We start from the raw sequence: 288,358 nt of genomic DNA on the forward strand, positions 1-288,358 counted from the left end.
TATCTTCAAGCTGTGATGGCATTTTAATTACTTTTAGAAGACATTTTATACTTTGATTTAGAACAAAAAAGTCTAAATGAAAATAAACTCTACCACATATTATCTACTCAACAATAAAACTATTAGAAGCATAACTTGTTATGGTCTGAAGAAGCTGTACTTGACAGAGTGGCCTGGCAAAGGAATCTTAAATTATCTTAAAACCACAGGTTCTGGGTAAATATTGCTTTAAAGCCACGGGTAATTCAGTCATGAAATAAATTGCATGGAAAGTTGAGCACAATGCCAGGTAAAGGTTTCAGTAATAATTCTCTAAAGCCCTGGTTTGTTCAATCATCAATGTGGAACGCTATTTTTATTTAATCAGTACGTAAATGTGCCTATTCATTTACACTGTGTATGAAGTCAGAAACGGAACTTCACTTACAGTATTAATGCACTAAATGAAACCATATATTTTAACACAATGATTTACAAAGATCTGAATCACTTCTCTAACATTTTATGATCTAATCACCCAAAAAGTGTTAAATTAGGAGCAATATACTCCACTCTGTGATGTCATTTTTGATAGGGCTCCAAGAAAAGAGACATAGAAGTTTGGTGTAGCAGAAAGCAGCCATGCATTTTGTTTTACTCTTGTAAAATTTGATAATGTTGGTATACCCAAAGTAGTTTTATCATTTCAAATAAAATAACCTGACACTTGACTGAGAGATCTGGCTGATTTATTGACTAAAATTACTAGTTCCTTGAGAATGCTATAGGAGGGTGGACCAGTGGTAAAAACTAAACCCCTCCACAAAAACAGAGCAAGTACACAGAAAAAACCCAAATCCGTGAACTACATTTACATCCAAACTTGGTGGCAGGGTATCTCTATAGGCCCCAAAATATAAGTGGGTGGGAACAAACCAACAACCACCTTCAGATCGGCTCTGGGAAGCACAGAGCTACAGGGTATCTGCCAGATGAGAACAGGAGACCTCAAAACCGCTTCCCAGAATTCACTGAAAGCATAGCAGGCCAATTAGGAGACAAACCAGCAGGGTTTTACCTTCGGAACCTACTCAGCACATCTGCATGAGCTGGGACTGGGAAGGGAACACTTCTGGGGCGCCACCCCTGAGCTGAGGGAGATGAGATTAATGAATACCTGATTCCTGCTTTGTCCCCCAGGATAAAGGACAGTTCTGAGGCACATTTTATAAGATTCTCCAGGGTCTTATAGATCAGGGTCTCATGAATCTAGCACTGTCTGCCAGTTGCCTATAGCCGTGGCCAAATCCATAACATAACAGTGTGTTGGCTTTCTCTCCTTCTCTGTGATCTCTCACCTTAGCTCCCTTCAACCTTCCCCTAAATAAGCCATCTTCGTACAAGTCTTTGTCTCAGGCTCTGCTTTTGGGAGAGCCGGTATTTCAAGAAGGAGAAAGGATTCAACTGTGTTGAATGCTGCTTAGAGGTTAAGGGGTCCACAGGTTTGTGGCACATGGGATTCCTGGGGACCCTGACAAGAGCAGTTTCAGTGGAGTGATGGGGCAGATCGACCGAGGAGGCTGGAGAGAATAGTAGATGTGGAAATGGGGACTGTGAATTGAAGGAGTCCTCTCAAGGGTCCAAATCCTGTGGACCCTTTTTGCCAGTGACTGGGGAGAACAGAAATGGGCCAGTAGCTAAAGTGGTACATAAGGTCAAGGAAAGGTTTTTTTTAAAGCAAGGAGACAGCAGCCCGTGGGGATGAAGAGAATGCTCATCAGAGAGGGGGCAGGACCTTGAGCGCCAGTGTCAGGGTTGGCCTTTCGTTGCTAGAAGCAGAAAGCAGAGTACAGACAGGTATGGAGGTGGTAGGTTTGATGGTTTATGGTGGAGAAATAGTGGAATTCATATCTGGTTGTTTCTATTTTCTCAGTGAATTATACTGTAAGGTCAAAAGCCTAGGAGAACAATGGGGGTGTAACAAGTTTGAAAAAAAGAGTAAAATAATTTTAGAAACTAAGAACACAAACATATTAGACAAATGACTGCTGAGTTGTACTGAATGTCCACTTATTTATTTCACTGGAAAGATTGCTAACTCATTTCTATCCTATTTTCTGGACAGATGGCTTTTTAAGGTCCAGGGTTATACTCGGCTACAGTTTACTTCTAAAAACTATTTGTTACCAACATGATGGAGTTGGAAAGAAGACTACAAGGACAAAGCATAAGATAGATATCTAGCTTCTCAAATAAAAAGCAAGGGGGCACTGAAGGCCAGTAGAAGGCCAAATGCTCAAAGGAGAACATGGTCCAAGGGGTCATTGTCCATCAAAGAACTCCTACTGCAAATGCACAGATGATTTTTCAGAAACAGAACACTTAAGAATTTACATTTTCCTCCAAACAATGCATTAAACAGAATGATACTGTTTCCCTGATTTTCCCCTTAAGAAAATAAAAGTTTTATGAATTTATTACAGAGGTGGAGGTGAGACTTATTAAATAGCTGCAGGCTTCCAAGACCATGAGCCTAAATAGAGAAGTTAATAAGTAACACGCTGAGCAGTGACATCATTGTTTCCCTAGTTACCCAATGTAGAGGCAAAAATGAATAAGCTAGATATAAATGCAATATCTAATAGGGTGGGAGTGTGAGAACTTTTTATGGCCATGAGGTCGGTAAGCCTTGTAACTCAAAATGTGGTCACTCAAAACATGTAACCAAAAAATGTCATGGGGCCTGTCAACTTATTGCTTATGACACTGGCAAAATATGTTCTTTCTATATTCACTTGGTAGATACTAAATATAGCTGGTCCATTGGCTATACCTAAAATCCTGAATTAGGGCTTTGTGGATATGTCAACAAGAAAACATACTCATATTTAGTACTTTACACAGAGTTAGCAGATAACAAGTACTTAGTAAATATCACAAGGTTTAAAAGTATATATGTGCTTATTTATATAATACACATGGTCCATTCCTTTTAGTTAAATGGCACCTTTTTTTCAGACTCTATTCTGAAAAGCTGGAACAATCCTTTTCCTACCTTGATATGAAACTCAACTTCACTTTTTCTTTGTACTATCATAAAATGTAACAATCAAATAGTCCTTTTTCAAGGTGACTGTCTTTGACAGTCATCTGAATTGCTTTTCAGAGTAACTCTAATGAGTATGTTAGAATGATTCTTCCCAATTTAGGTTGGCAAAACTGAAGTACAGAATAATGAAAAGTTCTGAAAACTCAGCTTTTACTGTTGTTGCAAATACTTTTTGTTTCATGGCTAAAGAAGACAGCTTCTAAATGGTGCCTTATCCTCACATCTAGAATCTAGACAGTTGTATTTGAGTGCCAAGTCTGATATACAGTAACTAGAAGATAAAACACACTGTCTGTGGCTAAGACACACTGCCAAAAATTCAGCCTAGGTAACTACTAAACATGCCTGAACAAAAGCATAGTTTCCATCAGAAGTGTAGAACAGAACCTTTATTTTTATTTTTATTTTTTGCAGTTTTGCAGAAATCCTCATTTTTCAGTGTTTAACAAAGTCACATCATTTGGACAATAATTTTTCTAGCTTTCTTTTTATCAAATAAGTTTTCAATTATTTTTATGGAGGTTTTTCTTTTAATCAGAACAGTATCTTGGCTGTTTTTTTAGCTCCTCATTCCCAAATAAAAGTCTAATCTCTTTTCAGAATTTTGGGCTGAGCACTATAGCCATCAATGTAATAAGAGGCCATGCAGATGAACAGCACAGACTTTTATTTAGCCTTCTCTTTTTAAAAAAAATTAAAAGCAGGCACAGTATGTGGAAAATGGCAAAGAAATTGGCTGAAAATCAATTGATTGAAATAATAGATCAACTGATAGGATAATTTCCAGGCAAAATATCTTCACGCATGAGTTTCCATTATTTGCTCTCATATTTCTTTTCATTTTAGTTAGTCCTGATAACTTCTTCTAATTATTTAAAATTTTCATTTTTTATCAGTTGCAAATTTTATAAACAGCTTAAAGAATCAAACAGCTTTAAAAACTTATAATAAATATCAACTTCACTTCTCACTCCCAACCCCACCGCCATACTTCCAAGCAACCATTTTGAACTCTTGTAGCAGACTCTGTTTACTTTGTTAGTTCTAAATAATATGATTATTTTGTGGCTTTTTCATTTTGGGCATTATCTATAAATTTCCCAATATAGAAGGATTTAGTTATCTTTTACTTTCTGTTCCTTTGCACAAATACATACTTTTCTTCCCCAAATCTGGCCCTATCACAATTTTGGTTGGATTGCTATTCAGTACTTATTGTTTAAATGCTATCCCATCTGTGCCATATAATATACATGATTATATTTCCTTTCCTACATAAAGTCTTTTAAAAAATTGAACCTGAGGTACAGATATGGATTAATTATAATTCACAACAGATACTTATCATTGGTCTATGCATGGCTCTCTTTTATTTAGTTATTTAATTAGCTGTTTTTAACAATGTAATTAGCTCCCTTCAACTGATGCCTGAAATGAAAGCTAGAGCCTTGAAAATAACCTACATCTAACCATCTTCTCCCCACCCACAATCAATCCACCTTTCTGCCATCATTTACCTGATTTAACCATAGCCCTGAATCTTGTGTTTGTCATTCCTTCACTCTCATTTTTATGTAACTTCATTGCATCATGTGTATTCTTACATATAAGGATAAACAGAGATAGTAGATAAAAGGCACCTTTTGGGAGTTCACTTGAATGACAAACTTTGTAATTAGGACCAACCCTTTCACTAAGAACAAATTGAAATGCTAGAGAAAATAGTTTTTAAAATCTGCTTGAAATTTATCAGAGAGATAACAAAACAATAAAGAACTGTAAGGTCATGATCACAGAGAATAAACCCAGGGAGGTAAGCCAGGAATTTGGGCTGCATTCTCCTCGTCATCTGCTGATTTGTGAGAGGTGACTGAACAACTGAGCAAAGCTTCTGAGAGACTCATTGGCCAACAGGACAAAATTGGAGTTCAGTGCCCACCAAGTGAAAGGGTGTCTAGGACATCTCCTAGGTTTGAGATTGAAATAACTAAAAGTTAAATCCTAGGAGTAAAGAGTAAACTGGAACTAGACTAATTCTCAGAGAGACTGAAGCCCAGCTAGAATTTTCTGTCTTCTAAGGGATTAAGGTGATCCAATATTGCCAATGCCTTTAGCTGTCTTCTGGAAACAAACTCAAGTTTCTGCTGGAGTAAGAAGACCTCATCTTAAAACTCAAAGTATCTATACAAGCTTTCATATAAAATGACTGGCATTCAATCAAAGAAAACCAAATATAAAACAACATGATGAAAACCAAGAGAAATAACAGAAAACCGACAATATAGGGTGAAGATAATGAAGTCATCAAACACAGACTTTAAAATAATTATGCTTAATATATTCAAAGAAATAAAAGATGAAGACTTTTGTTAAATTTTTGGAAGGTATAAGAAAGAATAGAAAAAAACCTAAAATTTAAAAACAATAACTTATATTAAGGCCCCAATGAATAGATCTGACAAAGAGATTAAACACGATTGAAAGAGAATCAGTTGACTGGAAGATAGATCAGATAAAAACATCCTAAATGAAATAAGACAGAGAAAAGAAAAAAGAGGAATTTTTGTCCTGTTCTTTCTTGTAGTATTCTTTCTGTAAGAAATATAGAGAACACAGAAAGGGAGAAGGAAAACTGGGCAAAAGTAATATTTGAAGAAATAATGATTTAAGTTTTTCTAAAAATGATAAAATATGCCAAACTGCAGGTTCAAGTCATATCCTAAATCACAAGCAGGATAAACACACACATGTGTGTGCAGAGACACCCCCCCCCCACACACACACCCTTAGACACATCACAGTACAACTACAAAACATCAAGGACAAAGAGGCAGAGAAATAGAAAGAAAAATGGCAGACAGCCTTCAAAGAAACATCCAGTATAACAGGAGCACCTGAAGCTGAAAGACAATGAAATAATATTTTTAAAGTGAAAAAAGAAAATAAATTCCAACCTAGAATTCTATTCCCAGAAAAAGTAGTGCTCAAAAAGGAAGTAAAATAAATATATTTCCAGACAAAAACTAAGATTAATTAAAGGATGTTCATCAAGCAGAAGGATTATTTCGGGGAAATTCGGAGATGTAGAGAGGAATGAAGAGCAAAAAACATAAACTTGTGGGTAAACCAAGTCAATATTGATTACAGAAAACAATAGTAATAATGGGTTGTGGGGTTAAAAACATAGAAAAAAGTTAAAATACCTGACAATAATGGTAAATAAGTGGGGAGAGTAATAAGTGGAATTTGTGCTTTATTTTTTTATTCTCACCCAAGGATATGGGTTTTTATTGATTTTAGAGGGAGGAAGGGAGAGAGGAGAACACTGAGATTGTTTGCCTCCCGTATGTGTCCCGACCAGGCATCAAACCTGCAGCCTGCGGTGTATGGGATGATGTTCTGACCTACTGGGCACTGGGTCAGGGCTGGAATTTAAGTGTTTTAAAGTCTTTGAATTATCCAGGAAAAGATAAAATTACTAATTTATAATACTTTTGAACTTCGTACATCAAAGATACGCTATAATCTCTAGGCTACCACGACAAGAAAAGTAAGAGAATATCTGACTGAAAAGTGAATGGCAAGCAGACGCATCTTTAAAAAACTTAATATAAAGTACATCATGCTGTATATGTTTGAGATTCACTATTTCTGCTTATGATAAAATTGCTAAAAGTCATCCATACATTTTATCCATCTATCACTTAGGTATCTAATCGTCTGGTCTTCTAATTTTATCTTTTTTCTCCTACTTTCTTTCTCTGTCTTTTTATTTCATAAACGTTCTGGGATAATTCCTAAATTCTACCTTCTGTATCTATCTTCTACCTCATTTAAACCCCCTTCAGATTTGTTACCATAATTCTCATTCTCAAAAGTTTGCTTGTCTGTTCTCTGAATGTTTTATCTTTAACAGAGCACCATGTTCTTCTTTTGTGAATGTAACAGCTTCTCTTATTTTCTGAACATCTCGGTCATAGCAGAGGCTTTCCTTGACCTTCTGGTGTTCCCTGGCTGTTTGCTCAAACCACAAGTTATCCAGCAGAAAGGTGATTAGAAACTGTGCTTGTACATGTGGCTTGTTCACTGTAGTCTTCATTGTAGGGCCATTTAGCTGGACCTGTTCCTTGGGAGAGTCCCAGTGTCAAAATCTCAGTTCTTTTCTCTCTCCCAGAGAAGATCTCTGTTTTTCTTCCAGGTGAATGTGTGTTGACAGCCAACAGTCTGGGAGCTGAGAAGGGCAGGGGCTGCTGCTGTGCAAAGTGGGAAGGAATAAAGAGTAATTGCTTCATCAACACACTGTCAGTGCAGCCTTAGCCCCATCTTTCCCTGCATCTTCCAGAGACACCTGGGTCTGCGGGATTTTGCCATGTAAATTGGGTTTTTGTGGTTCTCCTCACTGACCATTTGGGGTTGCTTCCTCTAGGCTGCCCAATCAGTTCCTATATGCTTTTCAGCCTCCAAAATTTTGAGACTATTGACTTCCCTCTTATTCCCCCTCTTGTTTTAAGTGTGTGCCTTTAACTGGAAATCCCACTTCAGCTTTGCAAAGGATCGTCAGATCAATTCAACAAGCATGTGCCAAGCACCTTTCCTGTGCCAAGTTCACAGATCCATCACAGCACGAATGGGTTTGTGGGCTCTGGGCTATTACTAACTGCTGAACTGGAATGACAGGCGCTTCTCAAGTCTTTATTGTTCTGGTAACCGCTGGGCTACCTTCTCCAGCTCTGAGGGACCTGGTTTATTCTTTTCTCTCTAGGGAACCATTAATTCTTTTCTTCATCTTCTACTGACTGAAAGCATCTTTTTTCATCTTAAATTTCCTTTTAGATTCAAGTAACATAACCTACTTCTGAGTCTGTGTGTTCTCTCTACATAAAAATGTCTCCTTTGCCAATCTGGAATAAATAGAGAAGATTTTAAATTCTGTCTAGTAAGAAAAATTACCTACAATTTGTATTCTAGCTAAAAATGGATCATCTTCCCCGCTACTGGGCAGTGCCATGACTCTTCCTGTGACATAGGCCTGGTAATAGTGACTCAGAGCTATTATAGTTAATCACTTAATACATTAAAAGGTTATTATTTACTACAGCTCACCACATACTAGGAATTTTCATGTGTCTGAATTTCAACTCCACCAGTTATTAGCTATATGACTTTGGATGAATTACTTTTTTGTGCGCTTCATTTCCTCACCTGTAAAACCAGGAAAATATTGGCACCTCCTTCAAATGACAGTTTTTTCTTCTGCAAAAAGAACATAATAATAGTATCTACTCCAAAATATCATTCTGAAGATTAAATAGATGACTTAGCATAACACCAGGTGCATAGTAGGCACCATGTGCTATCTATTATCATTCTTATAATATTATAATTATTTCTATCCTCATCTTATTTAACAGATTCAGAAATAAAAGTTCAAAGAAGTTCATTTAATTTGTCCATGGCTGCAGAATTAGTTAACAACAGGGCTGGAATACAAACACTGGCAATTCTGATAATACTAACACCTTTTTTTAGAGTGTCAATATAGCATATGTCCACTTAAAAATGTAGTTCCTTTTAGTCTTATTAGGTATTTATTAATTGCCAATTATGTGCTAGACAACACGGAGTTTAAATGGAATAAAATAGACCCAGTTGGCGGGAACAATTTCACAGAGGATGAGAAGAGAACGTGGGAGGTGTCCATGCAATGGAGTGGCCTGGCACAGGCGTCAAAGCCTGGTGGGTGAGGAGGGCATCCATGTGGGTTGGGGGCTGGAAGACAGGGGGCAGCTGCAGCCCTGGGCAGGATGTCAGAGCCCAAGTGGGTTGAAGAGGGCATTTGCATGGGGAACAGGGAAGCACTGGCAAAGGGGGTTGGTTATTACATACAGGGGAATTAATCAAATAAGTAAATATATTAAAGATAATGGGAGACAGATTTCTTATTGTCAGAGAAGGGAATTACAGAGAGGCAAAAGAAGAAAACTGAAGTTGACTTTGTGGTGTTGGACTGGAATTGATGGTATTGGTACAAATTGTACATCTGTTCAAGAAATAGTAGTGTATAACCTTCCCATAAGAAAAATTCTAAGCCCATATGGCTTCAGAGTAAATTTTTCCAAACACTTAATGAATAATAACAATTCTATTCAAACTCTTCCAAAAATAGAATACTTCCCAACACATTGTACAAGTCCAGCATTACAACAATAACAAAAACCAAAGATATTACAATAAGAAAAAATTACAAACTACTATCCTTCATAAACATAGAAGCAAAAGTTCTAAACAAGATTTTAGCAAATCAGACCAAACAATATACTAAAAGGATAGTACATCATAAACAAGAGGGTTTATCCCAGTAATAAATGGTTGGTTGGCTTAACATTAGAAAATCAATGAAATTCATCATGTTAACAAACTAAAAAAGAAAACATATGATCATCTCAACAGATGCAGAAAAGACATTTGACAAAATCCAACCGAGATTCTGCTACCACCGTGTCAAGGGAGGCCTCTTAGAATCGCAGTTTTAGAGGGGGTAACATACACACAGCTGTTCATTCTGTTCTTGAAGATACACAGAAGTGGGACTCCACAGCTATTCCAGTTGCAGGCTGCTAGCCTACATTCTCACTTTCAAGGCCTCTTACCTAAATACATTATGCTATAGTTTAACTCAGTGTTTCACAAACTCTGTTCTTTAAAACACTAGAGTCCTTTAAAACATAAGGTTCTTCTTGTACCCTCAAGATGCACATTAACATATTAAAAGTTCTAACTCCAGGGACGAAACTATCTCCAAGATTTTTTCTTTCATGTGAATCTCAATCATTGCTGTCCTATCAGGGCAAATTATTCTATGTTTGCTACAATTTTATTTTGAACCACCCATCTATTATTGCTTATCTCTTGAATAATATTTATAGGGGTTCAGCAAATAGCATGACTAGTGCAGTCTGGGACAACCTCATGGAAGGGTAGATGTTCTTTACTCTGGCCTGCTGCCTGCTGGGAGAGCCTCATTAAACACTACTTTTATTATGCCACTCCTCTGCTTGAATACCTTTCCACACATGCCAGCTCTATACCAACATGGAAATTGGCACATTTTCTTAGTTACTATTCCACTGCTTTGATTTGAATATCTTTTAATTTCATAAAAGAATCTAAAACGTTTTTGTCCCAGACATATAAAAACAGTAAGCTGTCAAGAAAATATTTCAAAATCTCAAAGATATCAGTTAAAAAGATACTTTCACTGGACTTGTAGAAGCACTTTCAGGGGGATTCTCTCCAAATAGCAAGAAAAATCCATGCAGAAAAAGTGAAGTTTCTACTGGTGTTTGCTAACTGCTATGGTCTGAATGTTTTTGTGTCCCCCTCCCCCCCCAATTCATATTTTGAAATCTTAACCCCTAAGGTATTAGGAGGTGAAGCTTTTGGGAGGTGATTAGGTCATGTGGGTGGAAACTCATGAATGGGATTACTGCCCATATGAAAGAGACCCACCTTTCCACCATGTGAGATTAAGCAAAAAGAAATGAATCTATGAACCAGGAAGCAGGTCCTCACTAGACAAATCTGCCAGAGCCTTTGATCTTGGACTTTTCAGCCTCCAGAACTGTAAGAAATAAATTTCTTCTGTTTTCAACCACCCAGCTTATGGTATTTTGTTATAGTAGCCCGAACAGACTAAGACACTAACACAGTGTTTCTTTCTATAAGCACGGAAAACACATTAAAGGGAATTGTCTTGTGAGAGGTGAGTCTATAAAGAAGCTGGGCATCAAGTCATAAACCTACCACAGAAAAACAAAGTGGGAAACCCAGCAGAGCACTTTGCTTTTGTGTGTCCAGGGGATTAGTGACTTATTCTTTGTACAAAATACTGCACATCTTGGAAGCAAATAGTTTAAATAAGGTAGTAACATATTTAAGAGCATCTTTTGAAAGTTACAATCCCCAAGGAAGACAAACCATAAGAATCTTTTCATTGCAAAAAAGACTTCAAACACATTCATTACAGCAAAGGAGCAGAATCAACTGTGGTATGGATAGTATGCTGAATTCACAAGAAGCAGCGTTCTCGGCCAGCCTGATTCTGGATAAGTAATTTTTCAATTAAATTGCCTTTTCCTCAACACTTGAAATAGTTCTTGAATGAGCTGTAAAGTGTTCGTGTTAACTGCATTAGGCCAATGGTCGTTTTGTGTAAACAGGAACAAGACTTCAGCTAACCCAGAATATGACAAGCATTTTGAGTCTTCTGCTGAAGATTCAGAATGAAGCCCAATTAAACAGGAAGCTACTGAAATCAATTCACCATGACCTGGCCCTACCTGGGAAAATCAGGCCAAGCTTAAAATACAGGTGCTTTGAAGCACAGGACCATCTGAAGAGGTAAACTTGCATCTTAGTGTATTTCCTATTATGTCTTCCATTTCAAAAGGCAAACAAAAGGCCCAAATTGTAACCTAAAGAGACTTCAGAAATACACAAATATTAGCTGTGCTTAGGACATGTAAGACTATGGTAAAAAAAAAAATTTCGGAGAAAACAGATTATTACATTGGCTCATCCAAACTAGTACTTTCTATCTTTTAGGAAAGAGGCTTTCAAAACAGAAAATGTAAGTTAAGCTCATCTGCTCCTGCCCCCTTGTAAGGGACCTGCTCCTTGAAAATTATACCCTTTTGATACGAGTAATTTCACTCCAGAGGATACTTATTGAGGGAAGGCACATTTAGTGGGGACTTAACATCTTTCCAGCATTGCCATGGTCTTGTGAAGAACACAGAAGAAATGTAAGACATACTTTCCACCCTCTAAGGACATTTCATCCTGGTAATTTTAGAATTCTAGAAATAATGTCAGAGATAGTTTAAAAACTAAAATATTTTGCTTTCCTGATGAAAATATTTGCAGACATGAATCTTAAGCAAAGTTACAATCCTGGACAATCCACTTTTTACTCCCCTGGATGGAAATGGCCGTCTCTGTGTCTAGACAGCGCCTACTGCCTTAGAACAGCCACCACAACGGCTGTCCCCCTTCATCAGTCGGCTGGCTCACTAAACGTGCGTAAGGAAAAGACAGTCTCATTGCCCACTGTCACATCATGCGCGCCAAGGGACAGCGTAAGAATAGTCACAGCAACAGTATCCGTAGTAGGTGCAAACTATAAACCACCCAGACGTCCCGCACAGCAAGTGGATAAATGGTGGTGCATTTATGAGACAGAATGCTACAGAGCAATGAAAATGGGCAGCTGCAGCTACGTTCCGCATCGTGGGTAACAAATGGAAGCAGCAAGACTAGAGAGTACAGCAAGCGTGATTCCACTCATATAAAGTTCCCAGACAGCCCGCCCAGAGCTACACGCGTGCTTCTGGTGCACATGGTGCACGATCAAGCGGTACAACAAGCACGAAGCAATGACCTAAACAGCGAGGCCCGAGCTTCCCGGGGAAGAGCGCCAAGCGTGGAAAGGGCTGTATTTGGGAAGAGAGTCACTAGGCTTCTGACATGCTGCCCAAATTCTTTCCATTTTTTTTTTTTTTTACCATGGGTGGCAGTTACAAGTTACTTACAACTATTTGTAAAATGTACATGTTATGTTACCACTTTTAAAAATAAGTACATGATAAGTCACAGTAAGACATGTCTTAAAAACCCATAGGTTAGTATGCTATATGTTAAATTCATACATACATGTGTGTGTAACATTCACACTAAACCATATTGGCTGCAAGGAGGGAAAAAAAAGAAGAGTGGTCTATATTAGACTTCTCTCGTTTCTGTTCTTCTGTTGAGCACATATTAAGAGTTCAAAAGTATTTTAAAAAATGAAATAAGGGTTTAAGAGTACATCAAAATGTACGATTCCCTGTGATGAATGTCATTTGAGAGTTTGAGAGGCTTTTCTTTTTAATCCTTACCCGAAGATATTTCTCCATTGTTTTCGAGAGAGTGGAAGGGGGAGAGAGAGAGACCGAATGTGCCCTGACCCGGGCCAGGGATGGAGTCCGCAAGCCAGGCACTCGCCCTTGACTGGAATCAAACCTGAGACCCTCCGGGTCCTTGGGCTGATGCTCTAACCACTGAGCCAAACTGGCTTGAGTGAGAGTTTGAGAAACTTATGTGACTTTTGGCTGATGGTGGAATTGCAGTTACATATTCTCAGTCTCTCCTTTGTCATCAAGTTGTTGATATAACTATGCAGACACCATACTTGAGAAACACGGGGATCTCCTCTCCTTACAGCTGCGGCAGATGTACTTCCATCTTACACCTAATGGCCTGCCCCTAAGTTTCCTGCTTCCACCAGTAATGATGATTCTAATCTTTGAAAAAGTTGGCTTCTTTGAAAAACACACAACCACCCTGAAACTAACCTAGCTGTGTCCACCTAGAGTATAAATGATCTGACTTGAGTTAAGCCTTCATCAGTCTGTTTCTCTCCCTGCTCCTGAATTGGGTACTAGGTTACTGTGCTCCCCTTTCACCTGCTCTGGATTAAACCTACAACAATATCTCAATACTGGTGATATGATATCTGAGGAGCCTCTTTCAGCAATAATCCCAATACAAATCTTGGTAATAGACTGACGATAGCAAACTCTGATGCACCACACAAGAAAGAAACTGGGTTTACCACCTGCCAGAACAGATTTTCTAAAAGGAACACAGAAGAATCTGTTGCCACACCTTTATTCCTCCCTCTGTGAGCATCATTATTCTAAAGCTCCTGGGTAGGTCAAAAGTAATTTTACTTTTAAGAACACCTGAATCTGATCTGTGCTCTTAGAAGTTAAATTTCATTTTTCAAAATCAATACCACAAAGTAGTGTTCTGGTGGAAAGAATGTACAGGGCAATACAGTTCACTCTTGCATCTTCCACAGGTTTATCCAAGGCACAGCTTACTTCAAGCAAACCTTGATCCAAAGCTTGGTAAAATAACCATTGATACTTCCTAACTCATATGTGGTCAACATTCTGTTTATTTAATCTAACATCCAGAATCAAGGCCTTAAAGGCAAAATAATTATTTGCCTCTCTCTATCCTGGTGAAGATAAACACTGAAAGAAAGTAAGCATCTCTTTTGAGGCTGGGGCTTTATTTCATCCTGAGTTAATACTTCCTCTAATTGTTGTTTCTAAAAAAAGGTGACTAGGGATAAATTCTGCGAGGAAAGGAAAAATACAGAGATATAGAACAATCTTATAATGCGGTTGCATTCTTCCACTTCAGTAGTATCCACATTACAGCCCATCACTTGGCCCAAAAATACTATGGGTCAAAGGGTATTTCCCCAAATACTATCACCACATACTGTGAGAACATGATATAACAGAATTATAGATCATAACTGGTAACCTTGTTCCCCAACAGCACTGTTATAAATGGGGTGACACTGAATTAGAATTTCCCAAAATATCACTCACATTCAAATAAAAATTCTAAGACTTATTTCAAAGTCAAATCCCATTGTGCTGGGATTAGTTACCACTCGGCTTATGTGTACCACGGTTGCCCTCATTTATAAGGAAATAAAAGAGTGACATTCAGTACGTAACTTTTTTTTTTTTTATGGAGCAGAAGCAAATGTGTTCTAGGACAAAATGTAAACGTCATATATTTAAAAAGCATTCTAACAGAGGAGGGATAAAGATACTACCAACTTACATCTTCAAGTAACTTGAATTTAATCCCAGGCCTTCTGATTGCATGGCTCATGTGCTTTCAACACCACAGCTGTCCTTGGTTTCCTTAAATCTTCATATGAAAAAAAAAGTAATTTTAGTAACTAACTGCAATATCTCAGTCTTTTGGTTTTAATAAGACAAACATGCACTCTCATTTACTTCTACCACCCTTCTCGAATGAATATGTATAGAATAAAATCTGAGTGGAAAAACAGGCATTTTATTTTATTGTATCTCCTTTTATCCCCCCATACCATCTTCCACCTCCCCCCACTCCTATTCCCCCACAATCACCACAGGCATTTTCTAAGTAAACTCTTCCCTGAAGGTTTTCCTCTGACAAATATGAGGAATTAGACTGCAGCCACATGCCTTCTTTCCCCATGCTTCAGCAGCAGCCAGGGACCAAGGAGCGAGCTAACCAAAGCAAGGTTAGGATCCGGAGGCTGCACATAATAGTATAGGCCATTTTAAGTGAACACTAGATCAGAAATTCAGTGTAAATGGTTTCTAAATCAAATATGGCTTAGAATTAATTACTTATAGCAAGAAGATTACTTGTTAATTCATTAAAGTCAAGATCGCACTTATTCAGATACCTTCAACTATCCAGCAGCTTCACTTGCAATTTTATTTCCTTTCATCTCTCACGATATATATAGGTATATAACAAAATCATTATTTTATTGGGTTACACTATTAGCTTTAAATTTTTATAGGTCAGCATGGTGGTTATTTGTAAAAATGCTAAAATTATGATAAAGGATATCAACTATGTACATTCAGCCCCTATGAGTAAACAATTGTTATATTTAAAATCAAGCTTCCCTCAGTTTGTGGACAGCTAGTGATTGCTTATGTAAATAAGCAATGTGTTGTGTATATAAGGAAAATAAAATTTTAAATGCTTATCTTTGTGTCAAAGTGTGTCAAACTGTTTTTTTAAACAAAGCGAATGGACATTTCTCACTCTGAGTTGGATATTTTAAAGATGACTAAGTCAAAGAAGGAATTCTAAAACAATCATCCAAAGCATGACAAAAATGTCAGCCTGGTGGACCAGTTTCATAAAACTAACTGCATAAACCCCCAGTGTCTGAAATGGAATAGAAAAAAATCTGAGATGCTAAGTTTTCGCTGTCAGGAAAAATTACAAATAAAAATTACTTTAAAAAAAATTGCAAATCAACTATTTTGTAACCACCTATAGTCTTTGATAGTTAATTGTTACCTGTCAGTGATTAAATTCCTTCTCATTCTGTGCCCCTACTTAGGCTCAAAGTTGGCAAAATTGATGGAGAATCTGGATGGCAGAGAGCCTCCCACCAAGGGCAGGGCAGGAGTTGAAGAGGAGCCAGAGCTCTGCTCTCCTGCTGTTACGAAGTGACAGTTGTCTAAACCCGTGGTTCCCAAGCTTGTCTGCACGCTGGAATCAGCTGAGGAATCAAAACACTCATGTCCTACCCCCCAGAAAGTGATTTAATTTATCTGGGGGGTGGTTTGGGCTTTGGAATTTTAAAGAGATCTCCAGGTGTTTCTAATGTGTAGAGAAATTTAGAAACAACTAGTCTATACTATTTTACATTTTTATCTGATGTTTTTTTTTTACAAACTAGGTTCATGCCCATTTTAGCATACTTCCTATACCAGTCTCATGCCATTTTGGGAAATCTATGGAAGTACTACTTGTTCTGAAATATTCCCACAATTGTAAATCCAGAGGTAAACCAATACCCAAAAGCAAAAAGTACAACATAATTATTGTCAAAACAATAAAAGTAGGAAGAACAAGGGCATGAATAATCTGAATTTCATAAAATGTTTCATGACAGGAATTACCAGTGTATGAATGATTTTTCAAATCCATGCCCCAGAAACTTTATTGTTTGCCACCCTAAAAGCCCGTGAAAGAATTAGAGAACGCTGCCTACCATAATCTGGGTTTAAGCAACGCTCTGGATTTGTGTGACCTGTTCCAGCTTTCCCCTTTATCAGATGGAGCAGGGACAGCTGCTGGAATGAGGCATAAGGAATAGAGTCTTACACGTGAATAAAGCTGTAGAGATACCAGGTTCGTTAATGTTCTTGTTGGCAGGAATCAGAATGGCTTAGAGGCAGCCAAGTTGAATTACAGGTTTGATTTATTTAAGAGATACATGTTATGCAGACATCAGCATTTTTTTACACCAGCCTCAAGGTGGGCTTGTTGATGAGACAGTGCAATCCTTCCTTTCACAGTAAGAGTCAGCTGTATTTCCCTGTGGTGGGACGCAAGAAATAGTTTTAAAGGTTCAAACGTGTCAATTTATCAATAGCAAATAATGGGAATACTAGATATATTTGTACTTTAAAATAAAAAAGCACCCACAACACATGTATTTCAATCTATTATTGAAACTGGAAAGCACATACAAGTGTCAGGGAGTCACAATAGGAATGTGTGGCTTTGCTCTGATACACCAGTTAACATGCTTTGAATAGACTGAAGTACTGAGCTAAGTGCATTGCTCCTTTGAAATTAATACAATGACCAGATCATACGGAGGATATGTGGATGTCACCATCTGAACCCTCCCCACCTCATGACACAATGTAATCTGATGTCAGTTCAAAATTCTACTAATAGCTGGGCAAACCAAGGCATTACTCACCTAAATGTGAAGTGGGGCAAGGTATCTAAGGAGAAGCGCGTGGTGTGAGTGGAAAAAATAGTGGAAGGCAGCCGATGTGGTTCAATTTGAAGGTTTCTTTGGTTTAGTGAAATAGAATGCTTTCTAAAAGCCAATATAGCTAATTCTCAAGATCTCCCCAGTCTTCTTGAAGGCTGACTGCAAAATCACCAAAACACATGGAGACAAAACAGAAGCTATGTTTGCAATTATTTCCAAATATACGAAATCATCCACAAAGATGCGCTCTTTTGGCAAGTGACATGGTAATTTGTTTTTGTTTCTCGTGCCAAAGCAACCAGTTGTTTCTTCTGAGGCTTTAAACTTAGATCTGAAACTGAACTGTTCATTTCCCTCTGTCTCCTGCTTTTGCTGCTCCCACCGCTGCTGCCAAAGTTAGTTTAACACCCATATAATTGCCAAGCCTGAACCTGGGAGGCAATGTGGGATCCTCTCTTTGCATTTCAGTGCCTACCTCACAGTCCTAGCCCTACATTCCTCAATAGCAAATGAATCCTCCCTTCCCCTCCCCTCCCCTCCCCTCCCCTCCCCTCCCCTCCCCTCCCCTCCCCTCCCCTCCCCTCCCCTCCCCTCCCCTCCCCTCCCCTCCCCTCCCCTCCCCTCCTCTCTCCTGCCCTTCTGCCACCACCACAGGGCATGGCCTCATCCTAAGTTGTCTCTGGACCCTCATTCTGCGTTCTCTCAATACTCACCCTACCCTTCAGGAGTTTATTCCTTATTACTCAAATATGAACACATCTCCCTGCTTGTTCTCTAACGTTTGTACCTTTACTCTTGGAATTCCTTTGCCTGCAGCGTTTATCTCCCCATGTTCTTGCTGACTAGCTTTTACACTGAGTTTCAGATTTGGCCTAACATTTCCTGTCAAACCTTTTCTTACTTTATCAGGCTGAGTTAGGTGTCTCCTCTTCTGTGCTTCTTATATCATGTGTGTAACTCTCAGAGTGGTTGCCACATTGTTATCAGTGTGTTGACATGTTTGTCTTCTCTCCTGATCTAGGGATAAAGGGTGAGTTCTCTATACCTGGAGCTCAGAAGGGACTTAATAAATTTATTAATAAATCAGTAATTCTTCATCTACATTTTGGAATTGAAAAAATACTGAGGAACTTTTAAAAATACTGAGACCTGAACCTCATCCCAGGTCAATTCAAACTGAATTTCTGAGGGCAAAGCTCAGGCACTTGCACTTCTTGAAAACTCTCTATTGATTTGAACAGTTAGTGGTCAAAAACCACCGTGCTAAATCATTTATCTAGAAATGCTAGTTAAAGCTGTACAAAAAAAAAAAAAGTTTGAGGGTCTTTTGTTATTTTTTAGAATGAACACTGTATCAGTTATCTATGGCTGAGTAACAAATGACCCCTAAATTTAGCGGCTTAAAAGAACCAGTGCTTATTATCTCACTGTTAATCTGGGTCAGGAGTCTGGGCACAGCAGGGCTCAGGGTTTCTCACAAGCCTGTATTCATGGTGTTAGCAGAGGCTGCTTCATTTCAAGGCTGGACAGGGAAGAAGAGCTTGCACCAAGCTCACCCACATGGTTATGGGAAGAGTCAGTTCCTCACTGACTGTTGGCCAGAAGCCCTCCTCAGTTCCCCTGCCTGCCCACAGGGCAGCTCACAGCATGGCAACTGGCTTCCAGTAAAGTGAGAAAGAGAAGGTGAGCAACATGGAAGCCAGACTTTCCGCAGCCTCACCTTGGAAGTGACATCCGTCACTTCTGCCATATTGTACTCATCAAGAGCATGTTATGAGGTCTAGCCCAAATTCCATGGGAGGACACAACACAAGGGCATGGATCTGGGAAGTGGGTCTCACTGGGAACCACCTGAGAAGGTGCCTGCCACAGACACTTAATGATACTTAGCTAAAACATTAACCTGCCTTAAAGCTAAGAATCCCAACCAGGCTGTCCTGGCATTGGTTTCCTTGTAAAACTGATGCAACCTGCTTTGACAGAGATGAACTAGAAGTAAACTGACAGGTGTACCTTCTAATAATAAATTTATATTTTGTTTTATTTAGTTGTTTCATCTAACTATAGTTGCATTCACTTAAGGCCATTTGGACAAGATAATATCAAAGCAGGTCAGATTGCATAATTCTGGCCTCCACATGGCCTTATGAATTAGGTCAATGTGCTTTTCAGATTAAAAGTGCTCCTTTCTTTTCCCAAACATTTTCCCAGTTATACAACTTCACAGAAAACAGGCCAGTTTAAGGCTTTAATATAAAATTTGTTTTTAGTGAAGGGCAGGTTAACAGTAAATATAAAACTACAATACCAAAAAAAAAAAAAAAAAGGCAAGTTAATGTACTGACTTTATGTTGATGAAACCATTTTAAGTTTACCTCTCATTTTGGAGAAGCCAGTGAATACTGAACAACACTGAATACTGATCTCACTAACCAAAATTTAAGCCTTCCTCAAAGAGCCTATCAATACAAAAGGATTCATTCATCTTTGGACAGCTTACTCTTTAATGCTAAGATGGCAAGTTGAAATTGCAAAAAAATATTTAGCAAACTACACAAAGTATAAAAGCAAAAAGAAATCTTTGTTAAGGCACAAATGATTTGCATCCTTGAACGTGATGTTGATAGCATATTTACACGAAATCCTGAACTTTTATATTTTAGCTACAAAATGCCATCTCTCCATTTAGTCTGTGGTACAGAGAAAGTGCCAGCCTTCCAGACAGAGCACTGCGCTGATGGCACGTTTTCCTTGAATAATTTTCTAAATATTTGTTCAAAAATATTAGTAGCCTGTAAAGCCTAATGTGATTTTTAAAAGAATCTGATCCTAATGCAAGGTTATAAAAGATAAAACTGAGAAACTGTGCTTTAAGTGCTTTATGCATGGGCAGAAGTGGGAACAGTCTATTGTAATTTGCTTTTAAAATAATTTAAACAGCACCTTTGAGGGGAAATCTGCCCTTTCCTTCAGCTGAGGTGGCAATTCTTAGTGACGTGATTATACTCACAAAGGCCTGGAAGATAGAGCCATGATCAGCTATTCTTACCCAACATAAACAATTCTGTGTCAGCCACTATGAGTTACAGCAAACATGAGGAATGAAGCTAATGATCTGGACTGTTGAAGCTCTACAGCCCTTTAAACATTTATTCCCTGAACCACCCAGTTTCCAAAGTCTAGACATGCTTATTTGGGGCTTAAGTTTGAATTTATTAACCTAACTTAAAAGATGGCTCAGATGGCTGCAAAATTGAGAGACAGGTTGAAAACAGACAGGACACCTAAAAATCTGGTAAGTTTTCCTTTCACAGTAATATGAGCTAGCTATTCTAAAACAACCTTCCATGTATTTTAGCCTTGAGCAAATGAGTGAGCACACTGAGGATAATGGCAAGCAGGTTGCTTGCTGCTGAGGGTGTTACCAGGATGAAAAAGGGAAAACTAGGAAGCAGTGATAGACTGGAATTGAAGGTATAAACTCGTGGTTTTCAACAGGTATAGAAATCAATATAGATATGTACCTGTACCTGTCTGCTGAGAGGGACTGTAAGCAACAACACACCTGTAGCAATGAGGAAACCTAGCACTCAGCTCTTCGTTCCCAAATACCATTCTCCACAAAGAGAAAGCAGGGCTCTTTGAAAAAATGGCTGATTCCAGGGCTGGGAAAGGAAAGTACAGGATGAACTTGGAACGTGTGGTTGCACCAAAAAGTAAGCAAGGGCTCAAAGAATGATGACATGACACAGTGGGGCTCCTGACACGCAAAGGACACATTCTGGGGCTCCCATTGTCAAATCTGGGACAATTTTTTATCTACATAAACAAGGATAGTAATAGACTTCAAGGCTAAGAATCCTTAAGTCCACTTGTTATAAATAAATTAATGGGGGAGAAGGGAAAACACTCTTATTAGAATGTCAACTGAAAAATATAGGTAGAATGGAGTTACAAAATTAGCCACTCACTTGGATGGGGACAGGGAGGAGGGGCAGGTTTAAGTGTTACATGGTGAAGCATTCAGTCCCTACAGGGCCGTTATATTCCAAGAGCTGTTTCTCAGTAGGGCATACAACTACCTGCTGCAGATGCATGACCCGGCTCTAGAACCCCAGGCGCCTGTGGTGTGATTCTCCCTCTAGACTTGCCATAAAACTCCACATTGCATCTTTTCCCACCATGGACACCACTATGGTCTGCTGGATCAGAGTCCAAGTGTCAGTCAGGGATGCTTGCCCTGAACTGCTGCAGAGCCCTTTCCTGCTCTGGGCCCCATTAAAACTGGCAGCCTTCCATGTCACTTGGTATGTGAGAGCATTATTCCTAGTTGTAAAATGTGTTGCCACCAAAAGCAAAAGAGGCCTATAAAGTGCTCTACTTCCTTCTTTGTGGTAGGTGCTGCAAGAGGCAGCAATTTGTCTTTCACTTTGAAGGGGATATTCTGGCTCTCCCCTGACCAGTGGGTCACTAGAAACTTTACTGCAGTGGCCGGTCCCTGAATCTTCACAGTGCTTATCTCCCATCCTCTGGAGTGCATATATCTTACCAAGGTCCTCAGCATACTAGCAACTCTTCCTCACCCATCCAATCGGCATGATGGTGTAAATAAAATGGACCAGTGTGGTGTTCTAAGGGAGACTTAGGTGGTCTTTATGTCTTCATATTATATTATGACTGAGGATGGGGGAGTTAACATAGCCAGTTAAACCATAAAAATTATTTTTAGGGGACAGCCTTCTTTGCTGGGATTTAACCCAGTTATTGGCTTGGTAGCCAGGAAAGGCGGAAAGGGGCAGAATGAGGAAGGAGGGCTATTGCCTTGTGGGAAAGGAACTTCTGCAGCGTCTTCCAGCTCAGCAAACAAGCTAGTTTCCACTACAGACGGGCTACCTCTAGAAGCCCTAAGGGTCCAGAGGGACATCCATCCAGATTACTTCATCCCACGTTTAGGATCCTGGGTTTCCCCACCTTCACATTAACAGACCTGCCTTGGCTACACACTCAGTGCTCAGATGTCCCTGGAGCACCGTGACTCCAATTAGCGAGCTCTTCAGCCTACAGTTCAATTGAGTCTGTCCTTCCACTACAGGTGATAAAGACGTCATTAGAAGCTGCCACAGAGGCTCTCCAGCTCTCACACTTAGCTAGTAACTGCTCGTTAACAGCTCTGTTTCTCCTTTTCCTACTTCAGTGCTTCAGTACAACTCAGTAGCAGTCCGTAGTTGTCTTTGTAGGTATTTCTCCTCTCATATTTTTCAAATACCTGTATCCTCACACCTACCACAACTCCCTCCACTGGTACATTGTCCCAGGTCAACACTGGTGAAATCTTTACCAATTAATCTGCAGCCTTATGCCTGTGGGCAATGAGTGTCCCACCTGCCAACCAGGATGGCATCTTCAGACTGGGTAATGGATGAGCCTGTACCAAATCTCAATTTTACAATCCCAAAAGCAAAGATGGGATTAAATGTGTAAGATTTTTATTACAGGAAATATTTGTGAGAGAAAATGGGGAGGGTGCTGGGCAAGACTAGGTGGACTGTCACATCTGACCCCGAGAGAGAGGGGGGAAGGGGATTGGGTGGAAGTGCCCAAACCACCATGTAGTCTAAGGAAGGCTTTGCAAGGCAATGGAGGGAAGCCCCAGTTGGCCATCATAGGAGTCTTGTGTCTCCCCAAACCAGGCCTATCTTGGTATCTTTGTCACGTTTAGTCACGACTTGTGAAAGAAGCAAGGCCTTGGCACAAATGTAGTCATGGATTTCAGATCACAGCAGCTGGGGTCCTTGGTCAATTAAGCTCCTTGCTGTGAGGTGCATTTTCATAGCCACCTCAACATCTACCAAGAGGCAGAGCTGGAAATCAAACCAGGTACTTTGGTTCCAGAGACTATACTACAACCACCGCACCAAGAAGGCATCTCTTAGAGCTACAGAGGTCTGAAATAAATGGTCCTCTATCATGTGGAAGATTCACATGGCAGGTTGGCCAGACAAGTAAGAATCATTAGGCTCCTCTAATGAGTTTGTTCTTCATTCTGTAGACAATAAAGTGGGGGAAAGGGGCACATCAGATTAATGTATGAGTATATTCCATATGTGCCATATATACACATGAATAATTTATAGACCCATATGTAATTTTAGTTTCCTGTGGTATAAAAGGGTTTAGCAGCCCTAGCTGGTTTGGCTCAGTGGTTAGAGCATTGGCCCATGCACTGAGGGGTCCCGGGTTTGATTCTAGCCAAAGGCATGTACCTCGGTTGCAAGCTGGATCTCCGGCCCCGGATGGGGCTCATGCAAGAGGCAACCAATTGATGTGTCTCTCTCACATTGATGTTTCTCTCTCCATCTCCCTTCCACTCTCTCTGAAAGCAATGGAAAAAAATATCCTTGGGTGAGGATTTTAAAAAATAAATAAAACAGTTTAGCAGACTTGAAAACAGCTGCAACAAACAGTGATTCCAGGACTGCATGTATGGTAAGATGTATCCCTCTGCACATATGGTAAGACGGTCAAAAGGCACTAACAAAGCATTCATACTTTTTAGGATATAAAAATTTTGGGGGGGCAAATAGACTCAGACAAGTTAATTTTCCATCACCCTTTATAAATTTTTTAAAAAATATATATCTTTATTGATTTCAGAGAGAGGAAAGGAGAGGGAAAGAGAGAGATAGAAACATCAATGATGAGAGAGTCGTCATTGATTGGCTGCCTCCTGCACACCCCCGTCTGGGGATCGAGCCTGCAACCTGCGCATGTACCCTGACTGGGAATTGAACCTCCATCTCCTGGATCCTAGTTCAATGCTCAACTGCTGAGCCATGTCAGTTGGGCTCCATCACCCTTTATAAAATCTTACTATGGTATAAGGCGACCGAAAAGTCACTTAATTTTTACTATTTTATTATCAATATTGAAAATCCTTCTTGGGTATCTGCCTGAGACTCAAAAACATGTATTTGCAAAGCTATCTGCACCCCAATGTTCACGGCAGCGCTATTCACGGTGGCCAAGGCATGGAGACACCAAAATGTCCTTTGCAGAGGACTGGATACAGGAGATATGGTATATGTATACTATGGAATCTTACTCAGCCATAAGAAAAGAAGAGATACTGCCATTTGCAACAACATGGATGGACCTTGACAATATTATGCTAAGTGAATAAGTCAGTCAGAAAAAGCTAAGAAGCATATGATTTCACTCATAAGTGGAATACAAAACTGAAACTCATGGACACAGACAACAGTGTGGTGGCTACCAGAGGGGAGGGAGTGGTGGGTGGAGGGAGCCTAATATATGATGACGGAAGATGGTTTGACTTTGAGTGGTGGGCACACAGTGCAATATACAGATCTTTTCACATAGAATTGTACACTTGAAACCCATATGATCCTATTAACCAATGTCACTCCAATAAATTTAATTTAAAAAAGAAAAGGAAATTCTGTATCTTCTACTATTTTTATACAGAGGCATTCTTTCCACTTATGCTGTGTGTCAAATATGCTTTTAGAGGCTAAATGAGGAACTTAACTACTATTAATAACGTAATTCCCTGGGAATCTGAGTAAGCTCCCAACAATCAGCTTACAAATGAATTTGATAGAATACAGCCTTTTATAAAAAGGAGGCTATATGTTTATTCATTAACTAGTCAGTGTTGCAAAAAACAGGTATTATTAACTCTATTTTATGGACACAGGAACCTAGGCACAGAAATATAATGATTTCTTTGGTTCTACATAACAAGATCAAATATAAACCTAGAACTAGAGATTAAACCACATTCTCATACACCTATATTCATTAATATAAGTTGACAACTACAGTACAGTCCTACAATAGAATATTAAAATGAGATGAAAAGAATCTCAAGAGAATATTGGGCCAACTTTCTGTATGAAGGCAGTATTATTATCTGCTTATTTCAGAGAACAGAAAATTAGTTGATCAAGGTCAAATTTAAATATTAAGAAAAACTCCAAATTCTAAGCCTCCAGAAACTCACTATATGCATCACTATTACTTATTATATTTCAAGAGGACATATGTACATCAGAATGGAGTTTTTGGATTTCAGATGGTTTCACTTCCTGATTTAAAGCCTAAAAACATAAACTGTAAACTCAGCAAAAGCAATTTATGAATTTGGGACTGGGATATCTCTCTAAGTGATGGTTTAGGGAACTAAATTTATAGCCTGGCACCAGTGAATTTTTGTTCACTTTTCAAACCAGATTCCAGATATACACATTATACTCTGAGGGCCATTAAAGGCACAAGCTAGCTTTTAGGGTAGATTTTAGGATGCAATTCCAAACAGCGATCTCCTATATTCCCTAAATTCTGGATAATATAGTGAAAGAATTTTACTAGCAAATAACTATTTGTTACATATCAAAAGTCTTTGCAAAGTTCTGAGTTTCAAACAATCTACAGAGAAACTGTACTATGACTACTTCACCAAGAACTTGCAGTCTTACCACATGAACATATATGATAGTGACAGCTATGGGATACTATCCTGGGAAACACACTTGAAAGGAGATGCCAGCAGGCAGGTCAGGATGGGTGTTAAACGTGACTTCAAGTTTGGCTCCTGAGCTTCCCGACAGTCAAATCAAAGGCAAAATTCTATCAAACAAAAAGTGGCTTCCATACCCGAAACCATAAATGTCCTAGAAGAAAACTCCCTGACACTGCTCTTATTTTTTGGATCTATCTCCTTGGGCAAGGGAATAAAAGAAAAAATTAAACAAATGGGACTACATCAAACTAAAACGTTTTTGCACAGCAAAGGAAATCATCAACAGTATGAGAAGACAACATACCAAATGGAAGAAGTCACCAATAATACATCTGATAAGGGGTTAATATCCAAAATACACAGAAAACTCATACAACTTAACACCAAAACAACCAACCAACCTGGTTAAAAACATAAGCAGACGACTTGAATAGACATTTTTCCAAAGAAGACATACAGATGGCTAATAGACATATGAAAAAGATGTTCAAGACCACTAATCATCAGAGAAATGCAAAATTAAAACCTCAATGAGATCACCTCACACCTGTCATCAGAATGGGTATCATCAGTAAGTCAACAAAAAACAAATGTTGGCGAAGATATGGAGAAAAGGGAACCCTTGGGCACTGTTGGCAGGATTGCAAGTCGGTGCAGCCAGTATGGAGTGGAATATGAAAGTTCCTCAAAAAATTAAAAATAGAACTACCATATATAATCCAGCAATCTAGGTATTTATCTGAAGAAATCTAAAGTACTAATTTGAAAACCTAAAACACTATGTTCACTGCAGCATTATTTAAAATAGCCAAGATAAGGAAGCAATCCCAAGGGCCCATCAATAGACAAGTGAATAAAAAAGCAGTGGTACATTTACACAATGCAATACTACTTGGTCATAAAAGAGTGAAATCTTACCATTTGCAACAACATGGATGGACACAGAGGGTATTATGCTGAGTAAAGTATATCAGACAAAAAAGGCAAATACCATATGATTTCACATAACCAAAAAAACAGAAACAAACTCATAGATACAGAGAACAAAGTGATGGCTGTCAGATGGAGAAAGGTTGGAGGGATGAGTGAAAAAGGTAAAAGGGATTAAGAAGTACAAATTGCCAGTTATAAAAATAGTCACAGGAATATAAAGTACAGCATAGGAAATAAAGTTAATAACACTGTAATAACTATGTATGGTGTGAGATAGGTACTAGATTTAATCAGGGTGATCACTTTGCAAAGTATATAAATGTCTAATCACTATATTGTACACAGAAAACGAATACAATATTTTATGTCAACACTAATTGAAATATAAATTTAAAAATTAAATTTAAAAAATTTTAAGTAGCTTCCAAAACTTTTTTAGAATCACACGCTAGCCTATCTTAACTGGGATTTTATATAAAGAGCACTGTATAATACAAAGGAAAATGTTCTTGGTAATACAGTAAATATGGTTAACATGTTTTATATGGTTACTTCCAATAGCTTGCTTAGGTGAAGGACACTGGTGTCAAATTAAAATGCTCCTTAGTGAAGGTGATGCTGCTCGGGGCTGCTTTTGCAATACATATTGCTTTTACACTGAAGAATTCTTATACAGGCTAGGGCAAAAGTAGGTTTACAGTTGTGAGTATGCAAAACACAGAGTTTATTCTTGTATAATTATTTATTAATTAGTATATTATTTGCCATATGAACAACTGTAAACCTACTTTTGCCAAACCCTGTATATGGATTAGTTTTTCCAATTGGAAAGCAATTCTTATTCAATTGTTAGGAGACCCCAGGACAGAAATAAAAGGTGACCTGACATGGCTAATATAATTACATCATTTAGAGTCAGGCCTAATAATTGAAACTCTAGATTCAGCAGGAAAGCTTAGTGTTTCTTACAACTTCAACAGGACTGCAAACCAAGGCTTCAGAAGAATTTGCTAAAAGTTTACCCCCTTAAAAGGGTGCCCTTCTAACTATAGAGAATTAGTTTGCTGCAAGTCCATGTATAGTACATTCTGGAGATATAGAATTATAAAGGTAAACAGTTTCAGTGTTAAAAAGCAGAAACACCCAATTTTCAGTATTATGTGAAAAAAATGCTATAAACTACTCAAAGCTGCAACATATAACCACCTGTATTGACTGTGCTCAAACGCACTGAAATGTTTCTGAAGTGCATGGAAAAAGCCAGGGAATAATCGAGAGAAACATCTGCTGTCTAGTTTCAGTATTTCTCTTGCAATCTGCATTGGGAATCATAAAGCTGGAAATATCTAGATAAGGCATCTAGCCTGCATATACACCACAGCCCATTTTCAAAGATCTCTGTCTAGATCTCTACTATAGTTTGTTCGAATTTTATTTCTCAGCACCTACAGTCTAGGACTTAATTCCCTTTATCTTATCAATGAAGATGATGACTCACTCATTCCTAGTACACACTTTTACATACTTGGAAATCTTCAAGCAACTAGTCTTCTTTCATTAACAGGATAACCACAATTATTTTTACCTTTCCCCAAACATCTTATTTGCTAATCTTTTGACCTCTTCTTACTGGGGCATTCCTATTACTTTCCAAATCTGTTGCAACAGTTTGGTATTTATTTATTTCCCTCATCGGAAAACATTTTTCCCATTGCTTTTCAGAGAGAGTGGAGTGGGGAGGGGAAAGGGGAGGGAGAGAGAAGCATCGATGTGAGAGACACACATCAATTGGTTGTCTCCAGAACACACCCCAAACACAGCAGGGGGCGGGGACTGAGCTTGCAACTGAGGTAAGTGATACTTAACTAAAATTGAACCTGGGAGCCTTCAGTCCTCAGGCCGATGCTCTAACCACTGAGCAGAACCAGCTAGGGCAACAGTTTGGTACTTTAATGTGAGCTTCACAACATCCCAGGATTTAGATTATTTCATGATTTGTCACACACTAACAGTTTTATTCGTAAGTAGCAGTGTTATAACTTGGACTCAATTATTCAAAACAATATTCTTGGTTCTCGGGTAACTGATCTCATATAACTTACAATCTAGTGGGAAAAACAGACATAAACCAGTAAACAAACATCAAATTGAGGTATTGTGAAAAAAATAAGTGATGGGGTAGATAGGGCTTTTGTGAGCAGGAAGGAAGGCAGTAGCCCTGCAAAAGTATGACACTAATGTTATAAGCAATTTTTGGCTAAAGTAGGTATAACTAGTTATCCTGCTATATATTTATATGCATTCCTTCTGAATTAGATAACCTTGCACTGCTCCCAACTGAATCTTCTTATTTTGAAGACTAATTCTATCTTTTAAAAGTATTTCATTACCTCCTTAATTGGTATATCCTATAAGTTTTTAAGATGTATGCTTTCTAATTTGAACAAGTATTTCATAATATTAGCTAATTATTTAAATTACATTTAACAATGGGTGAAAAATAACAAAATTTGAAAAAAAAATTATATGTTACTGAATAGAAATAAATGAACTTTCTAGAAAATAATAATTTGGTGATGCTTTTGCAGGCAAAACAGGCTGAAAGCAAATTGACAGAGTATGACCCATTCGGAAGACAAGACTGAGGAGAGGATGGGATCACTTGGTCTAATAGTGAAAGGATCCCATAGAGAAGTGAGAGGTTGGTAGACAGGCCATGTATGTAAGATGCAGCAGCAAATCAACTGTGGAGGTTGGGAGAGAACCTTCTGCACCTCAACAGCTCTCTGACACATGCTGCCACCACCTGGGCAATAGGCAATTTTGAAGTACAGGAAGGTTTCAGTTGGGATTATCAGTTAACTAACAATTATAAAATAAAAAAACATATTTTCATTTATGAAATCAGCATTTTTTGCCAAGTCTTTGGACATTAAAAAAGAGCAGGGATTTTGGCAGATGTGCTTAGAATCCTGCAGTACTTTTTAAGTCTCTGGTTCTTTATCTGTAAAATGGGTATAAGAATATTGTCCCGTGGGGTTGTTTAGTCTCAGGATTAGTGATAACAGATGTGAAGCATCTAGCTCAGTACCTGCTACATAGTAAGAACTCAATATATAGCTTTAAAATTCTTCTTCAGTATGATCTTCCAAATATCACTAAAATTTGATCATTACTTTTTTAATCACATAAATAAATATGAGTATTAAGAAATGTACTTACGTTATATACATGAAAAACTCACAAAGTAAAACTTAGGGAAGTAACCAATTCCATCAAAATAAGTCAAATATATAAAGTGTTACTGCAGGGAAATAAGCACAAAATGTTGAACAGGTAAGAAAGCTCTCAAAGTATTTAGTCAGGTCTAGATTATTACAAGTGAATCTTATTCAGGTTTCACTCATTCACAGTTCTGATACCAGTCAGGGTGAAAATGTAACTTTGTATCATCCAAAGAAAGTACTTTTAAACAAACACATAACAAAGAGTAGGAATTAGCTTTTTAAGAGAAAAAACTTACAACCTTGTAAGACTCCATTTTCAAAATATAACTGCAATAGAGCAGTGATTTTCAATCTTTTTCATTTCATTGCACACATAAATTACTAAAATTCTGCAGCATACCAAAAATATTTTTTGCCCATCTGAAAAAAAAAGGGGTGGGGGTTATAATTGTGATTCATGCACACCGTACAGCTATTGTGTTGGCTGTTGTCATTTTTTTATTTGACAATCTAAGGGAAAAGAGGTCAGTGGCCCTGACTAAATAGTCAGGTGTTGCATGTTTTAAAAATTCTTGTGGCACACAGGTTGAAAATTGCTGGGTAGCTCAGTTGGTTAAAACATTGTCCCGATACACCAAGGTTGTGGGTTTGATCTGAGGTCAGGGCACATACAAGAATTAACTAAAGAATGCATCAATAAGTGGAACAAAAAACTCGATGTCTCTTTCTCTCTAAAATCAATTCCTATGCAAAGACAAACCTTCCTTAATTAATAGTGTAAGGTTTAGTTAATTTGGTTAGTTACATGGATAAGATTTTATTTCTTAAAAATAAAAACTTGCCTGGCCGGGCATGGCTCAGTGGTTGAGCATCGACCCAGGATCCAGGCGATCGGGGTTCGATTCCCGGTCGGGGAGCATGTCCGGGTTGCAGGCTCGATCCCCAGTCGGGGGCGTGCAGAAGGCAGCAGATCAATGACTCTCTCATCATTGATGTTTCTATCTCACTATCACTCTCTTTTCCTCTCCACGAAGTCAATAAAGATATATTTAAAAAATAAATAAAAACTTACTTCCTTGTTATTCTAAGTTCGTATTCTGAAAGACATTTGAGAGAGAATTAAAACCCAATTAAAGTCTTTTTTGAATAAAGAATAAGACCTTAAGAAAACTGGCTATGATGTTCCCACTAAATTCCTTATTCTGTTGCTGCTTATGAAGCATAAGTCAGAAAAATGGCCAAATCCAGTCCAACTGGCAGATTTTTAAAGCTGAAAGAACACCAGAGATTACCTCGTACACTTTCCACAAATACTCAGGAAACAGGCTCAGAGTGGCTTAAGAATATATGGATCAGCAAAGACAAGCGAATCTCAACTCACAAACTAAGACTCTCACTAAAGAAAGTAGACTCTCACCACAGAAAGAACCAATCTTGACACCACCTCTCATTAAGGCAATGCAGGGTTGCCATAAGGAGCTCAGCAGTGGCAACCCTGTCATTCCTGGGCTTGCGGCCTGCCCTAGAACTGGAAGCTAGCTCAGTAATATTAAATTGTGAAGGCATGGTCTAACACTAGAGCCAAAGAGCTAGAGACTTCCTCCTTATGTGCTTTTTCTTCTGGCCCAAGACTCCTATATGTCTAACAAGGAATGCAGCAGGGCAAACTATTGGGGAGGTAGTAAATGGGAACACTGTCTCTCCACCTTGGCCTCTGGAATGAAGAATGTTAAAGTAAATTCTGAGACCCCCCCCCTTCCCCCTCCTGGAATTACTACCTGGCCAAGTTTTAAAAATTCGAATAGTTACCTCCAGCAAGTAGTTTTTAGTAAACACAATCCAGGGACTGAGTGTGCTTTTTCTGGATACAACAGGTACAGGCTAGGTCCAAGCAGCACAAGCTCTGAAACCGTCATCCAAGTTTTCAAACAAGAATGAGTAAGAAAACAACTGCTGCTAATGCAATCTACAGACATTAACATATGCCCAACGCAGTTTTAGATCATTAGATCATTTGTCAAAAGCCTGTTCCCTGGTAAATAATAGTTACTGTTGTTATACCTAAACTAGTTATACGTGTTACAGCTTGCTCCTCAAAGAGAACATTCTATAGCCTTTCAAGAATAAAAACCTGCTTTATTTGTCATACAACAGTGAAGAGGTCTTGCAACATTTGCTGAAATCGTCAAACAGAGCAATTCAGTGCAAGCAATCACGAAATTTGGTCACCAACCAAACCAGAGCTGAGCTCTCAGTTCCCGTAGATTAGAAGACAATATTAACTCACTCCTTCTGCTTGTTGACTTTTGCATCCCTTTATTTGTGTACCGAAAGAACAAGTGCCTCTGTGGGAACTCTACGCAGCTTAATTATTTATCGTTTACCTTGGGCAAATATCGATCATTCTTCTGTGAAATGAGTTAGGTTCTTAAATTAAAAACAAACAACAAAAAGTCCTCACACAGCATGGCTTCATTGTCCCTTAGTAACGAAATTCAGGGCATCCACCAGGGTTCAACTGCGTGAGGTTTGAACTGCTGTCCAACCAGAAGATGAGGGGCAAAGGGTGGAGAACCAGAAGGAACTCGCCAGGGTCCTTCAAGAGTCGTTGTGTGACCCTCACCTTGACTTTGGGCGGTTTGTGGGGGGCAACTCCTTCCCCGCCGCTCTTTACTCTGAGTTTCCAGGGCCACAGGCCGCGCGCACCCGCCGGGGCCCGCCACCGACCGGCTCCGGCAGGGGAAGCGGCTGCTTCCCGGCCGGCCTCGGGGGCGAAGGCAGAGGCCCTCGGCGTCCCGGGCCCGCTCCGGGGCCTGAGCCCACCCGCGCCTCCCCGCGCGGCCTCGCCTGCCGCTCCCCGGAAACCCCGGCGCCGCCCCGCCCCACGTCCCGGGTCCCAGGTCCCGGGTCCCGCGTCCCAGGTCCCGGGTCCCGCGTCCCGGAGTCCAGGTCCCCGGACCACGCAGCGACTGCGCAGCCGGAAACTGGCCCCTGGACTTCCTCAGGCCGGATCCAGGCTGGGGCCGACCGTGGGCGGGGCGGGGAGGCCCGGGCTTCCGCCTTTCTGCTTCCGGCCTGGCGGTGAGTTGGGAGTCGGGGTCCGAGCCCAAGGTCCTGGGCACGATGCGCGGGAGGCTGGTGGGCTGCCGGGCGGGTTCTGCCCTCGCGCCCATCGGCGGCGGCCGCGGCCCCGGGGACGCGAGGTGTGGCGGGGCCTGCCCAGGATTCCCCGCGACGGCCGTTCTGCGAGTCCCGCAGGGCCCGCACTCGGCCGGGCCGAGAGGGCCGGGGAACGGGGCCCCCGGGGACTGGCGGCCCGGGGGGTAGCGAGGCGTGAGCGAGGGGGAAACCCGAGGAAGCGGCGGAGGTGCGTGAGGCCGGGAAGTGCCTTCAGCTGCAGCTTGAGGCGCGGGTCCGGCCCGGAGATCGAGCCCGGCAGACCTCTTACGGAAGGGAAAGTGGTATCGTGAAGGTGCGGGAGGCACTGGGGAGGCGCCTTTCTTCGTGTCCGTGGCTAACCCTTGCGGTAAACCAGGCCCTTCACTCCCGCTGTGCTCTTATTGCAGAGTTCGTTTGCTTGTCTCTGAATTTTGCGTTAGTTGATTCATTGCTGGGCTGACGTTGAAACGGATGGATTTCTGTACAGCCTGGTTCCGACTGTGGGTGGGGCGTACGAATTTGAGGGTAGGCGGTGGGAAGATGAGCTGGGATACTTAACAATGTCTTAGGCACTTTAATGTGTGTTCAGTTGAAAATAATGAGGAAACCGTAGATATAATTATAACTAGTGGAATTAGGTTTTCTGAAGTGATGGTGGGTGATTTATATTTTGTTTAGGTTCTCTCTTCAGATTCTTCTATGGACAACACAAATCGTGTAATGGGGAGAGAAAAAAACTTTTAAGAATAAGGTGAGGTGTTTGACTTTGTAATTATGTGCTTAATCCTATAAATAAGTAGTTAACATAGTATAAAAAGTTCAAGATCTAGGAATGGATATGTTATAACGTCAGTGAGCTAACGTCTTTTTATGTCACTGAATTATAAAATTCATAATTGTATTGTTGAAATGTTACTTTGTAAAATAAATGATTTCCAGTAATTACGATTTTCTTATAAGGCATTTGCAGTTGTAGTAATTTCTTTCTTCCAATAAGGAAGAAAGAACTAGGTATTAGATGTCAATAATGTGCCAGGCAACTTTAGGTATCACTTCTAGGTTTCATATCTAGTATTAGAAATTTTTCATTTAAAATTGTGTTTGTCCTGAAAGTTGTGACTTAAACTTTTTATTCTGTTATGTATTCGTTTCAACCCATCCGGCATACAGAATTTAAACCATCTCTCAGAAGTGTATAGTAGAGCTAAAGAAGAAGACAACCAACCAAGGGTCATCCATCTGAAGTTGCAATTGTCTCACTAATAATCCCAGGACAGAGTTAGAGATCACAACTCAAGCAAAGGTAGATAATTTTTTAAATCCCAGCTGAAATTGTGACTGTGTATACAACCATTCCTACCAAGGTATTCTAATTCTCCACTTTGAATAGTGGTTGATACAAATGTGAAAGGTAGAAAAGCTTCTAGGGCAAAATAAAAAATGACACTCAAATCCACACTATCCTCATTTGCTAGATGACCCTCCCTTATCAACTCAAAAGGGAACAAAATGCATGGCACCTGTCATGGTTAATTTTCTCATTGTTTAAATATATTCTCATTTATTAAATTATGTCTTCAAGTAGGAGTCTTCAAAGCTGAAAGAGGGCATAAAATAGCATGTCACATTTTGTTTACATCTCGTTGCATATGAATGGATATTATCGTGGCTTCTTTTTATTCCTGGAAATGGCCAGGGCTATCCATTACCTCCCCTTCTCCAAGCATTTCTTGTATTCTGTGGCTTGTCTTTTTCTAACACCAAATTTGATGATTTGTATTTTTGGTAATTAGTACTTAATAGTACTAAGACTATGTAAAAAAAACAACCAAAAACACGATAAATGGGACTCAGCTGTTTCCTAGAATGAGTGTATAAAACTCAAGATTCTTATAAAAGTTTGCGGCTAAAATTGATCTTGAATATAGGCAGCATGTGAGAATAAATAGCCTTTATGACAGATTCCACATGGTTTTTACTTTTATCTCCTACGCCTTCACAGCTTAAGTGTCACTCTTCCGGTTGTCCTAATTGAATCATTCTTAACTGGAGATATTAGTCTATTAAAATAATACTAGTTAGTACTTTTAAAAAACAACTAATGAGTGATAATGGAATTCTGAGTTAACTGATTATATCGTAACTTTTTCAAAATTTGATTAACCACATATTTTTTTCTCTTGTTCTCTTCTCCTCCACTCCGTCTTTCCTAACAGGGCTGCAAAGATGTTTGACATAAAAGCTTGGGCTGAGTATGTTGTGGAATGGGCTGCAAAGGACCCATATGGTTTCCTTACAACAGTTATTTTGGCTCTTACTCCATTGTTTCTAGCAAGTGCTGTACTGTCCTGGAAATTGGCCAAGATGATTGAGGCCAGGGAAAAGGAGCAAAAGAAAAAACAAAAACGTCAAGAAAATATTGCAAAAGCTAAACGACTGAAAAAGGACTGAAGGAATGAACAGGCTCTGCAACCAGAGGAAATTCATTTGGGAAATTATGCAGCTTTGGAAGGACTCTCTAAGGTTTCTTTTCTGGATTATGACAGTATTTAGTAAACTGAGCCTGAGCATATGGAAGAATCGATCTAGTTCTGACCTCTACTGTAGTAACTTTTAGGCTTCGGTATAGAAGTCTATTGACAGTTATTGTAAATCAGCATTTATTCTACAAATTCTTTATAACTGATTTAGTCATTTGCCATTTTGCAGCTTAAAACATCCTGTAGAGAGAAAAAAAATGACTTTAGATTAGAAACTCTATTCAAATACTGGCTCAAAAAAGGGTCCTGTTTTGGACAAAGGAAACTAAGAATGTAAAAATGAGAACTGTCCTGAGGTGAAAAGTGTGCTTTGGCTTAAAAAGAGATACAGTGTATTAATTACATCTTTTATCATTATTGCTTATTTCTTAGTCATTTCTGGCTTTCTCAAAGCAAAATATTATTAATCAATGAGTACTTCAATTTTCTACATTTTTCTCATTTTAGTCTTTCAGATACTGGTAATTCAGACATTCTGCCTTTTTTAAAATCTAATTTTATAAAAAATTCTCTTAATTATCTTGACTGTATAGAGTACCACCTACTAACAATTTCTGTACTTATGAACACTGCCATTTACTTAGAGATGACTTATTGAATAGAGTAACACTATGATTTCAAACTTGGAGTAAAAATTCCAAACCTTGTAGTACTTTGGAACCAGTTTAGTCTTACTTGTGCTAAGAAGAAATTTGAAGTAGTTACAATGTCTTATCTGATAATTTGCTGATTATAGAGATACCACTTTTAATTTTTATTCCATTCTTTATTTGAACTCATGTAGTGATGTACTATAATTTTTGATCAAACAAGTTCACAGTGAAAATTAAAATTTCAAATTTCTTTTAAGGAACTCATAAAGAGTAAGTCATATTTCATAAGTGGTAAAGAAAGGCTTAACATTTGGAAAATTTTTGTTTGGCATCGTAGTAATTGGTTGAAAAAAGATAAATTATGTCAAAATGAGAATGTGTTGTAATTAGAAATAAAAAGCTAAAGGATATTTTCTTCCGTTAAGTATAACTGGAACTTTTTACTATGAAACATGGCTTTTATAAATGCCTGGTCCAGTAATTTTACTCACTGTCAGTATTTAATAGCTTATTAATATTTTCCTCATCTTTGGTAATGAATTTTAAATTACAGAAATTTTCCAACAGCTTTAATTTAAAAATGAAAGTAGATATTGAAATAAATTTGATACTTTTTTATAAAGTCCTGGGTTTTGGGGCTTTTTTTGGGGTTATATAATTCAAGTTAGATGTGTTATGGAAGTTAGACTTTTCAAAGGGTTATGAATTTCATTATAGCTAAACATACTTGTAAAAATTGAGGGTAATGTTTCTCAAATGAGAACCTAAGGACCCTGAGGATGTTTATGGATTGGTATAAACTACTACTATTTTAGGTTGTCAGTTCCTACTTGATGCCACTGTAATCAACACATTGCAACCTTAGACACTGAAATAATTCAGCATTTAGTTATGAGCTAGTAATTCAGGTAATCTAGGATATGCTTTTTGTATTACTGAAATTAAAACAGAACTTTAAAAAAATGCTTAGGTTAAGATATATCTAAAATTTAGCTTTTGGGTTTCTGCCATCAAGCTGTCCACAAAGGAATTGATACACATGTCTAGAGTAAAAGTACTACAGCAAAAGATTTATTCCACTTAATCCTCAGTTATCTACTAAAGCTGTGGTTTCATTGTGACAATTTAAAGGTATTTATTTAACTAATATATATATATACACATACATATATATATATATATATATATATATATATATATAAAATATGTCTCTATTGATTTCAGAGGAAGGGTGAAGGAGAGAGAGATAAGAAACATCAATGATGAGAGAGTCGTTGATCGGCTGCCTCCTGTATGCCCCCTACTGGGGATTGAGCCCACAACCCTGGCATGTGCCCTGACGGGGAATCGAACCCTGATCTCCTGGATCATAGGTCAATGCTCAATCACTGAGCCACGCCAGCTGGGCTGAAATATATATTTTTAAAGTCTTAATGCATGCCAGTTTTGTATTTGTTTGGCATATGCCATTTGTTGTTTTTTCAGCTTTTCCTAACATTTATGGAGACTTTTTATACATGTGAGGGCAATAGGTTTTACAGTATTTGTGTCTGTATCTGTGTATGTGTGTGTGTGCGCAAAAAGAGACTACTGTGAAACTGGGGATTCTTCAGAAAAATCAGTCTTCTCTCATTGAAACAAATCATACTGTTGTTGAAAGGACCACATTTACTATTATCCAGAATACTTTTTTTTTTTTTAAATATATCTTTGATTTCATAGAGAGGAAGGGAGAGAGAGATAGAAATGTCAATGATGAGAGTGTCATTGATTGGCTGCCTCCTGCACAGCCTCCACCAGGGATTGAGCCCGCAACCCAGGCATGTGCCCTGACTGGGAATCAAACCATTTTCTCTTGGATAATAGGTCGATGCTCAGCTGCTGAGCCACGCCCAGCAGGGCCAGAATACTTCTTTTAAAAATTGCCTAGTTATTTATATTGTTTGAACTTCTGAGAAGTAATACAATCAATTACCTTTTTTGGGGGAGAAAAACAGGCTGCTTAATGCTTCCCACCCCCAAAGTTGTGTTTCAGAATTTGATCCATAGTGTCCATGTAATAAACATCAGCATGGTATTAATACTGTATCAGATGTGCAAGGGCATTTTTAACTTTTTATTTCTTGAAATTAACAGTAAGCAAACTGGAAATAAGCTTAGGAAGCTATGAGCTGGAAACCCAGTGTTGAAATAAATGATAATTACCAGCTCCTCACCCACTCCTTTGTTTATAGATGAAGTAAGGGAAAGTGGCAAGGGGCACTTTATACCTCTTTTAACTTAGAGAAGGTTTGATTCATATTTAGGAATGATTACTTTTATGTTTGCAGTTGGTTGTAGGATCATTCTGATTGATTTCATATTTGGAATAAATACATAAGGATAAATTCTGTATTTTGCAAATATTAAAAGGGATTCCATATTCAAATACCAAAAGTTTTAAAAATGCAAGGTAAAACTCAGGATTCATTCCTGCATGATATCTTCGGAGTCTTTTAACTTAATTTGATTATCATTGACTCATCACCTCTGCTTTTTCTCCGAAGAACACACACACATTTTGGGAAAGCCTTGGCTAAATACAGTTTTCATTTTAAATAGTGTGGTTAATGAGATGGCATTAAGGAAATATAATAGTACTGGTTCAAGGCTGATTAAATTAAGAAATATTTAAAAAATAGAAATAAATGGCACCCAGAAATCTGTTAGTAAAAGTAGGAATGGAAGCGGGTAGCAGATAATGAGGAAAATATTCCATTTTTGTTGATTTTTAACTTTATATATCCAAGGCATAGCTTTTAGGCTAGATTTATATGATTAAACCCAACAGCTGCCCGGCCTGTATGGCTCAGTGGCTGAGCATTGACCCATGCACCAAGAGGTTGCTGGTTCTATTCCTGGTCAGGGCACATGCCCGGTTGCAGGCTTGATTTCCAGTAGGGGGCATGCAGGAGGCAGCCGAATTGACATTTCTCTCTCATTGATGTTTCTATTTCTCTCATTTCCTCTCTCTCTAAATAAAAATCAATAAAAATATATTTAAAAACAAACCAACAGACAACATGTTTTCTATACTGGAGCAGTTTGTATAATGTGAGAAGCCCATGATTGATTAAAAAGTATACTATATGCATATATTATAGAGGCATAAGAAATCAGGAAGGATTTACCTCTGAGAAAGTACTTAATGTATATATGATACTGTTTTAAAATGAACATTTTTTGATATTTAAAAAAATCCATAGGTTTGACGCCCATCTTGAGATGAAAAACATTTTCATTTAAAAAAATTATAAATGCCCAAAATATAACTTTAAACTATGAGATACTATGGACAAGCTAATATGTTACATTTTTTAAAAAAGCTGTAAAAATTAAAATCAATGTAAATTCTGTCATATGTTAAGATGTCTATAAATGGGCTGTATATATGGCAAACATTTACAAGAGATGTATACAGAATACAATAAGCTAATACAAACTTGTCAAAAGAAATATTCTAGCATGTTAGAACACTTACAGTTTTTCCTGTAATCTAGTATTCAAGAACATCTTAATTTACAGTCAATTATACCACAAAGTTTACCTATTTTTATGTTGCCTAGTGGCTAGTTCCTTTTTTGCCTCTATTGTAAAATGTACTAATGCTTTGTAATGATATAAAGAGACAGAATGGTTAACCTGATAGTAACAGGGCTGCTGGACTAAGTATTATCACCTAGCAGCTTTGTCATTCAATAAGTATGTTATAGTAATTACACTTGAGTACCTGTTTTAGTATATATTTTATAAAGTATTTTCCTGTAGCTTATTAAGCAATAACAATTTTTACCACCTACTCAGTAAAAATCTTAACCTATGTTTTTAGGAGTTCATAATTAACACTCGACCGAGGATTTCCTTATATTATTCAGAGCATTAAAATTTGGGTCATTTATTCAGTACATATTTATTGAGTGCCTATTATAATGCCAAACACTGAAAAGAACTCTATTAAAATTAGAAGTCTAATTAGCAGCAAAACTTGGTTGTACACCAATAAAATGTATGACCTTTCAAAAATACTTTTGTATAACATCAGTGTTTTAATGTCATTTTACATTTTTCTTCAATATACAAGTCACAGGAATCCCCACTATCAGTGGAATCGCTCTCTTGGAACCCTCTCCTATTTTCCATTTTTTCAAAGTAATTTTTTTAATCTCATGGAATTCTAGTTACTGTACTATTTCTGTTTACTGTTCTTTCAGACTTTTGTGATGGATTGCCTGATTCTGTTGGCCTAATTCCTGTCTTCAACTCCAGCCTCAATCCATAAGCTAGCTTTTGTCTCATCTCATCAAGAGCATTATGGTTGGTTTGTGGGTTTCCCCCCCCCATTTATTAACTAGATTTTCTTGGCCTAAAAATGTTTTATCCAACTTTATGTCCTTGATTAGTTCTTAGGATCTTACAGAATGCCTGTCCAGAAATAGCAGTCTTCTCATTTTTTTCTTTTATATTTGGTCATTTAGGAGAGCTCACTATCCTTATTTCTATCAAGACATAATTTTGAGGGTTCTTAAATGATAAGGATCCCAAATCCTGAGCTTTTACAGCTTCATGATACTTCTTATGGGAGCAACCCAAGGAGGGAAAAACTAAGCACATTTATAAACAGAATGATGACTAAGTCAAATGAAGTATTTAGTCTAAAAAGCTAGGTTTCTATAGTTTGTAACCTCACAGTACTTATGCATAATGAAAACAAATCTTTAAGCTTAATGGAATAGAGAACTATTGTACAGTCATAAAGTCACAAACTATTTACTTTTATTTGTTAAAATAGTCATATACATATAAATGAAACAATTTTTTACCACAGTGCATTCACTGATTGTGCCTTTTGCTATCTTGTGGCATCCAGGATCCTGGTTGAAAGGTTTTACCAGTGCTGGTGGGATCCACTGAGGGTTCATCCTTTCCAAAGTATGGAGCAGATGCATGTCCTTTAATCTGAGTTTCAACTGGTGGAGCCAAGAGTTCACTGCTTTCTTTACTAGGGAGTTTTTCATAAAAGTCTTTGCTTTTTATTTTAATTTCTTCTCTATATTTTTCATTCTTTAGTATTTCCTGTATGAATATATAAATGGAAGAAACGTAAATTTCTAGTTAGAAGAAAACCCAACCTACAGGTTTTATGAAAAAATAGCTAATAAAAAAATAAAGTACATATATACATAATGCTTTGCATTCAAGTAATACATAGACATGTACAAGATAAGTTTGAAAAGCTATCTGGTTATATACCAGTGTTATGTGAATTAAAACAGTTCTGTCCTCATATACTACAATAAAAAGACGTGAAGGACCACAACATAGAAATATTTACTACCCATAAGTGAAACAAACTACTTAAGATGAAATATTACAAAGTAGCGTAACAGTCACTCTATCAAAGATTTCCTAAGCTTAACAGCTCTGCCTCAAAACTAATCATTAGTGATCATATTTTTTACTGTAGATGAAGTGAAGGTAAGATGGCCTCAGAATGATGCCCCTACCAGTCTCCTCTGTGGGAGTTAAAGCATGGATGCTAAGGCCACCCTTGGTCCTGCCAGAGCCAAGCCCTACTGAGTTCCTTTCTCCTCTGAAGTGGTATGGCAGTGAAGAGGAGGAATGGAATCAGAGTTCAGCATGCTCTTCACATCAGTTCCAGAAAGGAGCTCTGCAACTGGAAATGCTTCCTCAAACCAGTGCAAGCAATTTGTGTAATGCAATCTATTTCTCAGATTTGCTCTTCTATCTGTATAGATCTATACACCAAATTACAAGGAATCTATTACCGTATTTCATTGAATAAAAGGCCACAAAATTTAAGAAGCACCATTGTTATTTGTACCACTAAAAAAGGCAATTATAGTCCATCACACCTGGTTTCAGACATGGTAAAATCTGAAAAGATGTGCATCTTAAAGACAGATGAAATACAGTCATTACATATTTGTGTTGATTACTTCTTCCTCTTCTAAATGATTATTTCTAAATGGGTGAAAATTTTAATGTTCTTTTTGCTATAGAATTTTTCTGATTTGTTTAAAAGAACATATTTATAATATGAAAAAACCTTGTTAATGTAACTAGTATCTGAAAATACTGACAAAACCAAGTACTCAAGTTAATTTAAAATATATATATATATATTGATTTTGGACAGGAAGGGAGAAGGACAGAGAGGTACAGAAACATCAATGATGAGAGAGTTGTCATTGATTGGCTGCCTCCTGCAGGTCGCCGACTGGGGATCGAGCCCGCAACCTGGGCATGTGCCCTGACCATGAACAGAACCATGATCTCCTGGATGCTAGGCTGATGCTCAACCGCTGAGCCACGCTCTGCCAGGCACTCAAGTTAATTTTTAATTTCAACACTTTAAAATATGGTGCTTAATGGCAACATCTGGGTATCTAAATGTATGATGCAATCTTGGTTTCTAAAGTGAATTTTAAGTAATATTCCCTTAAAACATAAGCACCAATATTTGAAATCCATTTAAAATATTGGTTTAGCCCGGCCAGGCGTGGCTCAGCAGTTGAGTGTCGACCTAGGATCCAGCCAATCAGGGTTCGATTCCCGGTCAGGGCACATGCCCAGGTTGTGGGCTCGATCAATGACTCTCTCATCATTGATGTTTCTATCTCTCTCTCTCCCTCTCCTTTCCTCTCTCTGAAATCAATAAAGATATATTTAAAAAAAATAAAATATTGGTTTATACTTAAAGGGAAAAAAATTTTGGGGGGGTTATAGTGTTAAAGACTCTTAGTTTTAGACAAAGAAGGACGCATCTAATAAAACTTCCCCCTCAAAACAAACCTGAGGAGAGAATATAAGTATTTTGCAATCTCCACAAAATAGACCAATTCCCACAAGTAGTTTTAATAATCACACTAACTGTGAGGTAAGGGACAGGTGCTATGAGTGAGGGTGAGAGTAGTCTTTGCCTCTCAAAGACCCTGTAGAATTCTCAGGTGAGGTGACCATATATCACAAAGGAAACCCCTCAATATGAACTGGAAATAGCGTAAGTAGAAGAAAATACTTTTCTATGCCTCCGTACTCTTCAAGATCCTCTATGAACTGCTGTGTCTTTACAGAAGCTCTTTCTCTTGAGCAGAATGAAAGGGACTGAGCTGAACTTGTACGAGGAACCCAACACCGGTAGCAAGAGGCTACTGAGACGCTGGTTTGCAGCTTGCTTGGTTTTTGTCTGAGGATCAGTCACTGGCCTGGAGCTGCCTATGCTTACTTTCTTTGCATCAGTTCTACTGTTTCAGTCTTACAGCTGGTGCAAGCCTCTGCCTTCTGCATAAAAGGCAACGGCCGGCAGAGAGCTGTTCTTTTTTCCTGCCTTCCCATAATTTCTCTTTACTCACCACTCCTCTTCCCAGTTTCTTTCTTATAGCAACTATTTAGGCGATGGAAAGTCAATCGGAAAATGTTAATCGATGTAACAGGAAGATGGAGTAAAGATTTCAGAGTTGAAAAAAGTGGAGACAATAATTTTTCCTAGGAGTTTACTTTTTGTCTTTTTAAACAAAACTAATTGTTATCAGACCCTCACTAACAGCTTCTACAAAAATTAAACAGAGCATAAATCATGTATGAATGGAAATCTAGTTATGTAAATATTTGGAATAGATAAAATGAAAGTAGGTAGAAAAACAGGAATTTGTAGACTTACAGATAAACAAGTCATTTTGTAAGAAAATCTATTTTACAGTAGAAATTGCCATAAAGCATAAATTTTCCTTATATTTCCTTGGAACAATATCACCTTAAGTCTCAATACGTTTATCAGTAAAAACAGTATGTTTCTTTCAGTGTTTGTATAGGGATAAACCAAGAGTAAGTGAGTCTTCCTTCACATAAATGTTTATAGATTTAAAATAAGTATTTATCCTTTTATATACTGCTTTTCTCCATCAATAAATATTTTTTAACATTTTATTTTAAAAAAGATGGTTGTGTGGTATTTTATCTGTTGCATTGTACCATGGTTTATCTAATGAATACCTCACTATTGTTTCCAGTATTTCACTTTTCATTTTAAAAAACTGCACTGTGATGATCAAACACAGAGTTCCTTGACACAAACAGATATAGTTTCATTTCCAAATCTACCTCTTACTAGCTGGGACACCAAGAAAGTTACTTAACTTTTTTCAGTCTCAGTTTCTTTATCTGAAAATGAGAATAAAGTGACAGTGCATGTATAAATATTTACATCTTAAATACTTATGTATATACTGTTCACATTGTTAGATCTTCTGGAAATTTCTTAATAGAAGTTAAGAATATGGGGTCTGAAGTAATACTACTACCTGCATACAAATCCCAGTTTTGCCATTTACTAGCTGGGTGACCCTGTCAATGTTGCTTAACCTTTCTGTGTCTCAGTTTCCTCATTTGTAAAACGGAGATAACAATACTGTCTTCTTCGATGGGCTACTGTAGGGACTGGGAAAGAACTGGCTGCTGATCAGGGTACACAACGAAAAAGGATACAGGTAGATTTTTAATAGTGACTGTTCATTCCATTAAAAAATAAACATATCAAAACTTGTATCCATTCCTCTTTCTCATCTCAGGGTACAAATATAGTCTCAATACTTATATTTTAAGAAAATTTTTTAACCCACTATTTTTTTATATACATTGAGTAACTATTTATTGTGAAGATTTTGTAAATAGCAGAATCCCCACATCAATATTCATAATTTGCTGGGATGAAAATCTCCAACATTTTAATGTGCTACAGCCTCCAACCAAGGCAGCAACCATTACCACTGGACTGAGATCAAGTGTTAGATATAATCTACAAGTTCAAGAACAAGGTGGAGTAATCATTGCCAGACTAGTCCTCCTGCCGTAAATAAGTAGAAAACTGAACAAAAAATAGTAAACTTTTCAGATAGTAAACAACAGGCACTGCAATACTATTATCCTCAAGAGAAGGGATACAAGTGAGATAAGCCCTGTATCACCTCAGCTTTTGTGTAGCAGCATGTTATGGGCTGCCGCACAGGGTCAGGTCTTGTTGAGCTGAAGAGATAGAGCTGGTTGGGGAGACTGAGGAAGCTGAATACACAGAGAAAAAGTGCTAGAAATCTGATAGGGGTCCATTTGAGTGTTGAGCTGAACATTAAGCAGTATGTGGGTAGGGTGAGTCTCTAGAGGGCCAGGAAGGTCAATTCCTGGCTGAATAACGACTGCAAAGCTGTAAACTGAACAACTGCTGGAGTTTTCATGAGACTAGGAGACATTCAAGTTTTAATTAGCTAGAGATTCCTCACTGAACAGGTAGGGCATTCATATAAAGACTTCGAAAAGATCCCTCCTTACGAGTAAGGAATAATTGGCATGTGAAGAGCTGCACTGTCTAATACAGTAGCTACTAGTGACATGTTATCTAAATTAATAAAATAAAATAATTCAGTCCCTCAATTGCACCAGACACATTTCAAGTGTTTAGTAACCAAATGTGACTAGTGGCTACCATATTGGAAAGTGCAGACAGAAAACATTTCCATCACTGCAAAAGCTCCTTTTGGACAGCACTGCTCTAGATCCACTGTAACTAAACTTAAAAATAAGTCTCCAAAAGTTTGCACTGACTCACATCTAAAATAATGTACTCCCAAACAAAACCCAACATTTTTGAAAGGAAAACAACAAAATCCAGACACTAAACATACACTATTTCATTGTCTATCATTCAATCAAGAAGTGATGAAGAAAAGTGTGATTCAAAACCAGTCAATAGAAATAGAACCAAACATGACAGAAATGATGAAATTAACAGATAAGGACTTTATCACAACTACCAGAAATATGTTCAAAGGCCTAAAAGGAAAATGAACATAAAGAAAAAGAAATAGAAACTATTTTTTTTAAAAAAACAAATGGAATTTCTAGAGGGGAAAAATACAACATGTGAAATGAAAAAAATGTAATGCATATGTTTAACAGGAGATTTGACACTATAGAAAAACAATGGATCTGACAACAAGGCAATGGAAACTATCCAAACTGAAGGAAGAGAGAGACTAAGTTGAAAAAGTGAACCAGAGCCTCAGTGAGTTGTAGGAAAATATCATGCAGTCCAACATACATGTAATTGGAGTCACAGAAAGAGAAAAGAGGAGAGGAAATCATGACTAAAGATATTCCAAATAGATAAATATGTAAATCTACATAGCCAACTAACTAAAAAAACTCCAAGCAAATAAATACAAAACCAAAGCACATAAAAATCAATTGCTAAAAATTAATCATAAATAAAAAATCTTCAAATCAGCTACAGAAAAAAGACATATTTATACAAGAGACAAAGATAAAAACTACTGCCCTGGCTGGAGGCTCAGTAGGTTGGAGTATCATCCTGTATGCCAAAAGGTTGCGGGTTCAATTCCTGGTCACCATCCCTGGTCAGGTGAGTACAGGAGGCAACCAAGAGATGTTTCTCTCACATTGATGTTTCTCTCTTTGTCTCTCTCTCTCTCTCTTCCTCTCTCTCTAAAATAAATGGAAACATATTCTCAGGTGAGTATTAGAAAAAAAAAGATAAGAAATACTAGAGTTCTCATCAGAAACAATGCAAGCTATAAAACAATAGAATGACTTTAATGTGCTGAAAGAAAAGAAAAGCTGCCAACTTACAATTCTATATCCAGTGAAAATATCCCTTAAAAATAAAGGAATCATAACATTTTCAGGCAAATGAAGGCTGAATTTGTCACAAGCTAGCCTCTACTACAAGAAACATTAAAGGAAGTTGAAGGAAAATGATATGACACAAATTCAAATCTACATAAAAGAATGAATAGCTCCAGAAATGGTCAGAATGAAAAACTTCATTGCAGAGAAAAATGCTAGGTTTTCGAACATTCTGCTAGGTACTCAATATCCTGTAACTTTACGTCCACCTACTCCAAAATCCTTCAGTATGTGAGGAACATCATCATAATGTCCACTGAAACTACTTCTATGGATTTTGAGGCTTATCATGACTATACCCCCACAAACAGGACTTTTTAAGTTTTACAAAGATATTAGTTACCACTAAGCTGAGAAGTGCAGCCTGAAAGGCAAGAGAACTACAGTGATCATATACAGCGCTCAAATTAATAGCAACTATCTAGGAGGCAAGACAATGCCTCATTCCCTTCCTATTCCCATCTGACAAAGAGCTTCTGTCCACCAAGCCTTCCATGTCTTACACCATTGTCCTGGCTTCTCTGGCCTGGGACTTGAAGCAGTATATCAACAATGGAACTTCTCCATCTGAAGCTGAGTGCAGTGGAGTTTACAATTAGAAAGTCATGAATGAGGTCAACCCCATTCTAAGAAGGTCACATCAAAGAGTCCCCTGGAATGAAGTATTGAAGGATACCAATATCAGGGAAGAAGAGAAAGAAACCATAATGACAACAGAGAAAGCATGAGCTGTATCAAATCTGTTCTTTCAAACTTTTCCTTAAATACATCCTCTATGAATAACTATTGTTCTGTAACAACTTCTCTCCTTTCAACAGATAGTAGGAATGTTCAGTTGGAGCAAATTTGCTTATGCTTGAGTTGTTTATGGAGCCTTGATATTGGGAAAACAGACATTCAGTTGTAAAAATATTATGTACTAAGTATTTGAATTTGCATAGTTTTTTATGTCAGATTATAAATTACCATTGTTTGTGAAGGATTACAATGAAAAAAAGATTTAAAAAAAAAGCTCTGGATGCCTTTAACAAGCTTACCCTGCTTTTGTAGAATACTTAAGGTTGGTTATTTATTGTGTACTATTCATTAATTCAGTGATGTGAACTCAAGCATACAAAAGGTTGTAGCTCCAGTCCTTTCCAATGCCAATTCTTTGCTAAGAGCCCTGCTTAAGAGCCCTACTGCCAGCTGTACTATTGTTGCAGCCAATGCTGTAAACTGTTAAGTGTGGTAATGATAAAAGGATTTTACAGGTTTGTTTGTTTTAATTAATAAAATACAGACAAAAACAAAGCTCGAAAATGCAATCTACTAACATGCTGACTTACAGTTCATGCATAGACCTTAGGCACAATATAATCCCACTCTAATATACAGTCCCTTATGTGAAATTCTAGTATACACAAATTTTCCAAGATGGTAAAAAAATAATCAGCTCTAATATATATAGGGTGTCCCAAAAAATGTATACACAGTGTAACAGCTGATAGCTCAATTTTGAAAATGAAATGTATTTTAATAAACACTGCCTTTATAATTATTCAAAGTGTGTTTATACATTTTTGGGGGACACCCAATAGTTACAGCTATGGAAGGTATCAGATAACAGAATTGAATACTAGAACTAGAAAAAACAGGTAAAATAAATGGCAGACTAGGACTAAGGTCTTTGTGATGATGCCTTGTGAGAGATAAAGGAAACTGAGGCAATGTAAGCCTGAACCTTGAACTGTACTCTAGTATCTGAGACAAGAGAGAGTTGACCACAAGTGCTCTCTGATGAAGTATTACTGACTGGAAGAAAGTTTAGTTTACTTGATGACTATTGGGGAAAGAGAGAGTATTGGGGAAAGAGAAAGGCTGAGAAATATTTCTTAGTGCGCTAAAAGGTTACCCAAAGATTTTTCTGTCAGGTATCCAAGTCATTCTGCATTTCTGGGGCCATATTCAGACCAGAGGTGTGATAGTAAACAGCTCCGAGTCTATACTATTAAGTGGAATTGAATATTTAGATGCAGCTCTAAACATACTCACAAAACATTTTAGAAATATTACCTGTAATCACATATATACCTAGTGAATAATGGACAGTAAGTACAAATAATAAATTATCCATTATTACTAATTTGATATGCAAAATGTCATAATTTAGTGTGCTTATACATTTGTGCCATATGTATGTAGAAATAAGAATAAAAAAGTTTTCATAATATAATTCAAGACCTCAGTCCCCTAACCTTGTATCTCTCTTTGAAGTATCAATCTAGTCAACTGAGAATTCTTTTACCAAGGAGTATTTCAGTAATATTATCTATGTACATATATATGATGCTGATAATGTTATATTCATGTTAAATATAAAATTCCATAACAGGCTTCAAAATTATTTGACAATTTTTATATGAATATACCTAGAAATGAAAAAGAGCTCATAAGTGGTCAGTCCTTTTTTAGGGACTAATAAAATTTCTTTTAAAAATGCTAAGAGCCCAGCCGGGCGTGGCTCAGCGGTTGAGCGTCGACCTAGGATCCAAGCGATCAAGGTTCGATTCCCGGTCAGGGCATATGCCCAGTTGTGGGCTGCAGCCGATCAATGACTCTCTCATCATTGATGTTTCTTCTATCTCTCTCTCTCTCCCTCTCCTTTCCTCTCCCTGAAGTCAATAAAGATATATTAAAAAATAATAATAAAAAAAATACAATTAAAAATAAATAAATAAATAAATAAATAAATAAATAAATAAATAAATAAATAAATAAATAAATAAAAATGCTATGAATCCAACAAGGAAAAAAGGCAGTCAGAATATATATATATATTTTAACCCATTTCTTCTTTGATGTTCTAGCTCCACATTCATCTTTAGTATTTATAAATGGTCTCCAGTTGGCTTCAAGTACTTGTTAATTAAAGAATGCCATATATAACTATGTTCAAACTTAAGTATAAAACACATCCCAAGATAAAATCTAAATACAGTTAAAAGTAAATTCAACAGTCCTTCATTGTTAGAAAGTTTACTATATTCAAGAGCAAGCAAAGACTTAGGAGTCAGTCTTAAGGATGATGATAACATTGTCCATGACACTGAATTTCTTTAGTCTTCTGTGGGGACAAAATCATGGCCATTTCCTAATGATCAAATTATATCACATAGAAAAACAGGAACCTGAGTTTTTAAAAAGTTTTAATTTAAAATTCTAAATTAGCAATAATTTGAAGCAAAAGCTTAATGTAAATATATCTTTAATAAACTACTGGATCTAGATATATACTTTTCAAAGTGTACATAAGATCAAGATACAATGAAAATTTTGGTTTAATAAATTTATCAACTTTCTAAAATATTTAAATTACTAAATATATTCTTCCTAATCCATATATTTTTCAACTCTTGTGAGGTATGTGCTATAATATGTAATATAAATATATTTGACTTTGATAGATCCATTATTTATTTCTATAACTTAAACTATACATACTAATAAATAATTTTGTTTTAATGAACATTACAATTTTTAAAATATGAGTACATTGACTTTGAGTAAATTTAAGAAAAACCAGTTTTGAAGAAAACAAAAAGATTTAGTAAATAGATTTTAAGTGAAAGTTTGGCACAAAGTATGTTCCTGGTCCCCAAACCATAGATGTGGGTTACTGTAAAATGGTCTCATATAGAAAGTAGCCTCCCAGAATATGCCGCGTACACTCCCATCCTACAATCAATATAATTACAATGGGAATTTGGGGAACAACTGTTTCAAAATGTTCTAAGCTGAATATTCTTTTCACAGTGTCAATTTTGTAACACACCAAGAAACACTTCAGGCCTAGCAAGTGCAATAGAATGCCTAAGCATGTAAATACTGCCAAACTGTTCAATTAAACTACAGGTTTTAGTCCTACAAGTTGAACTGCTAAAGTATAATAATAACTTATTAGATCACCCCTTTTCAATATATGAAAGAGAGAAGAGAAAAAACAGGGAGAGGTACACAGGTCACCAAAATGTACTCTGTGTTCAGACCCAAGGCAACACCTGCTAGATTAGTAATCAAAAATGAATTTTATCTTGCCTGGATGGGAGTAGAAACCAGAAGGTAAATAAATGACAGTTAGGTTAGTATGATAGCACTGGGTTGCTAAGAAATCTATTAGAGTGAAACAACCACCAAGCGAGTTCTGCTTTAGCAGAAGCTGCCCCTGCTATGTGTTCTTGCCAATTACTAGTGTGCCTCTGCCAAATCAGTGTCACATTTCATTTATTCACATTCAAATATACTGCAAACAGGCTTTGATCAGTTGCAATAATGAAAATTACGCTGGGTTTTGCTGCTTTGACATGCTTTCTTGAACTTTTCCCCTGCATTTTTTTCAAAACACTTCTAATTGCAAGAAGTTGATCTCAATTATTCTTGTTATTTTGAGGGGACAATTGCAAGGTTTGTTTATATTCCTTGCTGGCTAGGAATTTCTGGCACTGAGTTTTCTTTCTTTGAACTTGAGCCAGATTAATTATTAAATCTCAAAATGTCACTAAAATGAACTAATCACAGAGCTTAAGTCATTAATAGTTTTGTAGGTGGTATTTCCTTTAATAATATACATGAACTTTGATATATATGAAAGAAGACCTTTGAGCATAAAGATACAATTATTTAATTGAAAAAGAAATTTAACCATTAAACATTAATAAAAAAATAATTAGTCACTTAACTTTAGTTCTACTTAATTGAATTGCCCTGGTGGGAGACAAAGAAAACCTGCTCCCTTGTGTGAGAGGGGAAAAGACCATAATCCTGGCAGAAGAAGCAATGTCAAGTCCCCGTGGTTTTCCAGGCTTGGGCTCCTGAGTGGGAAATAAGTGGCAGAGCGGCTGGAGCCCTGGAGGAAAGAGGGGTTCCATCTGCGAATGATTGCTAACATTTATTGAGCTGCTATGCGCCAGCTGCTGTAGGGAGAAAACAGTTCCTCTCCCCTAGGTTAAGGAAGGGGAGTAGAGGAGTTGGACAAGAAGAGGTGAGACAGACTTAGAGAAGCTGCAGCTCCAGCTGTAGAGAGTCTGCCCCAGAGAATAAAAAAATGTTGTGGCTGAAGGTTGCCCTCCAACATACACTCATTCATTCATGCATTTTCATTTTTTCTTTTACTAAATAAATATATCCTGAGCACCTACAATTCAAAACACTGGGGATACAGAGAACAAAACCTGGCTCATGCTCTTATGGAGCTCTCTTGGGAGTAGAAAGGAGGAAAGGCAAAAGGAGGTGGCTTGCTGCAACACAGGCTTATCTGGGAGCCAAGGCAGGGAAGAGCTGGGTAAGCAGCAATGGCCATTACCTGGCTAATGCGTATGGGTTCTTGCCTACTTTCTCATTCATTGGTTCCTTCATATATTGAGAGCCCACTATGTACCAAGGATACGGAGTTAAAAGACACACTTTTTACCTTGTCCTTAAGGAACTCACAATCTAGGGAAGAGAGATAGGTAAAAATAAATTACAATATGATAAATTCTGTGATAGTAAGCAGAGAATGATATGCAAAGCAGAAGAAAAGCTGGTGTTCCTATTATTGTCCACAGGGGTTAGAAATGACTTCCTAGAGGGACTAGGGGTTAGAAATGACTTCCTAGAGGTGATGACTGAGTCTTATGAATTAACCAGAGAACCGAGAAGAGCAGGGGCATTCTGGGAAGAGGCAAAGTACATGTTCACAGGTACAGAGGAGTAAAGCAGCACAGCAAATTCAGAACATTGTCAGTGGTTCATACGGCATGCAATGTTAGGACGTTTAGATTTTATCCTGAAAGCCATGGCAAAATATTTTGTCTTTGAAGCAAGAGTAGGTTTCCAGATAAAAGAGTAGAATACTTAATTTGAATTTCAGATAAACAACAAATAATTTTTTAGTATAAGTATGTCTTAAATATTGCATGGGGCATGCTTACATTTATAATTATTCATTGTTTGTTTAAATGTTAAATTTAACTAAGTGTGCTGTTTTGGGGTTTTTTATTGAGAAATCTGGCAACCATAGCAGAAGACTTACATGTTTATACCACATTAAAAAAAATGACTCTGGCAACTGCAGAAATTGGGTTGGAGGAAGGCAAGACTGGAATAGAGAAATCAGTGAGGATGTTACTGCAGAAATGCAAGTGAGAAATCCTTAGGGTAAGACTCAAGGCAATGGTAGTGAGATGAAGAAGAAAAAACAGATTGTTAAGATATTCAGAAGGAAGTCTTGGTCACCAAGCACGTGGGAGTGAACAAGATCAGGACAGCCCCAAATTTCTGATGAGTGATGAAGGATAATGTCATTGACCATGGTGGGAAACAAAGAAAAAGAAGAGTTTCATTTTAGACATACTATACTTGAGATACTGTAAAATATCCTAATATCTTGTTTCAAACTCTTAGTCCCTTCTTCTCAGCCAAAGTGCTTCAGGACTCAATTTGAGGTCCTATTCTTTTTCTACACTTTCCCCCTAAGTAATCGTTTCCAATTTTGTAAGTTTAAATACTATCTATATGTGCCAAAGAATCTCAAATTTCAGGCCCGACCACTCTCCAAGTTCCAGAACCATATATCCAACTATCTAATTGATGTGTCCACTTGGATGTCTCATGGACATTTTAAATTAAATATATCCAAGATCACTAAGGCTTAGAGGACTAGCTCAGGGTGACACTTGAAATGGAAGTTTCTGCCTCCACTGTGTTCTTTCCACTACTCATTATACCTTGCACAGTTTTCAGGAAGCCCCACAGTGGGCTCAGCATACAGCTGAGCTCACTATAGTGTTGCCTGACTACCATATTCCCCTGACCCCTGGAAGCTTTGCTTTGTTTCAGTTGGCTCTTGCTCTATTACCTTTCTTCACATGCTAAGATACAGACAAGCTTCAAGGTGACACCTACTGCACATACATAGAGAGGCCATCCAACTAACTGGAAGTCCTGAAAGTTAACTATCATACTCTCAAAGTAGCCTCTCTGTCACATCAAATGAACACCACTGGCTTGGATCTAGGAAGGAGGAAGAAGCTACTGGAATGTCCTCATGGTGGGATGCAGCACTCAGCCATCAGCAAGCTAGATCAGGCTCCGTTACACAGCTGTGTACATTTACTATAACTATTCCTAATTTCCCCTTACCTCCTACATCCACTTAGCACTAAATTTTACCAATTCTTCCTCCAAAATTTATCTTGAATCATGCAGTTCTTTCCATCTCCATTGCCAACTATTTCCATTTCTTGCCTAGATTACAATGGCCTCCTAATAGGTTTCCTTGGTCCTCTACCATCTAATGTTTACACTAATCTTTCATGCCACTTCCCATTAAAAATCCTTTAATGGGTCCTTAGAACAAAAACCAAAATGGCCACAGCAGACAATCGAATACTCTGATCAGTCTCTCACTTGCTTCCCAGCTGTGGAGAGTGTGGTACACAGACAGCTTCCAATGCACAGCCGTATCATGGCTTATCAACAAATAGACATCTGGGTTGTTTCCAGTCTTTCACTATGCCGTATTTACTATTTCTATTACAAAGAGCCCTGCGAATTATGCCAAATGCATGTTTTCACTTGATGCCTAGAACAATGCCTAGCACATAACAGGTGTTCAGCACCATATATACATGCAGGTATGTGTATGTATATTATATGTGTCTATGTATATATGTATATGAATATGTATAGGGTGAGGGGGGGGTTGATTGATGTTAAGGAATTGGATGACATAATTGTGGAGGCTGCTATGTCCAAATCTTCATGATAGGCTGGCAGGCTGGAGACCCAGGGAAGAGGTGGTGATATAGCTAAAGCCCAAAAGCAGTCTACAGGTAGGCAGAATCACCTCTTCCTCAGAGGATGTCATTTTTTTCTCTCTTAATGTCTTCAACTAATTGGATGAGGACAATCTGGTTTGCTCAAAGTCTATTGATTTATATGTTACTCTCATCTGAAAACAAAACATCTTCACAGCAAAATCTAGACTAGTGTTTTTGACCAAATACCTGAGTACTGTGGCCTAGCCAAGCTGACACATAAAAATTAACCATCATAGTAAGAAATACACAACTTGGTACACAAATATATGTATAAGTGTGTATCTGAAACAAGAATTTCAGAAAACAATACTTACTCTTAGTAAGGTTTTTATATGCTGGTATTTTCTCTTCCATATTTTTCCTACTTCATTAAAAAGAAAAAATACTTATAACCCACTAAATTGATTTCACAATCCACTAATGTATCCCATAAATTGAAAAACCCTGCTCTGGATGACACGTCCATTTACTCATGTTTTGGAATACTGGTAAAGAAATGCATCACAGTGACATAAGAATGTGATATCGGAGAAGGAAATTAAGTATATTTGAACATAATGAACACATATATATCTGAAAAAATATATAAAAATGCCTAATTCCTTATTACCATAGCAACATCATACACTTAGCAAATGAGTATAGTATTTTATAACAGTCATATATATTTCAGAATAAAATTTGGCATGCCTAAAGACGTAATAAAATCAGAGGCCATCAACTATAGCTTGGTGTCCTAGACGGTACATCACCAATAAAATCAATACAATTTTCCTAAACACCATTATCCTCCTCCCATTTCAAGAAATCAAATTACAGTATATGTGATAGAAGCGGTCAGCAGTAATTCATTTATTTTTATTTAAAATTATAAAGAAAATCATTACTTCTCTAGCATGGAAAGAAGAAGAAGAAAATCACAAGACATTGTTTTGGTGAGAGAACTGAAAACAAAGTGCGGATTTAAAAAAAAACAAAAAACTAACCTCATTTTAACTCCCTTAACCTTTTTCACTCTGGATGCAAGCCCAGTTCTAAAACCTAAATGGGATTTGTCCCAGTGACTGATGGTATGACTCGGAAGGCTAACTATTCAGAACGATTCTGTATACTGTTCAAGACACACCTAGTAAGTTATAATGAGTCTCAGAAGAACCTGAGTACAAGTACATCTAAAAATAATGAATAACAGCACTTTATTTATATACAACTTTAAAAACATCTTTTCTATTCTGCTCCTTAAAAGTCAGATAAAGGTCAAAATAGAAGAAAAAATGTGCTAAAAATAAACTAAGCTCAAACTTAGACCTCAGCTTTGTATATAGGAAGCAATTCTTTTGGACTGAGATACATGGATGCTTGAAATTTGAGATACTACTTTTTAGTAAAACCCACCAAAAAATCAATGTTTTGAAAACCAAAAAAATTACAACACAAACTAGCATAAAATTTTCCTGCACAATTAATAAATAAATACCTACAGATAGAGACGTACACTAGCTTATGGTTAAAAGTGCATGAGGAGCTCAAAACACTCAAATGATGCACTTTCATTTCTTACCACATTTTTCTAGAGAAGCATGCCAAATTTTGTATTTTCATTTTTACAAAGCTAGAGGGCGATATCAAAGAAAGCACATAAAAAGCATCTCTAAATGTTATGCTATTATTTCAAGTGTCTGTTTTTACTCATTATGATAGTTGATTACAGAATCTGAACACAAAATAATAAGTGTACCAAAATTACAGTTATGTACCAATGTATGCATGGGTAAACTAACTTGTCAGTGTTAAGTTATGTAGCCAGCTATAGGAATTGGGGTAATTTATTATTTGTATTAAAAATTATTGTTACAGGCTCAGGAACAAGATGGCGGTGTAACTAACAGCTGCACCCGCCGCCTCCCTCAACCACATCAAAATCACAACTAAAGTACAGAACCATCATCACTCAGAGCCTCCTAAAATCCGGCTCAACAGAAGCTCCACAACCAGGAAACTGAAGGAGCATCGAGACCAGCAGGAGGGGCGGAGACGTGGGTGGATCGGGGCTGGATCCTGGCGACGCAGCCGCAGGCCCACACCCGGTGCTGGGGTTTAAACCCAGGAGGGACATCTCTGTGGTGGGGGTTTCCCAGAGGAGGGAGGGGTTCCAGCCCCACAGCAGGCCCTGAGCCCAGGGTCCCAGGGCTAGGAAGAAATGTCGCCACAACTTTGGGATGTCAAAACCAGTGGGGACTGTGGCTGAGGGTCAAGGAGGGTGCGGGAGTCCCAGGCTTTCCTCTTAAAGAGCCCGTGCACGGACTCACTCCCGCGCACTCCCTCTGAGCCCAGCGCCAGGCAGCAGCCTGAAAGGACCTGGGACACTTGAGGATGAACTAACCTGCTTGAAATTGGGGTGAGAGGTGGAGGGGCAGCTTTCTCCCGGACAGAAGGGCTGGCAGAGGCCATTGCTCCTTTGGCGAGTCTTCCCTGCACAGAGCTGGCAGGCAGGTGCCATATTTGAATCGCCAGCACCTGACTCACACCTTTGGCTCCACCCTATGATTTTCAGAGCAAGCTCATCCCCACCTACAAGCTCATCCAGGCCATTTCCAGTGGCTTTTCTATGCAAGTTGCTCTCGAGCCTTCTGCTTAGGACTTTCCTAAAATCTGTCAAACAAGCAGCAGCGTGCCCCATATGGCTTGATAAGTGGCCCCAGGCCTGGCACTAGCGGGAGCCTGCATTGGTTCATGGCTTGGCCTCTCCTGGACACCTCCAAGCCCAGCACAAGTAGCAGCCAACTACGGTTTGCTGTGTAGCTCATGCTGGGTGGCCCTGGGCAAGGCACTGGAACAGGTTGACTTTGAACCTCCCAGGAGGCCCCAGAGACAGTGCAACTGGTGGTCAGACTCAATCACGCTGGATTACAACCCTACCACATCCACGAGTGATATACTCCAGGGGCGAACTTGGTGAACACCAAAGCTCCACTGAAGTAAATCCTGCTCCATAGGGGTGTCTCCAGTACAGCATCTCTTTGGCTGTAGTTGCAGCTGGTCCTCACATCTGATTGGCCTGGGGGTCAATTCCTCCCAGTGACACCAACAGCAACCAAGGCTCAACTATAACAGGACAGTGCACACAGCCCACACAGCGGAGCACCTAGAAGGCCCAGCTCAGGTGACTGGGGAGGCTGTGCTACTGGACCCTACAGGACACCTACTACACAAAGCCACTCTACAAATTCCAGGAGACATAGCAGCTCTATGTAATACATAGAAACAAACACCTGGAAGCATCAAAATGCGGAGGCAAAGAAACATCACAAAGGAAAGAACAGAAGAAATCTCCAGAAAAGGAACTAAATGAAATAGAACCAAGCAAGCTACTAGATACAGAGTTCAGAATTATGGTTATTAGGATGCTCAAGGATATTAGTAAGACTATTAAGAAAACAAGTGAAACCATCAATGGCCTAATAAAGTACCAATCAGAAATGAAGGCTACATGAACTGAAAATAAGAATAATTTACAGGGAATGGACAGTAGAGTAGAGGACACTGAGAATCAAATTAGCAATTTGGAATATGAGGAAACAAAAAACACCCAACCAGAAAAGCAAAAAGAAAAAAGAATCCAGAAATATGAAGACAATGTAAGGAGTCTCTGGGACAACTTCAAGCGGCCCAACATTAGTATTATTGAGGTGCCAGAAGGGAAAGAAAGAGAGCAAGAAATTGAAAACCTATTTGAAAAAATAATGACAGAAAACTTCCCCTACTTGGGAAAAGAAACAGACTTACAAGTCCAGGAAGTACAGGGAGTCCCAAACAAAATGAACCCAAAGAGGCCCATAGCAAGACACATAATTAAAATGCCAAATGCAAAAGACAAAGAGAGAATCTTAAAAGCAGCAAGAGAAAAGCAGTCAGTTACCTACAAGAGAGCACCCATACAACTGTCAGCTGATTTCTGAACAGAAACCTTGCAGGCCAGAAGGGGGTGGCAAGAAATATTCAAAGTGATGAAAAACAAGAACCTACAATCAAGATTACTCTACCCAGCAAAGCTATCATTTAGAATTGAAAGTCAGATAAAGAGCTTCTCAGACAAGGAAAAGCTAAAGGAGTTCATCACCACCAGACCAGCACTACAGGAAAAGTTGAAGGGTCTTCTTTAAGAAGAAGCTAATGAACAAAAGAACCTGACAAACTAAATAGATCCAGAGATACTGATGCATGCAACAATCATATTTCAGGGAGAAGAGAGAAGGGGGGTGGAGAGTGGGAAGAGAGTAACCAAAGAAGTTATATGCATATATGCATAACCCATGGACACAGACAATAACGTGGTGAAGGCCTGGGGAGGGAGTGGGAGCGAGGTGGAGGGGGTCAATTGGGAGAAAAAATGAGACACCTGTAATACTTTCAACAATAAAGGTAAATTTAAAAAAAGAAAAAGAAAAAAATTATTGTTATATTAATGTTTTAATAAAACAAAGGAAAAAAATCGAGTTAACTCATAGTACAGGCCAAGCCAAAGAGTCACAAAAGTGCCCCACAATTACACTGGCAGGCAGGTATAAACTGCAGAGTCTCAGGCACTCCTAAGTGCGGACAAGCCCGCTTCTTTGCCTGGACAAAGGCAGGCACAAATGGGTTAGGCATGAGGTCAAATGGTTGGCATAAAAATCTGGCCAACAGGGACCTTTCATTGTGAATGGTGATAAACCCATTCAACGACCTCTTTGACTTGGGAAGGTAAATGTGCTAGTAGGTAAATAAAGAATGGGACTTCGATCAAGCTCAGGATATATCCTTTCCAGTCTTGGAAGCCAAAGGTCCCAGAATGACTGTACCACTGAACACATAATGCTCCTGTGTAAACTTGCATTAAGATCCAATTTCTGAAGGCAGTATGTGAATGTGTTTTCCTTGAAGCCTTAAGGAAACAAACTAATTCAGTTTCACAGAGGAAAAAATGATACTAAAAATAGAATTTAAACATAATTTAACAGTTATGATATCTAGGAAGGGTGGTATGTACAACAGAAGTCTACAGAGAAGTTATGTTGATTATTAAGCACATACCAGGTGCCAAAGAATTAACTAAATGAATAATAAAACTATATAAGTATCAAGGCTTTAAAGAGGAATGGCAAACTACAATGATTGTTTCTTATGCAAATTACTGTAATTCCTTAAGTGTCTTTGATAATTTAGAATTTCAAGTGTTTCATTTTTCAGTTTACTGTGAATATCTTATTTTTCTATCAGAGACCCAACATGTTCTCTTAAAATATATAAGATTTCATTGTATTCTTTTAAAATAAAATATTTTATGTATATAAATAAATACAGCTAATATAATATATACCCATCTGTCCACCATCTAACTAAAGAAATAAAACACTATACCCTAGCTGGGTAGCTCAGCTGATTAGAGCATCTCCCGATACGCCACGGTTGCGGGTTTGATTCCCAGTCACGGCGAATACGAGAAACAACCAATGAATGCAAGTGAATGCATAAATAAGTGGAACAACAAATTGTTGTTTTTCTCTCTCTCTCTCCCTTTCTCTCCCTCTTCCCCCCTCTCTCTCTCAAATTAATAAATTAGAAAAAGAAATAAAACACTATAGATATGACCAAAACACTAAAGATATGACACACCATCCAACTTAAGAAATAAAACACTATAGATATGACCAATAAAACTCTGTGACCCCTCCCTTAACTTTGTCCTTCCCCCGAGGTAACAACCACTCTAAATTTCTGTCTATCATTTTCATGCATGCTTTTACACTTTCACTACAACTTTTTATATCCATAAATAGTAGCAGTGGTTTTCTAAAAATTTTTGCACATTTATCTCCTAAAACTTTTGAAAACGATGTACCACCTTGCACATTTAAGTTGGCATTTAAATAATGGCAAAGGATGTATTTTCCAGTTTATTGCATACTGAATGCATGCTTTACATATGTTTTGTCAAAGACTTGGAGCTTCAGTTCAGCTTATCCAATTTACGGAAAATAAAACCATATAACTTAATTGGCAAAGCCAGTCCTCATTGTCAAACCCAATAAGCCAAATCTGACTTACTTTGTCAGAAGAAGTCTAACCTAATTTTTAAATTCAAATAAATATGTTAATGTGTCCCCATGACAACTTTCTCAGTTGTGAATTTTAATTTTAACACAGATAAATGGACAGCTAGGTAGCTAGCTAGAAAGGTAGAATATTAGGTATGGAGCCTTGTATGAATTTGTCACCTAGATGAAATAAAGTGTTGCCCCTTCAATAATTTTTATTGAAGTTTTCTCTGCTTTGCTCTCAAGGGACTCTTCTGAGTGAGAGATTCACTTTCCAATAGTCTCTTTGTATTGGTGCCCTGGAGATTTTTAAACCCCAAGGAAACACACTGTAGTAAGATTTAATATGGACAGGGGTAAGGTTTTCTTTTGAAAAGTGGGAGACAGATGATTATGAAATAAGTCAGAAAGGGAAACTGGCAGACCAGAAGGTAGTTCTTACTCAGATCATTTTTAGGAAAGACTACATATGGAAAGTGAGTATATGGAAATTAATTTTTTAAAGTCTATGCATACCTGTATATCCCAAAGAAAGTATTTATGTACCCAGTGGTACAGGTATCCCAATTTGAAAACCACTGATCAATAGCAGGGTTTAGCAAACTAGGATCTACCTGCCACCTGTTTTGTAAATAAAGTTCCATTGGGCACATGTTTCCATGTTATCTATAATTGCTTTGACACTACCTTGATACCATGTAAACATCCATTCCCCAACAAAATTTGACCAATGGTTTTAATATCCATTAATGATTTTTCCCTGAATCAATGACAGTTAAAAAATGGTGACTTCTCAACTCTATTATTTTTTCTACACTTGTTAGCATCTAATTGCTTCTTAAACAGATTTTCACCCAGGTTATTGTTTTTAGAACAAGCTTCAACTCCACTTTCAGATTTTCCTGGCACTGCCAATTACTAAGCAGTCTGGGGTTTTGCAGTTTAAACTGGGTTACTTCTGGGAGTTCTCCTCTGCCAAATCAGGAGTCATTCTCAGTTTTGCTAAATTTGTTACCAGTTGTTCATCTGCTTTCCAGTTTCCAAAACACTGTTGCTGTTTTGCCTCTTCAATTTGCCTTGACCTTATAGGTTTATGCTTTTTAATATAAATCCCTTTACTGTTATTTTCATTAGGCTTGAAGAGAAAGTAAACTCAAGTGTTTAACTCACTAACTTTCCTTGAAAGCCCATTACTCTTTCCCTGCTTTCAAACTTTATATACATGACATCATATTGTATGAAATCTTATGCAACTTGGTTTTTTTTGCTCAATATCATGTTTCTGAGATTTATCCATGTTGATACATGCGCCTCTAGTTCATTCATGTTATAACCCAGTGTGTGAACATGCCACAATTTCTTATCTACTTCCGCTCTATTCCCCAAAGTGATATTGCGAGGTTTGTGGTAGGGATCTATTTTTCCACAAGCATATACACTCCAGCTTCACAATTTAAGTGCACAGCAAAGTAGGATTATATATGCGAAATGTCGATGTTAAGACATTTCAAGTATAAAAAGAGTAAAACAAAAGAATGGCTGCAGGGCCAGCAATATTGTACTATAATATAACTATCATAATAGCAAAATAAATAATATTTCAATTAGAATAAGGAAGCAAAGAAAAAAGAATCATAAAGACAAATGCAAGCAAACCATAAAAACTGTCCATGGATGTGAAAGCCTTACCTAGCAGGTGGCAATATTTTCTATTCCAAATCATAGGGCTATTCATAGGATAAAGACAGATATTGGGAATTGTGGCCAAATTTATTTAAATATTTCTATTCCTATGAGTCAGACTATCCCTATAATTTTTTTTTAAAAAAATGTCTATTGATTTCAGAGAGAGGAAGGGAGAGGGAGAGAGATAGAAACATCAATGATGAGAGAGTCACTGATCAGCTGCCTCCTGCACACCCCCTACTGGGGATCGAGCCGGAAACTGGGCATGTGCCCTGACTGGGAGTCAAACTGCGATCTCCTGGATCCTAGGTAGATGCTCAACTGCTGAGCCACGCCAGCCAGGCAAGACTATCCCCATTTTGAGATGAATACAATAGGCAATTTTAGGCCTGGTGTAATTAAACATTTATTTTATTTAACTCCCCTTATCCTAATGCCATACTCACTAGGTAACCTATTGTGTGTGTGTTTTTTTCCTGTGCCAATTTAATTTCTTCCTATAAATTAATATACTGGAATTCCGGCAACTATTTCAAAGTCAAAAGTGTTTTAGTCACTGTGATATCTTTTAGAGCCCAATCGCCTTGGACATGGACAAGAATGGATCTTTGGAGCCTCAAACCCAGATCCGAGAACATAAGTAAGTGGGTGCTGGGGACTGTGGTTCTGCTCCAGTCTTTCCTTAGTCTATACCATCACCATCTCCAACTCCATTCTCTACTCGTTTCTAGAATTTCCTCTTCCTCTTTCATGGCAAATATATATTAAAAATGAAAAATGAAGTGAGGGAACTCTAATTTAATTTTCTCCTACTGTCTATAAACCGATTGCTGAGTCTTGTATTTTGTTGTGGCAATACATTTATTCACTCTCTTTCAAAGAGAAAACTTTATTATGTTTCCTACTGTTTTGTCAGTAAAAAAGGAGAAATAATATTTCAAAATACTTGCTATATGTGACTTCTAGTGGGATAGTGAGGACTAGGAAAAGTCTACCTCATTCTTTCTGTGAAATGTTAATTCAGCTTGTACTGCACTGGTGAACAGGCGCTGAACTGTATTGGCAACCTTCAGTAAAATATAAATTTCTATGAAAAAAGTATAGGTAATGCTCAACTTCGAAATATGTTCAGTTTTACAGGGTAATTTTATAGTTAGTTGTTGGAAATTCAAGCCCTGTCAAAGAAACCATGTAATATATTTATATGGCATTGAGATTTTCAAGTCTGGCAATAAAAGCCTATCTAATAGTGAATCAGGCTCTGTGTTAGGTGCTTATGACATACAAATGAATAAGGCATAAGCCCTGTGCCATATGGCTCACAATATAGTCAAAAAGACGGACAAATAAAACAAATAATTATAATTTGTTATACAGGTGCACAAGGCAATGTAGTTATATCAAGAAAGGAGTGTCATTCTTTGAGTTGAGACGTTTTAAAAAAGTTGAAGAAAGCATCAAGGATTTTAAAGGGTCTTTTAAATGGAATTAGGAATGAACAGGAGCAGAAGTGTGCCAGCTAATGGGAGTGGGAGGAGACATTAAACTTGAGAAACAGCAAGGAGCTCCTTGATGAGCAGGGTGGGTATAACAGGTAAAAGGAGGAAAGTTAGAAAATTGGGCTGGGCCCAAAGCAGGAGCCTCGAATGTATGCCAAGGAATTCTGTGGAGTAAAATGAACACTTAGGCAAGATGCATCATATTTATTCTGAGGCTTCATGTACGCCTGAAAGTACATATTCTCAGTTGAGAAACACAGTATCGTACACACATGCTATTTGAGTATTTTTCTTATGTATTCTTACCTCCATGGTAGGTGGAGTTTTTCTTGTTCTTCTAATCCAAGCTAGAAAAAAAACCACACCGTTTAAATGTAAGTTTTCTATAAATTGTACAAACATTTTATTCATTCTTGCATAAGACAAATATTAACTAAGCAACTGTTATATATTGCTTTAGACACTGGAGATACAACAGGGAACCAAACATGAATTCCCTCTCTCCTATAGCATATGCACCAGCAAAGGGAATACAGAAAAGAAACACACAAACATCTTATGTCAGAAGGTGATTTGTGTCATTAAAAAATGCAACAGCTTTGGAGGATAAGAGGGAACATTTTCACGTCTAAAATCATACTTCATGTAATCATCTGAATTCATGTTAGTGTATATACGGCATACATGCCAAATTGCAACACAGTAAACTTCAAGGCAATATCAAAATTATTTTAATTTACAGAGATTTCTCTTCTGATCTGCTCTAGCAAGCATCCTAACTCCTATGGTTGGTATCATCAGGTCTTAAATCTATCACTTGGGAGATGAGCCCATAGATGTTAAGTGTCTAGTGGGCACTTAACACTGAGTGGGATGCTTTACAGCAATAGGGAGGGAGTAGGGCTGCCTCTATGGAAGTGTATCAAAATCACTGATAGTAGAAGGGTCTGAGAAGAGCATAAAGAACAATGTAATTAGTAGTGCATTAGATGGCAACTGAAAGCAAACTTTGAGAGTCTTACAAATATTAACTTCTTCCAGAGGAGATTGTGGTGGATTCAATTTTGAGAGAATAGTAGGTGAGAGGGAGGGATTATGTATATATAAGAATATATAAATTCTTAGCTCTGAGTCTGGCATACCATAAGCATACAATTCCTGTTTGGCCTATGAGGATGTATAGGAAACATAGGAGACTGAGAAAACATACTGTAGGTGATATGGTCTTTAAAAAGTAGAAAACCGCTATTTTATCACTTTATATACTCAATCTTCATTACAAAATAGTGAGGTATCCTTAGTTTATAGGGAAATTAAATAACTTCCCCGAATTTATCTATTAAGTAGTAATGGTGGGATTGGAATCCAGGTCTGACCCTGTCTCTGGCTCCAAACCACCAGTGCTCTACTGACTAATCCATCTCTTGAACTTTAGTAAACAAGCAAAGAATACTAAACTAGGAAGAGAAGTACGTTCTAACTACATGTAAGAAAATAAGAATTACTGACCCCATTTTACAGACTGGGAACTGAGGTTCAGAAAGATTAAGTAACTTCCCTAAACTCACATAACTAGTGAGTAACAGACTGGGGATCAAACTCTGGTTGAACTGATTCTAAAATCTGAGCTATGACAGTTCACCTTCTCTTCTGACCAGCTCCACCAGCCTGCCTTCCTCATCCAAGGAACAGCACCAGGACTTGCCCTCATGACAAGCCCAGTGCTGAATTGCTGAATGGTTGTAGGGGAGGAAATAGCAACATTCGACTGTGGGCCTGGGATTAGTTATTTCTCCCTGCTCTGTTCTCTCTTGCATTGATCCAGTGCATCTATTTTTTTATTTTTTATTCTCACCCGAGGATATTTTTTCCATTAATTTTTAGAGAGAGGGAGGGAGGGGGAGAGAGAGAAACATCAATGTGAGAGAGGCACATGGATTGGTTGCCTCCTGCACACGCCCTGAGCAGGGCTGGGGATCCAACCTGCAATCTAGGTATATGCCCTTGACCGGGAATTGAACCCACGACTTATCCATGTGAGCAATACTGGCCAGGGTGCATGCGTCTGTTTTGAATATCACTCCAGTGTTTTGCCTTCTCTACTCCTATTTCTGAACTTCTACCCCGTTATTCTTTTCTGCGTTTTCTTATTAGCTTCCATTTTTAGCCACGACTTGCACAGGTTTTATATTCCTCATTAGGTTGTAAGGTTGTCAAGGGCAGGATGCATATCCACAGGAGATTTATTTTTCTACCACCTAAATACCTTGAAAGAGTTGGCATTTAATACAGCTGTTGAATGAATACTTTCACTATAATTCCACTATAAAAATATTTGTTTTAATGGGATTTTGACCTGTATTGGAAAATCCAGGTTAGTAACAGCAAGATTCCTCTGTAATCAAGGAAAGAAGTGGTTTAATTTATGAAATTTTTCAACTGCCTTTTTTGATCAAAATAAAATTTACTTATCTATATTTATAGGTATTTTTTCTATAAAAGAGACTTCTAAAATAATTCAACATGAGCCATATAATTCTAAAACATTTAAGCAATAAATCTTCGATATTAATCTACATTAAAAACTTAATTCAGAAAACTCAACTGGTAGGGCAGGGGTTGGCAAACTATAGCCTGCAAGCCAAATTCCACTAATGAACAACAGTATTTCATGACACATGAAAATTATATAGAATTCAAATTCCGTGTCCATAAAAAAGATTTTATTGGAACACAGCCACACTTATTTGTTTACATATTGTCTATGAAAACAAATGCATAGTTCAGTAGTTGTAACAAACCACATGGCCCACAAAGTCTAAAATAACTACTCTCTGGCCCTTTAAAGAAAACATTTGCCAGCCCCTGTGCTAGGGCTACCATTAAGTATAATCCTTTGAGCAACAACTGTATATATTGATTCAAAACACTTTTATATTACCTAAAATAAAAATTATTATGAACTACTATACGTTTTACTAATGATTATCATGTATTCTAGAGTCTATGAACACACACTGTTGGCATTAGATCACGCTGAAGTGTGTGGCACAATGCACACTTACTATCACCATGAGGAAAACAACTAAAAACAACAATTTGTCTTATTGATAAATTTATACTCAGCATTTTCAGTTTTTCTGAAAGGTTGGAAAAACAAAAATACTTCAATAGAATCCAAATAATTTTTGAAAATCCCAAGGTACATTTATAGGTTGAGGAAACTCTGATACGTGTTTTCTAAAGCTTACGGGCTTTGGATAAGTTTATAAAATTCATTCATAGATGTAAGAATGTAATATAACTCAGATAATGTATTAACTACAACCTAGACCATTCACTCTCATGGGACACTAGTTTCTATGAAAAGATAAAAGGGCTTCCTTTAGCTTTGTTTTAAATTGCTGAAGGAAAAAAAGATCTTTAATCTACATAAAGGCAATTGCTAAAATAAATTTGTATATTTATAATTCTTGAGATGATGGTTGATGCCCAATCTTTGTTATGCATCCAATAATGGTTTAAAACTGGAAATTTTCAATGTGACTACTCACTTACATAATCAACCCTACTTTCCCACTCACTATATACAACAAAGGAAATGTCCTGCTGAAGGCTGACAAAATTTAGGAGGAGGAAGGAATAAAAATAAGCATTAATAGCAAATCATTACTTTTTTTTTTTTTTACCTCAGAATAATCTGGAACTGAATCTCTCTATCCAATTATAAATTATATAATGATTTTGCCATTGCTAATTATATCTGTATGGTGGGTTCTGTATCAGTCTTCATTATAATGTAACCATTGTTTGAATGGAATTTAGCAAGATAACTGGACAGTTTATGCCTAAAGATCCTTGCATTCCTTCATCAATGTTCCTTTTCATTCTCATCAGTATGCATAAGATTTTCATTGAACTTTAATACTCTTATTGGAACATAACTCACTATAATGAGCATAAAAGTGAGCATGAGAATTAAAGCTCCCATTAATAACTAAGAGAGACTAAAAGAAGCAGACAGGAAAATACTTCATGAAGCATACATTCTACAAATCTCCACAGACACTGAAAATAGCTAATATACTTTTAGAAGCATTGCCAACAGGGGTTGAGGGAAATGAGACATTTATCACCAGATTCAGTAAGGTGACCATTCAGAACTAAAATTATAGAAAGGTTATCAACAGTCTGCATCCAAAAGATATTAGAGAAATATGTGCTGTTTACTTCACTTAAAGAAAGACATCATAATAAAGCTAAAAATCAATGGAAAAAATACTCTCTGGTGGGGGTTAGCAACAACAAAAATGCAACAATGTAGTGTGTAGTCTGTAACATATGTAGAACTAAAATATATGACAATAACAAAAGAAATATGAGAAGGGAAGTGGTGGTATACTATTGTAAGGCTCTTATACTCTATATGAAGTGGAATAATCACATAAGGACTCTGATATGTTGAAGATGTAGTCTATAAAATCCAAAGCAATGACTAAAATAACAAAACAGATATAACTAACAACCTACAAAGGGAAATAAAACCGAATCATAAACAATACTCAATAATGTATTCGTTTGCTTGGGCTGCCATAACAAAGTACCGCAGACTGGGTGGCTCAATTGACAGAAATTATTATTCTTTTGCAATCTGGAAGCTACAAGTCTGAGATCATCTTGGTGGCAAGCTGGTTTCTTCTGGGGATTCCCTCTTTACCTTTTAGATGGCTGCCTTTTCTCTATGTTTTCCTACGCTCTTCCTCTGTACATATATGTCCTAATCACCTCTTCTAATAAGGACACCAGTCATATAGGTTAAGTCCCATCCTAAGGACCTAATTTTAACTTAATTACCTCTTAAAAGATCCTATCTCCAAAAACAGTCTCCAAATACTGTCTGGGGTACTATGGGTTAAGACTTCAATATAGAATTTGAAGCGGTACAATTCAACCATAATGAGAAATGAGAGAAGTAACATCACTACAGATTCTAAATATATTAAAAGAATAATAAGGGGCTATTATGGTCAGTTTTATGCCAAAAAATTCAGAAAGTTAGATGAAATGAACAGATTTTTTGGGAAATACAACCTACCAAAGGTCTCTTAAGAAGAAACAGATAACCTGAGTGTCCTAAATCTAATAAAGAAATTTAATTTGTAGTTAAAATCTTCAGGCTCAGATGGCTTCACTGATGAAGTTTATAAAATATTTAAAAAAGTAATATTAACTCTATATAAACTCTTACAGAATATTGAAGAAGAAATATGTCCAAACTCATTTCATGAGATCAGCAGTACCCTGATACTGAAACCAAGCAAAGACATTACCAATATCTCTCAAGGACATAGATGTGAAAATTCTACACAAAACTTTAGATAACCCAATAACAATATATAAAAAGAGCAATATATCAGGAAAAAGGGCAAGAATGTCCATTCTTATTTTTTCCTATTCAACAATGTACTAGAGATTCTAGCCAGTGCAAACAGGCAAGATTTTAAAACATTAAAGGCACCCAGGTTGGAAAGAAAGAAGCAAAGTGTCTCTATTCACAGACAAACAGGATCTTCTATGTAGAAAATCTGATGGAATTGACAAGAAGCTACTATAATTAATAACCGAGTTTAGCAAAGTCACAGGATATAAGATCAATATATAAAAACTACTGCATATTTATATAATATATAACAAACACTCAGAAATTGAAAAAAGTTATTTACAATAGCATAAAAAATATGAAATACTTAGTGATAAATCTGACAAAAGATGTGCAATATCTGTACAATTAAAACTACAAACTTTGAGGAGAGAAATTAAAGAGGGCATAAATTAAATAAAGAGATATACAATGTCCAGAGGACAGAAGATCCTTATTGTTAAAATGTCAATGCTTTGCAAAGTGACCTATAAATTCAATATAATACCAACCAAAATCCCAGAAACCACTTTTGTAGAAATTAACCAGATGATTCTAAAATCCATATGAAAATTCAAAGGACCTAAGGAAGCCAAAACAACTTTAAAAAAGAATAATAAAGTTGGAGGACTAACAGTACTTGATATAAAGACTTCCAAAGTTTACAGATATCAAGGAACTAAGATTTTCAGTCAAACAGCCAGGAAGGATCTGAAGCCAGGCAAAAGAAATGTGAGTGAGGTTGGAAGTAGATCTTCTATAGCCTGACAATAGCTCCATGAATGAGCTTGAAAGGGAATGATTCCTAAGAGAAGCCTTGAGATGACTGCAGCCCAGGCCAATACCCTGACTGCAGCCTTGTGAGAGACCCTGAGCCAGAATATTCACCTAAGCTATCCTAGATTCCTGATCCACAGAAACTGTGAGGTAATATATATTTGCTGTTTTAGGCCTCCCTCTAACTTTTGGGGTAATTTGTTATGCAGCAATAGATAACGAATACATGTTACAATCCTATAGTGTGATGAAGAATATCACCATCAACTCTCAGTAATTCCTAGTCAAGAAATTTGGTTGAAGATTAGGTCCAGACTCTCTGGGTGGGGCATAAGTTGATTAGAGACACTTCTAGAGTCAGATAATCATAGAACATTAGAGACAGATGGAACCTTAAGGATTTTGAACCCAGCCTTTTAATTTTACAGATGAAAAACATAGAGGTAAATTAATTTGCCCCAAATAACCAAGATAATAAATGGCCACAGAAGGACGTGAACATAAGCTATGTCTTTGGATACTGGGACAAGGATAACATCATGCATAACATCATGCTCTGCCCATTATTTTATGAAGCTTACTTTGAAAATTGGCTCAGAAAAACATGGTCACCAATTATAAATGCATATGACATTTTATGTTGAGATGTTCATGATTGTGTTAATAATAATAGGTAGTAATTTTTACCTGACTTCATTCTAAAATTTTATTCTTACATTTTAATAAGTACATATAATAAATAAAGCTTAACTTTCCATTAAAAAGAAATATTGGATCAGGGCCTTTCTGTTCTTTCCTATTATATTCTACTTTGCATGTATTTTAGAGTTTGCATCAATAATGTTTATTCCTATTAACAGCAAACAAGCTTAAACTTAACAAAAACAACAAAAAAGGAACAAAATTGGAAGATTAAATGTCATCTGAATTACAGATGCAGCTTTTGAGAGGTTCTATATAAGAACAACACATCATGCCATGGATTAAATTCCAAAGGGCCCTGAAACCTTATAAGATGTTCAGTAGCTAGTGCTATACTATCTCCTACAGCTGAACCTTTATCTGAGTGGTCTATATGTTTGGAACCAATTGCTCAGGTGTGCTCTTCCATGTATTTCTTTTTTTTTTGGTTAATCTTCACCAGAGGATATTTTTCCATTGGTTTTCAGAGAGAGTGGGAGGGAGGGAGAGGGAGAGAAAGAAAGATCAATGTGAGAGAGACACATTGACCTGTTGCCTCCTGGATGTGCCAGCCGAGGCTGGGGATTGAACCTGCAACCCAGTTACATGCACTTGACGGAGGATTGAATCCTCAACCCTCTGGTGCGTGAGCCAATGCTCTAACCACTAAGCAATACTGGCCAGGGCTCATGTATTCCCTTTATAAAAAAATGTAATTCAATGTCCTTTTTGTTTTTTAAATTTTTTATTTAAATTTTTTATTTAAAAAATTTTTCAAATTATTTTTTATTTAAGTGTAGCTAGTATATAAGCTTATATTAGTTATATTAGTTTCAGGTGTACAATATAGTGATTTACATTTTTATACCTTACAAGGTAATCATCCCACTAATTCTAGTAATCATCTGTCACGTAAATTTATCACAATATTATTGACTATATTTCCCTTCCCCTTTTCACCCCTCCCCCACCCCCTCCCTCTGGTTACCGCCTCTTTGGTCTCTGTTTTTATGAATTTGATTTTGTTTTTTTTGTTTTTAGTTTCCACGTATAAGTAAAACCATATGATATTTGTCTTTCTCTACTTGAAATCACTTAGCATAATACACTTTAGATTCATTCATGTTGTCGCAAATGGCAAGATTTCACTCTTTTTTATTGCTGTGTAATATTTCATTGCGTACGTGTGAGTGTGTAACACATCTTTATCCATTCATCTATCGATAGACACCTAGGTTGCTTCCATATCTTGGCTATTGTAAATAATGCTGCAATGAACATAGACCAAGCATAGCAAGCAGACAAGAAAAAGAAATAAAAGGTACACAAACAGGAAAGGAAGATATAAAACTGTCGCTCTTTGCAGATGACATGATGCTATATATAGAAAATACTACAGAATCCACCAAAAGTTAGTAGAATAAATTATTCAGTAAGATAGCAAGATAGAAAATTAATATAGTAATAATGAGCAATCAGAAGAAGAAATGAAGAAAATAATCCTATTCACAATTGCATCAAAAAGAATAAAATACCTGGAAATAAACTTAACCACGGAGGTGAAAGACCTCTATTCTGAAAACTATAAGACATTGAAGAAATAAATTGAGGACAGAAATAAATGAAAGGATATACCATGCTCGTGGGTAGGAAGGATTAATATTGTTAAAATTACCATACTACCCAAAGCAATTTAGAGATTCAATGTAATTCCTATCAAAATACCAATGTCATTCTTCTCAGAACTAGAACAAGTAATCCTAAAATTTATATGGAACCACAAAAGACCCTGAAAAGCCAAAGCAATCTTGAAAAAAAAAGAACAAAATTGGAAGTATCACACTCTATCATCTCAAACTATACTACAAAGTTATAATAATCAAAACAGTAAGGTACTGGCACAAAAAAAGACACATAGATCAATGGAGCAAAATACAGAGGCCAGAAATAAACCCTCACTTATATGGTCAACTAATACATGACAAGGAGGTAAAAATATACAATGGAGTAACGACTGTCTCTTCAACAGTGGTACTGGGAAAACTGGACAGATACATGCTAAAAAATGAAATGGCACCTCTCTTACACCATATACAAAAATAAACTCAAAATGGGTTAAAGACTTAATGTAAGGCCTGAAGCCATACAACTCCATGTATTTCTTTTTAACATGGACTATTTGCTGAAGGTGAGCAAAGTCCCCCAAATGTCTCTTCCTTATCTGCTTTAAGTTTAGAATGCATTCATTCAATAAATATTGATTGAGCTTGCACTTATTTTATGGTAATTGTTGAGGTAGGCCCTGAGACTACAATGATGAATATCGTGAAGATCCTATCCTTAAGAATCTTTAAGTCCAGGGACAGGAGGTAGTTAAGTAAACAGAGAATACTTTACAATGTATTAAGTGTTATATTTGAGGGAGGCATAAAGTGAAATAAAAAACAAAGAAAAAGGAATATCCCCATTAGCACTAGGGGGTAAGAGGTGGGGTCAGAAAAGATTTCCAAAGGAATCAATGTCTATTCTAAAACTTGAAGGATAAGTAGGAATTAGCCAGCTTGTTAGTGAGGTAGGCAATATAATATAATATTAAGAATAAAGGCTTTGGAGACAAACATTTTGGGTTCAAATCTTGTCCGTAGCTGCTGTTTGTAACTTGGAAACTATTTAACTTCTCTGTGCTTCATTTGGAGTAATCAAAAGGGAATTTATATAAGTTCTCACCACCACATCTACCTGTCTACCTGCACCTACATCCATATACTTTACTTTTCTGCTATTACTACAGATGAACTTTCCATGCTCTTTCACAGGTGTACTAGATCCTCTCTCACCTTGCTTTCTCAACAATTTTGTCTCTCCTGCATCATTAATGCTTCCTTTCTGACTTGATATTTTCCATTACCATTACAAAATTCAGTTACTTCTCCCATCTTTAAAACAAAACAAAACAAAACAAAACAAAACAAAACAAAACAAAACAAAACAAAACAAAACAAAACATAAAATTACTCTCTTGACTCCACTTCCCTCTCCAGGTACTGTCTCAATACTCTCCTTTCTTTTGCAGATAAACTAACTCCTCATAAGCACTGTCTACACTCATTCTCTCCAAATTCTCTCTTGCCATTCTTTTTCCTATAGGCTTTTGTTCCTAACACTCTATAGAACCATTTTTGTCAGAATCACTGACTTCCCTGTTTTTAAAGCAAAGAGTTAATTCTCAGTCCTTATTTGACATGGTTGATCACTTCCTCCTCCCTGACATTTGTCTTCTAGAACATTACACTATTCTTTTTTTCTCCTACTTTTCTGGCTGTTCCTTTTCTGTCTCTAAATCTTGTAGTAAACCTTCTCATTTTCCATTTAAACTTATTCCCTTTGTGATCTCATCCAGTCTCCTGGTTTTAATTACCATTTATTTGCTATCAACTTCCAAATTTTATCTGCAACCCAAATTTTTCCACTAAATTCTTGGCTTATATACAACTTACTATCTCTACTTAGATGTATAATATGCATCTCGAACTTAATGTATCCAAAATTGATCCCATTTCCCCCCCAAATTTGCTCCTCCCACAGTCCAGTCTCTCAGTCAACAGCAACTCCATTTTCCCAGGTGAGGCCCAAAAGCTTGAGTCATCACTGATTCCTTTCTTTCTTTCACAGTCCACATCCAATCTGTGAGCAAATCCCATTGGCTCTACTTTTACAACAGATTGAGAATGCGATTACTTCTTTCCATACCCATTGCTACTCTGGTGCAAATCACAATTATTTCTTGCCCAAATTATTACAAGAGCCTCCTGTCTCCATGTCCCCGTGTCTCCTAAATCCTCCAAAGTCTCTTCGCAATGCAGCAGCCAGAGTGATCCTGTTAAATATCACTCAGAGCATCTGACCACTCTTTTCAAACTAGCTTACAAGGCCCTATATGATTGGGCAGCCTGTTACTTCCCTATCCTTATCTATTATCTTCCCTCTGGCTCTATTCCAGTCACTCAGCTTCCTTGCTGTTCCTTAACCGCATGAGCATGCTCCTGCCTCAGGGCTTTTGCACTTGCTCTTCAGGAATGCTCCTCTGCTGCTTATCTGTATGGCTGTCTCTTTTCTCTGCCTATATTCAAGTCATCTTCTCAGCAAGGCCGTTTCCTTACACTTCTTAAAACTGCAAAACTGTCTCTGACACTCTCTAATTTCTTTCCCCGCTTTATTTTCTTTAACATACTATATAATTATTTGTCTGGTTTATTGTCTTTCTCCCTCTCCCTCTCCCACTCCAGAACTAAAAGTCCATGAATGCAGAGTTCCACAATAGATGTTTACTAAATAAATAAATGAAAAGGGCACACTAATACATACTGTGGCAGTATATGCAGCTTGTGGGTACCTGTACTTTGCTACTAATAATTGACAAATATAATATACATCTGGACCTTAAAGTAGTTTAGATTCATTTGGTGTTGACACTATTTACTTTAAAAGATTTTTTCTCTTTCCTTTCTTGTATATAGTGTTCTGTGTGTTTACTTGTATTTTAATTTACATTTTCATGGTATGAAATTCCTATTTTTTACATTTAATGGATGTGTAACACTACAGAAATAATTTTAGTTTCAGTATTTGGTTGATCCATTTGTTTTTAGGGTATGCCCTACGGGATAGTTATGCTGAATTACTAGATTAGGACAGAGCCATAAAAAGCATTAGAACTTCATTCTAATTCTCTGAAAGTTGCAAAGGCTAAAAAAATGAGTCATTACCTATTTGTTTATTTATAACTTAATTTATTTCTATACACATTTTAATTCTATACTATTATTGGGGAAAATGATAAAATAGGCTCATTATAAGAAGGAACAAGCATTATTCGAGAATTGCAAATGTAGCTTACAACATTGGAAAGTCTGTTAAAATAAGAAAGCTCAATTTACTCCTTCTAGAAGTTGCCAGTTTATATTCTGTATTTCTTCAAAAAGTCTCTGGTATCTGCCCATTTTAATGTTCTTTTCTCATAGTTCTAGTATTTTCCTAGCTAATAAAAGAAATGGAAAAATATATTTCCAGGGAAATATTTACATTCACATGCTGGCATAAAAGTAACTTAATGCCTACAGCTACCATATGTAAGGTATCATGCTACACCCACCAGGAAGCAATGAATGGGTCTACTGCTTAGAGTGTGTATAGCTGTAGAACCTAGGCAATTTATCTAATCATTCCAGATCTTAGATTCCCTACCTATTACTCAGGCTAGATTTCATGTAGTCAATATATATTTACTGAGCACTTACTACATGACTCCCTGTGCACCACGCACTAGGCTAAGAACTGGTAAGGAAAAAGTGAAAATTTATAACAAGAGTATAACAAGTCAAAGGCAGACTTGCAGCTGAACTTCATTCAGAAAGAAATGAAACTGGGAACTGGAAAGCTGCTGGAAACCTAGGAAACAGTCTGTGTCTCCCTATACACTTCTGGCAGACTGGTTTCCGTTTTCTTCTAAGTAGATCAGCTTTTTCTGCAACAAAGCTTAGATAGTGGATTGAAGATAGCCACCCACAAGCTACCAAGTTCAAATGTTACTGTTCCAGCCACACTGAGAGACTGCTCCTGTTCTATCTCTTTGATCTTTTACCTTAATTCCAGTGTTTGATAGGGATCAAGTGTCCATCCTTATCTAAACAGGGGATCAGCTAACAGGGTCATGGTAAGTTGAACAAATACTTCAAATGCTATTTACAGCAAGTTATACACAATTATAGAAAAAGGCAAGACTGGGAAGCATGAATTACCTTCCCAGGCCCATGTGGGTGGTGAGTACCAGAAACAGGATTCAACCCCTGGGGTTGTGCAAGTGCACTGTCAGCACATGAAAGTGAGTGCCTCCTTCCATCTTTATCTTTGGAGCTTCACTCGCCCTAGTCCCAGCTCTGCTAATGTTTAACAGTTCTTTTCATATTACGTGTGTTCCCTCAGTATTTCACTATCATGTGTTCCTTTAGTAAAATGTGGCACCTCCACAATTTTCAAAGAAATGTAATGTTTCAAAAAGGTTTCATGGACTTAGATTGTAAAATTTTCTACAAAAAGAATAAAATTGCAATTATATGTGCTCTTACTGAATTTGTATATAGTTAAACAATTTACCTTCCAGAAGATATTATTAAAAACAGAAACTTACCTTCCCATTCTGTTGGGATATTCCCTAATTCATAGTCTACTTCTCTTTTATTTGCTGCTTCTATAATTCTTTTCTCTCGAATAGTTTGTCCTATAAGACAAAAGTGATTATTACATTTTTAAATGAACTCATGACACTAGTTACAACAAGAAATATCTTCTCTTTGGATATAGTACACCTTCTCATATGGTAAAAGAATTAACAAGAGAAAGAATGGATTCCATTTAAAATTAGGCAATTTCTATATGACTGCAAAAAATTTAATTTCCTACCATAACATGCAAAATTAATTTTGGTGAAATACATATAGATACTGTGTACAGAAAAAGAGCAAGCAGTTAATCTGTGGGGCACTAATAGCCAATAAAAAACATTTTAATAATTGACAGTGTTCCACTTCCTCAAACTCTGCAAGAATATAAATTAGAGGCACTACTGCCCAAGTGAATTGATATTCAGCGCCCCTAGGAAGTCTTAATCAACCACAAGACTGCTGCCACCCTGTCCTCACAGTACACTGGCAAACTATGGAACTGAGTCATGGGTTGGATTCTGTGGTCCATCTGAGTAAATATCTTTTAAGAGAATCTAAATAAACAAGGAAAAAAACTAGTGTGTTTTGGATATGGTGCTTCAGGTGAGATCAACATCTGGAGCAGGATGGCAGCAATGCAGAAAAGATCAAAGAGGAGAGAGACAGTAAAGAGAAAGGTGGAGGGGGTCAGGGATGGGAATGAGAATGCCTGTTGCTTACATTTCTCAATAATAAAACATTGATTAGTGTTTAGGTTCATAGGGAAGGCATACAACTATTTAGTATTTTCTTCTGTTTCCTTCAAAGTAAGTTTGTCAAAATGGTGGCTTCAAAATATGTTCTTTTTTTCATTAAACCTTTGAGGCTGGAAACACCAGGTAACCTTTCTACTTCCCAATAATTAATAATTGTGCCTGGCTACTCCAGGGCATGCAAGCTGAAACAGAGAAGACATTGATTAGTAATGATGAGGGAAGGAGCATAGCTTAACAATGATCAGAGCAGTAAAGGAGGGAAATCTACAAAATACTACTTTCTCTTCCCCTTCCTGGGCCAAACTTACACTATGGGTGTACATAATTAAATAAATTGACCTTGATAGCTGCAAATCCCTCTCTCACACTACCTGAAATTCTACTAACTAAAAATTCCTTCAATTGCAGACAAGGAAACTCCTGCAAGTAACTATGCAGGAAGCCATACAAGAGTAGCCTAAGAATACTGAGTGACTAGGTTGTTTTTTTTCTCTCTCTGCTTAGAAATAGTAAATGAAGGGCTAGGATTTCATAGACAAACCATCAATGGCTGATTACTCTGAAGTATGGGGTCAGGAAATCTCTGCATTTCATTATGGAGTCATTTAATCCTAACACAGAGGTTCCCCAAGTTTTATAAAGAGGCATTGCCTTTTGCTTATCTTACCAATAAATTTACAGTAGGACAAGGGATTAGTAGTCAAGTTCCTAGGTTGTAGGGACAAAGATCAGGGCAAAAGGAGCTGTATTATGCTCATAGCAGAGGCTTAATATATGCATACATATTTTTACTAAAATGCTATTTACATCCACATACATAAACATATTGTAGTAACCAGAGTTACCATGAAGTTAGAATATACTAAAGTATGTTTACATGACAATTTTCCAAATGTTTGAAAGAGTCAAAATACCTGTTTCTTCATAAAGTGTTTATCTAAATACCAGGATGTATGTCATTTTATCAATAGCAAGTGTATAAAGAAAAACTATTGTATAAAATACAAAATGCTAACAAATGGGCTTCTGAAAGTTCATGTGTGTTCTATATGCTTTTGAATGTACATCAATAATATTTAGCACATGGGGAAAGGATAGAAGGGTCTACCATTCCCAGTAGCACTACTAAATGCATATATGTTACAAGTATATCTATATGTCTGTGACATAAAAATTAACTTTTTATTCCTGTCCAGGGGTCTGTATACTTCATTTAAGGTTTCCTTTTTAAAAATCAGAAGCCATACCTATTTGCGTGTATGTAGAAAGACAAATAGACTAATTCATAAGTTTGTTTAACCAATTCTTTGGTAATTGCTGGAAAAAAACCTTTGTTCACAAAATGATGACATCAAAGATGTATAAAAAACGATGTACACATCTTTAGAAATATAAGATAAAGCCTTTATTAAATAAACTCTTATAATTAGATAAGATTCCCCCCCAAAAAAACACCAAATTATTTTAAAATGACTCCATTCTTTGGATGAATCCTACTTGTACAATTTTTATTAACTGGGAATGAAATTTATGCTTCCCACTGAGTAAGGAATTATGCACAAACTGTATACTTACTCATATTAATATGCTCTCATTCAATAGTTGTAAAGGCAATTCTACTTATCACAGCAAAAAAAATTCCATCTAATAAACAGAGCAAATTTAAGTACCTGCTCAAGCGTCAAAATTTTAGGATCTAATTTACATTTAAAAATTAACTTAAGCCCGGTCGGGCGTGGCTCAGCGGTTGAGCGTCGACCTAGGATCCAGGCGCTCGGGGTTCGATTCCCGGTCAGGGCACATGCCCGGGTTGCGGGCTGCAGCCGATCAATGACTCTCTCATCATTGATGTTTCTGTCTGTCTGTCTCTCCCTCTCCTTTCCTCTCTGAAATCAATAAAGATATATTTAAAAATAAATAAATAAAAAATAAAAATAAAAATTAACTTAAGGCTTCTGGTCAAGATGGCGCCTCAGATAAATGCAGTACTAGCATCTTCCCACAACCACATCAAAAATGCAACCATCCTACAGAACAACCATTATTCAGAACCACCTGAAATCTAGCTGAACGGAAGTCCTACAACTAAGAATATAAAGAAGAAGCCACATCGAGACTGGTAGGAGGGGAGGAGATGGTGGAATGGGCTGGTCCCACACCCATGTGTGGTGGACAAAAATTGGGAGGGCTATCTCAGCTGTGGAGGTCCCTCCTGAGGAGCTCCTCGCTGAAGAGTGAGGGGTCCCAGTCCCACATTAGGCCCCCCAGCCCAGGGTTCTAGTATTGGGAAGAGAAGGTACCAGGGACATACAAGGAGGAATTACAATATCTGGCATCAGGGTGAGGGCTGGAGGGGCAGTTTTCCCTAAGACAGATGTGCTGGCAGAGGCCATTGTTCCTTTTCTGACCCCCTCCCCCAGAGTCACTGTACACCCAACTCTGGTCATTCCCTGAGACTCCACCCCACCAACTTGTGGGCCCACCCAAGCTGTTTCCAGTGGTTTTTCCATACGAATGGTCTATCTTGGATCATGCTTCAGACTTTCCTAAAAATCTCTGGAACAAGCAGCATGCCCTGTACCTCTTGCTAAGTGGCCCCAGGCCCAGCACTAGCAGCAGCTGGCTTTGGTTCATAGCTTGGCTTCTCTTGGGCACCTCCAAGCCCAGCATAAGTAGCAGCCATCTGCAGATCACTTTGTAGTTCATGCTGGGTGGCCTCAGGCAGAACACAGGCGGTAGCTGACCTTGACCTGCACCGCCTGGGAGGCCTCAGAGCCAGTGCACCTGGTGGACAGCTTCAGACCACGTTGAAGAACCACTCAACCACCTCCACAATGACACTCTCAAGGGGGAGGGGAAGAAAGGAGGGGGACCTAAAGCAGAGAGTCCTAAACTTCAGTCACTCAAGTCCTGGATTTGCAATTTTTATCACTTTCTTTAGCATTCTATCCTTAGCATTTTTCTTTAATTTGGCTTTTTTCTTCAATAGTCAGTTACCCAAAAATTACCCATGAAATCCACTGAATATACTAGTTGTATTTTGCGCTCACACACAAAATAGATATATCTTAAAGATTTAAGAGGTTGTCTTTATAGCCCATGAAGTCATCATGCAGACCACACTTTGGAAACCACACTGGTCCTATAGTGACAGGCCCAGCCACACACATGATGAAACAGGGCATAGAAACCAACACAGCAGTAAGAAATTCCTGTGGATGGGAAAGGGCTGAATAAACTCTTTGTAATCAGAAATGAATATCAAAGTCTTGCTTGGATTATGTTTACACTTAATTTTTATAAAATCCTATGTTATGTACAACAATTTTACATTAGGCTTGAAAGAAGAGGGCAGAAGTCCTAGAATTCCAGGGTGAGTGGGGGGGGGGGGGGAGGAGCTAAAATTTATGGCATGTTTACCATATGCCAAACAATGAACTAAGTTTTAACTTTGTATGGATAATTTTATTTAAACTTGACAATTCTATGAGGTACTATTATTACTTTACTTTATAAATAAGGAAGCTGAGACTTAAGATAACTTAAGATATTTACCTCAGGTCACACAAGACAACAGGAAATCAGGATTTGAGCACAGGTCTTCTGACTCCTGACCCTAGACCCTTAGCCATCAAACTATCCTGCCAGACTTTAAGATATCTACAAATGTTACATCTGTAAACATACCATGTTTCAGTTAGTAAAATAAAAGGGCCAAGCTAAAAGGAAAAGGAACTGCCATTTCCCAGAAGATTAAAAATCAATTATTTCTTTTCAAAAAAGCAAAAACATTGAGTTTCAGCCTTTCATTAGGATATTTTCAGAATGTAGAAAACACATCTTGTATCATGTATTGTAACAATCCTGACATCATTTAACTTTCAATTAACATTCACTGAAAAAAACTTGGAAAATACATGCAGAAAAGTAAAAGAAGAAAAGTCTCCATATTATTACCACCCAAAAAATCACGTTAGCACTTTATTATATTTCCTTTCAGTTTTTTATCAATATGCAGGTTATAAATACACACTTACATACACATATTTAATAAGAATAAAGTTAAACATTTGTTCCTTTCCACCACATAGAAAATATGAAGTTTCTCGTTTTGTAATTCCATATCTTAAAAAATTAATATTCAGCTTCCTAGCATGTTCTGATATTCTTAGGAAGAAGGAACTCTTGTATAAGCGTGTATAATATTTCTTTTAATTGTGTTTTAAATGTAAAAAGAAAAAATAAGCAGTACTTCCTGATCAGGAGAGGGCGAGAGGAAGAGGTCAAGTACAGTGATCTATTTCATATCTTGGTCACCAAAGGTCTCTCTTCTGAGAGAGAGAAAAATCCATCATGGGAAAAAGTCTTACTGCCCTTTTTCTTTTTTCCTCTTTTCTGGAAGAAAGATGAACACTGGGGAGAGGAAAATGCTTTGAGGAATCCCTTTAAGTAAATAGGCAGTTACTTTTCAGAGAAAGGGGGTTCCTTAAAGACCCCAAGCTCCACTGGTGGAAGGAGGGAGCCCAGATATTCTCTACTCTCAGATCAAGTTTCTGCAAGGGAATAATCAGAGTGCGTCTTTTTGCGAAGCAAAGAACTGACCAAAGAGCTAAGACTTTTTGATATGTTAAGCACCATTTTTAGGATGTAGATTTTTATGGTCAGTCTTGTAACATTTCCTTCAAGAATTTAAAATTCATTTACTTTTTGAATAAGCTATATAAGCTCAAGTATAAAAGTCTCCTTCCCATTTCTGTCTCTTAGCCATCCAGTTATCTTCCCTGGTAGCAACCATGATGGCCAATTTTTTAAATAATCTCCTAGGGATAGCTTATAGATATACAAGCAAATGTGTCTGTAGGAATTCTTTGGGGACACAAATGTTAGCATACTAATTGTTATGGACTAAATGTTTGTGTCCCCTGAGCCTACCCCCCACCAAATTCATATATTGAAATCCTAACTCCAGTGTGATGGTATTAGGAATAGGGCCTTTAAAAGGTGATTAGGTCATAAGGGTGGAGCCCCTAAGAGGGATGAGTGCTCTTATAAAAGAGACCCCACAGAGCTTCCAGCTCTCCATCATGTGAGGACACAAGAAGAGAGCCACCTACAAGCCAAGAAGCAGGCCTTCACCAGACATCATATCTGCCAGTGCCTTGATAATGGACTTCCCAGCCTCTAGAACTGTAAGAAATAAATATTTGTTGTTTAAGCCACCCAATCTATAGAAATTTGTTATAGCAGCCCAAGCAGACTAAGATACCAATCATATTGTCATGTATCTTGCTTTTTTCTCCCTTCACAACCTACCTTAGAGATGTTTATACATGAGTATAAAAAGATCTGTGTCATAATTTTTAATAAACATTGAATAGTATAGAATGGGTGTATCATAATTTTCAAAACCAATTCCTTATTGATGAATAATTAGGTTGCTCCCAATCTTTTGCTATTACAAACAATACTGTAATGAATAACCTTATATGTATGTCTTTTCATGTAAGTGCAAATATATCCATGAGCTAAATTCCCAGAAGTAGAAATGTTAGGTCAGATGGAATGCGCATTCGTGCCTTTGATAGCTATTTCCAAATTACCCTGATAAAGGTTACACCAATTTAACTATCACAAAGAGTGAGTGCAAGCACATATTCCCCATGTCCTTACCCTTTTATCTCTGCCATATGTAGGTTAAAAATGGTACCTTGCTGTAATTTTAATTTTTGTAAATGAGGTTGGCATCATTTCATTTTAAGAATTTTTGCACTCCTTTTTCTATGAATTATCTGTTCATGCCCTTTGACCATTTTTCTATTGGTTGTTGGTCTTTTACATAATAATTTCCCTTTCCTCTGCATACAGAGTGTTCTTACACATTCGAAAGTTAACCAAGACTTACATATTAAAAGGATGGCTGGGTTAGGAATTATAAAATTTCTAATTTGGTACCTATGAATACTGCCTTCCATTTAAGATTTTAAAATTAGCATTAACCAAGTTTGCATACCACATCCAATTAAAAACTAACATTTTATCCATAACTATCATAAGCTATTATTTTTCCCATAGTGACCAAATGAGGCATTCCTGCTTGAAAATGTGGTGATTCTATAATTCGACGTGTTCTACATACATTTATGTGAGCATAGAAGACTCTCTCAGCAGGTCTCAGCAGGTAATACTTTTTTTAAAAAAAAGCAATTAAAGCAGCCTTCTAGATAAGCTTTCAGAATTTTTTTAAGACTGCCAACTAGTTCCATGTCTTACCTAAAATATTATTAGCTTCCCCATCCTTACAGGTTTCCCGTAAGGAATCTCAGCTTCTTCTACCTTAGAGAATCCGAAATTACATAAAATGCTTGGTTATTCTGAAATGCCTTAAATGATATGGTTTCACTTTTCAGGACCCAAAATCACAGAGGTCTTAAACTATACCCAGAAAGACAGCAGAAAAATTCCAAGGGACCTATTTCCTATATTAGTGTAAATGTTTTGTGGCAAGTTTATTATATATGTATATACATACATACAAACATACATATATATTTTTTAAACTGGCTTCATTAATTCCTTGAGACATAAGTAAAACTTGTAAAATTTAAGCCTGAAAGTACATATGAATATCAAAATTTAAGAGAAATAGATGAACCTATTGCAAACTTGTGTCTGTGCTTTCCATGTGCATAATCAACTCTTATTTACTGTTTATTTTTTAAACTTCCATAGTAATATTATATGCAAACAAAAAATTTTAAGTTCTAAAAATGTTATTCAACCAACAAATATATATCGAATAGTCTTTTGCATTAACCTAGGAAGATTTATAATCGAAAGTTAAATAGGTTTTCTGATTGTATTTCCAAACCGAACACATAATTCTTAGAAATGTCTAGTATTTACTTTATTTACTTCCTTTCCATTACTGTGGAAATAAAACACTGAAAATAGTTACATATTTTTAAATTTAAAAAACACCACTTGAATGTTATACCAAAAAAATCATTTATTTTCCAGACTACAAGGAATTTTTGATCCTTGGAATATGTGTAGTGGTAATTACACTTGACCTCTACCCCTAAAAGGAGGTAACCATTAAAAGGACAAATTCAAGTGATAAATTCATGTAATAATGTGTTCACTCTGACAAACTAAAAGAGAAGCAGCATTTAGAGTTTTGATTGATGTGTAGGAAAATCAGTATGTTAAAATAGTTTACTCATCTAATACATTCTACAAATATACTTTTAAAATAACAAACAGACTTTTACTCCAATTTTAAAATCAGATACATTCTACAATTCTTTATAAAGCATCTCCAATGTATAAAGCATATTTATAATTGAGAATATGAGCATTTGACAAAATAACACAAGAAACTAACATTAAGTGATCCCTGTATGACTATGTCTGAATTGTGACAGATGAGTTAAAATGTCTTAAATACACATAAAAACTGAAAGACATAAAAGGGGGATAAAATTCTTTTTAGCCAAATTAAATAGGCATTAAGATATATCATATGGAAATTTTAGGTTTTAAAAGATTGTTTTACAATGAGGATATTTATGACTGATTGAAAAACCTTCATTCTATAGTCACAGTTGCTAACTAAAGCAAGCAAATTCCAACCTGGTGTACCCTTAATATAAAAAGGAATAATATTTTCTCCTGTGAAAATTAGCAAGAGAAAATATTTATACTCTCAGAGTGGTATAAACCAATGTAATTATTTGATTTTCACTTTGAGATTTTAACTTGAACACTGGGGCTATCAATAGAGAGGTAAAAAGAAAAACTGAAGAAATTAATTTAAAAAACAGTGGCAAATATTACTAGAATTTAGGGAATGATAAAATGATGCCGCCTATAAAACTAGCCCAAACTTTATCTTCAGACTTGAAATAAGGAAGATATGGCTAATTATTTGATTGAATTCTAGATCCAAATAGTTTCACAGAAATCAAGTAATAGTTGGTCATTTATCAAAGATCATAAAAGAGTCAAGGACTGCACTGTTACAGTTACTAATTCACAGAATATATGACAGTTTTAAATATGAATAATGAAAATAAATAGAGTACATTTTGTGGTGTATTAGCCTTAATTTAAACAATATTTATTTATTTATTAATCCATGAAATTACTAATAACCATTCATTAATCTACCTAATTTCCTTACATCAGGCACTACTTATCATTAATGAATAGAAATCTATTCTGATATAGAAAGAGACCACATAATCATCTAATGAAATGTGATATTCATCAACTTAACAGGAACTAGCATTTGTGGACTAGATTCCTGAATATAAAAATTAGGCTCAGTTGGTAAGAAGCTGAGGCGTCAATAATTTTCAAACTCTTTTCTTTCAAAATATCTTCAACAGAGGTTGAATTTATGAAACCGTTCAAGGTAGAGATTCTCTGGTTGAGGCAGGGAGGTCTAGAGTACCATTCACCTTTTCTCCCCTCCCCTTCCCTGGAGGCAACCTCTTCACACTCCTAAAGCTCTAAGGAGCCCTATGAAAATTATTAATTCAGACCAGGTACTATACTTTTGAGATTTAAAAAAATCCACCCATGAACATAAACTGCTTCTCAAAGAAAATTGAGATCTTGTGAATAGCAGAAAGACCATCTTATATTGTACTTCTCCCTCTATCTTATCTTTCACTTAATCAAGCAATTGTCACAAACTTCTAAGTAATCAGGTGTAAACTAATGTAGGATTTTTCCTGCCGTTCTGTACCCCAAGGAGATATAAGGCCTACTTTAATTGTGGAGCTATGATTTAAGGCTGGAACCTGACTTAAGGTTTTGCTTCTAGGGTTTAGACAGGATGAGTTCAGTTGGAAATCATTCTCTCACTACGGAGCAAGAAGTCCTTAGCAAGAGACAAAGAAGCCTGAATAGCAAAGAAGGAAAACAACTCTTCAGTTCACAGGTCTTCATGGAAGCATCCCTAGACCTGGAGGCTCCCACAAGGCGAAGGGACTAAGATACCCTGAGGCCAACCACAAACAGAGAAAGGAAAGAGGAAAGAAAATTCCAGCAACAGCAATTTACTGATAGCATCACATTATTTCAGTCATTAATTTAAACTTACCTTATGACAAAACTTTACCTTGGCTAATAACTAATAAAACTGGATGACATAAATTTTACCTTCCTTCTCTACTCCAGTTTATTAGCAGAAAGACATGCTGATTTCACCTAAAGGAAGGCTATAGGGGCATGAAAGAGGAAGATTGGTCCCATTTTGCTTGTCAAAAGTTGCAATAAAGACCATTCTTTCTGCTATTTGTACCTACTTGTTCCTTACTTTTCACTGATGTTGTAAAAGGTAAAGACTACAGTCACAAATAGTAAAGATCTGTAAATGGTAATATTACTTTAAAATGGGTGTCTTCAGAAATACCCCACACATAAAAGTGAAGACTGCCTGTCTTCAAAGGTGTACTGGTAATGCATATCAGGATATTTGTCTATAAAAGAATCAAGTAAATGGACTTAAAAGATTTTTATTCTTAGTAATAAATGGTATAGGTTAACATTTTTTTCCTACTTCTTGCTATTTTTTTATAAGCTTTCAGGGTCCAAAGATCATATAATTTAGCCTAATTTAGCAACATATTAATGATGTTTTATTTTCTTGTTTAATTCTCACAACAACCTTCATTTTTATAATTGAGTAAACTAAAGCTCAATAAAATGTTATGGACATGGAAAGGTGTACTTTGAATTATATCTCATTTTCCTTATTCTTTGCTTTCTGAAAAAGTAGTTTATTATTTTGTAACTGGATTTTCTACACAGCTACTGTACAATGTAACTGTTAATTTTGCACAAGTATGATTAACATTAGTTATTTTTAAGCAAAGGGATTTTCTCCCTCAAAATAAGTTATTTATTTATTTACTTTTAAATTGAATTTATTGAGGTGACACTGGTTAATAAAATTATACAGGATTCAGGTATACAATTCAACAATACATTATTTGTATATTGTATTTTCACATAGAAATTTAAGAAAATGTACTAGCAGTCGCCTCCTATGCTAGAAAACCTGATGTGTCATCATGCACATATAATCAAGTTTGCACTGGCTCCACATGTCCTTTTTTCTGCCTCCTTTAACAACCCACTTTAAAACCCCTTTGCATACATTTTCCACATCCTCCCTCACTTAGCATCAATAAGCAAGCTACCTATTGTGTGGCAATGGCACCACCTATTGGCTGGCACAGGGATTGAAGTAATACAATACAGCACCTGCTTCCTTTCCAGGCAGGAAGATTAATACTACATCATTTGGACACTCCTTTTCTTCTGCCTTTTATTAAACCCACCTGAAAATTTTTCATCTGAGTTAAACCCATTTGAAAAATTTTTTTTTCATATATCTTTTTTTTTCTTCCTTCAACTCTCCTACAATAATCTGTAGAGTTATTGCATCTCTCTTGATTCCATTGCTAAACAGTATGTGTTTTTCCTAATGTGCAGCAATTCAGAATTATGGGTTGAAATGGATCTGTGAATTATTCTGGAAACTGAACTACCATTTATAACAGTTTTTATGAAAAAAAATGTGCTTACTTTAAACAAAGTGCTTACTTGGAATTTCTGGGATTCAAATAATTTTTAGGTTTGGGGACTTGCTATATTACTAAAACATATAAAAGCTTTAAGTCTTTCACTGTAGTATCCAGGGCAAATAAAGAAATGAAATGCTGACACAAAGCAATACTGCATGTATTACCCCCCTCTTCAGAGACGATGAACATCTGCCTTTTCCTCTGTAATTTGAATCTTGCAATACACATAATGGAGCACTCAAATATTTATTGATAACAATGGTGAGATCCATTGCTATTTTGCAGTGATTCATTAAAGTTACACCAATGATACAGAAGTGACAGATCCCATTAATTTTCATCTCTATGAAGAAAACTTCCAGGATTAGATCTATAACTGCAACCACTCAATGAGCTCCAATCATGGACTTTTGTTTAAAGCCATGCTCTGCTTGCAGGTCCTTACACTTCTGTTGCACAGAATTCTACATCTTCCTATAATGTGCTCTTAGGAGCTAATCCCTGAAGTCATCCTATCTTTATGGTAAGCCCTATAAGTTTCCATCAGTGAGAATTTTGTGTTAAAGCAGGGAAATATGTAAGATACCCCAAACTAACTGGTCAATATGAAGTCACTTTTGTTGTTAGTACCAGTCAAGTAAGCAAGGGGTTTTTGACCCTTGGCCTTTGTCTTATATCTCAGTTCTAGAAATTATTCCTTAAATACTGACTTGAGTCCAATTTCTTATAGGCAGGAAAAGATTGCCACTGCCCCATATATAGTAACCAGAACTGCTCTTACCTGCCTAGACAGAGTCTATTCTTGGTGGAAAGATGGACCCTACTCCCTGATACTGATTCCATGGTCTACTGAGACCTGTCTGACCAAAAGCTGATGTCAGTTGCCCAGGTATATGATCTTCTCCTCCCTGTTTGCAAATCACCTGCTCAGGACTATTTTTTAGCTTCCCAACACTTGGAAATCTATGGAATGGCCTGTTTAACCAGTAGTTATGACATTCACCTTTCCTAAGCCCCAAGTGCTTTTCCTTTCAAGTTTTTGACAGTACTATTATTTTACTCCCTAATTTTAAAAATTCAGTTGTTTTTACAATATGAATACATGTAACACTACATTTATGTGGTTTAGTAAATACTGTTATCTGTTTTTACCATAATTAGAATTTTTAAAAATTATTTTTAAAAAACATCAATTCAATTTACTACTCCCTAACCAGGCAAACTTTCAACAACAACACAATATATTAATGTTCCTCTGATTTGTTTCTTTTACTTCCTATTTACATCACAACCCTCACCTAGCCCTTCTTGTTTCACGCCTGTATTAACAGAAAAACCTCTCTAACCATACCATGTTTTGATGTCTATTCTTCATTGTTCAAAAATCCTTTCTTTAGCGAACATTCACTATTCCAATTCCTTTTGATCCTGCCTGTCCTTTGAGTTAGGATGGTGCTATCACCCCACTGGTCTAGAGAGAGGTCTATAAACTAGGCTTGGGCGTAGTCTTACATCCCTTTAACCACAAAAATTATTTCAGGGATGGACACATGACCCCAGCTGAACAATCAGCATCTTTCTAGAATTTTTGCTGGAGCTTCCAGGAAAGACTCTTAACTGCTATGATCATGAGCTATAAAAACCATATAAACCTAGAACTGCTGGGGCCATCAATCCTACACTGTGGAGAAAACCTGCCTATGAATGAAATCAGTTTGGAAGAAGGTGGTGGAAAGAACATATCCTGATGACATTAAGTACTTGAATCTAGTTCAATTTCTGTTCAGTTATATTTTGTGAAATATTGTAGTAGTGTATGTAGGCTAAGCTGCAGTAGTAAAGACTAAAAACTAAGCAGTTTAAATGATAAGTATATTTCTTTCTTATATAACAGTCCTGGATGGATGTTCAGGTAGGCCAGCTCTTTCCACACAGTCATTTAAGGATCCAGGATGATGGCTATTCAGCCACCTTCAAACCTTCCAAGGTTTCCTTGAACACTGCCATTTCATTCAGCCAGGAAAAAGAAAAAGCAGTAAAAACACATACGGACATTTTTATTGGCCAGGCCAGGAAGTGACTCACATCACTTCCACTTATAATGCACTAGAGAAAACTTAGTCATATAACCACACCTAATTTCAAAGGAAGCTGGTAAATGTGGTCTAGCTATGTATCCAAAAGACGCAGAACATGGATTTTGGTGGAAAGCTACTGGTCTACAAATATACTCTTGGACAAATCCAAATCAACAAAGAACCTGAATACCAGACCATATCACATTGCCCACCCCCCAGAAAAACATTTTATTGAATTAAAAATCTAGTGAAATACAGTTACCCATATTTCAGTGTTGTTATAAGTAATACTCCAGAAAAAAAACAAAAACACATCAAATCTATTAAAAGATTTTGTCAAAGACACTTGTTCATTAGATTGTATAATGTCTGCTAATACAAACAAGTGGGAGAAAGCTACATCAGCTATCAGTACTATTTTTCTATTATAGGACTAGGAAAGATGAACAACACTGACACAGTGTTACTGATGGTGCAGGAAAAATAACAGGATGTTATGCTGTTGGGAATGTAAATTAGCCAGTATAAATTGTAAACCCAACTGCTGCTTTTTCTGGACTGATTAATGCTTGATGACATGAGAATGTTTAGGTAACATGTTACTATATCCCCAAATTGTCACATGAAAAGTTAAAATAACACAATTAGAACTGAAAGGAAACTTGGGAGATCCTGGTAGAATAGTCAGTCATCAAGCCTTTTTTTTTTTTTTAATCCAGCCATTTCTTAAGGCTCTTAAAAACCAAGGGATGGAAACTCATTGCTTTATCACTCATTCAAAGACACTATATATTAGTTTAAAAAATGGCCTCATAAAAAGTTGTGGGCCCGGCTGGGCGTGGCTCAGTGATTGAGCATCGACCTAGGATCCAGGCAATCGGGGTTCGATTCCCGGTCAGGGCACATGCCCGGGTTGTGGGCTCGATCCCCAGTCGGAGGCGTGCAGGAGGCAGCCAGTCAATGACTCTCTCATCATTGATGTTTCTATATCTCTCTTCCTCTCCTTTCCTCTCTCTAAAATCAATATATATATATATATATATATATATATAAAAGTTGTTGAACTAGACTAAGATGATGGTTGCACAACGATGTGAATGTACTAGATGCCACTATATGGGCATATCTCAGAGACACTGCAGATTCAGTTCCAGACCACTACAACAAAGCAAATATCACAATAAAGCTAGTTACACATATTTTTTTGTTTCCCAGTGCATATAAAAGTTCTGTTTACACTGTACTATAGTCTATTAAGTATGTAATAGCATTATATCTAAAAAGCAATATACATACCTGAATTAAAAAATAGTTTGCTAAAAATGCTAACCATCATCTGAGCCTTCAGCAAGTCATAATCTTTTTGCTGTTGGACAGTCTTACCCTCAATTTCTAAAAAACATATCTGTGAAGCCCAATAAAGGGGAGCGCAATAAACAAAGTATGCCTGTATTATACATTTTTAAATGGTTACTTTTATGTTACGTGAATTTTACTTCAATTTAAAAAAATCCTCATATACATTTGACATTTAAAGATTCCCAAGGACAAGGGCTAAAGCATGAAGCATTGTGGCTGGTCATGGCCAGGACATTGCACCAAAACCTCACGTAAGCCTGACAAGAGAGGAAGGAATAAAATACTAAAGTAAGTAATTTCTAAACGTGATGCTGCGTGAACGGTATTATATGGTAACAGGGTGACATGAGATTGTGAGCTGATATACCTTTCTACCACCACCACTACAGACAAAAATTATATATAAAGGCAACGCGCCTTGACTTGGGGGCTCCTCTCACTTGGCAAACCCATTTATCAGGGCTGTAGAATCAAAGGTGTCAAAGAGAGAGTGGACTCAGGTCATGGAAAGCCCAAGTATGCCAAGAAAAAGAGCTTGAACTTTTTCCTTGAGGGAACAGGGAATCTCTGGCAAGATTAATAACACAGGAGAGTAACGGGTTTAAAGATGTGTTTTTAAAAAATCGGTTGGGTGACCACACTGGGGATAACTAGAAGAGACAGGATTGGAATACTAGGCTACCACAATATTCCAGAGAGAAGTTTACAAGGTGGAATAGGTTAAACTTGAGGATCAATTGGATGTAGGGTTGAAGGCATGGTATTAGGTGCTTTTCTTAAGTTATTCCTTTTCATCTTCACTTTTATGCTTAATATTATTCCCATTTTATAGATGAAGATAAACTTGGGTCAAGGTCACACAATCAGTTGCTAGAGAAAATGTGAGTGTCCATTTCTGCTACCCTGTGGTGTCATCCAAAATAGTTAAACTGCTTTATATAACAAAAATGTATGTTTGGGGATACTGAACACTTCTTGCCAACAGCAGTTGCCCCGAGGAAGGGTAAACATCCAGGTCTCCCTCTTTAAATAGCTTTCCAGCACTTGATGAGACCCTAAATTACATGAACTAAAAACAACTTCTACCTAGCAGTGATTTTTTTAGAAAAAATCTTCATAAAGGAGACTCTGCACCAAGTAACACTGAACTTACGAAAAATTACTATGTCTTCTTGTGACCTATTTATACCATTTTTAATAAAAGGTTACAGAATATATTGACTCAAATTGTATATAATTAGAGGCAGTAATCTGAAGGGATATATCTGATCTTTAAAATTGCCAAATTAAAATCCTTTCTATATATGTTACAAAAAAAATACAAAACTCTGCTGTAAATCCAAAGTACTTAATTTTAGAGATTAATATATGTTGGTTTTTTAATATACCTTGGCTCCCACAGAGAGATAATAGGGATGGGTAGTTTTACCTTGTATGTTGTGCAAAAGGAACTCAAGACACAACCACAAATCCTGGAAGGGGGAACCTGATTGTGAATGTGCTCCAGCCACCCTTCTCTCAAATCACTCATCTTAATCCACTCCGGTCAGAACTTTGCTGTTCTTACAGTCTCAAAGATGGTATTTTCCACTGCCTGATTGCTTCTAGAAAAAGGATGAGGAACGTCTAAATAGTAAAGAAAAATGGGGAATAACACTTCTCCACTATAATGTCGTCCAGGAAAAAACACAAAGGTTAAAGGAAGAATTCTTATTCAAGTGTTAGGATTAACATCAACTTTGCTGAGGTTGGGAAATAATGAACTAGCCCAGGTATAATGGCTTGAAGAGTTGCCTGGGAGATAGCTTTTGACAACACTAACCTCTTAATGTCAACTATTAAGTATTCCCATTACCCCTATCCTTAGGCAAATTTGCTATCCAAAGAGAACCTTAATCTTCTAACTCTCATGCCTCATTCTTCACTTCAGATAGAAACAAAACTCCCCACACTATAGAAACAGTGCAGGTGGCCTATCTGATTAAAAACATCCACATTCTAAACTTAACCTCCTCTTCAAAAAGCTTAACTGAGTAAGCAGTAACCCCAGGATACAAAAATAATTTGACAACTGAGTTATTTGCCGAGAAATAATATGAATATTTATGTTTTTTCTTGATTTAAAATGGATAAACAAGCAAGCATAGCTCCTGAGTAAAAGCCATCCAAACGTAATTTCAAAACTCTCCTAATTGTAAAGGGAAGAAACAACCAAGGGAATGAATTTTTAAACTTAGTTCTAGTACATATTAGAACTTTAAAAAAATATTAGACACTGGCCCTTATTCAGAGACATACTTCAATTTGTGATATGAAAAAAGAAATGAATTCATTTGTCAATAATAAAGCAATTTTGAAGGAGAAAATATGAAAAGAAACAAGTTCATCTTGATTTTTTTTCACTTCATGTTTAATAAATTGCTTTGGAAATAAACTTTCTTTGCTCTTTCATTCCATCTGCCATGAAATAAGGACTATAAAATCATTGATAAATGACTAGAAAGGCTTTCCTTTCACCATAGTGCCAGTACATACACTTACATAAATGCCATTTAAGTTAACTCTAGGCATCACAGCATCAACAAACACTCCATTTTACTCCTCTTACTTTCCCTGACCTTAATACCTTGGTAGGAAACCTTGCTGGGGTGAGATATTATTCTGGGAATAGCTGGGTTGCTTCTTTTTTTCGGTTGTGGGCTCTGTGCTGGGTTATAATCCTATCTGACCATAAGATTCTCACCACGGTTTAAATAACATGATACATCAGAGAGAAGAGAGGAGCATGACTGTTACAACGCTGAAGTCCACAATAGCTAGTACAAACCAAGAGTTGGTTCAGAAATTGCTGATGTCAAACCTCATTGCAGTTATGGAAGTGTTTACTGCACAGGTCTCTACAAATAGCCAAGATGAATGCCTTGACACCAGCTAAGCTAAAAAACAAAAGTTGAATAAACTGAGATTTTTTTTTTCTAATGCATAGGCAACTGGCTAAGAACACTGACTCTGGAGCCAGACCATCTGGTTTTGAAATTCACCAATTTATATTCTTTAGTATTATTTAACTTCCTTGTGACTCAGTTTCCCTATCTATAAAATAGGAATAATAAGATAAAATATGATCATAGGAAAAAATTAGTTGTTCTATGTAAAGTGGTAAGAATAATGCCTGGAACTAGTATTATATATACTATTACTATCAATTATTCCATTGGTTGATTATAGTTTAAAAGTCATACTATAAACCAAATAACATGTTTCTTTAAATATTGAACTTAAAGAGATAACAATCATATCACATGAGGCATCGAAACAAAAGCAACCCAAATGTTTGTAATAGTGCTCTCCCTAAAGTGCTGTGAGACTGGTAGGAGTAGAAGGGCCATCATAAATCAGGTTTTGACTGTGGAGTGTAAGATTTTGCTTAAACTGGCAGTTTTGCACCTGAAGGGGAGGAGTGGGCAAGCGGAAGTCCTGATACTCTTGAAGTTTCAGACTAGCTTGGCATCATGTAGGGCAGTCATACTTATGCTTGGAAAGCTCTAGTGACTTCAGGATCAAAAGGGCATCTTAGAAAAGTTGGTAGAAAAATTATAATACAATAATTAGTAAATATTAATAATAAACTATGTGTTTCATGTACTCACAACTGTAAACCTACTTTTGCCCCACCCTGTATATATATAATGGAATACTACTCAGCCATAAAAAAGATGAAATATTGCCATTGGTGATAACATGGATGAAGCTTAAGAGGATTATATTAATGATTTTATTTATATGGAATATAAAATAAAAAGCAACAAATGAACAAATAAGACAAACCAAAAAACAGACTCAAAAGTACAGACAGCAGAATGGTGACAACCAGAGAAGGGAGCGTGGGGGCAGGACAAAGAGGATAAAGGGGTTCAAGTACAAGGTCATGGGGAGAAGCTAGGCTTCAGGCGGGAAGCACACCATAGAGTATGCAGATACCACATTACAAAGCTGTATGCCTGAAATTTATATAATGTTATTAACCAAGCTTATCTCAATACATTTTTTAAAAAAGAAGTCAAAATGTACAAAGAAACCCACAAAAGGGTCTCTGGGACCTAGGGCAAGTCCTTATATTTTTGGCATGCCTTATTTGAAATTTAATATTTCAGACATAAAGTGACAAGAGTAGATTAAAAAAAAATCTTGGATTAAGAAAAGCCTTCCCATACATGACAAGAAACCCAGAAACTTTAAAGAAATGTGTTACATAATTTTCTTTATAAACTTCTGGGAAACAAAAAAAATTAACATTAAATAAAATCAAAAGACAAAGCAAAAAATTGGAAAAAAATAGTTTAACCAAATATAAGTCAAAGGGATAAAATTTCCTAATATACAAATAGGTTGAACAAAAAAGGAAAACAAACTAATAAAACTAGGGATAGAGGACAATAATAGTTTTCATATAGGAGAGAAACATAAATTGGCAAATAAAGATGCACAACCTCACTAACAACTAAAGAATTTAGATTAAAAAGATACTCTCACTTGTTAGACAAAAATATAGATAGTAGCACAAACAGAGAAAAACAGGCAATAAGACTGTGGTAGAGATTCCTATTGCTCATCCATATCAAGGGCTCCTCTCCACTTCCTTATGCCCTTGAAGATGGACCTCAGACAATGAGTTGTGAATCCAAGTAGCACATCTCAGTGCTATTCTAAAATATTTAATTGCTGGTAAAAAGAAGCTCCAGAGCTCTATTTCCCTACCAAAGTATCTGAAGAGACCACATGTTCTAGATATTGCAGCTACAACATGGAATCTCCCCATCAGCCTGATTCTCAGAGTGGAACTTAAACCCCCACCCCTAACCTGGAGTAGGCAAGTGACAAAGAAACCTGTCATGCTACTCCACGGGAATTTCATGGTTATTCTATTATCACGGCATAACTACCTATCCTGACTAATATAAATATACCTCAGATTGCAAAGTGGCTATATATTTTGTAACTAGAAAAAAATAAAAAGGTAAAAATATAAGACTAAAATGCTGACGTCCAAAGTACAAACATTAGTAACAATTCCCCAAATTTTCACTACTTTGGAGAAATATTTAATTAGGGTAATACATCTGTCTCTAAAGGACTGCCTACAGGGAAGGCATCTTCCTATTCATAAATGGCTTTTGGTAGGGCCATATTGGACTTATTACCAATATTCATGCCCCAAAGACAATTATTTCCATAAAATACACAGAATGGGGATGCAATCCACCAAATAATGTTAAAAGATCAAAAAAACCCACAAAACCCAAAACAGGTCCTATGTTTCACTAGAGAAATTAACTACTTTGATAAGGTAAATGAGTTCACATAAAAAAATATCCAAATTGCTGGTAATCAAAATTACTCTCCTATGAAGTGAAAAGCTTAACAACCTTCCTCCTGAGGCCGTTAAAAATAAGGCCAATCTAACTTCACTTCCATCAATCTCATTTTTCTGGACACAAAAATGGAAGTCAAATTAAACCTAAAAATTTCTATGAAAATATTTTAAGGGCTGCCTTGGGAGGAACAAGGTTCCAGGGAAACCCCTTCATTTTCCATCAAACCCTCAGTTTCAACTAAAAGAGCTCCCTTTTTAGGTTTTCTTGGCTGGTATGCCACATGAGATTCTGTCTGAAGAAATGACTGATACAAATCCTTCATCTGAAATTGTGATTGTAGGAAGATAACACAGACAAAATATTAAACCCCATGAAAGAAATGACCACATTAGGGTGCTTGCCCTTTGAATACTAAGTGATCGATATCTAAGAAAGGGCTCTAACCACTGCAGGTATATATCTTTGCAAAAGATCAAACAAATATAAGCATACTACATGAGATACAATTATGTTCAAGCTTCTGTTCTCAAGGGAATGGTGCAACTGAGAGCTGAGCTCATCTAATCTAAGAGCCTTTGGAACTAGGTCTTCATAATAGGAAAGTCTGTAAGTTTTATGGCCCGGTTCACCTGTAATGAGGGTAGAGAGAAAAGTTTACTGGTGAAGTCAGCCAAAGTTGAACTCAAAGACACTGGAAGATAGAGTTGGGTAACTGATGAGATTGCTAGAAGGTCTTATGTTCCTGACAGGAAATACAAAGGAGGTGTATTTCATTAAGTATCACAATAATAGGCAGGTCCCTTTGTGGAAATACAGTCTCACAGAATAGAAGAGAAAATCTTGTGGAATAAAACTGCATGCTTGTCATGCTGCCCCATAGGGGAGGGACCTACTTAGGACATATCCTGCCCAATGGCAGAGCAGCAGGTCCAATAGTTGATGTTGTCAGTAGTCTGACGGAGTTATCCAAAAACTAATAAAATTGAAAAAATTGTAACCAGTGCTAGTAACACCAATCTATATATTTTCTTGATTAATTCATATCAGTCTCCAAATGCAACTGTTTTTAAAGTTCATTTGGCTTACTGGGTTTTTCTTAAAGCAGAACTCACCAGTATACTTTAAAAAACAGAATTCTATCCCCCCCTCCCTCCCTCTCTCCTCCCTCCCTTCCTCTATTATTTATCTATCTGATATATTCACATGGTTCAAATATAAAGCAGAAAATGGCATACAGTGTAAAAACCCCTCCCATGCCTATGTCCTGTCTGCTGAGTTCCTATCCTGAAACACACACAACTGGCAATCCCTCTTTATTAGTATATCCTTCCCCAAATTATTTTTATGCACACAGAAGTCAATATAAATGTATATATATGTATGTGTGTATGTGTGTACATATATATATAAAATACACATACACACATATGTAATTTCCTCCCTTTTGTTTTTGCACAAATGGTTTACTCTACATACTTTTCTGTGCTTTCCCTTTTTACTTAGTAATATAGAGTGGAGATTTTTTTCCATATTAATACATAAAACATAACCTCATTATTTTTTACAGCTGCAATCTATTGTGTACGTGAACCATAATTTATGCAACTGGTCCTCTAATAATGAGCACTTGGGTTTAAGAGAAATTTAAATTACAATCATAGAATTATTTGTTTATAAAGAACCAACAAATTTGAAACAAAAGGTAAAAAATCCCCTATGGCTAAAATAGTGCTATCAAGGTTACTTGGCTCACCTGGGTATATAGAATGATAGTTTTAAGTCCAAAAGTACAAATATATTTCTACAAAATACTCCAGTGACAAATATACTTGCTCATACCTGGATTTTTAATTTGAGTTTATTATGGATAATTTTATCCATATGATTCATTCATATGATATGTCAGGGAAATTGTCAGGCTTCAAGAAGCATATCTGGTTTGCCCATGGCTGCCACAGGGATTTTTATCTTGACTCATGGCATGTGAAAGCATCGATGAAAACCAGAAGGAAAATTATTATCAAGTGGCCCTTAAAAATCTTCACTTTCCTCTAGGAAACCTGGTGAACAAATGCCTGCAAAGAATTTCCTCTACTAACTAAAAACAATGCCTCTTTTCTCCTTATTAGTAGAAGATAATTTGCATCTGCCGATGGATATATAAAGATTTAACCATTACAGGTGATGTTTACTCACCTAGTTGGATAAACTAAATTCTGTTTATAATTCATTAATTTATGTAACTAAAGGAGACATACACTTAAGTCTTTGCCACGCTTTAAATTTGGTAATCTCTTATTCCAGTACTGGTACATTTCCTGTAATGAGTTAAGCAATATTTCTTACTTATAGACTCTCTAAGAAGGGTGAGAATTTAATATACAAAGACTGAGAATCTTTGTATATTAAAATTCATTAAAAAATTGGGACAGGTGAAAACAATCTGCAACCACCTCAAATAGTCATTAGTGCTTCTACTGGCAATATTTCAAATCTTGGGTAAAAATATTCAAAGGGACAATTTAAAACTACTTCTAATTAAAGAGAGATAAAAATGATACTAGTAAATGTAGAGTATATCTAAATTGAGACATAATACTATTATTTAATGACCATTTTTCACATCGAGAAATTCAGGCTATAAGCCAATCCCTTAAATTAAAAAAATTAAAAATTTATATTTCTATTTAGATGTTATTTTTATTTTTAAATATCAGTTCTCCATAAAATGCCATGTTGCTTTCAATTACTTTTGTTTTGTTTTGTTTTGACTAAAATGTTAATCTTTATAAATGATCTGTGCTTTGGATAGAATTTTGATAGTTAAGCAATTGTTTATTTTCAGTTGTGCTCTATCATGTTAGAGCAAAATCGTAACAAACCCAATATTCTTTGGAGAATTTAGATTGAAAGCCCTTTAAAATTTCATTTACTTTAAAACTCACTTCAAATCTTATCTTCTATATAAATGGGATATAAAAGTGCTAATAATAGCTAGCATACCTTTGCTAACTATAGAAATCTAAGCCTGGTAATCATCTACAACTGTTTCTTTATGGTTATTTATATGCTAGTCTTCCCCAAACATGCAAATGTAATAAAAATTAACATGTTTATTCATGAAGAATGCATTTGGGAACCTTAAAAAATACAAGTGTACACACAGTTACATAATAATAAATATTTGGGGGGAACTGAATTATGTGCCTACTATGAATGAGTCCGCATTGTTCTGCCCTCGAGGACTTTACCATTTAGTAGATAAAACTAATATGTAAAAATGAGCAGTAAAATGTTAAGTTTATGGGAGAATGCTTAGGAATAATGACTGCCTTGGTTTCCTAGGGTTGCCATAACAAACACCACAAACTGGGTAGCTTAAAACAACAGAAATTTATTCTCTCACTGGAGGCTAGAAGTCTGAAATCAAGATGCAGGTGGGGCCATGGCTCCCTCTGAAGACTCTATGGGAGACTCTCTATCATTACCTATTCTCATGGTATTAGCATTCCTTGGCTTGTAGTGCATCACTCCACTCTCTGCTTCCATCTTCACCTGGCCTTCTTCTCTGTGTGTGTCTATGTGTCCTCTCCTCTTCTTATAAAGACACTAGTCATTGGATATAGGGCCCACTCTAGTCCAGTAGTACTCCATCGTAATGAATTACATATGCAAAACCCTACTTCCAAAAGGCCACATTCTGAGGTTTCGGACAGACACAAACTTTTGTGGGACACTATTCAACGCACTATACTGACCATGCATGTAGGAAAAAGCAAAATATACAAACTTGTCAGACTATGGAAACTTGAGGTTGAAGTGCTGTATAATTTGTATATAATGGTTAAAGTCAAAGAAAGAGGACAACTTAGCAATTTCTTAAAAGTTCTTAATGTATTCAGTTAGGGATTGTACAAATCTTCATTTCAACACTGGATCTGAGATGATTTAATAAAATATCCTAAAAGTCTGAAAGAGTTACTCTGTCTCAATGTATATGAATGGCTCTTCAAAATTTCACTTATGTACTACTAATAAAAAAAGCAGCATTACTGTTCCATCTATTCCTACTTACAGCAGCATATCTTATTAAGGGCAAGATTAGCCATAATCAATAAAACAAAAGATCAGCTAGCTATCCCATTACCTGAAGGATTCTTAAAGATACCAGAGGTCCCCTAAATCACAGTTTGAAAATTAATTATCTAAGTTAATTGGTAAAAGAGGTTAAAAACACATTATCTTTAGCTATACTGTTTACCAAGTGGTAGAAAATCATAAAATTATCCACTAACATTCAGTTTGCAATCTGCTCTTAATTACTATTTTCCAGGAGGTAAAAATATTTGCATTTTTGGATTTTTAAAAAAGATTTATGTCATACTATTCATGTTTTCCAGTTCTTTTTTTAGAAGAACTATTATCTGTTGGTTTTGTGTGCTTTATAAAATGTCTGATAGATGTTATACCTTCTTCAAAAAACATGATTCTTTAGAAAATAAATTCTATAAAGTGCCTGCTACAAATATAGTCTGTTCCCATCTCTTTTTCAACAGTAGCTTAAATAATGCAAGTACAAGTGCCACTTCTTTAAATATCTGATGGGTCCTCAGCACTCTGGCATGTGGTAGCTTTGTCCCCAAGACTCTTTTTTTTTTTTCGTAGCCTGTCAGCTGTGAGAAACAGTTTTCTACCAATTACTGTCACAATATGAATAAATTCAAAACTGAAAATATAAGCACTGAATATTTTCAGTAAATTCATCCCAAAACTACGTTAAAATAGGGATTTAGCATATAAACAAGGAATTTAGCAAGTAATAAGGAAGAAGCATCACATTGTACTTTGTCTTCTATAAATAACAGCACAATATAAGAAGATAAAGAAAAAAGTATTCATGCACAGAAGAGAAATAGGCAAATGACAGCAAGCATATGAAATGAAATGGGGGAAAAAAGTTACAGCTTCAAAGAGAGCATCAATTAAGAACTCTGACTCCCAAAACTGACATTACAGAGTTGTTGCTGGTTTTTCCCCCTTTTCGAATGATTAATTATGACTTACTACCAAATAATTTTTAAAAGATTTATATAATATTTCTCTCTTTGTCCAACATCAGTTTCTTTAGTATGTGGCTCTACAAAAATTAGGCCAGCAGCTGTTTGCTAACATGATTTTGGTTTGAAAAGTGTTAAGAAACATGCTATGAAAATTCACAATGTCCTTAGGTTATTACTGTTAATAGAACCCCAAATAAACAAGACACATTAGTTCCCAATGGTATGGTCCATCAAGCTAGTTTAGTCAGAGCACTGTTCTAAGTCTGTGAATCACACTCCATTTTGACACCATGTATGTTTCACAATTATTTCCAGAATGTTCTTTTAAACTCATTTTCAGAATAGGCACTATGTTGCCAAGTGTGTACTGCCATTCATTCTTCTCATCTTTTTTTTATTCTTTATTCCTGATAGTCTGTGCACATTACAGACTGCAGTTTAACAAATTCACACAGAACTAAAAGATTTGGGCCTGAAAGTTATAGTTTGTGTCATTACTCAACTCTATTTCTCTCCCTCTCCCTCTTCTCCCCCTTCGGACTTTCCCTCCCTTCCCTCTTGTTACCCATATTCAAACAGTCACAAAGCAATGTTATTTCTTTCCTAATGCCCCTCACATGTGCATATTTTACAGCCCACTACCATCCTTCACTTCAGACTAGCACTGTGCCTGTATTACTGCAGAAGCAAAAGCAATAGCTCCTAAATGATCATCTGTGCTCTAATCCATCTTGCATAACACTGCCAGAAGAATCTCCCTAAAATACCCCTTCAGAATACGAGTTTCACAAGATTTTAGTTTTTTTAAAAAAAGGTAGAGGGCAGATTTTCTTGTCAGGTGTAGCTTAACAGATAAAGTGGTTTCTGTACAGAAAGATTTTTCAGAGCTTTTAATATACTAAGGACACATTACATATATTCAAGGGTGGAAAAGTATACATTTCCCAAATTTATTACATTACAGAAGTCTTACCATACAACACCTTATAAATTCTCCCAGAACATGATGACAGTTTTAAAAAGTACAAACTCCTTTGTTTGCTCCTTATGACTTCCTAAACTCTGACCTCAAGCTATTTCTAAACTTACCTCTCACTAAGCTTTGTACAAATTTCTACCTTCAGCTAGACTCCACACTCACTGCATTCTGAACAAGTTATATATAAGACTTTGTCCTTGGTCTAGTCTATAAAAATGCTGTCAACCCTTCATAGCCAAGTTCAAGTTTCAGTTCCTTCACAAAGCCTCCCCTAACAATTTAAGAATGCAATAATCTCTTCCTTTTCTAAACTACACCAAATACACTTCATTTAATGCTCCATGTGGCACTCAATCACTGCTTGAACACAAATCTTCTAGTCTTGCCTTTGAATTTAGTTTTTGTTTGTGGTTTCTTCTCCCTTACGAGAGAGGAAGGTCCTTGAAAGAAAAGATATACCTTTTGTATATTACCCATAGTACTTACAGCTTTGCAGTGAACAGGGCCTCGAAAATATTTGCCAAATAAATGAAAAAACTTTTTTAGGATAGTGTGCTGTTTGCCCCTCCATATCCAGTCTCCATCTTCCTGCCCTCTGCTCCAGAAAGCTGACCTATATGGAATGTGTACATCAACAGGTCCCCTCGTGCTCTAGCTTCCCCTGGGATTCAGATGGTAGGGAGGGGGGCTAGTGGGAAGGAAGAGAATGAGGTCAGAGAATTTATTTTGCTAGCTCACTCCCTGCAAGGTCAAATGGTCTGCCTGTTTCTCTCAGGCCAAGATCACACCTCCAGGGCCCAGAAACCACTTCCTCCCCTTACACTTCCAGGCTTGGAAATGGTAACAATATTCTGCAGTTAGCCCTCCAGTACAGTTAACAGCAGGGTGGTTTCCTCAACACCGGTTTCCCTCCTAGACCCTGCCCACACCTTTAAGTAGTCCCTTTATTACCTAATTTGAATATGCCATCTGCCACTTGCCTAAATTCAGACTGATACAGATGGTGGATACAAATTGTTTGGCTATTTTAAAAGATAGTTATTAGGCTTCTAATACTAGGAATAGGCAATGGATTTGTTCTGAGAATCTAAAATTAAATACAATCTATAGTCTACAATGAGTTTTGGATTATGATCTACTTGAGGGAAGAAACCATAACATTCATCTTTGTATCCACTTCAGTGCCAGAAAAGTCCCATGCACACTGTTGGCACTCAACATTCACCTAACTGAATTTAATCATCTGTGGCAGAGACAGTGCTCACCAAGCATGCACACGCTCCTCCACATTTTCCAGCTTCCTATGCAGTTAGATGGGGGGACTGGTTCTGATCACTGGAAGATGGGACTGCCTCTTAAAATGTCCCACGTGATCCTTCAGCTCTCTTCTCCCCTTGTCAACCTTGAAGATTTTTTCCAAGTAATTAAAACATTAGATAAGTGAGAGCTGCCCGATTCAAGAAATAAACATTCGTATTAAGTCACTCATTTTTGCAGCTTACTTATAATTTACCTAATACACAGTCCAATTGCCCCCTATTTATAACAATTTAGATTTTAAATAATACAATTGATTTCAACTGCTATTTAGATATTATAGCTTTCTTATGAAAATTTTCATTATTTTAAGATAAAGACTAATCATATGTTCTAGATTATACAATGAAACTACATGCTTTAATAATTTATTATTGACAAATATATTTTTGTTTAGCATTAAGCCTAAGAATTAGACAACTATAAAATGCGATGATGGGTGATGATCTGAGAATTTCTACACCAGACTGAGACCCCAGGAGCAAGCCCATGTCTTGTTCTTCTTGGGGTAGCAGCAAAGAGGAAGAAAGGGGCTGTTCAGTGGGGAAAAAACAAGGTATAAAGAATGGTGTTTCCATAAGTCTGGACCATTTTTAGATTTGGTGAGCATTTTCTTTATGTCCCCTCTTGCCTCTGTTTGCTTTACATTTTCAGGTTAAAAGCATTTCTTCTCAAAAAGAAAAAAAGGGACAGAGTTACCCTGCTAGCTGCCATCCATTAAAAATATACTATCTTCGCCCAGCCGGGCGTGGCTCAGCGGTTGAGCGTCGACCTAGGATCCAGGCGATCGGGGTTCGATTCCCAGTCGGGGCACATGCCCGGGGTTGCGGGCTTAATCAATGACTCTCTCATCATTGATGTTTCTATCTCTCTCTCTCCCTCTCCTTTCCTCTCTCTGAAAATAAAGATATATTAAAAATATATATATATATACTATCTTCGTAAGCAGTGGTAAAGCTTTTGAAATTTTTATGCTCCAAATGTTTTTCAGCCTTTCGTGGATCTTTAATACTCATATTTAGACGAAATATTATCAAAGAACATATTTGTTTCCTACATATATTTAACTATCTAAGAAAAACAAATATATACACACATAAATTCATACACAAAGCTAGATAACCATTTTGTGTCGTTGAGAGGTTAAAAAAATCTCATCTGTTTTTGAGATTTAGTCTTCCTTGTATTATGTTCTACTGATTTGAACAAGTGTCTTTGGCTTTGTATTCCTTTCAGAGTCTGAATATGCCATTTTGTTAATTTTTTTCCTTAAATACTTACACAATTATTACTTTTATAATGTGTCAAAAATATATGACACGTGTTTAACAATTACATGTGAACACATGAGGTCCCCATCTTGCTGCCATCACATTTCTTGTGGCTACAGTTAGACATTTTTGTGTACTTCCCCTTTTAAAACACTAGTTTAGAGCACTCCCTTTAGCTGTCTTTCCCTCTCCTCCACACCAGGATCATTAACAGATATACTATCAACCCCCTTTTTTCAGATCTTTCTTGAAACAGAAACACCTATTTTCCCTGCAGAGCTTTCTGAAGTCTTTCTAATGTATAAGTTAGAATATACATCTAAATCCCTAAAGCACTGCCTTTCTTAGCTATCATAAACTCTAAAATGGTATCCTGATTTCTCTCAAGCTTCTAATTTACTGATCAATTTTCTCTTTATGATCCAAATTATGCCACAAGTAGATGTATTATCCTCCTTCCGGCATAACAGATGAGAACCTCAGACACTGGTTTATCATATAAAATAGGTGTGTATAGGTGCCTGTATTTATTTGTCATTTTTCCCTATAGAGCTAAATATAAAAGCACTCCTTTTATTTGTCTAATCTCTCCTGTTCCTTTTTTGCAAGAAGTTATGACTCCTACTAAGCAGTCTTCTTAGTTTAGCTTTATCCCTTAGTTTATCCCTGCTTTGATTTTTAAAAATGCATATGAACCAAAACATTTTCCAAGAAAAAGTAATTCTATCTAAGGAGGGTTTAAGATTATCATTCTGTTGAACAAATATTGAAATAAACATATTCATATACGTAAGAGAATTTTCAGTACTTATACAAGATGTGCCCTAAGTAGTTCTAGGTTTACTAATTACAGGTCAGATGAAATGAATGTAAAAATTCTATGAAAAAAATTAAACCTTACCATAATATGGGTATCATGTGGAATTATATAAAATAGATTTATATCATGAGGGATCATATGCAATAAAGCCCCTACATGAAACGATGCATTTATTATCTTTTATATTATAATAATAATTATGCATTGACATAGATAGCATAAAAATATATATATCATTGTATTTATAGTATGTAATAATTAAGGTTCAAAAAACCCCTACATAAACTCAATTTCTTACTATGTGAAATCATACTGGCTATTTGATGGTTGCTGAAAGGTAAAGAACTTGCCACCCACATCCATGCCTCTAATATGAGTAAAAGTGGTTGATAAGCCTGATGGATACTATAAAGGGGTCTCTACAAAACTAAGTTTAAAAGAATAACCAAATGAATTAACCAGAACAGATGATGGTGCTACGGTAGGACCGTCAAGGAAAGGCACTAAGGAGACAGAGAAATGGTACACCTAAGACAAAGGATAACGACAGCTAAAGAAGAAATGGGTGTCTGGTAGAAGTAGGCTCAGGGAAAATTTTAATGTCCTAGTTTAAAATTAAAAGGTTATATTATGTAAACTGCTTGGTCTTTTGCTACAAGAGACCTCATTAATTATGCAGGGAATTAGAAGTAATCTTCAAATATGCTTATAAATATTAAAGAAAAAAAGGAAAAGAGGAAGGAAGGAAAGAAGAGGAAATAATTGTTAAACTCTCTAGATACCATTATCTCTTACTTCTGAATTTAGATTTACTGGACTTTTAATAAAATAGATTGAAAACATTTCATATTTTAAAAAATGCTAAGGAAGAAAACAGTTAAGGCAAAAAAACAAATGTGAAAACATAATCAATGATTTTACACATGGAAAAAAAAATCTAAATTAAGAAGTTGCTACCTCAGAAACAAAGTGGTCCAAACTATATAGCTCTCAGTTCTCATGAAGAATAAATAAAGGCAGAAATAAAAATATACTAGAAACATAACCTTCTGGAACGAGTGCCTATGAAAAGGAGATTGGGCTAACTAACAGCAAAGGGACATTTCAACATAAAGATTCTAAAATGAAGAGGCTGTTTGGGACTAGGGATGAACTTTACACTTTAAATCTGAAAATGGGAATACACTTTTATCTGGTGTAACAAACAGCTTAGAAATGATAAACAGCTTTTCCCCTTGCCTGACCTCTGTTCACTGGTGTACATCACATACTGGGGTGAAGGCACCTGCCCAATAAACTGTCAACAATATTACTTCAAAAAATTTCAGAAAACTGACCTAGAATACATATGCGATTTCAGAGCCAGAAAAAAATTGCAAAGTAGCCAGCAACAATCTGACAAATACAATAATTGTGTCCTGATCATAGTAATGCGCAATATAAGAAAAATGCTTGACTAAACCTCAAAAAAAGTGTAAAAAAAAAAAAAAAAAAATGTTTGACCTTTCAAGTAGTAACAACTTTTAAATGTAGTGAACTCCTACACTGACAAAGAGAAATCAATGGCACAGATAATCCAACAGACTTGTCAATCAAAAAACTGTATACATTTGGTTTTGAAAGCAAGCATTGACCCAGACCACTCTTCTACAGTGTACCAGACCATGTGTTAAAGTGTCAGGGGTCAGAGTGGGTGAAGACATATACTTAAACATGTATTAAAACACAACACGGGTAAGATTGCTAAAAAGTGGGCTCTACAGTTTTTTAAGGGCACTTTGTTCCATTGTTCTGAAGTGCGTGCCTAGAGTACATACAAACTGAGCACCTGGTAGAGAGATGACAGGTGGGTTAAAAAGAGTCAGAGGTAATAAACAAAACATAATAAAAAGTTACCTAGTGCTAGTGAGGCAGTGGAGAAAAGGAAACTTGCCTACATTTCTGGCAAGAATGTGAACTGCTAAGGTCTTTTGGGAAAATACTCTGGTAACACTTATTAATAAAATGTGCATATATCCTTTGCCACGGCAATGCCATTTCTGGGAATTTATCTTACAGATGTACAAGCATAAGTCAGAAAAGTTATTTGTTCAGGACATTTACTGGGGAATTTTTAGTAGTAAAAAAACTGCAAGCAACTCAAATGTCCATCAATGTATTAATCAAAGGTTAAATAAACTGTGGTATATCCACATTATGAAAATATATGTAGCTATTAAAAGAACTGCTTTAGGTCTGTATCTTCTCACATAGTGATGGTCATGGTTTACTGTTGAGTAAGAAGCACAAGTGCCAGGGAAAGGTAAATATGATTCCATTTTTGTTTAAACAAACAAACAAAAACAATATCCCCTCCAAAAAAATCTTATTTGTGTGTATCTGAATGTAAATACACAAATTATATGAGTATGCAAAAGCTATTGGACTGTGGAAGCATAATTCTAGACTACTAATACTAAATGTAACTAAAGGATGGGCATAAGGAAAAGCAAACACAGCAAAATCAGGGGGAAATGATCATGCTATATAAAATAAAGGGGAATACGTAGAACTACTGCACACTCCCTCACTTTACTCAGGTTTCTTTTTCAACTACATATCCCCAAAGAGATCCTTTTGGAACTTTCAAACTACATTGTTATCACATCCCTATTCTGTCACACTCTAGCCCCTTACCTTGTCTTGTTTTTCATATTTCTACATGACATTACATTACATATTCACTTATTTATTGTCTATGATATATGTCTCTGATATATAAACATTAGTCAATAAATATTTGTTGAATAAAGAATGAATGAATTATATCTCATGTATCAAAACTAAAAACACACATGGGCAGGATAAGAAGCCAAAATAGCAAATAAAGACATTAATTTCATTGGGCAATGGAATTGATAGCAACTTAAAACAAAGAAAAATGTGAGTCTTAATAAGCATTAAATTAAATTAGTTAAGCTCATACATTTTGGAATGTTCTAAATAGTAAATCCTCAAATGGGGTAGGCAAGGAGAGAGAGGCAGAAAGAAAGGGGAGAAACTTAGATTGAATCAATGACACTAAATGTGTATGCCTGAGTAAAGCTATGAAGAAAAAGCACAAATGAGAAAACAGTTTTTCCAAATACTTTAAACTTTATACGATGGACACAGTGGTACTTCTCTCATAAAACAGTTTTGCTTTGGTGTGTAAACTAATACACAATAAGTAAAAATATATTTAAATGGCAGATTCTGGTATTAACACACAGAGAGTAAAACAACAGCAAATATATTGAAAAAAAGCAAGCATTCATAGAATCCAAACAGAATAAGCACATTCGTGTCATCTAAGCTGAAGAAGCTTATTTAACACCAAAAGCAAATTCTAAAACACTGAACATTATCCATGTATACATTTTAAGCACAGATACGAGAATGTATACTGTTCTTCTCAAAACAGTATACTCAAATATAATTACATATAACAAAACTAATGGAATCAGTTTCTATGTTCTTATACTCTTAAATAATCTAGTATGTTAAAAAACAAAGGCTAACAATTATGTATATATTTTCTGGGTAATAGTCTCACTTTTTATATTTAGACTATATAATTTTAAACAAAATGTCATTTTTTTCTCAGTAAGGATACTACTTTTACATATAGTTGTACAAATACTAATTTTCAAATAATGCCATCTGAGGATGTCCTGTTAGGGTTAAAACACATTGTCCACAGAGACAAAGAACTCTACAGGAACAATAAACACTCTTAATTCCTTTAGTTCACCGATAATCCATGAATATTTTAAAATCATGTACAATATGAAATCTCTACAAGACAAGCATTAAACAAAAGAAATAACTTTTTGTCTATGTTGCTAAAAAAACACACCACACTTTAAAATGAGAATAAAATACGGTCCTTCAAAAGACAACTTGTTATGTTTGTTATCTGTTGGCTGCCATTCAAAAATTTTTTTAATATTTAAAATAATAAGCTGGTATTCTCAAAAAGTGAATTGTAAGGGGCTGGGTGGAGGGAGCAAAGGAGGACATCTCTAATATTGTAAACAATAAAAAATTTTAAAAAATTTGTAAGTGAATTGTAGGTTACTTGCAAGAACATTAAATGATTTTTCAATCTTATAAAAACAAGCTTGCACTGTGTTCCTATAATACTCATCTTCTATCTTGAGATGCTCTTAAGAAAATAACATACACAATAAAACCTTTTGTAACTTTAAGAACTACCTTATTTTTCCTGTTTAAATAGTAAAGACGAATAAACTGACTTTTAGGTACATATTACATTTTCTACATATGACTAAACACGTATTTAGATATCAAATGCAGACATATTTAGTTAAAATCAATTAAACTGAGAATTCCTTCCCTTCTGGCTGTCTATATTTTTCTTTAATCCTGGTCAGTGTAAGCCCTTATTACCAGTAATTTGCCACTGTAACACTGAGGAAAAATGCTAGCCTCACAATTTTTGTCATTTCTCCCCCCTCTTCCCCTGCAGGCTGCTACTGTTGATGGCCTTTATGGAAATATAAATTCAATCAGCAGCTGCAAATTTCATGAGACGTCCATCTTCATGCTGAATTTCTAACTGAGTGTCAAAACAATCTGTGGATTTCTCCCTGATGAAACACACATTGAATTGTAAATTTCTGCAATTTTCTCATGTTTGAATTTCAGCTGCAGCAAAATAGTGCTAGACCAGATACACTGCCTATCAGGCTGAAACAAGTAATTTTCTCTTCATATTCTCTCATGTCATTTAAAGAGTTAAATTCTTTTGAAGGCTTTGAAACAAATATTTCCCCCTAAACTAAATAATTAAATTTTCTATACAATGATAAGACAATGAGGATATAAAAGCCATTAATATATTTGATACATTTTAAAAAGAGATTCCCCCCCAAGAGGCTTACTTGTTCTATATAGTTGTCCATCTATCTGTCTGTATTTATTTATTTACTTATTTTTACTGTATTTGGTGGTAAAAAATGCTACAAGCTTTGGTAAAATTAATATTCCTATATACAGTGTCGAGATAGTAGATAAATGAGAATAATTACTAGTAACTTCAATTTTAATGAGATGCATTTTCATTAAATATTGTCAAGAGTAAAAATATTAAAACAAAGAACTATAATAGCTAGATCAGTCATTTTTCTTAATACATACTTAAAACTGTGTTATTTGTTTTTTCACCAAGGAATCATCTTCAACTGAATAGCTAAATAAAATTGCTTTTAAATAATGCCCTATCATGGGGTCTATGCTATTTTGCAACTAAATATGCAAAAATATTATGTTTTAAAAGGTATCTTGAGACACTCATGAGATGACTTGCATTCCAAGATACCAACTTTTTATTCTTACAAACATCTTTTCATTAATGTTACTAACAATATAATTCATAGCTCTTTTAAAAATTTAAGACAACACTGCAATTCGCAAACCTTATGAATGATCTATAAACAAGTAAGGAAATGACAATCATTCATTCAACAAACATTTATGGAACAGCTCCTACGTGCCTGCTAGTTTTTAGCAGGCCATGAGAACACAGAGGTGTACAGAACACAGTCCTTTACTCCAAGAAAGTAGTCTAGTTGAAAGAGAAGAAAATAATTTATTAAAACAGTGAAATAAGAGCTATAAACTGGTATGTTAAGAGAGAACAAATTTAGGAGAGCACTGAGGAGACACTGCAGTTAGTTATGGAAGCTTTCAGAAAAAGTCATAGTTTCTAAAGACATACAGGATTCATCCAGGAGAGAAGTAGAAGGAGAGGACACATTCCGGCCAGGGGGCAGAATGTAATAAAAAAAGATGGAAATGTGAACTAACATAGTGCCTGTGGGAACTGTTAGTAAGAGGGGATGAAGAGCTGGTAAGTGAGGCGGTGAATGGGTGGGCTACAGGAAGGTCACAAAGAGCTACGAGTGCCACGTTAAAATATTTATTTAGACATTATGCAGAAGGTAGTGGGGTCCTTTGAAAGAGGTGTAATGATAAGGTCTCTCAATGGAATAGAAAACTTATAATGATTAAGAAGACAGACTCAGTTCAAATACAGCTCTGCCACTTGCTACCATGTGATTTGGGGCAAGTTGCTTTCTCTATGTCTCAATTACCTCATCGGTAAAACAGTGATGATAATACTACGTACTGCAGAATTAGTATGAGAATGAAGTGCTTTCTAAATATTCAAAGCTATGATTATTATTACCATTATCATCATCATCATTTTATAGTTTAGGTCTAACTTTAATATACATGAATCCTAAAGCAAATAATCTAATTAAAATAAGCTAGAACTGCCTGGCACACACTACACATTCAGCTTATTTTCACTTAGAAAACATTTACTGAATACTCATTATGCACAGACACATGCAAAAAAAAAGTTTTTAAAAAATCCACTGGAGGAAAAGAAAAAGTTAAAATAATCTCAAAACAGATGTTTTTAAAGATTGCTAATGCAATCAATCAATGTTTTAAAAATATAGACTAAGATTCAATCAAGTTTCATCACTATTAAAAAATTCAGTCAATTCTTATAACATGTTAGTCTAACCTGATATATAGGGACTTCCTACTATAAACATACAGAAATGATAGATAAAATACTTGAAAAATAATACATTGCTAAAAAAATATAAAAGGAAAATTTCTCAAGTGCTGAAAACAAACAGACATCAAAACTAGAGCCCCAATCTTGAGTTGAGACAGTGGCAACCCCCAGAGTTTCGGACCCAGTTCTAGACCCTAAGGGTTGAGGGCTTGGAAGTATAATTTTAAAATCCATTGCCTGAGAGAAACATACCTTTAGCTGGTGAGCATCTACATAAAGTTCACAAAATCAAAATGCTGTGCTACTCATGAAAAAGTAACTAGAGCCCTGGTCAGTGTGGCTCAGTTGGTTGTGCACCAAAAGGTTGCTGGTTTGATTCCCGGTCAGGGCACATGGTCGGGTTTTGGGCTTGATCCCCGGTGGGAGGCATACAGGAGCAGCCAATCAATGTTGGGTTCATACATCAATGTTTCTCTCTAAAAAAAAAAATCAATAAACTGTTCTTAAAAAAAAAAAAATTACTAGACAAACTTTGCCCCATAAACTTTGAGGAGGAACAAAGAAGCTAGTCATTAGTTTGAAGTTTTGAATGAGATGGGGAAAAAAGTCACCAGTCAAAAATAAAAAACTCTAGAGGAAGTATCACATGTATGTGAGGGTTTCAAATTTCCACAACTGCATGGTGAGAACATCATAAATTTAAAAAATAACATAAAATATGGCTACATCTTTTAAGTCTTTAAGGATCTAGAAGATGTAAATACAAGTAGCCTGGTAGGGATACTCACAAACTATACTGGACCTTCCATAAAAGAAATAATCCCTGCTAAAGATGAAGTCCTAATTTTAAAATTACAACTTGAGGATGCCACCATCAGGGGAGAGTTTTAGCTGATGCAATAAACAGAAAATTAGCCTGTTTTAGACAAATAGAATAATCTGAAAATGACTAAAAAGTAAGAATGTTTAGAATGATTATAGATTTCAAAAAGGAGAGAGGCCACAATGAAACATCGATCATATGAAAAACATACTAAAATATTTTTAAAAGAACCAAAGAAAAACTCAATAAATAAATAATCATCAAAGAAAAATGAAAACCTCAAAAGGTATGGAGGGTAGAAGACAACCTGTATCTCCAGTAGACATTCTAGAAGGAAATGATAGAGAGAAATAGAAAAGATGCAATATTTGAAAAGATAATGGCTGATAATTTTCCAAAATTGATGAATCACATTAATCCCTTCGTAGGTCCAGTAAGGACAAAAACCAGGATAAATAAAATGAAATCCATACCTAAATAAACTGTAATGAAAATGCAGAACCATCAAAGACAAAGAAAGTATATTAAAAACAGTCAGCAAAAAAGGGGCAGATTGTTTACAAAGAAAAGGAAATTAGTTTGAAGGTAGATTTTTCATAAGCAACAATAAATGCTAGAGAACAACAGAATAATACCTTTAAAGAGATGAGGAAATAGACGTGTTAACCAATAATTCTATACTTAGCTAAACCATCATTCAAGTTTTGAGGGCAAAATAAGGACATTTTTAGACAAATGAAAACTGAGAATTCATTTCCTCCAAAGAATCTCAGGAAAGAGCTATTAAAGAAAGCAAACTGAACACATAAAGAGAGTGAAATACAAGAATAAACTCTGTGAAAAAATACTGGTAAACATATTGGTAAAACTAAATAAGCACAAAATTTTAATAAGAGTAATAGAAAAATTGAATAATTTGCGGAGTGTGATGGTTAATTTTATGTGTCAATTTGGCTGGCCACGGTGCCCAAATATTTGTTCAAACATCATTCTGGATGTATCTGTGAAGGTGTTTTTTTGGATGAGATTAACATTTAAATTGGTGGACTTTGAGCAAAGCAGATTATCTTCCATAATGTGGCGTCATCCGATCAGTTGAAGACCATAATAGAATAAAGACTGGTTTCCCCCAAGCAAGAAGGAATTCTGCCAGCATGCTTTCTTTGGACTCAAACTGCAACTCTTCCCTGAATCACCAGCCTGCTGACCTACTCTGCTGATATTGGATTTACTACACCTTCACAATTGTACAGACCAATACCTTACAATAAATCCCTCTCTTCTGATTCTGCTTCTCTAGATAACCCTGACTAATAAAAAGGACATTTAAAAACGAAGGGACCCTGGCTGCATGGCTCAGTTGGTTGGAGCATCATCCCATGCATCAAAAGGTTACCGGGTTGATTCTGGCAAGGGCACATACCTAGGTTGTGGATTCAATCCCCAGTAGAGGCACATACGGGAGGGAGGCAACAGATCGACGTTGCTGTCTCTGTCTCTGTCTTCCCCTCCCTCTCTAAAATCAATAAACATATCCTTGAGTGAGGATTAAAAAAAAAGAAGGTAAACAACAATGCTAGAGAATACAAGGATAGAAAACAGGATAGTATTCAAAGGTGAAGTTTCAAGGTCTTTATTTTGTTTTTGAAGTAGCTCAATAGAGATTTTAACTTCAGACTTCATTAAGTCAAACATGCATGTTAAACACCTCATAGTAACACTGAGAAAGAGAAAACAGTGTATAATATAAAAACATAAAGGAGGAAAGGTTAGGGAAAGAGTTACAGAAGAGTTGACTGATCAGAGAGGGCTGGCAAAGATAGAAGAAAGTAAAGGGATACTCAAGAGAAAACATGGATACGGTGATAGAAATGAGTCCAAATATATCACAAAATATAAAATATTAAGTGATAAAAAGATGACACTCACCTATTAAAAGATTTTTGTTTAAAATGTTTAAAAATATCCACTTATATGCTGTTTATAAGAGATTTATAAAACATTATAACACAGAAAGAAAGGAAATAAAGGGATACAGAAAAGATACATTAGACAAATATTAACCAAATAAAGCTGGGATAGCAGCATTAATATAGATAAAAAACATTAACAGATTTTGAAAGGGCCATTAGTTAATGTTAAACGGAAATTTTACTGGAATGTAAAAACAATTCTGAAGCTAAACATACCTAACAATATAGCCATAATATGCGTAAAAGCAAAATTGATAGAATTACAAGTAGAAATGTACTAATATTGAATAAAATTTGGAAATCTTAACACACATCTCTCATAATCTACTGAAGAAACAAAAATCAGTAAAGATTTGAACAGTATATTTAACAAGTTTGATCTTATAAATATAATCTTGCAGAGAATTAGATACACATAATTAGATTCTTTTCAAGCACATATGGAATCTTAATAAAAATTAACCATACACTAGGATACAAAGACAGTCTCAACAAATACCAAAGAGTGCACGTGACATGAACATACTCTAACCACAGTCCCTGTGATAGGAAGAACAATATCCCCCTGCCCAAAGATGTCCATGCACTAATCACTGGAACCTATGTTACCTTACATGGAAAAAGGGACTTTGTAGATGTTACTCAACTAAGATCCTATGAAGATATTTTCTCAATTTTTATGTTATTTACAATATAATGACTATAGATACAATATGCATTTTAAAGGTTTCTCCATCACTTTAAGTGTAGACAATCAACAAAACAATGTATCAAGCCCTGATATGTAGCACTTGCCAATTTCTGTAGTATAAATACTCTACTGATGGCCAAGTTCAGGCTACTACATGATGTCATGGAACATGGAGTTAGGAAGAGGTAGATGCACAGTAGCCCACCATTATATACTATTTCTACCACATGTATATACAATAGGCATAACCTCAAGAGCCTACCTAATGTAAAATATAGTCAACTAATTAGGAAGTACTAAGTTTTGAGTATTTATTATCTTTGTTTTTAATATAACTTAATTTTAAGTTTATATGATTTAATTTTTAATGTCTGTATTGAACAACCAGCATACAAAATTCCTGAAAAGTTAACAATTAGCTCTCACAAGCAAGTGCAAGCTGGCTCCAATATACCTCTGAAAAACCTATAAATACTATTGTTGCTTCTAAAATTGCACATAAAAATATATATTTTTGTCCAAAAAATTGTACAGTTATCTGATTTAGCAAAAGTCAATCCATAACAAATTACCAGTATGTATGCCAAAAAAAAACCCAAATCAATAACCTATTTGATTACATTTTAGTTCAAAGTTTCTACAAAGATTTTTAATTTAGATTATAAGATTATATAGAAAGGACTCCCATGCTTAAACATTCTGGGTGTGAGGTTTTTATTTTGCTCTAATATACACTAACATTAACATTAATTAATATACACTAACATCAACATAACATTAACATGAATTTGTGCTATTCCAAATAATTTTATGAAGATAGAATCAATTCTTATGAAAACTATTGTAAGCTATGCCATGCCTAACCCAATCTTATTAGAGTAGGAATAAAAAAGGAAGAGATGAAAATAGAGAAAAGAAGATACTTTTGATCTGAGGCACTAAAGATACTTATGATCTGAATCCCTAAACTACAAAAGAGGGACAGAGAGAAAATAAGTACTTTCTTCAGGATAGTCTTGACTCTTCTCTAGAGTGGACAGGCACCCAGGGGCTATACATCCCAGATACATCAGAGCTGTATTGAGAGGCAAAGGCTACTCATGAACAAGCAACCTACCACTCCTTTTAAAAAACATACAGCTTAGAGCCTAATGTCACTCTTTAGCTTCTCAATGTAGCACTGGCCCCTGAACTCAAACTCCTTTACTATAATCTAGACTCATAAGTAAGGTTCATATCTAAAACTACAAGCTTCTGCCACTTTAGGTGACATTTAGATGATTATGAAATAAAGTAGCATCTGATCTGGGATCCTCTGACTTTGGGGAGAGAACTGTCTCAGAAATTACTACTATGATAGCAGGGGAAACCATGGTAACTGCTCATGCATTTATCTCCACCTTAAGAAATACACCACTTTAAAACAGAATATATTATTGTTGTATAATGCAAAATGAGTCAAAAAAGAACAAAGCTTCAAATTTCCTCCTGACAGTAAATCCATAGTTTTCCCACCACATAGTTATTTGCTACCAGCTTTCATGCTACTTGGCTGCCACCTACCAGAAATGTCATTATTAAAATTTCGACATGCATGCAGCCATAACTATCATCCAACAGGACTTTGTTAAAATTAATCCTACCCCCCCATGTAGTTATGTAATTTCAGCCTTTTGCCTCTCCAACTTACACAGCATCCCACCTACTATAAAAAGGGCTCCTTAGTGAATCCCAAAGAGAAATCATTTTTACCTCTGTATGAATCATTTTTTGAAAAAAACTGTTAGTAACATATTTAAATTTTTAAAAAATATGTTTTTATTGATTTCAGAGAGGAAGGGAGAGATAGAAACATCAATGATGAGAGTCATTGATTGGCTGCCACCTGCACTCCTCCTCCTGGGGAATTGAGCCCGCAACCCAGGCATGTGCCGATCTGACCAGGAATCGAACTGTGACCTGGTTTATAGGCCGACTCCCAACCACTGAACCGTGCCAGTTAGGCATGTTAGTAATATATTTAATTAAAATATAACCCATAATTATTGTTGTTTAACCTCTTTCCTTCAGATTTTAAATCATCCTTTAAATAGGAACTTTGAAATTTATAGCATTGATTGATTTTTGACATGTAGAATTTTCTGTGCAGTAATGTGGAAAGATTTTTGAGTACTGGAGAATTCCAAGAAATATTTAAACAATCATCTTGCTTCCATGGCTCATCTATTAAATATGAAAATACAAGAAATTGGGAGTTAGATTTACTAAGATTTTAAGTAATTAAAAATAGTATATCAGATATGTATATATTGGTTCAGTCACTCAGAAAAAAATTTTAATTCTACCATTAGTAATGACATGCTTTCACACCTAATAGTTCATACCTAAGCATTTGTTCTATTTCAGAACAAAGTCAGAAAATGTTCTAAAAGTAAACCTTGCTTGTGAGAGTTCTTTTACTTCAATTTGGTCTCAGGTACAAATAAACTCGAGGAGAAATGAAGAGCCTACACTCTTATTAAATGTCTGTATCATGGGTGTTCAAGAAATATTAAACATATGCAAAAGAAGCTCTCTTTTCCCTATAGATGGTTAGAGTTTAACATTATCCTAAAACTTGTAAAACTCAAGGTGTGTTATATGGGTAATTAACAATACTAGGAATATTAACTATAATAACCTACAATCAAATGTAACAATCTTCAGTAGGAAATATCCCAAGGTCAGTTGTATAAAGCAGTTAGAGTACCTATAAAGATGCTTTGTACGTGACATATATTACACACGCCATAGATTATACAAACGTCACAGGAACTTCTCAGTACATTTCAATTTTCTAGCTTAGTTTTCTCTAAACTATTCCTTTGAATGCTGAATTTTACTCTCAGGAATTCTTTACAAAAAGAAGAGATAAACCTGGGAACAATCAGGACCAAAGATACCTTGCTTAGGCCCTGGTAATACACAAGCAACAGCGCATAGAATTTATGATTAAATAAGCATAGATGATGCCATATGATTCGCAGCAATAAATTTAAAAACTGGCTTTATTCAGAATCTTCAAACATTCAAGCACATGTCTATTAGAAAAGAATAACTAGTTAGAAATAAATCCATTAGCTTTACTATAATCCAAGTATACAAGGCATAGAGCATTATATCAACATATCAACAAAGGGAACTTTAAAATACCTTATTTTAAGAGTTGAAAGAAATTATTATAAAGGGAAAACTTCTTTTTATGTACCTTTGAACAAAAGACATTAAACAAAATTAAAATCCTAAAGAAACTACTGTTCTTCCATAAATTAAGTGTTTGAAAAAAATCTAATTAAACTTAAGAGTTTCAAATGAACAAAACTGCACTAACATATTTTTATGCATTGGTTGTTTCCTGGAGGTGATTAAATATAAAACGCTATCCTGAAAATTTCAATAATTTTCTCAACTTCTGTTTGAATGTTTGTAATATTAACAACCAATTTTTATTTGTTTATGTGGTTTAATAAGTCTCCAATATGGAGATGTTTTCTTACAATGTAACCAAACTCTTGAAGAGGTTTTTAACTGAAATTGCCTTGTCACACTATTTGCATGATTGCTACCTAGAGAGTTCAGGCAAGATAGAAATTTGGTTAAAATGAATTATTGTTATAATTTTCAAAACACTTAATTGAAAATGTCAAGCTGAATAAGCGACATTATATGTGAAATTTTTATGTAAGAAATAAATGTGACTTACTTTTTCTATCTTTTCAATTACTATGTCCCATTTCTTTGTTTTATATCACATTTTTCTGAAAGCTAGGCTACTCATTATACTTTAAAAAATTATAAATTCTATTAAATAACAATGGTAAGTTAAAATTATTTAAAAAGTAATTAAAATGATTTCTTAAAGTAGACAAATGTAGATAAATGCCAATATGTTCTACAATTTAAGTCTATTCAATATGCAATACTAACATATATATATTATTACTCACATCTATATTCAACAGTAAAGTCCTGCTGCTAAACAGAATTTTGGAAATTAAAAAGCCTTAATTGTACACTACTAGAAACATAGAAAGTACTAAAGGAAGAAAAAAAATCTGAGAATAAATTTTAACTGAATTTACACATGCATATTAACAATTTTAGCTAATCTGCTGAGAATTAGATTAAGCAAATGATTTACATAATAGCCATATCTACAATATCTATCTTTTGGGAATGGACAGCAAAATTTGTTTTGGACATGTAGGGCATACTGAGTTTCAGAGGTTTGTAGGATATCCATATCTACGGAGATATTGCATACACAGTTGGATATAATGGTTTGAAGCTCAAGAGAGAGCTCTGTGTGGAAGATGACATTTAGGAGTCATCATCATATATAGATTCTAATGTCATAGGAGTGGGTGAGCTGAATGAAGAATTCTGGGCGAACACTAAGATAAAAGCTGGCAGGTAATGAAGAATAGCTTCAGAAAGAAAATAGAATGATAAAATGGGAACCAGGAAGAAATACAGTAATCAAAGCTTTAAAGAAGTTAATCAAGTTAGAGTGAAAAGTATCCACTGGATTTGGAAAACAGAATACCAAGCAGTGATCTTACCAATAATTCCCCAATACAAATTTTAATATAAATAATTACCGAGAGCACTTTCAGTAAATTAATGGAGCTAAAGTGAAATCTGGAGTAGGTAAAGTTGAGATCAGTGGCATGGATTCCTCATTTACTTAAAAAAAACCAAAAAACTGAGCACTTATTTAATGTGTCAAGCACTGAGATAGCATATATAGAGATGCTAGGCACTGTGAGGATATACTGATGAGAAGATGGCCCTCACAGCATTTACAATCTGCTAGGGAAGACTAATCATGACTATACCAGTAAAGGATTTAAACTGCACGCAACAGAAACCTTTGCTTAGCTTAAACCAAAAAGAAATGTTAGATAGTTTATAAAATTGCTGGAAGGCTGAAGAAACAGGTCAGAAACTATATGATATAGGAGGAAACAATGGAAAAAGATGCCACAGAACTAGTCCAGTGAAAACTTCACGTGGTGCCACCACCAAACACTAGCAGCTACAATTGGCACCACCTATTTCACTAGCACTAAACAACAGATGGCGCCTCCAGCCTCAATGTTCTAGTTCTGTCCGCCCCCAAACTAATTTAACCAAGGAATCCTTGGTTTAGGGGATATTACATCCTGCCCACCATACACCCACCTTCCCTCTTGGAGATTCCCAGTGCATAATAGCAAGTAAAAAGCTCCAAGAAGTTCTCAGTTTTGTTAGGTAATCTATGTAACTCTGTTGAACAAATTGTTTCCCCAAATTTTTTCGCTTCGGAATACTTCTATCTTGTAACACCTAGAAATACTGCATGATCTGAAAACACTGCTAGGGAAGTATAACAAAATGTAGGGAATTGATATAAACCATGATGATAATGATAATAACATGGATCAGTAGTAAAGACCATGGTAAAAAATATACATGACACCTAGAAATGATAATGTAGAAAGACATAAACAGCAGAAATGAAAAAGCTCCAACAAAAGACACATTTTATTATTTATTTAGGGAAATAAATAACAAAATTGGAAAAACTGATGAGCGACAAGGAAGGCAGTTCATAAAAAGCCTTGGGTGTACAAATGCAACCCATTTTCAAGGCCCTACTCAAGGCTATTTTCTCTGCAGAGCTTCATATGCAGCAGCAGTAGAAAAAGGGGCATATGAGCTCTGAAATGAGAAGGGCCTCCATTCACCTCCTGGTTCTGTCACTTTACTAGTTAAGTCAGCTAGCCAATACGTGCCTCACATGTTTAATGCATATAATGATAAAAGTAATGGTAATAGTATTGGCGACCATTTACTGATTGCTTACTACATACCAAGCCCTTGACGTACTCACTGCTCACAATGTTTCAAGATAGGTGGAATCACCATCATTTTATAGATCATGAAACTGAGGCTCAGTGAATTTAAACAATTGTTTAAGATATTGAGAGATCATTTCGAACAGCAAGAGGAATACAGTGTAAATGAAGTGTTCTAAAGGCTACAAGCACTCAACAAGTTTTGGTTGTTATTAAATAAAAAAAATATATAAATACTATCTTTGCCATTTGCATACATGGGCTTGCTAATCCTTCTCACAAAGGCTGCTCTTAGTAATATAGTGATCAAGCTTTGAGAAATGTGAACACTCATTCCTTAGGAACTAAACAGTGATTGACAGCTTCTTTCTACTGCATTGTTTCAAACTCTGAAACTTAGTGTTACCAGTATTTTTGGAAGCTCTCATGACTCAAATGCTTTGATCAAAATGATCACTGAACTTAAAAGGTCATGTTGCTATTATAATATTAACTAAATGGTAATACCCATATTCAAGTACATTCTTTAGACATATACCCAGGAATGATCAATTATGTGTTAAATATAGTTTTCTAATTAAAAGAATAAAAGAATCAATGTATAAGTCATATTGAAGCGATGGACATTTTATAATCATAGAGGATCAGTGGAATGGGGGTGACATATGGATCTGACTGGATGATTTAGGGTTCAATGCTATCTGTAACCCACCATATCTCAGAAAAGTGTTAACTTCTTTTGTATGTGTCCTTGGTCTGAAACAGCTCTTTGCATGTCTCTCTCATGACTGGTGGTACTTGATCACTCAGACCCTAAGTGTCCTTCAACCAAAAGAAAAATCCACGTGTCCCTGTCCCACTTGTTTATCACATATTCCAGTTTATTTCTTCATAGCACTTCTAATTATTTGACAGAATATTGTTTATATATTTGTTTTATTATTTGTCTCCCTCTTCTAAAATTAATATCATGATACCTCACATCTGCTAGAATTGCTATTATAAAAAAAACAAGAGCCCAGCCGGACATGGCTCAGCAGTTGAGCGTCGACCTAGGATCCAGGCGATCGGGGTTCGATTCCCGGTCAGGGCACATGCCCTGGTTGCGGGCTCGATCAATGACTCTCTCATCAGTGATGTTTCTGTCTCTCTCTCTCTCCCTCTCCTTTCCTCTCTCTGAAATCAATAAAGATATATATTTTTAAAAAAACAAAAAACAAAACCAAACAAACAAAAAAACAAGAGATAAGTGTTAGCAAGGATATGGAGAAAAGGGAACCTTTGTGCACTGTTGGTAGGAAGATAAATTGGTACAGCCACTATGAAAAACAGTATGGAAGTTCCTCAAAAAATTAAAAATAGATCCAACAATGGCATCCCTGGGTATATAGCCAAAGGAAATGAAATCAGTATTTCCAAGAGCTGTCTGTACTCCCATGTTCATTGAGTGTTATCCATATCAGCCAAGATATGTAAACAACCTAAGTGTTGAACAAATGGATAAAGAACATGTGGTATAATATATTCAATGGGATATTACTCAGCCATGAGAAAGAAGGAAATCCTGCCATTTTCAACAACATGGATGGACTCTGAAGGCACTATGCTAAGTGAGATAGTCAGAAAAAGACAAATACTGCATGATCTCACATGTGGACTCTAAAAAAGCTGAACTCATAGTAAGAGTAGAATTGTGGTTGCCAGGGAGTGGGGGATGGAGGATATGGGGAAATGTTGGTCAAAGGGTACAGATTTCAAGTTATAATATAAATAAGTTCTGGAAATATAATGTACTGCATAGTGAGTATAGTTAACAGTACTGTATTATATAGTTGAAATTGCTGAGAGAGTAGATCTCAAATGTCCCCACCATAAAAAAGTAAAATAATTATGTAAGGTGATAGAGGTATTAACTAACCCTACTGTGGTAATCATTTTCCAGTATAAACATATCAAATCATTATTTATACACATTAAACTTACACAACATTATATTTCAATTGAATTTCAATAAAGCTAGAGAAAATGAGAATGTCATGAGAACATGTACCTTTTATACATTGTTTACCATAGTATTTTAGCATTCAGAATACCTAACACATGGTAGGTGCTCAGTAAGCATTTGTGAGTAAATCAAAGAGTCATGGAGTGGTTAAGCTAGGATTCAAATTCAAGTAGGACTAGCTGCCTATTAGAATTTGCCAATTACGTCGTCCAGCTTGTGAAGACAGGGTTGGCCCTCACTTCCTTTTGGGTCCTCCATATCCCCTAGCACAGTGCTGTGCAGAAGGTATGCTATCAGTGCCTATTCACTGAATAAAATAACATTTTAGGTCACATACTACAAGTCCTTAGGTACCAGAACAACAAACAAAAACAGTGTGTGAGTACCTGCAGGTACTCCCCCATTCACACCATTCCTCTCTCCTGGGCTGCTTCCCTAACCCTCTTCCCCTTTTCCTCTTAAAGAACTGCTTTGCCTCCAAGACCAATAGCTTGTTCTGTTTTTTCCTTTCCCCAGCACTCAAAGAAACCGTTACACATACAGCTTCTGAACTCTCATAGCAATTTTTTCTTACCCTTATTATATGACTAATTTTTCCCACAAGATCGTGAGCTAAGGCAGGAATCTGGCACCAATTTTTTTTCCTTTCCCTTCCTTTCCTTTCCTTTCCTTTCCCTTCCCTTCCCTTCCCTTCCCTTCCCTTCCCTTCCCTTCCCTTCCCTTCCCTTCCCTTCCCTTCCCTTCCCTTCCCTTCCCTTCCCTTCCCTTCCCTCCCCTCCCCTCCCCTCCCCTCCCCTCCCCTTCCCTCCCCTCCCCTCCCCTCCCCTCCCTTCCCCTTTCCCTTCCTTTCCTTTCCTCTTTCTCTCTCCCTCCCTCTCCTCTTCTTCCCTCCTGTCCTTTCTTTGCTTTTTTAGGTGATTAAGGAGAGAAGTTTAAAATGCTTTTAAAACATAAATATCTATAGTCCTGGAATTATAATAAATTATAATCCCTTAAATGATGTGACTATGTTTTAAATGCTATCTAGTTACATTTCCCCAAGAAAATGGTCCACAAGGATAGACTGACAAACTAAAGCATTCCCAATGAAGCTGAGATACCAATAGCAGTTTAACAAGAGCATTTCTAGGATCATGAAATCCCAGAGACCTCAAATATTAGATCCAAATTTACTCAGCTTCCCATAAAGTATACAAAAATACATATTTCCTATTACTACAACTAAAAAGTATCTAAGATCTCTTTCAGTTCTGATGTTTAATGTTCTCAGTAGTGTTCTTTTACTCCCTTATATGATATTCCAATCAATTTCACAATCACAGCTTTTTAAATACTCCACATATTGAGTTGTCTACAGTTGGTTATCCATTATATCAAAGACTTTGCACTGTAAGAAAACATCAATTTCAGTTTAAAACTATTATCCTTTAAATTGCTAGCATAATATATCATTGGAATATAGTACTCTAACTTACTAATTTGATGCACAGGAAATCATATTTGCTATAGGAAGGTACATAAGACATAGGAAGGAAAAAGGAATATCTGTAAGCCAATAGCATGGGAAAAGACAAAAAATAAAAACAAAAAGGTCACAAAAACTAAGTGAGCACAGCCATGTAGGATAAATAACATGAATGCAAACAGCCCAATATATTACCTCAAAAGGGCTGTGAAGGTACACACATTTTACAGGATAAAAAAGTAAATGGCGGTCATTATTGTAATGCAATCATATAACCTCTTCAAGAAGACTAGAAAAGATACAGAGTATGTGAGAGATGTTTATTAAAAGTGTAGGCATTTCAAAGAAACCTAGGTATCTAGAATAATTTTTTTCTGGGGTTCAACATAAAGTGTTAGTGTATTGCTATTTTACATAGTCATAAAAATTAGTTATTTCAACCTGATTGTGCTGTTCTGAGGATATAATCCTTTGAGAGCCAGGACCTTGATTAATTCACTGCACTTAAAATCCTTACCTGGTCTATAAATAGAAAGAGGTGTTTTTTTGGGGGGAGGGGTGTTAATTTATATTGGAATAGTAATAGTAAAAATCTTTCTGCCATTTCAGCAACAACTTATTTGAGGCAATATTCTTAGTTTTTATTTTTTTATTTTATTTTATTTTTTTAAATATATCTTTATTGATTTCAGAGAGAGAAAAGGAGAAGGAGAGAGAGAGATAGGAATATCAATGATGAGAGAGTCATTGATCGAGCCCGCAACCCGGGCATGTGCCCTGATTGGGAATCAAACCCCGATTGCCTGGATCCCAGGTCGATGCTCAACCGTTGAGCCATGCCCGGCCAGGCAATATTCTTAGTTTTTAAAGTAAAGAGTTAAAAAACTTTAGAGATAGTATATTACAAAAGCCTTCTCAGCCAGTTTTCTGAAGTACAGAATGATCAATAAAAATCACCCTATAACTGTACCTTCCAAAAGTCGATTAGAAAGAGTCTAAATTCAGTGGAATGTGAAATAGTATTGGCAGACCTCCACCATGCTTGCACTGCCCTGGTGACAGCAGTGAAGAGTGGACAGCCCTCGTGCTCTACTGGTTCAGTCACCAGAGAAAAGAGTAAATCCCACCATCTTAGGCAGCTATACAAAAAAAATGCTCCCTTGTTAAAGCTCAAGAGAATCTGAAAAGGAAATAAAAAAGTCAGACAGATTATCCTGTCAATTTTAGTTGTCATAATGTGCTTTAGAGATAAAACATTCCTCTGAATGGCAATTGAACAGATGGAAATTTTCATTTTTGGTTAACTGGATGGAAGAATTGGACCAGTACCTAAAATGACATTGAAATGAAGCATAAACCCCCTCCCACAAGAAGGAAACAGATGCATCACTCTAGATATAAAATAAATTATTGAACAGTGCATATATTATATTGGTATCACTGTATCCAACTGTACATCTGCACAGTGTTTTAGTCTCCTGGTGAGAGAACAGACATTTCTGAAAGGGAAAATAGACAACTATTGAAATGAACCAGGTAAGTATACCATTTGGGTAAGAAAAGCCAAACAACACTTTACTGAATTTGAAGTTATTCATCCTGAGAGGAAAAAAGCACCATAAATTATACTGATTCCAGTGCCCCTTGAATTTATACATTGGTATAAGTTCAATGTAGATTTTGAAATACAAAACCACATTTTCAAGTTTTTTACCACCTTAAATCAACATGAATAAAAAATATGTGACTACTTAAGACTCTAAAGGAGTTAGTGTTGAATACTCTTGTTTTATCTGAAAGAGAGGTGAGTGATATATCAAACTAAAACTACATTCCTTATGCTATGGTAAGTCAGGACTCACAGAGTAAGTAACGAAAAGGAGACCTATCTGATAATTTAAATTAATAATTGACCCTGAGTTGAACTCCTTTTTAAGATGAACTCCTTTTCTAAGTTCCAAGTCCACTTTCTGACAACCCTGTCTTAGTTGGTACTGCCCTAGTCACCTCTTGCCCATTCTAGAGCTGATCCAAGCAGGCAGCTTACGTCATCCTATACTTCACCTCAGTCTTCCTATCAATCCTTTCCACTCCTTCCCAACCCATTAAAACCTCATTCTAGCTGCAGAGGAAATATGAGTATACTAGCTTTAGAGGGTAGGTAAGAATGTGTTGATTAAGCAGGGCTTGTTATTTTGTTTTGTTTTTAAGGTATAATCTTGGTTGCCACTGGGCCAGCAACACTCCTATGTTACAAGGTGACCGTGTAAGAAGGTCTGATCAGGGAATGCAGATGATGACTGAGGATCCAGCAGGATCAATCCTGAGGTTAGTACCCAAAAGAAAAAGAGTCAAAAGGAAAAATGTCTTCAATAAAGATTCTTTTTATTTATTAAGCCATTCATCACAATGTAATAAGATTTTACTAAATATCTAAAGTGATAGAATATTTTATCAGACATGACTTCCAATCAAACTATATTTAATAAGGATTCGCTATCTTGAAGACCAAATGAATTATGTCTACCAAGACTATTAGAACAGCACAGGTGAGAAAAATATGTTCAGTGCAACCCTACAAAATATTAACGGAGAGCAGATATCATGGGCACAGTGAATTACGAGTCTGTATTGGTGCAGTCTTCATAATGGTATTCCCTTTGGAAATAAAGTTGCACAGGGAAGTCATTCTTTGCATTCTCCCAATCATTTTTAAACAAAGGCAAATGTGAAACAGAGCTCATTAAAAAGAAATAGAAAGACAAATATAACCTAAAAGTAAAAGTATAAGGAGGTTGGGCCCATCTGGACTTATTATACAGAGAAAAGCCTTGAGGGGAATAGCTGGGAATATGGGATAGGAGAAATAGTTAGAAGGTAATTGGGAAAGGGGAACTCAAGTTGGCTCCCTCCCTGGGGTGTTTCTGCCAAGGAAAGAGAATAAGAATAGAACCTTTAGGAATAGTATCATGTGTGGCTGGACGTCCAAAGAGTGCTGCTAGAAAAAGGCCATGCCATAATACGAAAATGATTCACAGAATAAGATGTGGACCAGAAATCGGATTTTGTCCCTCTAACTCTGACACTCTCTCTCTTATTTAAACATAAGTTGCTCTATGGTTTGCAGACACTCTATTACCCATTCTCTGCTAGCAATCTCTCTTATTGTCATTCTGTAGTAATTCTTATATTATTCTGAGCAGGGATTTAATTTGCTAGGTAGCCTAAAACAAAGATTTCACAAAACATTTCACGTATTCAGGTGTTTTATCTCCAGTGGTCACTGGTCATGAGACTAACAGAGGAGGCTGATGGAACATCACCAAGGAGCAAGGTGAAAATCTCTAATCCACAGGGTAAAACAGCAGGCAAGGGTCCAGGTCTTCTTAAATGAAGGCAGAAGGAAAGCCAAAGGGCTAACCTGAAGGAAGCAGTAGATTTACACCTCAGGTTAACTCTACTCTTAATTGTATTTCATTATTAAGTGTCAATTGATATTTAAGATTCTTATTTTGATATCTGTATGTTTTCTTAACAAACAATTATCAGCATATCATTTACTGACTTTAAATGTGAAATAAGCTAATTTATGGATAAAACATTTCTAAACATGGTTTAGAAAGTGTTGAAAGATAACCTTTGAACAAACTAGTACATACTAAAATTCTGGCAGGTCTGACGGGAGGCTGCATTTACTTTTCTAAGTGTAAAGCCTCAAACAGGGCAGAGAAAAGCTGAAGTGCTCTTAATGAAACCATATGTGGCAAATGAACATTAAATCTACTCATTTCTCATTAAAAAGGAGCACTAGAGACTAAAGCTCTTTTAATCTCTGTTCATCTTTTTTTGGGGGGGGGGCAAATAATTAGCACATATTGATACTGACAGATTACATACTCTTAATTGAGCATTGGATCCTTCAACACTATGAAGATTTCATAATACTCTTTAGCAATGATTTATAACAACTTTATTTTTCTCTTCTATCATTTTGTCTTCTGACATTTTTTATTTTTCCCATAAAAAATCATTATGCAGCCCTAGCCGGTTTGGCTCAGTAGTTAGAGCATCAGCCCACGGACTGAAGGGTCCCAGGTTCTATTCTGACCAAGGGCACATACCTCGGTTGCAGGCTTGATCCCAGCCCCGGTCAGGGTGCACGTGGGAGGCAACCAATTGATATGTCTCTCTCACATCAATGTCTCTCTTTCTCTTTCTCTTTCTCTCTCCCCGCCCCCCACCCTTCTACTTCTCTCTCTGCAAAGCAATGGAAAAAATATCCTTAGGTGAGGTAAAAAAAAAAAAAAAAAATTCATTATGCAAATTCCATCCAAAAAAGAAAAAAAATTCTCTCAATCTGGAATTCTAAACATTGTTAGCTTTTCTGATTTATAAAAAGGCAAAAAACAAAACAAAACAAAAAAACACACCATATAACACAGCAAAACAGAGCACCTATTTTTTTAAGAGATTTCTAAATAGTTCCAGAATAAAGTATTCTGACTCCTTAGCAAACATTTTTTAAAATAAACTGTATTTGATGATGCTGATACTGATTGCATTATCCCTGTACATTAGTATAAAAAAAAATCAAGGTGAAATTCATGTAAAATAAAACTACCTTAAAGTACGCAATTCAGTGGCATTTAGTACATTCTTAGTGTTGTGTACCACTCTTCTATCAGGTTCCAAAACCTTTTCATCGCTGCAAAAGAAAACCCCATAACCATTAAGCAGTCACTCCCTGTTCTCCCCTCTTCCTAGCCCCGGCAACTTGCTTTGTTCCAATGGATTTACCTATTCTGGATATTACATGTAAATGGAATCATACAATATATTACCTTTCATGTTTGACTTATGTAGCATGATATGTTCACAGGTTCATCCATGTTGTACCATGTGTCAGTACTTCATTCCTTTTTAAAGCTGAGTAATATTCCACCACATATACATACCACAATTTGTTTTTCCATTCATCCACTGATGAACATTTTCGTTGTTTTCACCTTTTGGCTACTGTGAATAATTCTATTAACATTTGTGTACAAGTATTTGTTCGAGTACCTGTATTAATTCTTTTTTGGATATATATTTATAAGTAGAATTGCTGGGTCATATGTAATTCTGTTTAACTTTCTGAAGAACCATAAAGCTGTTTTCCAGAGCCGCTGCTACATTCCTATCAGCAATGTATGAGGGTTCCAATTTCTGCACATCTCGGCCATCACTTTTAATTTTAATTTTTTTATTATAGCCATCCTAGTGGATGTAAAATGGTATCTTGTTTTGATTTGCATTTCTCTAATGACTACTGATGTTAAGCATCCATTCATGCATTTGTATATCTTCTTCGGTGCAATGTCTATTCAAATTCTTTGCCCATTTCCAAATTCAGTTGTTACTTTTTGTCATTTGTTTTGGATACTAGACTCATATCAGATATATGATTTGCAAATATTTTCTCCCATTCTGTAGGCTGCCTTTTCACTTTCTTGATAATGTCTTTTGATGAACGAAAGTTTTTAATTTTGATGAATTCTAATTTATTTTTTCTTTTGTTGACTTTGCTTCAGGTGTCATATAAGAATCGATAGCCAAACCCAAGGTCATGAGACTTACACCTAGGGGCTTTACAGTTTTAGCTCCTACTGTGAGTTGAATTTTGTATATGGTGTAAGATGGGAGTTCAACTTTATTCTTTCATATGTGGATACCTAATTGTTTCAGCACCATTTGTTAAAGAAACTATTCTTTCTCCCATTGAATGGTCTTAGTCCTTGCTGCAAATCAATCGGCCATGGATGTATAGGTTTATTTTTGAACTCTCAGTTCTATTTTATAGGTCTGTAGTTATCCATTTAAACTGTGTATTTCTCTAAGTGCTCAAAGTGTAAGTACAAAAGAGTTTGGATAAGAAACACTACTCTAAGATCTTTAATTTGGTCTAAACTTTCCCACTAAACTGGTGACATGCTTCCTCAACAGCAACCACATCTGTAACTTGAGATATTTTTTTGGTCGGGAAGATACCTGAGCTGGCACTGATTTTAAGTACCCTCTTCCTGGAGCCGGCATGAGAAAAAATGGGGGTTCTTTAGATTCTCAAAAATCAATTTCAGGCACTCTTCATCATAAACTTATATGGCACTTAAATAGCACTACCAACCTTCCTCTGTTTAGCTCATCATCACTGGGAGCAGAAGGGTAATAAAAGGAGAAAAATGTGACCAAAAAAAGGCACAAGCTTCTACTCTTAGGAGATCTATATCAATTGTTAGCAATAGCTAGTAAACTTGGGCCAAGTGACCCAAAAGACAGTTTACCATATACCTATAGGCATCATCACGAGTAACCTCATAGCCACAAATACTGGAAAATTTTTATTGGGGATGTGTGAACGTTTAGTGTTTGCTGCAAATGACACTCAGTCTCTTGATTAATTCAGGAAATAGTACATGGAAATGGGCAAATGAAAGAAGTGAAGGGGTAAAATACTATCTTATGTTAGTTCCCATTTTGAAGCTACTTGCAAGACTCATTTTCAAGATAGTTTTGAGGAAGAAAAGTCTTAGGAATTATTTTCTTTTAATCTCCGTATTATAAACAGTACAGAAAATGATTATATTTTTCTTTTTTTAAGTTTACACTCACTAATCTTCTAGTAGCTAAAAACATAACCTAGCTAGTCCTGGTCTACCATGTCCACTGTTTTTAACAATGAATACCATTAAGGGATTTATGTACAACTCACAGTACAATGACATTAAAAGGTAGACAGAGGGTTATAAATTTTAAAAGTGTGATATGATCATGGAAATATCCATCATTTTTATTTTTATGAAGGAGGGATGTAGCCTTGTTGGTGCCAAATATGCCATTAGAATTAGATGCTGCCTGAAATTTAGTCATGAGATATCAGAAATCTGCTTCTTTTCCCGTATCAGCCAGAGAAGCAGAACACTTAAGAGCAGCAACAGAATCTGTTACCTGGCAGGAGGCTGCCAGCCCTTGTATCAGGTACTGTGAGAACACTATCACGCAAAAGCTCTACCCCGGAATGCACCTGGATGTAATAATCCCACCTCCTTACATGAGAGGCTCTCTGAGTGTAAGGTAATATCTTCTGAAGGGTTGTACATAAGAAAATTTTCTACCATCTGATACGTCATAAGGTTGGTGATGAGGGTCACATAAGAGGGAAATTTGACTTATTTCACTAACCTCTTTTAGGTGGTATATTTCTTAGCACGTCTTCCGCTCTTCTTTCCCTCTCTGTCTCAACGAGGGAAGTACCAAGGATACATAACAGTGAGCTGAGTAGCCTGGACTAGAAAGATCAAATAACAGAGGCAGAGGAAGGGAGTGGGGGAGAAATGGGGAGGGGCTTGGAGGGTGGAAAGGATGCTTTCTAAACCACACTTGCTTAACTCAGAAATCAGTCACTTGGAGCAGTGCTTCTCCAACTTTAGGATAAATTAGTCACTTCAAGTGACGCATGTGAATCATCTGTGGATTTTGTAACAATGAAGATGCTGATTCAGTAGGCCTGGGATGGGGACAGAGATTCTGCAAGGATGCACAGATTAGATCTGTCAAAGAGAAAGGTGATTTTTCAGGGACTCTGAGCAAAACTGCAGTTACCTTGACCACTCTACTTCCTTCCCGAAATGTCTCCCCCATTTTCTGGTTCCTCATTCTTTCTGTATCTAAAAAGTCTTCCACTCATAGGAAAGCCTCACAAGTAAGAGAGAGGAAGATATCCTCTCTCCTTAAACTTCTAAAACTATTCTCAGTCTTAACTGCCCTTTAATTCAATTTGATTTTGTTATCCTTAATAGTTAAAACAATCCAGAGTGAGAATTAATGATAGCTTTACTCCTCCAAAAGGGGCACTTATATTTTAAAAGATTATCTTATCAACCTACATTAATATCTAGTGGCGTAACTGCTATGTGGAAAAAATCTGAGACTCTCTGCTCCTTACCCATCTGGGGTAACATGCCATTATTTCCACTAAACTTGAATTGGTCTGCTAGGGTTTTGAATATATAGAATCTATATTAAGAAAATATAGATTCAAAGACTCCAATTTTACCTTCTCTGCTATGGATAAGTGGCTTCATATTTCATTTATACTGAAAGCATGACTTGATACAGTGCACTCAAGTATTCAAAATTTTAAATCATAAATCTGACTACAATGGGTCTCCTATACTTAAAAATCCCATTTTAACAATAAATTATCTAGCCAAAAAAATTAAGTGGCTTATGAAGGTTTGGTAAGAAATTTTCCACAGTTAAGTTATATTATAGGAAGGAAGCCAGAAAAAGGTATCACCTACTGTGTGGAATACTGTGAGGAAAGAAAAATGGGATTTTTGCAGAAAGAAATGATGATCACATAGATTAGGATTAAGTAACAGTACCTTTCACTTTGGAGAGAGCACATGACTCAAACCTCTATAACATTTTTATGGTTTACTCAATAGCCACAGCCTTTGTGAAGTTTCTGATTCCAACATTCATGCTTATTCACAGGAAAAAAATATGTTTTCAGCATCTTGAGAGCAAATAAAATTTTATAAGTCTATTCCACATATTTATTAAACAAAAGGAACATTTTTTTAAAGGTCAAGCTATTATAGTTCCAAAACAGCAATAATTCTTATTGCTGAAACAATTTACTTGGAGTTTTCACATATCTTATTTCATAATTTTCAGAAATAGATATAAAAGAATAATCCTCCAAAATTATATATACTAGAAAGAAAAGAAAGCGATCATTAAAATTTTTGTCCCTTCAGTATTAGTTTCTTAAAGGACACAGTTAAATGTTAATGATCACAACTGCCCTTATTAAAATTAAAGCTTTAGATTTGTTGTTTATTCATTCATACAAAATTATAGTTGCCCAAAATGTTCTTGAATTTGTTACCTTTTTGACATTTCAAGCAGTAAGCTACAAATTTAATTCTGCTGGCTCCAAACCTGACCCAGACTCATTTCTGAGACTCCCAGAGTTTAAAATTTAACTATTTTCTATGCCCAAAAAAGAAATAGGTGGGTACCACTTATTGGCTGAGAATCACATTAAGAGCTTGGTTGCCAATAACTTAGCAGGGCATTTCGCAGGTGGCCCATGAATAAGCTGTTCTCCAAGATGCTAATACCTCATTCAGAGGTTCCTGTTTTAGACATTGAAAAAGTTTTGTTCTTGCTCAAGTATTTAATTAAAAAATATAAGGAGGAAGAAATCCAAGTACAATAAAGGTAACACTAGAAAGGGAGATCCTGAAAAGATTTTGTTTGCTAATGGATGCAAAATGGTGGTCATTAGGTAATTCAAAAAAAAAGAAAAAAGAAATTTTTTTTAGTTGTAAATAATGTGCTTAATTCTTTCATTTTCTAATTACACTCTGATGTCATCAACAGGTTATCAAGATTTATCTTCCAGCTCATAAATCAAAAGTAAGTCATCCAAATAGAGTTCAACTAAGTTAACTCCAATGTTAGCACTCTTCATCATACCTAATTTGAACTACACAAATGGTTATATAGCTGACTAAAATCTGACATTAGCTTTGACTCATTTTCCTTTCTTATAATTTAACCAATTGTTTTTATAGCATTTCCAATGATTCAGTTATTTTCCTCATTTGGACATCCTGCTTAAATAAAAACATCTTAGTGAAAGCATACACAGTTATAGGAATATTGCACAACACAGTCAGACAAACTTTTATTTTATTTTATTTTATTTTATTATTTTATTTATTTTATTTTATTTATTATTTTATTTTATTATTTTATTTTAGTTTATTTTATTATTTTATTTTATGAGTTTCAAAAGAGACTGATTGGAAACTGTACCGAGATCACCCGACCTCCATGTTGATGAACATGTGCCACAATTATAACACAGTATTGGGTTACTATTGTTGGTATGTGGCAATGCTTCCATTATGAACCCTGCTGCTTTCATAGCTTTGTGAACTAGCTATAAAGCTTGATTTGATTCTGGTAAATAGATTATTTTCAAAAGAAAAACAGGTAAAAAGCTGTAAATGTAGCAGACATGAGATATATCCATATATAAATAAAGTAATAATGGCACTAAAGAAAGTTCAATTGGTATAAAAAAAGAGTAAGGTATTTATTGTGTAGTGCATACTAATAAAAAGTAGCATACTACAAAATCACTTTAAACTATACCTGTACTGGGAAAATATAGCCTGAGTTCTTAGGAGCTTTGGGCTAGTAACAATCTCAGTTGCCTCATCTATAAATGAAAAAAGTACCCACTGAAATGGCCCTTCATTTACAATTCCTATCTGGGAGGAAATAACTGTATCTTAAAGATACACACATACATACACAGATCCAAAGGAGGTTAAAAATTTAAATGATTTAGATTTCTTTATCTTCTTCAAGCTGATCATGTGGTTTGATATAATAAAAAAATCAAAGTAAAACACTAACTCTAATTTTCTAGCAGAGTAACTTTCAGTGTTTACCAAAGATTAAAAAAAAAAACAACACTCAGGAATTATTTTAATTAGAAATGTTTTTTAATATAAATTATGCTAGGTTATTTTTAAGTTGCTCATTGGAAAACTACAAATGCAAAGTCAGTGCTCTCATATGGAAAAATTAAAGATCAAGAAAGTGAATCTAAGATTCAGAGGGGAAAAATACCTTTGTGAGAATCATGAAGGAAAAATACAAGGTGCCTCTATTAAAAATGAATTTAGAGATAAGTGTGCTGTGCTACCAGCAGCTACTTTTCTTTGGTACAGATGGTTGAGTGGTCAAAAGAAGTCTTGCGGGCAAGAGTACTTTGAAAAATAGAGGAAATACATGTGAGATGAATGCCTATTAATGATATGTTTCAAGTATTGTATGTATTATTGTTCTATATTGATGTCATTAATAAAATACAATTACATGAGAAAGCCTGCTTAATAAAGGCACATCTCCTTTAAAAGCTTTACCAAAGACTTTAAGTATTTTGCATGTGTCCTAGCTTTGATAAAAGTTGGTTATTTTTAAAATATCCCACTTCTACATTTAACATCTTCTCAGTGGCTCATAATTTTACTTTTGACCTTCAATGACAATATATACTAATCTCCAATTTTTGAGGAAAAGTATTTTCTATTTTAAAATGCCTGTATTTAATTATACTGTTAAGTTTATTTTATGATTTTGATCATTAACTAAAGTACTTGAAATATTTCATTACAAACTGGATCTCAGCGTCTAAAGGAAAGTAATTATGGAAATGACATTTCTAAAAAATAATTTTAAACATACACACACACACTTCTAGTGTGCCTGGCACATATGTGATATTCAATAACTATTAAAGAAATGAATGAAAATGGCAGAAGGTGGTCTTAGTTTTGGTGGACTGCCTCCCTAATAGGAACAGTCCCTAAATATAGGTTAATTTCAAAGGCTTCAGAAAGAACATCTTAGAAAAAGAAAGTCAAATTTTAGAGGTAAAGGAACAAGGAATTCTTTCAGGCTTAATGTGAAACCACCTCAAGGGCTTTCATATTCTACAGGGACTACTTTTTATTCCTCTGCTGCTTAAGACAGAGAAGCAGCAGAAGCACTGCCAGAAAGGAAATGAGGTAAGGTAAGCCAAAGTCTGCTCCTGTGGAGTCCATTTCTTCCAATTTAACAAACACTAACAAAATATCTCTACATGTTAGGCACCAACGTAAGTGCTAAGGATAACTCCCATTTCATTCAGAGTAAACGCTCAGTTGCACTGCTATCCCCTCTGACCACAGCACTCTTGCTCCAGATGCCCACTTGGCTAGCTTCTGCACCTCTTCTAAGCCTGTTCAAAATGCTACTATCTAACCAACCGACCCTAACCATCCCATGAAAAATTTCACCCCGGTCCCTACTTCCAGTACTCCTGATTCCTTTACTCTGATTTAATTTTCTTTTTCCCTTAGCACTTGCTATACTATGACAGTTATGTAATTTTCTATTTATGCATATATTTTTTTTATCACCTGACTCCCTTAGTTACAATGCAAACTCAAAAAGGGCATGGGTTTCTGTGTATTCTATTTATTGATATATGTCATGCCTAGAACTATACCTGGCGCACAGTGGGGATTCAATAGCTATCAGTCAAATAGATAAACAAGCTTTTTTCAACACCTGCTACAATTCATACATTGTCCAGAAGAACATACAGAGTCGGGGAAACAAGTACAAAACCAATCAACTATAACACAATGGGGGTGTGTAGTACAAAAGTCAACACTTAGAGAATGGTGAATTCTAGAGGAGAGTTAAAATAAGTACACTGACCATATTTTCAAAACTCTGGCCAGTGAGGGGAAGGCAAGTGTCAGAGGTATTTAAATACAGAAGTAGTACAGTCAATAAGGACTAACTATACATTCATTAACCAAGTGAAGTTCCAGTACATGTAGGAAAGCAACAGTTTCAAAATAAATAAAAATACTTGCTATAAATTTACAATATGCATCCACATTAAATATCTACTCAATATTTTAATCCCTACCCACTCTTCAATTGACATATGTCAATTTCTCTAATTTTCCAATGTTTACAAATATAGCATCAGTTGAACACAAAGTGAAATTGCAAATCTTGCAAAATATGGTTTCATGAAGTCTATGAAAGTAATGTAAAATTATAAGAAAGCAAGAAAATCATTAATTTCTAATTGAGGTGGATAGGATAGACCAATAAGGATTAGAACATGAAAGGAGATTCACAGGATAATGAACAGAATATTTGGCAAAGATTAATAAAAATCCTTAGGAAATTTGAGTAAGCCCTCAAATTTCGCAAAAAGAATACTTTTCTTAATCCTATTGAAAGAAATAAATGTGAAATAAAGGATGTCATATAGTGCTATAATTTTGTCAGAAAAACTATGTTAAAAAATCATTATTCAATTCTCAATTCTATTAATTAACTTATAGTTGAAATTACATAGTAAATTTTATTGAAGATTTCAGGTTTCAACATAAAGGGCTAATCAAACTTCTCCCTCTCTCTCATACACACACACACACACACACACACACACACAACTACTACCACCACCACCATCAAAATAGCTCTTTTTCTAGACACTTCATACAGGTCAGTTTAAGTGGTCTCTTTTGTGCACCTTCTTTTATATTTGAGAATGAGCAGACAATGAAGAGGGAAAGATGGAAAATATATAGAAAAGACAGAAGATAATTTTCATAGTAAAGCCCTGCTGGGAAGACTGGATCAATGTCTGTTTAATGAGTTATGCTTTTTAGCCCTGGCTGGGTGGCTCAGTTGATTGGAGTGTTGTCCTATACACCAAAAGATTATGGGTTTGATTCCCAATTAGAGCAAATACCTAGGTTGTGGGTTCAATCCCGGTTGGGGTGCATACAGGAGGCAACTGATAGATGTTTCTCTCTCACATCAACGTCTGTCTGTCTGTCTGTCTCTCCCTTCCTCAATAAAAACATATATTTGGGTGAAGATTAAAAAAAGTTATGCTTTTTAATAAGCAAAACATAGAAAATAAATAACTTTATATGATATATTCAGCTGAGAAAGAAAAGTTTAATTAGAATCTCTGGCAGAGGGTGCAAGTGGTCACTTGAACCACAAAGTGGAGGCACCAGTGATCTAGAAGGCAATAAAGACAAAAGGAAAAAAATAGCTTCTTTGGTATTAAAATTACAAAACTATATATTTTTTTTAAATTGTATACTACCTAAGTAATTTTATAAAAATAGAAATTTATTCTAACAACCAAACAGTGAAGTCTGCAATACAGTTCTGAGATAATTCTCTACCCAACCCATTCAATTGTCAACTCTCAAAAGCAAGTATGTCAACTGGATTTTGTAATTCTTGCAGAGTGACTAACACTTAGAAAGTCTGGAAATAGCAACAGAAATGAACTGTTGAACTGAGCAATACTTTGAAAAGTGAGAAGGCTAAGTAATAAAAGTAACGGTTTCACCTGGGTTCTACGCAAAGATAATACAAATGGGTACATCACTAGATGCCCTTGATAAATCAACATTAGGTATTATTTTTCTCATTTGTTATAATTTTTCCACCAATACAGTGAACATGACAAGTTCTACGAATAGTGTCTAATTCACAGTACTTAATAATTATCATTCTTGTTGCTATTGATATTACTATTCTTAATGTGAAGCAATTATGAAATCTTCAAAGCAAGAGGACAAGTACACCATTTTTCTCTTTCAAGAAATATTTTCAGCCTCACTTAGAAATAGATATAACACAACTTAATCACTCATTCATTATTAGTTTTCATTTCTTCTCAAAATGTTCCTATATTCCCTTGGCAGGGAAAGGCAGAATTCAAGATTAAGGTTCCTTGAATTCATTTTAAAGCCAGTATAAAGGATTGACATGCTTGGCTGAGAACACATTTCAACCTCCTGTTTTTCTCTTGGATAAAAGCATGACACAGATGTGGCTCTACTGGTGTGAGATAGGAAAGCAATCACGAACTACAGGGCTTTGTTGGTATTATCCTTCACCAAAATACAACTGTTTAAGTACATGCATACACACACAAATTAAGGGAATTCAATAAGCAACTGAAATAGTCTCAGAGGAAAACACTGTTATGAAATGAAATTTTAAAATGAAGATCAGAAAAAAGTGCAACCTTTGGACAACCCTGACATAACCTATATAAAAAGTTTATAATTATTATTTTATATTCAACAAAGTATTTTAAAGGAAGTTCAACTTTTTTTGGATACCACTAAATAGAAAGCATGTTTTAGATATGATCATAAGATATTTTAGGATATTCTATCAATTTAATAATGTTAAATTATTGTTAAGATAGAATATTACTTACTGTTGGAAAAATTATATGTATGATTTTTAAATTTTCTGGTCAATTCTTCAAAAATAATTGCCACTTACATCATTGTGCATTACTGACTAGGAAAAATTCATGGTGTCATTTTTAAGTTCTTGTCCTACAGAAGCATGGAACAGAATCACAAATTTCAGAGGGAAGACAGGGTTGGGAGGGTGGGTAGGGAGAGATTAACCTAAGAACTTATATGCATAACCCATGGACACAGATAGCAGTGTGGTGAAGGCCTTGGGGGCGAGTACAGGGTAGAGGGGATCAGTGGGGGGAAAAGGGGGACATTTGAAATACTTTCAACAATAAAGACACATTTTTTAAAAAATTTTAAAAATAAAATTCTTGTTTGAAGAATTAGCAGTTTATAAAGCAGTAGTGCAGAGTTTATTTGGGTGGAAAAGTAGAAATCCAATTATTTTAGAGAAAAGATTCCTCCCTCAAATCAGCTCCAAGAAAAATATTTAATCTGACAACCTACAGTTTTTTAAACAATGCTGCCACCTGCTGGAAAAATCTGAAATGTGTCTTCATTATTTCTCAAATGGAGTATCACATTCAATCGAGCTATATCATGATCTTCCAATTACCTACTGAAACAAGACACACCTTCTTAATAAATTTGACCATTTAATTTGTCTGATTCTTAATAAATATGTCTTAATTGAATAGTAATTCATTAGAGGTTTTAGTATATTTAACTACTAAATACAAATTGGTTGAGGTGACATCATCAAAAACAATGCAGCTCTTTAAGTACATATAACAGTGGATGATGCAGGTTTTGAATTATCAGATGATATGTTCATCCTGAAAGGAAAAAAACTAGATTGGGTATCTTAACAGAAGTTTGATGCTAGCAATAAAACTAAACTTGGATGGTCACTGACTAAGCGAAGTCCAAACAGGAACCACACTAGAAACGTTATGGAAAAGACATTCATTTCTAATGAGAGTATTCTAGTCTCTGAAGAATAATTTGGCCTATTTATCATAAATAAAAATATTCCTTGCCCTGGCCGGGTGGCTCAGTTGGTTGGAGCACTGTCCTATACACCAAAAGGTTGCAGGTTCAATTTCTGATCAGGACATACCTAGGTTGTGGGCTCCATTCCCAGTCAGAGTGCGTATGGGAGGCAATTGACCAGTGTTTCTTTCTCACATTGATGTTCCTCTCTCTCTAAAAGAAATCAACAAAATCATTTCCTTGGGTAAGAATAAAAAAACATATATATATCTTAATTACCTGTTTTAAGATTTTCTAAAATCTTATGGTTTTAAAATATTTTGTTTTGTTTTTGTTTTTATAATTCTGGGTCCACAAATATCTCAATTCATTTAACAGCTGTTTTTTGAATACCTACTCTGTACCCAGGCATGTGTACATGACTCTCAGTATTAGAAATTAAACAATCACCCATGTTTAAGATGAGGGTAATAATCTCTAGCTATATGGTTGTTGTAAGAACATGAAATAATCAGAGTTCACACTCAATGAATGCTATCTTTCATTAATGTAAGCATTTCTAAAAAGACTCAAGGCTATGTTAAGTTCAGAACAAAATGGAGAAAATATATTTCTAATTTGTTACAAATTAAATATGTAAACTTCAGTTTAAAATAGCCATTGATTCATGTTTACCTTATTTATCTTCCCAAATCCTACTGAATTTATTAAAGAACACTATATAAGGGGATATGAAGTTATACTGGAAAACAGAGAAAGGTAATAATAGGCCAGAAAATGAAGCCAATAGACCTGAAATACATAAAATGGATATGTTTTGCATAAAGCAGTGATGAATAAATATTTGTCACATGAGAAATCCATAAATGATACAGAATGAGATGGAAGGCAAACTCAGCAGTGCTGACTGGCCTGTGAATCAGCACAGACATACAGGCCAAACTGGAAAGAATCTATATGGGTTTCTCAAAAAGAAGTACTGAGGAAATTCTAAGCTTAGAGCAAAAGGATGGAAAGCAAGAGGCAAATAAATGGTAAGGGTCAAGTCAAAGGAATTTGAAAATGCTACCAGTGCTCCCACAGGGGGTTTTAGTTATCACTAATATGAACAGCTTGTAAGATGTCACAAAATAAAGTTATAGCAAAAACAAAAACCTCTTAACAATAGCATGTGCTAAGTATCTCAATGAGCTCCTTCCCCCTTTCTCATAGGGAACTACAACTCTGACTTGATACTGACACTTAAAAGATTCCCACTTGCAGACGCTGAAAGAGAAGGCATACTAAGTACTGAGTACAGTTCTCTCAGAGAAATTCTATCAGAGCTAGGTAGGAAGACACAGGCTGTAGCATTCACTCAGATCTCACTTGATAAAAATAGTCAATTTCTAGTAAAATGAAGGCTGTGCTTCAAGAAGGGTAGTCAAGAGTAAGAAAACATAAATAACAGAAAACATTAAAAAAAAGATGACTGAAGTAAAACTAAATTCACCACTTATTACATCAAATATGAATGGGATAATGTCATTATTTTTTTTAAAAGAAGTAGCATCCTGTTCAGGGAGCTCAGTTAGTTAGAGCATCATCCCTGATATGCCAAGACTGCAGATCCCCAGTAAGAATCAACCAATGAATGCATAAATAAGTAAAACAACAAATTGATGTTTCTCTCTCTCTTCCTGTCTCTCCAAAATCAATAAATAAAATTTGAAAATAAAGAAGTAGTTTTTTTCCAACACCCACCCACTCATAAAAAAGCAGAGGCTTGTATATTGGCGAGGGGGTATCAACATAAAGAGAGAACCCATAAATTACAAGAGGCTTAAAAACATATTAGCAATCAAAACATAAAGACTGTTTGAAGCTTGATTTATACAAATCTCAAAAATAAGTAAACAAATCAATCAATGAAACAATAAGAGCATTATGGGACAACCAGGGAAATGAGAAGGGCAGGATATTTGGTGATATTAAGGCATTGTTGATTTCTGTATGTGATGATGGCGTTATTGTATATTTAAAAACAGGAGTCTTTGTGTTTAAGTGATATATACTGAAATGTTTATAGGTAAAATGACATATTTAGTATTTGCTACAAAATAAGTGGAGATGAGTGGGCAGTAAATAAAATTTAGCCATGAGTTGGTATCTGTTGAAAGTAATGGATATATGGAGGTTTGCTTTATAATTCTCTCTACTTTATATGTTTGAAGTATTCCATAATTCAAAAATTAGAAATAAATAAACAGATAAAACAGAAATAAATCTCAAGTTAGAATGAAAGCTAAAATCCAACTAATATTTGAGGGGTTTTTTAAAGGAGGCGCATAGAAATGACAAAAAATAACCTTCAATTTTAAACAAAATTCAATTTTAGATTAAGAAACCTCAATTTTAAATTACGCCTTTAAAGTTTGGTTTATATCTCTTCTGATTTGGCTACCCAAAAGTATTTGAGAATTCCATATTAGAAGGCCATCTTTTTTAAAAAAAAAAATCAAAAGCATAAAATGTAAAATTCAGGAAATATTATAAGTAATGTGTTCAGCACAATGATAATTGAAATATTGTGAGTCTAAATATATTCATAAAAATATAGAAAATATAATTTGGCAGTAAGTGCTTTCATGAAAACCTTAGCACAAATTTTTGTTTGCTCACAATTTTTTATAAGTGTACGACAATGCTTCATTAAAAAACTGAGAGAGCAAAATGAAAAAAATCTTTTAGAATGTAAGATTTTCTTTCTTTTTTAAAAATATATCTTTATTGATTTCAGAGAAAGGAAGGGAGAGGGAGAGAGAGAGATAGAAACGTCAATGATGAGAGAATCACTGATCGGCTGCCTAGCCCACAATCTGGGCATGTGCCCTGACCGGGAATCGAACCTCGATCACCTGGATCCTAGGTCGATGCTCAACCGCTGAGCCATGCCCGGCCGGGCTAGAATGTAAGATTTTCTAAGAAAATGTTGAAGTTGAAAAGAGATTCATTTCATAATTATTTCAAAAAAGAACAATTTGAAAATCACTGCTAGTCTAGTGTAAACAATTCACTATGCAAAAAGCCCTGAAGGTTATACAGTTTTAAAAAATGTATTCCAAAAGTAAATCTACCATGTTTGATGAAATATTCACCCAACATTCTAAAAGCAGGCATCACCCTGGCCTAGTGGCTCGGTTGGAGCGTCCTCCCCTACATCAAAAGGTTGGGGGCTCACTCCTCGTTGGGGCACATATCTAGGTTTCAGGTTCAATCCCGGGTTGGAGCATGGGAGATGGCCAATCAATGTTTTTTCCTCAAATCAATGTCTCTCTCTCTCTCTCTGAAATCAATGGAAACATCTCCTAGGCTAAGGATAAAAATTAATAAATAATAAGTAACTAAAAGCGGGCATCACCGTTACCTGCTATCCCTGCCTTTCCGCCAACCGATTCCATTTTGGAACATCAACTTTAGCTCAGTATTATGAAAATAGAACACTACTTAGCAATAAAAAGGAACAACTGCAGACACATGGATGAAACTGTACTACAGTGTGCCATGTGAAATGAGCTAGACTCCAAAGACTACACCCGTATAATTCCATTTATATGATATTCTAGAAAAGACAAAACTAAAGGGACATAAAACAGATCAATGATTGCCAACGGGGTATGGGGTGAGGGAATTAAGCACTAAGGGGTAGGAGGGAATTGGGGGGCGAGATGTCAAGAACTGTTCCATATCTTCATTGTGGTGACAGTAACACGACTAAGCATTTTTCAAAAGCCATAAAACGGTACACCAAAAAGTATGAATGTTATGAATGTAAATTATACTTCAACTAAAAGTCAATCTGATATTCTGCATACTTTTAAATGTTACTGATAACTTATAGAAAAGAAATATCTTTCTCTCTGCTTGAAATCTGCCAAGAAATACTTCATCACCATACTAAGTTTTTTGTGGACTTAAAAAAAAAACAAACAAAAAAACAAGTATTCTTGCCCTGACAGAGTTTAGGAGCTCATTGGGGAAACGTCTAAAATATTAAAATAAGCCCAGCTGGGCATGGCTCAGCGGTTGAGCGTTGACCTAGGATCCAGGCGATCAGGGTTCGATTCCCGGTGAGGGCACATGCCGGGGTTGCGGGCTGCAGCCGATCAATGACTCATCATTGATGTTTCTATCTCTCTCTCTCCCTCTCCCTTCCTCTCTCTGAAATCAATAAAGATATATTTAAAAAATAAAAAAATATATTAAAATAAGTTACAGAAAAAGGCTAGGCAAACAATTTTGAGTGATAAATCACAGAATATACTTTACGTGTGCTCTATGAGGAAGGAAAAAGTAATGCCCTTTGTCAAGAGTTACAGAAAATGAATGGAACACAATTCTGGTCTTACTGCCTCTCAATATAATGATTATTATCATCATCTCTAACTGTCGAGTGAGGAGGCTGAGACTTGGGGAGGACAACTACTCCATGACCCCTCAACTATCAGGTGTCAAAGTTGAAATTCTAAACCAAGCCTTTCCAAAGCCTGAGATCTTTAGCATCGCGGTGTGGGACCAGCACAACAGAGGTTATGACTCCGGCTAAGCGGTGTGATTTCAACGGACAGGAACGCCCTCTAATTCCTTAAACTTCACTACGTACTTCGCACGAATTCTACACAGAAATATCACGACTTAGAGCCACGTACTGTAAGATGAGTTCAACAGGGTCTTGGAGTGAAAAGCCGCGGGAAAGGTACCATGGAGCCTTGTGGGGATCTCTTTCCCACGTGGTTAGTGTGCACCCGCCTACTTCTGATAGGTTTTGGTTGTAAGGAAAGTGATGCTCGGGGCCAGTCCGGAGCTACTGACAAAGATCAACGCCAACAAAGCGAAAGCAGAGGCGCTCACGACACTCCTCTTCAGTTACACCACTCTGCCCGGGTGGCGAGCAGGCCACGGGAGGAAAGGCCACTTTCCTGCCCCTCGGAGGACCTTTGGTAAAAGACCTCCAAGGGTTTGTCCCCGTCTGCGTCCCCCAACGGCAAGGACCAACGCTGGGGCGTCCGGCGCCCGCGTGGCTCGCGCGCGGCGAGGAGACCGGTGTGCGCCGAGCTCGCGCGGGCCGCGGTCGGGCGCACCGGACCCAGGCGCCGGGCGCAGGGACAGCGGGCACACAGCCGGCCGGGCCTCGGCACAAAGCCGCTCGGCGAAAGCCACCAACGTGAAGGGGTGGCGGGGAGAACGAAGTCGGATTGCCCCCTCAGGTGACATCGCATGTGTCGCCCGTTGCATTAGTTTACGATCTTACTTTCCCCGATTTTCTAACCGCGCCACCGCTGCGCTCGCTGTCATCTCACCTCTCCAGTTCTTGTACGCCGGGATATAGTAGTATTTGTTCCCGAACTGGTCTGTGCCCACTAGCTCCTTCACTTCCTTAGACAGCGCTCTCCACAGGGTGCGGAACAGATCCTGAGACCAACCCATGCCGGCTGCCCGGATGCCGGCAAGACCCGCCAAGACAGTAACAAAAACGCCCCAGCGGCCGAGCGCGCCCACCAGCCGGGGGAACGCCGCTACCTCCGTGATCACGCCCTTCCAGTAACGGCGCTCACCATTGGTCAGACGGCTTCATGGCTCTCCCAATGGGAGACTCCGCTGTTAGAGCCCCGCCCCCGAGCTCTGTCATGGCTGCGTCCAGTGTTCCTACGGAGTAGAGGAGCGGGATGCTAGGGTGGTTGTCGGCCCGACGAGCTGGACTGGACGACCCTCTTCGCCTACGAAGAGCGGAGTCCACACGAAGGTATAGAGACTTTACTCCTTTCTGTAACAGTCCAGTTAAAATTTGAACCAATAGCTGTGCTACCCTTGCCTCACACTTTCCCGCCTCATTATCACGTTCCTCTCAACAAACTCGGATTTTTCTTTTGGAGCATGTACCAAAATTCCCTGTATGTATATGCATGTACCTAGGATGTATAAAAATTACAGCCTCCCAGGAGGAAAGCAGGTATTCAACATAAAGCGTACTGTTTGCTCCAAATAGTTCAGGCACAGTGAACCATTCTTATCCAGGAGTGATGGGAACTCTCCAGAAATCCCAGAAACCAGGCAAGGGCCAATCTTGCAAGCAGGCCTTTCTAAGGATAGCAGTTTCAGGCCTGCTATATTAACTCTATTTTTGCACACCTCGTCTCCTTCCACGCACACCTCACCCGTTTCCCTGTCTCATTACCCTCCCACTTTCCCTTCATCTTAACCCCTCCTAGTTCCCAAACAATTCAGTGTTAAAGGTTGGGCAGAGGTAAGCTTCCAAATAGGGGTTAGGTTGACCCAGAGTGACATTTCAGAGCCTGAGCAGGTTGAGGAGGTAGCCTAAGTGTGGAGACTGACAAGCCCAAGGTGATGAGGGTGTTTGGGGGAGGCAGGAATCAAAGCCCAAGCTTGGTAAATAGCATCCTTGTGGGGGAAGGGGATAGTAGTGATGATGGAAGATTAGTTATATACTGGGAGATTGGTCAAATAAAAACATTAATGATAATGAAATCCATATTTCTCTTTGATAGAACTCAAGGAAGGGATGATTACCTTAGCACATGTTTGTTTGATATTATTTTACTTGTTAAAAGAAACACATATTACTGTTATAATTTGAATAATCATCAAATGGAAAAATATTTTAAGAAGAAATGGAATTTCAATGGGAAAAACTATTTTCTGGTGGAATATTGAAGCTTAGAAATGTCAGGACAGCATGGTGGTATGGAGGGAAATATGTCAGAGTTCAGGTGCATTTCAGACAATTATTAGATGAGTGAAGTTAGCCAAATTACTTATGTCTTACTTTAATATTCAGGAAAAGCATTTAATAATATAAACAACCGTCTAGGAAATCTGCCACTTAGGATTATTACTTATTACAACTTATTATTACCACTAATTACAATGTCAGCAAATAGTAGGCTTTTAATATTAACTGTTACTGAGGAAGATCAGAGAAAGTAGTAAGTGGACCTAAGGCTAAACTGTCCTCCAGAAGACAAAGGGCCATGTATATCTTTAAATCAGCTTGCTACTGCTAAAATGATTTCCAAAATGATTTTGTCAGTACTGCTACTGTCAGTGTGTAAAAATATCAGTTTGATCCTTTTGTAGCCCTGCATTGATTAATTTTATGGGCTGTACATTTCATATAAATTAGCATCATATTGATCAATAATGAATTTAAAAATCATTCTGGTTAAATTAATGCAAATTATTTTTAACATCCAACAAATTGAGACAGATTTTAATAGTTAACATTCACTAGGCACTTACTATGTCTAGTCACTGTAATGAATGAGCACTTTTTTATGTATTAACTCATTTAATCTTAATATACTGACCAGAATAATGATGGTTTACAGTTATGGAATACCAGAAATTTCATTCATCTTAATTTATGAGAGTACTTGTTAATCATTTTATTTATAAATATTTAATTGGCTTTATTTAAGTGTACCTAATTGTTAAGTTAAACATGCTCATTTTGTGTTTACACCTAAGGCATGAGAAATACTCCTGGAAATTTATTTAAAATACTGTAATTTAAGCTTTTGTCCACTAGGTGTCCTCAGTTAATTTATCAATTTCAATTTTCATGAAAATTTGTGACTCAATATCTTAATGAAAACTTAATAAAATGCACTCTTTAAATTAAGTCTAAGGTAGTACTTCAGGAGAAATTCTTTACATGTAATTGTTAGTACTGTTGATACTTTAAAAATTTGCGTAAGGTCTTTAAAATCCATAAAAACTTTTTCTGTCTGGTAGAAAGACTTAAGCATTACTTGTGATTTTTCTTTTAATCCTCCTTCAAGGACATGTTCTTATTGACTTTAGAGAGATAAGAGGGGGAGGGAGATCGAGAAAGAGAGGAACACGGATCTCGTATGTGCCGGGATCAAACCCACAACTTAGGTATGTGCCCTGACCGGAATGAACCCGCAACCTTTTTGGTGTAAAGGATGATGCTCCAACCATCTGAGCCACCCAGCCAGATCCTACTTGTGATTTTTATACTATATGTAATCTTAATAAGATAAGGACATTTTTTATGTTTGAATTCTTTTCTTATTGTTTAGTTTTATCTTTTTTCTCCCTTGTTTAATTTTTATATTTTTAAAGGGTTCTGGGACTGGAGTTAAACAAAGACAGAGACATTGAAAGGATCCACGTCAATGGAGTTAACAGCCTGGACATTGAACCTGTTGAAGGGAGATAGTAAGTTTATACGTTTTTCTTTGTAAGTGAGAAGCAGTAAAATCTTGCTTTCAGATTAATTATATAAAGGTTCATAAATAGTAAAAATTTTAAATTGTAGCATTTTTAATCTGGTATTACTAATCTCAAATAAATACAGAATTTCATGCCTTCAAAATGTTGCCAGATAGATTCCAAGCTACTTTACTATAAATATATTCATTGTTAACTCAGAAAGCTTTTAAGTGCTGGGGTGTGTAACTAGTTGCTACTCTCAAAGAGACTAATGGGGAAAAAATATTAAAAAGCAAAAGTATATTTTAAAGCATTAAGTTTGAAGCAAACCAGACTTGTATTTGAGTTCCTCCTGGTTTTACCACTTACCAGCTATATCACCATGAGCAATTTATCTATCTTTTCTAATTCTTAGTTGCCTTAGCTATACAATGGGAACAATAATACCAACAAGTTCATTGTGAAGATTCATTGAGATTATATGTATAATATGAGTAGCATAGGGCCTGGCATATCATTAGTGGTTGCTACTACTCCTGTTAATCAAAAGCATTATTATCACCTATACTTTTACACCATTCAGTCCATTTCTCACACAACAGCTAAAGTGCTTGGAAAAATGCAAATTGGAACATGTCATCACCCCACTTAAAACTTATCTTTACCCCCACATGACTTTACAGGAAAGTTCAAAACCCTTCATGTAGACTATTAATTAAAACAAATGTAGAAGTAACTAAAAAAAAAGTTTATCGTGTCATGTTTACCATTTGCCCCACAATTTTTCTATTATAATGAAGTATTATGACTATTATTACTAACATTAAAATAAGCCAAGAAAGGTTTGATAGAATTCTACTTTTTATTTCTAGCTTCTGTCATGGTCTCACCTGGTAGTATATGAGAAACATGAAGACTGAACAAGTCCTCACTTTAACACATGGTTAAATCTAAAAGACGACCAGCGATAACTCTTTTCCTTTTCCTGACCTTTTTCAGGCTTAACCTAACACCTCCCATTCAAGGACAGCTGTGGGGCATTTGCAGATATGAACAGCTAATTTCTTTTGGTCCTGGATTGAGGTAGAAAGAATATTTAGTACAGATTCTTCAGCCGTCCATTTGGGATAATGATCAGTTCAATCTGTGAAATACATGAAGCCAGTAGGCTGCCAGTTGGCAGAGTCATTGGGAAATGTGGGAAATTATAGATTATATGTGCATTAAATATGTGTGAGAAATATAAGCTGAGGAGTCTTTTTGCAGAGCATATAGAGAAAGTCAGGATTCTTGCTACAATGGTTTCCCCCTTTATTGCATGGTAAAAGTCTACAACTATTTATTTCATTGTTTGCTAAGACTTGTATTTTGCATCAAACCCTTTTGGCAGCAAAGAGAGAAATAAATAGTAAATTGTATATTAATGGAAAATTTAATACTAATGTTCTTTTTCTTAAAATCGATGCACATGAAACTTGCTCTAAATACTCATTAGTATTTACCACCCACCATGAGAGCTGTAGTGAATTCACTGGAAACTGGAATGGAAACCAGTATACACAAATCTGGTAAAGAAGCCTTTATTTCCAAAGTTAGAAGTTATTTTAAAATAACTCCTAATGTTATGAAAATAACATTTTAATAGGTGCAACTGCGTAGTGTACATTTGCATACCATTCTGTAAACCTTGACTTTTCTTTTATACCTTCTCAATTCTTCTAATTAATTTTATTTATCTTTAGTACCAGGCTATCTTATTCATATAAAAACATGCCGTGTTTTCTCTATTACAGAATAACAGTCTCACAGCTTATGTCAGTGCCATCATACAGTCAATTAATTCTGATAATGATTCAGTTTTTTCATCCAAGTAATGGAATCAGTGAAAAGCTTTTGGAAGTCATTCTAGCAAAGATAGAACATTTGGCATTATTGTAAATACCATTTAAATTAAGTTTAAGAGTTCAACTTTGAAAACATTTGTTTGTTTTTGTTTTGATAATACGTGTAGTGCTGTGGTAAAAAAATACATTTCACAAAGTTCAAATATAAAGCATAAATGTTTTTGAAATTGATTTTGGTACACATCTGTCCAAACAAGGTACAACATTTTATGCACCAAAATAAAAGTTGTATTTGTTAAAATTTACAAATATTTCTCTATATACCTAATTAGAGTAACAACTACAAGTGTAATGAAGTTAATGAGTATAAAAAACAAACCTTCAGTATGGTATCACTTGCTGTCTTTCTTATTGTCTATCAGTTGGACTTTAGAACTCTCTGAGCAAAGAACTTTGAAGAACTACTTTTAAATTAACCTAATTGTTCTACAAATTGGTATTAATTTTTTCTTAAAGCAAGTATGTAAATCAGTGCTACTTAGACATGTTGCTATTTCATGTACCCCTGTAACTGGTTCAACACAAGACAAGGAGCTTATACCAGACTGTAAATCTACTATGCCACTAAGCACACAGATTAGATGAGCTGAGATTTTTTTTTGTAGCAAGACTTTCTCAGTGAAGAAAGAAGTGTGTGCATTTCTGGCCACAAGCTCCTTATCTTGTCATGGATAAGTACATTAAATAGCAAAGAAACTAAAGATGGCAAGATCAAAACCAATGTATAACACTTATAGTAAGTTTAAGTGATGAAGCATCCTCACAAACCACAAAGTGTGGGTGAGTAGGAATAAACTGACACATGTAACTAACTGCAAGATCTTTGTGGTATTAGCATCTATACCAGGGAAGGCAATTCAAAGCAATAGGGCATCAGATAGACCTGATAACTCTAAAATAACCAACAGTTAGTTGAAAGCTCAGCAAGCCAATTTGACTACAGCAGCTGAAACTGGGAGAGGATGGCATATTCTGATTGTTCAAGGGGTTCACAGTAAAACCTGTGGGGCTAGAGTGTCTGGGACTTATAATCTCTCCAGTTAATCAACTAAAGATCCCCTGTAGGACAGACCCTGAGGGAAACTTCTTGGAATAGTATCCAAATTAAGTAATACAAGGACACTAGAATAAAGGAAAAAGATGGCCCAGATGAATGTTGGGGAGATGAACAGAACCAGGAAATCTCTGAAAGGAAGCTGCCATATTTTGAACATCTTACAAAAAAGAGGAAAACGTTCTAGAGATATAAAATGTAAATATTCTAAACCAAGTCTTCCTTCTAAAAGCTTAAGAAAATTAGTTTTATGTAAAAATTAGCAAAAGAATAGAATTAAAGTCAAATAACATACAATATTACTGTAAGAACAAAGAGAATAAATAATGCACCTACAGACCATGCAGTTGTGCCAGAAAGATATGCCAACAAAGTAGGTGAGAACTCTAACCTAATATTTCAAAACTAGCTAAAAGTCATTTTAAAAAGATACAGTATATGAAAGAAAAACATAAGTTGTAATTAGAAAAACTCAGAAATGAGATGATCAGACTTGAAAAAATAAATGAAAGAAAAATGTTTCAGAAATGAAGACTAAAGCAAGGGAACACAAGCACATAAATACAAAATATAATGCCTTAAGTGAAGTTGGAAAGAAGGAAAAATGTAAAATAAAAAAGAAATGGAGGCCGGGGGGGGGGTGTGTGGAGGGGGTCAATGGGGAAAAAGAGGGGCACATCTGTAATACTTTCAATAATAAAGATAATTTTTTAAAAAATGGAAAAGAAAAGGATTTAAGAGATAGAGACATATATAGATGCCAGGCAAAGGAGCTCCACCGTACACAAAAGAACCCCAGAGAAGGAGCCAAAGGAAAAGAACAGAGTGAATATTAACACTATGATCCAAGGAAACTTTCCTAGAATAAATAAGATCTGAAATTACATGTAAGGGAAAGAAAATCATATTGTAAGGAGACTTTTACGTTTTGGGGGCTTTATGCCAAGAAATGAAGTTTCTTATCTAAGATGTTCAAAGAAATAAAATGTGAGTCAAAGGTTTTATATCCAGTCAAATTTTCAAGTACAAAAGGACAAATTGTCAATAACATACAGGAATTCAGGGATTACTGCTCTGAGGAGCCCTTTCTTAGTAATCTACCAGAGAATAAAATCAGAGAACCAGAATGAATAGACAGCAACATGAGGACTGATAGTGAGCAATAATAGCAAATAGCAGTACTCTATATAGATATGTAAATTCATAGATCTATCTCTCTTCCCTACTAGATTTTAAACTCTGGGAAGACAGGAACCATGCCTATCTTGTTCACAGTTGTATTAGACACAGTGCCTAGCATGTTGCAGGTCTCTAAAGTTGAATGAATTGAGTAAAAATGTTCATAATGGAAGAAATCTAACATTTATTGATCCCCATTTTTTCCCCAGACAATATAAAAGGCACTTTGCATATTACTTTTATATTTACATCAGCTTTATGGTTTAGATGAAACTGTCACTCTTTTCTAAAATGTTTAAAGACTGAAACAGGTGAAGAAACTTGTCTAGGATTAGATAGCTAGCTAACATCAGTAATAATACTTGGTCTACCTGATTTCATTTCTATTTAGCACAGTTATAATTAGGACATTTAAACTTATTTTATAATATTTTAAAGTTAACAAGTGTAAAAAAACAAACCTTCAGTATGGCATCACTTGCTGTCTTATTGCCTGTCATCAGTTGTACTTTAGAACTCTTTGAGCAAAGAACTTTGAAGAATTACTTTTACTTTCTAGTAAGAAATATCTTTTGCCATAGTGTTTCTACTGTCCTTTGTGGTATTATGAAGATAAATTTTAAATGATCACATATTGAATCTATTCATATTCATTCTACAAATATTAGATTAAGAAAATTTAGTTTATTGAAGTCTATATTAATTTTTACTTGGTATATGTGGGCGTAATACATGTAGGTGTTTAAAGGTCAATAATTTTCAGAAATATGTAATCAAATAAATGAACTACATAAAATGATAAATTAATGTTAACTTTTTTATTATTAGCATGTTATCAGGTGGTTCAGATGGTGTGATTGTACTTTATGATCTTGAGAACTCCAGCAGACAACCTTGTTACACATGTAAAGCAGTGTGTTCTGTTGACAGGTGTGTATTAAAAATGTAATTCATTATTTTATAAAGAGTTGAGTGTTTTTTGCATCAAATGCAAACTATGAAAATAGCAGTCATATGAATGAATGTCTCAAGCAACTTGTTCACATGACATATTTACGTGGATATCCCTTGACATTTTCTTAAAAAATAATAACAAATTCAGGGGTAGCTGTTTTTAATATGACTTTCCCAAAACAATTTCGGCATTGGTTTTCAAAAGGATTTTATTTAAAAACTTTTGATTATGTGCTCTTTGTTCTATACTTACATAGCACACCTCAGTGACCTATTAGTTTTTAGTACCACTTAGAGTAAGATTCATATATGAGTCTCTCAGTTAATTACAAACACAAATTAGATTTTTCAGTTGATATTAATAGAATAAGAAGATTAATGGCTAGAAGCAATGAATATACTGACAATCCCTCACTGAACAGACACATCCACACACAGCCCTCTTACCTCTCTACTTATTTAAAGCTTCCTAACTTAAAAACATACCTCTCTTTGTCTTGAATTTTCTAACTCTACTGTCTTTCCAGTCTTGTGAGAATTATTTCTAATTCTTTAATAAAATGTTTTGTGACTTTGTTGTAATTTGTTCATAATGGTCATTTACTACTTGTCACCTCTGCCTGATCTGATGTTGAGCAGGCCTTTGAATTCACAGAATAAATAGGTGTTGAGAAAATGTTTTAAGAGGAAAAAGTCATGAGCATTAATATCAACAACTACTCTATTAAAGCTGTTCCCAAGGTGTTAGAATAGGTGTGTGAGTCCATGGAATGTTTGTGAGGAGATTTGTGATTGCTTCTTGGCTCTGGTGCTTCACTTTGGAAGTATAGATTCAGGAAATATTTCTCTGAGCCTCAGATTATTCTTACAAGGTTTCTGTGAGAATTAAATGAAATATTACCTTTCAAAAAAGCATATTGGAAACTGTAAAGCCACTGTGTGAATGGAAAGTAATATAATTCTAGGGAAACAGTACAAAGCGAGGTGCCATCTCCAATACTCTGAAATGTGGTTTCTAAGAGGCTTATACCATTTATACTCTTCACTACCACCAAAAAAAAAAATTTAAATTCTTAAGTGTAGAACAGTCATATTCATTAAATTCATTTTTCTCTTATTTTATCTTAGATAACATTTAACATTGTTTAATTTGCTATATAGCAAAATAATATTTTCATATATACCACATGCTGTATAATGTTATTCCATGAAGGATTATGATCTGCTTTTCTAGTGTGTAAAGGCAAGTAAATGCTTAGCGCATCAGTCTTTTGCTTTACTATGATTCACTGTCTTTAAAAGTATGACTTTGACTGTAAATGGGCATATAGTGAGCATCTTTACAGAATGAGTTTAAGTAGCGTATTTACATCCAAAGACTTTATAGACTAACTTTAAAAAATAGCTTCAGTAAAAATTGTTATTGAGTTAATGTGGCTTAGACTGTTTCCTAATATTTATTTTGGCTTTACTTAATATATTTGTTCTTGAACACCAGAAGGACTCCTTTCCTCTAACAAAATTCTTATTAAATGTCCATGAGAATAACAGATCATACATAGTAAGGGAATAATACCATATTATGTCCTATTTTAAATATAAAATATATATTTTCAGTTTAAAAATATAAGTGAGCTACATGTGACCAACACAGACTCTAAACTCCACAGCTATGAGTAATTGCTAGCTATCCCTGGGGTTTGCATTACTGACTAGAGTTTTAGAGTCCCAGGCAGGATTGATGAAGCCCAGGACACATGTCCATGCCCTTACTGCCAAAGAGAAGAGAAAAAATGTCTAGAGCCTCTTGCTTTCTGTAATAAGAGGCAGGGTCCTGCCTTTCAATAAAACAAGGGGGATTTCCCTCAAACAGGAGGAGTTTGCATACTCAGCAGCCAAGAAAGGGGCAAATGTCCACTACAATCCACCCATTTGGCTGTTTAGCATCCAGACACACCTTTCTTCTCACACTTACCCTTTTTTCTGGGGAGGGGAAAAAATTTCAGCCTAACCTAATGCAGGTATTCACTATATGATCAAAATGTATCATCCCCTTCCCCAGAGGTTGATGACCCTAAGTGTATTTAGTTACCATATCCAGCTCCAGTTCAAGATAATATCTATTTTCCCACTAGTTTTACATGATCGTATATCAATAATATGCAACCTCTGGACTCAGTTGGATAATTAACCTATTTAAACTAATGGAGGTAAGAGAAAGGAAAGAAAAGGGAAATTAAATTAAAGCATATATATGTATATCTATATATGACATAGAAACGGAGAAAATGTGGGTAGGCACTACAGTCCTTTTATTTTCGCAGCTGTCTCAAGGCCAGAACTTGCGCTTAAGACCTCCCTTCTTCATGTGCTCATTCTTCAGGTAGCAGCCCAGTGTTCAAAGTCCTTAACCCTGTATTGTGATCCAGACTTTGACCTTAAGGAATTGGAACTCATAAGGGTCCTATCTTCACATATTTGTAGTACTCTTCTGTTAACTTTTATCTTATATAAAATTTCTAACATATACAAAAGTAGAGAGAAGTATAATGAGCTATGTACACATCACTCAGCTTAACAACTATCAATCATAACTAATCTTGTTTCATCTCTACCCATATACCCACTCAGAGGGTTGTTTTGAAGCAAATCCAGAATCATATCATTTTATTCATAATTATTTATGGCTCTAGAAGATAAGGATTTTATAAAACATAACCACAGTATCTCACATACACAATAATTTTTTATATTAAATATTCATTAGGTGTTTAAATGCCCCTCCATTATCTTGTGTTTCTTAACAGCCAGTTTGTTTGAATTAAGATTCAGTAAAGTGACACACTCTGTTGAGCACTGGTTCAGAGCACATACTGCATCCTTTAGGACTGCACATCACTCTAACAAAGTGGTGTCTTGTAGCTGATGTCATAACTGAGTCATCAACAGACCATGCTTCTATGGGTGATGGGTTACATAAGAATGGTGAATCCCACGGTCATTGCAGTTGCTTTTTTTTTTTTGCCATAGAGTAAGTTCCTTGATCAGAAGTAGTATTGTGCTTGGTACCCTGGAAGTGTGTGAGGCATTTGACACTTCTAAGAATGATAGTGCTGATAAAATGATACTGGGAAGGGCAAATCCAAAACCAGAATAGATACCTCTTCCAGTAAGGAAAAATCACTGCCGTCTCCATGACCAGGTCCAGACATGAACTGGCTGATCCCTTCAGGCGACAGTACTGAAATAAACCTCATTTTAAGAGTCCTAGTAGGAAGCAGGCCTCTACATCACACTAGGGAAGCCTGAAACTAGAGGTGCCTGAACATCCTCTTTCCCTGAACAGCTGGAACACAGGTGTGTGATCTACATTTAGCCATTCATATCATCCTTCCTGAGACTGTTTGTTAATATAGTATCAGTTTCAAACTCACGTAAGTCAGTTTTTACATTTCAGTTACTATTTTGTAGATATCATCCTGATGTTCACAAATATAGTGTGGAGACTGTACAGTGGTATCCTCATGACACTGGCATGTTCACATCAAGTTCATTTGATAAAACTCTGAAAGTATGGGATACAAATACATTACAAGTAAGTATATTAAAACCTTTCCATATGGCTCTAGGATGACAAAGAATTTATTCCTAAACCATTTTAGTGTCATTATTTGCTAAGATGTCATGTACTAGATGTGAAAGCACTATAGTAGTTAAGGGGAGTTAGATTACTTGAGGCAAGTGTCTGAACCTCTCTCAGTTTCCTTATCTGTAAATGTGGGTAATGATTGTACCTTATAGAATGGTTATTAAGATTAAATAGGTCGCCCGGCTGGGCGTGGCTCACCTGGGATCCAGGCGATCAGGGTTCAATTCCCGGTCAGGGCACATGCCTGGTTGTAGGCTTGATCAATGACTCTCTCATCATTGATGTTTCTGTCTCTCTCTCTCTCCCTCTCCTTTCCTCTCTCTGAAATCAATAAAGATATATTTAAAAAAAAAAAAAGATTAAATAGGTCAGCATATGTAAAGAAACTAGATCGGTGCCTATCATATAGTAAGTGCTCAAAAACCATTAGCTATTATCTTTATTATTTAAAGCTACTATATATATATTTTTTAACTTTATTTTTTTTTAGTTTTTTAATTTATCTTTATTGTTGAAAGTATTACAGATGTTCCCTTTTTTCCCTATTGACCCCCTCCACCCCGCACCCACCCTTTGCCCCAGGCCTTCACCACACTATTGTCTGTGTCCATGGGTTATGCATATATGTATGTAAATTCTTTGCTTAATCTTTCCCCACCTTCCCTCCGAGGTTCTATAATCTCATGGTCTAAGGAAGGAAATTGGATTTATCTCCTATTGACCTGAAACTTAAAGGAAAAGAAAGATATTAATATTATAGCTTAGTTAAGGTCAAGAGTAGATAATAGTTTTAATGATATTTGGTCAAATTTATATTTTTAGTGTTAATCTTTTTCCTGAGCCCTAGTTCCATATTTCTCTACCTGTCGACAGAACCTCTCTTACTTGAATGTAGTGTCATCTCCTCAAACTTAGCATGTTACAAACTGATCACTCCTCACATCCATTTAGTCCTCAATTCTTAGCAGTCTTCAGATTATCATATTTCTCTTCCCTCACCATCACCATATATCTAGACTACTACTAAAAACTCCTAAATGGTTTCCCTGCATTTTTCTTCCCACATTTTCCCAGGCAGAGGTCAGCCAACTGCAACCCACAAGTCTGGCTCATGGCCTATTTTTGTAAACAAAGTGTTATTGCAACACAAACATGCTCCATTGTTGTCTATGTCCACTTTGATGCACTAATGTCAGAAATGAGTAGTTGGTCTGCACAGCCTAAAATATTTATAGCCTGGCCCTTTATGGAAAAAGTTTTCTGACCTCTGGTATAGATCAATCTGAGTATAGGTGCACAGAAGGCAGACATTTGGGATTACCCAGGTTTGAGGTATTGACTAGTGCAAGGATAACGACAAAAGAGGTGAAGAACACATGCTGGCTGTTGAAGTATCGGACCTTGGAATCCAAGCTCAAGAAGGCAAAGTGAAGTCAGGAAGAACTGTTAGGCATTCTGGGCTTTATTAGGATTTCTTGGAAGTAGTTGGGGGAAAGAAAGCTGAAAATGACAGATGATTTTAGTCTTATATAACTGAAAAGTATGGTTTTAAAGGAGGAACCCATTCTAGGTGAGGAGAATAAGATGATGAGTTGGAGGTTGTCTTAATTTCTGGGATTTATTAGAGAAAAACCATTTTTCTCACAAAAGGGAGAAAAGTGTTATTTATAATTTTATATTCATGTTTAAAATTTCAGGTTTTGAGGGTATTAACATTCCTATGTTTAGGTCAAATAAATTGCCAAGTCAATTTAAAAATTGCTAACAGTGTGAAAATAAGTAAATAGGAAATTTATTATTTTTTCTGACTCTAATTAGAACTTACACTTTTAAAATGTCTTTTGATTATCAGACTGCAGATGTATTTAATTTTGAAGAAACAGTTTATAGTCATCATATGTCTCCAGTTGCCACCAAGCACTGTTTGGTAGCAGGTTTGTACATGTTTTCTTTTGGTTTATAACATTTTGAAAACTTTCTCCCTTTTCATTTCTAGTTAGTTTTGATTTAGACATTTAACCCAGATGGAGATCACAATTCTTTAAAGAAAAAACCAGAAAGACAAGTATATGCTACTATTTATATTCAGCTTAACAAATACTGTGCAAGTCAGGCATTGTGCTAGTGGGTAGGATTCAAAGTTTAACTAAGAAGGCACCTTTCTGTTCCCAAAGAATTACTTTTAAACCACCAAAGTTTCAAAGATTTTACATGAACAAAATTTGACCACTTTTTCAATTCGACACAATAAAACAAGGAAATTATTTCCTTTTCTCTAAAATTGTATGATTCAAATTAAACATCCATTTTTATGAAAGTACCTGCAACAAAAATGTTCATGTATATGGGGGGGAAAAAAGTTTTTTCTGGTATCAGGGGTCAGGTCCCTGTGACTTCATTATTCTCTGGCACTGCAGGACCTCCTCACTTCTGGACATCAGTCAGCTACTTTATCTGAAGAGAAAAGCTGAGCATTAAATTGTCTTTGAGATCCACTCAGTCTGTGTCCAGAGTGTCTGGACTCTATTACTAGTGATTATAAATATTTCATTATCAACAAAACGAAACAACTAATTTGAGATGATAAAATAGTGTAGACTTATATACCACATTGTATCAATACACATTTCTTGAGTTTGGTATTGTACTGTAGTTACCTAATATATCACTATTGGGGGAACCTGATTGAAGGGTACACAAGGGCCTTTCTATACTATCTTTGCAACTTCCTGTGAACAAATACAATTATTTCTAAATTAAATGTTAAAAAATAATGCAATAATAAAGCCTTAGTACTAAAATATAACTACCATTAAAATAAGTTTTCTAGTTATAAACATTAAAAACCATTTGAAGTATATTTTTAACATATATTTTCATATTTCTTCATGGATGTAGTGGAAATGTCATAATTCATAATGGTATTTTCTTATTTCCTTTTGATGGTGATTTATAATAAAATTATCTTAAACCATCTCTGTTTTTGTTTTACAGTTGGCACTAGAGCTCCCAAAGTACAACTTTGTGACTTAAAGTCTGGATCCTGTTGCCACATTCTACAGGGTATTTTTTTATTTGTAACAACAACTACTCTGAGTAAACCATTGAGTAAAAAGAAACATTACTAACAATGTATTCTTTGTAAGTGACATGACTGATGTATTTTGTGCTAGTTGTTAAAAGTCAACAGGGAAATAAAGATCCTTCTGTGCATTATTCTTATAAAACTGAACTATTGAGGAGACATTTATATGAACAATGGCCATAGGGAGAGCTCAAAGGTTATGAAAGGTCTAACTAAAAACCTTGTGTTATTCTCTTTTTTTTTAATCCTCACCTGAGGATATTTTTTCCATTGCTTTTCAGAGAGAGTAGAGGGGAAAGAGAGAGAGAGACAGAGAGAAACATCTATGCAAGAGAGACACATCGAGTGGTTGCCTCCTGCACACACCCTGACCTGGGCTGGGGATTGAGCCTTCAATTGAGGTACGCACCCTTGGCTGGAATTGAACCTGGGACCCTTTGGTCTGTGGGCCAATGCTCTAACCACTGAGGTAAATCAGCTAGGGCTCCTTGTGCTATTTCTACGTGTAAATAAACTACTTATGAAGCTTACATGAGTACATTTGTCCCATGAACATCGTCTAATACTGTTCTGGCTGAATAAAGGTTCTTAAAATTTAGGTGCATTGTTTTTTCCTCAGTAAAAATATTTTAGAAAAAGATATTGAAATAATACTGTGGTAAAGGTAAATTAAATTATTTTTGTTACTTTTTTTTTTTTTAATATATCTTTATTGATTTCAGAGAGAGGAAGGGAGAGGGAGAGAGAGATAGCAACATCAATGATGAGAGTCATCATTGATCAGCTGCCTCCTGCAGCCCCCTGCTGGGGATCGAGCCGGTAAACCCCAGCATGTGCCCTGACCAGGAACTGAACCTCAATCTTCTGGATCCTAGGCCGATGCTCAACTGCTGGGCCATACCTGGCTGGGCTGTTCTGCTACTTTTTAAAATCAGTATTAGGTCATCTCATTCTAAACAATGAAAAAATGGGGTATAATTCAGAAATATACGTCTTTATTCATCTCTGAGAAACACATAATAAATATATAAGGAAAACTCGGTGAGATAGATAACATTTGTTTTATATCATCATGAATTTCTATTTAATATAAGCTAGGTAGATCAAAACAACTGATTTGAATAGTTCAGTTAGGTTAAAATGAATTAAACTGCTGAAAACACTTATCCTGTGAACTTATCACCTGTGCTTTCTAGGAAAAATATTTTATACAAGTGTTTTATTATAATCATGAATAAAAATAATTTTTTCTCTTTTATAACTTTCAGAAAAGTTAGAAAATATTTTTATTTTTGGTTTGTTGCAGTGGCTTTTGCTGTAGAGATAAGTAAGAGCTTAACCTATTTCGCTTATTGATGGATTGAGTTGTTAGGGCCCAAGGGTGGGGAACACCCCGCCTGCGGGTCTTATTTCACCTGTGTAATCATTTGTTCTGGCCCTGCCAAGACAACCGCAGGCAGGACTCAAAATTCAATAAATCTAGGAGCTTTTTTCATAGGTAATTTTTAAGTTGATAATTTCGTATGATGTTATAAATATCCAAATGTCCCTTGGCAGAAAAGAGGTTCCCCACCCCTGTAATTAGGCCAACAGCTGTATTTAAAAAGGAAGATTCACTTGCTCTGCCTGTTCTTTCCAAAGTAAAACCAAGCCTTTTATAATAAAATACCATATGTGAGAAATGCTCATACACTTCACATTAATATTCAAACATTCTTATAAAAGTGAAAAAAAGATTATATCAATTTACCTTTAATATTTAGTCTTCACTTTCTTCAGAATCAAAATTAATTGCACTGTATCTTTTGATTTTCAAATGTTTTGCAAGACTTTTCATAGAGATGTGTTTGCAGGTCACAGACAAGAAGTACTGGCAGTCTCCTGGTCACCACGTTATGACTATATCTTGGCAACTGCAAGGTAAATTGCAAATTAGTTGGTTTTGAAGTTAATAATGAATGAAAAACATGTTTAAAAGAGCATATTTATGTAAGATGCATGTTTAGTTATCTATTAGGTCATTAAAATTAAGTAATTAAGTTGCAGATTTTAATTCATATCACCAAAAGAAATCTTTCTTTGCATCAAAGTTCTAATCCTGACTATCCATCTTGATGGCACTCACCTTTTAAAGTAGAGAAAACAGGAGAATCAGTGTAGCAGTGCAAATCTAGTACTGCCGAAAAAACAGGAAAACAACTGTGTTGTGTCATTTTTGCATATAAAAGTATAGCACTGTTAATTTTTATTCATTTTCTTTAATCCAGAATTATTTTGAATGTTTCAACACATCTGTCCATTCATTGATTCAATTTACTAATATTTAAAGACTGCCTACCATGTGCCAAGCATTGTACTAGGGACCCAGAGTTAACCAAGGCATATATTTCCTTCAAGAAGCTAACAGTCCAATAAGGGGTAGTCAGAAAAACCCACGATTACAGAACATCTTGAAAAATGCTTTAATAGAGTTATGTCTCTGAGAGGTGTAAAATGGGAAAAGAGAGCAGAGCACTTAACTCTGAGAGGACCAAGGGTTTGGGGGGTTTTGTTTGTTGAAGGGAAGAGTCTTACCTATTTAAATGCTGAAAGGAAAGTACCAGGAGAGAGGAATTGGTGAAGATAAGAAATGAAGGGAATAGTTGTTGCTTCAGGACCTTAAACAGAAGCAAGAGGGTAGTATCAAGGGTCCAGGTGGAAGGAGGATACTTCATTTGACACATGAAGGGCATTGTGAGACCAAATGGAAGGAGGAAAAGGTAGACAAGAATACAGTTAAATTTGCAGAGATCTCAAGAAATGCAAACCTAGTAGCCTCTATGTTTTTTTAGTGGAGTAGAACTTCATGTCACCTATTGAAAATACTGGAATGGGAATACAGTCTTAGGGAAAGTAGTGAAGGTTTGGATGAACGGTTTTAACGATTGGGTGAGAGGTCTGGTTAGGGGCACACAAGGATGCTGGACAGTGTTGTGTGCATAGTTGAAGGCATCGACCACAGTTGTACGAAGTCACAGAAGCCAAAACATTAAGTGTCACAGACTTAACAATTGTGTGAAAATTGTTAAAAGTCATGAGTATAAGGAAGGAAATGCAATCACAAAAAGGCTTATAGGAGGGGGTCAGGTACCTAATGAGATAGAAGTATGTGTGTCAGAGTAAGAAAATTAAACTAAAGGGATAGAATTAGTAGTCAGAGATTTTGATACAGACTTTTTTTTTTAATCCTCACCCAAGGATATTTTTTCCATTGCGTTTCAGAGAGAGGAAGGTGGAGAGCCAGAGGGGAGGGAGGGGGAGAGGGAGAGAGAGACACATCAATTGGTTGCCTCCCGCTCAAGCACCGATTGGGGGCTGGGGATTGAGCCTGCAAAAGAGGTATGTGCCCTTGGCCAGAATCAAACCTGGGACCCTTCAGTCCACGGGCCGAAGCTCTAACTTCTGAGCCAAACTGGCCAGGGCTGATACAGATATTTTAATAAAATGTTTTGCAGAAGTATTATTACAAAACTATTCAGATTAGTTTTATAAAGATATGTGTCTGGATTTTTATAAAGCTGCTAGCCCTCCCTCTCTGTCACAGTTTAGTCCCCAAAGATTATTTGTTAATAGTTTGCAGAATGTGATGTTGAAACTAAAAATTTCTGAAGTTGAACAAGAATGTAGAATGTAGCCTTAAGAGGTTGGCTAAAGAGGTGTGAAGGTGAGGAACTAGGTGCTGGTTGTGGGTTTATACTAGGGCAAATTTACATTGTTTCTGCCTAAATGGAATTTCCTCAAATCACAGGGAGGCTAAGAGTTGTTCAGTTCTCAGAGTACCCTTGAAATTTGAATCAGTACCAAAGTGGTCTTAGTAATCGATGTTAGGAGTCAGATATCTCTAAATCTAATCTGTTTCAGAGGAGACTTACATCCTTACACTCATCCCATTGCACACATTTTCCTCAGCTGGGAAGAAATAAAACCAACTTGAGAAAGGAAAATGCTAGTTTTTTGCTGACTCTTCTAACTGGCTAGGTTTGGTGGTGATCTGTGAAATGAATCAAGGTTATAGGAAGAGATAAATCATATGTACATATATATGATTTATAAATCATACATATACATGATTTATAAATAAGAAATAGGTTTATAAAAGGCAATGCAATGGTCTTTCTAATTAAAATGGCCTGGATAAATCCAATGGAATATTGTTGAGGTCTTTGTGACAATACGAAAGCATCAGTTGAATTGATTAATATTGTCTTTAGTTGAGAAGCTGAAATTAATGTGTGATCATGGTTTTGCCTTTCTTCTTTTCACTTCCTTGAAATAAAATGAAAATAAATATCTAATTTCTAGAAGACATTAAATTTAGTTCTTATATATCAGGCAAAGATTGATTTGAGTACAGGAAACCAAATGAAAATACATTATTCTTATTATTCACTTTGTTCTTATTTTTATCGTATAAAATGGGGGGGGGGAAGCCCACCAAATTCATGCCAAATGAATTTTTAAGCAAAATGAAATTAGTTAACTGCTTGATTGTCTAGACAACACTTGAATAATAAACAATAGTAAGGATGTAGGGAGAAACTTGCTTAAGCAACAAGCTCTAAGCCTATCTAGTCCTTGAGGAGAAAGATGTTCATATCATTAAAAATAAAATGAAAAGCAGCAGAATTCTGTCCTTGTATCCAAAGAAGCTTACCTTTTTTTCTTATTTTTTACTTCTCTGTCCTCCTATTGAATGTTTGCTGAAAAGGCAAAAGTACAATAATCCAAATAAACAAATATTCACAAACCTCTATATGCCAATTATACTGGAAAGGTAGATGAAGAGCAGTCACTGTCCTAGTTATATATGTCATTGTAACATTTGTTTCTTCTCAGTGCTGACAGTAGAGTAAAATTATGGGATGTGAGGAAAGCATCAGGATGTTTGATTACTCTTGATCAGCATAATGGGGAAAAGTCACAAGCTGCTGAATCAGGTAATGAAGAATGCACTACTATGGAAATATAACAATGATAGTATTTTTATATTGAAATTTTGAATGAAACTAAATAATAAATATATATTGACAAATGAAAAATCTTGTGATTTTTATAAAAGGCATTCACAATAAGTCAATTTCTTAATTTAAATAAGTTATTGTTGTCTTTCTTGAAGATACAAGTAAGTATGGCATTTCATTATTCCTGAATTTTCAAGTAAAGAAACTTTTCTGGATTAACTTGTTACCTTTTTTATTCCTGCAATGACACCAACTAATACAAATTCAGTGCCACTTAGAAAGTTCCAATAAATTAGAGGAATAGTAACATTTAGTGACCATTATGTCAGAATAAAATTTGCAAGTTGTGTTAAATATGTCAGCTGCAATCCAGGTAATAAAGTACCTCAATTGTATTTTTACAATGGAATTTATTTTTTGTGTAGGTTAGAATTCTGATTCAGAATTAATTCTGGACCAGAAATATATTAGGATGAACTATATAAAATCTATAATTGTTTTAATAATCTTTTAACTTAAATTAATCAGACTAGTAAGAATTATGCTTTCTCAAAGTTGTTTATTTTGATAGTAATATAAATTTTGATTGAGGCTATAGCAGTTGTCTTCCCATTAAATTTTTTTAATAGGAAATGTTAGTATTAATGATTTTTAATAGTCCATGGAATGATTTTTAGATTAAAAATGGAAATAGTATATAAGAAGTCTGAAAGGTGTTTAAAATTTTAGCGTAAAACTATGCATGTAATTGAGTTTTATAGCACAGCTTATTCTTTGAAGACAAATATATTTGGCAGGACTTTTTTCCCTTTGGTTTTTCAGTTTTTCTCTCTCTTTTTTTTTTTTGTGGTTCTAATTTATAGCACTTATCATATTCAAATAATCCAAAATGATTAATTTTAAATATAATCAACTTATATATTTTAAGTAATTCAGATAGTTGTCATTTAATATGTTTAAATTAGTAGATCATCAAGCATTAAATGTGTGCTGAATACAAGAACAGATAAACTAAATTGTATTTTTCATTGCAGCAAACACTGCTCATAATGGGAAAGTTAATGGCTTATGTTTCACAAGTGATGGGCTTCACCTACTCACTGTTGGTACAGATAATAGAATGAGGCTCTGGAATAGTTCCAATGGAGAAAACACACTAGTAAGAAATTTTAAATACCTCCACCTTTTGAATATAAATTAAAGAAATGGATTGTGTGATATACTTGATTTTTTTTCCTGTGGATTTAACTCTGTTTCTTAACTCTGAATCACAGCTTTCTTTTTATAATATTTTTCCATTATGTGAACTAGTAATTCTCAACTAAAGACAACTGACCCCACCTTACCTCCACAGCATTCTCCCTACTTAGTGGAGAATCAGTGCTCTAGTGAGCCACTGTGCCTAATGGCAGGTACCATATCTCTCAGGTATGTTGGGGAATAATAAAGATTGGGGATAACTGACATAAAGTTATAAAGTAAAATGTCAAATTTTACACTATATTTGACTTGTAAACAAAACCCAAAATGAGTGATATAGTACGAAGAACATGTAGTACTTTAATCCTGAAATAAATGTGTTTTAAAGGTGCTAGATTCTTATGTGGCAATTGATTTCTAGTACTTTTTAAAAATTTATGTTATGGTCCTTACCAGGCGTACCAATAGTTTGGTAACTTTCAGTGTAAGCTACCAAAAGTTTATAATTTGGTGGTAATAATAATAGCTAACATTTATTGAGAGTTATGTGCCAATCCTGTGCTAATAAAAATTAACATTTAATATATGTGCTGGAGCATATATGGTCTTATTTAATCACCACATCAACACTATGAAGGCAGTACTTTTTAAAACACCCCCTTTTTTTTTAATCCCACTTTCCCCAGAATTCTCTTTTGCTTTTTTATTTAAATTAATAAACTTTATCTTTAGAGCAGTTTTAGGTTCACAGAAAAATTGGGTGGATAGTATAGAGAGTTCCCATATACTCCAATTAACACACACACACACACACACACACACACACACACACAAAACCTCCCCCTCTATCAATATCCACACCACGGTGTTACATATGTTACAATTGATGATCACACAGCGACACATCATTATCACCCAAAATACATAATTTTTATTAAAGTTCACGCTTAATGTTGTACATTCCAATGGATTTAGATAAATGTATACCAACATGTATCCACAGTGTAGTATCATAGGGAGTAGTTTCACAGGCTTAAAAATCCTCCGTGATCTACATATTCATCCCTCCCTCCCCAACCCATGGCAAGCACAGAGATTTTATTGTCTCCATAGTTTGACCTTTTCCGAAGTGTCATGTAGTTGAAACCATACAGTATGTAGCCTTTTCAAATTGGCTCTTTTCACTTAGTAATATGCATTTAAGTTTCCTCCATATTTTTACATGGCTTGGTAGCTCATTTCTTTTTTGTGCTGAATGATATTTCATTATCTGTATGTACCACAATTTATTTATTCACCCACTGAAGGACACCTTGGTTGTTTCCAACGTTGGGCAATTAAGAATAAAGCTGCTATAACCATTGTGTACAAGTTTTTTGATGGATATGAGTTCTCAACTTCTTTGGTTATATACCAAGGAGTGTGGCTACTCAGTCATATGGTAAGAGTGTTTAGTTTTGTAAGAAATTTCCAACTGTCTTGCAAAGTGGCTGCACCACCTTTCATTCCCACCCTCACTGAATGAGAATTTCTGTTTTTCCACATCCTCTCTAGCGTTTGGTGTTGTCAGAGTTTTGAATTTGGGTCATACTAATAGTTGTGTAGTGGTATCTCATTGTTTTTATTTATAATTCAATAATGACATAAGATGCTAAATATCTTTTCATATGTTTATTTTCAATCTCTGTATCTTCTTTAATAAAATGTCTATTCAAGTAGTTTTCCCATTTTTAATTGTTATTTATTTTCTTATTGTTGAGTTTTAGGAGTTCTAAGTATATTTTGAATGAGTTTTTGTTTTTTTTCCCACCCCACTCCCAGGCCTTCTCCATAGCAATGTCTGTGTCCGTGGGTTATGCTTATAAACATATAAGTTCTTTGATTAATCTCTCCCCACCCACTCCCCCACCCCCACCTTGCCTCTGAGATCCTCAGTCTGTTCCATGCTTCTGTGTCTCTGGATCTATTTTGTTCATCAGTTTATTTTGTTTATTACATTCCACATATAAGTGAGATCACATGGTACTTGTCTTTCTCTGACTGGCTTATTTCACTTAACATAATATTCTCCAGTTCCCTCCATGCTGTCCCAAAGGATAAGAGATCCTTTTTTATAGCTGCACAGATTTCCATGGTGTAAATGTACCACAGCTTTTTTATCTTCTCATCTACTGATGGGCACTTGGGCTGTTTCCAGATCTTAGCTATTGTAAATTGCACTGCTATGAACATAGAGGTGCATAAATTGGTGTTTCGGGTTTCTTAGGATATATTCCTAGAAGTGGGATCATTGGGTCAAATAGCAGTTCAATTTTTAATTTTTTGAGGAAACTCCATACTGCTTTCCATAGTGGCTGCACCAGCCTGCATTCCCACCAGCAGTGTACCAGGGTGCCCTTCTCTCCACACCCTCGACAGCACTTGTCGTTCGTTGATTTATTGGTGCTACCCATTCTGACAGGTGTGAAGTGATACCTCATTGTGGTTTTAATTTGCATTTCTGTGATGATTAATGACTTTGAGCATTTTTTCATATGTCTCTTGGCCATCTGTATGTCCTCTTTGGAGAAGTATCTATTTAGGTCCTTTGCCCATTTTTTAATTGGATTGTCTTCCTTTTGTTAAGTTGTATGAGTTCCTTATATATTTTGGATATTAACCCTTTATCAGATGTGTCATTGGCAAATATGTTCTCCCGTACAGTGGGCTCCCTTTTTGTTTTGTTGATGGTTTCTTTTGCTGTGCAGAAGCTTTTTATTTTTATGCAGTCCCATTTGCTTATTTTCTCCTTTGTTTCTCTTGCTCTAGGAGAGGTATCAGCAAACACATTGCTACGAGAAATGTCTGAGGTTTTGCTGCCTATGTTTTCTTCTAGGATTTTTATGGTTTCACATTGTACATTTAAGTCTTTCATCCATTTTGAGTTTATTATTGTGTATGGTGTAAGTTGGTGGTCTAGTTTCACTTTTTTGCATGTACCTGTCCAATTTTCCCAGCAGCATTTATTGAAGAGACTGTCCATTGTACGTTCTTGCCTCCTTTGTCAAATATATTTTGACCATAATGGCATAGGTCAATATCTGGGTTCTCTGTTCTGTTCCACTGATCTATATGTCTGTTCTTGTGCCAGTAACAGGTTGTTTTGATTACAGTGGCTTTGTAGTATAACTTGATATCTAGTATTGTGATCCCTCCAACTTTGTTCTTCATCAAGATTGCCGTGGTTATTTGGGATCTTTTTTGGTTCCATATAAATATTTGAAGTGTTTGTTCTATATCAGGGAAATATGCTGTTGGCATTTTAATAGGGATTGCATTGAATTTATAGATTGCTTTGGGTAGTATGGACATTTTAATTATGTTAATTCTTCCAATCCATGAACATGGTATATTTTTCCATTGGTTTATATCTTCCTCTATTTCTTTTTTCAGTGTCCTGTAGTTTTCCGAGTACAGGTCTTTTACATCTTTGCTTAAGTTAATTCCTAGGTACCTTATTTTTTTAGTTGCAATAGTAAATGGGATTTTTTTTTTAGTTTCTCTCTCTGAGAGTACATTATTGGTGTATAAAAATGCCATTGATTTCTGGGTGTTAATTTTGTATCCTGCTACCTTGCTGAATTCATTTATTAAATCTAGTGGTTTTTTGGTGGAGTCTTTAGGATTTTCTCAATATCATGTAGTCTGCAAATAATGACAGTTTTACTTCCTCCTTTCCAATTTGGATGTCTTTTATGTTTTCATCTTGTCTGATTACTGTGGCTAGGACTTCCAGTACTATGTCGAATAAGAGTGGTGAAAGTGGTCACCCCTGTGTTGTTCCTATTCTTAGGGGAAATGGTTTTAGTTTTTGCCCATTGAGTATGATGTTGGCTATAGGTTTGTGATATGTGGACTTTATTATGTTTGAGGTATGACCCCTCTATTCCCACTTTGCTGAGAGTTTTTATCAAAAATGAGTGTTGGATTTTATCAAATGCTTTTTCTGCATTGATATGATCATGTGATTTTTGTCTTTCAGTTTGTTTATGTGATATATCACTTTTATTGATTTGCAAATATTGTACCAGTCTTGCATCCCTGGAATAAATCCCACTTGGTCATGGTGTATGACATTTTTAATATATTGCTGCATCCAATTTGCTAATATTTTGTTGAGGATTTTAGCATCTATGTTCATCAGGGATATTGGCCTGTAATTCTCTTTCTTTGTAGTGTCTTTATCTGGTTTTAGAATAAGGCTAATGCTGGCCTTATAAAAAGAGCTTGGAAGTCTTCCTTCTTCTTGGATTTTTTGAAATAGTTTGAGGAGGGTAGGTGTTAATTCTTCTTTGAGTGTTTGGTAAAACTCCCCTGTGAAGCCATCCGGGCCAGGGCTTTTGTGTGATGGAAGCCCTTTGATTACTGCTTCAACTTTATCAGCAGTTATCAGCCTATTCAGGTTTCTGATTCTTCCTGATTGAGTTTTGGAAGATTATGTTTTTCTAGGAATTTGTCCATTTCATCCAGGTTGCCCAGCTTGGTGGAGTATAGTTGTTCATAGTATTTTCTTACAATCCTTTGTATTTCTGTTGGGTCAGTTGTTATTTCATCCCTTTCATTCCTGATTTTGTTTATTTGGGTCCTCTCTCTTTGTTTCTTGATGAGTCTGGCTAAAGGTTCATCAATCTTGTTGATCTTTTCAAAGAACCAGCTCTTGGTTTCATTGATCTTTTGTATTGTTTTTTCAGTCTTTATGTCATTTATTTCTGCTCTGATCTTTATTATTTCCTTCCTTCTACTTACTCTGGTTTTTTATTGTTGTTCTCTTTCTAAGTCTTTAAGCTGTAGGGTTAGAGAGTCTTTTAGAAGTGTTTCTTGCTTTTTGAGTTAGGCTTTTAGTGCTATAAACTTCCCTCTCAGGACTGCTTTCATTGTGTCCCATAGATTTGGAGTTGTTGTGAGTTCATTTTCATTTGTTTCCAGAAAGTTTTTTATTTCTTTCTTAATATCTTTGGTAACCCATCATTGTTTAAAAACATAATATTTGGCCTCCATGTATTTGAATGTTTTTTAGTGTTTTTATTGTAATTGATTTCTAATTTCATACCATTGTGACCCAAGAAGATGCTTGATATGATTCCAATCGTCTTGAACTTCTAGAGACTTGCTTTGTGTCCTAACATGTGGTCTGTCTTTGAGAATGTACTGTGTTCACTTGAGAAGAATGTATATTCTGCAACTGTGAGGTGGAATGTTCTGTAAATGTCAGTTAAATCCATCTGATGTATGTCATTTAGGATCCCTGTTTCCTTGGTGATTTTTTGTCTGGAAGACCTGTCCAGTGAAGTCAGTGGGGTGTGAAAGTCCCCTGGTATGACTTTATTGCTATCTCTCCCTTCAAGCCCTCTAGAAGTTTTTTTTATAAATTTAGGTGCTCCTATACTGGGTGCATATATGTTTATCAGGGTTATATCCTCCTGTTGGATCGATCCCCTTAGTATTATGTAGTGACCTTTCTTGTCTCTCATTATGGTCTTCATTTTTAAGTCTATTTTGCCTGATATGAGTATTGCTACCCCAGCTTATACCCATTTTATACATGAGGAAATGAGACATAAAATGGTTAGATAACTTGCCTGAGTTTACACAGGTAGAAAAGCAACAGAGTTTGACTCTAGATTTCACTCTCACCATAATGCTAATTACAGTTTACAGTCAATATTATTTTGTATTAGTTTCAGGTATTTGGCATAGTGGTTAGATAATCATATACTTTGCAAAGTGATCCCCCTGATATTTCAGGTACCCACCTGGCACCATACATAGCTATTAAAATATTATTGACCGTATTTCCTATGCTGTACTTACTTCCCTATGACAATTTTGTAACTACCAGTTTGTACTTCTTAATCTCTTCGCCTTTGAGTCCTCCAACCACCCTCCCCTCTGGCAGCTATCAGTCTGTTCTCTGCATCTATGAGTCTGTTTCTGTTTTGTTTGTTCATTTATTTTGTTCTTTAGATGAAATCACATGGTATTTGTCTTTATCTGACTTATTTTACTTAGCATAATACCTTCTATGTCCATCCATGCTGTGGCAAATGGTAAGATTTCTTCTTTTTTTATGGCTGATTAATAATATTCTATTGCATATGTCTACCTCAGATTTTTTTTTACACTCATCTGTTGATGGGCACTTTTGTTGTTAAAGCATTTATTTAATACCTTAAGGCAGATATTAATATTAATCATGTTCCTTTCTTTAATCATCCTTTCTAGCTAATTCTCTTTTACATAGTCTAGTATCACTTTCATTATTAAATACTAATTTTACTATAAGGTCAAAATCGTTTATACTTTGTAATTCTTCATATTCTTTATGAAATACTTCTCCATTATGTTTCAAGCTGGAAACTTAGGCATTGCGAATTTTAGTTTAGAATCTTCCATTCATTATATTGTACCTGTTCCTAAGTAGGCCACACCTTCCTTTTCTCATTTGATTTATTTGTTTAATAAATATTTATTGAGCACTTCCTATTTACAGTATTATACAGCAGTAGACAAAACATAGGAAAGTCCTATCCTCATGGAGCCCACATTCCAGGGAGAGGAAGAAAGACATCTATCTATCAATCAGTAAATGAAGAGATGGATGGGTAGATAAAATATGCATTAGATACAGTAAGCGCTATGAAGAAAAGTAAGGAAAAGAGCATAGAAAATACTGGGAAAGTGGAGTTGCTGATTTTCCATAGGTGTCAGGTAGTCTAACTTTAAAGATGACATTTGCCCTGAAGGAAATGAAGGAGTGCACCATCAGATATCTGGGAGGAAAGTATTCCAGGCAAAGAAAGGAAGAAAGAACAAAGACCCTGAAGTAAGAGCATGCTTGAAATACCCAAGGAACCTCTAAGATACTCTTGTGCTGGAATCCAGGAAGCAAGGGAGAGAATAACAGGAGGAGAGGAACAGAAACAATAGGACACCAGAGCATATAGGCCTGTGGGCCTTTTAGGGCTTAGGCTTTTCCTGTGGGTGAGATGGATAGTCACTAACGGCTTTTGAGTGGAGAGATGACAGGGTCACTCTGGAAAAATTGGCATGTGCATCAAAAGTGAATGTGCTAAATATAAATGGTATTGAATATGTACATAAATTGTCAATGTGATTTTATTCCATTTTTCTATCCTTACCCTATCTATGGATTTTTGCTAGTAAGTTCATATCTTGAATACTGTGTTTAGGATGGATAATAAATTTTAAAATGGACTTGATCAAAGTAAAAGTCCTTCATGCAAAGGTGACTAGAGTATCCCAGAAACTCACCTACAAAGGATACTTAAAGTAATTTGGACATTGATCTCAGTAAAAGTAACTCTGTCTTCAGAGTAACACACTGTCTTCAAATATTTAAAGGGCTGTCAGACAAAATAAGAAAGAAATTCCATTCCTGCCATTTAGTAACTGAGGACATTAGGCGATTTATTTACCTCATGAAGAACAGCAGTCAGAGTTTGTGTCTCCATCATGTAAGACAGTATTATTATGTACTAAAACAGGAATTATAAGGGTAGGATGGAAGTGTGTAACTAGTAGTGCTGTACCAGCTAAATAATAGGCATATGCCTAGATAATAACTATTATATGGTGTTGTCTTATTAGTAGTCCCTTATTGGTTTAAAAAATTTTTATAAATACATGCTTTCAATATATCTGTAGTCATGAATTATATACAAATACTATTGTGAGTCTATATATTTTATAAAAGCTTAATTTCTTATTTTTTAGATTAAAATGAAATAGAAATAGAAATTCTCATATTTTCTTCTCACGCCTTAATGGATCATTTTGCAGACTCCCTGAGGTATGGGAACTGCACTTTAGAGACCTTTGCCTTAGAGTACAGAGTGAGAACATGCAGGAACAGTTCACAGAGAGGCAGCTTTTGGCATAACAAAAGAAAAAATTTCAAAGTAGCCATTCTGGTTCTTACTGTTTAGTTACTGGCATTATCTTTCACAGGTCACCAGTGTCTAGAAACTGGGAGTCTATCCTTTATTCTTTCTTGTTCCTTGTTGCAGCTATGAAATCAATTACAAATCCTATTAATTCTCTTATCTTGATTTTCCCCCCCCTCATATCTCTTTTCCCTTCCAACCTCACTCATGATCTCTCTATTTAATTACTCTAACATCCTTCTAACTTTTCCCAAACATCTCCTAGTGGAAGTTTTTCATTGTTTTCTCAATACTCTCAGGTTATTGAAACTGAATGCCTTTGCCTCTTGTGCACAAGGCCTTTATAAGCTGTATCCTCTAACTTACCAGCTTTATGTCTTGCCACTTTCCCACCTTTACCGTGTCCTTAGCCACGGAACTACTTAAGAGTTCTCTAAGTATACCATGCTCTCTTGGCCTTCCATTCTGCTGCAGAGACTGTTACCTTTGCTTTAGGTACCACTCCTCTCCTTCCTGTCCTAGCTGCTTCTCAGCTTTCAAGATTCTCCTCAAGCACAACCTTTCTTTAACTCCTCTAGTCTAGCATAGATGCTTTCAGAGTACCTAGTGCTTACTTGTGTTACAATGTACTGTGATCATCACCTTATGGAATGAAAGAAAAATAATTTAGAACAATGTGGCACAGTGCTTTTTTATTAGTAGTCTAGATTCAGTTTCTTATTGTCATTTACTAGCCAAGAGACCTTGATTGAAATACCCATTCTGTTTTCTTTTTGTATGATAATGCTGCCTATCTCATAGTATTGGTTTGGGTCTTACATGAAATAATGCATGTAAAACATTTAGCACATTGTCTTATACTTACAGCAAATGTTGACATTTCAGTGAATGTTACCTGTCATTACTATTAATTAAGCTGTTTGACAGTAAAATGATGCTTTGTGATGGAATCTCTGCATCATGGTAGCTGTTTACTTAGTGACTAGATGTATATATTTGCTGGGACAATAAAAGGGATTCATAAGATAGGGAATTGGATTTGCCATCATCATATCCCAAGTATATGATTTTCCTGTTCTATCAAAATATTTTCAAAGCCTGTGCATAACACCTTTAAGACATAGCCAAAAGTAGCCTGTTCCTCCACAGTAATTTCATAATAATATAGGTCATGCCATTTATCATACTGCTTTTGGTAAGCATTTATAGATATAAAATGGGAGCCTTAGATAATCATCTAGCATAGTATATGACACATAGTAAGCACTTAGTAATTGGTAAATCCCTCCTTTCATTATCTGTTATTATAATTTTATTCCATAGGCATTGAAAGTATATTGATAGTTTTGAGCCCATAGGTGATTTAATCACAGCAATGATTTACAAAGATTGATAGGACAGTAAATAACAAGATGGATTGAAGGGAGAATGTCTAAGGACAAAGATAAAAGTTAGTGGGCTGGTTCAGTATTCATACCTCATTCAGCACTTTCCAGTTCACATTTGGAAGGAATATAGGTTTTTTAGCTAGGTACTCTGATAAATATGAATAAGACCCTCACAGTCTAGCAGTTCATAATTTTTCCAGGAGGAATAGAGAATCGCTAGATGAGGAGATGTGCAGTTTTTCACCACTACCCCTCCATGCCATTCAACAAAATGTTGCACAGGTAGGATCACAAGATGCAAATGAGAATGAATGTGATACTCTTAAGTATATCTAGGGGTTAATAAATCTAGGGACTTACTGAATACCTTTATAACCTCAGTGCTCTCATGCGCGTTATTTTAGTTGATTTTTCACAGTAACTGGTAAGTGATTTCCTTTGAACAGATTAGAAAAATGAAACTCAGAGGTTAAATAATTCATTACTCTTAAGAGGCAAAGAAAAAAGGGGTGGGGAGTAGGGTGGGTTTAAAAAACCCAAATCTATTGACTATAAGTTTAATGTTTTAAAGTTTCACTCTACCACTGGGCAGTGGGATAGCTGAATGCATGTGCTCATTTCTGTCACATGTTAACTTGAAGGGTAGGTAAGCCAAGTGTGGTATCCCCTGATTACCAGCAAATACCCATTTGGGCCTCGGTGTTTGTACATACACACACATGATCCCACCCAACCTTTAGAAAAAAGGCAAATCACTTCAAACTCTAGTATTAGCCATAGTAAAGAGAAATTTTAGTGATCTGCATGCTCATAGTTCCCAAATTATTAGGCACCTGCCCTAAGCTGCTTATCTAAATTATCAACAGGAAGTAAATTTGACTGTCCAGTTCTTTAATCCAAAGCTTCTCAGACTTTGATGAGCCTACAGATCACCTAGGGATCACCTTGTTAAAATGAAGATTCCAAGTCAGTAGGATTGGGATAGGTCCTAGAATTCTGCATTTCTATCTGCTCAGGTGATGCTGATATTGTTGGGCTTGTACCTTTGGCATACAGTTGCAGAATTTTAATTTTTATACCAAATGCATAACTATTTATATGAAGCTGAAATTATAGTATACACACCATTTGTGTTCTATGGTTTTTATTCTTAGCTTTCATCCCTATTTTCTGCGTAATTTTCATAATTATCATTTTTAATTGCTATATAAACTATAGAATTAATATAACATTATTAGAAGTTTATCAATATTCTCAGTTATTTTGCGATTTGAGTTAATGCTGCATTGAATTCCTCTGGACATATAACTTTTTGTTGTTTAATTATTTCCCTAAGACAAATTCCCAGGAGTAATTACTAGGTCAGGGGATGAGAATATCATTGTTGTTTAATGGGTACAGAGTTTCAGTTTTACAAGATGAAAAGAGTTGTAGAGATCGATAGTGGTGATGGTTGCACAACTTAATGTCACTGAACTGTATGTACACTTAAATATGATTACAATGGCAAATTTTATGTTATCTCTACTTTACTGTAATTAAAATTAAAAGATTATCCCTCACCAAAAACTATCTTTGTATTTTGTTGCATAATAAACCATTTGGCCGTATAGGAGGAATGACCAAATTAAGTACCACCAACATGTTTACCTCACTTGTACCCATATTGAGTGTTTTCTGGTTTCTTAAAATCTTTGCTAAGTAGTTGAAAATTATTGTTTAAGGATGCCTTAATTTCCATTTTTATTTCTATCAAGGTTGAAATGTGGACATTTGCTTCTGTGGGGTTCTTTTACTATTTGTATTTCCCTCTTCTATGAAATGCACATTTGTGTCATTGGCCATTATTTATATTAGGACATTGGTCATTTTCTTTAGATATATAAGAACTCTTTTATAGTATATTCTAATATTTTAAGTAAATACTTCTAGTCTTTGTTGTCTTTCTAATTCCGATTTAAGAAGTAACTGTGATTTTACCTCCCACAGGTGAATTACGGAAAAATTTATAATGACAGTAGGAAAGGATTGAAATTCACCGTCTCCTGTGGCTGCAGTTCAGAATTTGTTTTTGTACCATATGGTAGCACCATTGCTGTTTATACAATTTACTCAGGAGAACAGATAATAATGCTTAAGGGACATTATAAAAGTGTTGATTGCTGTGTATTTCAGTCTAATTTCCAGGTAAGAATGATATGGAAGGGAATTTAAAATATTCAGGTAGCTAATTTGCCAGACTAGTTGTATATAAAAGAATAAATTGTAATTTCATTCTGAGGAATTATACTTTTAATCCACATTTGAGTTAGGGTTCATTTAATAAAGGATAATACAGGATAGATTTTTAGATGGTATAGGATGAATATATGAATCAATATATAATACTCAACAACAACTTAAGTGAGGTAAATTCTTTCTTTTGCATATGGGCTCCATTTATTTAGCTGTTGAAAACCTCTGGCACATTAAAATAATTTCTTGCAAACAATCTTTTGGGAAAAATAGAATATATGTGTATAATCTTAAAATACTTTGTGTATCTTGATTTATATATGTGTAAGTCTGTGTAAATTTTTGTTTATCTCTTCCTTGTTTTCTGCCAATGGCTAATAAGTTTGCATTTGAGTTAATACAACTTACGTAATTTCTTAAATACATACCTAAAGCTATTGGTTTAACATCCTAATCTTTCTATTTCATCTCACCATGGAGCAGATTGTTTTTTTAGAGAATATGTGCACAAATTATTTCATGTACGCCTTTAAATGAGTCTCTAATAGCAGGACTTTTACAGAAAAGGAAAATGAGGCTCATGAAAGGTAAATACTGATAGAATGGAAAGTATGGATATTAAAGCTAAGAGTGACTTTAAGTGCCACTTGATGAAGCTTTTCTGTATTCATTTATTAATACTGATTACTGAATTTGTGCTTGACACTCTGCTGTAAGATATATAGGGCTGATTTTTCAGCCAGCATGCATCAGTATGGCAATATCCATTATTAAAATATTCAAATACATATCCTACAGTTTTTTAAGTAATTGTTGCACCAAGCCCCCTGAGTGACCTCCAGCTTCACCCTCTCCCCTGGGGCCTCCTAGACCTCACCTCAACCCAACAACTAAAAGGGACCTTCAAGACCCTGCTTCTACTTTATGGCCAGTATCTCTTCTGATTGGTCAGTGTGCTGGTATACTAATTGTTAAATATTTTTAGTGTTATTTCTGGGAGAAGAAAACTAAAGCCACCAGAGAGTTGCCATGACTTGTCTCAAATTTGCAAGTAGTTATTGACAGAATGATTATTCATTCAAAGAAATTCTTAGAATACTACACCTCTTTTATTGTTTAGAGACACTTAGAGACACAGCAAGATTTTAACCCAGATACTCTGACTATTAATTATTGCTTTCCAATGCATCAGAGCTTCCTAGCAGTTGCGCCTAGAATGTTTAAAAGTGTGCCAAGATATTGATTCCCCTCCATCCCTGGAATAGTTGGGGTAAGCCTGGGACAGCCAGAAACCTGGGGCCAATTGCCTCCTGACAAATGCCATTTCTATATGTGCTATGTACTCAAATTTGAATCCCTGAATTATATCAGAAAGCTTCCAACTCTTATCCCATTCCATCTATTATAATTTCTGGAAAAGGACAATAATTATAAATCTCAAAAGTAAAAGAGGGTAGCACTTTTGCATCCATTTAGCAGTAGAAATCTTTTCCAAATTAAATATTATGCAAAACTCACTATCTGAAACAAAACTGATATTTAGAGTAATTATTATCATAGTATAAAATACAAGATATACCCAACATCAAAATAAATAATGATAATAATGGACCCATTGGCTGAAATAAGGAACCACAAATCCATTCTGGTATAAGTAAAAATAAGAGATTGAAAGTCTGATGAAGAATAGGATATTTACATATCTCAAAGTACCACACTACAAAATATCAATTAAAAAGGTAAAATGAGTAGTTTACCTTGAAAGAGCCTGGCATGCTGTACCTTAATCAAGTGATCAAGTTAATATCCTAATTGTGGGACATTACTTCTGTGATATTCCTGGCAAAGGTACATCACCAGAATTTAGTTATGAGGAAATGTAAGACAAAAATTAAGTCTCTTGCTACAAAATAACTGGTGTCTGTCTTCAAAATTGTCAAAGGGTCCAGTTCAAAATCACGTGCTGCCTAGCCCGTGTTCCTCAGTGATTGAGGGTTGGCCCAGGAACCAAGAGGTCACTGGTTGGTTTCCAGACCAGGGCTCACACCCGGGCTGCGGGCTTAATTCCCAGTAGGGGACGTGCAGGAGGCAACTGATCGATGTCTCTCTCATCCGTGTTTCTGTCTCTCTATCCCTCTCCCTTCCTCTCTGTCTGAAATCAATAAAAACATATTTTTAAAAAATCTCGTGCTGCCCTTAGTTTTCATGTCTCTACTTTCCTTCTGTCTGGAACAGTTCTTCAGTCTCTCCTTGGCATTAACTTTTAAACTCAGTTTTTGACAAAGGACAAACTATTCCATTTTTTTTCTTTCTCTACTTTGATACTTGAAATAAATGAATACTATGACTGATAAGAATGAAAAAAAAAACACACTAGGATATTGAGTGTTTTGTAAATTTTTCATGTTAGCAAGCTCTGAGGTATCATGATACTGTTTTTAAATATAAAACAAAGCTTTACTACATCAACAAGTTTTAAAAGGGCACAAGTCCAGTTTCTTTGGAGTAGAAATAGAATTAATCTAATTGATATAACCTCAGAATTAATCATTTAAAAATTAATGTAATTTGTTTCAGTTTGGTGCCAACTTCAAATTAATTAACCCACAATCACATCTTCACTTTCTTTGTTATAGGAACTTTATAGTGGTAGCAGAGACTGCAATATTCTTGCTTGGGTACCATCCTTATATGAACCAGTTCCTGATGATGCTGAGGTAAATATTATTTGTATAGATTGGACAGTGACTTCTAAATTGTAAAGAAAAGTTTATTAATTTACTTTATGTGGAAGAAACTTTTAAAACATTTCTTTCTATTTTCTGATTTTAAAAATAATTTGCCTGTTATAAGACGTTTAGAAAATCCAGAAAAACATTAAAAGAAGAACAAATTCTTAAAGCTGAATTAATTACCATTTACATTTTAATTCACTACTTTTTTTTCTATGCATATGTGTGTTTTTTAACACATTTAATACCATGCTTGGAGATACAGCTTGGCATCCTACTTTTCTCACTTAATATTGTACAATAAACTTCTTTCATGTTGTTAATAACTACTGTTCTTAATAATATAGCATTCTGTCATTTATATACCATAATTTACTTAAATATTTACTAATTTGGAAACATTTCTTTTGATCATTATTAACAAATCCAAGTAAATATCTGTTCATAGGTTGTTTATATTTTTGATTACTTCTTTGGATAGAATGGATGACATTTCTAAGGCTCTTTATTCACACTGTCGAATTTTTACCAATTTACATTGCTGCCAGCAAGCAGTCTGCTAGTTCCTGTCTTAGAGCATAAGTTGGTATAAATATGACAGCATGAATATAAAGCCTTAAAAATGTGACAAGTAAACAAAGATGAATCCCTGGTCTTAAGTAGTAGACTGTATTTTTTTAAATTTTTATGTCAGGCTATCTGGAGGGGATATCTTTCGTACCAAAGGTTGTTTTACCAAGCACTATTAATCATCTCCATTTATTGTAATTTCTGCAATATAAAAAGACTAATGTCTAAAAACCAATATTTTTATTTTATTTATTTATTTATTTTTAATTTTTTAATATATCTTTATTGATTTCAGAGAAATGAAAGGAGAGGGAGAGAGAGAGATAGAAACATCAATGATGAGAGAGTCATTGATTGGCTGCAGCCCGCAACCCGGGCATGTGCCCTGACCGGGAATCAAACCCTGATCGCCTGGATCCTAGGTCGATGCTTAACCACTGAGCCACGCCCAGCCGGGCAAAAAACCAATATTTATATGTGTAATTTTTTAAAGTTGGAAATATAAATGATGTAGTTAGAAACACCTTAAGTTAATCTTACCCAGGTCAGAGTTAAAGTAAAACATCTTAAATGGAGATGGAAGAAAGTCATTGAGAGCAAGTTTGGAATTCTAAAAACATTTTTCATATATTTAGTTCCTTTATGGAAACAGAACTTTGTCCAAACCACATGGAAATGAATTTTTATGGGAGTAACTGATAGCATTTAGCAGCTATTGACAAAATATATTTCATACCTAAATTTGCAACTGATATGGTTACTGCAGTGTAAAGTCTGTGAATTGTTTTCTTTTGGCCTTAATCTAAATGAAAGAGAGAGAAAAACACACACAATGACAAATCTTCAAGCAGCCGGCCAAACACTGTATAAATACTTCCAGATTTCCTCACATGTCTAATTTGGTTTATTATGGCTTTGATTAGTTTTAGTGCACAGCAGCTTTAAATGACTGAATATTCTGTAGAAAGATTAATGTGGTCAAATAGTTTGGTTCAGCCATTTATTTTACATTGTTATTTAATTACTGTGTCCTGCTGTTTGGGAATCGCTACATTAAATCCAAGTTATACTAGTATAGGTCCTGTTAGGAAGTATAACAATTATTTACCAAGTGAAAATAAAAGTAAATCTGTGACTATGTTTGGAAAAGGGATATTAGAAGAAAATTAAAATTCCTAATTTCTATATAAAGGTAGCATGTGATTCTGATGGTTTGTTTCCTTTTTACATAGTTAGTGATAGTTTGAACTCATCTAGAGGAGTTTTTGTATAGGAGAAATTAACCTGAACAAGTAGAAAAGCAAATAGAGATACACAAGTTAGCTTTGTTTTTGTTTTAGATTTGGAGCTATAAAACCTTATCTTTTAAAATATACTGTTTTACTTTAGATAGCAATCATTCTCATTATTTTCACAAAACTTTCGTTTGAAAGATGTCTGTGAATGTGGGTAGAGCATGAATGTGATTGTGATGCAGATCCCAGTACAGAAGTCCCTCTACACAAGACCCTGTTCGTTACATGTATATTTACTGTTTAACTCATTTTTAAAAGTTTTTCATCTCAACTATCAAATAAATGACTCCTGCAGTTTCCCAGAGAGGCGACATAACATAGAACAAAACACACATACACACACACATTTAGTCTTTAGTTTCAGGTAAACTGAGTAATAATAAAGCTGGTAGGTAACTGGGTTTGAATCCCAGTTTTTCCATTAATTAGTGGCCTGGACAAGTTTATATCTCCAAATATTAGAATCATCATAGCAAAATTGTTCTTAGGTCCCTTTCAGGTCCACCCTTAGGTGAGATTTACTTTCTCATCAACAAGGTATAATCACTTATGGGTGTTTCTTCTGAAATCCAAGATAGAGGAGGAATTTAGTTCTGCCATAAGAAACTGATGGGTATTAGGTAATAGGAACAGGTTTTATGGTGTTGAAGCATAAATCCTGTTATTTAATTGGCAGGCTGTTTTATTATATCTGAGGAATCTGCCTTCCTTTTGCCCCCTCTTCCTAAAATAGTCTTGGTCAGGGCAAGCCTATATAACTCTTGATCAGTTTTTCCTTTCTGCGATCTGTAGGTCAGCTACATACAGTTTAAATCTGACCTCTCACCAGGAATCTTACTTTGAGTCACAAAATACAGAGCTGTTTTATTTATCATTTGTGTAGGTGTATAATCACTTGCTGACATAAACAACCCTATATTCTACCTATGGAGACTTACCAGTAATTACCATTAAGAAATTTAGAATTTATCAAGATGTATATGTGGTAGATGTTTGGTTTTTTCCTTTCTTCCCATTTTTTGAACCTGGACTAGATCCCCTCTAAACTCGTGCTTCCCTATCTCCATGACATTCACAACTACCTGTCGGTAGAACAGGCAGCTTAGTAAAGTAGAAATGTTCAAGCATAGAAAGGATGTCCACTAGGAGGAGATGTTGTAGAGAAAACTGTTGGTAGTTACACTTGATCAGTGGGTCTCTCAATAATGTTTATCACATCCATACATATTTTTAATGCAGCTTTTAACGATAAGTATAATGTTTTACTTGTGATTTTTAACAATAAAATATACTTCTTATAATACTGTAATGAATATATATTGTTATCCTTTGCTACTATAAACAGTAAAATTTATATACAACTACATTTTGATTTTCACTTAATTATTTTTGTTTCTTTGCTCACCATAGCAAAAATAACTTATAGTAAAATATAGTTTTACTTCTCTGCTGAATCTCCAAATGAAATTTAAATGTTTAATAGGTTATATAGTGGGCTTCCATAGTGGAATTTGGTTGGAGGCATGAGTTTTGTATGGTTTATCCACCCAGGGACATTTTTGGTAGATATGTAAGCAGAGGTAAAGGCTTTCATAGATAGAATGGGGAAGAGGAGTCACCTAGCCCTTAAGGACAATGCATCTTTGAATAAACTCTCACTAAATAACTTAGTAGTTAAATTATAAACCCAGAAAGATAGGAAGTTCAGTAAACATTTGAATGAAGAAATAAATGAATAGACTTCAGTACTCTTGAAAACCCAGGGACTGCTGCTAGAAATAAGTGTATAGTTAGCTGAAATTTGGTAGTAGTTTGGTATCTGGATATTTGGGGTATATTGGAATTTTGTTTGTACAATAAAGTGATGATAGTCAACATTAGATTTAGTAATAGTGACAATAGCCAACATTAGGTTAGTTATAGACTGATCTGTAGCTTTAACAGCTATAAAGAATACCTAAGTTAATACATTGTTTTACAGCTCTCCTGGCTAATACTTAGGGTACTTACTGGAATACCTACTTTTTCTACCGTTATCATTGTTTGAATTATAAGATTATAAGTTGTCATGGTCATCAAAAAGGAAATGAACATTCTCAGACATGCAGTAGGGGTTACCCTTATCATAAAATATTGCTGTATGTTGTAAAAGGCAACATCTGTAAGATAACTTAAGAGTAGTCTTGGTGCTAAAATGTTATTGGATTTGGGGTCTTGTAGTAAATATAAAAGCTGCAGAATGAGCAGCAAACCTGGCTCATGATGCCTAGACCCACAAACAGGTGAGACTGCCTCAAAGCCTTTCATCATGGGCCAGAGTATGAAGGTGGCCATTTAAAATGTTTCCCAGAAAAGTGAATTCATTTAAAATACCACACATAATGAAAATTCCTCTAGTTGCTGATTGTCTTTATTAGGTACAACTCTAAAGTTGTAAGAATACTGTGATGTTTTGTTGTTTTAAATAAACATCATCCAAATGTATGTTATCTTTCCAAGAAATCTCCCAGGGAAACTTGCGTGCTAATGACAAACATGTTACCATTTCTGACACATTTTGCATTGCTTCTGAACTGCTTTAAATAAATAGCCCGGCCGGCATGGCTCAGTGGTTGCGCATCGATCTATGATCCAGGGGATCTCGGTTTGATTCCCAGTCAGGGCACATGCTTGGGTTGGTTGTGGGCTCAATCCCCAGCAGGGGGCATGCAGAAGGCAGCCAATCACAGACTCATCATTGATGTTTCTATCTCTCTCTCCCTCTCCCTTCCTCTCTCTGAAATCAATAAAGACATATTTAAAAATAAATAAATAAACCTCATGACTTAATAACCTAAATTACTTTTGAACCAAAAATGGTATTACTCAGTTTGATGAATACCTTATTCCTCATACATGGATATTTACTTATTTATAAAAGTCAGGTCCATCCAACCAATAAAAAGTTGTCAAGTCAGACTATAGACCTGAGTACAGTCTTAGCTACATGGATGTAATTTATTACCTTCTCCAGGTAATTCCAAAGAGTTGCAGAAATGCATTAAGCAATAGCATCATGGTGTGTGCATGTGTGTGTTTGTGTGCACACACGCTCTCATGAGCTCACATGTATGTATGTGTTGTGAGGTAACTGCTTTGAGGGAAACAGATAATTTGGATAAATTTTAAAAGTCCATTTAAAATGAAATTACATTATATTGTGTGTGTGGCATTTCTTATATTACTTTTGTAATTAACAATTATATGGTTTCTTACAAAATATCTAATTGTTTTTCATCTGATATATTTCATAACTATATTTTGAACCTAAAATCATGAGGTAGATTAATCGAATCTTCTTTTCCCCCCTTTTAGACTACAACCAGATCACAGTTAAATCCAGCATTTGAAGATGCCTGGAGCAGCAGTGATGAGGAAGGATGATTGTCAAGCTTAAGTACCTTTGTGTCTCTTTTGATGAAATATTTTAAATGAGACTTTTCTTTTTAAACTGTTCAGTAACAGTTAAATTAGCCCTGAATTTAGGTGATTTTTCTCCCCACATTTTAAAATGAGATTCATATTTGCATGAAATCCTAAAACAGACTTTTATATTATATTTAATCAAAACATGCCTCTTGATCCTAGTTGCTATTACCAGGGGCAGCCCCTATTGCTGTAGTACAAGCAGACAAGTCATGGTGCCCCATGTGGGACCTTGAACAGCCTGTGAGCTATAAGGTGCTGTCTCAGGATGAGTAATGCTGGTGAACAGCACTGACCTTCTCCAACTGGCTACACCATCAGCCTGTTCATTTTGACTTTCAAGGACAATTTTACTGAGGATGATTATATTAAAAATAATAGTTGAAAAGTTAGCATAAAAAATGTTTTATTCTTTCTTATTTGTGTATTCAGTTTTTGCAGTGATTTCATTTAGTTGACTTGTCTATCTTTATGTTAACTATTTTTGGATTCATTTCCTCCGACAATCCAAAAAGTACGTCACAGGAATTTTTTAACTTGGGGAAAATCCCTTGTTTTCTTTATTTTATTTTTATTTTTTATTTTTTAATTTATCTTTATTGTTGAAAGTATTACAGATGTCCCCTTCCCCCCCCCCCCATTGACCCCTTCTACCCCACATCCACAACTTTATTTTAATGCATCAGATGGCAGCTTGTACTCATACTTGAACTTCCTTTCTCTGAATCTTGTTAAGATGTGACCAAATCCTACTTCATTCATCAAGGCAAAAAATGTCCTGACAGGGAATCTGACTTAAACATGAAATGTTGTCATAAAATTTCTATTTTACTGTCTACTCTTCTTGTGTCAACCCATAAGTTATTATCATGAATCTAATCTTATACTTCCTGATTCTTATCAGCAGGAGACTTGTAAAAGAAGTTTTTGTGAGCTTGAGTACCAAGTATATGGTTGTTGAGTTTTTAAATGTGTAAGTGTTAGGCCTAATATCACACCTTCTGGACAAATGTTTTGTATACATTTACTTTACGTTGATTTTCTTAAGCTCTTACCATTTTATTCTCATCTGCCTCCCTTTTGTGATGCTTAGGACTTTTGAGAATGCTATTGAAATTGGAATTTTTTTTTAATTTTAAGAAAAAAGAAGTCTTCCTCCAAACTACAAATAACTGTATTGCTCCTTTTTTTTTTTTTAACTTAAATTAACCCATTTATTATACACTAGCAGTGTTTCAAATTGTGGAGCTTCTACTGGTCTTTCAGTTCCTTCAGTCTTCTGATGGTGGACTTCACTGTGACCGTGGAAGTGGGGTTGTGGGTTCAGGCACCACCAGCTACCATTTTCACGTAGGAACCGTAGTGCCAGACCCCACAGCTCGTCTCTTCATCTTAGTTTTACCATAGAAGGAGCAAGTGTACTTGGTGTGCTGGCTGATTTCAACTTTCTTCACCATTTTCCTGAGGGAGGCACCATAACAGGTCCTGTATTTACTGATGATTCCAACCTTCCTAGTGCATTTAGCCATGTCCCTGCAAACTAGGTCGGAACCCAAGAGAGTGTATTGCTTCTTTCTAGTTATATAAATGCAGTCTGTTCTCCATATCTGTGGGTTTCACATTGGCAGATTCAACCAACTGTGAATAAAAAATATTCCAAAAAAACTTTACATTGTTGCTAACATGTACTACCTAGTTAGGCCTATGATGGTTGTGTCTGTACTGAACACATACAGAGGTCTTTTTATTGTCATTATTCCCTAAATAATACATTATAACAACTATTTTTTTTTAAAATATATCTTTATTGATTTCAGAGAGAGGAAAGGAGAGGGAGAGAGAGAGATAGGAACATCAATGATGAGAAAGTCATTGATCGAGCCCGCAACCTGGGCATGTGCCCTGACCCGGAATCGAACCCCGATCGCCTGGATCCTAGGTCGATGCTCAACCGCTGAGCCACGCCCGGCCGGGCCATTATAACAGTTATTTACATAGCACTTACATTGTATTAGATAGCAAAAGTAATCTAGAGATGATTTAAAGTATATGGGAGGATGTGTGTACTATGCCATTTTATGGAAGGGTCTTGAGTATCCTTAGATTTTCGTATTTATGGGGGGTCCTGGAACCAATCCCCTGTGGATACCAAGGGACAACTGTATACATGTGCATTGTAAAAATTCAAGCAACATAGAAACTTACAAAGACATGTAATGGTCATGTAGAAATATACTACCGTGAGGTAACCACTACTAACATTTTGGTGGCATTCTTCCAAGCCTCTCTTTGTGACACACTTAATTATACATAATGGGATGTTCAACATGCTATTACTATCATGGGAACCCCTCTCCTCCCACATCAGCACCTCACTCCCCATCCCTTACTCCTTCTGCCATAACCCAAGCTATTAACCAAGTATGTGTTCTTTCACATTATAATTCTTTATGGACCTATGTAGACATAGATGGGAAAATATTTTATTTTGCAAAAATGGCCTATACGCAGTTCTGTCTTTTTTTCTTTCAGTTATACCTCATAGAAATCCCTCTGTATCTTTTTGTATAACTAAGTGCATTGGCTCTATTTTCCGTATTCTTGACACTCTGGGACCTTTGGTACCTTGATCCTGGGGACACTGTCCCTCCCAGGACTAGCTAATTCCTAGAGGACTCCCCTTTGACATACAAAGCAACCAATCCAGAGTCCACACTCCAAACTCTCACACTCCAAGCCAGTATTCCTCTTTGCTCTAAATCACCCCAGGGCCACGTATCAGACAACTAGGGACTGTCCTTATAGCCCAGAGTCTACCAAAATTATTCAAATTATCCAACCCTAAATGTACCTACCCTGTCTCACCCATTTTCATTCAGTTGATATTCATCTAGCCTTACTGACAATATATATCAATGAACCTATTACAAAGGTAGTGATCACCTGTAACTTCTCTGCAATGCCTTTTACATTTTACCATTTTCCTTCCATGGTGCCTTTGCTAATGGGTACTTGTGTCCTGCCATATTTCAAAAGACACTTAGCCAGTTGTTTACCTCAAGTTGATCCCAGTTTTAACTGAAGTCATGCATGGTACACTCATGAAATGCATAGTTTTAAAAAATATATAGAAACAGCCCTGGCCAGAGTGGCTAAGTGGTTAGAGCGTCGGCCTGCACACTGAAGGGTCTCTGGTTCAATTCCCAGTCAAGGGCAGGTACCTGGGTTGTGGGTTCACTCCCTGCCCCCCCCCACTCCCTCACCTCTCCCCCTCTCCAGTCAGGGTAGGTGCTGGAGCAAGCCAGTTGATGTGAGAGATGTGTCTCTCTCACATCGATTCTCTCTCTCCTCCCCCCTCTCTCCCTCTGATCCACACTCTGAAAAGCAATGGAAAAAATATCCTCAGGTGAGAAGTACAAAACATACATATATATAAACAATAAATGCACATGTTTTATTAACATAGCCCTAAGCCTGTTTAACAGTAAGGCTGAAAATAGCATCATAGATGCTTTTATACTTTCTACCAAGCCTTTTCTTTACAATTAATTAAGAAAACAGTTCAAATACAAGAAGTACACTTCTTTTACTGCGATCTAGTTGTTTTCTATTTTTATTTTTTACATTTTTTTTTAAGTGGGCAATGTAAAAGTAGAAAAAGCTAAAGGAAATATATTTATCAACAACCCTGTTGTGACCTCTCTTAATTTTCTGTGTGTAGGAATCTACAGATGCCTTGTGTTCTCCTGTCTAACCCACTCCTGTTATCCCATGGGGTGCTCAGAAACTTCGTGGTCATGGGTTAGTATAGCTCTCCTAGGCTGTGCTTTCTCAGGGCTTGCAAAGAAATGAATGTTAGAATCCTAACCTGGTTTGTTACTTGTCACTAAAAATACAAGTTAGGCAATGTTTAAGACCAAGCTCCTCAAGCTCCTCTTTTTTCTTTCTTTCTTTTTTTATTCCTTGACATCCTGCCAATGGTTATTTAATAGGGCTGCAACCTTAGGCCTGGCCAGTGGCTTTGTTTCCTTGGCATTCACTGGTGGTCAACTGTTGAAGACAAAAAATGTTTGGCTCAAGTGGCTTCTCTTTTGTTCATCTCATTGTTTGTGGTTGGAGTTGGCCACAGCACAAAATTAGCCCGTTAACACCTTCCTGTTCAGACAACTGGAGCACTGCTTCTCAGGTGGCTCCCACTGCCTAGCTTCCCCTCACTCCATCATCCCATCCATTGTGTTGCTCTGTATAGTTTCTATGTAAATATAGAAAATACTTTAGCCCAACTGTTGAAGTTGGGCCAGAATGAGGAAATAATAGTCCTTAATAGGTCTTTGAGAATTGAGTTAACTCTTTCAATTGTACTGTTTTAGTGTTTTTATATATATTATATATGCACAAACCAATTTCCTATATCCATCCAAAAAAATCTCTTTGACCTGCCACCACATCTGTTGACATGTCTCCTGTGGTTCAAACCATGGTAGTACATCCATTTCACATTTTACTGCATTCATGACGTTCTCTTTTTTAAATTAAATATGATTCCCATTGAATTATGAAATAAACATGTTGTGTGACTTGTGCAAACTGCAACCATGGGTTTAAGTTTTGTAAAACAAGTCCAGTGTCAGTACCAACTTGCTGGATCACCTCCTGCAGTCCTGTTTACTCCGCACACAAATAATTTCCTGATATGCCCATTACCAGCACGATCTCCAAAAGCTATACAAACACTTAAAACCTTTTGGACGCTACAGATGACTATAGTTAATTGAGTGGTGTTTGTATATTTTATATGTGTACTCTCATTGGCTGGGGGAGGGGAGAATATAAATGATTTAACCATTTCATGCAATTTTGTGCTGTAAGCCCCTTCGGCCTAGCTTCAGCATGCTAAGGAATATTATACCTGTTGATACTCAGATCTGAAAATGTTAGTCTCTGTTCAGGAAACAATATCTGCTGCAATCAACCTTTTTGTAATCCCATCATTGGCAAAAGGTTTTCATGCCAAGAAAAATTTTACTTAACACATTTTACAACATTACCACTGCTGTAATTCCAGTCCTTGTTTTCAGTCCATTAAGTTTTTCATTTAGTTAATTTATCATTATGTGTCTTTGCTATTCTAGTCATAATTCTTACTGTGGCTACTTTCATAATAGCTTCTTAAGTCAAGTACATTTAGTACGATGTGCACTAAGAGTGGCTGTGCAGTATTAGTCATGTAGGAATAGCCTCTTCCACAATGACATAGGCTCCTCCACTTCTCCTGAAACACATGGCTATGTCTGTCTTTCATTTTTTCATTTTTGATGTAAAGAAAAACTATGATAGGATGATAACTGGCAACTCCCAGTCAACATTAGGTAGTGGTGGGAATTATGATAAACCTAAAAACACCTGCCCAATGGGAGCAGTTTTTATGAATTAGGATTAGGATTATCTGATTACCCAAGGTCACTTAAATAAAATATAAATGCATTTTCTTTTATCTTTCCTTTTTTTTTTTTTTTTGTTAATCCTCACCTGAGGATATTTTTTCCACTGATGATTAGAGAGAGCGGAAGGGAGGAAGTGGGGGGGGAGAGAAACATTGATGTGAGAGACACAATTGATTAGTTGCCTTGCACTTGCCCGAACCCAGGCTGGGGAACGAATCTGCAACCCAGGTACATGCCCTTGACTGGGAATCGAACCCTGGACAACTTTGGGCCAATGCTTTACCACTGAGCCACACCTGCCAGGGCATAAATGCATTTCTTTTGATAAAAGTCCAAGGAGGCATTCCTCGGCCGGTATGCTGGTTCCAAGATCATCAAGAAACTAGGCACTTTCTATCTTACTACTCTCACACCCTCTATTAGCATCATCCAGGCTTCTATCTTCACACAAGGTACTGGCTATGACCAACTGGAACTTGTCACCTAAGTCTACAGGGTAAATCTGAATGTTTACATCCAAGACAAGGTCCATCATGAAAGATTCATTCTCACAGTGCAGTTAAGACACTCAGCCAAACTTCATAAAAGTTGGGGACGGTCCCTATGTTTCTGAAAAAGGAACACTCAGCAGGCTGGTGGGTAAGATCCAAGTTGTCCAGCTAGAGAAACAGCAAGTTGTCAAATGACTTGCCACATTTATTTGTGATATTTTAAAGATGCAATAAAAGCCATGTGTTGATTTGGGGGGCGGGATTCTCAAACAGGATAACCACCACAGTGAAAAGGCCTTGAGAGCAGCAGGGGCTGAGCTCGCGACCACGACAAGAGGTACACACACCACCTCTCATGGAGAAAAGCTCTCAGTTCTCCTCTTAGTACATGGCGACTCTCTCCTTCCAGCTGCTCATGGCAAACACCCTGAAGTCATTCTTCATTTCTTTTTTCCTCCCTCACACCCCGCATCAGATCCTTGGGAGATCCTGTTGATAGTACCCTCAGAATATATTTTAAAAACCTGGTTATCTTCACAACTACTAATCTGGTCAAGCCACTTTTATCTCTCATCCAGATTTTGTTAGACCCTCCTAATCATTTCTGCCTCTGCGATCTCAACCCCCACCCCCAATGTATTCTCAAAAACGTTGCAAGGGTACTCCTTTTTAAAATTTCAGTCGGATGACGTCATTTTTCAAAATAGTTCCCTTACCCCTTTGACCTTACTTATTACTATCCTCAGTCCACTCTGGCCGCCTTGCTGTGCTGTGAACATGGACATCCAGGCATGCCCCAGGGCCGTTAGCCATGCTTTTTCCACTGACAGCAGTGCTATAAACCAGATGGCATAAAGGCTGGCCACATCACCGCTTTAAAATTTTGGCTGAATGCTTCCTTCCATTGTGGTCTTCCCTAACCACCTCAACACTGCAGCTCCCCACTTCCAAAGCCCCTATCTCTTCTTCACTGTTCTTTGCAGCCCTGATCATAACATGAACACTGCATATTGCCTACTCACCTACACAGTCTGTCGTTCCCAATAGAATGAATGTGCACTCCCGGAGAACAGCATTTTTAATTTTTTTTGGTGGTTTATTGTCTGTTGAATCTTCAGGACCTGGAACATAGTAGCATTCAATAACTGTTAAGCAAATGAATCCATTTGACCTTCGGCATGTTTGAAATTTCATAAGTATATGTATATATAGATTGGTAGGTAGTGACAGACCTCAGAGACAAATATCATTAAGCAATTGTCTCTAATTCCCAAAAGATCTCCCAAATCTACTAAACAACCTGTTTTTATTATGAAAGCAAAGTTATCTAAAAGGAAGGAGAAATCCTTGACTTCAACTTTCTTTCCTTTGTGTGTGTGTGTGTTTTTTGTTTGTTTGCTTTCCTTTCAATGGCTACTGTGTGGGCTCTCTAACTTTTACATAAAACATTTAAAACCTCATATTCAATACAGTAGGATTAGGCGATGGAAGGCAAACTGTGAGGAAAATAGGCTTCTGGTCCACCCAGTGCCCATCCTACCCACCCTCTTCAGTAATTGGAGTTTAAGCATGTCCTGAGCCCATGCTTAAACTCACCGCACAAAACCACAGGCCTCAGGCCCTGTTTGTGCGAGGCTTGGGTCAGGACTGCAACCCCTCAGTTTATTTTTCAGTGTTCTGGACAGTAACTCAGTTCTAGTTCTTGGTTTTGCTTTTAAAGTCTTGGGACCATTGTTTTACCTTCCAGCTATGGATGTCATGATTCCAAAACACAACAGCGTTTAGAGGACCTTAATCAGAAACAAGACCAGGTAAGTTAAAAAAATAAAGGAGGGCACGTGCACACGCGTGAGGTGCAGCCTCACCCAATCCAACAGTAGCAGTTAAGGAGAAAGTTGGCTAGACTTTGTTTCCTGCAACAGTTGCTGTTACTAACCAGGAAAGGAGTTAGATTATATACAATTTGCTCTTCCTTCTCTAAGAGCTCCTCCACTCCCCTTAATAAGCAGAGGATGCAGCCCAAGTCGGGCCTCTCGCCCTGGCTGCATCTGGCCTCCGTTTTAGATTAAGAATTAACCCTCCGAATAGCCTTTGCAGGAGCAGGAACGCCCTTATTTCTCCCTCTCCGCCGCCAGCCTCGCCCTGGGCCAGGTTTTCCCCATTTCAGATTTTTTCTAGTGTCATCCCTGAATCATGCCTGACGACAGTTTTCACTCTGATTATGCTAAGTCTCGAGATGAGCTCCGGGGATGACACTGCGCTCAGAAAGAAACGTGAACAGGCCGTGGGCCAGAACGGACCCCCCAAAGCGGCCAGCAGCGCCGTCCGGCCGCGCTCCGAGCCCCGGGCTAGCGGCTCGAGCCGGGCGCGGGCGGGGCCCCGGGGCGCGCGCCCAGCCGGCCGCTCCCCGGGCCCGCGGCGGCTCCACCCTCCCGCCCCTCGCGGGTACCTGGCAGGCGGGCGGGGGCGGCGCAGCGCGGCGTCACGCAGCGGGGTGGGAGAGTGGGCAGGTGACAGCGCGGCGGCCTCCTCCCCTTTCTCAGCCGAGTCGGCCGCCCGGGCTGCGAGGCCGCTGTGAGGAGCTCCGTGCTCGCGCCGCCACCCTCCGCTCTCGCGCGCCGGGCGCTTCGGCTCCGCTCCCCGAAGGGTGAGTGCGGGGCTCTGGGCCCGCGGGCTGGGGCCAAACTTTTGCAGGGCGTGGAGGAGAAGAGATGGGGGAAGACAGAGAGAGACCCCGAGGGCCGGGGTTCGGGAGCAGCCGAATGGAGGAACTTGGGCGCTGCGCGCGGGGATTGGGATCCGGGTGCCGGAGACCCGGGGAGCCGCCAGGGCCCTCCCTGGGCTCGGCGTGGGGGGGCAGGGAGTTCCCGCACCTCGGCCTGCGGTGCTGAGGGAGAAAGGCCCTTCACCGCTGGAGGGCGGGGCCGCCGCGCTCACCTGTGCGCCGCCTGCGAGCCCCCCGTCGGCCCAGCGACCCAAAGGGACCGTGGCGACCGGCTCTCCCCGGGGCTTTGCGCCTCCCCTAAGCGCTCCCACGCGGCGCGGGTCCTTCTGTTCCGGGCGGGAAGACAAAGGTGCTCGCTGGTAGGACTGGGAGAGGGAGGACCTGCTCGACCTTGACTGCCGAGGTCACGTTCCCAGCTCCGGGATCTGGCCTCGCTCCCCCCTCCCCCCAGGACCCCCGAGCCCCTTTCTTCCTGCTCCCTTCCCCTCTGGGGCGCTTTGGTGTCCTTGAGGCCGGAATGAACTTGGGGCGCTGCCTCTTTAGCTCCCGGAGCTGCATCCTGTCCCGGCGGCTGGTGGCCGAGGAGCGGAGTGATGAGCACATAGCCGTGGAACAGGTCGTTCTGGGGAGGGAGACGGGAAAGCCTGCTGCTCCCTGCTCCGAGGTCGCTGCGCGAGGAAATGGGCCTCTCCCCGCGGTCGGTCAGCGCTGATTCAAACTTACCGGATGCAGAGGCTGCGCCGTGGGGAGCGCGCCGCAGACGGGGGACGGGAGGGTCGGGTCCCTGCCGCGTCCTGCGGCCGTGCGGGTGGGGAGACTAGTCCCACACCCACGGAAGAATAGTTTTGGCGAGCCACGCCTTTTCCTTCTCGCCGAGATGTCCCCTCGGAAAGCATTGCCCCTTAAGCCTATTTCATGCCTCGCTTTTATTGTTCAGCTGCTGTGAAAGGCATCGATACTTTGTGGCTGCCCCAGTCTTCCCCTCACTTGCTTATTAATTCCCTTACTTGGTAGTTTCTGCTCCTACTACTGGCCAGAGATTGTTCCTCCCAAGGTCACTGAGGACTGCCCCCCCCCCCCAATGGCAGATATTTATCAAAGGCTTTATGTGCAGGGCACTGTTCTAAGAACTTGTGTTAACTCTGAATCTTCTCAAGGATCCAGGGAGGTAAATCATAATGTCCTCGTTTTACGGATGAAGAAACTGGCACAGCGGCTTGCCCAGGGCTCAGGAGTATCGGGGGACTGCAGCCCGGCTGTGGCCGGCGCGGGGCCGTGGGCCCCTGCATGCTTTCTGCCCACTGGCCCTTTCTCGGGCCCTGTTTCCTGAAGCGCTGTGCCATGTGCAGGATCGTTCACCAGACTCCTCTCCGGTTCCTCTTTTCCTCCTTGTGTCGCTTTGTACCGGTTTGGGTTCTTCTTTTTAAGATTTTATAAGGACACTGTGCCTGCCGATGATAGTGTCCGTTCCTGGAATATAAAAGATCTGTGACTGACATTTCTCTGTATTTAAAGGCCTCTCTCCGAGCAAAGCAAATTGTCCCAACCCCAAGACACAGGCACTGGGACTCTAGAGATTTGGTCAGGGAATGGGAGAGCATTTCTTTCTCTGTTTCTACAACTGCAAAAGCCTATAACTTTTTAGGCTTTTTCTACTGTCATTTCCAACAGTCATTTCTACTGTCGGTTATTTTCTTTCATAAATTTCAATGTCCACAAAAAGATTGTGAACATCTTGGTACATCTTCGGGCCTTACAACCACTAGTTGCTTGATACATGTTTGCATATTATCGTCAGTGAATTAGGGTAGCACAAATCAGGTGGGTTTCCTGACGTCGGAAAACTTTTAAATTTTTAAGCCAGGTTTCACAGGATGTTAAGGAGTTTGCATTGGTAGATGTGGGGGCACTGGCAGGCATTGTAGAAGAGAAAAGCCTCTGCCAACTCCGTTGCTACAGATGGGAACCCAGCTATCCTGGCTAAACATTACACTCAGAAGTGTAATGAAGAGGACCGTATCGGAAGAGAACACGAACCCAGTTATCTTAGCTAATAAACATTAAATTTAGAAGTGTAATGGAGTAGGACCATATCTCCAGAGAATCATGAATCCTAATCTTATCTTAGAAAAACAAGATATGAAACCACAGTAAGTTGCCAAAAAGCTACAACCCATTTTTATTGAAAAATGCAACATATACATAGAAGTGCATACAACACAAGCGAAGAGATGACCACATCAGACAAGTTTGGCTGTAGATTGACTCTCTTATTCTGGCAATAGCTCTGATAATTGGATGAGACTGCAGACAGGCCAAAGAGAAATCTTTTCCCCAAAAACCTCTGTATAAGGCAGTGTGGGCCTGGATTAATCCCGAGAGGCATTGTGTTGTGCCTACTTTTTTCTCTCTTAAGTAGCAGCAATTCAATTTAATATGAACAGTGTTATTAAACCACTTTTGCATGTTTTCTACTGTGTCAGTTTCCCAGGGCTGTTGTAAATAAAGCAGCACAAACTGGGTGGCTTAAAACAGCAGAAACTTATTGTTTCAAAGCTCTGGAAGATATACATCTGAATCAGGGTGTCGACAGTGTTGATTACTCCTGAGGGCTTTGAAGGAGAATCTGTTCCACGCCTCTCTCCGAGCTTCCTGGTGACAGCGGCAGTCCTTGGCTCGCGGATGTTCTATTCCAGTATCTGACTTAGTCTTCACCTAGCATCCTCCCTGTGTGTCTCTCCTCACATGGCCATTATCTTATAAGGACATCGGTCATATTGGGTTAACGTATGACCTCATCTTAACTAATTACATCTGCAAACGCCACTTCCAAAATTATGTCACATTCTGAGGTACTTAGGGCTGGGATGTCAACATATCTTTCTGGGGGTCACAATTCACCCATAACAGGGACTAAGGTAGACACTGGGATATACATAAAAGGAAGCTCTCTGGTCTTTCTTTTTATTATTGAATTTATTGGGGTGACATTGGTTAATAAAATTATATAGGTTTCAGATGCGCAATTCTATAACACATCATCTGTATATTGTTTTGTGTGTTCACCACCCCAAATCAGATCTTCTTCCATCACCATTTATGGCCCCTTTACCCTCTCCTCCCCCTCCTCCCCCCCTTTTCTCTCTGGCAATCACCATACTATTGTCTGTGTCTATGAGTTTTTCCCCCCTTAATCTCTCTACCTTTTTTACCCAGCCCCCCAAACTCCTCCCTTCTGACAGCTGTCAGTCTGTTCTCTGTATCCATGAGTCTGTCTCCACTTTGTTAGTCGATTTTGTTCATTAGATTCCATATATAGTGAAATCATATGGTATTTGTCTTTCTCCGACTGGATTATTTCACTTAACATAATACACTCTAGGTCTATCCATTCTGTCCCAAAGGATAAGACACCCTTCTTGTTCATGGCTATGTAGTATTCCATTGTATAGATATACCACAGCTTTTTTAATCCACTCATCCAATGATGGACACTTGGAATGCTTCCAAATCTTGACTTTTGTAAAATGCTGCAGTGAACATAGGGGTGCACATGTTCTTTCAAATTAGTGTTTTGGATTTCTTTGGGTATATTCCCAGAAGTGGAATCAATGGGTCATAAGGAAGTTCCATTTTTAATTTTAAAAAATTTTATTTATTGATTTTTAGAGAGAGAGAAGAAGGGGGAGACAGACAGGCATCAATTTGTTGTTCTACCTCCTTATGCATTCATTGGTTGCTTCTTTTTTTTTTTTTTTAATATATCTTTATTGATTTCAGAGAGAGGAAGGGAGAGGGAAAGAGAGAGATAGAAACATCAATGATGAGAGAGTCATCGATCGGCTGTAGCCCGCAACCTGGGCATGTGCCCTGACTGGGAATTGAACCCTGATTGCCTGGATCCTAGGTTGATGCTCAACTGCTGAGCCACGCCCGGCTGGGCATGGTTGCTTCTTGTATGTGCCCTGACAGGAAATCAAACCTACAACATTGGTGTATCAGGATTCCATTTTTAATTTTTTGAGGTAACTTCATACTGTTTTCCACAGTGACTGCACCACTCTGCATTCCCATTGTATGTTTTTGCCTCCTTTGTCAAATATTAATTGACCATAAAGGCTTGATTTTATTTCTGGGCTTTCTATTCTGTTCCATTGATCTATATGTCTGTTTTTATGCTAGTACCATGCTGTTTTAATTACTATGGCCTTGTAGTATATTTTGATATCAGGTAGTGTGATTCCTCCAAGTTTGTTCTTCTTTCTTCAGATTGCTGTGGCTATTAAGGGTCTTTTGTGATTTCATGTAAGTTTTTGGAACATTTGTTCTAGTTCTGTGATATACACCATTGGTATCTTGATAGGAATTCTATTGAATCTATAGATTGCTTTGGGTGGTACAGACATTATAATGATGTTAATTTTTTCTGTCCATGAACATGGTCTATGTTTTGACTTATTTGTATCTTCAGTGTCTTTCTTCAGTGTCTTATAACTTTCTGAATACAGATTTTTTTACATCCTTGGTTAAATTTATTCCTAGGTATTTTATTTATTTATTTTTGATGTAATTGTAAAGGGATTGTTTTCGTAGCTTCCGTTTCTAATAGTTCATTGTTGGTGTATAAAAACTGCAACTGATTTCTGGATATTTATTCTGTATCCTGCTACTTTACTGAATTCATTTATCTGTTTAGTAGTTTTTTGGTGGTATCTTTAGGGTTCTCTATATACAGTATCATGTCATCTGCAAATAATGACAGTTTTATGTCTTCCTTTCCAATTTGGATGCCTTTTATTTCTTCTTGTCTGATTGCTGTGGCTAGAACTATATTGAATAAGAGTGGTGAAAATGGACTTCCCTGTCTTGTTTCTGATCTTAAGGGAAACACTTTTAGTTTTTGCTCATTAAGTATGCTGTTGGCTGTAGGTTCATCATATATGGCCTCTATTCATTGAGATATGTTTCCTCTATTCCCATTTTGCTAAGAGTTTTTATAAGTAGGTGCTGGATTTTATCAGATGCTTTTTCTGCACCTATTGATATGATCATGTGGTTTTTATCCTACATTTTGTTTATGTAGTGTATCGTTTTTATTGATTTGCAGATATTGTACCAACCCTGCATCCCCGGAATAAATCCCACTTGATCATGGTGTATGATCTTTTCAGTGTACTGCAGGATCTTGTTTGCTAGTATTTTGTTGAGGATTTTAGCATCTACATTCATCAGAAACATTGACCTATAATTTTCTTTCTTTGTCATGTCCTTATCTGGTTTTAGAATTAGGATAATGCTGGCCTCATAAAATGAGCTTGGGAATTTTTCCATCTCTTGAATTTTTTGGAGTAGTTTGAGAAGGACAGGTGTTAGTTATTCTTTGAATATTTGGCAAAATTCATGTGTAAAGCCATCCAGTCCAGGATGTTTATCTGTTGGGAGTTTTTTGATTGCTGCTTCAGTTTTATTAGTTGTAATCTGTCTATTCAGACTCTCTGATTCTTCCTGATTCAGTTTTGGAAGATCATATGTTTTTAGGGATTTTTTCATCTCGTCCAGGTTGTCCAGTTTGTTGGCATATAGTCGTTGGAGTATTTACTTACAATCCTTTGTATTCCTTTGTATCAGTTGTTACTTCTATTCTTTCATTTCTGATTTTATTTGTTTGGGTTCTCTTTTTTCTTGAGGAATCTGGTTAAATGTTTGTCAATCTTGTTAATCGTTTTAAAGAACCAGCTCTTGGTTTGATTGATCTTTTGTTTTAGAATCTATTTCATTTATTTCTGCTCTGATCTTTATTATTTCCTTTCTTCGACTCACATTGGGCTGTTTGTTGTTCTTTTTCAAGTTCTGTTAAGTGTAAAATTAGATTGTTTATTTGAGATTTTTGTTTCTTGAGATAGTTCTGTAATACTATGAATTTCCGTCTTAGGACTGCTTTCACTGTGTCCCATTGATTTTGGGTTGTTGTGTTCTCACTTTCATTTGTTTCAAGCTATCGTTTATTTCTTTTAGATCTTATTATTAACCAACTCATTGTTTAGTAACATGTTATTCAGCCACCATGTCTTTGTGTGTTTATCAGTTTTTTTCTTGTGATTGATTTCTAGTTTCATATCATTATGGTCAGATTGATATGATTTCAGTCTTCTTCAATTTATTGAGACTTGTTTTGTGTCCTAACATATGGTCTATCCTAGAAAATGTTCCATGTGCACTTGAAAAGAATGTGTATTCTGCTGCTTTGAGGTAAAATGCTGTGAAGATATCAATTAAATCCACCTGATCTAGTGTGCCATTTAAGGCCACTGTTTTCTTGATGATTTTCTGTCTGGAAGATCTATCCATTCATGTCAATGGGGTATTAAAATCACCTACTTGTGATTTTATTACTGTCAATTTCTCCCTTTATGTCCATAAAAATTTGGAAAGCCCTCTGATCTTAAATAACTGCTAGTTGACATTAAAGAAATAAGACTTTCCCTAATTTGTTTAATTGTCTATTCTCCTTGGGGTGCTACTTATGCAAACATCAGTTTTAGGATGTGGAAGAATGCTATTTACCAAACAAATTATTTTGGAACATTTGTAAATATGGTAGCATATAAATTGGAAGATAACCTTGAAGTTCAGTAATAAACATATTTTTAGAAACATATTTTTAAAGAAAGATATATCTTAGATGTGTTTCTGTTGACTCATTTAATCTGGACCACAAAGTAAAAAAATGTTGAAAACTAATACAAATTTGTCACTTTATAAGATTGATCTTATAAAAAACTTGACATGTCCAATTATTTCTAGTTGACTTAGATATGTTAAAAGCATATAATATTACATTGTCAAGTAAAATTATCATTTTTAAATGATAGAAGTAGGCACACCATCATATTATCTAGGTGAAATAAGTTACCATATAACTTACAAGTCTGCCATATTAAAGACAAGTCTTTATCCATCTAGAGAAGCAGCCACACAGGCCCTATACACCAGCAGCCCAGCTTCTTTGTCCCCTTTACTACAAGGTAATAGAGCCAAACCTACCCCAAATTAGGGAGTTTCAGAAGTGCATATAAAAATAATTGAGTGTCAGCTTTTTGTCAGACAAGATGCTAAAGCCAGTTCAGGTCTGTGTGGGTTCGAGGGAGGTTAACAGTAACAGTACAGTGTGATAAACAGTCATTAACACAGATGGTGTTGGGGAAGCCAAGCAAAGTAAGGCAGACAAAGTTGCCCTCCTGAGGTGGAAGAAGGAAGATTGGAAGTTAGGGCGGCAGAGAAATGGGGTGAGAGTAGAAAATCAAATTCAGGCTGAGAGAATGCAGGTGCAATCAGAGAATTGCAAGTGCTGTAAAATCCCCGCAGAGGAAGCTGTGAGATGAGGTTGCCTAGGTATGCAGGGGCTGGGGTACTGAGAGCCAGGTTTGACCTACCAAAGATTTTGAATTTTATCCCAAAGTAGATTGGGAGCCATTAGAGACCTATAAGAAGGGGAGGGACCTGGTGGTGAAGGCCTGGGGCCAGGGGGTGGGTGCAGGGTGGAAAAGGTCAATGGGGAAAAAAGGAACATCTGTAATACTTTCAACAATAAAGATAAATTAAAAGAAAAAATTTGTATTTTAAAACACTGGCATTTGCATCTTCTCTTTGAAGCCGTTCCTCCTCCCACTGGAGGCCCTGTCTCAGTTCTCTATCTGATCTATCTGATCTAAGTTCCTTGTTTACATGCAATATCTTGATTATGCTCAGTGTGCATAACAATTTTGGAATAGAAAATAAACTACATAGGTGTCCTTTATGCCACACGTTTATAGAATGCTCATGCCTACATTTAAGATTTAAACATTTTGTTGACAGTCACGAGGTGAAAAGTTTTGGCACATTTTAAGTATCAGTAATAGTTGCAGGAAGGCACTGCATGCACTTGCTCATGAATCCTCTGAAGCCAGCAAGGTGTGCACCATAATCCTCATAGCACACGTGGGTGCAAGAAAGTAAAGAAAGGTGCTCAGACAAGAAAAGTAGAAAGAGTGAACACTTTTTTTACTTTTCTGCACACATGTGTACCATGCGGATTATGGTTAGAAGTCCACAGCCAAGATTGAAATCTGAGTATAATTAGTGCTTAGGCTTTTCCCGCTCTGCACACTAACTCTGTGGGTTGATGTTTTAGAGGGTATAAAAGACACCAGGGTTCTGATAGCACTCGATAGTTTTGTGTGAGCACAGGCAACCTGACTTAGACTTTTAGGGTGAGTAGTAGAGCTGTGAGAACTTCTAAGGATTTGATAGTAGTTCCTTATCTAAACACACACCCTCCTCCTTCCTTTCTGTCCCACATTCCTGGGTTTTGTCTTAATAGCACATTTGTGATTTCTGTGTTTATTATAATTAAATGGCATAACAAGGACAGAAAAAAAGTAAAAGGTGCTTGTATTTAAGGATGACTTATCCTAAGTCTGTGCAGGGGCTTCTCTGCTCACCCCTCTTTGTACCTGTCTTTTTCCTGCCTTCTCTAGACAGCAGTGCTGTGTTGGATCCTGTGGACCAAAAAAATTTGTTTTAGAAGCAAACCAATAGACAAACTAATGCTGACCTCACATTCTAACCCCTCTGCTGTTTATCATTCAGTTAGCTAGAAGGCACAGGCTTATCCCTTCAGTCTCTCTGAAATTCTAACAGGTGTGACTTTAACTTGAAGAAAGAAAGGAGCTAGAAATAACATTCTTAGCAACCCAGAGTCCACTTACTGATTATTCAGTAGCTTAAGGTGAGTTTCTGAGTAAACGTAGACTGGAATTTAAAAAATAAAGTTGCTAGAATCACTATTCATTGTTCAAAGAGGGGGGAAATGGGCAGTAGATATAATATTTCACAGTAGTTAATAAAAAATATCTTATATTGAATATATGTGCTTGCCATTTCTCTAGCTAAAAGACAGTTGGATGTTGACAATTGCATGTGGTTCATCCTAATACAAAGACAATCCTCTTGACATCTAACCAGTTGACCAGGGAGCCTGTGCGCTTCATTTCCCCATAAAGCAGACTGCCTGCTGCCCAGGCTGCCAGTAGCCTGTTCCTTGTTCCAACTGCTAGGTTACTGACTCAACAATAGTCTATTGTATTTATTGCAAGCCTGTTGGTGCCAGTTACACTTGTTACTGTGATTAGATAATTTAAAAAGTATGAAAATCTATGAAACAAAAGTACAATTAGGAAGATTCCATAAAAGTTAGTGACTAAAAATGTGGGCAGGAAAACTAAAAGACTGGAGAGAAAATTATAAAAACTTGGAGGTAATAACCCAACCTTGCTTTACAAGTTTGTTTTGTGGTTGTTTTTTTAGTTTTTAATTCACTTAGAAAATTAAAACTGGAAATTGTAGAAAATAAACTTGGAATATGGTTTATATAAGAAAAATATCAGGGAGGTATTTCTCCTCAAGGAAAAGTTGAAACAGCTTTGGAAAATTGGAGACTTAATGCTTATTTATGTGTCTTGAGGTTAAGTCAATGTTTATGGTGTATACATACTTTTTTGATTCTTTACTGTAAGCAATATTTTTGATTAACCGACCAGAACCAGTCAAAATTACTGCTGCTGTTAGTCTGACTATTATAGTTTATACCCTAGTATAGTTAAGTAGTCAGAAACTTTGCCTGTAGTTATTCTAAGGACATACATTAATAAAAACCACTTGAAATTTGCCGTTGGGAATGTAAAAAGCAGAAGATTGCTTTTTCTTTGCTAAGCATACCATACTAATGAACTCATACTTCTCATTTTAAATTAGGGTTTTCACTTCCATGTAACATTTAAGTTTATTTTAATAATGTGAACCAATATGTAGAACCTAGAGCTGGTTCCTACCTCCCTTAAATGACTTCCATAAAAATTGAAAGCAAAAATACATAGTATAGCATTAGCTAGAATCTATTAAACTTGATAAATTTCTTAGTGCTGTTAAGCTGACAGGTTGAATTGGGCAAGATAAACCTTATTCTAGATTCAAACTAATTACAGAAGTGTAGTAGTTTTTCTAAAGCTTTACAAGTTAGTGAAAAAAGACTGAACTGATAAAATGAGAAAAATAAAAGTACATTTTATAATACTAGCATTATTGGACACTTGCTATGTGCTAGGCACTTTGCTAACTTCTACATATGCCTTATCTTATTTATTCTTCACAGGTATTGTTTCCATTTTACTAACAAATAAACTAACTCATATAGAAGTCAAGTAACTTGCCCAAAGTCATATGGTTAGTAAGTAAGTAATGGAGCTGGGAATCAGACCCAGTTTAGTCTGAACTTCAGTGCTGATATGCCCATGCTTTTACCAGTGTATGAGGCAGCAATGCAGTACTTTCCATCTGAATTTCTGATATTGGGGTGGTTTTTCTGTAAGCCGTTTATATGAGAGGTGATCCTAGAGAGTTCCAGCAGAGAAAGGGAAGGGAGGCAGCTCGTACAGGGCATATTAATGAAGATGCTACTACTACGCCTATGGGAACAGGGGCTTCCCTCCCACTGCAGCATGCCTCAGAGGTATCCCACCTAAGGGGCGAAAAAGCAAAACCTTTGCTGGGTTATGAATATGTAGACAATTTTTTCTAAAGGTATGTCTTATCTTTATTAATAGTAACCAATACCTATTTAGTTCACAATTTACAAAATTCTGTGTATTATCTCATTTAATTTCCTTCATTCTTCTCACAATATTTTTAAGTTAAATTTATTGGGCGCCACTGGTTAATAACATATGTTTCAAGAGTACCATTCTATAATACATCATCCATATGTTGCATTTTGTGTTCCCCACTCAAAGCCTGGTCTCCCTCCTTCACCAGGTATTTGACCTCCCTTTTCCTCTTCATCACCCCCTTGGGCCTCTGTCGTCTGTGTCCTTGCATTTGTTTGTTTTGTTAAAGACATGTCAAAGTGTTTCTAGCTGGAAAGGACCTTAGAGGGCATTTATGCCAACCTCCACTTTTACAGATGAGAAAACTGAAATCCAGCGAGGCCAAGTCATTTGGTCAAGGTCACAGGCCTATTTAGTACGCTGGGACCAGAAGCAAGTTCTGATTAGAGTTCAAGTGCTTTTCTAACTTACTATTTTTTCTTTGTTAGTCTTATTCTGAATGTGCTTTACTACTGAATTCTTTATGTTCCTAAATTGCCCCATTCCCATCTTTGTCTAAAAGTAACAACATTGATTACTCCTTATACTCTACTGTAGAATTTGAACGGGGCAAAGATTATGCTTCCCCCATGCTACAGGTGGGAAAACTGAAGCTCAGGGCAATGCACCATAGTCTCCAAAGTTAAAGGTTATTTATTTGTGAAAGACAGGAAATAATTTATGTGAAACACTTAATAAAATTAACTTACTATATGTATAAAAAGGATTAGCCTTTAATGTTAATGTTGGAATTAGGCCAATAATATTGACAAGAACGAACTATGTAGACTTTATCCATGCTGTAAGGACACAGTTTGCATAGATAGCCAGACCCTAGAAAAGAGATATCTCCCACATCCTGGGTAGTGTTCATGTCTGTTGTTGTTCTCTGGAAGAAAGATTTCTACTTTTTAAATGTTAGGTCAGTGTTCACTCATTTATGAAATAAACATTGGCTATAGACACTGGGGATGTAAAAATCTAGAAGTCATCTCCTCTCCTCATTTCTTTCTTTATATCATGCCCACATTCAAATTCACAGCAGTCATGTCAGCTATGTATGCAAATTGCATCAATTAACTCCTAATCCTGCTGTCTCCTTCAGTCAATTCCCTATCGAGCAGCCGAATTAATTTTTAAAAACATAAGTTAGATTATGTCATTGCTTTGCTTAAAAGCCTCCGATGAGAGGTTCAGTTTGCAAGATGTAGAGTCCTAGAGATGGATGGTGGCGACGATTGCACAATGTGAATGTACTTAATACCGCTGAACAGTACACTTAAAAATGGTTAAGATGGTAACTTTTATGTTATGTGTATTTTACCGTAGTTTTTAAAAAAGAAAAATAGTCATACTAAAATGAAATAAAAAGTCTCTGATGGCTTCCTGTTGCACCTAGAATAAAACTCTGGCTCTTTAATTTAGGCCTCAAGACCCTGCCTGGGTCTATATCCCTCCCCATCTGAAAGACACTTGGAGAAGTGGTTCTGCGGGTCATCTGGCATAACTCTCCTTGTGCTCTGCTTCCTGTTCTTCTCATGTACAGTTTGTTGCCTCTAGGCCCGTACCCTTGCTGTTATGTCCTCTAGGATCACCCGCCCCTCATATCTTCTCAAGTGTTCTCAGTCTTTCTGACTGTTCTTCTCTTGTGGTCCTCTTTCCCGAGTGACTCTGTCACTTCACTCTCATGTTGCATTTCTTCATAACTTTCGCCACTGTTTGTCTTACTTATGTTTGTGTGTACCTTTGTTTACTTGTGTGTCTTCCCACAAGAAAGTCAACTCTATGAGAACAGGGATCTTGCTGTACGTATCCCTAGTGGCAACAGGGGTGCTTGGCACATAGTAGGTGGTCAAATATGTATTGAATAGTGAATGGAGATATGGTCCCTTCCCTGAAGGACCTTGTAGTTTCTGATCCTGAGTCTCAGGAGCCCTGAGTTGTGACTGTGAACAAGGTCTCTGAGAGCCTCTCAGCTAAGGCGCACATAGAGAATGGGCAGCTAGTTCTGCCCAAAATAAAATGACGTGGGGGAGGAGAGAATGATGTTGGGGGCAAGAGTCAAAAACACATGAAGTGTTTCCTCTCATTCTATATCCCTCTCCATCTAAAAGAAAAATAAGAGAAAACAAAAATATAGCTACATATCAGTAGCCAGGCATGAACCCTGCCCAAGCCAAGCTTTAAGTGAAAATTGTGTGAGATATCATATATCACATTCCCAGAAATGCCTGACTCCTCTAGACCATTTGCTCTTTGAGGGTCCATTATGAGCACTCAATTGTATTAGTCAATAAGACTGTGTTGCCAAAATGAGACCAAAATCTTACCAAACTCTCTGTCATTTCAGAATTATCTTCTCTGGCATGAGTTTCCCAATGACAATCAAAGCTCACCCTTTCCATCCGGCTGTCATATTGCAGGTAGTTTTGTGGGTAACTGAACTTTCATGTGCATATTTTTTATTAATATTTTTCATGGTAAATATAGGAAAAGTTATATAGAGACTTATGATAATAGACAGATTTTCTGTGCTTGACATGGGAAATCATACTTCCATATAATCAGGAAAATCTGATTATTTTCTGACTAAGGTAACAATATATGCTGATTTTAGAAATGTGGAAAACTTATAACAGAAAACCAAAAACTTGTAGTAAGTAAGAAAACAGACATCGCCCATAATCCCAATGTCGACATAAGAAAGTCCAAACCTGTAGATAATTCTTTATGAGTTTTTTGAGCCAGACTGATCTCAAATGTTCTGGAGAATAACAATTTTTCAGCTGCTTGTATGCATTTGAAATTAAAGAGAGGGCATAAGAAAGAGGGGAGAAAGCGAAGCGGGTATAACTTCGGTATTTCAAAGATGCATTAACCTAGATGCCAGAGAACAGTGGGCAGGGCTGGCTTAAAGCCGCTTACTGCAAGTTAATATAACGGGTCTGACTACACACCGTGACCTGCCCAGTTAGAATTTTATGATCAGATCATCCTGTGAGGTTACTTTCCATAGAACCCCTTTTCTGTCCTCTCCACCAACCAGAAATTACCACTGTAACATTTTGGTAAATTGCTTTGTAGTCTCTTGTAGGCATTTTTTTTTTTTTTTGATAGTTTGTCAAAGCTTTTCTTTGAAAAAGTTGGAAACTATTTAGGTGAAGAAACAGAAAACATCTCCTAGTATACCTAAAAAAACAAACTCCAAATGAACTTATAAGTATTTTCAACATGGAAATGTTATTTCTTTTTACACACTCATATTGTGGAAATTTCCAAACATTTATAAAAGTAGAGCGAATATTCTAATGAACCCGATGTAGACATGACCCAGGCTCATGGCTAATCTTATTTATCTGTAAATATTTTGAATATCTTCAAAAGATCAGGACTTAACAAAAATTACCACAACGCTGTTATTACACCTAAAAAGTTTAAAGTAATCCATTAATGCCATCAAATAACCAATCATTAGGAAAATTATAAAAAATAAATAAATCAGATGCTGACTACAGGGTGGTAGTATAGAGATTGTTGGCTAATAAGATCATATGCCGTCTATTTAACAAATTGTATAAAGAGCCACAAGAAAATGTTAAAAACAATAGAAATTCACTTAATGCTTGTCTCATGAAGATAAATATTAATGTTATTAAGCAGTCTGACAATTTATATTTTAATAACTATTGTTTCTTTATTCCCAGTGCTTAATTTAAAATGCAGTGTTCACCTATAACAAATGAATTTTTAAACTCTTTTATGCATTTTTGGGGTTAGTACTGAGTGAAAGTATGAATCTGGATACATAAAAGTTCCCATAGATCCCATGCTGTGATATATTTAATACGTTTTCCTAAAACTACAAATGTTTTACCTGAAGAAGAATAAAATGAGATCATGGTAGGCATATGCTCTGTTAATAAAGCAGAGTGAATCCATTCATTCTTAGGGTTTATTTCAGTAGTAGAAACAATTTTTATGCTATTAAAGGCACATGTTAACTTTTAAAGGAAAAAAAAGCAAAACCTGAAAATCTGAATAATTTATTTGTATTACAGATATTGTGAGAGTATAACAGAGAGACTTCAGGGAACAGCAAGAAAGTTTACTTGACTGAGAGACTAGTTTATCAGGAATGAGAGTGAGCGGGGATGGCAGAGAGTAAAAGGAGTCCAGTTAATGAAGCCTACCGTCAGGAATTCCAGCTTGGCTCCATTACAGATTTCTGAAAAGAGAAAGGACCTGGTCAGGGGTGCTTTGAACTGGCTGATTCAGGTTGCTGGCTTGTCACACTGTCAAGTGGACAGGAAACTAGGCTGTGAAATAGGAGAGGTTCTGGCTGCCTGGGTGGGTGGAAAGGAATGAGAGGGGCTGAGAGAGGGAAGGGAAGGTAAAGAAGGGAGCCTGGATAGGGAAGGACAGGAGGCCGAGGTTTCGAGCCTGGAGGCATGGGTGGATCGTGGTGCCAAGGTTGGTCTTGGGAAAACTGGGTTAGGGGAATGTTTTGGTTGAGATTCTGAAACTTGCTTTATTTCTGTTGTTGGTTAATCATTGCAAGGTAAGTGAATAAGTTACATGCTCCTTTGCAGAATTTGAGACTTTTCACCAAGTTGGCCTCTTCTGGGCAATCCCTTCATGGTTGGGCAGTTAAAGATTTAGAAATTGTTGAGATAGTCAAAGATCAGATGATTAAAACTCATAATGGCAGATAAAGTCCTAATAACTAGAATTTCCCCTTGCCTCGTCTCCCTCACCAGGAGGAAAATCGGTGGAAGTTATTTAAGTAGCTTATGTAAAATATGACTAGAAAGAAAATGTTCCTCTTTGTTGACTGAGATAAGTAAAAATAACCATTTGTAAATATTTGCCCTTACCACTTTTATAGGGCAGTTGTTGTTTTAATCTTGTATTACCTGCAATTGCTGTGTGTTGATGATGAACTATTGTTTGAAAGGGCCATGGCTGGAGAGGCCTGCACTGAGACCATATTGAACTAATAGGTCAGAGAAACAGTTGTGGAAAATGTTAGTCTGTCTATGTTGTTGTTTCTGGAAGTTTTCATTCAAAATTATCAAAATTAAAAATTAAGATATTTAGCAGTACTGTACTTCATTGTGAATGTATTTTACATACATTATGCATTAAGTTAATTTGTTTACTAGCCTAGAGGTGTAATTGCACTTTCCTTGGGAAAATATTTTCTTTGGTTAAAATAATCAAATTATAAATTTGGGCCCCAATTGGATATGTAGAAATGGAATAAATATAAATCCTCTGTTCTAAATCTGTGTTAATTTTTAATTTGTTAAACAGGATTGAGATACTTTCATACCAATCATTTTAGCAGAACTGAAGAAGGTGGTATAGACACAGGACCAGAGTGCTAACTTAGAGGCCAGTTTAGAAAGCAGAAACATCATCCCTGAACAGAGAAAACAGTATCCCGAAGTCCATTGAGTAAATCTGTGCTCAACTCATAGGGATATGCTCTAGTTTTTAATCACAGCCCATTTAGTGTTATTTTAAACACCCAACATCATTGGTTATCTGATTTCCCATCCCACATCAGATTAGAGACAGCAAATTAGAATGAGTGGGATTTGTAGAAACAGGAATGATGGTGACAGTGTAGTGGCTAACAAGCTGATAGAAGAAGACAGATAGAAGCTGATAGAATCTACTACTTTAAAAAAAAACAGGTATTTGAAATGCCTGGCAATTCGGAATTTTTTTCCTTGTTATTAGTTTTTATTTATTTTCTAGTTTGGAATTTTATTTTTGGAATTTTTTATTGTAGGGCAAGGGTCCATAGTCCTAGACATGGACAGTGCCAGAGGACACTGCTGTGATACCACTGCTCTTAGTAATATCCCCAAATCATCCAGAAAAGTTCTGTGTATAAGATGATTGAAATCTTTCAAAAAATATTTTACATTTTTCTATCAGAAAATTAAATCTGAAATTAAAGTGACTGCACCTACGACAAGCACTTCAGTCATCTAAAATACTTCTGTGGAACACCGTTCTCCTGGATGAGGCTGAATAGATGAATTATACCCATAAATAGAAAGAAGCAGGATGAATTCATTTAATTTTACTGTTGGTTACTTTTCTTACCCACACTTCTCTTTGGGGACTTTTTTTTCTTTTTATGGGCTTATCTGTATATTTTATGTGTATGTACTGTTATATATAGGTGTATTATAGCACTTTCCTCACGTTCAAATTTGTAACAGGAAAGAACATTATGATTTGTGTTCTGTCTAGAATTCATCCGTCCACATGGCCAACCCATCCACCTCTGGGTACTGAGGTACTAGGTCCCTCCCCTGATGGGGCTCTATGCCCTATTCCTATTTCTATCTGTACTGAACCTGTTACTGCAGATCCTGGCTTTTGGGGGGCAAGGTTTTGAGGTGTGTTGATTCTCACCCCTCCTTTCAGTCTTGTAATTCTTGGTTACTGCCTAAAACAGAAACCCCTTACTCGGTATCACAGCCATTTTGTTGTTTCTTTCTATTGTTAACCACACGTTCAGCTCTGTCCCTTATCTTTTGAAACCCATGCTCGTTGTGTTCAAACTCTTATATCCTCAATCTCATCACCTTCCAAACATAACCTCTCACCCCGTGCCCGCACACTGCTTTTGGGAAGGCTTGTCCATTCATCCATTTAACAAATATCTGAGCATCTGCCATGTCCCAGGCACAGTCTCAGGTGCTAGGGAGACAGCAATTCACAAAACAGAAAAAGATCCCTGCCCCCAAGGAGCTTATATTTCTAGTGTAATTGGGGAGTTGGGGTTTTGACAATAAAATATAAATAGAGAATCTTTTTCTGAAATATATAAAATATATATAATGATTAAAAGTGCTGAAGAGAAAAACAAAGCAATGAAGATAGGCAAGTTCATGTTGGTGGGGGGATGGAAGGCAAGGTGACATTTTGTCAAAAATCTGAAGGAAGTGAAGCAATTGCCCTGGCAGATACCTTCAAGAAGAGAATTCAAGTTGTGGGAAGAGTGGATTCGAATGCTTTGAGGCAAGAGCATTTTTGGTGTGTTCAGGGATGGGCAAGATGCCCAGTGTGGCTGAAGCTAAGTAAGTGAGGAAGAGGTAAGGTCAGAGAGGTAGGGCCCAGATCCTAGAGAACCTACTATGGAAACTTTGACTCTTAGCGTGAGTGAAATGGGAAGACACTGATTGATACATTTGAAACAGAAGTGACACAACGTGGGTGTTTTTGTTTTGTTTGGCTTTTTCTTGAATGTGAAGAATTCATTGAAGAGGGACAAAAGTGAAATCAGGGAGACCAGCTGAGAGACTCCTGCAGTGATTTAGATACGAGAGGACAGTGACTTGGACACCATTAGAATGAAGAGTGGTTGGGTTCTAGAAAATGTTGTGATGGGTTTGGTGTAATCCACGCATGGGCCCTGGCTTCCTTCCCCCTTATTAGCTCACCTGTGTCCCGCCCTCCTTTCCCTTTTCCCCTCTTGAGGATGAGGTGTCACCTAGCTCCAGAGGGAGCAGAGCACCACCTGGCAGCCTCTGCCCCCCTCCCCTCCCCTCCCCTCCCCTCCCCTCCCCTCCCCTCCCCTCCCCTCCCCTCCCCTCCCCTCCCCTCCCCTCCCCTCCGTTTCTCCTCCTGACTTTTCTTGGATGTTCCTCCCGTTTCTCTCAGAAATTGTCCCAATTTCTTTGTTCCTTATTTCCTCTGGTGGCACTGCCGTGCACATAGTTACCCACACCAAACCAGACAGTTCAGTCACACTACCCTGTGCCTCTGTCCCGTCTAGTGAATCACCATGCCCTTCCCATATTGCCTCATAAATATTTCTTGACTTTGCGCTCACCACCACTGCACATCCCAAACTTTGGCTGCCCGTGCTGAGGCCTTTAAACACTTCTCATTGGGATGCCTGCAGCTGAAGCCTCGTTGGCCTCCCTTCCCTCAGGTTCACCACCTCACATTCATGCTTCATCCAGCTAGGCCACAACGCTGGCATAAACCCTTTAGGGGCCCCCTCTGCTTGTAGCTGAGGCTTGCAGACTGCACAGAGGGGGTGCTTTTGAGTAAGCTCGGGTTGTCAGTGGTAGGACTCCAGCAGAACTGTCTGGTTAAACTCTTTTACATGAATAATATTTCACCTTTTGAAAGCTTCCCATTGCCTACGCAGTATCTTTAAATATCTTTTCTCACTATACCTCATTTATACTCCTTCCTCGGTGCACTTGCCCATCCTGTCACCCCCAAGTGCTCAGTTTCTACCAGTCACTCAGAAGTAGCTCAGATCTCACATCTTCAGGAAGGCTTTTTATCATTCACATCTTTATGAATTTAGCCACTGGTATTTATTGGACATCTCTCGGGCGGCCAACAGCATCCCCAAAGGTGGGCACTGAGGACATGCCTGAGGGCATTAGAGCAGTGCTCCTCAGAACGTCTGTGCTGGTGGACCAGTGGGGTTTTTGTTTGTTTGGTTTGCTCTGTCATGCACAGTAAGTGGTCCTGTTGCACATGAATAAAATGCAGTTTGTGCCATATGTGACTCACCGCTCAATGTCAGCAACACCCAAACTGGTCTATACCTTGTTTAACAAGTATCACATACTTGGATATCACAGCAGTGTCAAATTGCCGTAAACATTTCTAAATACTTACACTCGGTTTCTGGACTTGCCTTGGGCCAGACTGGTAATAAACATCAGCATCATTCCATAGGCCACCTTTAAATAACTAACACCACCCTAGAGGGTTTTCTGTAGAGGCCATGGTAGGAGAGGGGACAATTTACATCAGGGGCCCAGAGGAGACTAGACACTTTTCCTGAATTGTTGAACCATAGGGGAGAAGAAACCCTGCTAGGGGAGGGTAAAATCTTAAAAAACGAGATCAGTTTACTAGTCAGGTGAACAATGCATTTTTAGCCATGGGAGAAATTGGAGCAGAGAGAGAGAGGGCAGATGGAGCAGCCTGGGACGGCTAAGATTAAGATGGAGAAAGGAGGCTGCTGTAAGGTGAGAGATGAGGCTGGAGCGTCAGGTGGGGTTGATTTTACTCATTCAGCAAATACTTTCCAAGAATCAACTATGTGACACATCCTTCCTGGGCACTGGGATTAGAAGCCAAGCAGAGATAGTTTTTGCCCTAGTATAGTTTAGGAGGGGTAGCCAAGGAGTTAGACTGGATTTTGAGCTAGAGTATGACATGATCATTTTAATGGAAAGATGTCTCTGATAGGCTGTCGAAAATGATGACTGTTGAGTCAGAAAAGTTAGTTGATAGGTTGCTACAATAACCCAGGTAAGAGATGATTAGGGTCAAGAAGCAGGAGCTAAGGGTTGGGGGAAGAAGTAGGGTTGAGGGATAGAGAAAGGGACTTTTTAGGAGAAATATTATTAGGGTGATATAAATTAAATGTCTTGAGGGGTCAATAGTGTTTAGGATGGCTTGCAATTTCTGATTTATGATAAGGTTGGTGGTCCAATTTGTTGGTAGAAGGGAGAGGGATTAGAGAATTGATAAGTAAAGCATCTGAGGATCTCATACCGGTTAGGTACCTCCTCTTTTTGTATTTCTGTAGTGTGTTGTGCTAACCTCTATTACAGAATTGTTCGGTGGGTTTCTGTGCTCCTTGAGAATGTGTACCCACTTGTCTACCCTAAATACTTGGCACAGGGCCTAACATGTGGCACAGGCTCAACAAATGGTTCTTAGACCAAACAGAAAGATCGTGTATTAGATTTCTATTGCTGCCATAATCATCACACACTTAGTGGATTAAAACAATACAAATTATCTCACAGATCTATAGGGCCAAACCCAGGTTGTCAAGGGTGATGGCTCTGCTCTGTATTTCACATGGTGCAGTCCATCTGGACTCTTATTGGAAGCCTCTAGAAAGAATCTGTTGCCAACTTCTTTCAGGTTGCTGGCAGAATCCAGTTGCTTGTGGTTGAAGGACTGAAATCCCTGAGTCCTTGTTGGATGTCAGCTAGGGGCTTCCATTAGCTACTATGGGCCTTCTCTCCAGTCCTGAACCCCTCTCAGAGCCAGCAACAGTGCATTGAATCCTCACACTTTGAATCTCTCCGCCTTCTGCTTTTGCCACACCTCTTCTTCTACCAGACAGCTCTCTGCTTATATGGGCTCATGTGATTACACTGGGCCCACCTAGATAATCTAGGATAATCTTCCTATTTTAAGGTCTGTAATCTTAATTACATCTGTAGAGTCCCTTTTGCCATGTATAATATGGTCACAGATTCCAGGGATCAAGGCATGGACATTTTTTTTGGTGGGGGGGCATTATTTTGCCACCCATGATCGTAATTATCTACCAAGTCATGTAGGATTATGATCATAGGTCTTAAACACACATTCCAGCACCTCCCATTTGTGCAGGGAAACACAAGGAGACTAAGGCTTACCTAGTGTCAGAAGGAAATGGCAGAGGTAGATCAAGCCCTTCTGTTTACACTCTTTCTTCTAACCATCCATCCACTTATCCATCCCATCCATTTATCCATTCTATTAGTTATTCATTCATAAGCATTTGAGTACCCTCTTTGTTTTAAAAGTCTATGCTAGGTTGGGAAAAGAGGGAGAGAGTGAGCTACAAAGGTAAATAACACCTGATTTCTGTGAGCTCATCTTCTGTATATTGAGGTCTAGATCAAATTTTCTTAAATCCATGCTACCTACTGACGAGTTTGGTTTGTGTTGATGCTGTTTTCTTCCCTTAGTACAGCATCTATTTTCAGCATGCTGTGGCTTCAAAGCCTGCACCAAGGATCAGAAAATGTGTGTAATTGTGATCCTTACTACTTGGTTCACAGGCTTCTATGTGTAGCCATAAAATTTAGGAAACATTTATAAATATTTTTAATTGTTTTAATTTTTAACTGTGTTCAAATAACAAATATTACCAATTTCTTATTAATCTTTCCAGAGACATCCTGTGCATACACAAGGAAGTATTTGTCTGTACCTGGCATTAATTATATATTTTAGTGATTATTCAATAGCAGTATAGGTAAAACTACTGTGTTTTCTTAATAGCTACACAGTGTTCCCTCACATTGGTAGACATTTGTAGAGTTTTCATTTCTTTTGCTATTAAAACATTGTTGTAAAAAATCTTGTACATGCACCTTTTACACAAGTGTTAAGTGGACACGTACGACATTTTCATTGCAGCACATGTTGCCAAATCACTCCCACAGAGGTTGTATCAACTCACATTCCCACCAGCAGTCCATGACTACATGTTTCTCTACACCTTGGCCAACAATGTATGTTATCAAATTTTATGGTCTTTGCCAATAAGTAAAAATGACATTTCATTCTGATAAGTAAAAATGACATTTCATTCTAATTTAAATTTACATTGTCAAATTACTGAGTAAGGTTGGGTATCTTCTTTGTATATACTTGAGAGTTATTTGTGTTTCCTTTTTTATAAACTGTTCATGTCTTTTAGCCATTTCTCTTTTGGGTTGTTGGCTTTTTTCTTGTTAATTTGTTGGCAGCCTGTATACTAAGGAAATTAGCCCTTTGGCATATGAGATTCATGTAATTTTCTTTCTGTTTGATTTGTCTTTTGAATTCATATACCGACGTTTTTGACATGCACTTTTAATTTTAGCTGGCCATATTTAATTAATCTTTAAATCTATGACTTCAGTGCTTTGTGTCATGGTTGGAAAGGCCTTCCTCGTTTTAGTATTGTAAAATAATTATCTCAGTTTTCACTAAGTATTTTTTAACTTTTTATTTTGAAATAATTATAGAGTCATGGGAAGTTGCAAAGTTAGTGCAGAGACATAGTGTGTGCCCTTCACTCATTTTCCTTTTTTTAACTTAACAGCAATGTTTTTATCAGTTTTAGGTATTGGAACCTTAATCCAAATCCCAAAACATTGATTCAGCGAGGTACTTTTTAATTTGCCAAGATTAAAGTAGTGATTCTTTTTTCCCTGCCTTGTATTCACCTTAGGGGATAGGTGGGTGTACTAAAAGTCACTTTGACTACAGAGAGCAAAAAGAAGACTGTACCCTAAGAGAACAGAGGTGCCCAATGGAATATGCATAACATTCAGGATAAGGCTTTACACTTGACCAGTAATCAAAGATGTTAGTAGGTACTTTAAAAAGAATTCATAGAGTGTTCTTACAGGACAATTTGTATAAAGATTCTGCCTATTAAGTCAGTTTCATTTTTATAATTTCATTTTTTACATTTAATTTTTGATGGATCTAAAATTTATTTTGGTTAAGATGATATATGGATTCCAATTTATTTATTATTTTTACCAATCTGTTATCCATTTGTCCTAACATTATTTATTGAATAATCTGTATTTTTCCCAGCAATTTAAAGTGCAGATGTATTATGTGCTAAATTTCTGCATATAGTGGTTATTTTAATAGTTAAAGTATCACAACCTGTTAGTGTATATTTTTTCAAGAGCTACATGTTGAGATGACCATTGCTGGCCTTGTTTCAAAGTCCTATATTGGTATAATTTGGCCCATTTGTCTAGAATTGACTTTGTGGTGTTGCGGGTTGTGCTGGGGTACAGGTGAATAACATTCATTCCTTGGCCTCCTAAAGTTCATCTTAGCTTATCGATCCCAATCTATTAAGGTAAAGCCTTTAGACTATGTAGTGCTCAAGATTAGCCATGCAATTAATCCTCACCAAACATTTCTGAGGACCATGCTGTATTATCCCCATTTTGTATATAGGAAGTGGAGACTCAGGAAGATTAAAATTGCCCAGACCTCAGGTCATAGAGCAAGACAGCAGAGTTCAGACAGGCTCTGGCCTTGTAATTAGTATTATCCTGCCCTATATTTCAGGACATGCCTCAGATCTGCCCTCGATGTTCCTTCACTCTTTTGATCTGAGGAGATAAAAACCACCATAAAGTCTCAGCTGCAGTGTAACTCCACTGTTCTATCTCTGCTTTAGCCAACCTAAAGGCTTTCACCATTTTTAGTTTCTGCTTTTCAATGAAAAGACTAAGCAAAAATAGATGACTCACCTACTTATTTAATTATCTGAATTTAGGCACTAGATTTAGATAATTCTTAAATTCTTTCCCAGCTCTGTGATTCTAGATACAGCTTTTTTTAATTTATCTTGCTAGTATTTTCCATAGTTTTATGTTCCCGTATAGGAGGGAGTGAACAAAAGCATTTAAGGAATGACAATTATTTTCATGTGGGCTATTTAGAAGGGAAAACAGTTAGAAATTCTTTAAAACAATTAAAAATAACATCTGTTAGGGGAAGTCATATAGGCTGGTTATTGTATAATGTAGTAATAGACTTAATTGCAATTCATTGCATTAGCTTGCTAGCATATATTTCAAGACCACCACTTAAATTCTGTATGTGCTTTGAGTTTAAGGTTACCAATTCACATGCCCCATAAGGTCCTCTTACAGTTTCCTGTTAGCTGTGATGTAGTCCCTGTGATGCTTTTCATGGAATAGAGATTTTGGGAGAAGCAAAACAGGTGAGTCTCCACTCTGAATTTCCCACTTACTGTTAAGAATTATCGCTAGAGCAAAGTAACGTCTTCTAGGTGATTTTATGCACTTCTGTTGGAAGCCATGTTTATGTGAGGTCTCCATGGATAACCCTCAAAATAGCCAATTTGGATACCTAGATACATAAGTCATTTAGTGTATTTGTTTGGTGGGAAGGAGTATATTTGTAGGGCTTAGTGAGTTAATGCAAGGCCAGCCATGCCCAAGAAACTGGTTCATAAACTAGAATCCCAGGTCATTAATTTAAAATTGGTTGTATATGCTCTGGCCAGTGTGGCCAAGTGATTAGACCATCAGCGTGCGCACCAAAGGGCCTCAGGTTCGGTTCCCAGTCAAGGGCATGTACCTGGGTTGCAGTTTGGATACTAGCCCGGTCGGGGCACATGTGGGAGGCAACCAGTCAATATGTCTCTCTCACATCGATGCTTCTCTCTCTCTTTGTCTCTCCTCCTCCCTCCGCCCTCCCTCCCTTCCACTCTCTCTAAAAATCAATGGAAAAATAACCTCTGGTAAGGATTAACAAAAATAAATAAATAAATAAATAAATAAATAAATAAATAAATAAGTAAGTAAGTAAGTAAGTAAGTAAGTAAATAAAAAAAATTGGTTGTATATCCCTGGCCTATGTGGCTCCTTGGTTGGGTGTCATCCCATACACCAGTAGGGTGCCTGTTCAATTCCTAGTCAAGGGCACATGCCGGGGTTGCAGGCTCCATCCCCAGTAGGGAGCATGGAGTAGGCAGCCAATCGATGTTGCGCTCTCACATCAATGTTTCTCTCTCTCTTTCTCTCCCCCTCTCCCTCTAAAAATCAATAAACTATTCTTTAAAATAAATAAATAAATAATATTCTTTAAAATAAATAAAATAATAAAATAAATTGGTTGTATATGTGGACAAAGTCAAGATTGAACAAATATATAAGTGGATAATTCCACTCAGGAAATCTAGGTCTAGGTGAGAAGATTGTTCAAATTACAGCAAAAAGAGCTTGATTATTCCCATTCTCCTCTCTCAAGATTATTCTGTCTTTTAAAACCTTCCTTCACAACACCCCTCTCTCTATGCAGTGCTGAAAAACCCTGGTGTGTACTTCACCAACTATGTTTTTGAGACTTCGAGGGGACCCTTCTCTTTTAGATGGCATTCAGTTTTATATCACCTTCCTTAATTTCAACAGAACTGTAACAACCAACTAAAGTTTAGTCACCATGTGAATTTTACATTATTTCTTTTCTTATGAAGGGTGGCACCTAATTGTTATAAGTAGGTTGGCTCTCTTTGATTCCCAGTCCATAGCTCTTCATGCAGAGACCTTCAACTCTATATTAATCTCAATCTGTGAAGGTGGGATGGTTGACCCTTTAGATTTCATCCCTGAATTTGGAGTTGTATCCCACTGGGGGACTTGAAATTTCTATTTCTGAGTCTACCTTTACCTCTTCTGATACTTTTCTACATGGTGGACTAGGGAGATTAACAATAACGTGAACCACAAGCCATCTTAGGTTTTAAAAGTCAGTAATCAGGAAGAGCTGGAATAAATTATATTAACTTTCTGTTATAAGATATTCCAAGGTTATATTCTGCAGGATACTATCTTTTTCATCAGCCTACCTCCTATTTACCCTTTGAATAGACCGGTCTGCTCTGATACCACTTTCTCCAGGAAGACTTTATTGATCTCTGCCCATAATTCTGGCTCCCAGGCTAGAGTAAGTATCCTCTCCTCTTTGCTGCTAAAGCTCCCTAGGCTTATTGCTGTTTTAAAGTGTATACTATATATTATAAGTGTTTACTTGTATATGAACTCCAAGAAGGCAAGTACTCTGTCTAGTCCACATTTTATTTTTCTATTTTTAAAAAATATATCTTTATTGATTTCAGAGAGAGGAAGCGAGAGGGGGAGAGAGAGAGATAGAAACATCAATAACAAGAGAGTTATTGATTGGCTGCCCCCTGCAAGTCCCCCACTTGGGATTGAGCCCACAACCCGGGCATGTGCCCTGACCGGGAATCGAACCACAATCTCCTCAATCATAGGTCGATGCTCAACTGCTGAGCCATGCCCAGCCTGGCTTGAGTCCACATTTTAAAAACAGCTTTATTGAGATGTACTTCACATACCATATAATTTACCTACTTAAAATGTATAATTCAATGGTTTTTAATATGTTCATAGAATTGTACATCCAGCACTACAAGCAACTTTGGAGCAAAGAATCCCAATACGCATTAACAGTCACTCCCCACTCCCTCCCCACTCCCAGCTCCCCCATTCCCCAGTCCCAGTCTACTGACTATCTCTAAGGATCTGCCTATTCTGGATATTTTATGTAAATGAAAGCATATAATATGTGATCTTTTGTGATTTACTTAGCATAATCTTTTCAACGTTCATCCATATTGTAGCATGAATCAGTACTTCATTAATTTTTATTGCTCAATAATATTTTATTGTATGCATATACACATTATATTTATTGGCTCATTAATTGATGGACATTTGGGGTTTTTTCTATTTTTTGGCTGTTATAAATAATGCAGCTATGGACATTTATGCACAAGATTTTGTGGGAACATGTTTTCAGTTCTCTTGGGCATATACCTAGGAGTAGAATGGCTGGGTCATATGGTAACTCTCTGTTTAATATTTAGAGGAACTGTCAAACTATTTTCCACAGTGCCGGCACCATTTTACAATCCCAAGAGCAATTTATGAGTGTTCCAACTTCCCCACATTTTTGCCAACACTATTATTATGGCCATTCTAGTAGGTGTGAAAGCGTTGGTCCACTTTTGAATCCTCAGCTTAGGGCCTGCTATGGTGTTAATGCTTGTTGGTTGATAAGCTAAGTCTATCCTGCCATCTTGCTCCTCTTACCACCCTTCACATTAGAAGCCTCTGTGCTGTAGTGGGTAAGCGTAGACTAGAGTCCTGTTGAATTTTGAATACTTGCTCTGCAACATAATAACTATATGATCAGAAGCAACTTACTTAACTTCTCTGAGTTTTAGTTTCCTTATCTGTGACATAAATATAATGATACCTCGTTTTTTGTATTTCTCTTTTCTTTTTCTTTTTTATTTAATTTACTGGGGTGACATTGATTAATAAAATGATATAGGTTTCAGGTGTACACTTCTATAATACTTCATTTGTATATTGTATGGTGTTCACCACCCCAAGTCCAGTCTCCTCCCATCGCTTTACCCCCTTCTACCTCAACCCACCCACCTTTCCCTTTGAAAATCACCATGCTATTGTCTGTGTCTATGAGTTGGCACCCCTTTCCCTTCTGACAGCTGTCAATCTGTTCTCTATCTGTGAGTCTATTTCTATTTTGTTTGTTAGTTTATTTTGCTCATTAGATTTCACATATGAGTGAAATCATATGGTGCTTGTTTCTCTGACTGGCTTATTTCACTAGCAAACGCTCTCCAGGTCCGTTCAGGTGTCTGTCAGTAGATAAGTAGATAAAGATAATGATAACGATAATGATGCCTCTTTGGGGTTGCTGTAAGAATTAAATAGATAGTATGGGTGAAATACCTAGCACAGTGCCCAGAGCCCTTGATAAGTGGGCACTGTTGTTATTCTCTTGGAGAACTTGGGGAGCTACTCCCTTGCCTCAAGAAAAAGGCAACAGTTGATTTCAGATGTGCCTAGTTGCACTGCCCAGAGTATCTCAGGTCAGCTCCCTTTCCTTCGTCAAGCAAGCTGCCTGTGAATTTCTTTAGAAGATCTGTACACATCTCTCTAGTTTTTGAGCAATGCCCTATGACGACTGCTGAGGCCTTATCAGAAAGCTGATTTCTTATCTGTGGTTCTGCTTCCTTATGAATTTCTCCTTAAGCTTCAACTGACCTATCTCACAGATTTGCTTGCTTCTATTAGCTCATTATTAAAATGGTATTTTCAGGGGCATCAATTTTTAAAATTTTAATCAAGATAGCGATTTATTTATTTGATTTATCTTTATTGTTGAAAGTATTACAGATGTCCCCCTTTTCCCCATCGACCCCCTTCACCCCATACCCCCTCAGGCCTCCACTACACCATTGTCTGTGTCCACAGGCTATGCATATAAATTCTTTGGTTAATCTCTTTCCACCCTCCCTCCCCCCTTCCCTCTTCCCTCTGAGATCCCTCAGTTGGTTCCCTGCTTCCATGTCTCTGGATCTATTTTGTTCATCAGTCTGTTTTGTTCATGAGACTCCTAATTGCAAAAATCCCCAATAATGAAGATTCCAGGTTGGCCCAAGTTGATTTGGGTGACTGAGGAAAGCTCTTTTGACCTCTGTCAGAGAAGTTGCTCCATAGAGCTTGTTGCCACTTGCTTTTGAACCTCTTGGTTAATTTATGAAAGCAGAGGAACTGCTTTCATCTGCGGGACACAGTGGCAAAGTTCCCAGGCAGGAAGTGTTCCTACAAATCTCATATGTAGTGGTCACAAGTGAGGCCTTGGGAGTTCGTTTTACTTGCTCGCGCTTTGTTATGATTTCATCACTGTTTCAGTGTTTTTACGTAAGAGCAAAGTCTCTAAGAGAAATAAATGTGACACACATTCCCTTAGGGAATCTTCATTACTCAGCTCCCATCTACTTGTCCAGTTTTAGTTGTTGCTGCTTCTCTTTACAAATCCCAACAACTGGACTAATGGTCTTGTAACAGGCACCCTCTGAAGTTTCCATGTCCTCATTTCTGTTAGTAGAAAAAATGTGATGGGAGCAAAACCCAAGAATTGATGACTTTTGGGGTTAGGAGGGAGAGAAGGGGACAGGTGGGAATAGCTTACTGGAAAGATAAAAGGAGATTTTAACATTAGAGAGTAGCAGGGAGAGGTGGGAAGTGAACTTGAATGGGGAGAACAGAGTCAGACAATGAAGCTGAGAACTTGGGGATTGATGTGATTTATGATAGGGAGTCATTGAAGATTCTTCAGAAGGGGGAGAGGTGATGAAAGTGTTATTTTAGGATCCACCCCCCACCCCCCACCCCCCCCCCCCGGTAATAACATTTACCCTAAGCATGAATTTAAAGGAAATAAGAGTGGAGGTAGGAGTTGTCAGGCCCAATTGCAGTGGCTTCTTTATGGTTGTTAGCAGTGAGAATGGTGGAGAAAGGTTTAAGTAAAATAACACCTTGAGGTGTTGGATAAAGAAGCCAATTGGTGAGAGGTGGAACATGGGCAAAATTAGTTCCTTTGGGATTAGTTAGGTTTCCTATGACAGTGGAATATCCGAGTTATAATGTTTACTGGCAGTTGGAAATAGTGGCCTCTGGCATGGGTGAAAAGTTTCAGAGTGCAGATTTGGGGTCATTAACATAGCATTAGGAGTAAGTAGATAAAAAGAAAAAAAAATTGCCAAGGATTCAAGAGAGAAACCCCCAGTACAGGAGTACGAAAAAAAAGCACCCACAGAACAAAATGATTAAGGGCTGAACAATGGAATGGCATGAGGCCAGCTAGAAGGGTGGTATGTTCTGACAGTCAAAGCCAGGGCTTCAGGAAGGAAGGTGAGGTCAGCAAAGTGTGACTGCAGGGAAACAGGGTAGATAAAAACTCTGGAAAAAGCCTTTGGGTTTTAGGGAGAGGGGAGTTCCTAACCTTTGTGTGGAGCTGCAGTGAGAGACAGCATCTTTAACCAAGTGAGACGGGTAACCACAGTCACACTAGGGTCCAGAATCCCCACCATGTGTATCACCATATGTCGGATCTACTCTAGAACAATCCCTCTCCCTTATTTCATTTTCAGAGGCCTATTTCTTATTTTTTCCAGTTAGGTTTAGCAGCTTGTCTGCTCCATCTGGCAAAGGGCTTTTCTGTTGACCCACGAACACAGATCACAACTGGTTAAACTTTTTCCTATCACATGTTTTATGATGAAAACGAAATATATATCATATAATAAGTTTTGCTCTCTATTGTCAGACTTATTGGCAAGGATCCCTTTGTTACTTTGTGCTCTTCCGTTTTCCCCCAAGATAAATTTCTGTTGTTTATATCTCTTATTTTTGCTTTTTTCAAGGACTCGTCTTAGATTAAGATTGAGATTAGGTGAACAGAGAAGCATTCTCAGTAGAGAATGCAGAAGGAGAGCTAGGGTCATAAAAAGGGTAGGATGGCAGTAGTTGCTTAGGAAAGGGGTTTTGCAGAGTGAATGAGACCTCACATTGTTACTATCCTTAAAATCATTGGTCAGCCTTCTAAGAACTCCATGAATGATGTGAGCGAGAGGTATAAGATCAACACACTTAATAGAAACATGGTTCAAGGTTATATTCCTAAATTCTACTTAAAGGAATCACAAACTCCACAACTTAGACAACAGATTGGAAGGAATTCAACCCATATAGCATCTGTCTTAGGTAGAAAGAGAAGTAAAAGTAACGGTGAAATCCTATGTAGTTTAAATGGTGTGATTAAGAGGTAGGGCTGCATTTTTATATAATCATTGATCATCTGAGATGCTGAACTCTATCAAAAAGAAGTTCCAGATATCAGAATGGTAGTATGGTAGCTATGTGGATATCAAACACTTGGGAATTTGTAGATGATAAATATCTCTGTAGAAATCGATTCTGAAAAGTTGTTATATGGCCTTAATTGCTGTGAAGATTTTGTAAATTATTTGTTTTTTAATTGCTAAATTTTTTAATTGCTAAATTTTTAATTGCTAAAAATTTTTTTCATAGATTTTATTTCACTTAAAAAATTTAAATAAATACTGGGTTTATATTTGGTCAAATTAATAGTATAGTAGAAATAGTAATAAAACAATTTTATGTGCAGTTTGACTAATTATGAATTTATTGGACTTCGCAATACTGCATCTTTCTATTTATTGTCTGCAAGGAAAAACACACCAAATTTCCAAGGACTTTATATTAGCAATAGCACGGAGTGTGTTTCTGGTTGATTCCATCTGTAGCAGTACTGAATTTTGGTACTTTTTGTACTGGGGCAAGTAAACCTGAAAGTTAAAGCTAGACTGGGAAGTAAAGCTCCTGTGAAGACAAAGGTTGCCTTTGTGTAATTTATCCAGGCCCGAGTTTCTTAGTTTTTGGTATTTGTTCTTGGTATTTTATTATTTGCCTAACAAAGTATAATAGGAAAGAGAGAGAAAACTCAGATTAGTTCTGCTACTTACCAGGAACCAACTTAACTGAACTAAAAAACACTTAAGCCAGTAAAGAGAAACTTACTTAGAATGCTTGATTTAACCATACTATCTTATACATTATATGCTAATTTAACTATACTATCTTCTATACTATTCATAATATTAAGCATATACATTTTCATTAAATATCTACTCATTATATATATAGAAAGAAGATATATACTCTAATGTAAATATATTATGTCTTCCTTTAAGTCATGAACATTTGGTTAAATGGTAATAATGCAAATGATTAAAATGCAACTAATCTTAGCCCTGGAGTTAAAAAAAAGTGCAACTGACCTTAATGAAAACATTCTTCAAGTTTTTCAGAACCAAATCTCATTAAAGAAAATCTTTTGAGAAGATCAAGTACAGCCTCTCAGTAAAAGTCAGGAGCACAAACACAATACAGTTAAAGAGCAAAAAGTTGAGAAGTTGACCTTGTCACACGAGTTGTTGAAAGATAAATATGTCTTATTTGCTTATGCCTCTAACTTAAATTCGAAACTGAGAAATCTGAGCCTTTCTGCTAGCAGTGCAGCAAAATGTGATCATCAGTTCTGGTAATTTCCCTTATTGATCGATTGTTGATACCATGACATTTATCTCTTGCCTCACCTCCCTGGGGTTACTTCTATATAAGATATAAATTTGCATATTACAATCTTCCCACCCTACCTCACAAGAACTTAAAGAATTTAGGTGACACAAGACATGTCTACAACTAAAATAAAATGCAGAATGGTGACTATCAAATACAGAAGTACAAACTAGAGTGAGAACCAAAATTATTAACAACCAGAGTAGCATGGATGTCCTGCCAATCAGAGTGGATGCCAGCCACGAAAACTGACTTGGCTGTCCCAATGCACGAGGGCAGACTGTCTGCACTGGTGACCTACTGTGCTGTAGGAATGCATACAATTTGCATAATTAGTAACTGATTCAGCTAAATAATAATATATGGTAATGGACTAACCTATCATCATTATTGGACAAAACAACATTGCTCCATCATGAATTCTTCATTAAATCTCTTTAAGCAGAGGTTTAGATAAGCAGTAGACAATAGCGAGGCAGTCGCTTAGAAAAACCCTATGTATAAAAAGCCTCTAATGAAAGAATAAACTCACCTTCTCCCTTACCCTTCAATATGTGATTCTGCTGTCAGTGTTTTCACCCACAAATGTGAAATGAAGGTGTGTGTTAAGTATTAATACATAGTTGGGAGAGGATCCCAGAGCCACTGCCCCAGGCTGGGCCAAGCAGCTTCTGCAGTTCTCCTGCCCCGAAATGTTTTTCCTTCATACTGTGAGAAATGGTTTATTTTCTTAAGTACCTAAAAACACTCACTTAAGAATTCACTTGTGTTAACAAGCATTATCTTAAAACAAAAACAGAAAATCATAGATCAGTGTTTTCCCTTAATGTGGCTGAAGGACCACCTACTGGAATGACATTGTCTGTGGGGAGGCCCTGGAAGTAAGGCTTTTCAACAACTATCTCAGGAAAGTGTGATGCACATTAAAATTTAAGAATTACTGTTTTATTTTAAGTAATGTTGAAATTGTTTTCTTTCTAATGTCTAGCCACATGAGTTGAAATTTAATAATTTAATCTTTTTTTTTTTTTAATATGTTTGAGGGATTAGGTAATTGTGTACTTGAAACATTTTTGGTGGGGTTAGGCCTTGGTGTAGGAAATTGTATGCAGGGATTTAGAGTAAAATGAGATCTCTGGGTATAACACACACCCACATGAGGTTTGTCTTGAGATCCTAGGAAAGGTGTTCTCTTTCCGCTGTGCCCAACGTCTCTCTATTTCTTAGAGCCGGAACGTCAGTTACAACTGTTTTTACTCACATCGTGGGCTAAGTCAGTGTCTGTGGCTTGTCTAGAAAACTAAATGCTCGTTATACTTTTTTTTAAATAAAATACTTTGAACTTCCAAACAACTGAAATGTAGTTGCACTTTAGAACCCCAGCTGCTCCCAGGCTGAGTCACAGGTGCTGAGGCGGGCACTCCCGAGCCTGGTCCGGGGCCTTCACCTGAGGCCCTGGTTTCCTCAGTTTCCTGCTGTGCGCTGGCTTCCTGTGGAATCAGGGCTCTTGTCCGAGGCACGTGCACAGCACGATTCCAGCCTCTCCCTCCCCACCACTTCTTTCTAGTCCTATACGCGTAGTCAGGATGTTTTCAACTTTTGTTTTCTAAGTATAACTTCCATTTTATGTTTTCCAGGGAACTTGTCTTTAGTTCTTAAGGACTTAGCTCCTTACATGGGCTTTGGTGGAGGTCGTGGGGCAGGACCCTCAGGTCTAAAGCCGGGTGGGGGTGTTCAGTCCTTACGGGCTTCATGAGAACGATTCCTGACTATCCCACTGTGAGTGGTGCAACTCACACCGCACTGGTTTCACTCACAGCTTTGGGAGCACATGGGAGATGAAGACACTTGCTTTGGAAATGTCCCTAATGGCTGTGGCCCATATATTTTGAATGCAGAATTCCTTAATAGTCTTATCCTTGGGCACCCATCAAGCGCAGTCCAAATTCTCAGGTTCTTTTGCACCGAGAGTACAGCTGTGGAGGAGCCACGTTGGTTTAGGAGCTTTGCCACGTTATGGTTGCCACTCTGCTCCAGAGCCTTTCCTAGGCCACACAACTTTTTGAGATTTTGAACATCTGTCTGTGCCCCTTCCTTATTTGGTTGCTTCTGTGAAAATTTGTGGGCATTTGTTTGACCACTTATTTTACTTTTTTCAGTATTTGGAGGTAGGTTCTATCAGGCAGCTTTATTCTGCAGCTTTGTTGCTTCTTTATATCTGTCCTTGGCTTCTCTTTCTGTTTCCTAAACATGGGTGTTCCCTGAGACGCTGCCCTTTGCCATGTTTCCGCCTATATTATTTATCACAGAAATTTGTGCTGCTCCCATGTCATCACCTCTTGTTATTTATAGTTAATGATGACCTTAATCCTGAGCTGTAGTTCTGGATGTTTTTTCAACTTAGATGAACATTTTCACTTGTTGTATCAGTTTGCTAGTGCTGCTGTAGCAAAGCACCACAAACTGGGTGGTTTAAATAACATGGTTATCATCTCATAGTTCTATAGGCTAGAAATTCCAAAGCAAGGGGTTGGGCCCTTCCAATGGCTGTGAAAAAAGGATCTGTTCCAGGCCTTTCTCCTTGGTTTGTAGATGGTGGTCTTCATGTTCTTACCACTTTCTTCTTATCTGCACGTCTGTCTCCAGTGACTCCATTTTAACTTGATTACCTCTGTAGAGACCCTGTCTTCAAATAATGTCACATTCTGAGGCACTGGGGGTTCGTTCAGCATGTTAATATTGAGGGGACAGAATTCAACCCATAACATTAGCTTATTCACTCACACCACAGGTATCTTCTGCTACGTGCCAGACACTAGTCTAGGAACTGGAAACAGAAAGACAGTGAGGCTCAGGCTCTTCTCTCTTGGTGAGTGGAAAGATAATTAATAAATAGGCATTTGCAATGCCATGAACTAAGTGCTATCGTAGATGAGACAAATCATTGTGAGAACAGCTTAGTGGGACACTCGATCCTGACTGATCTGATTGAATCAGGGATGACATTTGAAAGGAAGTGATACTTATGTTAGATCCTTCCCAGTAGGATGCAATAGCTGAGTAATTATTCTTTCTGCCTCAAAACCACACCCTCAGTCACCCAGCCCTGGACTCTACCACCCAGCTAATTTTTCCAAACACCAGTTTGATTAAGACAGTCCCTTGTTGAGAAACCTGTAATGACTCCACTGTCAACAGAACTAAGTCCAGAAAATTTTTTAGCCTGGCTTTTGGTTCCTCCACAGTCAAGTACCATCTCTGGGATCTCTGTTTTTTGTCTTGATCTTTTTGGTGTTCCCTTCCTTAATTCTGTACATTATCAAAATGGACTAACAAACCCTGGAAACACACCAGGAGCTTTTCTATAATTTCATGAAGGCAGGATTCTTGTTTTGTTTTCTACTATTTCACTGGCACCTGAAACAGTGGTTAGCACACAACAGATGCTCAAGAATATTCATTGAATAAACAAATGAATGAGTTTTCCCTTGGAGGTCCCTCTGCTTGTGATGTACCCCTCTCCTCTTTTCCAGGTGCACATATTTTTGCCTATTGAAATCTTATCCTCAAGGCTCAGCTCATGTATCCTCTCCTCCATGTGCCTTTCTTCCAGGTCACAGCCAGATGTGAATCTTCATTTCTAGAAGCTGCAGGATTCTGTAGGCATGGTTTGTGTGGCCTTGCGTCCTGCTTTGCATTTCAGATATCAGTGTAGGTGTTTATTTGTCCTGACAAATTGGAAGTTGTTTGGATTCAGGGGACATATTTAAAAAATAATATTGTGTCCTGCACAATAACAGATGCACAAAAAATACTTTTTGTTTGAAGGGAAAATGAATGTGAGGAGTATTGCATTCATTTGGAAAAAGGTAGAAAAGAAGGCCTAAGGGATGGAGCGTTATGTTCTTGCCCTGACTTGTTTTTCTGACTTTACATTTTAAAATTCACTCAGCAGATTTTTATGGAGCACTTATTTTACTCAAGACATTGTGCTAGGACTCAGAGTACAAATAGGATCTAAACTACTCTTGAGGTACTTAACACTTCCTCTGACAGAAACACAAGTCCCACTGGGTCCAGTGTTCACTTTAGTCTGTCAGTCTGGTGGGTCATCCATATATAATGTTATCTTTCTCAGAGGCATCTAATCCGGACAGGTTATCAGATGCTTTTCTCCTCTCGGACTTATTTACCCCATTTTCTAGAATCTGCACATGTTGAGGCTGCCTGAGGGCAAATTCCTCTCCTTACCCCCTTATCGTTTGGAAACCAGACATCAGGAACATTACCTTCAAGAACAGACCTGGATAGCCACAGATGCTGCTCAGGACACATACACCGAAATGAGCTACAGCATGGGGATGGAGGTCTGTGACGGAGCTGGGGAAACTTCCTGTAGAAAAGCCAACTCTGGCCTCACATTTGGGTGGTGTTTTGAAACTTTATCTCTGTTCAAAATAAGGGAGGAGAGGGAGACAGGGCAAATCAGGCTAGTCCACAACAATGATTGCTCATCGGAGAACTGATAAGGGAAACTTATCTTCAAATGAGGATGATTTGGCAAGGGGAGGAGAGCAGGGCCCACTCACAGAGCAGAGGAGAGGTGGCGCACCCTGGCTCAGCGGAGGGCCAGGGCAGCTCAGCAGTGCGTCCGAACAGGTGATAGGAGCTGAGCCAGCGGGTGGTGCAAGGGCTTCCCAGGTGAAGCGTCACAGCCAGCCTCTCTCTGGGGTATGACTCTAGAAAACCGGAGTTCAGATAGTCTCTGCTCCTGCTGTCCTGGGGAAGAAAAATCCCCTGAGATAAGGAATACATTTCTCAGTAAGAATTCAAAGATTGCTAGGGAAGTTCCCACCTAGATATTAATCTGTGTGTTCCCTGTGTGTTTCCCTTCCTGCCTGTCTTCTTACTGGAACGGCTGCCCCCGTCACCCACACCCTCTGTAGTCAAGCAGAAACAGCCTGGAAGGGGCTGTGGGCTCGAGTGCTGGACAGAAAGATTTGGGTGCTTGAGTTTGTTCTGTCCCAATGATTTAGTGAGACTGAGGCTGGGGGAAGGGGATCAGCAACTTCTAAGTATATTAAAATGTGAGAAGTGACTATAAAGTAATAACTTGTTTGTTTAAAATAGGGTTTCTCGACCTCAGCTGTATGGACATTTTGAGCCGGACAGTTCATAGTTGTGAGGAGCTGTCCTGAGCACTGTAGGATGTTTAGCCCTAACCCTCGCCCCTACCCACTAGATGCCAGGAACACACCCTCCCTGGCTGAGACAACCAAAAAGGTTTCCAGAAGTTGACAAATGTCCCCTGAGGGGCAAAGTCATCCCCACTTGAGAACCACTGGCTTAAAGTAAATTACTAACATTCATTCATCCAAGTAAGAGTAGTTTCCCTCACAGTGAACACTTTGACAATTACTGTAGCCCCCCCTTTCCACGGGGGATAAGTTCTAAGAGCCTCGGTGGATGCCTGACGCTGCCGAGAGCACCATACCCTATAGACACTGTTTCTTCCTAAATGTACACACCTGTGACAAAGTTTAATTTAGAAATCAGGCGCAGCAAGAGATTAACAACAGTAACTAATAATAAAAAAGAACACATAGCAATATACTGTAATAGAAGTTATGTGACTGTGGCGCTCTCTCAGGACACCTCACTGCACTGTACTCGCCCCTGCGCTTGTGATGACGCGGCGTGACGCGGTGCCTGGGTGAGGAGCCGAGGCCAGGGGAGCACACCGGCGAGGGGAGTTACGTCCCGGTGGCGCAGAGCGAGACAGCCTGCGGTTTCATGATGCTACTCAGCACGGCGTGCAGTTTAAAACTTAAGAGCTGCGGCCTGGCCGGTGTGGCTCAGTGTGCTGGACTGTCATCCCGTGCGCCCAGAGGCCGTGGGTTCGATCCCTGGCAGGGCCGCCTACGGGAGGCTACCCATCGGTGTTTCTCTCTCTGAAAAGCAATGGAAAAAATATCCTTGGGTAAGGATTAAAAATAAATAAATAAAAAATAAAAAATAAATAAGTCATATTTTCTGGCAAGGATTATTTAAAAAAAAAAAAAAAAAGCCAGTAAATCTAGAATGTGAAATAGACTCAGTGAAAATTTATTTTAAATGACAGATTTTTTATTTTGTTAATTACTGTGAGTGTGTGCTCGCGCATGCAGTGTAGAAGCAAAAATACATGTTTGTTTTACCTACCATACAGGGTTTTGTGTGTTGTTTTAATGTTTCATATATATATAAAAAGAAAAACCCAAAGAGGAACATATATACATGTTCCTCTTTGGGTTTTTCTTTTTCACACATCCCCACTTTGGCCGTTTCTATTTAGTAGCTAGGTTGTGCACGTTGCCTTGGGAGTGAAACAGACAGCAGAAGGCAGGGAAACAGAAAGTTTTATTGTAGCTTTTGAGCTATAAACTTAGGCACTTAGTTATACAGAAGAACTCAGGGGCATAGATGAGGTTTGGGAAGAAACCTCTGAGGTCTCTGTGCCTCCCAGCACAGAAGAGCGTGCTTGGGGCTTGGGGGAGGGGAGGCAGAGGGAAGGCAGTCAGTGCAGACCTCAGAGGGAAGGGCGACAGCCCTGCAGAGGCGCCAGGAGGTTGCGGGAACAGCGAGAGCAAGGGGTCAGGCTCAGCTGCTCGGGTAGAGCTGGGGCAGGCGGCTGATGGGGCCTTAGGCAGCCACAGGGAATTTCTCTTGCTCTAGCGTGACACAAGAGCAGTGAGAGACCTGTGGGTACCCTCCGCTGACAAGGAGATATCGCAGAAGAGCTGTAGAAAATGAAGTCATGCAGCAACAACATGCCCGGTATGGACAAGTGGGACCCTGAATACCTCAGGGGATGACAGTGTTGACAGAGGACATAGAGAACTAAAAGGATCCCTCCTCCCAACTAACTTTTTTCTCTAACTTGCTGATGGGGTGGTCATATGTCGAGTCAACTAAAATAAGTTCCTACCACCCCCAAAGAAGGTAGAAACCTGTATTAAATATTAAGCTATCAGGAAATAAATTTTATTCTTACACAGTTGACTTTGAAACCATTTACTTTAGGTATGGGATCAGGTCAGTACGATTTTTCTCTCTTCTTTGTCCCTTATATCAGTGGTTGCCAGACCTTGTTGATAATCAGAATTACCTGGAGAGAGATTTGGATATAGTTTAATCTGTTTGGGGAGAGTCTGGTGATAGGCCAGGTTTGGGAAATGTTTCTTAATACAGCATAAACTATTCTCAGACATGACAACACCACAGTATAAGGAATAAACATAAAAATTGTGACAAAGAATTCAGTTAGTGAACGTCACCTGGATATGATAAGGCATCTGGGTCAAGAAGGGCGGGAACAGGAACAGGAGGTGCAGTTGATATTGGAAAAGATTTCTCTGGTGATTCAAAACAACTGGCAAGAGATGTGAAATCTGGGAGCAGACTTTTGAATCAGCACATCCGCCCAGGATATAGGGAAACAAACTTCCTGTTTTGAGGATAAAATAAGCTTGATGTTCTCAAGCATCTGTAAAGGAGAAAATCATTGCTACATCTCAGGTCTTAGTAAATTACAGAAAATTAGAATATAAGCCTTGTGTTCTAGGCAAACAAAATTGTCAACACAGATATCATCAAATAAAGCTACTAAACACCTAACATTTTGGTTTTCAAATGTGAATGTTATCATATCAGGGAAAATGCTTTCATCTGTAAGTAACAGAACACTCAGCTCAAAATGGCCTCAGCAGTAAGGGGATGCATTATCTCAGAAAATGCAGCCCAAAGGTAGGGAATGTCTTCTAAGTTGGTTTAATTTCTGTTATAAGATGATGACAATCATTCCAAATGTCTCATGCATCTTCAGCCAGAGCACTGAGAGGAGCCTGTGTCTCTTTTTAGGAGCTTCAAAGCCCTTGCCAGGGCTTCTCAGAAGCACCTCAAATTCCCCTTCCCAGAACTGTGTCACAGGCCACTATCCATACCAAGCACCAAGGAAGAGCTGGGGCTGCGGCAGCTTCTTTAGGGGAATCAGTTCTGTAGGTTCTGTATTTACTATCCGCACCCCTCAGTCACATGGGGAAGCACAGGGCTTCGGGGCAAGGAGGAGCCTGGAATAAGGGAGAAGAGTCGTCACTCCACAAGGAAGAAAGGAAGCGATCTTTGATCACTGTGACTTGAAGAGATTACTCTGCATTGATATTTCAGATATGAAATGAAACTCAGACAGTGAGTCCACCTGTCTAAGTGCACTCTGCTTGTCCTGGTGACATGGACACAGAATAAACTAATCTTAATGCTTTTAAAACAAAATGTGATTAATAAGTTAAACATGCTGTGCAGAAGCACAGAAGACTTTCTAGTGACTTTTATATATCTGCTAGTTAGAATTATCTTGTACCACAGTCTCTTTGATGATACCGATAATACACCATAAACCCATACACACAGACCACATAGGGTTGCATTCACACTTGTAATTATTGTTATACCACTTCCACAAACTTAACGTTGTCCTGACTGGTGTGCAGCATGTTTAAATAAAATGGATATTTCCCACCCCCACTAACAATGACATCACCATACATATGAACCTTCTCTATATGTGATTAGACTCAGGCTTGCCCTTCGATCAGCTTTAAGAGTTGTCATTTCCATGTCAAGCCAGACCTGATATCTTTACCATCCCCTCCATTCCTTAGTATTCTGTTATTTCACCTTGATTTTCAATTCTTTGCTTTCACTTAATAGAGGGGCCTATTAAAGTCAGATGCCTCTGGAAAATATAACACTATATATGCATCACTCTCCAGACTAGTGCAGATTACATTTCTGTTTGGTTTGAGCTCTGCAGCACAATCGTAACTCATGAGTTTGAGCCAAGAGGCGTACAAACTTTATATTAGATGCTCATTTAACAATCTCAACATGTTAATATGACAACTTGTTACAAATGGAGTTCTGGAAACCAATATTAGCCACAGACCCCACTAGAAAATACAATTCATGTTGAACCTTTATTGAAATGTTATCTATGCTATTTATTGTCATTATTACTGTTTTAATAACAGAGGGCCTCCCAGGCTAAGCGGAGCAGTCAGCACTCTTGCCCAGTCTCTGGTCCCAGTGCATTAGTCTATAATTAGAGAGACAGGGCAAACTTAAAGAAGAGTCAGAGAACCTTTAGGGCAAATGAAGGACCTGCTCAAATCACCAGCAGATAGAAAACAGTTCCAATGCAGTGATCAATGGGGGGAGCCCATAACCTCCCAAACATCAAGAGAGAAAGGGGAAACGATATGGCCCTGTTTCTGGACCATAGACATGTCTGAGGAAAGTCATTCGCTGACTCTATCACTCCTTTCCCTTAAGAGAGTGCCCTCAACATGTTTTGCAGGATTTGAATAAAGCTACATTTGAGGGTCCACCTAGAAATTGTTCGCCGTGGTTTTAGATTCCTGGGCTCCTGCTAGGCACTTCCTACCACAGACACCTCCAAAGTCCCGTCCCGTCTGAGTTAATTCCAGCAAGAGGGTCTCCCGGATGAGTTCTGCCTGTGAATACTGTTAAAATAGACTGGAGCAAAAGAAACAAAGTGGTCAGGTACCTTAAGCACACTCTATGTTCTGGTGTTAATATCTATGTTGTGCTGACATAAGCAGCATGTAGCTTTGAATAATCTCCAGGTAAGCCGCCCTGTAGGCAGCAAGCGCATTTCTCACATTCGAACTTGACATCTTTAATGTAGACCTGAAGAAGCTAGTCTGGGCAGATTAAGTCCCTTCTTTACCAAATGGCCCAGTCACCATGTGGTACTGTCAAAAACAAGGAACAGAGTTCACGGTCACCTGCAGGGGCTCGGCAACAGCTTACCAGCACAGTCTCCCATCAACAAGCTCCTGTTCACACTAATCCTGCGACATATTTTTGAGACAGAACAACTCTGACACTCTGACAGGGAACATTTTCTCTTCCCTTGTAGCACCTCCCTTGTCTCTTCCACCCTTAATGGAAGTGTGTTGTCTACCGTTTTTGAGTATTAAGTTTCTGCTTCACTTAAACAAGAGCCCTGACATTTCTGGCATCTCCAGGCCTGAACTTTTATGCCATTGAATATTTTAAATCGATTGTTAAGGTCACAGTTCTGCTGTCAGCTAGAAGATAGCTCTATACCTTGACCACAAAGAATAAGTTTCTTCCCATCTCTATGTACCATTGTCTAGCAATCAAGTGTCCATGTTTAACCATGGTGGAGGGTCCGGGGTGGTGGTGTGCCTGGCTCTTTTCGGGGGTAGCACTGTATTTGCAGGACTATCCAGGTTGCCTCAAATTCAGTTACTTATTTTTTAGACCAATCCCTGCAATGTACTGTTGGTATTCAGTCTATCACTGTCCAAGCTTATAAGGAAATTCTCAGCAGTTTGTGTTCAGTTTCAACAAGGTAAATGGGTCAGGTTTTCCTTTGATGCCCCACCCCTGCACAATTATGGCCATTCCTTCTTTTCTAGTGGGCCTGCAAGTGTTAAGGGCTGTTGGAGGGAAGGTTATTACAAGCAAAGGGTCAATAAGAGAGTCTCCACCCCCGGAAAGCTGGGCCTAATGGATCCCTTCCCTACGCCTCCAGCCCTCCATCTCCCTCCTGCCTGGAGGGCGTCCGTTTCTGCCCCTCCACCCCATCCAGTGTGAGTTGCTCCTCTGACAACCTTCCCCTCCTCCGTCTCTGCCCTGTGTAGTCTTCGGGATTAGATGAACTACTGTGATTACTGCCCGTGAGTATTTCTCACATGCGGTTTCTTTGAGCTTTTGTGTTCTTTGTGCTTCAGTGAGGGCTGGGGATAGGAAAATAGTGGAATGAGTGAAAAACAGAGGAGACAGGAATTGTACAGAAAGCAGAATAACTTTGAAATGTAACCCCATCACCTGCCGTATAGAATTAGAATCTTTCAGTCTGATTCTGAGCAATTGAAACAGCATTATTTTGCCAGTTTAATTATGAAAATAATGGCTTGAGGTCTGTTATCTCAGTGGTTAAGGTGAGGGGGACATTCACATTGAAACAATTGGAAAACATCAAGGGAAGAGTCAGTATAATCTGTGACATAGAAGCTTTTAAAATGAAAGAGTTTTCTCTAGATTTGTTCCATAAACTGCCATCCAACTGTGTAATAATGAATTTGACCAGATGTTTTCCAATTAAATTGGTACAACTTGTCTCTACAAATGATAGGGTGTGACTTTGAATGTTCATTCTTTGTCTCTAAACTTTACAAATATATATTCCTATGATCCTTAAAACAACGCTATGAGTTAGTTATTTTATCTTGGTAAGTATAGAATTCCTGTTTTACAGAGAAGGAAATTGAGCTTTAGTTTCGCCGAGAGTCACACAACTCTTAAGTGGTGGGATTCAAACCAAGGTCTTCGTGACCCCACAGCCCCTGCTCCCAACCCCACATCACACCTTCACTGCAGGAGCATCCTAGGAAAACAAGTCCAAGCCGACTCCGGCAAGACCCTGGCATCACCATTATCTTGAATGTGAACTGAGCTGGAGGACACAGGATGCACCAAAGCAGAGGGCATGCTGAGATGCCTTCCTGGACTTGGGGAGATGTTCTGGAGCTGATGGCCCCTTGAGGAATTAAGATAACAGTCCCTTTTTTGTGTATATGCACATTTATGTGTGGGCATTTAAGTAGGAATTGTCCCAGCAAAGGGGCAGCTGGTTTTCTTCTTTTATTTTTTCCTTTAAAATATTTTAATTCTTTATTTTTGGGTAGGTAATAACATAGTCACATGAATAAAAAACCCAACAACATAGGTCTTCCTTCCACCCCTTCAGCCCAGTTTGTACCCCATACCCTTTCTCATGGATATCTTTTCAGAGTTCCTTCTATGCTAAAATAAAGAAATATAAATTTATATTCTTCTTTCCTCTTTTTTCTATATAAAAGGTAGTCATTTAAAAATTCTGTACCTTCCTTTGCTTTTATTACATAGAGATTTATCTTGGTTACCTTTCCATATCAGCACCCAAAGAGCTTCCTCTTGCCTCTTTACAATGGCATGCTGTGTCATGGCTTTAGATGTAGTATCATTTATTAACCAGTCCCCATTTGGCTTTTTCCAGTCTTTTGCTCTTACTAACTGATGCAATGAATAACCTTGAATATATGTCATTCTGTGTATGTGCATGTATATCTATAAGTTCCTAGAAGTGGGATTGCTGAGTTAAAAATATGCATTTGTAATTTTTACTGATAATGCTAAATTACTCTCACTAAGGGTGGTACTAATTTGCATTCCCACCAGCAATGTATGAATTTCCTACAGTCCTGCCAACAGAGTTAACACATTTTTGGATTTTGGCCCATCTGATTGATAAATATGCTTGGACTTTGACCCATCCAGTGCAAGAAAATATTGTAGGTTTCTTGCTATGATTAAAGTTAAACAACTTTTCATATGTTTTAAGAGCCATTTGTATTTCCTTTTCTGTGGATATTTGCTCATTTTTTAAAAATCTTGGCTTATAGACAGATCTTATCAATTTCTAGGAACTCTTTATATATTAGGGAAAGTACACATTGTCTGTGATATCAGTTGAACATATTTTTTCCTATTTGTTATTTGGCTTTTTTTTCTTCTTGATTTTTATATGGTTCAATTTGTTAGTCCTCTCTTATGTCTAATGGAGCTCAAATCAAAGTTAGAAAGGCCTTTTCCGCTCCAAGGTTATAAAAAAGTGTTCTCCCAGGTTGTCATCCAGTACTTCGTGGCTCTATTTTTCTTATTTAAATTTTTTATCTATTTGGTGTTTATCTTGGTGTATAGTATAATATTTGGGTCCAACTTTTGTTTCTTGCAGATGGCTATCCAGTTGTACCATACCATTTATTAAATAACTGCTGGTAATTTAGTGCCTACTGGTTTGAGTTTCCACCTTTGTGTGTGTGTGTGTGTGTGTGTGTGTGTGTGTGTGTGTGGTTTTATTTTAGAATGCTAGAAGAAAGACTCAATTTTTCTGTTGTAGATCTAGAGAATTTCTTTTTTATTGTGGCAAAATATACATAGTGTAAAATGTACCCTTGTACCCATTTTTAAGTATAAAGTTTGGTGGCATTAAGTACATTTGCATTCTTGTGCAACTGTCACCACCACCTATCCCCAGAATTTTTTCATCTTCCCACCATTTGACTTGGAATCATATTATTCATTCCATGATACACTCTCCGCTTGTAAGGTGTGTGCTGATTTCAGAGAGGTTAAAATGTGGGAAAGTATACATCTTTAGAATTTATGAAATACCGTCCTAAATTCCCAAATTATTTGGTGTATTTCTGGACATTCTGTTGTATTTCATTGGTTTTCCTCTTCATGAGTCAGTATCACACTGTTTTCATGATTGAAGATTTAGAATATATTTTAATATATAATATAGCTAGCTTTTCCTCACTGGTCTTTTTCCAACTATCCTTGTCTATCTGTTCCGATAAACTAGGTAGCTTCCTCTTGACTCTTGTAAATCTTCTTTTCTTCCATCTTTCTACCTCTGTTCCACTTAAATTGTAAAAGCTTGCACCTAGAAGACCTCCCGCTGATGCCTGAAGATCAGCCATAAGTCTGGATCAGAGTAGCTGCTCCGAAAGTTTATGTATCTTCTCGACTTTCTTCTGTGGGTTTTTACTTCGGCATCGCCATGGGAGGGGCAATCCATTACTGATCTGCATTGTCGCGTAAAGGGGAGATGCTCCCATGACAGTTCTGACTCATTTATTCCTTTTGTGTCTTGTACATAGAATGTCAGTCTTTTTCACCAAAGTAAGCATTGTTATTACAATGATGAAAAGCCTTAACTGTTTGCAGCCGCGTCAGGTTTTAATGTGGTTCACTAATGCATTTACCTTCAGCAAAAGTTTGTGGGTTTGCCAGTTATCTCTATTAAATTTGTAGCGTTTTTAATATTGTATCACGAAAAACTTGCCTTTATTTGCATTCATAGATCATGATGCATTTCTTTTTTTGTTTTACTGAAGAACCCACTATAAGAGCCAGTAAATCCCGTGGAAAATGGCCTTCAGTGATCTTACATCGAGGACTGTGCGTCTTTATGGTAATTGGATCAAGGGTGCTGGTAAGTAACCCTTCTTCCTAATTGAGGTTTATCCTTCCTTTTTATGTCATATCCCCATATTTAATAGGGTTTCACTGAAACAGAATGAGAGACTTTGCAGCTTAACACTCCCTCAAGGACACTCAAAATATTATTTTTATTACTAATTAGTAAAGAAGACGTGTCCAGGGTTTCATTACAGATATGTACAATGATAGACCTACACGGATGTTCCTTATGATGTTTATAATGGTGAAAATAGTTTTAATATCCAATGAAGAGAATTGGTAAGTAAATGATGGTACATTCCGACTGAATAGCCATTGAAAGTGATTTGGAGGCACAGTGCTCTTAGGCTTGATTCTGCCCTAATGCTCCTAAAGGAGATAACAGCTACTGCCAACAATGACTCTATTCAGGATGCTTCCAGAACTGCAGGGGTGTATCAGAAAGGGCCGGGAGTGTTTCCTAGGGTAATCCCTGAATAATTCTGAAATGCCTGCCTTCTCTCCTTGCCCATTAAAAAAAAAAATCAATGTTATAGAAAAAACATTTAATCCCACAGCAAGAAGTTTTAAAATACGTTAAATGAAAAGCAGGTTATAAAACACCACATATATTTCTTTTGTGAGGATTAGCAGTTATCTCTGTGTGGTAGGATTATCAGTGACTTCTTATTTACTTATCTGTGTCTTTTTAGATTTTCTTAAACCACTATGTGTGTGTTGCTTCTATAACTATTACAAAATGTTCTAAAAATATAATAAAGGTAAATTTTTAAAAATATAGACAATCAGAGCATTTTAGAGTTGAGATGGACCTAGATATTATTGAAGCTAACTCTTCATTTTCGAGTTGAAAAAAACCGAGGCCCAGAGATGGTTAGTTGTTGGCAGAAAAACTAGAACCTATGTTTTCTGATAAGTATTCTGGTTTCACACTTGAATTATTTTGCACGTGTTCACCGCCATCACTTTAGATTATTTCTTACCTGTCAACCAAAAATCACATGCTCACTAAATTCAGGTGGAAAAAGTTCCACCTCTTGGTACCTACCACAATTGGAATTATATTCCAATTAATATTAATTTTAGCCATGATACACTGTTTCATGGTTGCCATCAGTTCCAGTAGACTGCTAAAGACCAATGTTATTTCACTAAAAAATGGTCCCAACAGTTTTACCCCTGAAGAATGCCAAGGATCTCAAAAAGATCCCATAAATAGAGATGCTTCACTCTGGTAGGGAAATGGAGAGTGATTATTTCCATAGTTTCTTCTTTTTTTATAGTTCTTTCAACTTATGTAATGATGCAGAGAACATATAGGTTTTTTTAGAGATCATTCTTCTCTGAAGGTTTATAGTAGTTTGTTTTCATAAATTCAGTATTTAAACACAGTATTTTATTTTTTTGTTCTCTAATGGTTTCTGTTTTTATTTGTTTATTTTGAAAATACTAATGTTTTAATTGCTTTTCAAAGTAGAGGTGTACTTTGCTACCTCAACTCTCATGATTTGAACTTGGGGACCAAGTAGGTTTGAGTACATTTTTTGAAATAGACCTGATTGGAAGAACAGATCCTTTGCTATTCAGCCCTTGCTGTCTACTATTCCAAATGCAGGAACCCAAGAGACTCAGATAATCAATATGCTAACTTAAGAGCCAAATTGATTTAAATGATGATAAATATCTATATAGTGCTAGATAGAAGTATAAAATATTTAAAAATGAACTACTTCTAAATTCCATTTCTACTTTTATTCTTGGGTCAACTCTTTACTTTTTATTAGGAATACTTACATTTAAAAGCTGAATAATATTAGGTCAGAAAAAGGAATTACCAAGGGCTGGGGATGGTTATGGAGAGAAAAGAAGAGCCCTGGGAACAGTGTCACAAACAGGGCAAGAAGGATGAGAGGAAGAGGCAGGCAGGGCTACGTATCTGAAGTTAGGCTTAATTTGAAGTCTTGAGAGAGAAGGGAAGGTATGGGATTTGTAATGCAAAGACCTAAGTGTAAGTTCTGACGCTAGTATAGTAGCTGGGTGATCTGGAACCAATGATTTATTGTCTCTGAGTTTCTTTGTTAGCAAAACAGAGATGAGAACGGTAGCTACTAGCTACCAGATAATATACATGGAAGTGCTCTGTCATTTGGAAAGTTTCCCAGTGCAAGTGGGGGCGGTGGTTACAGATGACTGATAGAGCATTTTCATCTTAAAATCCTTTCAATATAGTGTATCACCTTTTTAAAAGTTTCATAACGTTTTTTTGTTGTCATTGGACTCTAGAAGGGTTAAAAAGTCTTGTGTTGAGAGTTACATCTTTAAAAGAACACTTCCAGGTAAAAGAGGAGAGGGTTATTGCTTCTGCGTAGTGTGGTATTGATCTCTGAAAGCCATTAGGAATCGTTTCTGGCCTCTTAGTTCAGCTTTACTTTGCTTACCCTGGGAAGTTCTGAGCACCTGATCAAGGGCCAAGAATTTCAAGTGTATTCTTGGCTTTGGCCCTAATCCTGAGTCGCCTTCAGGAAACTTACTGGTATTCTTTGGTTTTCTTATTGCTAGAGAAGTTGTGATCATGCATTGTTATTTCATGTGGAAAATTCCACAGCTGCAGAATTTAAAAATAGTTTAATGCTTAAGCTCTAAGAGGATTTAATATGATTCTTAGATATGAAGTGTCAGATTTTGAAATAATGCTATAATGTTTTCCGATGTTTAAAAGGCACCTTTTCTTGTATTTGCATGGTAATAATAACTTTTCAGACTTAGTTGTGATCTTTTTGTAAAAAGATGGAGTCTGAGCAAGAGTGTTGCCATTCTCAACCGTTAGTGCTTCACCAAGTACTGAGGTACATGCTTGCTTTAGTTCCAGCTTCTCCATCTTATTGGTGCTTGGACTTTTAAAGGGAGTACTCTTTGAGCCTGTACATGCTACTTGAGAAGAGAACACTGCCTTCCAAGCAGTTGATGGACAAGTTCATTAATATTCTGCATATGAGGCACTTGTACTTCCCCTGTACGCTTTCTCTCTGGAACACTCTTAGAAAGGAACGATCAGACTAGTAATAAGTCAGCACATTGGTGATCACAGGGGTATGGACTCTCCGCCAGCCTGCCTTTTCTCCTCGGCTCTACTCATGACACTTAAACCCAACTCTGATGCCAAATAGAAGATGCATCATCAGCCTTTTGTCTCTGGGGGAAGCTGAGCTCACCTTATCCCTGAACCTTTTGTAGTTTGTGAAGTCATAGACTGAGTCAGGATTAACTTTAAACGTCACCGAGCAGCCCCCCCTACCTCCCCTATCAAATCACCATACACACCTGACTTGTAAACTTTTCATCATGGGAGCCCATTACCTCACATGAAAAACAAACAGTTGTCAGAGTCGTGGACATCACATTAAAGACTTTGAATTTCATCTGCTCAGTAGAGAGAGCTAATGTGTGCAGGGGAATAATCTGAGCAGAGCTGCACTTTTAGGAATTTGGCAGTTGTACAGAAGACCAGATGTAGCTGATTGGATCAGGAGGCAGGGAAACCACATAAATGACTACTGCAGGAGACAATGGTGAGGGACTCTGAGGCCCTGAATATAGGAGAAAGACGTCCACCAAACCTCTGGCTCTCAGTTCTGACAGTTCATCATGGTCACCTGGGCAGCGTTTTCAAAATATGGATGCCTGAGACTCATGTGGACCTTAGGATTCTGATTCAGTTGCATCAGGGTCTTTTTTGGCCACTTGACTTTTAAACACTCCAGAGGTGATTCTGCTATGCTCACAGAATTGAGACCAGCTGTCATGTAGTAGCAACACTTACTAAGCATTTAGGCTGTGCTGGGCTCTTTACATACAGCAATTCACTAAATCTTCTATGAGATATATGCTGTTTTATTTTATTGTATTGTATTTTTCAATTATAGTTTATATTCAATATTATTTTGTATTAGTGTCAGGTATACAGTGGCTAGACAATCATGTACTTTACAAAGTGTTCCCCCGATATTTCCACTACCTACCTGGCACCATACATAGTTATTACAATATTATTGACTATATTCCCTGTGCTATACTTGCATCCTCGTGACTATTTTGTAACTACCAAACTGTACTTCTTAATCCCTTCACCTTTTTCACCCAGTCCCCCAAATCCCTTCCCCTCAATACATGCTGTTTTATGCTCGATTCACAAATGAGGAAACTAAGCAAAGAGACTAAATCAATGGCCCCAAGTCACATAATGAGTCAGTGGGAGAGCCAGGATCAAAACTGCAGAGCCTTGTTGAAATAGGATAAAAAAGCTTAGTGTTTTGTTTTATTATTTGCTTTCAAATAATGAGAAATAAAATTAACTAGCTTTTCTCTAAGGATATGATTTTTTTTTTTTAATTTGTAAAACTTGAAAGTCACACGCAGAGTTTTTAAAAAGGTGTGTGCTTAAAATGTTAAATTATAAGCAAAAGTTATTTATTTTAAAATTATTTTCTTTTGCTTCCTGAGCCAGCCCAGCATGCTTTTCCTGACTTGTTTTGTTTATACTGTTACCAACAGAAAGATGATATCATTTGACTTTCTTCCCCTGCTGAGTCAATGAAAGAATAAAATAAAATATAAAATAATAAAATAAAATAACATACTTCCAATTCAGGAATTCCTTTATTGACATTTTTTTTAAAAAAACAACCTATTTTCAATCATGCATGTGATGTGTGTGTTAACAGAAACATTTAGAAAAAAATAAAAATCATTTGTATTGTCACCATCTAAAGGTGATAATGTTAATTAACATCCTTGCAGAAGTTCTTTGGTACTGATCTTAAGACCTTATTTCACTGGGGATAAAAACTAGACATATGAATATGGCTTATGATATTCATGTATTTAATAAGGTTTGGATTAGCCATTGATAGAAGAAATCCGTTGAAGTTTGATCAATTCTAATTCTATCCCTTGGTCCCCAGTTGTATGACAACTTGTATATACTGAGACTTCCTTGGTGAGGTTTAGACCTGAGACTAGGGGTCCTCATGGCCTTTTTAATAGCACATGGTACACAGATGTCCCGGGAAACTTGTGAAGGGGAGGAAGGAAGCTAAGAGAAGCAACAGAAGACATCAGCAACAAACTCTTGGATAGCTGATTTCAAAGCTTTTTCTGATTTAAACTGTGACAATATTAATTTTAAAATATTCTTAATTTTGAGAACTTTGTGTTTGTATGAATGTCAGCAAACTTTTTTCTGTTTCTGTTTGAGTAGGAAGTCAGACTTAAAGGGTATTCAGAGTTTTTCGGTAATTGGCTACATCATAAGCTGTTTAAATGAGCAAGGGCTATATTTACCCCATCTCTCTTTAGCAACCTAAGGTTAGTCAATACTCAATTTTGAGTCAGATGCACTTGTCCATACTTTTATATATATATATATATATATATATATATATATATATATATATATATATATAATGCTCTGGTTTCATGAGGCAATTTAGTAAAATTACCCCCAAACTACTTAATAGTATAGAATTAGTCACATTTCATCTTGAGTTGCATCTAACTCTCCTGGCCTAGAACTAGCAGTAATCAGGTGACTTTCTTTTTACACAGTTGTAAGGCTATTACATTTCTTTTGTTCAAAATATCAGGCTTGGATTGTTAAAACCCACATTTAGATACTTAGGAGATGCTAAGGTTGCTTTCAATTTTATGATTCTATGATACAATATATATGGAAATGCCCCAGTTCTCCAGGGGAAAGAAGAATGTTAAGAAACAGAAAACACAAACATTTTAGTGTATAAAAGAATGTCTGGATGGAGAAACTTTAAAATGTTACTAGTGGTTTGGGTGGATGGTAGGACCTTGGTAGGTATCTTCGGTCTTCCAGATCCACTCCACATGCTGCACTGGGCCCTGGAGAATGAATATTATGGGCTATCTCCATGGGCTTGCTCCCCTGTCCTCTGGTTTCTGGTTGGGTTCAGCCAATGGAGAACCCCAGGAAAGTGGAGAAAGGGAGGAGGGTGGTGTTGGAATATCAACTGAATGTCACAACTTCTCTCCAGAGGGCTTCTCCATATGACTCTCTCCTGGTTTGTGGTAACCACTACCTCCCTTTGCCCTTTGAAGCCTATGGGCCTAACAGCCTCACTGTTTCTAACCCCGTCACTATCCCTGGTGATTTCCCTTTGCCCTGAAGATGGTAGTGATCACTGCCCAAAGAGTCCACTGTCAACGTTAGGGTCTAGGTGCTCGCTTGAAGAAATGCTGCTGTCAGTTGTCTCTTGGCTAAGTGAGTGTGCACTCATATCTTGTTTTTCTCTTAGATCCAAGGGTTGAAGACTGGTTCCTCATGTCCTCACCTCTGCCACAAACCATCATCTTGGGACTCTACGTCTATTTTGTCACTTCTCTGGGACCAAAGCTCATGGAAAATCGAAAGCCCTTTGAACTCAAGAAAGCGATGATAACGTACAATTTTTTCATAGTACTCCTTTCTGTGTATATGTGTTATGAGGCAAGTTCTTTAGTATTCCTAATGGGGGAATTTTGCCTGAGTCTTCCTGTTTATCTGTCATTATGTTTTTTGTTATGACTGTAAAACTCGAGATTAAAGAAATTTTAGAAACATAGCTCACTAGAGCAGGGATTTGCCCCAAAATTGTTATGTATAGACCAGATATTAAACTCTGAAGGATCTACATATAATTTACTCACAGGTAGTGAGAAAAATTAACATTGAGTCCAGGGACTTGCACATAGTTAGCCTTAATAAATGAGTGGATGAATCCATAAATATTAATTTTAAGGAAACATACTTGGGGAAATTAAGTAACTTACTCAAAGTAGCATAGCTGGTAAGTGAAGGACTGATATTTGAATCAAGATCTGACATCAGAGCTCATTCTGACTCTAAGGAGTTGTCATCGTCATGGCAGGAATCTTTAGTTTCTGCATGCTCTGATGAGCTATGAGGTTGAACTGTTTTGAGCTTTGGGGGAACAGAGAACTTAGGCTCACACAAAGCAGTAGATAAGGGAGCCTGTCCCTTAATTGTCAGTAAGAGAGATGCAGTTCTTTCAGGACCCAGAAGCAGACTCATGTGTTCAGTTTCTGTCTCTTTGCTATTAACATGCCTCAGCCACCTCACTGCTCTTCTAGATTCCTTGCTTTTTCTCCCAATACTGGCTGGCTTCCTCTGAAGCATAGATGTGCTTCCTCATAGTGGGACTTACAAGAGTCCAGCAGGGCCCCCTGGCCTCTCTTCACACTGTGGTGTCTGTACATGAATCCTTCCAACATGATTCCCACCGTGAATCCACCTGATCCGGTCACCCTCAAACTGTTCTGGCTTCATTTCTCACAGGCCTCCCTCGCGTCTGGACTTACTCTGCTGTCTTCCATTTCTTCTACTTTATTTCCAAAATTAACTCATAGGCCACTATACTGTCTTTTCTGGACCATGAAAGGGAAGATGTAATAGAAGTGGTAACAGAGAAAATACATGTTCTTGGCATGTTACCATAGATAGGATATAGCCTACTGTAGGTCAGTGTTAAGAACAGATCTGGGAGCCAGGAGACCAGGGGCTAGTTAGTCCCAATTATGCTACTAACTAGCTACCTGATTTTGAGGAAGTCACTTAACCTCTCTGGGCCTCAGGTATCCCATTTTATAGTCAGGATTGAACCAAATTGTCTCTCACGTCCCTTTATGCTGTGTCTGATTGTGTCATTGAATATGCTGTCCTCTAATATATTTCTCAGGAAGTAATTCAGTTACAATCCATTAGTTTTGATTTCTATTATGGCAGTTACAACATTAAAAAAGGTTTGAAAATAACTGAATTTGAGAGTTTCTATGTCCCTTTAACCACTAATACTGAGTTACTTATATGTCCATTTTGGGGTTTATTAACTGCTAACTATAAATTATTACCTTTTCCTCTTTTTTTAAAAAAAATATATCTTTATCGATTTCAGAGAGAGGAAAGGAGAGGGAGAGAGACAGAGAGAAACATCAGTGATGAGAGAGTCACTGATCGGCTGCCTCCTGCACACCCCTGACGGGGGATCGAGCCCACAACCCGGACATGTGCCCTGACCGGGAATCGAACCCTGATCACCTGGATCCTAGGTCGACGCTCAATCGCTGAGCCACGCCTGGCCAGGCTACCTTTTCTTCTTCATGGCCTAAAATATAGACACACATGTCAAAAGCCTATAGACTTTTAGAATGTTCCTAAACTTAAATCAGGAAAGCATTAAGTTCCACTCTCTGTTTAAACAAAGACTTTTGGCAGCTGAGCAGCCTGTCATCTCCAGGACACATCGGAACATGTGGTTTATTGGTTCCACAGAGTAAACACCTCCACCAGGGATGTTAGGGCAAATATGCACAAGGTGAAAGGGACTTGGATCAGACTAAAGGAACCCATGTGCCTTATTTTTTAGACTCACATGCCTTTTTTTAGTGATGATTTGAATGTGGTAGTTACTTGGCATCAGTCAGACACATATAAAGAGAGACCAGTGAAGACCCCACAGAAGGCCACGTCACTCAGCTTCTCCTGTTCAGCGCAGTGCTTGTTTGGGGCACGGAAAAGTGGAGAATCCGTCACCCTGGTTTAAGTAAATGGGCTTAGAGTGTTCCTTTCATCAGTCAGAAGTTAAGTCTGAGCTCAGGGGAATGTGGAGGATGCTATATGACAGATTTCATAAAGGAGAATTGGTCATTTCTGTACCACATTCCCTTGTTCCTTAGAGAAAGTTTATTTACTTGTTTTTGTAAGATAGTTTTTGTCACCCATGAAACAGGTCTTATACTTTTCCAAATCTTAATTTTCAAGATTTCATAACTTACCAAGTTAACATTGTGATTAAGTGATCTCACAGCACAAGCTAGAAGCTAGTTTTAGAAAAAGGTGGTGTGTTTTTATTTTTTTTAAATTTTTATTATTTTTAATCCTTACCTGAGGATATTTTTTCCATTGATTTTTCAGAGAGTGGAAGGGGGAGAGAGAGAGAAACATCAATGTGAGAGAGACACATCGATTGGTTGACTCCTGTACGCAACCCAATTGGGGCAGAGCCTGCAACCAAGGTATGTGCTCTTGGCTAGAATCGAACCCGGGACCCTTCAGTCTGTGGGTTGATGCTTTAACCACTGAGCCAAACTGGCTAGGGAAAGATGGTGCGTTTTTAAAAACCGCAGTCTAAATAGTTGTTCTTTCTCCTTCATTTCTTATCTTTTCACCATTGAAATAGCATCCTGATGATGCCTTATAAACCTTTGTTTTTTAGAAGTTAATTTATGGTAAAGTCATTTTAGCTGTAATAGTAATTAAAAATAGAAATTTAAAATGTACTTCAGCCCGGCCGGGTGTGGCTCAGCGGTTGAGCATCGACCTAGGATCCAGGCGATCGGGGTTCGATTCCCGGTCAGGGCACATGCCCGGGTTGCGGGCTCGGTCCCCAGTCGGGACTGTGCAGGAGGCAGCCCGTCAATGACTCTCATCATTGATATTTCTCTCTCTCTCTCCCTCTCCTTTCCTTTCTCTGAAATCAATAAAGATATATTTAAAATAAATAAATAAAAAATAAATAAATAAATAAATAAATAAATAAATAAATAAATAAATAAATAAAATGTACTTCAATTTCAGAAAATTATATCACCATTATACTGAGAAAGGAGACATTCTAGGGAAGATGTTAGCACTTGTGACAACAGGGGAGCAAAGAAGAAAAGTGTTCGTGTTTTCAGAACTCTAAATTAAGCCAAACATTTAATATAGGTATTAATTTAAAATTACAATCCTCAGTTTTTCATTTTCAGATACTGTTTTAAAACAAGACCTTCCCACCATCAGACTGAAAGAATGTCAATATAATCTTTGAATTACGGTTCAGACTTATCAACAGTAGGCTTTTTCTTCTCACCACTAGCATAAGGTCACTTTGTGGGTGTGTTGGAATTATGGCTCGCTAGATTGCATTTTTAATGTTGAGATTTTCCTTTCTTACTTGTCATGTGAACTCAAAGCCAAACTAGTATCTGAGCCTTGTGTTTGGTCAACCTTAGTTTTAAGAGCCATGGTTTACCACTTCTCATCACACCCACTAGCTAAGGACAGGAAAAATGCAGTTGTTGCAGCCATTATGAGTACATTGAGGAATTTTGGTTTGCCCATTTATTTTTTGACTGATTGGGACAATTGGAAATCACCAGAAAAGACTGAATTTGGACCCAGGTATTCTGATTGGAATACACAAACATATGCCCAGTCCTGTATAGATATACCTAGCATATACCTCCCAGTGTTTGATGTTTAAGCAATACACTCCCAGTGTTTTGTTCTCCACTGTATTAGAATAATTATCCCAAGAGATGGACATTTTAGTCCAAACGCAGTTTACCTAAATAATATATGAGTTTATGCTTTTGACAATTCTTACTGCTCTGATACCCAGCGCGTCCCTGGTTTGTAACTGTTCTCACCCTCCTTTCCCCCTGCGCGGCTGCTGACTCAGCTGAGCACATGATGAAGGGTCAGTGAAAACTGCCTCTGCGGTAGCTGTTGAGCAGAGGCCTCCTTCTTTAAAGCGCATGTGGTCTCTTGCAGTTTGTGATGTCTGGCTGGGGCACAGGCTATTCATTTCGATGTGAAATAGTTGACTACTCACGGTCGCCTACAGCGTTGAGGGTAAGTTTCTTTTTGGAAAAACTTGTAACTCAAACTTGATGTTAAAACTTTTGGGGCTCTATTTGTAACACTTAATGTGAACTCAGAATGAGTAAATGACTCAATTATTAGAATATTAATAGTGAAAGAAAAAAGCTAAAATGTACCAACCAGAAAAAATCAGTCAGGTATGTTGTTTTCTGTAACGTGACAATTGGTGCCCTTCTTCTTGAATTTCTCGGATTTAAAAATAAATTCATATCTGGTTACTCAAACAATTAAACACAGAATTACTATATGATCCAGCAAATCCTACTTCTGGGTATATACCTAAAAGAACTAAAGTCAGGGACTCAAAAAGATATTTGTACACCCATAGTCATAGCAGCATTATTTACAATAGCCAAAAAGTGAAGGAAACCCAAGTGTCCGTTGGTGAATGAACGGTTAAACAAATGCGATGTGTACATACAATGGAATAGCATTCAGCCTTAACAAGGAAAAAAGTTGTGACACGTGCTCCAACAGTCATGAACCATGAGAATATTATGCTAAGTGAAATAATCCAGGCACAAAAGATCAAATACCTTATGATTCTATTATGTGAGGTTCCTAGAGTCAAATTCAGAGACAGAAATTAAAATGGCCTTTGTCAGAAACGGGGGGGGGGGGGGAAAGGAGAGATGGGAAGTTGTTTAATGGGTACAGAGTTTCCATTTTGCAAGATTAAGAGTTCTGTGGATGTATTGTGGTGATGGTTGCACAGCAGTGTGAATATACTTAATGCCACTTAACTGTAGAGTAAAAATAGTAAAGATGGTAAATTATGTTATGTGTATTTTGCCAAAATTAAAAAAAAAACCACACCAATTTTTCCTCCATGTAAAAAAAATAAAATAAATTCATATTTATGTGTGTTTCTGCAGATGGCACGCACCTGCTGGCTTTATTACTTCTCCAAATTTATTGAGCTATTAGACACTGTGAGTATGTAGTCACCTCATTCTGTAAATGTTTGATGATTCATTGAAGCAATAAACTGCTAGAGTTCAGTTGTCTGATAACTTTGGTTATCTCTTCTCTTCAGGCAGACCTACCTTTTATTATCAGTAATATTAGAGAATAGATAAGAAAAGCTTATTTTTTAGTCTCTTGCAAATTCCAAAAGGTTTTATGCATCTACCACCTGTTTAAGATAAGCAGGTAATTGTCACATACACTACAAAACTGCATCTTTCTATAGATGGATGACAGTTGTTTGGGGAAGCAAGTTTAGAAAGCAAAGAGCAGAGAATGTTTTACCTTTGGTTCTTCTTACAAAAGCCCTGTGTCATCCGCACTCCTTTAAGAGGATAAATGCTTCAAAATTCATAAACTTATCCAATAATATTAAGTTACCCTGGCATATCAGTAACTTTGGTAATATCAAAACTACCTTCAGCTGCCCGTGAGCCCTCTCTCTGCCTGGGGATAAACTGAATTTGAGCACCTGGACCCTGGGAGAAAAGTGCCAAAGAACAATGTAGAATATTCCAAGCCTAGAGTCCATAAGGAGAGGAGAAGGTCATGTGCCTTTGTGTCCAGAATAGGAAAGATGGACAATTCTTGTATCTTTGTGGCATGTGGGTCTTGGTTATCTGGAACCAGTCCTGGGCCTCAGTGTGTTCTCTCTTCAGAGTATATACCACTACATTTCTTGTGGCAAATCTCAACATGCTTTACCTTTTCAGATGACTACGCATAATGTTAGAATTGCAAAGGACTTTAGTGAGCATAGAATCACTCCTGTGGTTCTTAAACTTTAGCAGGCATTAGAATCACCCCGAGGGCTTGTTAAAAACACAGATGCCCATATCCCAACCCCTGGAGTTTCTGATTCAGTAGGTCTTGAATGGAGCTCAATAATTTGCATTTCTAGCAAGTTCTCAGGTGATATTATTACAGTTGGTCCAAGGTCCACACTTTGAGAACGCTTGCTGTAGTCCAGTGGTTCTCAACCCTCATGGTGCAGTCGACTTAACTGTATTAGAAAGCGAAAAGCCTGGGCCCCATCCCGAGACTTGGAGCTAGATGGTCTAGAGTAGAGAGCGGACGTGGCTATTTTAAAAAAGCTTCTTGGACATTGTAATATGCAGCCAGGGTTGAGAACTATTGATCTATTAAAGTCCAAAGCTCTGAAAATTCAATGAAGCCAAGAGGTTAAGTGACTTACCCAAAGGAATGCTGCTACTGTTGGGCTAGGATCTCAGATTGCTTTTTTATGGCTTTTCTGTTGCACGATGCTGCCTTCTCTCATGTGCACAAGCAAATGCGTTTTGGCTTCATTGTTTGTGCTTTGCATGTTCTCGGGTTTAGCTTCCATAAGGAAATGGTTGCTGCCTCTGTGTCCTTCCTTAAACCACACTTCTGAAATACTCCAAGCACTTTTGTTTCTGCTACTCTGTTTAGTACCGTATTTCAAAGTCTGACTCATTGCTGCACTCCTGAATTTTGAGTATCTTTTTGAAACTTTTAATTCTCCTCTTGAATATTTTTTGAAAAAAATTTCCCCCGAAATTGTTTCTATTCTGTCTTTGTTTGTAGAGTTTCTGCATACCACTGAGTACATTCATTCCTTCGTTGCCCTTCTTGTTTTTCCAAGGCAGCTTTGCTTTCTTTTCCATCCTATGTCCCCAGTTAACTCTTTAAGCTTTTCCCTCTTTATTTTTCTTTAATAATAACTTGCTAACTTTTGATTTGTTGCAAGTCTACTTTCAGTTTGCTTAATCCCTTACCTAAATTGGGAGGATGTGTTAGAGATCAATGCAGAATATTCCAAGCCTAAGAATTAAGATTTCCTGTCTTCCCATATACTTTAAAATTCACGTAGATTTTTTTTTTACCAATAACATTTCTTTTGATAATTTTTAGCCATAGTCTTCACTTGATATCTTTGATTTTCAAATCTGCATGCAATTTCTTTTTTCACCTTTTTATCGATTCTCCCATGACTAGGCATCATACTGAAGTTCCTTCATACTAATTAGCTTTTGAACTGCCCCTCGGAGAAACAGCTGCCTCTGTGAGCATTCTATAAGTCAGTCCTTTCAAAGAAAATTATGATGTGAAATAGTTTTCACTTTGTCAATATTTTTATAACTCTAGATAAATTATTGCATGATTTTATATGAACTTGATTTTCTTTAAATTATTTCAGATCTTTTTTGTTCTGCGTAAGAAAAATAGCCAAGTGACTTTTCTGCATGTCTTCCATCATACCATCATGCCATGGACCTGGTGGTTTGGCGTCAAATTTGCTGCAGGTAGCCAAGGGAGAGTTGGGATCATTTATTATAAATAATAACATTTTTGTATGCTATAAACACAAAATCTATCCTTAAATGTGATTTAAGAGAAACTCAAAACATCAAAGAATCACTTCGATCAAACTTTTAACTTTCTTTATTGCTTGAATCCGAAATGCAGGACTCTTAGCCAGATCCTTCTCCGACTCTCCATTCTTTAGAAATGCATTGACTTTTGGGTACAGTCTTCTACATATATTCTTTCAATTGTTTTGTTTGGATTTTATGATTTTCCCATGGAGTTCTATTAAATTTCTTTAAATAAATAAATAATAGTAAATAAACAAATAAATAAATGCAATGGTAAAAGCCTCGGGTTTATAGGAATATAGTTAGATATCTAATCCTTATATGTATTCAGAGAGTTAGAATGTGTATCTCAAGTTCCATGTCTTCTTTGCCTTTAATTTCTAATAACTGATATGTACGCTAAACCCTAACAGCTTTTTAAAGATGTGTCAAATTGCAGTTGTCCCAACTTCTTTAAGCATCCTACTATATTAAAGGATATTTTGATACTGTTTTTTAGGTCAAGAATACTTAAATCAAAATACTTTTAAATCAAAAGTTTAGAAGACAGACTCTTGTTTGGTTTGGATTTTATGCTTCTGAACATCTAGAATTGGAAAAAACAGGAGGTTAAATAATGTGACCTTATCATTAAGTTTTGAATAAGTGATATTCCCAATGACATATTCTTATCTTATTAGCAAAAGTTGGTTGGGGCATTTATTTATGCTAGTTTCTTATATTTACGAAATCTTTAAGTAGGCCTGCAGCCCATATTAGACTGTGTTTTAACATTTCTGTGAATGGCTCACCTCTATTAGGCATTCTGACTCTGCAACACTAAAAAATAAAGAGGAACCACAATTGAGGAACTTTTGTTTGAGTTTTAGACTTCTAGGCATGGGGGGGAAATCTGCATGTCTCATGTCTCAGAGCATGAGAAGACATGGATAAGCCAGTGGCACAAAAGAGATGCCAGATCCTAGAGGAGCCAGGAGGGCGGTCGGTCCCTGCCATGTCCATGGGCATTGGGTTTTTCAATATGTAAAGTATCTCCTTGCCCCAAATTTGCAGTTATCTGTTGAGCATTTTTTAAAAGTAAATGTAGCTTTTTTTTCTTATAATGTATGTTAATGTGAAAATTTAACTCATGTTACAGGGGAATCTCATCTGTGTCCATTTCACAAATCAAGTATAGCTATATTATTTAATCTCCATTATTTTACTTATCTTTACTTTCTTTTTTTTCCCTCTCACATGTATATTGTGCCTCTCAGTTCTTTCTACAGTGATATCATTGACATCTTTAATCTTGGTGAAATATTGAAAAATACCTAAACATCCACTAATTGAATGGCTATTTCTTGTGTGTATATAATTGTGAAATGCTAATGATATTGAGAGGCATTTAGCTCATCTTTTAAGCAGCTTGACTCCTAACTTATCAGAAATAGGTGACTCTTCTATTTTTAAAGTGTGCTAGAAAAGGTTCTTTTACACCCTTATAATTTATTTACTCAGATTTCTTTCATGAGACCAGAATATTATCACAACACTGGAAAGTATATAAAAACAGAAAAAAGATCGGAAAGCAATACCTCAGAATACAATGATTTAGAGAGATTGACACACAAAGTGGTTTCTGTCTCCTTCTTTATCCTGCTCTGTATTTTGTAATTTTCCTATATTGAATATCTGTGCCTTCTGTAGTGGGAAAGACAAATTTTATATGAAGACTGGAGTTAAGTACTTTTCTAATTTCTATCTTTGAATCCATTTCAAAACAAACAATGCTTTCAGTAATGCAAATGTAAGCCTATGATACTCCTCAAGTGTTCAGTGTTACCATGTTTGTGGACATCAGGCACTTTGCTGTGGGTTCATTGGCCATACCTTAGGCCCCCTTCTGCTTTCCGAGACGTCAGGAGTAGAATATAACAGTTTGTTTCCTCTCCTGTTCCATGAGTTGGATTTCTTTCAGCCTTCACGTAGGCTCTGGTAAATACGTGTACACCTGATGTCTACTCAGTGACAAGCACAACACCGAGAGCTGGGGTATTTCCAGAGATGTGGTTTGGCATTGGCTTCCATTCCTAGAATGAAACCGCCCCTTTTAAACTGTTCTTTCAAAACCTTGAGCATAACTGATCTCTGTCTAGTGTTTAATGTCCTGTTTGCCTGTTGTTCAACTCTCTGGGATAATAGCCGTCCAGCTTTTCTTTTGAGTATGATGAAAATATTTCTGTGACAGTTTTTATATTAATTATGCACAATCCCCCTTGTAGAGATATGGAGAATTATAATAATTTATTAGGTGATTCCTTTATTTTTCCCCAACCAAAGGAGTAAAAGGTGATGGCGCTAACTGTAATTCATTCTGAGATGTTTCTTTTCAGAACTGTTACCACAAAGAGAGAGCAAGCTTAGGAAATACTTTTTGGAGAAGCCTTCCAATAAGATATGAAAATCATTACTAAGTAAAATGTGATTGTTCTGTAAACAAACTCATTGAAATAACATCAGAAAATAATCATAAATTAGAGAAAATAAGCAAGTTTATTTTGATAGCTTATTTTGATCAGTAATCCTTACTAAACACTCATAGCTACACTAGTGCTTTGTTAAATTCCTGTCCATAGGATCCTTGTTTTAGGACATTTAAATGATAAAAGCTGCTGACTGGCAACATGGACACTCATACCAAACAGTCGGAGCGGTGTCTTAGAGAGACAGGTTCTGATGTAGTTGGTTAGCAAGGGTACAGTAGATTTCCTGTGTGTTTGTAATCGCGAGACATAAATAGAATTGAGAGGTATTTGGCTTATCCCTGCTAAGCAGCTTGATTCCTAAACTATCAGAAATAGACAACCATTCTATTTTTAAATTACACCTAGAAAAGGTGTTTCCACACCACTATATTTATTTAGGTTTCTTTTGGGAAAGAAGACTAATTCAAATGTAAATAATAAAAGCTGGGAGGTTGTTAAAAATCTTCATTAATTCAGTTTCTTCTGATTTAAAATGTGTAATAATTAAAGGATTAGCTAAAATTTTATTTATTCAGGAAGGGAAAGTTTATGAGGTGACAATACATCGTAAACGAGACATTGGAGGAATATTTAAGCTACTTAAAAAGAATTACTTAAGACAGGTTATTTTAAGGGAGTACTTTAGCAGTGGTAATATCTAGAATTGCTGCAATTATAAATGATTATTAAAAAGTAATTCATTTCTGCTCTGCAGTAATTTTTATTTTGCTTTAAACTTTCTGAAATTCATAATGTTTATGAATTTGGTCCTTCTAACACAGTCGGTCCAAATTTGTGAGGTTTCGCTTTATTTCTGGAATTAAAGAATACTGGAATAAACAGGATAGAATATTTTAGAGAAAATTTTAAATTTCAGGCCAACATTACTAAGCTGAATCAGGCTCTACATAAAGAATGCAGATTCTTCTCGATTGTGCCACTTTGGGAAGAGATGCTAGGAAAGAGTTCTGTCCCCCACTCCCCCCGACCCCTACCAACTGAGCACCCTGTCACCCGTCCCACTGTACTACTGGGCCAGCTAAAGATCTTTGCTTACATCCCCCCAGCGTTCTTCGCTTCTATTCTAAATTAAACGTGGTGAGTAGGAGCTGTGGGGAAAGTAGAAGATGAAAACCAAGATAGGACGGCACAATTCAGAAAAATCAAATGGAAGCAGGAAACAAAGGTGGTTTAACAATAAATGTTTATTTATTTTTATTTTGGAAAAACAATAACTGATTAAAGCAAACTTAGCCGAGCTTACTAATGAATGTCAGTGGTTTGACCGCCACAGTTTTGTGGCACTAAAAATATTTATTGAAAATTGAGAGTGGAAAAAATGAGTTTGATTTCACACAGTGACATGTACAGAAATATTCCTAGTGGTTTTGTGCATAACAACCCAAAATGGAAACAATCCAAATATCTTTCAATAGGAGTATAAATAAATACTGATGTATTTATATAGTGTACTACTGCGTAGCAATAAAAAAGCAAACTACTAATATGCACACCAACATGGGTGAATATTAAAAACATGTTGATTGAAAGAAAGGCACAAAAGAATATATCCAATATAATTCTAGTTATATGAAGTTTAAAAGCAGGTAAAACTAATGGTTCATTATAGAAATCAGAATAATGGTTCCATCATGAGAGATGCATTCTTTGAAAGGGGGTATGGGAACCTTACCTGGTGTCATAAATGTTTTATATTTTGAATTTGGTGATGGCTGCGTGGGTCTCATTCTAGGAAGATGCCGCCATTTTACAGTAATTATCTTTTGCAGGTGGCTTGGGGACATTCCATGCCTTTCTAAATACAGCCGTGCATGTCGTCATGTATTCCTACTATGGACTGTGTGCGTTGGGACCAGCCTACCAGAAATACCTGTGGTGGAAAAAATATTTGACGTCGTTACAGCTTGTGAGTAATTAGTTTTCTTTAAAACAATATATGAAACTAAACTAGGGTCATTTGTCTTCTCTGTGGATAAGGATATTAATTGAATAAATTAGGATATTAATTGAATAAAGAATGAAGTTTACAAAACAATAGGGATATGAAGTGTCCGGCCTCTATATGGCATCACATCTTATTTCTATCTTATTTAAACTGTTGTCAGGACCTTTATTGAAAACAAAGCACATTTGGTAGCCAAGAGGCCCAGACATTAAATCAAAATCTGTATCTTTATACCATCTTTATACTATTTTATGCATTTATATAAAATACAAATTTATCATTAAAATAATCTCAAAGTTATGTGAACCTCAGTAGGCATAATATTAAATTAGAAGTTAGAAATTTCATATTCTAGATCTAAATGACCTTGAGGGAATGTAACTTTGAGGGAATTATGAGCCTTCCTATGTGTTTGCCTGAATAGTCCTCACATTTCTAAGTTTCTTTTCCTCCAACTAGTAAAAGTACTGTGAGGGTTAAAGTGTACATTGGTGGCATAATACATATAATGACAAAAGTCACAGCACCCTAAATAACCAAACATAAGGAAGTGGTGAAATAACTTATTTTAATTTCTACTTTGGAATATTAAAAAGTCATGAAAATTATTCACAATCGCTTTCTTTTTAAGTGGATTTTTTTTTTTCCTGAGAACGTAGGTTAGAGCACTGTCCTCAAGCAAACAATGCTCCGAAGGGCGAAAGTACTCAATTTAGACCTAATAATACTCTCCAAGCATTAATCCCAAAAATATATGGCATATAACTTTTTTGAAGAGTAACTATGTGTTGAGATGATGATTTGCTTTAAATTTTGTCTTCTATTAAAAGAAAAATTGTATGATCCTCACTTTTTCAGATTTGTAGTCTATAGTAACTTAGTGTTATATTCTGCCAATAACACTAAAGAGAAAGTGGAATTTAGGCGTAGCTAGCGTGTTGAAGCTTAATTTCTATTAAAATCCTACAACTTGTTAAATGAAAATTGGCGTATTTATATAATGTATTCTCCCAGGTGAGAGACTGATATTTTAGTCTGTAAGGGTGTTAAGTCAATATCAGGGTATATCATTGAAGAGTTGTTTATTGTATTTAAAATTGACAATATCCTAAATAACCAACCCTAAGGAAATGGTGTAATACATTATTTTAATTCTTATTTTGGAATATTATGAAGTCATGAAAATTATTCTCAACTACTTTCTTTTTAAGTATACTTTCTGATTTTAAAATAATATATGCTCACTGCAGAGAAATAAGAACATCAAGTTAAGCAAAGAGAAAGAAAACTAAATATAATTTCACCACTCAAAGATATCAGAGCTGATACTTTATTTTATTCTCATCTAGCTTTTATCTAGCTTTTCTCCTCTATGCATACATGTGTATAGTTTTTGCCTGATTTGTATTATACTGCATATAAAATTTTGTATTAGTCTTTTTCACTTAACATACTCTTAAACGTTGTAAAGACTTTTTAATAATGTGGGGAAATACTTACATAGAAGAATAGGCATTTATTCATTATTATTTCACATATATCAGTTATACACAATCACACCTGCATAGAATGTTGAGGATGTTGCTTAGGACTCCTAAGGTTTCATTTCTTCATCTGAAAACTGAGAAGAATTGTCGCTACTGCACAGAAATGTCATAGAAGTTCCTTAATATAATGAAAGGAAAGTTGATGATGATGATAAAAGAAACTGTGAAAATCTTAACTGTGGTGATAAGGGATGGATTGTGGGTAGTTGTTATTTATTTTAATGTATACTTTTTTTATTTAATGTTTAATTTTTACTTTTCTAAAATTTCCACAGAATGCATATTGCCTTTTAATAAGGAGAAAAAATATATCCAAAAAATCTGTTGTCTGTTGTATTATAATGTATTACGGTGTTCCTCTTAAGACTGTGTAGAATGTTCTGGAACACAGAGTCTTTGGGCATCACAAGGAGGGTCCCTAAATCTGTCTTACTCCTTGCAGCCTCTGCTGCTGTTGGCAAATAGGATATATTTTTATCTATGACAGTGGAAGGCAAATGGCAGATATGAGGACTCAGAGATGCTTAGGCTCCTACAAAATTGGCAAAGCTCTAATTAGAAAGTATTTATTTCCCCAGAATTGAAATACCTGGTCTAACAACAAACTATTTGAAATTGAAACTGTCCTAAATATTAGGCCATAAGGTAGTGGTCCATGTGCATTTTGTCAATCAAAGACTAACGTCAAAGATTTGCAGAACACCTGCCCTGTTGGTTCTCTGAGTGTGAAAGGGCTGCTACGTTGCACAGCAACAGGGACATTTGCACAGGTCCTCTGGAGTTGTGCCATTTGGTGGGACTGGATAGTGGTTCCAAATTCCCATCTGGATTTTGACATTTTTCCACCCACTATCACTCCTATGGAGGCTAGATTGAAAGATAAAATTCCCTACCCAGCTGTAGCCTGGAGGTGGTTGGAGAGTGTTTAAACCTAAGCAGGCAAAGAATGCATTAAATAATTGCTCCATTGTGACTCTTCATATCTGAACAATATTTTCCATTCTTTCATCTGTTAGGTCCAGTTCATTATTGTCACCATCCACATAGGCCAGTTCTTTTTCATGGAGGATTGCAAGTACCAGTTTCCAGTCTTTCTGTACATCATTATGAGTTATGGGTGCATCTTTCTGCTGCTCTTTCTCCACTTTTGGTACCGTGCTTACACCAAAGGTCAGAGGCTGCCCAAAACTGTGAGAAATGGAATCTGCAAAAACAAAGACCACTGAAACCCAAGTACAACATGGATCCATGAATGAGACTGATATCTTGTCTTCCTTGACAATCAAGAGATGTTTCCATGTGCAGTGCATTTTGTATATTTTTCAAAAGCAAGAGCTTGTATTTTTATGATAAGTTATTGGGGTTTCTGATATTTGAGAGCCCAAACTCCCAGATAACAGTCCCCTGATAATTAGAGCCTGAAGCAGCCAGTTTTTCAGCTGCTTTTAAACCTCATCTAAAGGTTCTGTTTAATACATTTTATTACAATAAAAGGATCATGTGAAACAGTACAGTACTTTTCAAAGAAGTTCGGTATAAATGAAAAATATCATTAGATATTTTGAGTGCGGACAGAGATCCATGCTGTACAGTGGATTCCTTCTGTCAGATCTGCAAACCTCTAACTGTGGGCTCTGGCATTGTAGCTTGTTGACTGTAGTCAGAAGACACTGTGTTTATTCTAGAGTTAAATTCCCATTCTAAAGAACTAATGAAGTGAACACTAAGTGGATGTTGGATAAGTTGTTATTTAAAATCACTATCAATAATTGTTAATGAATCTCTTGAGTAGCGACCGCCAGTTTTGCTGATGAGACTGTGTCACCACCTTTTGTTGTATGAAGTGTTTAGAAGTAACTATCCTTTCCATGAACACATTGATGCACTTAACACTACGGTTAAGTGAATATGCTGAAAACAGGTGATTTATGCTGATGGCTTAATGAACCCTTTGCTATTACTGTTTTTCAATTATCTCTGTATATTTCTGGGAAGAGGTGAATTTGTCAATGGAAAAAGTGCTGTGTAGTTTACTGGGAAAAGTCTGTTGTCTGTTGTATTATAATGTCACTTCCTTATATAGTCACGGTTTAAAAGATTATCTTGGTTAAATATGTATTGGTTAGATGTGCAAATGTTGATGTCGTTAACATATTGCAGGTACCCTTACATCATAAATGATTTTAGACCACCCATCAGTTTCCAGAGATGTGTTAGAGTGGCTTGTGGGCAGTTGGAGGTAAAGGGTGATACAGAGATTATCCATGGAAGATTTACTTCTGTAAGGGTCTCTCTCAATAGAGAGAGTGAGACTACATAATAGTTACTGTTATAGATATATGCATGAAAAAATATTTTCCAGAATTATTAATTAACAGCCTGGATTTCTTTTTTCAGACTTATAAATTACATAATTAAGGACTAAAATTGATTTTGCATAGGTTTCATTTCTTTAAAATTGCTACTTTCTAAAATTCTCTTGTTCTTGAACAGTGAATTTTTGTCCAAGAGACACAAATATTTGGACATTTAAAATTATTCCTTATAGCTTGTTTTTTTCCTGTTGTATTTATACTCAATTTTTGAAGGACTGCTTATGCTTATATTACTTCAAACAATGAGTACTTATGGGCCTCAGTTCTCGTGTAACAGACAGTGATACGTACTATACAGAGTCTGAGTGTTTACTCACTGTAAACTCCTAGAGTTCCGTGTCTTCCCCCAATCTCTTGATCTATACCATGGCCTTTCACATTTACCAGACTCATAAGGTTATGTGCCTTTAAGTGACCTTTAGTGACTTCACTTGCTTACAGCATGGGAAGATGAGGGTTGAAAAATGGGGGGAAATTCATATATTCATATTTTTAAAAATAAAGAATAAAGAACAGGAGAGCAGAGCTAAAAGAAACAACAGATCTAATTTACTTCTCTGAGAGTCTCTGGATTCCTTAAGTGTTTTCTTGTTTCGGCTCTTCAAATCCAACTTGTGCTAAATGAGAAGGTATGGTAGGTGCTGTTATATATACTCACAATTGCCAAAGACCACAGTAGGGTAAAGACCAAAAGCAAGCAAAAGTAGGAAGATAAAACAGGAGAGTTTGATTTCTTTCCCTGCACTCTTTCTGACCTGCACTGTACAACCTCTCCTAACCGCCCTGTAGTCTTTGAAATGTTTGGCGTGCCTGTCAGCTAACAGCAACATGTGATGGAAACACATTCTAAATTATACAAATAGAAGTGGAGAGCTAGAATGTTACATGAAAAGAAATCACAGCTGGCAGAAACATCCTTCATATAAACATTAGCAGATCAAAATGCATCCAAGGAGTGTAGAGTGCACAGGCAATGCTTTACTAAAGGGCTTTGTGGGTCACAGAGAGTTTCTTTTGGGGTTTCATCCACTTTTCAGGACTTGATTGCCTTTGGATTTGCTTACGTAACAAATAAAGAGCCCAGTTACAAAATCTGATTTATGAATAAGGCCCTATGAATCCTTGAAAACTTATATATTGTAAATAAATAGAAATACAAAATTTTAAATACATAAGGGACATTGCCATTTACAGTCTTAATTTAGTAGAATTCTTAATTGAGTAGACTACATTATTACCTAAATTATAAAATTATGAGGTTACATTTCCTCATATTATCCCTTACTTCTGTCATGTTTTTAAAGAATGTGAAAAACTCTGGATATTTTCCAAGTTTTGTGTGTGTGTGTGTGTGTGTGTGTGTGTGTATTATAATAAATTTATGGTATTATGTGTGTGTATGTGTATTATAATAAAGTGTGTGTGTGTCTGTGTATTTTTCATTTGGACTCTAACTGCATACGTTTGCGTGGGTAGGTGCTTTTCAACCTGAATACTCACTAAGCCACAGCATTTTACACATTCGTTGTATACTTGCCGTGTTCAGAGCCATGCTAGGCGTTGGAGTGACACAGACGCCTGCGTGTCGTTGGGACCCCTGGGAGCCTGCAGGCAGGGGAGGAAATGATGTTACAGGGTGCATATGATCGTTGCCATGAGTGAAAACCCTGTCGCTTGCAAGCAGGGAAGCTCCACGAAGGAACTGGAATTTGAGTTCTGTGTTTAAGATGTACGGAATTTCTAGATGGGCAGTGGGTGAATGGGCAAGGTGTGCCAAGCAAACGGAAATAGCAAAGCAAGGGCCAGGGGAAGGAAGGTATTAGGAAAGTTGAGGGAATGGCCAATGGGCCAAATCAGAGTTTGGCTTCCTGTGGGCGCCACAAAGAACGAGACCAGGAAGGGAGGTGACCTGGGGACTCGCTGCTGCAGCTCTGGGCCACCTCGCCTTTGGCTTGTGAGAGGGAAGGTGTGGCTGAAACGCCTCCTTAAGAAGGGTCCTGTGGTGGGAGGGGCCGGGCGGGGCCTGGGACACTAAAGGCAGAGGTGGGTAAGCTGAGTAAGGGTGGTGAAGAGGGCCACCTCGTGTGATGGGAATGAAGGGACCCATGCGTGAGAGCTTCCGAGGCCTGCGATCTGGAGACTGACCCGCCAGGGACGGAGTGTGTAGAAGGATCTCTGGGAGCGGTGGGTGGTGTGGACATTTGGCTGGATCCGAAGCTGTGAGGCATGGATGTTAGATGCCAGGTAACCTTGGGCAGGCCAGTTAATCTCTCTCAGCTTTTGTTTCTTCCTCTGTAAAATGAGAGTACAAGTTCTTTTTGCCGGACTGTTGTATGGCTTAAAAGAGATAATATACGTAAAAGCCCTTTGTAGTAATTGGTGAAAATATGAAATAAGATATGACAAAGAATACAGACTCGGCAGAGTTGAGTGGGGAGGAAATAAAAATGAGTCCCTAGCTTAAGACAGGTCAAACAGTGTGGTTCTCTCCACTCGAGGTAGAATACGGTATGTGTTGATTGAGGATGGGGTGGGATTGATGTTTCCAGCAGAAGCAACCGCAGTGGAACAGGCTCACAGCATGTCCTGTGATACCAGGCTACCCAGAGAAAGGACCAGAGGGCTCTACTTTTATGTAGCTATCTGGGTATGGTCATGGCTTTTATTGACAGCTGGTATCAGGTCAGGCTGTACATGTACACATAGCCCCCAAATTCCTGCAAACTACAACACTATTAACATCCGAAAGACCCTTCGTGTCTACATTCAAACTGCAGCATTATGAAAATATTGCTGTACCTTGTATATATTCTAGGGCCCAGAGTATTCAGTTAATTTAGGGGACAGTCTTGTTGCTAACGGGAAAAAGCTTGCTACAAGATAGTATTGGCCTAAAGTTCCCAGGCTACACAAAGGGGCATTCTGTGCCTAGTACTTACAACTTCAATAGGAATGATGTAAGCATCTGACTAGCTGGATGCGAAAGCTATGAGCTCACAGCCGCTATCTTCTACCTTAAAGCTACACGAATCCTTGCGTGTGTGTCTTCTGCCTGCCTTGTGTTATCTTACCCATGAATCTGTTCTATCCTTTTTATTCTTGTGCCAAACATCCTACTTCAGACCCAGATAGTTTTGCCTAGATTATAGAATTGTCCTTGGTCTTATTACATTTTTCCCTAATATAAAAACCTTTTATCCATCTGGGCTGCTCTCATGGAGGGAAGCTGGGTGCAGCGGTTGAGAACACAGACTCTGGAACCAGTCTGCTGGTCAAATCCCGGCTCAGTCACTTACTAGTTGTGTGACAACCTCTCTGTGTCTTGGTATCCTCACTGAATATGGGAACAATGGGACCACTCCCCTCATCACAGGGTAGTGTGGGGATTAGATGAGTTAATAGAGGAAAATTTTTAGAGCAGTGCCTTCTTTCTAGTTGTTCAAGCCAAAACCCTCAGAGTCATCCTCAACTCTTCTCTCTTTCTCTAATTCAACATCCAAAGCCTCACCTTAAAGTATAGCCAGAATCTGACCACTTCTGGTCCCTCCTTAAGTCATGCCTCAATTTCTGGAATAACTTCCCATCTGACTCACTGGCGCTCTCACCTCCTTACAACACATAGTCTCCGTCACACACAACATAAATTAAATCATGTCACTCTTACTCAGAACCCTCCAGTGGCATCTGATTTCACCCAGAGAAAGAGCCAGAATTTTTACAATGGTCTACAAGGCCCTCCATGATCTGTCTCTCACCTGTTCTGATCTACAACTCCCCCTTTGGCGCCCACTGCCCAGTCACACTGGCCTCCTTGTGTCCGCTGGACCATGCTAAGCACATTCTTATCTTAGGACCCTTGGTTTAGCTTTTGCCTCTGCCTCAGGGACTCTTTCCCAGTAACTGCTTGGCTAAACCCCTCCCTTCCTTCAGTCTAGCCTCAGGTGTCACTTTTTCAGTGAGGCCCTGTTTACTATTACAACCTGCACCTTGCTCTCTTTCTTCCTTACAGCACTTATTACCTTGTAACATGCCAAACAGTTGATTTAGTTGTTCTTTATATTGTTTATTGTCTGTCTCCCTTGTTAGAAAGGAGGGTGCCCTTGTCCTCAAGGGTAGACATTGTGGGTTGTGCTCACTGCCAGTGCGTAGAACAATGGCTGGCATATTACAGGAGTGGACTGTCTCAACTGGAATCTGTCAGGTGCTTTTCTCATGATTAGATTAGTTTTTAGAAGGAATACAATAGAGGTAAAGTATTCTCATCAAGGGTGTCATATCAAGGGTACATTCTATCAATACGACCTTTCACTGTTGATATTAACCTTGGTCACCTGGTTGAGATAATGTTACTCTTTTTTCCCTCTTTTATACTTTATTCTTTGGAAAGGAGTTACTATATAGACACACTTAAGGATATCCCCCTTGAGGGCAAAGTATCTGCATGAATTATTTAGAATTCTGCATAGGTAAGTTGCCTATTCCATTATTTAATCACATATGTTTATATTAGTATGGACTCATGAGTATCTATTTTATACTTCGGGTTATAATCCAGTACAACCTTTCTTATTTCATTGCTCACATTCTTCCTTCTTTGGCCATTGGGAGGTCTTCCAGGTGGCTCCTGTGTCACTTTGACATCCCCACTTCCTTACTTTCTGGCACTACAAGATATTCCAGGCCCGTTCTGCGTATTTCCTGCCCTATTCCTAGAATGAGTCAGTTCTCCAAGGGGCCCTGGTTCCTTTGGTTGGAGAATGGTATTAGAAACCAAGAGCTGGCACTAGGTGTGCTCATTTCTACTGGAGTGTGATTGCTTCTGGGCCCTCTCAGCTGACAGTGCAGGGAAGATGCCTATATACTAACCAGAGTATATACACATATCTATAAATATTTCTATATGTAACTTTGTATCTATATTAAGATAAATGAGTTCATATTGATATCTCCAAATGTATCCATTACCACATGGATTATTCTAGCCTTTGCCTCTTGTCTATAATGCCAATATTGAAAAACCTGGCTCCCAACATCTGCCGTCTATGTACTTAATAGTTCAAGCCTAGTATGCATGTTTAGTGGCTTGGGAATTGTGAACCCACACTCCACTTTGTCAACTAGAGTTCCTTTTGTCTTTCCTATACAGACTTCTCTTATTTCCAGAATTACTTCGGTTAGTGCCTTTCTCCCTCATCCTCTTCAGTGAGGTGGTTTCATATATATTTGTTATACAGTTAGAGTCTTTGTCACATTCTACATTTCACCCTGGGACCCTGTCACCTTCTAAATGATTGAAATTGTTTTGCATCCTTCAAGGTTGACTCTTTGTGCTGAAAAGCTCAAGTTTTGACAAATGTATGGTGTCATATATCCACCGTTACAGTATCACATGGAACAGTTTCAATGCCCTAAAAACCCTTCATTCTTCACTGGCGCAGCCCTTCCCTGCCCTGAACTCCGGGCATGCACTGTTCTGTCTGCCGTCTCTGCAGGTTTGCCTTTCCCAGCACGTCATATAAATGAAATCACATAGTACGTAGCCTTTTCTAGATTAGATATAGTTCCACTTGTAAATATGTATTTAAGATTCCCCCATGTCTTTGAATACCTTGATAGCTTATTTCTTTTTACTGCTCAGTAATATTTTGTTTTTCTTTATCCATTTGCCTATTGAAGGCCATCTTGGTTGCTTCCAGTTTGGGGGCGATGATGGAGAAAGCTGCTGTGAACGTGCACGTGCTAGGTTTTGTGGGGATACAGGTTTTCAAGCCAGGTGGGTAAATACACGGGAGCACAATTGCCACATTGTATCATAAGACGTGTTTAACTTCACAAGAAAAATGCCTAAATGTCTTCCAAAGTGGCTTGTCCCATTTTGTGTTCCCACCAGCAATGACTCCAGTTGCTCCACATTCTCACCACGATTTGATGTTTTTAGTTTTTTTGGATTTTAGACATTCTACGAGGTGTCTAATATTATATCATTATTGTTTTAGTTTGCATTTTCCTCGTGACAAGTGATTTTTTTAAAAATTTATCTTTATTGTTGAAAATATTACAGATGTCCCCTTTTTCCCCCATTAACCCCTTCCACCCCCCCTCACTCCCTGCCCCGGGCCTTCCCCACACTATTGTCTGTGTCCTTGAGTTGTGCATATATGCATGTAAATTCTTTGGATAATCTCTCCCCACCCCCCACCCCCACCTTCCCTCTGAGATTCATCAGTCTGTTCCATGCTTCTATGTCACAGAATCTATTCTGTTCATCAGTTTATTAAGTTCTTTAGATTCCACATATAAGTGCAATCATGTGTTTGTCTTTCTCGGCCTGGCTTATTTCACTTAGCATAATACTCTCCAGGTCCTTCCATCTTTAATGTCATCGATTCTTACTCCTCACATGGGATGCCTTTTGTTTTCTGATTTTTGCGTATTTCCATATATTGTCCAGTCTTTGTTCAGTGTTTCCTCCTCCATGAAATCTTTACGGGTCTTACTATCTCTTAGCAGCATCTTCCTCTTTTGAATTTCTGTTGCACCGCAGGGGAGTTACATCACACCCACATGTAACGGACTCAAAGGCAACCGTAGGTCCACAGCCTTTCCCTGCACTTACACAGCCTGAAGGGCCCTGGAAGCCCAAGTTCGTAAGTTTACAGCACAATTATTTTGGCAGCCAAACCTGACTTGGGCACCGAAAGGCTCTTTATCTTTGTATTCATCCTCGCAGGGCGAGTGTTCATACATTCTAATGTAGAAATATGAGTATGTTTGATTACGGGTGCTGCCGAGCCTCTTCTGTGATGCTAGGTAGTATATATGTACAATATATGCCCCTCAGAAATATCGTGGATCACATTTAATTCTCAGGGGAATGGATGTGTTTTCATTTCCTAGGGACTGGTAGGGAATGGGTCTCCAGAGGCTGAGAGATACCTTTGGGTACCTGAGAGGGGTACCCAAAGCAGGGGACTTCCTCTCTGATAGTATCTCTGGAGATACTGTCTGGTCCGACCAGGCCAGAGAGAGCCTGGTAAAGATTTCTGGGCCTTGAGGCTGGTCCTAATGTAGAAAGGAGCTGTTGACGGGCAATCCTGGGGGGAAGGAGGGAGGAGGGAGTGTCAGTGGACATCACAAGGGCCATCTCTAATGTCCGATGACAAAAGGCATGCCCTAGCTTGTCCACCTTCCCATACCTTGAGAAAACTGTGGAAAGAACTGAGGGTGTATTTTTATCTGTTAAAAATAAATAGTCCCAAACCAGTAAGAATACATGTCAAGGTTAGACATTAAGCTGGACTATTAAAAAATAGAAGAAGTTCTATTTCTTAGAGTCCTGAGTCTGTGGACTAAGTTTTCTACCTGACATATAGAGATAAAATTACATCCTCACAGAGAGGTGGTCGTCGCTCCATTGTAGTGAAATCAGCAGCCCAGGGTCGCACATCTTGGAGGCCTTTGAATTGGAATTCAACCCTAAGACTACTGCAGAGCTCAATGCAGTGTCGTCTGGCTTCTGTCCCTTGATAGCCCTGTGGTATCGTGTGGACTGATTGCTTACATTACGGTATACTTTCTATCCATATATCTTCCCCACCTGTGTGCTGTATAACTTTCCAGCTTTCTTCCTTGTACCATTTTGCAAAGTGAATCAAGATAAATGCTTTCCACAATTCCCCTACCTACTACAAGAGTAATCACAGTTGCCAAGAGAGAAGCTTTAAGACTGTGATCTTAAGAATATGAATCAGTTTTATACCTACAAGCAAAGCAGCCTGGCAGGCAATTCCTCATTTAAAACACATTCCCTCTGTCATTATTTACTACTTCTAACTGGAGAGCACTTTTGAGTAAAACTGCAATATGTTTTGTCCTAGTCACATCAAAGACTTACTTTAAAGGAGTGGCATCGAATTTCTTGTCCCTGACGGCAGGAGGGAAGGGAGCATTTGTAGCTGCTGGATGGTGATGGTGGTGGTGGTGGTGGTATGATGTGTGGTCGGTTTTCATATCCTTCCCCACTTAGGTAGCTGTGCCAGTTTCCTCCTTCTGAGCTGCTACTGACGACCATGGACTGATTATGCAGACTCTTCTTGGTCTTTCCCCCGAGGGTGGGACGTAGAAATCTCCCAACTAAATATAACTACTACTTTTAGGATCTTTTGTCATCCGTGATTCACAATCACAGTCATTTTTGTACAGGAGTCTTTGTTGTCATTTCTTAATAGGCTCTACCATTTCAGGGGTGTGGATCTGTGATGCAGTTTATCTTTGCCTAATTCGTTGTTGTATGCTTACATATTTTTCTCCTTTTTTCAGGCTTTGTTGAGGTATAAGTGACAAATAGGCCTTGTATCTATTTCAAGTGTGCAACTTGATGTTTTATATACATTGGGAAATTATCACCACAATCAATCTAATTAACTTATCTATACAATAAAGCATTGTTAACCATAGTCACCATTAGATCTCCAGAATTTATTCATTTTGTATAACTGAAACTTTGTGCCCTTTGACCAGTATCTCCACATCTTCTCGCCCCTCCCCACCTCTGCCCTCTGGCAACCACCATTCTACTCTCTGCCTCTATGAATTTGACATTTTAGTTTCCACATGTAAGTGAGATCATACAGTATTTGTCTTTCTGTGTCTGGCTTATTTCACTTACAATAATGCCTTCCAACATGCTTTACTCATGTTGTCACTAATGACAGGGTTTCCTTCCTTTTTGAGGCTGAATAATATTTCATTTTACAAATGCAGCACATTTTCTTTATCGATTCACCCATCGATGGACACGTAGGTTGTTTCCATGTCTTAGCTGTAGTGCTGCAATGAACTTGGGAGTGCAGACTGTTGAGATACTGATTTCATTTCCTTTGGATATATACCCAGAAGTAGGATTGCTAGATCATATGGCAGCTCTGTTTTTAATTTGTTGAGGAAGCACCTTACTGTTTTCCATAGTGGCTACACCAATTTACATTTCCACCAGCACTGTACAAGCATTCCCCTCTCTCCACAGCCTTGCCAACGCTTACCTTTTGTTTTCTTGATAACAGCCACCCTAACAGGTGTGAGATTATATCTCATTGTGGTTTTGGCTTGTGTAATTTTTATTTTCTCATTTCCAGATGAGAAAATGAAAGAAATCATTTTTGTTGATAAGCACAGTATTTGCCCCTTTTGAGAATTTATTCCTCCAGAAGCAAAGATTTTTAAATTGCTAGAAATAATTTTTACTGTGAAGCATCTTGTTCTTTAAACCATTGGTGTATTTAATCCAATTTATATTATCAAGTTATGTTTTTAAAAAAATGAATTTTTGGAAGGAAGCTGACTCCCTTTAACACATATACTAACAGTCTACTGTTGCCTCCCTCCCCCTTGGCAGGGTGAAATAAACAATAAGCAACACCCATTTTTCTCCACACAAAAAGAAAAGGAAATAAGATATGGTTATTAAATAAACAATATAGATATATTTAAGTACTTCTAGTAACTTGGCTCTGAACTTTTAATAAAAAGTCATGTCTCTAACTCACAGGGACTGTAAAGTTGCAGAATAAAAGCTGCTAGTGTAAAACATACCCATAACATTAGATTACAGAATGTTCTTTGATACATTAATTTTTTCAAATGTGTCCTTGTAGGGGATACACTTTTATGGCTGTACATACCCAGTTGGCAAACATATATAAGATAAAGTCTTTTATAATCAAAGGCAATCTGGGCTAATATGGAAAAAGACATGGGCTGTATAGATAGCTTTTACCCTGATACATGAAGTAAGAAAATGGGGCAGAGCATTATCTGGGTTTATACATTGACAGATGGTGGAATTCTTCGATATTGTGAGTGCAACGTTTCAATTCTTTCCCCCAATTAGTTAGTGATTAAATAGCATATTGATCCTTCACAGTTTCTCCTTTCCTTATTCTTATAATTTTTTTTAAAAAAAGAGAAAAAGCTTGCTAAAATAAAGCAGAAATGTGTTTTTCATGTGTTTAGAAGCAGTGGAGGAAGCAGGGGTCTGTGCCTCTGCCTCACGAGGGAAGCTTCAGGGAGAGGAGCACCAAGACACGCCAGCACTGATTTTGTCGTTCAGACGCCCTACTTCTTTTTACAATGTTTACAATGTAAAAGTCCCAATGCCTGATGGATTGTAAACTTGTATGCACCATGGAAAATAAACAATCTCATTCTAATTTAAGTATAGAGTTAGGAAGAAGAAACATGTTATTCCCATTGGTTTTTTTTCTTCTAATTCTTTAAATTAATTCCTTTTCCCACCGCAATTTAAAAGACAACACAGGCTAGAGGTAGAAAATGTGGAAAACACAAAACAGCACAAATGGAAAATGAAAATCTAACATATTTTCTCCATCCAAAGAGATCTATTAATATTTTGTTATAAGTTTCACATAACTATTGCAAATGAATGCCACATAACAGTCAACCTCAAATTCTCAGTAGTTCATAACAGTTTTGCACTCGTGGGTCGGTTGGACTGATTTTCGCTGGACTCAGGGTTGTTGCCATTTCTTGGCTATTGTCAATAATGCTTCACTGACCATAGTCATACATATATCTTTATGAATTAGCACTTTCACATTCTCCAGGAGAATACCCAGAAGAGGAATTGCTGGCTCATATGCTGGTTCTAGCCTTAAGGTTTTAAGGAACCTCCCCACTGTCTTCCCCAGTGGCTGCACCAATTTACATTCCCGCCAACAGTGTACGAGGGGTCCCCTGGTTCCCCTTTCTCTACATTCTCCCCAACATTTGTTGTTTCTTGTCTTTGATAGCAGCCATTCTAACAGGTGTGAGGTGGCCTCTCATTGTGGTTTTGATCTGCATTTTCCTAATAACTGGTGATGTTGAACATCTTTTTATGTATCTGTGGGCCATCTGGATGTCCTCCTTGGAAAAATTCAGAGCCTCTGCCCATTTTTTTAATCAGTTTGTTTTTTGTTTAGTTGTATGAGTTCTGTATATATTTTGGATATTAATCTTGTACTAGAAGTGTCATTTGAGAACACCTTTTCCTGTTTGGTTGGTTGCCTTTTTGTTTTGCTGATATTTTCTTTTTTGCTCTGCAAAAGCTTTTTAGTTTGATGTAGTCCCTTTCATTTGTTTTTGCTTTCGTTTTTCCTTCCTTTAGAGTCCAATTTGCAAAAACATCCCTGAGACCAATGTCCAAAAGCTTAGTGCCTATGTTTTCTTCCATGTGTTTTATTGCTTCAGTATTACATCCAAGTCTTTATCCATTTTGAGTTAATATTTGTGATGGTGTAAGATAATTATCTTGTTTCATTCTTTTGCATATGCCTGTCTAGTTTTTCCAACACAATTTATTAAAGAGACTTTTCTTGGCTCCTTTGTTGTAACTTAGGTACTCATATAAGTGGGTTTATTTTGGGTCTCAATTGTGTTCCATTGATCTGTGTGTCTAGTTTTCTGCCGATACTATACTGTTTTGATTAGCTTTATAGTGTAGTTTGAAATCAGGGAATGTGATACCTATGGGTTTTCAATACAGTGCTCTAATATTCTTCCTTCTTTTCCAAAATGGCCCCAGCATTCTTTATCTGAAACAAAATGTGTAGTTTGACCGTCTCACTTGTGTTTTTAGAGCTTTGTAAGGGCTCAGTTATCTTCTATATCTTTTGTGGAATGCTCACAATATATCATTGGTTTCTGCAGTAGGGAAGGAAATGTTTCCTCTGGCTGTCCAGCCTCTGTTTTCTTGTATTAAGTGGATAAACCAGTTGGGGTTATGGTCCTTGCAGAACAGAAGTGTGTTTGATGCCCTCCACCTGTAGGAAGCCCTGCAGGGAGCCCTTCACCCTGTGTCCACACCAGTTGGAAGTAGCTTTCACCCTAGTCTCCCCGAAAGCTGATACCAACCCTTCCACATATTTATTGGCTACTTCTAGTTCATCCTTTCTATGCCAGTCTTTTGCTTGTTTGTCTATTTATTAAGGTCTTTGCATTTTTTTATTTTTTATTTTTATTTTTATTTATTTATTTATTTATTTATTTATTTATTTATTTATTTAAATATATCTTTTATTGATTTCAGAGAGAGGAAAGGAGAGGGAGAGACAAAGATAGAAACATCAATGATGAGAGATACTGATCGGCTAGCCCGCAACCCGGGCATGTGCCCTGACCGGGAATCGAACCTCGATCACCAGGATCCTAGGTCGACGCTCAACTACTGAGCCAAACCTGGTGGGGCTCTTTGCATTTTTTTAATCAAGGGGCCATTTTACGTTTGCAGAGCAACCCTTTGCTTTTTCATTTTAAAATGGAACATTGAAAACAAAACATTTAAAATGTTGGAAGCCCTGCCGGGCGTGGCTCAGTGGTTAGGCGTCGACCTAGGATCCAGGCGATCAGGGTTCGGATTCCCAGTCAGGGCACATGCCCGGGTTGCAGGCTCAATCAATGACTCTCTCATCATTGATGTTTCTATCTCTCACTCTCCCTCTCCTTTCCTCTCTGAAATTGATAAAGATATTTTTTTAAAAAAGATAAAATAAAATAAAATGTTGGAAAACACTCTTGTTTTTACTTTCTTCTTTCGTTTATTTTTATTTTTTCTATATACTTAATTTCCACAATAAACATATGTACCTTTATAGTTAAAAATAAATAAATAAATAAACACACACCCGTTAGGATGGCTTGAAAAAAACAAGCAAACAAAAGAACAAGGGTTGGGGAAGATATGGAGAAATTGGAACCCTGGGCAGCTGCTATGAAGAAGAGTATGCTTTCCTCAAAAAACTAAAACTAGAATTACCATATAACCCAACAATTCCACCTTTGGGTACATACACAAAATCATTGAAAACAGAGACTTAAAGAACATGTGCACCCATGTTCATAGAAGTCTTCACGTGAGCCAAAGGTGGGAGCCACCCACGCGTCCATCAGTGGATGAATGGGTAAAGAAAATGTGGCATTTACATATAATGGAATCCTATTTAGCCTTAAAAAGGAAGGAAATTCCGACACATGATACAACATGGATGAAACTTGAGGACGTTATGGTAAATAAAATAAGCTAAAAAGACAGATTCTGTATGATTCCACTTACATGAGGCACTTGGAGGAGTCAAATCCCTAGGAAGAGAAAGTAGAAGGGTGGTTGCCAGGGACTGGAGGAAGGAGGAGCGGGTTAAGTTAATGGTGCAGTTTCTGTTTTGCAAGATGAAAAGAGTTCTGGGTATCAGTTGCATAAGGACGCGCCTGCGGTAACACTGCTGACCTGTGCACTGGAAAATGGTTAAGATGCCACGGCCACGTCACCCCTCCCCTTCCATTTACTACATTTGTAACCTGACACCAAGGTGATCAAATTTGGTGTCGGAGTTAAGCTACCTTGTAAAAGGAGCTGGCAAGCTTTTAAAAATCTGTTGGAACACTTTTGCACAGCATACGGATCGTAGATAACTTTGAGGAATCATGCGGGCCACCTCCTGTCCTCCTCGCAGATGTCACTGCTGGGATTCTCATCTCTCACACGTTACCCGCCCACCGGACTGCAGACCTCGGGCCTTCCTGCTCTGGTTCAAACCATTTCCAGGGCTGGGGCAGCCCAGCTTTTTAGTGAGGCCACACCTTATGGTGGCGAAAGGGCAGACCCTCTGGAGTAAGGAAGGGTGAGGGTAAGCCCTGCACTCAGACACTTGTCCCCTGTGACCTCTCACCCGTCCTTGGCTCCTTCCCGCAAAAGATCCAAACACTATTTCCAGCTCCTTTGCCCTCCCTTTCCCCTCCTCCAGAGACCTCCACTCTACTTCTGAAACATGTTTATTGGCTTTGTGTACCTTTGTGTCCCTAAACTCCTAGTGTGAACTCCATTCTCACTTTTGTATTTCCCTACATGGTATAAAAGAAAAAAAGGAAAAACAGAGAGTGTGGGGGCTGCTAGGGAGAGCTTAGTTAGGGCGGAGACCAGGAATTAGATTCCCCATTGTCTAAAGAAATATTTCGAGAACCACAAAATGGGTGTGTGCTTGCTTTGGTGACAGGAAGTGACAGTGATGTTTTACAGCCACCGCCCTAGAACACTCTCTATGCACCACTGTAAAGAGCTTTCCACCTGGAACACTAACGTGCACCCTTGCCCCAGCCAATCTTTTCTGCAATATTCACTTTAGAACTCATACTGCTCAGCAAGAGGAAGACAAACAATCCAATTAAGAAATGGGCAAAGGACCTGAATAGACACTTCTCCAGAGGACATACAGATGGCCAAGAGACATATGAGAAAATGCTCAACGTCGCTAATCATCAGAGAGATGCAAATTAAAACCACAATGAGGTATCACTTCACACCTGTCAGAATGGCTCCATCAACAAATCAACAAACAACATGTGCTGGCGAGAGTGTGGGGAAAGGGGAGCTTAATACACTGCTGGTGGGAATGCAGACTGGGGCAGCCACTATGGAAAACAGTATGGAGATTCCTCAAAAAATTAAAAATGGAGCTGCCTTTTGACCCAGTGATCCCACTTCTGGGAATATATCCTAAGAATTTTGAAACAATCAGAAAGAATATATGCACCCCTATATTCATAGCTGCGCAATTTATAATAGCTAAGATCTGGAAACAGCCCAAATGCCCATGAGTAGATAAGTGGATAAAAAAGCTGTGGGACATTTACACCATGGAATACTATGCACCTGTAAAGAAGAAGAGTCTCATACCCTTTGGGACAGTATGGATGGACCTGGAGAGAAATATGCTAAGTGAAATAAGCCAGGCAGACAAAGACAAATATCATATGATCTCACTTATATGCAGAATCTAAAGAACTTAATAAACTGATGAACCGAAATGATTCAATGACATGGAAGCATGGATCAGACTGATGAATCTCAGAGGGATGGAGGGGGGTGGGTGGGTGGAGGGGGAGAGAGTAACCAAAGGACTGATATGCATATATGCACAACCCAAGGACATGGACAATTGTGTGGAGAGGGACTGGGGAGGGGTGTGGGACGGGGTAGAAGGGGTCATTGGGGAGAAACAGGGACATCTGTAATATTGTGAACAAAAATTTAAAAATAAAATAAAATATAGATCCAATTATGCCTCTTTCCTGCTTAGCCTCTTAATGGCTTCCTGGTATATGGAAAATAAAAGCTAAAACCCCTAACTTGCTCTCAAGGCCCCATAGAGTCAGCATGTGCCCAGCCTTCCAGCCACCCCAGCAGCCCCTCTCCCTAGCTTTTGGCTGAATGAAGGCCTCAATATTCTTTTGGTTTCTCAAACATTCTAAGTTCCTCTCTTTACCTCTTTCTGGAACCTGTGCAACTGACCACCCCCGTAGTCCTCTGCCGCCACCACCACTGCCCCCAACATGCACACACCGCTTACCCTTGAACTGGTAACTCCTCTCCATGTTTCAGATCTTAGGTCTAAGTTCATAGTTTTGAGGATGTCTTCACTGCTACCCAGAATATATCAGATTCCCTGCTGTATGCCTAGAACTCAGTGTGCCTGTTTTTAGAGCACATACAGTATTTTCAGTTAAACGTTTGTAATGTCATCCAGTTTATATTTGTATCCCCACTAGACTGTAAGCTCCATGTGCTTGTCTTGCTTCAAGTTTTATCCTGGGTTCTTAGCACAACCTTGTGCAGAATAGGCACCCAGTCAAAAAAAATATTTGTTGAATCAATATAGAAATTGATCAGTATATAAAAGATAAGGTGTGAGTCTGTTCTGTATCACACTGGGTCAGGTGTTGAGGTGTAGGAGAGTTAATTCATAACATATTATTTTTCCCCTGCCCAAGTCTGGAAACAACTTGGCGATAGATGCAGAAGCCAGGCAGGTAAATATAAAATCTTTGCTACCAGTGCTGAAGAAAAATGGTATAAGAAATGCCATTTCCAGTTAAAAGTAATGGAGGCTCCTTGGAGAAATGGTTGACGTCAGGTCTAGAAAAGAAAGAATACAAGATGAGCTGGAAACTTCTTGTAGTAGAAATAAAGACACCACTTAAAGACTAATGGGATGTATTGAAAGGACACAAGAGCTGGTTTCAAAAAGAATAATAGTAATGAGTCACAATCGACTAAGTAGACAAAGAATTCATGAGTCCACAGTGATACTTAAAAAAAAGCACGAAATGGAGGGAAGGTTAGGAAAGCTCTTCTTTACATAGAATACCAGTTAAAAAATGTAGAAGGAATCACAGAATTAGAACATCACTATTTGCAACCATGATTGTAATAACAGATTATCAGAGGATGCAAAAACCATTGGGTAGGAGTTTGTTGGGAAACGGGATATTCATAAGTTTCATAGTATCACCCTATAGATTATTAAGTTGAAAAGAAAAAGGTACATTTAAAAGGAAGAAATCTGGTGGGTACCACTTTAACCAAGTGATTAAACAGCATCAGAGATAATGGGACAACTGTGTTCTTTCTGATGTGATGTGATGTGATGTGATGTGATGTGATGTGATGTGATGTGATGTGATGTGATGATGTGATGTGATGATGTGATGTGATGTGATGTGATGTGATGTGATGTGATGTGATGTGATGATGTGATGTGATGTGATGTGATGTGATATGATGTGATGAGATACGAAGCACACATCACCTACGTAGTATTCTTGCTAAATATTTAATATTAGTCATAAGGAAGCATTATGGCATATTCAATGACACGAATAGTCAGCCTGGCCTTTTCAAATTTGTCAGTGTCTCATAAAAAGTAGAGAGACTATTCTAGATTATGGAGAGTAAAGAGACAACTAAGCAGTATGCAGTCATTAAAATTGGTATAAAAGAAATTTTGTGGTAAATTGGAGAGATTTAAATATGGATCATATATTAAATAACGTGTATATGTTAAACTTCCTGAGAATAAAATGGTATCATGGTTAAGTAGATCAATGACCTTGTCCTTAGGAGATGATTATTGAACTCTACAGGTTCAGCTTCCCTTCACCCCCCAAAGAGAGAGAGGGGAAGAGAGAGAGATGGTAAATGGAGCATAATGTTAACAATTGATGAATGTATTTGGCGGGCATATAGACGTCACTGGACTATTCTTTCAATTTTTCCAAATAAAAATTGGGGAGATAAGTGGTTAGGAGAAGATGGCTTTAGGCCTGTTGACTAAGTGGGCTTTTTGATACTTCCTTCTTTTTAGAGAGAAAGAGGGAGAGAAACATCGATTTGTTGTTCCACTTAGTTATGCATTCATTGGTTGATCCTAGTCTGATCCCTGACCAGGGATCGAATGTGTAACCTTGGCCTATTGGGACAATGCTCTAACCAGCTGACTCACTGGGCCAGGGCCACTGATACTTTCTTATATACCTAAATTAGACAGACTTACCTTGCTGAAGTCACTTCTGGACAACCACAGGCTTCTTCCACCTCCTGTTCCCTCTGCCCCTTGCCACAGGGCCTGTTACTATACAATTTATGGCTCAGAGCAGCAAAACAAACTTGGTAAACTTTGTAGGCAGGCAGGTCCCACACAAAAAAAACCATAGGTCCTGAGCCATTCTTGCTCAGTGTTACTTCCTAAGCTCACTGTTCAGAGAAGTTACAAGGTAAGAAATAATACTCTAGGGCAGTGGCTCTCAAACGAGAACCACTTTGGAATCACTGGGATCCTTTGCCCAGACCATAACCCAGAACAATGAAATCATAAGCTGCGGAGGTGGAACCTAGGCATCAGTAGTTTTTGAAGCTCCCCAAGGACAGACAAGTTTGAGGATGTCTGCTTTAAGGTTAAGTCTCTCCATTCCATAGGGAAATATGATTAACTGAGGGATAAATATTCACTCCCAACATCAGTCAGGAAAGAAAAGCAGCCCACCTGGGGCCTCCGGGTTGTGATAGGAAGTAGGCTCAGAAGGGAAAAGGGCTCCGGGGGCTGTAGAGAATAAAGAGAGAGCCCTTGCCCTGCAGCCACCCAGCCCTGGCCAGGCTTCAGGCCCTCTCTCAGGCTACAGCACTGTGAAACTTTTACATTAGCTCTATTTTGTAGACCTCATAGGATTTTCTACATAGATGATAGTTGTGCGCAAATAAAGACAGTTTAACTTATTCCTTCCAATCTGGATGCTTTTTATTTTCCGTTCTTGCCTCATTGCAGCCGCTAGGACCTCCGGTACAATGTTAAATAGAAATGGTGAGGGCAGACACCCTTGTCTTGATGCTGATCTCAGGGAGAAAGTTTTCAGTCTTTGCCGCTACGTCTGATGTTAGCTGTAGGATTTTCATAGATTCGTAATAGCATGAGGTTGAAGAGGCTCTCTTCTATTCCCCAGTTTGTTGAGAGTTTTATTTTTTTAATCAAGAATGGATGTTGGATATTGTCAAATGATTTTTCTATTATTTGTCTTTCCTTTTCCTAAAAAGCTTTCTAAATTGGAAATTTCTAACATAACAAAAATAGACAGAATAGTAATATGAACCTTCAGGTACCCATCAACCAGCTTGTTAGAAATGGAAATTCTCAGGCCCCAGTAAAGTCCTGCAGAATTAGAAACTCTGGGGCAGGGCCCAGCAATCTGTGTTTCAGGTGATTCTGATGCATGCTAGAGTTCCAAAACCACTGCTCTAAAACATTAAGGTCTTTTTTTTTTTTTTAATATTAAAACATTAAGGAATTTTTTAAAATGATAGCTAAAATACAATGATCACATCTAAAATTTTAAACTCTAATTTTTGTTTGTCTTCAAATATCTATTTAATATTCTAACTTCCAATTATCTAATTGCTCTTACAATTTGTAGTCCTTGTTATTTTTGTAATTGGTTGAATTATGATCCAAATAATGTCCACACACTGTGATTAGTTGATTTGTCTCTAAAATCTCTCACAGGTTCTCCCTCCACCTCCCACCCTCCCTGTTCCTTGCAGTTGCACACACATGGTCCTTTATAGACCCTCCCACGTTCCAGATTTTGCTGGTTGAAGCCCCTCATAGTCTCCTGTCCTCTACATTTCTTATAAATTGGTAGTGAAAACATAACACGGAGGTCAGGTTTAGCCTGCATTTTAGGGGCAAGAATTCCTAGTAGATGGTGGTGTGGTACCTGTCTCTTTAAAAGCTCCTGGCCAAAACTTGATTCTGGCTATTTGCACTGCAGCTCTGTAGTGACCCCAGGCTCTGCCTCAGCCTCCTAGCTCTCTGTACCTTCTTTCTTCCCATCTCCTTGGGTTCTATATTTCTCCTGGCCCAGTTTGGAGACCTGCCTTGACTTTCCTCAGGGCCTTTATCTAACATTCCTTTAAAATGCTACTCCTGTTAACTTCAGCTCCAAGCACAGAACAGGCAAGAGGCCCTCCCTTCAAGGATGCTGCCTGGGTCCTCAGGACGCTGCCTGGCAGGGCCCACAGAACCCCACCTTCAGCCCACAGCTTGCCTGGAAGGGGATCTGAAAATAATGGCATTTCTGTGGTCACTCTTCTGGTGCACGCTCTCCCCAGAGGAGTCTGCCAGGAGACCTGGACTCAGCCTCGTATGTGTGTTTTATTAAGAGTCTCCAGGGTTCTGGTATGTAGACAGGCTGGGGACCACTTTATAGTGAACTCTGAAGAGCCACTCTCCCCCCAGCCCCTCACTGGAGCTGGAATCAAAGCACTGCCCCATTGTTAATTCCAGGAGTAACAGAGAAAGCTTGATAAGAAAATGCAGCCAAACAGGTTTCAATGTCTAGAAAGTCTCTCTTAAATTTTAAATGAAAGAAGAAAATCCACAAATGATGTCCAGTCAAGCTTGAAACCAAATGCTCTGCTTTTTTTCCCCTCTAAAGAAAATCTTTTCATCCTTTCACTTTTCATAGTTGGTTTTTGGGTTACAATGTAGACGGACTAAATTCCTAGTAATTTGCAAGTTGGCTCCTGGTCCCTCTTTGGTCTGGTAAACTCTTTCTTGTTTCCTTTCTTTTTTCATACAAGTAAAAAATCTGCTTCAGTTAACCTGAAGGGGATGGGGATGGTAGAGACAGGAGGTGGCAGGAGGAGGTCTGCCCAGGTGCTGGTCATGTTTTATTTCTTGATCTGGGTGCTGGTTACAAGGATGTATTCAGTTTGTGAAAATTCCCCAAACACTATACTGATAATCTGTGTGCTTTTCTCTGTATATATTATAATCCAATAAAAAGTTGAAAGAAAGATGACCTGTGTCAGGAATAAACAAAAGAAAAATACAAAATACAAAGTAATCATCATCAGTAAGGACAAATGCTTGAAATGATTTTGTTTTTCATATCCAAGCCAGTTTCAGTTACTTGGCTCTGAAAGAAACTAAGAGTGGCAGTGTTGGAGGCGAACATAATACCCATTGTTACCATTGTTAGTGCTGTAAGATAGCCCAGCATGTACAGACGCCTGCCCCAACGCCGGCTCACAGACCTTCCTTGTTCCCCAGCTGCCTTTGCCTCACAATCTCATTTTCATCCTGTGCTGGCCAAGCGCTGCTGACCACTGCCCCGCTTTGGGCCCTCTAGGCTCCTGTGTTTGTTTGTGGTCCACGGGCCTTGGCTGCCAGGATTCTCTGCTGCTGCCTCCAAGACTAGGAAATTCCCTGTTAAATATCTTGCCCCACAGCAAGCAAACCCTGCCCTGGGCACCTTACCACTCACAAGTGTCTGGCTGTGAGACCCTGCCATAGCATTTTCCAAAAGTTCTGTACATTCGCCTCTTCCTTCCCTTGTTTTTGTACATTGAATTCTTTTTGGCTATATTCGATACATTATTATTTCAGGGACCTTTTGTGATGAATGTTTGAAAAGTGCAGATAATTTTACCCTACTTTTCAGATTTTTCTTAAAACTTTAACTTGGGTACTATAGGCCAGACAGCTGTTCTACTAATCCTGGAGTTTATCATTTAACTATCAGCTACCTGAAAGTTCAATAGCATGTAATGATTTGTAATCTGATAAGGCAAAAACTTGAATCTTGTGCCTGTGAGAGTAAAATAGAAGAGAATGTCTTTGATGGATATCCAGAGTTTAAACCTCTAGGAAGGGAACCAAGAGTGGGACAAGCCCCTAGTCCAGCTGTCACCGGCCTAGGGCAGGCTGAAGAACGGCAGTAGGTGAAGTGCCAGGCGTGGGCAGGGAAGCCTAGGCTTAGCTGTGAGGCAGAGAAGCAGACCAGTCAGGGGAGCAAGTCCTCTGTTCTTCTCTCTATATCCTTCCTTCCTCAAGGTTCTTGTTTATCTGCAGGGGTCACCTTCCAAAACTCTATTATTTTCAACCATGGGTCATTTCTATTTGGATGTTTCACTGTTAATTAAATGCTGCATCCAAATCCCAACTTCTTTGGCCTTTGGCATTTATGAGGAACAGATCTAAGGACGTTGCTAAATCCTCAAATGCTGGTATCATGTATTTCCTCCCTAACATGCATAAGCATGAAGAGAAGCGAATATCAAAGTCTTGTGGAGCAGGGGATCCTAGGTGGTTGGCTAGACTCACTTTCAAACTGGATGACATTCTCTTGCATACCAGCCTCCCAGGTGGGAGCTTCAAGGTTTCACCTTGTACGTGTCATGGATATTTGCAGTTCTTGGCAAAGAGTCAAACCGTAAGTCACCAATGGAATCTAGGCATCTCTAGATACCTCTGTTAGTAGAATCCATAAGTTGAATTTTAAACAAGCTGCCTTGGTGATTTTTATGAATAATAAAGTCCCTTCTCGGGGCTGCTTCTTGCTTACCCAGACAACTTCTATTTCATTGTGGTTAATGGTGCAATTTTTCTGCCAATCTCCCAGATGACATTGAAGGCTATCCGTGGCTTTTTCTTCTCCCTCATGTCTTATAGCCAACCGTTCACTAAATATTGACATTTCTTCTATCCCTTCTACTGCCACGTAGTAGCTAGAACAAACATTTATCGAGAGTTTGTTTATTCAAAGTATATCAGTTTCCTTTTGTTACATAAGAAATTACTATGAATTTAGTGATTAAGAACAATACCCATTTATTAGTTCACACTTCAGTAGGTCAGAAGTCTGGCATGGTGTGCCGTGCTCTCCTCTCAGTATGTCAGGTATCAGAAGGTGAAAACAGGCATCAAACAAGCTGAGGTCCCCTCTGGAAGACCTGGGGGGAAAATCTGCATCCAAGATCATTCAGGGTGACAAGATTCAGTTCCTCTTCAGATCTTCGGCTTTGGCAACCAGGGAGAGAAAACTCATTCCTCTTAAAGAGCTCATGTGATTAATTCAGGCCCCTTCAGATAATCTCTCTATTGCAAGGTCAACTGATTTGTGACCTTAATTTCATGTGTGAAATCCTTTTACAGCAATAGCTAGATTAGCATTTGATTGAATATGTGAAGAAATGTGGGTACATTGGGGCTGGGAATCTTGGAGACCATCTTAGAATTCTACCTACCATACAAGGAAAACAGAATGAGAAGAAAATTGAATGTATTTTCTCAGTTAAGTCTTTCAATAACCCCATGAAGCAGATACCACTATTTCCATTTTATTGATTAGGAAACTGAGACACAAGAGAAGAGTCCAAGCAGCTATTCTCACAGCACTGCGTTGCTGTTGGAATTTCATGTCTAGATTCACGCAGTTGCCTTTCCAACGGCATTCCTGCCTCCAAGATCTTCCTCCTCTAGTTCATCCTATATGCCTTGGCCAGGCCAATGTTAAAGAAATTTTTATCCCATCAAGCCACTTTCCTAGATACAGAAAATTATACTCAGCTACAGCAACAAAGAGCATGAGTACAGTGTACTAGAAACTGAACTTATGCCCAAACACGAGAATCTTCTCAGCTGTATCCTTGGTAAAGGTTTTATTATGCTAACTTAGAATTGTGCTGGTGAGCGTTAAGGCGGCAGAAGGGAGGCGTGTGTGAATGATTGCAGCACAAGGTACAGAGTGCGGAT

General features: G+C 37.2%; 4 protein-coding genes, 2 long non-coding RNA genes and 1 pseudogene across 19 annotated transcripts; 3 read left to right on the plus strand and 4 right to left on the minus strand.

Annotated features, from left to right (window-relative positions):
* Nucleotides 1–5,879: 5,879 nt before the first annotated feature.
* Nucleotides 5,880–17,613, minus strand: LOC308554166. The gene is made up of 5 exons (XR_013998353.1): nucleotides 17,448–17,613; nucleotides 16,841–17,054; nucleotides 14,777–14,866; nucleotides 8,291–8,341; nucleotides 5,880–7,341 (listed from the first exon to the last, which is right to left on the minus strand). It is a non-coding gene; the product is annotated as an uncharacterized lncRNA (long non-coding RNA).
* Nucleotides 17,614–30,168: 12,555 nt separating this feature from the next.
* LOC308554167 lies at nucleotides 30,169–32,059 on the minus strand. The gene is made up of 3 exons (XR_013998354.1): nucleotides 31,977–32,059; nucleotides 30,464–30,587; nucleotides 30,169–30,244 (listed from the first exon to the last, which is right to left on the minus strand). It is a non-coding gene; the product is annotated as an uncharacterized lncRNA (long non-coding RNA).
* Nucleotides 32,060–32,333: 274 nt separating this feature from the next.
* Nucleotides 32,334–36,869, plus strand: SMIM15 (small integral membrane protein 15). Of its 6 annotated transcripts, none has more exons than XM_081131065.1 (4): nucleotides 32,334–33,248; nucleotides 34,005–34,077; nucleotides 34,497–34,629; nucleotides 35,543–36,869. In XM_081131065.1, the coding sequence occupies exons 1-3, from the start codon at nucleotides 32,720–32,722 to the stop codon at nucleotides 34,501–34,503; spliced, it is 609 nt and encodes a 202-aa protein (XP_080987191.1). In that variant the 5' UTR covers nucleotides 32,334–32,719; the 3' UTR covers nucleotides 34,504–34,629; nucleotides 35,543–36,869. The 6 variants fall into 6 exon arrangements, 2 of the variants coding, with proteins under 2 accessions (XP_080987191.1, XP_080987192.1); XM_081131066.1 differs by having other exon boundaries at nucleotides 33,177–33,248; XR_013998349.1 differs by having other exon boundaries at nucleotides 33,245–33,370.
* Nucleotides 36,870–41,249: 4,380 nt separating this feature from the next.
* NDUFAF2 (NADH:ubiquinone oxidoreductase complex assembly factor 2) lies at nucleotides 41,250–147,891 on the minus strand. Its single transcript, XM_081131067.1, has 4 exons — nucleotides 147,652–147,891; nucleotides 77,382–77,471; nucleotides 64,624–64,664; nucleotides 41,250–41,571 (listed from the first exon to the last, which is right to left on the minus strand). The coding sequence occupies exons 1-4, from the start codon at nucleotides 147,776–147,778 to the stop codon at nucleotides 41,329–41,331; spliced, it is 501 nt and encodes a 166-aa protein (XP_080987193.1). The 5' UTR covers nucleotides 147,779–147,891; the 3' UTR covers nucleotides 41,250–41,328.
* A 71-nt stretch (nucleotides 147,892–147,962) lies between these two features.
* Nucleotides 147,963–189,038, plus strand: ERCC8 (ERCC excision repair 8, CSA ubiquitin ligase complex subunit). 5 transcript variants are annotated; one of them, XM_081131068.1, is made up of 12 exons: nucleotides 147,967–148,094; nucleotides 150,458–150,553; nucleotides 155,513–155,614; nucleotides 159,110–159,233; nucleotides 161,140–161,221; nucleotides 162,282–162,350; nucleotides 164,226–164,292; nucleotides 167,248–167,348; nucleotides 168,407–168,531; nucleotides 179,893–180,090; nucleotides 182,775–182,855; nucleotides 188,090–189,038. In XM_081131068.1, exons 1-12 carry the CDS (start codon nucleotides 148,018–148,020, stop codon nucleotides 188,156–188,158), a joined length of 1,191 nt encoding a protein of 396 aa, XP_080987194.1. In that variant the 5' UTR covers nucleotides 147,967–148,017; the 3' UTR covers nucleotides 188,159–189,038. The 5 variants fall into 5 exon arrangements, with proteins under 5 accessions (XP_080987196.1, XP_080987198.1, XP_080987197.1 ...); XM_081131070.1 differs by lacking the exon at nucleotides 155,513–155,614 and having other exon boundaries at nucleotides 147,963–148,094; XM_081131069.1 differs by lacking the exon at nucleotides 179,893–180,090 and having other exon boundaries at nucleotides 188,090–188,594.
* A 346-nt stretch (nucleotides 189,039–189,384) lies between these two features.
* On the minus strand, nucleotides 189,385–189,822 carry LOC308554171 (large ribosomal subunit protein eL43 pseudogene; annotated as a pseudogene). Its single transcript has one exon. The product of its transcript is annotated as a large ribosomal subunit protein eL43 pseudogene (transcript).
* Nucleotides 189,823–196,544: 6,722 nt separating this feature from the next.
* ELOVL7 (ELOVL fatty acid elongase 7) lies at nucleotides 196,545–265,927 on the plus strand. Of its 4 annotated transcripts, XM_081131074.1 has the most exons (9): nucleotides 196,620–196,782; nucleotides 209,893–209,965; nucleotides 242,908–243,005; nucleotides 249,316–249,506; nucleotides 253,614–253,694; nucleotides 254,600–254,656; nucleotides 256,870–256,975; nucleotides 261,345–261,481; nucleotides 264,084–265,927. In XM_081131074.1, the coding sequence occupies exons 3-9, from the start codon at nucleotides 242,942–242,944 to the stop codon at nucleotides 264,291–264,293; spliced, it is 846 nt and encodes a 281-aa protein (XP_080987200.1). In that variant the 5' UTR covers nucleotides 196,620–196,782; nucleotides 209,893–209,965; nucleotides 242,908–242,941; the 3' UTR covers nucleotides 264,294–265,927. The 4 variants fall into 4 exon arrangements, with proteins under 4 accessions (XP_080987199.1, XP_080987200.1, XP_080987202.1 ...); XM_081131073.1 differs by lacking the exon at nucleotides 209,893–209,965 and having other exon boundaries at nucleotides 196,545–196,782; XM_081131076.1 differs by lacking the exon at nucleotides 209,893–209,965 and having other exon boundaries at nucleotides 196,622–196,782; nucleotides 249,316–249,460.
* Nucleotides 265,928–288,358: the final 22,431 nt, after the last annotated feature.

The sequence above is a fragment of the Miniopterus schreibersii genome (genome assembly GCF_964146895.1).
Source record: "Miniopterus schreibersii genome assembly, chromosome: 3".
In the NCBI taxonomy this organism is placed as follows: Eukaryota; Metazoa; Chordata; class Mammalia; order Chiroptera; family Miniopteridae; genus Miniopterus; species Miniopterus schreibersii.

Bases quoted from the DNA above. Each gene is read 5' to 3' on its own strand.
- SMIM15 (XM_081131065.1), top strand. From the start codon at position 32,720: ATGAGGGGCAAAGGGTGGAGAACCAGAAGGAACTCGCCAGGGTCCTTC. The intron at 33,249-34,004 runs GTGAGTTGGGAG...TATTTTGTTTAG, and splicing joins TTTCTGCTTCCGGCCTGGCG to GTTCTCTCTTCAGATTCTTC.
- NDUFAF2 (XM_081131067.1), bottom strand. From the start codon at position 147,778: ATGGGTTGGTCTCAGGATCTGTTCCGCACCCTGTGGAGAGCGCTGTCT. The intron at 77,472-147,651 runs GTGAGATGACAG...TTTGTCTTATAG, and splicing joins GGCGTACAAGAACTGGAGAG to GACAAACTATTCGAGAGAAA. The intron at 64,665-77,381 runs GTAAGTTTCTGT...TTTTTTTTCTAG, and splicing joins TATCCCAACAGAATGGGAAG to CTTGGATTAGAAGAACAAGA.
- ERCC8 (XM_081131068.1), top strand. From the start codon at position 148,018: ATGCTAGGGTGGTTGTCGGCCCGACGAGCTGGACTGGACGACCCTCTT. The intron at 161,222-162,281 runs GTTTGTACATGT...TTTGTTTTACAG, and splicing joins CAAGCACTGTTTGGTAGCAG to TTGGCACTAGAGCTCCCAAA. The intron at 164,293-167,247 runs GTAAATTGCAAA...GTTTCTTCTCAG, and splicing joins TATATCTTGGCAACTGCAAG to TGCTGACAGTAGAGTAAAAT.
- ELOVL7 (XM_081131073.1), top strand. From the start codon at position 242,942: ATGGCCTTCAGTGATCTTACATCGAGGACTGTGCGTCTTTATGGTAAT. The intron at 253,695-254,599 runs GTAAGTTTCTTT...GTGTTTCTGCAG, and splicing joins GGTCGCCTACAGCGTTGAGG to ATGGCACGCACCTGCTGGCT. The intron at 261,482-264,083 runs GTGAGTAATTAG...TTCATCTGTTAG, and splicing joins ATTTGACGTCGTTACAGCTT to GTCCAGTTCATTATTGTCAC.